This window comes from Leguminivora glycinivorella, chromosome 10, assembly GCF_023078275.1.
Source record: "Leguminivora glycinivorella isolate SPB_JAAS2020 chromosome 10, LegGlyc_1.1, whole genome shotgun sequence".
In the NCBI taxonomy this organism is placed as follows: Eukaryota; Metazoa; Arthropoda; class Insecta; order Lepidoptera; family Tortricidae; genus Leguminivora; species Leguminivora glycinivorella.
The window spans coordinates 1,879,788-2,155,368 of NC_062980.1; the positions used below are offsets into that span (position 1 = coordinate 1,879,788).

General features: G+C 37.6%; 6 protein-coding genes across 8 annotated transcripts; 4 read left to right on the plus strand and 2 right to left on the minus strand.

The window, feature by feature from the left end:
• The first annotated feature begins 591 nt into the window (after positions 1–591).
• On the plus strand, positions 592–2,981 carry LOC125230459. Its single transcript, XM_048135600.1, has 2 exons — positions 592–1,701; positions 2,501–2,981. The coding sequence occupies exons 1-2, from the start codon at positions 883–885 to the stop codon at positions 2,591–2,593; spliced, it is 912 nt and encodes a 303-aa protein (XP_047991557.1). The 5' UTR covers positions 592–882; the 3' UTR covers positions 2,594–2,981.
• Positions 2,982–3,008: 27 nt separating this feature from the next.
• LOC125230460 lies at positions 3,009–6,798 on the plus strand. Of its 2 annotated transcripts, none has more exons than XM_048135602.1 (2): positions 3,009–5,035; positions 5,890–6,798. In XM_048135602.1, the coding sequence occupies exons 1-2, from the start codon at positions 3,181–3,183 to the stop codon at positions 5,910–5,912; spliced, it is 1,878 nt and encodes a 625-aa protein (XP_047991559.1). In that variant the 5' UTR covers positions 3,009–3,180; the 3' UTR covers positions 5,913–6,798. The 2 variants fall into 2 exon arrangements, with proteins under 2 accessions (XP_047991559.1, XP_047991558.1); XM_048135601.1 differs by having other exon boundaries at positions 3,009–4,827; positions 5,617–6,798.
• An 18,760-nt stretch (positions 6,799–25,558) lies between these two features.
• LOC125230286 lies at positions 25,559–26,628 on the minus strand. The gene is made up of 2 exons (XM_048135404.1): positions 26,269–26,628; positions 25,559–26,181 (listed from the first exon to the last, which is right to left on the minus strand). Exons 1-2 carry the CDS (start codon positions 26,269–26,271, stop codon positions 25,747–25,749), a joined length of 438 nt encoding a protein of 145 aa, XP_047991361.1. The 5' UTR covers positions 26,272–26,628; the 3' UTR covers positions 25,559–25,746.
• On the plus strand, positions 26,554–28,865 carry LOC125230328. Its single transcript, XM_048135459.1, has 6 exons — positions 26,554–26,558; positions 26,616–26,732; positions 26,969–27,040; positions 27,133–27,237; positions 27,346–27,456; positions 27,640–28,865. Exons 1-6 carry the CDS (start codon positions 26,554–26,556, stop codon positions 28,028–28,030), a joined length of 801 nt encoding a protein of 266 aa, XP_047991416.1. The 3' UTR covers positions 28,031–28,865.
• A 5,620-nt stretch (positions 28,866–34,485) lies between these two features.
• On the plus strand, positions 34,486–35,415 carry LOC125230330. The gene has a single exon (XM_048135460.1). It carries the CDS (start codon positions 34,486–34,488, stop codon positions 35,413–35,415), a length of 930 nt encoding a protein of 309 aa, XP_047991417.1.
• A 32,120-nt stretch (positions 35,416–67,535) lies between these two features.
• On the minus strand, positions 67,536–210,041 carry LOC125230218. Of its 2 annotated transcripts, none has more exons than XM_048135308.1 (6): positions 209,836–210,041; positions 149,247–149,996; positions 146,606–146,693; positions 130,096–130,183; positions 71,264–71,386; positions 67,536–70,456 (listed from the first exon to the last, which is right to left on the minus strand). In XM_048135308.1, the coding sequence occupies exons 2-6, from the start codon at positions 149,932–149,934 to the stop codon at positions 69,461–69,463; spliced, it is 1,983 nt and encodes a 660-aa protein (XP_047991265.1). In that variant the 5' UTR covers positions 149,935–149,996; positions 209,836–210,041; the 3' UTR covers positions 67,536–69,460. The 2 variants fall into 2 exon arrangements, with proteins under 2 accessions (XP_047991265.1, XP_047991264.1); XM_048135307.1 differs by having other exon boundaries at positions 146,606–146,711.
• Positions 210,042–275,581: the final 65,540 nt, after the last annotated feature.

A 275,581-nucleotide genomic window follows, 5' to 3' on the forward strand; every position in this document is an offset into this window, starting at 1 on the left:
CAGGAACGTAGTCAAATCCTGTTATTTCGCCACCGTCCATTCGATACTCTCATACGGCACCGAGCTCTGGGGTCGAGCGGCGGATTACCGTGCCTTTCGGATGCAGAAGCGTGCTGTGCGGGCCATTGTGAGTATTCGTACTGACGAATCAGTCCGCGACCACTTCAAGAACCTTCGCATCCTAACACTACCAAGCCTATTAATTCTCCAAATTGCTACCTTTACCCACAAACATCTAGATACTTATAAGCGTAAAGGCATAGTGACGTCACATAACTTGCGAAGCAACGCGCATAAGGACCGTCTAGTGCCACCGCTTCATAAACTGTCAAAGTCGGAGCATTCTGTATACGTCTCAGGCCCTGCGATATACAACCGCCTCCCAGAAAATATAAGGGATGCATCATCCCACCAATCCTTTAAAATTAATCTGGAATCGTGGCTAATCACTAAAACGTTTTATAGTTTTAATGAAATTATGCAACTGCCACTGACTTTATAATAAATACTACAAATATTAACTTATTTTGATTACTTATATTTATAATTGTATGAATTGTATTATATTACTATTGTATTGTTTGTTTGTGTGAAACACACCTAATTATTAAGTCCTAGCGTGTAAAAACTGCTTAAACAGATTTCGCCTCCTGCGTGTGGCAACATTGAACTCTCTCTCTGAACGCCGCTCTGTGGCATAACACACAAAAATGTAAGATCGTCATTATAAAATATTTTAATACAAAATTTAATTAAACATAAAGGTTTATTATTCCGAAACCTTTACATGGTGCCGAAATCCGAAAATACTTCAGTTTTATAATTCCACGGGCTACGCCGGCTACAGCTTTGGGACTACGTGCGCGTTGCGCACACGCCATCATGGCGACCGAAGCAATTAAAAAACTCGTCGCGTCGAGGGCTCAGTGCAAGGCGTCGCTGACCAAACTAGAAAAATTCATTCAGCAGGATAGTCGTGTCTTCACTTCAGAGAACCTGCAGACAAGGAAGGCGTCACTCATCACAGCGTTTGAAAGGTACCAAGACATATGCGTGCAATTATCGGTCATGAGCACGGAGCACGCGATCGCAGAGGACGCCGAGGACGAAACAGAAGAGCGTTACTATAACATCTTGGCCGCCTTCGAAAGCGCAATTACCACAATTGATGGTAAACCGAGAGTGCATGCGCATGCATCAGAGGGTTCTTGGAAAACTGCACACCTGCCAAACCTAGACATACCTACATTTGATGGCCGTGATATATCGGCTTACAAGCCGTTTGTAGAGATGTTTGAGGCTGTAGTTCACAATGATGCGAGACTGTCCGCGGTGCAAAAGTTGTGTTTTTTGAAGAAATATTTGAAAGGAGAGCCACTTCACCTCATTGACACGCTGCCAATAGTAGGAGCTTCCTACCCAGCGGCTGTGGAGCTTCTAAAAAAGCGCTATGACAATGCAGCGCTTATTGTCAACGGACATGTGAACACGCTGTTGGACTTACCATCGCTACATCGAGGTACTGCGCTGCAGCTGCGAGACATGGTGGCGAAGGTTCGCCAGCACCTCACCGCGCTACAAAATCTGGAGCAACCTGTAACATCATGGGACAGCCTGCTCTCCTGCATCCTGCTAAGGAAATTGGATTCCTTCACTGTGAGACTCTACCACACGGAGAGGGACAACAGCGAGCAACACACTGTAAGTAGTTTACTTAACTTTTTGGAAAAAAGAGCAGCTGTGTTGGAAGCGAGCCCCTCCAGTAGTGAAAGTGCTAGTGTTAAAAGTAGGGTGTCGGTTCATACAGTGTCGGCTTCGCCTGCCCCGGCAGCTTCTGCGGTAACCATCACCGCAGAAAAATGTATTGTATGTAGTGAACAACACAGGCTTTACAAATGTCCAAAATTTAATGCTATGACAGTCAGCAACAGAGTGGACCTTGTCAACAAAAACAATTTATGCAAGATATGCCTTGGGGCGCATTTAAAAAAATGTAGATACACTTTTAAATGTGCAGAATGTAATTCCAGGGCTCACAATACATTAATTCATGAAAGGTCCAAACCAAAAGTTGACGAGGAGACGGGCCAGAGCAAATCAGGTACTGTCAATTTACACATTAGTCAAAAAAATAATACAAGGGTGCTATTACCTACTGTCAAGGTATTAGTTTCAGATGCACACAACAATAAACGTCTTGTTAGGGCCCTCTTAGATTGTGCCGCACAGAACAGTTTTTGTACAGCGGAGCTAGCTAACAAGTTAGGCTTACCGCAATATGATGATCCACTCAACATTAACATGCTTATGGACAAGAGTGGTGAGGTTAACAAAGGCATCAAGCTGACCGTCCATTCCAGGGTTCAGGATTATAAGATTGATGTAGAATGCTCCATAGTATCCAAAATAACCTCACCGCAACCTCAGCAAGTCATAGATTTGAGCAAGCTCATTTTACCTAACGCTATTACCTTAGCTGATGATGAATTTAATATTTCAGGCGAAGTTCCCCTCCTTCTGGCTGCAGACATCTTCTGCAGAGTTATGCAAGACGGAAAGATTGAAGCAGGCCCTGAGGATCCAGTGCTGCTGAACACGCGTTTTGGGTACATCGTCTCGGGCAGAACAACTGTAAGTCCTTCATGCAATTATAATACAGTCGCTTTGCATACAGTGGTGAATCCTGATCTTGATTCTTGTGTAAAGCAATTTTGGGAAGCTGAGAAGGTCCCTGAAGTGTACCCTGAGAGCTTGCCCGAGCATCAATATAGCGAACAGGTTTTTCAGACACAACCTCATTAGTTGAGGATCGTTTTGAGGTTAGTTTCCCTTTAAAGGTTGATATTAGTGAAATAGATCCTTCCAATTCATTTGTGATTGCTTTGCAAAGGTTAAATAGCCTTCAAAAAAGATTTACAAGGGAACCCGAGTTTCATAATTTATACAAACAATTTATACAGGAATACCTTGATCTAGGTCACGCCAAAATAATTGACTAAGGACTGTGATCCTGCAGAGCAACCCATATTTTACCTGTCACATCATGGAATTCTCAGACCCGATAAAGCCACAAATAAGCTGCGGGCTGTCTTTGATGGTAGTTTCAAAACCAAGGAAGGCCATAGTCTCAATGACTACTTATGCAACGGGCCTGTAGTACAAAATTCACTGTTTGATAACATGATGCTTTTTCGTACATACAAATACACGGTGCAATGTGACATACGTCACATGTACCGAATGATAGCTATGCACCCTGAGCATAGGCGCCTACAAAACATTCTGTGGCGGGCCGATGACACTTTGCAGTGTTTACAATTACAAACCATAACATATGGATTAAAAAGCAGTGCCTACCTTGCCACTAAATGTCTTGTAGAGCTAGCAAAAAAATATAAAGCTCAATTTCCATTGGCCAGTGAAGCTATCATTAAGAACAGTTATGTTGATGATGTGCAGGGCGGCTCAGATACACTTCAGGGAGCTTTACAACTAAAAAGTGAACTTATTTCTCTCATGAGTAAAGGTAGCTTTCAATTACATAAATGGATTTCCAATAATACAGAAATATTGCAAGACATACCTCAGGAAAAAATTGGCCTTACCAAGCGAGACATTGATCAGGATAAATCAATTGTTAAGATCTTAGGACTATCTTATGATGCCCGAGAGGATGCATACAAAATGAGTGGCCGTGTACTCACCTCTCCTGAGGTTCCCACTAAGAGAAATGTACTTAGTTCTGTCAGCAGACTCTATGATCCAATGGGTTTTGTCGGACCTCTTACCGTCAAAGCAAAACTTATTTTACAACAGATTTGGCAATATGATTTAGAATGGGACTCTCCCCTGCCACCTGAATTGGTAAAAATCTGGCAAACATTCTATAATAATTTAATTAGCATGCCTAATATGACCATACCACGATACATAAACTTGTCTGAAGCCAGCAGCGTACAGCTCATAGGATATTGTGATGCATCTGTTGCAGCTTATGGCTGTTGTATATACATCAAGGCAGTAGTAAATGGCAAACCTTACATACATTTACTTTGTTCCAAGTCGAGAATAGCTCCACTTTCATCTAAATTGACAATTCCAAAGCTTGAGTTGAACGGGGCCCTCCTACTGGCCAAGTTGGTAAACCATGTAGCCGCTCTACTAAGTATATCAGATGTTCATTTGTTCAGTGACTCAAAAATTGTATTGGCCTGGCTCGACTCCTCTTCGCTTAAGGTACCAGCCTATATAGGCAACCGTGTAAAAGAAATAAATAAGCTGACAGACACAATGTCATGGAAATATACTCCTGGCCTCCTTAACCCTAGTGACATCTTATCACGAGGCGCAGATCCTCAAGAAATAATTAATTGCAGGCTGTGGCGTCATGGCCCAGACTATTTGACAGAAGGCAATGAGTACAATTTTCATGTGTCAGAAATAAGTCCACCTCTGTGTAGCATAGAACTTCCAAGCTCAGATGAGCACGTAGCATTAAGTGCCACTGTAAATGACAATGTTATTGATCCATTTTTTGAACGATTTTCAAGCCTTTTCAGAATGATCAGAGTAACTGTATACACATTGAGATTTATAAATAAATGTAAAGGAAAATCAGGTTCATCAAACCTAATTTCTGTAAAAGAGTATAGAGATGCCTTGACTTTAATAATAAAATGCGTGCAAAGGCACTACTTTCATAATGAGCTTTCATGTATTGAGAAGGATAAAGCTATAACCTCCAATTTGAAATCACTCACCCCTTTCATTGACTCGGCAGGCCTTCTTCGCGTGGGTGGAAGGTTGGACAATGCCACACACTTAGATTTTTCAAAAAAACATAATATAATTTTGCCGAAGCACTGCCATGTAACTAAATTGATCATTACTCAAGAGCATTTAATGCTCAAACATGCAGGGTTAAAGCTTGTCCTTAGTGGCCTCTGTCAAAAATATTGTATCATCAATTCTATAAGAGAAGTAAAATCTGTAATAAATAAATGTATAACATGTTGTAGGATGAAGGCCACTGCTAGTCAGCAATTAATGGGATCTCTTCCCAAGGAGCGAATCACTCCAGCTCGGGTATTCGAAAACACAGGTCTTGATTATTGTGGACCTTTTGATATCAAACAATCAGCTCTTAGAAGCAGTGTAATAGGTAAAGGATATGTAGCCGTATTTGTTTGCTTCGCCTCCAAAGCTGTGCACTTAGAGGTAGTCACCGACATGACCACTGACACCTTCATAGCTGCATTAAAGCGTTTCATAGGTAGAAGAGGCTGTCCACAAAGCATATTCTGTGATAATGGCTCAACATTTCATGGCGCAAATAACAAATTAAAAGAGCTCCATGACTTACATAAAAAAGACTATTTTCAGAATGCGGTCAATGATTATGCAATCCAGAAGGGCATACAGTTCCATTTCATTCCTAAATACAGTCCAAATCACGGGGGCCTCTGGGAGGCCGCCGTAAAATCTGCCAAATTTCATTTCAAAAGGATTGCTTCAAATAAAATATTTACATATGAGCAATTTAATACAATAATTATAGAGATTGAAGCAATACTTAACTCGAGACCATTGACTCCGCTGTCTCATGACACCTCAGACTTTTCATATTTAACTCCGGGACACTTCTTGATTGGTACTGAATTAACATCTGTTCCTCAACCTGACTTGACAGCAGTCCCCAGTAATCGACTTAGATTTTGGAGGTGTTGCGAACAAATGCGACAGCATTTCTGGAGTGTCTGGTCCAAGGAATACCTATCATCGCTAAACCAAAGAACTAAATGGCAAAAAACAGAACCTAATTTAAAGGTTGGCATGATGGTATTGCTACAGGTTCCAAACACTCCGCCCCTAACCTGGCCCTTAGGTAGGGTCAGCAAAGTGTTTTATGGTAATGATGGTAATGTAAGAGTTGTGGAGGTACAGACCTCAGATAAAAAATTGCATTCCCGTGCTGTGTCAAAAATTGTGGTCTTGCCAATAGAGGCATAGCCATATGTAATGTCAAATTGTAAGACAATTATGTAACGTTAATTAAATAATAAAAATGATTGTTATTTTAGTTATAGCACAAGCAGTGCACCCCTTCTTGTAATGAAAATAAGGGCTTTATATTTCTTTAGCTTATGGCTATAAACTTAATTATAAAGTCAACAGTTTAATAATGTTTCATTGTAACATGTGTATAATGTGATTTTGTTGTTGCTTGTATTTCATGTAGAGTTTTAAAAGAAAATTGCTAAGCATTATTGTCTGTTATAATTCATTATAGTAAGAGTTATTTCTGTTTCACATAATTGTTAGATACTAAAAATAGACTGATTTGTTGACAATAAGACTGATGTCTGACTCATTAAATAATTAAATTCATCATAGATGTAACTTGATCTCATAAGATACCTAAAGTTGTAGAACATAAGTGTTAGTTTCAATAGTATTATTATTCATATTCAATCCTTGCATTTAAAGTTGCACTGTTGTTAATTATTGCTTAATGCCTTGCTAGTGTCATGTTTCTCTTTCAAATCTCTGTTTAAATTTGTTTCGCCTACTTAATATTAGTAATCTGTTGGTCTCAAATAAGCATTTGTGCCCCGCCCCCCCAGTTTATGTGTGAAACACACCTAATTATTAAGTCCTAGCGTGTAAAAACTGCTTAAACAGATTTCGCCTCCTGCGTGTGGCAACATTGAACTCTCTCTCTGAACGCCGCTCTGTGGCATAACACACAAAAATGTAAGATCGTCATTATAAAATATTTTAATACAAAATTTAATTAAACATAAAGGTTTATTATTCCGAAACCTTTACACCTGTGAATTACGACATGCAACTTTCACCCCACTCGTAACATCGGTCGACGGTGTCTTTGCTCCGCAAATGTCTTCCTTCATTAAACATATGGCAGAAACCATATCTGAACGCTGGAATCGCTCCTTGAGTACCATCCTAGGCTGGCTTCGAGCGAGAATTAATGTCGCAGTAATACGCGCTACAAGTATGTGCATTCGAGGCACTCGCCACCGCTTCAAGCCCGCTGCCAGATGGCTTGGTTTCGACGATGGTGCTGCCCTCCCCCACGTTGGCTAACACTTTTTCCGGAACTTTTTTCTAATTTCAAATTATTTAATGTATCGTAATGTACTATTGTATATTTCAGCATTGGTCCCATAATAAAAATATTATGTATTAGCTTACGTAACTGATTGGCAATTTTTTTAATGTACAAAATTAGTTTAAGTTTTTTTTTTTTTTTCAAAATAAAAAAAATAAAAAAAGACGAAAAACCCTTCACGGACGGAAATAAAAATCGATACAATTGATATAAAAGATCTGTCACTTTATCTATTTTATAAGATATCTAATATAGATGTAAAACCTGAAACTAGCAAACAATACGAGTCAATGCTCGACTACAAAGGTCACTCGGGTCACTGCCATGAATTGCGAAAAGGGTTGGCGAGTATAATGGATCAAGGTCAAACAGAAATAAATAAAAAAATAAAATATTTTATTTAAAAAAAGGGTCGATAAATCCATTACCTAATTGTTAGAAACAATAGCTATTGCCAGAAATAGTAAAATACGAGTAGTTAACTCTGGATAAGAGATGAAACATTTTAGCAACATAATTTAGGGCGCATATCTTATGCCAAATTTCAGCACAATCGTAGTTTTTGAAAAAGTTGTTTGTGACAGACGGACAGACAGACAGACAGACAGACACCATGAGTGACCCTATACCTTATAAAGGTTTTATGTATGTACAAGAGTCTAAACGGAAACTAAATTTGTAAAATGCTGTGCCAGCCCTGGCAGCGAGCTAGATCGTACGTTGCGGTAGGTCACGAGTCGAGTCTAGCATGACACAGCTATTGAAAACCGAACGCTACGTGAATACAATTAGGATTGTGCTAGGTCGGAATTTACGTGTAGCTTTTTTAGCCTTCAACATATCAAAGTAATTTCATTATATATTTTTGTCATTGCCTTTGTTTTTATCCCCCGACGCAAAAACGACGGGATGTTATAAGTTATAAGTTTGACGTGTCGGTCTGTCTGTCCTTCCGTTTGTCTGTTTGTCTGCCGGTGAGTGTCTTTCTGTGGCATCGTATCTCCCGAACAGATGGACCGATTTAGATTTAGTTTTTTTTTTGTTTGAAAGCTGAACTAGTCGGGAGTGTTTCATGAAAATCGGTCCACTATGTCAGGGTTTTTTTTTCGAAATTCTAATTTTGTGGTCAGGTTATTTAAGAATGAAATTGGGGATCTAAGTCAACCATTTCACGTTATTGTGTCAGTATGAGACTATTTGAGTAGTTTCATGTGCTCTGCCTACCCCTTCATGGGATACAGGCGTGATTGTACGTATGAATGTATGTATGTATGTATGTTTGAGATTATCTCAGAATAAGTGGCGTACACTAAGGCCTATTCTCAGCAGTGGGCAATAGAATGCTAAAATTTAATGATGATGATGTGTAATAAAACGAATGAAGTTTGAAGTTGTTATAGTTTGTTGTTTTGTAATAATATGTTTATGACCGACGTAGTCTAAAAATGATAACATTATATTTTTTAACACGTTATGATTGTGACAGCCCTGAGTACTAGTAACGAGCTAGATCGTACATTGCGGTAGGTCAAGTCTAGCATGGTGCATTTACTAAAAAAACATACGTTACGCGAGCATTGGGATTGTGCTAGGTCGGAAACTACGTTAGGTCTATCATGAGTCAGTTTTTTAGTCCAATATTCTTAGAAATATTTGTTTAATTTTTACTAGGTATTTGCAGCTATTGGCAACATGCACACAGAATATATAATAGTACAAGTACAGAAGGCCCACTGCTTTGATGTTCACGAAATGCCGCCTTTTTAAATGCCTACAAAATTCTAACAAAGAAACGAGCCGCACGTGCGCAGCGTCGGATGATAGGGTTGCCTATGGATTAAAACGAATTAATTCTCAGATAAAATGTTATACTACATATTCAAGTTTTGGGTTCTTTCTAGGTATACAATACAGTATTTTTATATTTTTGTTTAAGCCTTCAGCATCACAAGCCTTATTGAACTTTTCTGTGGGACTTAATCAATAAGATCTGTGTAAGATTGTCCTATTTTATTCATGATGTCTATTTAACTATGCATTATTAGCCATTCCACACGTGGACATCGCATATGAACCTTAAAAAAACTCGCGATGTAAAGTAACAATAGAAAGTGCGAACGTGCGTTCCCTGAGAACGCGCTCCACCCCTGATTAGGCCGCGAACTCGCGGCCGCCGGCATGTACTTGTAGCGCGGCGATACAATCGCGGAGTGAGCCGCCCCTGACATGCATGACAAAGTGACGCTGATTGTCACAAATACACGTCATCTTATGGATATATCGGCGGCTGTTGGAGCTAATTTGACACCATCAAATTTAACATGGAAACGTCCGCGAAATGAGGGCAGCCGGCGTATCATGCTTCCAATTTTATCACTTATGTATGTGGATAAAGTATCCGTCACGCCTTGGCGAGTACGTATGTCAGTGTGAGAGTGACAGATGTCTTATCCACGTGGATAAGTGATAAAATTGGAAGCATAATACGCCGGCAGCTGTCAAGTTCGTAGTGAATAGGAAATGATAATGATAAGCTTTGATGAGGCCATTTCGTGGCACTTCATTATTTTCTGTCTTATTGTTATTATGTGTATTTTGTCTTGCCTGTGTTCACGAATAAATGTTATTCTATTCTATTCTATTCTATTCTTTGCGTAGTCACATGCTAATTCGTACCATCATTTACGATGATGCCCAGATTTGTGAAATGTTTAGGGCTGATTTCGACGACGCGATGGATCCGCAAATTAATGCTTGATTCTATTATTTGATGAGATGTAATTTTAATACCCCATAAAGTGTCTAATACCGAGAGTTCGGGCAGCGGTTAAAAAATGTTTTATGCGATAGAAGGCAAGCGAACAGACAGATCGTCTGATGGGATGCGATCACTGCCACCCATGGACGGATAACCTACCCACAAAATTAAAATTTTGAAAAACACCCGACCGCGACATAGTAGACCGATTTTCATGAAACATGGTTAAGAACACTCCCGACTAACTCAGCTTTCAGACAAAAATAAAACGAAATCTAAATCGGTTCATCCGTTCGGGAGCTACGATGCCACAGACAGGCACACACATAGACAGACAGACAAACAGACAGACAGACAGACACGTCAAACTTATAACACCCCGTCGGTTTTGCGTCGATTTTGAGTCAAACGGCGCGGCTTTGTAAATGACACGATCTTCAAATCAAGACTGATAAGGAACCTTCTGGGCAAGCTCGCTCCATCGTAGACCACGTCTTCGCCTCGGTTAGTTTGTAGCCATGAGTAAGTTTATATAAAAAATCTACAGGTACAATTTCAAAGTTTATTGTAAGTTGTAGGTACTGCAGGAAAACTACTGAACACGTTTTTGTCTTATTTTTTGCTATATTTGTTTTGATATAGTCAAAACAAGTATGTCACGACAGTTCGAGGTCAGTTAAACTAAGGGCCGGAGCGTTTATTTTAACTTTTTGGGACGTCATCATAAACAAATAATGTATGTATGTATGTATGTATGTATAAACTCTTTATTGTACAAAACACAAAACACAAATATGACACAGGATAGACAGTACAAAGGCGAACTTATCCCTTTAAGGGATTTCTTCCAGCTAACCTTTGAGTAGGTGAAATGTGATGAAGAATGGTAGACAAATATAGCACTTAGTACAACAGTTTATAGGAAAGCCCATAAAAATATAAAAGAGACTAAAACAAAAAATAATAAAATAAAATTGGAATAAAAGGTACATCAAATATAAAGAATATATAACAATATATATAGTAAATAAATATATATTTATATATAGTATCTATAACTAGTTACAAACAAGTCATCCATGTTCCGATAGCCACAGCTTTTTTAACTGCCCCTTGAGCGAGGCAACGGACTGCGATTTCCTTAAGGACGGAAGCAACTCATTCCAAAGTTGAACCGCTCGCACTGCAAAAGATTTACTATACGCACGGGATTTATGATGATAAATAATATTTATGCAACTATACTTATTGCGAAGGAAGATAAACTTACTTTAAATACTTATGCGAAGTAATTTTTAACCTCCGACTCAAAAACGACAGGGTGTTATATAGTTTTTTTTTAATACCACGTCGGTGGCAAACAGGTATACGGCCCGCCTGATGGAAAGCAGTCACCGTAACCTATGGACGCCTGCAACTCAAGGGGTGTCACATGCGCGTTGCCGACCCATTAGAAACTTGTACACTCCTTTTTGAAAAACCCCATACTGTTTGACGTGTCTGTCTGTCTGTCTGTCTATATAATGTATACACGACCTTAATGTACAAGCAATTTATTACTTTAGTCCTGTAACGTGGTAGAATAATCATAAATCCAATATATAGAGGGTAAGATAATGTTCGTTTCGCTGAAGCAACTGAAAAAGTGCAAATTAACTGCCGGCCTAGTCAAAATGCCATGATGCCAACGTCCACTTTTCATGATCGCACCGCTCGCCATCGACAGGGCGCTCATCCACACACCTTGTGGTCGCGCACCGTGCGGTTTCAGAGGAATTTCCTCCCACGAACGCTCCGGCTGTGGAATTGAGCTCCCTGCCGAGGTATTCCCGATGAACTACAAGTATGGGGTTCTTCAAAAAAAGGAGTGTACAAGTTTCTAATGGGTCGGCAACGCGCATGTGACACCCATTGAGTTGCAGGCCTCCATAGGTTATGGTGACTGCTTTCCATCAGGCGGACCGTATACCTGTTTGCCACCAACGTGGTATAAAAAAATGACAATCGTTGACGGTGGATGCCGATTGAAACACAGTCTGCATCTGTCGCGCCAATTGAGAAAAGCGATGTGCATTTGACTACGTGCCCTGTGTGCGTAGCCGAATGCACAAACGCTCACGATAATATCTCTTTCGTAGCTATCTATCTCTATCGCTCTTGCGTATAGGCGCTACAGAGACAGACTACATTTCTGCTGCGTTTCGGTGACGTTTCGCGTCGCAGAAATGCCATCCGGCTACGGCACCTGATGTTTTATCATTGAAATGAAATTAAATATTTATTTTCCAAGTTGGCATATTATAATGCGCATATGAACGTCAAATAGCTAAGCCGGCTCTAGTCCTACGCCTCAGCCTCGAGAAGATGTCAGCCCCCCTCAGTTGGAGGACTTGGAGGGGGTATCCACTATGGGACCGGTAAGAAACTCGGCGGGCCACTTCTTTTCAAAATATTACTTATAATTAACACGCATTAAAATTTCGCTCGACCATGCTTGCCTGCTTATTTTGAGGTCGCTGTTCATTTTTAACCCCCGACGCAAAAACGACGGGGTGTTATAAGTTTGACGTGTCTGTCTGTCTGTCTGTCTGTCTGTCTGTCTGTCTGTCTGTCTGTCTGTCTGTCTGTCTGTCTGTTTGTCTGTCTGTCTGTGTGTGTGTCTGTCTGTGGCATCGTAGCTCCCGAACGGATGAACCAGGTTCGATTTAGTCTTTTTTTGTTTGAAAGCTGAGTTAGTCGGGTCGGGAGTGTTCTTAGCCATGTTTTATGAAAATCGGTCAACTATGTCGCGGTCGGGGGTTTTTTCAAAATTTTAATCTCTATACATTACTCGCTATCGAGTGACATATTCTGCACTGATGGTACACTGTTATGGAGGGTATAATGGTATTCAATATTAGTCGACTAGCGACAAGACGAGGGTCTGTGCCAATGAACTGTTAGAGTCAAGGGCGCACACTCGTGTACACAAGTGTTATCGAATTTAGTGTGACATCATGTCATACATTCTTGAAAATAAACTTTATCTTTTTTTTGCGGGTTGTGGGTTTTATTTGTGTTATGATACTTTTATACATAGATTTTTTTTTTTTTGGGATATCCTTTCGTGCAGTGCAGTTATATAACAGAATTTCAAACGTGGTGACTTCTATTTTTAACCCCCGACGCAAAAACGACCGGTTGTTATAAATTTGACGTGTCTGTCTGTCTGTTTGTCTGTCTGTCTGTCTGTCTGTGTGGCTGTGTGTGTATCTGTCTATGTGTGTCATCGTAGCTCTCGAACGGATGAACCGATTTAGATTTTTTTTTTTTGTCTAAAAGCTGAGTTAGTCGGGAGTGTTCTTAGCCATGTTTCATGAAAATCGGTCTACTATGTCGCGGTCGGGGTTTTTTTTCAAAATTTTAATTTTGTGGTTAGGTTATTAATAAGGAAAACTTATAATATTGACTAGAAATGTTGAAATATTTTACTGCCACAAGAGGGGATATTCTTGTATGGGAATTAAACGTTATTATCTGCTACGGTTCCTAATATTTTATAATGTTTCATTTTTAACACCCGACGCAAAAACGACGGGGTGTTATAAGTTTGACGTGTCTGTCTGTCTGTCTGTCTGTCTGTCTGTCTGTCTGTCTGTCTGTCTGTCTGTCTGTCTGTCTGTCTGTCTGTCTGTCTGTCTGTGTGAGTGAGTGTCTGTCTGTGGCATCCTAGCTCCCGAACGGATGAACCAATTTTAGTATTTTTTGTTTGAAAGCTGAGTTATTGTTCAGTATATTTTAATAGATTACACGTACACTTCGAGCGCGACAGTACTACAATGCAGTAACACGACATCGATTGGATATTTTTGTTTAAAAAAAAAACGTAATTTTAGACTCGCTGGCATTTAATATTTATACTATATTCCAAAGCTTCGTTAACGTATCTTATAGTTAATTCTTGACAAAAATCTACAATATGCGTCAGTACCAATTGTGTCGCTTAACTTCAAATTCGGGTAAATCCATTCTGCTTTAAGGTTGATTACAAATAAAAGTATATTATGATCCGAAAAAGAATCAACTTTTAGCAAAATGGATTTAAATTAAGCGATTATAATTTTTTTAATAGGATTATAAGTACACTTTCGAGCGCGACGGTACCACAATGCATTAACCCGATATCTAATGCACCGTCAAAGGCGCGCCAATGTCGTGGCATGCAACTAATGCACTAATAAGTAATGAGCCAGGTTCGACATCCGCTGTGTAGCATTGTTCATTCTATACAATAAATAAATTACATAAAAATACCAATTTTTGTCCAAAAATATTTTCAACAAAAATGGTTTTAATAAGGTGCATTAGGGTAATTCCGATAGTCGTCTAATTACGAATCACCATTATTTCCATCATATCAAGATTCGGAATTACCCGAGCATTTCTGTCATTCGGAATTACCCTAATGCACTTACAAAAAATCTCATCTCAAAGACTGCTACTCGATATTACGATTCAAGTGCGGAAAAGGCGATTTTCGAACTAGGCCCATCTGCTGCGGCGTTAGCATAGTTCTTACTATACAATAAATAAATAAATTACTAAATACATGGTATTTGGCAGCAGGCAACAATTGGCTAGTGTCACTATTCCACAAAATATTATGTTGTCAAACTTTCCAGTTGAGAGGGTGTATGAGGCCCGTAACTTGGGACTCCTGATGGACTGTGGACTGCGCTATGAGAAGCATGTCGCTGAATCCATCAGAAGTTGTTTTTACAAACTCAAGGTTCTATATAAAATTCGGCCTTATATAAGTGAAAACCTACGTTGTCAATTAGTTGAGTCACTTGTATTATCAAAATTGAATTATGTGGATGTAGTAATTGGACCTAGACTTCTTGCAAGAACAAAAAGACTCATTCAACGTGTTCAAAATGCCTGTGCTCGCTTCTGTTTTGATATTCCGTTGAGAGCACACGTGACTCCGTTTCTAAATAGCCATAAGATCCTCAAAATGCAGCATCGACGAAAACTTCACTTGGCCTGTTTGCTCTTTGGTGTACTGAAGTTTAAAACACCCCCGTATCTCTTCAGCAAGCTCTCTTGTATTAAGCTTCGCGAACGCCGTAACTGTGGGCTTCAATTGTTAACGCCGCGTCATGCTTCTGCAGCTTTTCGAGGAAGTTATCGCTATTCTGCCTCGCGCTGCTGGAATAATGTGCCTCCGCCATTGAGGAACCTGCAAAGTATTTATAGTTTTAAAACCAAGCTTAAGCAGTACTTATTAAACCACCAACTTAGTCAAGAAAACTTGAGACTTGACACGAGCTGTCTGTAGTTAATTACTCATTTAATATGTTTACCACTTGTTTTTCGCTCCTTCTGCAGCATGATTATTATGCCGTCGATGTTATTCAGTATTTTTTATCATCCTGTAAACTTATACATTTGATTTTTAGCTTTTACATAAAATTACGTATAAAATTACGTTTGTTATTGTCTTGTCAGAACCTGCCTTTTAGTTAGTATAGCTACCGCTGGCGCTAGTTGCAACTAGCAATGGCCGCCTTAATGAACAGCCATAGTATGGTACGACCAAACGATGGAACGCTGTGTGTGCGATCTGGTGTATGACGCTTTCCTTTTTTCTTTTTATTAATTTAATGTGTTCTGTCCTGTTCTGTTTGTTATTATTATTTTGTATACTTAGATCTTTCTTATATCACAGCCTGTTGTTATTTTTCTTGTAATGTTTTCAATTTTATTCTTTTTAACTGTAGTCCATTCTTCTTGTATCACATATATTTTGCATTTCTTCTGTCTGTTACCCTCCGTGAATCTTTCTCACTTGATGGTCTCATCGGAAGATCAGCGCTGGAAGTCACCAGCAACACGCTGAGATGAGGCCATTTCGTGGCACTTCATTACTTTCTGTCTTGTTGTTATTATGTGTTCTTTGTCTTGTCTGTGTTCACGAATAAATGTTTATTCTATTCTATTCTATTCTATTCTATTCTATTCTAAATAAATAAAAATACTAATTTCTGACGAAAATATTTTCAGTTTTTTTTAATAGAAAAAATCTAATATCAAGAGCAAAAGTGCTAAAATACTGTAAACAGCCCGATTCGATATACGTCAGAAATAAGCTCTAAATACGACGTTGATTGGAGATGTCATATTATGTCAGTGTCAAAAGTGACGTTAGATAGATAGATAGATAGATAGAATACTCTTTATTGGCACACCTTAGCAAAAGATACAGAAAAAATATACAGTGGAGACAAAACAAATGATTATAAATAGAGGCAGACAACAGGCGGTCTTATCGCTAAAGAGCGATCTCTACCAGACAACCTTTGGGTAGCGGAAATAAAAAACCATAATCAAAAAGAGTAGGTGCTACGTAGGTGCTACGTTTTTGTTTTAAAGAACAGTAATTTTTGAGACTCACATAATATCCGTGAACCGGATACGATACGTATACCTAGAGCCACCTAGCGAATACCCCTGATAGTTACAATCCAATCCATAACACCCATGTGTTATTCGCGTTTCAGGTCCTATAAGTATAATTATTATGGATTTATGATACAGTCAAAACTCTAGTACCTACTTTGTCTTTCAACTTTGACTTTTGAGTCTTTAAATCGTATTGCATCGTCACATACATAATATACCTTTTTTTTTATATTATAAATGGGCTTACTCTTGACCACAGACTAGCCAAAGGCAAAGACGTGGCCTTTGGCCTACGATGGAGTGAGCTCCCCCAGAAGATGCCTGTTCACTCATGATTTGAAGGTTGACAATTTATGATACCGTACTGTCTTCAAGAAGATCGTACTGTAGTTTTAGCTGCCATACGATAAATAATAATCGCAAAGTCATAAGAATCCAGAACTATTTTGACCATATTTATAATTCTCTAGGAAAAGTGATGAAAGGTGGGCTGGAGAATTAAAGATTGGTGGCCGCTTTTGGATGTAATTTTGAAGCGCCTGCAGAGCAATGGCAATGGCCTCCACTGGCTCGTTGGGTGGACGACATCCGATAAATTACGGGTCATTTCTGGATGAGGCTAGCTCAGGACCGGGACAATCTAAAGAGTAAAATAAACTAAAATTTATTTCAAAATAAGTCATTTAGTTAATCACATATTTAGTGGATGACACTAGGCAGAGCCTGTCCCGTGACTCCACGGATTTCACATTATTTTGAAAGACCGTATCGGGCGATAGCGTACTGAAAACAAAGCCTATGATCAGCAGAGGGCGGTAAAGTACTGATGATGCTGGTGATAATTTGAAAGCTGTTGCCAAAATAATGTTAAGTATTTCAGGAGGATATTTTTAAATTCAGAGCGTAGTAACTTCATTTATATGACTCTTCATCTTAATAACCACAAAATTAAAATTTTGAAAAAAACCCCCGACCGCGACAATAGTAGACCGATTTTCATGAATCATGGCTTAGAACACTCCCGACTAACTCAGCTTTCAGACAAAAAAAAACTAAATCTAAATCGGTTCATCCGTTCGGGAGCTACGATGCCACAGACAGACACACACAGAAAGACAAACAGACAGACCCCGTTTTTGCGTCGGGGGTTAAAAAATTATACACCAACTTATAACCTAAACTGAATCATATTTTTATTATCACCAGACAAAGACATACCCCGGTATTTCACAGCATAGTGTAAACGAAGACACCTGCATCCTACATACTTGCCATTAACTCTCTGACCGTTTATATCTCTTATTGCAAAGATACAAAGATGAGTATCACTCAGTTAAGTATGATGTTGTATGACTATGTACGGACGTGTACCTCTCTACGGGAGCTTTGCCCGCGAGCGTACACTCGTGGCCGAAGAAACTGTAAACTCACAACCTAGTTAAAAATCATGTGAACTGTACCCTTATATTATTATTAGCCCACATTGTCCCACTGCTGGGCAAAGGCCTCCCTCCTACTCTTCAATGTATCCCTATCCTCGGAAGTCTCCCACCAGTGTGTCTCAAAGGCATCGAGTTCGTCCCGCCATCTCTGACGTGGTCTACCCCTTGGCTTTGTAATTTGTGGCAACGAACGGGCGACTGTTTTTGCCCACAAGTCATCGTGCGCATACGGCAAACGTGTCCTGCCCAATCCCATTTGAGCCTGAAAACAAAAATAAATACTTAGTATAGTATAGGTATACTACGATGGCCGTCATTTATCGGCGTACAATTTTCTAACGCAAACACAAGGATTTTCGAACAAAGCAGCAGTTCCAAGAGTTCTGGGAGGTTAATAAAATTTTAAGCATAAAAATGCCATTTACACAAAAATAAGCTAAGCGTTCAATGATTTCGCTGAAATCGGAAGCCTTTCTAACTTGGCAGGATTAGTGTAACGTTTGTACCTACTTTCGTTTAATTGATTTTTGCTCGTCGTGAGTCGAGTCGTGGATTATTTCTTGGCATTCGCAAAATGGTCCACACCATGAAAATGAAATATTTATTTTTCAAGTAGGCATATTATAATGCGCATATGAACGTCAAATAAAGCTACGCCGGCCAAACGGGAAGTACATCTTGTTCGAATATATAACGTCAGGCCGTTCCTTTTGCACTATTTGTAAGTGCGATAGGGACGCACCGAAGCGATAAGGATCCAACTAGTGGTCTACGCCCGCAGGTCTGTTTTACTTTTTGACACAGCCGTGGACTCACGTTTTAATCTTTTAATACCTTTCATATCTGAGGTATCGGAAAACTAAAATCTAAGCGAACTCAGTGACCCGAAATTGATACTGCGGAAAAGTATGCTAAGAAAGTAGGAAAAATGCTTCCGCATTTTGTTAATATTCCTACACATTACCTTTTTGATCCTTAAGCCGTTAAGCCAAATGCATAATAAGCGATGCATCCTCTGAATGCACCCAAGTGCACGCGCCCCACTGAACATTTGCCAAATATTTTTTTCTAAATATGTAACGCGCGGTCACTGACCCCGCGGCCATTATCGCCGAGTGTTTTAGATCAGCTCTTGCGCATGTGTGCGTGCGTGCGTGCGTGTGTGGGTGGTGGTCGTATTTTTATTGCATTCTGGAGATTATTTTATAAGTTATGCGTATGTTGGTTTGTGACGGCGCCTTATCCGGTTTGGGTTCAAACATAGTTTGTATATATTCTGTGCACAAGTGATTGGTAAATTTAAAAGAAGATTTGTACAAATATTTCCTGACTAATTATATAATGATTATGACGTCATCGTGACGTCCGCCCTGAAACCATTTTCATACCAACGTTATGTGAGTTAAATGGCATATCATTACCTACCTAAATAATTAGATAATTTTAGACAATTGCATGAATTTCATTCACAGCTATATAATAAGTTATAGGTAATTTAAGAGCGAATAATCATTGACGTTTAGTTAATAATGCGAACGGTAAGTAAAATAAAACTATGGCTCTCAGACCAAAAGTCTCCACTTTTAGTTAGTAGTTACATAGTAGAAGGAAAATATTAATAAATAGTTATTTGTTTTACAAGGGGGCAAAGTTGTTGTTTAACCGCACATACCAAAATTGATACCCGATCAAGCGAAAAATTCCAATATTGAACCGCGAGCGTAGCGAGTGCTTCAGAATGTGGAATCTTGAGCGTTGCGAGGGTTTCAGGGCACGTAGGTTAAACAAAATTTGCCACCGAGTGAAACACAAAATTTTTCACCACACTAACACTATGGAATGATTTACTGTAAAACATCATAATTAAATTAAAACCATCAATTTATTTAACATGTAACATCAAAATCATCATTTATACGTGAATTCCAAAACCCAACTTTGGACATCGAGTTAAAATTTGTATTAAATTTGTACGATTAAGTCTTAAGTTTACAATTAGGTTTATTATATTACTGTCAAAATAAGCTTGTCTATTTACAATAAAAAAAAAACTATTCTATTTTTATGCCACACGGCATTTTCAAACAACTACACAAACTTCCGGATGTCTATTTCATCCCTTACCCCACTCATACTACGATAAGCGTTACTACCCTTACTGACCCCACTTGACCCCGGGTCAAGGGATGTCTAGACGGACACAAACTAGTTCCTTGTCTATGGCAGTGGCCAGTACAATATTGTTTACTGGCAGTGGGTAGTTTAACATTGTTTACTTCCGGTTGAGTTAAAAAAAAAAAATATCTGTTTATTTCTAAGAAACGTACATGCATTTATTACATACTTAACTGCTAATCTTAAATTGAAAAGATTATTTGAGTTCATTGTGTGTTTTACAAAGGTTGGACGTAGGGTTGATAGGTTGGGTTAGAAGGGTTATTGCAAAATTGTAGGAAGTTTTATAATTAACTAGCTTTTTCCCGCAGCTTCGCTCGCGTTAGAAAGAGACAAAAAGTAGCCTATGTCACTCTCCGTCCCTTCAACTATCTCCACTTAAAAAATCACGTCATTTCGTTGCTCCGTTTTGCCGTGAAAGACGGACAAACAAACAGACACACATACTTTCCTATTTATAATATTATAAATGGATTTTATAAATTATTATTATTAGCAAAAGCCATACTAATAACATTTTCAGTACAGATGGTGTTTTTCTTACGCACTAGTGCGAGAAGTGGTTCATTATATACAGAGTGGGGCCTGTAACAAAGGCGAAGAATTGAACTCTAGGCTATTCTCCTTATACTGATCAACATTTGTTCGGCGACTTTTAAAAATAACTTGTATTTTGATTTTTATCACCCTTGAAAGTTTTTTCTAAGAGGTATTGCGAATTCTGTTAAGTCTAAAGTGTGACAGACAACGTCAATGACAACAATAATGGCGTACATTGAAGCTAATATTTATTTTGTATGAAAAATTAAAAATTTAAAGACTTCATAATTTTTAAAAGTCACTGAACAAATGTATAAGGAGAATAGCCTACAGTTCAATTCTTCGCCTTTGTTACAGGCCCCACTCTGTATATGCCAGGTCGAAACTTCGGAGGCTCATCTGTACTGAAAAACGTCGTATGATACACGTGCGAAAAGGAAATTCGTAACTCGTGTCGATTTAAAGCACTCCCTTCGGTCGTGTTTTAATTTATCGCCACTCGTTTCGAACTTCCTTTTTTACGCACTTGTATCGTAATGTACTATTTCAGTACAGATGGTGTTTTTCATTTATTGTCAGGTTAAAACTTCGGAGGGCCATCTGTACTGAAAAATGCCGTAGGATACAAGGGAATTTGTAACTCGTGTCGATTTAAAACACTCTCTTCGGCGTGTTTTAATTTATCGCCACTCGTTTCGGACTTCCTTCTTTCCACACTTGTATCGTAATGTACTATTTTAACATTTTATTTAAGAGTGATGGCCATGAAAATTATACACAGGGAATATAGATATAGGTACAATTCAGTAGCAAAAAGTCATTTGGTACCGATTCATGGGGGGAGCCTTATAAACCTACTCACAATACGTACTAACAACTAAACATTTCACAAACAGGAAAACCTCACCTCAATCCAACAAATTGAACACAACATAACACCCTTAAACCACCCGTAAACCCTCCATATCAAACTAGACAGTCCCTATTCCCTTGTAATCTTATAGAAAACCCGTTCCTCCCCCACCCAACACCATAACATCACAACTACACACACTACTCCAAGCAAATATCATCTTTAGCCTTCATAGTTCTAAAGATCCTAACTATGCGAGCGCCCCATAGACTTATGCCATATAGTACCAAGCGTCTTAACTATCAATAGTCTACACATGAGCGAGAGGGAGTATTTGTTGTGTGGGTGCGAAAGGGACGGAAGGAAAACATAAGAAACACAAGGTCGCCGGTAGTGGGTCAGCGTCTAGGCGACGTCTAGCACGCACACTAGTGTGAAAGTACGGATAGCAGGGAAAGTGGAATGTTATTTAGCTATTTATTTTAGGAAACTATTTTTAGTCATGGAATAGGGAATATAAGTTTAGCACAGAGAATATGAATTGGTTCCGATGGTAGTCTGTTTTTCAGCACTAACAAAGTAGTTATTGAGTGCATTATTTAGTACCTACATCATTATATGCAATGCACTAATTGTCCAGATATAATAGTATGATTTAGTTTACATCGAAATAGACATAAAGTTGAAATGACATCACAAAGATAGAGGCAGTAAATGAGCAGACGAGCCGCCTGATGTTGCTTACATCAGGGAAGCCATTTTATTCCGTTGCCGATCTTTGAGAATACTAAATACCTGGGTCTAGAAGATCCCCATGACATAGCGCAAGGGGAACACCTCAGAAGGTAGCTCATTCCACAGCTTGCATGCATTGCAAAACGAGCGAGAGGCTTTATTTGACATGATTCGATGGTAGGAATTTGAAAAACAGTCGATGTCAATTAATAAGTGGCCCTTATGACGAGGCTGCATGCATTTTTATTTACAAGTTGACAATAGCACGAGTTACGAATTTCTTTTTAACCCCCGACGCAAAAACGACGGGGTGTTATAAGTTTGACGTGTCTGTCTGTCTGTCTGGCTGTCTGTCTGTCTGTCTGTCTGTCTGTCTGTCTGTCTGTCTGTCTGTCTGTCTGTCTGTCTGTCTGTCTGTCTGTCTGTCTGTCTGTCTGTCTGTTTGTCTGTCTGTGTGTGTGTCTGTCTGTGGCATCGTAGCTCCCGAACGGATGAACCGATTTCGATTTAGTTTTTTTTTCATTTGAAAGCTGTGTTAGTCGGGAGTGTTCTTAGCCATGTTTCATGAAAATCGGTCCACTAGGTCGCGGTCGGGGGTTTTTTCAAAATTTCAATTTTGTGGTTATTCGCACGAGCATTGTACGACTTTCGTCAGTAAAGATAGCCCTCCGAAGTTTCGACCCGACGTATAATGAACCACTTCTCGCACTAGTGCGTAAAATAGGGTGTTATTATTCCGATATGCGGTGACAATTCAGTGAACTATGAAGAAAATAGTTCCAAAGAAATTCCTCAACATGGCGCCTAGTCAAATATTTCTGGTCTGGTTTTACTTAGTAGCACAGTATAATAAAGAGTACTATCGTACAGTATGGTCACTCCCGCTCCTCGCTGAAAGTGCCGCCCACCCCTTCTCGGTTACCTCACAGTTACCGCCTGTCAAAAACACGAACAGTCGACCTGTCATATTTCACTCATACAAGCATAGTACGTGTTCACCTACACGAGCTAAGACTGTGTGCTAGGATGCGCCTCTTTCAATATATTTGATCGCCAGTGTCCAAGGTGTGCTAGTAGGTACTTTACCTATCACGTCAAAATTACAATGGGCCATGTGTACTGAATAACGTCGTACAATACACGTGCGATGAGAAAATTCGTAACACGTGTCGATTTATAACCTAACCACAAAATTAAAATTTATAAAAACCCCCGACCGCGACATAGTGGACCGATTTTTATGAAACATGGTTAAGAACACTCCCGACTAATTCAGCTTTCAAACAAAAAAAAACTAAATCGAAATCGGTTCATCCCTTCGGGAGCTACGATGCCACAGACAGACACACACACAGACAGACAGACAGACACGTCAAACTTATAACACCCCGTCGTTTTTGCGTCGGGGGTTAAAAACACTCCTTTCTGTTGTATTTTTATTTATCGCCACTCGTTTCAAACTTCCTCTTTTCCGCACTAGTATCGTAATTTGATATTTCAGTCCGATGCTAGAATAGTTTGTAGTTTTCTGCGGACGGTCCCACACACGCACTAACGGGGCCGTGTCCGACGGTTCAATGTCACGTGGTCACCCGACGCGATAAGGAAGGATTTACTAGTAGGGTGTGCACTTAACACAAGTTGGGGATAATTAGTTCACATTTGGGACAGGAAAGGATTACCTAATCGTAGACATTTTCATTTTGAATTAGCTTTTAAATTAAGTAAGATGCATTGAGACGCGTGTATTTTTTACTTAAGTAATACTAGTTACTTTTTTTAGAGTTTGAATAAAATAGCCAGATTATAAGAAACGTCATCTATAAACATCGTGACAATAAAGTTTGGGCTGGAAGGACGACGCCAAACTTCGGGATTAGTTGTCAAAGTGGATCAGACTCGGAGGCTTTCATGAGCAGTGTCAAAATGCCGTGATAACGCAAGGAGGATGATGCTATAAGGAACGTTATCTAAATTTAAATAGTACCTATGTAGCGCTGCAGCAATGTGTTTTTAAATTCTGCAGGCAATAGTGCGCGCTTCGTCTGCCCTATGTGTGCACTGTCACACATACCGAGATTGGTAAGAGAAGCCATTGAGATTCACGATTATAAAAAATACAATCGAGAGATGGCTTAAACTAATGTATGATATCCTGTGATTTATTTGTGTAAAAAAAAATCGCGAGTTGAACAAACGTAGTGACAATATGTGTGTAAGTAGGTGATTATTGGGAGTTTCAAATCAAAGATTTGAAAACTCCCAATATCACTTCATATTTAGGACTCGTACTCAGGTTTATTGGTGATTTAAAACTCCCAATAGGTTTTCAGATGATTTAAAACTCCTAATCGGCTTTCTCATGATTTGAAACTCTCAATAGGTTTTCAGATGATTTAAAACTCCTAATCGGCTTTCTCATGATTTGAAACTCTCAATAGGTTTTCTGATGATTTAAAACTCCTAATCGGCTTTCTCATGATTTGAAACTCTCAATAGGTTTTCTGATGGTTTAAAAAGCACACAAGGTTTACGATTGCATATTTAGAATTAGAACTTGTGAACTGTAAAAGCGCAATCAGATTTTTAACTTAACATTTCGGATTCGTTCATTTGATTGAAACAGATGAAGTATGGTGTTCGTTGTTAAATGGTCCATTTCGAAAATGTAAGCCGTAAAGTTAAGTTAGGTATGATATTAAATAGCAAAAGCTTAACGCAACACACTCTCCGAGGTGGCCAATCTCAGATGTGGTCTCTCTCAAGCGTTTGCTCGATTGACAGTGGCGTTTACACACAACGTGTCTGATCAGCTCGTCAGCGTCGCAGAACACGAATGGACCCCCAAAGTGTGAACTCTGGTGTAGTCGCGTTTTACATGCATCGATTGAGTTTGACCCCCTCCGGGTATGGGATTCCATATCTATCGACCGCGTAAATACAGAGATCCCCAAGTCTCGAATTCAACACTACATGCCTCGGTTGGCCAAGCCAAGGAATGGTTTACGTGTTGAGGTTGTCGGTCGTCACAACCCGACATACTACACATCACCATTTTTATTTATATGAAACATTGTAAAAACTTTATAAGTGTGATGTAGACCCAGTTATGCTATTGGCTGTTTCGGATTACGTACTCCCACGTCATATCTACTACGAATTTTGTAATATATGGTTTAAAATAACGTATATAAAATATGATCTTCTTTGACACCCATAACAAAGAGTTCAGTATAAATTAAAGGCTAGCGTATGTCATATACTGCACTTTGCAAAGCAGAACTTTTCATAAAGATATAAGGTTCAAATTTTGATTATATTAAAATCATGACATACATTGAACAGTATGCGAAATTGCAATCACTCATTTAGTTGTAATTTGAGTCAGTTTACCTGGTTGCTCACTCGCTATGTTTATCTTATAAAATGATCACGATTTACATGAATTTTAAATGGTTTTGATATATAATAGATCTCAGTATACATATTTCAACTATATTGTGAGTGGTAAAACTCTAAAAATAATATCGTATTTATTCTCTATGTTTTAGTATGTTAAAAATAAAACAATTAATTTATCATGAAACCATTTTATTTAAGTAATGAGATATATTACAAGCACGACGACTAACTAAAAAGTAAAGTACATTTTATAACATAAAATTTTCTAATAATTACTCACTTCACTCAACTTTTTTACAATTTTTTCTACCAGACCTTCAGTTGCATTTAATAACTCATCATAGTCATCTTGAACAACATATTGTACTGTAACCCCATTAGATTCGATATTTGATTGCTCCAAATCGGATATACTGATTTTAATCAGACGCTTTCCTTTTGTAACCTTTCTGATGACATGGGAATTTAAACCCATTTCTTTTATTTTCCTCTTTCCTTTCTTAGCGATTTTCTTCTGACTTTTTGCTGGTGTACCTGATAATGGAATTTCTAAAGATGGATTCAGGAGCAAATCCTGGTATTTCAGGTACGCATCCATGTCTTGAGAATAATTGAGCGGATCATTCGGTTTTTCACAAACTTGCGAATAAAATGGTGTGGTTTCAGTCATTTCAGCAGCGTGGTTAATAGGTTGCGAGCCCTGTAAAAAAATATCAAGTTAAATATATTTCAACACCAAATAAAAGTACTCAAAGATACCAGAATATAATAAAAGTAAAATACATACCATTCTGATTTTGAAACTGATAATGCACCCGGCTTGAAATCTCGAACTGTTGTAATTTTAATTTGTTAAATGCTCTATTTATAACTTCGTAGTAACAAAATATAGTATAGCTATTAGCTATTATAGCTTGCACATTGAACGCGGTCTTAACGCGGCGACATTCGTTCTTGTTTCCGACAAAAGAAATATTACACTTTTGTTTTTCAATAATTAGCTGAGTTGAATATTATATTACAGTGATGATCAACCTTTGTATTATATTGGTTTCTTACTGTATTTTTGCAAATGTTGTAGTTTATGTTAGTTATAATTTGCTTTTAGGTTGTTAACTCATGACTTTACGTCAGTTTCGTTTTATTAATAAAACCCCTGGCTTATTCATTTCCTCTACTATTTTCTAACAAGTGCAAGTGTTACAGTGCGAGTTTTACGTACACGGAGAAATTCACCTTGAAACAATGTTCGTAAGTTTGTAATATTTTATTTAGCTATAAACTATTCTGAATATGGTGTTGAGTGATGTTTGTTCTCGATTAAATTTACCGATAAGTATCCTTCTAAGTAGCAGTTTTATGCGAGTTAAGTGCGTATTGGTATTAACTTTAACTTAAAATTTATAACCCTCGCTGGAGAGAGGTACAAGTACAACTGTGAAATCTCGTTCGACTGAACATAACAGAATCTTATTTTTTATTTTCAGGTCTGACTTTGAGTACCATGTAATCCAGTCTAAGAAAGACCTCGACTCTGAGGATGAATCTGGATCATTAAAGTATGTATTTTAATTAAATTTAAGATTTTATTAACTTATTATTAATTTTTGTTATTATTAATGATCTGATGGATAATCACTATGTATTGTAGGACTCAGAAGAAAACAACCAAAAGGAAAAACGCTTCTCAGATCCCGAAACGTGACGCGGGCTGGTCGCTGGACAGAAACGTCGTCGAAGAATGTGCTAGTAAAAGGTAATTAATTAAAACTGTGTTTGAAAACTTGTCTACAAATGCGAACTTTTTATTTATTTCTCTTTATTTATGAGAACTGGAAGTAATATAAAGTTTTTAATATTACAGCAAGAAGATCAAACCAAAGAAAACTGTGAAAAAGCACGCATCGTCCGTGTTAATAACTGATACGTTGCAGGACAGTGACACTGACCTTGATGAAGAAGACAAAACTAAAAGGTAATTAATTCAATTCAGTTATTTTATATGTAATACATATATTTACTTAACTAATTGTAATTAGCCTTTGAATCTAAACATTTTAAACCATAGTATTTAAATTCTTAAATGTTAAGTACTTACCTAATTAACTAATTATATTTTGTTGTATTCGATAATATAAATAAGTTTTTAATATTCCAGTACGACAACCAAGTCGAAGAAAGAGACACCTGATTGTAAGCCAGGCTGGTTTTCAAACTGGGGTGACGAAGGACATGTTGAAGCCCAGCGTCGAGCATCCGCTGCCAACTCTCTGTCGTCCGTGCTGATACGTCGCGTCCCAGGCGGCTACGTGCGTCGCACAGCTTCGTTAACCGGTGATCTTTTTATTGATCTTAAACTGTATAACGTAGTAGATATTCAAAACGTTCCATCTGAAGCCCGTTGGGAGAAAGCGCTGGTTAATTTTAAATATCGTGTGGATTCCGTTTCGGATATAGTAGATGGAATAAATAAGATTCTAAAGCGTTGTAAGGACGACTTTACAGATGAAGGAACCTTTTTCCCAGATAAAAAAGCCAATAATCTTTAATCTTTTTTACGTCTAATTTAGTCTATTCCTATGTCAATAGGCAAAATGCCTCATAATAGCTCCATATTTTGTTCAGTGTGTGACATAAGTATTCCAAGTAAAGCCTTTTCTGCTCACTTGCGCACTAACTTGCATAAAAATAATAACTCTGTTCAATTAACTCCTGATATTGAAAAAATAAGCAGCGCTTTCCGTAGTAGAATAGCATCATACAGAGTGCGTGGACCAGAGAGTAGCCTCCATGACTCACCGGTAAAGTTTCTGTGCGCTCTTCGTAGACATATTAAACATATTCTCGAAGCGAGAAGGCTTGCTTTTGGATCTATAAAGGTTAACTTTGAACTGTTTGCTGAATTTGGTTTGCCGAAAAATGAAGCATGTGAAATTAAATCATTCGCTACGCAAAATATCATTTTACATCAGAGTTACGAATTTAAAGAAATATTTTCAACCATTTTGAACACATTGAGCACGAAAATTGATGAATTTCAAGAACGGGACAGTGGCTGGAGCTTTCTACGAAACTTATATCTCGAGATAAACATAAACAAATATAATCCTCTTAGAGCGTCTAGATTTATAGAATTACCAAAGTTAATAAAACATCGAAGAGCTTGTGTAAATATTAAAAACAATGAAAGTAGCACTATCTTCGAATGATGATAAACGAGTAATATTAAAAGACAATATTCACACACTTGCGTGGGGACATGCTTCATTTTTCTAAATATAGTTATATAGTGATATTTTAAAGGAAACTTTGAACTAATTTGTAAACACCTACTTTACTTTTTAAGTTAGCTATGCCAGTATGTATATTATTATTAAATAAACTAAAAAAAAAAAAAAAAAAAAATAGTTTTTCTTTTTTAAACCCACCATATTTATGTACAATGTTTAAATCAACTCAGGATACTTATGATCGTATACCTGTATCACGAGTACAATATCGTATCATGAGTTGATTTAAACATTGTTTTCAGGAGTATCATTTACAGGTTAATAAAATGCGTTTTATTTAGCACATTCATTTATTCAAAGAGGAACGTGATTTTCTAAATACCATTTTTTCATACATATTACATTTTTTAATGCACAAGTTTTTTTATGGTACACACAATTAAAAATACAATCATTAATACAATATTTTTTATACAGTTCTTGTAAATTCGGTGCACCCTTTTCACTTAAATCTATAACAGTACAGTTTGAATATAATTCTTTAATCCATTTAATTTTTTCCATACCTTTAACGAATATTATCTTATCTTTAATATGATTATAAATAAGTCTTCTAAATTCTCTATAATCAACATAACCTTCGTGCCACAAAATACCTAAATGTTTTTCAATCCATTTTGTCTGCCTCTCTTCACTTTCCGTCAATTTAGAAAATCGAAAAGGGGGTTTTATTAAGAAAACTTGAGTGTATTCTAGCGTGCTGTATGCAAATTCTTTGATAATAAATTCGTTTTCTTTTGTTTTAAACCCTTGAAGGTCTACAAATATATGCTGCATTACGATACTTTTTTCGTAATATTACTTAAAGGCTTATATTCAAATACACTATCATTTAAAATCAGACAGTAAGCTGCAGTGTTCTTTGGTATATCAGATTCACAATCCAATTCAACTCTCACATCTACTGAACCGGTTTTTAAGGTTTCGTTTTGACGAGAACAGTTGATAACAAATAAAGGAGCTTTATCTTTAAAATCTTTAGGGCTAAGCAACGGCGCTTGTAGACGATTATAATAAGACTGTTGAAATTTCGCATACTGTTCGTATAATATAGCAAACTTTTCACCCGAAAAACTAACATCAAAACTTTCGTACGGAAAGTAAACTGAATTCAAGAAAACTTTAACATCTCTCAAATTACAGTGATCAAAGTGTGATATGTCTCTATTAGCTTCATTTTTTCGTCCCGTTTTCAATCCAATTATAATATAACGCGGCTTTTCAATTTGCGATGAAGTTTTGATAGACCAAGAATGTTTTGACGTCTCAGGCAAGAGCGGATATTCATACAAATCCCAAGTCCTAAATGCTATCTGAACGGCACGATCTCTTTCTAAACATTTTAGTAAATTTAATCTTTCACGATCAGACATTTTAACATGAGGCATGCGCCATACTATTTTAGATATAGTAATATTGTCTATATATTCATTCGCATTTAATTTAACACTATTCAAATTAGTATTGGATCTTAAAAGAATAAGTTCATGCTTGCAATTAATTATGATTTTGCTGTAATCCTCAGCAAACCCGAGAATCTTGTTTAAAGGTACAGACACAGAAAATGTACCTTCCGTGTTTTTTATACCATTGACATCAAATCCCCATAACTTAGACATGGATGCTTCCAGTCCATTCATAGATACAAGAGATTTCATAGTTGTTGTAACTCCTGCGTTTTTAATTTTGTCAATTTCGATTCCATTTAATTCATATCGAATATCTTGAAATAGATGAAGTATGGGGTTGTTTGTAAGAAGAACACTTTTTACCTCGGCTTTTGTTTCTCTATTGAATGCGGTTATAGTACCTTCTATGTATAAAGAACTTGCTGATGGTAGTACGTAAAGATCTTGTTGGTTTATAGGTATACGTATTTCATCGTTGAAATTGAAACTTGTGACGTACGGTTTATATGAATGATATTCAAAGCTCTCGATAGAATTATCAAAGACAAAAGGTTCTGTTAAGTTTAATATACTCATTTTAATAGGCGTAAGCTTTGGAGGAATTGCTTATTTTGTTTTGTGAGTTTTACTTTAGGTCTTCTTTTCGTGATTGCAGGATGAGTACTGGTAATGTTTTTAAGAGAGACTGAAGTTTTATTGAAGTCTATCATTTTTTTCTTAAATGTAAATATAACTGAATTTCTTCACCCCGTAAATTAACTAGATTATTGTTAACGTCTAAAATTCTTATCGTTATTGTGTTTAAGCTATTTTGGGTTACAGGGAAATAAATAACGTTTTTTGGTGTTTCTATAATCCGATAACCAGGTGGCACGTTTGGTACAAACTCGTGAATTATATGACTAGGTTTTCCGTTAACGAATGAACCGCTCACTATGTCACATTCGATGCGGACTATGGTTGTTGAGAGAATGGAGACAGGATAAGGGGATTCAGTTAATATATTAGCTTGAATAGATTCTGAACCGAAGCCAAGTATATTACCGATGGAGCCTTCTTTGTCGAAATGAATATTTTCAGAGCATAAAATAGATGTTTTTAAGGTATTATTATTGCATGTTAGTGCAAAAGAGCATCCTTCAATATGTTCTTTAAGGTAATCGTCAATATCTTGAAGTTCATATGATCCTTCAGGAATTTTAATTACTTTGTTTTTACCATAATAGAACTTATTATTTCTGTCGTCTATGTTGGGTATAGAATTAAAAGTTGACATATACAATAGCCCACACTCATATTCACCATCCAGGTGAAAAGCTGGTGAATAGTTTGTTAACAGAGTGGAAGATGTTCCAGTTATAGACAAAGTGAAAGACATTGTGAGAATGATAAACTGATTATTGTGCGATGATATTTAAACGGTTATACCAATATTGTTTTAAATACTTTAGGCATAAGTGTCCACAATTGACAGTGTTAAACTTTTGATATGTGTCATAATTATAGTAAATATCATATTTTTTTAAATACCTCTTTAATTCTAGCGGAGGTGAAAGGTCACCATAACTATTAAAATATTCACAATAATTGTTATCTTTTACGTAGGCTACCCAGTGTGTACCATTGTTTTTAAAACTGTCTAAATTAACAATTCCACATTCTACTTTTTTAGGAGTCTTTGGTAAACTGTCTCTCATATAAACTCCTCGAAAATATGGAATATCAGATGAGTGTTTTAAAATGTCAATATTTGAAAGAGCGCGCCTGGGTAACCTCTCAGTTAGTTTTTTGAAAGTTTCAAACATAATCCTTTGCCATTTTTATATGGTTTAATGTGTAAGCCTTTTCCTAATGCAATAGATTCCATCATCTTGTTATGTCGCTCCGATTCCGCTAAATTTTTTCTGGCGGCTTTGTAATCACCTACAGCTTTAGCAATTCCGGCAGCTCCTCCTGCTAATGACCCTAGCGCAGACAGACCAGCAAAAATAGGTATCAGCGGTAAGAAGCCTCCAGTTTTTGGAATTGGTATAAGACGAGGTACCCGTACCTTGGAATTGGTTTTAAAAATTTTCGTCGCAGCAATAAGTGCCCGCTCAATTATATTACTACCTTTTGTTTTTGGTTTCTTTTTTAATTCACTGCGTATCTTGGTCACAAAACGTTTAAATGGTTTTATACCCGCACCTGCCTTTATTTTAGATTTCATCACTTTGCTAACTAACCACGAAGCAATTTTTTCTCCTCTCCCTGCATCTTTCGATTTTCTTCTTTGTTTCGCCATTTCGTATAGTTCTAAATCAGCACGATGTCTATCAGCTAAATCCGAATAACTATCATATGCTATGTCGTGTTTCATACACGCATTATCTAGCGCATTAATTCCTTTATCGCCTCTCTGCAACCTTTTGCGCAATTTTGTTCCCGGACCACAATAGTTATAACCAGGTAAGTGTAATTCAAAGGGTAAATTATTAATAGCGCTGTTTAACAGTCCTTTCCCTTTCATATCTCGTGAGATAATAACACTATCATTAAAAGGAAATTATATAAATATCTTTAAACAACCGCACTTTTATCAATCCAACTGTTTTCGCTATTATTAAGGCCCAACCATTTAACATACAACTTTCTACCCTTTCTTTTAATAACCTTTTCTACAAGGTAAACGTTTGGATGGTTGGTTTTCAGAAGTTCTTCCTCGTAAAATGTACCGAGTATAGTGTTTTTATGCTGGTCTTGAATGTGATACGTAACAGGTTGAGTGCGATTCACGTGAGTAATAGTGAAAAGTTCTGTTGACCAATTAGGTGTGTAACCTTTGTGAAAGGCATTTTTATACTTGCTAATGCGTACACAATCTCCTATATTGAATTTGTTCGATTTATAAGACAAATTGGATAGTGATTTTTTAATATTTTTTAATACTTGCATTTCATTATCAAAATTTACATCAATAGGTTTTATTTTTGTTGTGCGATGCACAGTCTGATTATATGATTTTACTACATCGTCTAATGGCTTACCAACCCATTTATAGTTACCAACTAATGCAAAATGTTTGTAGAGCTTAGACTTAAGTGTCTTTATCAGCCTTTCAACAATAGATGCCTTCTTAATTGAATAAGTTGAGTAATGATTAACTTTTAATAATTTTAAGTAGAAATCGAATTCTTGATTGTAGAATTCTTTTCCTAGGTCAGTTTGTAAGTTTTTAGGTCTTCGTTTAGATGTTTTTATTATTAGTTCAAATGCATCTTTGACTTCTGTTTTAGTTTTAGACTTAATAGGTGTACACCATGCATACTTTGAAAATGTGTCAATAACGGTTAAAATATATTTATATCCTCTGTTAACAGTATGAAGCTTTTGTAAATCTATCAAATCGGCTTGCCATAAATCATCAATTCCTTGTAGTACAACCGATCGTCGCTTAAAATTTCTTCGCGCTGACCTGTGGATCTCGTTCACTATTTGTTGTTTTATCATTATTATATTTTTTTTAAATATCGTCTATCTCCTTCTTCGTATAAAAGTTCAGTTTTAACTGAGTTACGAGTTGGTGAATTTGATTATTTATTGTGTTAAACAAAGAGTCTATATACTTCTTTTCGTACATGTTTTGAATGTGTTCATCAACGTACTGCTTGTTAACTGCATCATCGGAAGATAATGGTTTAACAACCCCTTTTAATCTTATAGTTTTTAGACGTTTATGAACATGGTGACCGAATTTGTCTATATTCATTTTTTACTTGAAAGTCAAACTTCAACTGATGGGAAAGGTAAGAGTATATACATTTATATATTATTTATTAAGCCTGCTTCACGTAATTCTTCAATTATGGATATTATCTCGTTATCTAACCCTGTATTTCCAGCGTCACGCGATGCTATAAGCAGTTTTAATCTGTCAACTAATTCGTTTGGATCATCCCAATATACATATGAAATATCCTTCCATTGATGGTAAACCTCCGGACCTCTGAGGTGATCAGACGTGTAAAATATAAACCTCCGCGCAAAAATATTTCAAATTATTTAAATAAATACTTAAAATTTATTCGAGCGGTTACCAGGAGCGCAGAGGCAACGCGGAGTCTACAACGGCACAAAACTACGCAAGTGAGTAAATCGTTCTCATTCATTACTACAAGAGCTCAAGATATAGTGGAAGTGGAGTAAATTTGGGCGATCGCCAGTCTACGTTGACCTCCGACTGATAACAGGCAAGCTAAGCCCCGCGCTTAACCAGTACTGACTCCGGCGAATCTTTGGTGCCCGGTAATACATAGACTAGACAGAATGTCCCCGCAACGTAAACCTTCCTCCAACATCGTGTCTGAGGCGGATAGTAAAACTGTTCGCACACAAACTTCTTCTGGAGCTGACTCGGAGGCATCAATTAAATCAATAGACAGACGGTCTAACCCCCGCCTTAAAAGAAAGCGTGAAAGCAATAGTGAGCAAATAGCGGAGATGATGGCGGAAATGAGAAGTATGTTTGCCGATTTCAGAGCTCACCAAAGCTCCCAGGACTCTACGTTAGAAAAGATTTCCTCTTCTATGGATGAAATTAAAGCCCAGAACCTTGAATTGCGCCAAACTGTGGATTTTGTTTCTAACAAATTGGACTCTGTGCAAACTCAAATAGACAAACTCGAAACGGATCGCAACAAAAACTTACAGTATATCCAGGTCCTGGAACAAAAACTGGAAAATCTTGAACGATACAGAAGGTCCACGTGTGTAGAAATTAAGAATATACCCCATAGCAAAGGAGAATCCAAACTATCCCTCATCACACAACTGTCAACGCTAGCGAACGTCTTGAATACTCCCATAGACCCGCAGCATGTCAAGGATATCTTCCGTATTACCACCAGGGACCCTAACATGAAGACAATTATTATTGAATTCAACAGCGTACTTACAAAAGAGCACCTCATACGGAAATATAGGGAGTATAATAAAAGTAACAGCACGTGCAAACTAAACACGGAGACCCTGGGCATCACTGGCCCGCGTAATCCTGTGTATGTATCTGAGAATTTATCCCCACAAATGAAACGGCTGCACTACATCGCGAAGGACTTCGCAAGCTCCAACGGATATAAGCACTGTTGGGTGACTAACGGTAAAATTTTCCTGAGGAAAAAAGAAGGAACCAGTCTGATCCTTATCAACAGTGAACATGACTTAAAGAACTTAGAAAAACCTAACAACATTGAGTGACTAGACCTTGTGAGAATTCGCGCTCAACATGATTATGATTTTATGCTTTTTGTTATCATATTTAGTTATTATTACTTGATGCATGTTAACTTTATTCTAACGCTCTTATCAGTTATGAAATTCAATTTATATGTTTATTGTAACGCCAGCCTGTCGCTTTTAAATGTACACTTTAATAATTCAGTCTGCTTCCCAATCAAAAAATTCAATGCTATCTTAAGACCTTAGCTAAGAACCACAGATATGAAAGCCCTTGCATTTTGTCTCTCATCCTGCGTGTGATGCAACCTTTTATACACTTTGTTGATATGCCATTTGTTAAATTCTTGAAATCACCGTGATTGATACACTACAAATCTGTGATGACTTAGAAAATATTGCAGTTTCCAAATCATATATCTCATCTCCTGAAAATAGTCTTGCGCTTCTCCCCGACATAAATGAATCGCTCACAGTATTTCACGTTAACATTAGAAGCATTACATGTAATTTTAACGAACTTCAGATACTTTTGGAAAGAATAAGTTTTTCTTTTGATGTTCTCGTGCTTACTGAATGCTGGCTTAGCAAATGCCCGTACATTCCAGCCTTACCAGGATATACATCATTCATGTCTGATTACACAAACCAAAATGATGGTGTAGTAGCTTATGTCAAATCCGGCTTAACTTGTTCGGTTGTAAAGCGTACATTTAATGATGCTAATTGTCTTGTTCTACAGTTTTCTGACGAAATAGCTTTAGTAGCCCTATATCGATCACCGTCGACAAGGAACATTACAGGATTTCTTGACTCTCTTGAAGACACACTTTCCTCTTTAAATTGTTTTAAGTCAGTTGCCCTAGTTGGCGATATTAATATTAACATAATACCAGGAAGCGGTGATAATAATGCGGACCCTTATCTTACTCTTGCTGCAGCTAACGCGATGCTGCCTGCTCATATGTTTCCTACTAGGAATAATAGCTGTCTGGATCACGTGTTCCTTAAAACGAATACAACGTCTGTTACAATAATTTTAGACTCACTCATTACTGACCATAGCCCTGTTATCCTCTGTTGTAGACGTAAAAGAATATTAAATAAAACCTCACGTAACCAAACAATTTTTGACGAAACAGCTTGCAAGAAAGAAATTGAAAAAAGGGATTTTTCTTTTATTGTATCAATTACCGATGCTGAAAAAGCTGCATACTCACTGGTTACTACATTAAATGAAATTATCAAAGCTAACTCTAAAACGGTCGTTATTACTAGCAAAATGCGCACTATCAAGCCCTGGATGACACCTGGTTTGTTACGTTGTGTCAGAAATCGTGATCGTTTATATAAGTCAAGTAAAAGAAACCCTCATGACCATCTAGCAAAATTAACATACACGCGATATAGAAATTTCTGTACAAATCTGCTTAAAAAAGTTAAAAAATCGTATGAGCAAATGGAGTTCCAAAAAGCAAAAGCGAACCCAAAGGCCACGTGGAAGCTCATTAAAAATATAACTAATATTGACCAAAAAACATCCTCGTCACTCAACCTACTTACATTAAAAGAAAATCCTAAGGCTGCAACTGATTCGGTAAATGAATACTTTGGTAGCATCGGGGCGAAGCTCGCGTCAAAACTTACTGAGAAATCCAACATTATACAGAGCACACCTATGGAATCTTGCAATCCAGCTAATTCTATGGTGTTAATTGAAACGGATAAAGAGGAGGTTGAACGCATAATAATGGGACTACGAAATTGTGCTGTTGGTTGGGATAGTATACCAGCGACACTACTTAAAGCCGCGCGTCACGTTCTTGTGCCTATATTAACTCATGTTTATAACCTATGTTTGTCGTCTGGAATATTTCCTCGGGTATTTAAGAAAGCACTTGTACATCCCATACATAAGGGCGGAGACAGAGACAGTGTCAATAATTATAGACCTATATCCGTATTAACTACACTTTCTAAAATTCTTGAAAAAATCCTTAATACTCGTTTGATAAAATATCTGGATACATATTCAATACTTTCTGATAATCAATTCGGTTTTCGCAGTGGGAAATCTACAGAGGATGCTGTACTAGCTCTCACAAACTCCATTATTAATAATTTGAACTCCAAGCAAAAAGCTATTGGTATTTTTCTAGATCTGTCCAAGGCCTTTGACACTGTCTCTGTTCCTATACTTTTGGCCAAATTAGAATGCATCGGTGTAAGGGGAATCGTACATGACATGTTTAAAAGCTACCTTAGTAGTCGTACGCAGCAAGTTCGTATAGGTAATTATACAAGTGATGAAGTGAGTCTTTCGTTTGGCGTACCCCAAGGTAGCGTCCTAGGGCCAACATTATTTTTGATATATGTTAACGATTTATGCAAACTGAAAATCAATAATGTTAACATTTTTGCTTATGCAGACGATACTGCTCTTCTTGTGCACGCACCAACATGGGAGGAAGCACGTCTGCTGGCCGTAGATACATTAAGGATAGTGATGCAATGGTTAGCTTCAAACCTACTATCAATAAATGTTAGCAAAACTACTTATGTCACCTTTGCTCCTAAAGCATCATCCTTACCGACAACTTTGATGCCTGTCTATGCTCATAGCTGTAGTCCCAATGATGCATCTTTGTGCAGTTGTAGTGAGCTAACGCAATCTGACAGTGTAAAGTATCTTGGTGTTGCAATTGACTCCTTAATGACCTGGAGTGACCAGGTGGAGGCAGCGGTGAGTAGAATAAGAAAATTGATTTACGTCTTCAAGACTCTTAGAAATGTGGCTGACCAATCAATTCTTAAAACAGTTTACTTCTCTATGGCCGAGTCTATATTAACGTACTGTTTGACGGCCTGGGGCGGGACGGGGAAAACAAGACTCTTACGCTTGGAGAGAGCTCAAAGGGCTGTGCTTAAAGTCATGTTTTCTAAACCTATCCGATTTCCTACTTCTGAATTATACCAAATGGCTAAGGTCTTAACTGTTAGACAATTATTTGTTCTAAAAATTATTTTACGTAAACATATTGAAATTCCTTATGTTAAAAAACAACCAAAGCGACGTGCTGGCCGTGTATGCAATCTTAAACCTACTCGCATTGCTCTGGTTAGACGTCACTATGACTATCTCTCGGCTAAATTGTATAACAAAGTAAATTCTTCGCTACCTATTTATCAACTGTCATGCTGGGAATGCAAGAAAAAACTAAAAAACTTTTTACAGAACCTCAATTATTATGAGACTGAGTTACTATTTGAATGAGCATGTTAAATATGTTTCACTATATTCATAAATATTAAACTATTACTTCCTGAAACAATTACCACATGTTTGAACTAAGTAAACTTAAGTTTACTAAACTTCTAAACTGATGTGTCTATTAGATATAAGTAAGTAGAACATAAAATTCACTATGTTCCGAGGTGGGCGTAAATAGCTGCGACACAGTTTAATACTAATGCAGCTGATTACGAACAAATTTGTTACTTAATGTATGTTATTATGTTCAATAAAAATCTTTAAATCTTTAAATTTCATACCCTTGTTGCTTTTTATGGGTTTCTTTGGATCAAAGTCGCGTCTATGTGCATTCGTTTTCATTAACAATGTTTTATATAATCGTTTATCATCTTCAGTTACTAGTTTTAAGTCAGGTACTTTCTTAAACAACAAATCATGTAAGCCTTGTGTTAAAAAATAACTTTCTCCACCTATCACGAGTTTATCATCATTAACAGAAATTGGGTAAGATCCAAGCATTAGCTTTCCACGCTCATTTCGTACACCAAATGGAATGTTCATGATAAAATATTGTTTCTGCCAAGCGGGATCATCGCGAGGAGAGGGAAACGAGTCTGACGTTCTAAATGAAATATTATTTGTTGTATCAGAATCACTTTGGTTCACACTTTCTTGAGATGAAGAATCACTATCATTTAATTCATTTTCACTATAATTTGGTTCAGATTCAAATGACTTTCTCAACAAAGTTTTATTGTCCAAACTTTCTTTCATCCCATCTTCTGAAGGACTATATTTCAATGTTTTTACTGGCTTGTTCCATTTAAACCTATCGTTATCAAAATCTGAGTCACTAATGATTAGATTGTTATCATTACTACTATGTTTTTTTACCATTTCACCAAGTGGGTCTGTGATTGGTTTTAACATTGCTTCCAACATCATATTATCGTTTGATTTAACATCACGAATGCGTTTAACTTTTTTCTTACTGCTTCAGCAGATTTGAGTACTTTTTGTTTAAACAATTTTTCTTCATTAATTTTATGTTCCATGTCTGAACTAGATGGTTTCATTTTAAGCAATAAGTGTTTAATGTAATACTATGCTTTATATATCAAGTCAATCTAGAATTATAAATGTATCAAATCCTTTTCTATAACAGCCTGAATTTCTATTACAATCTTTATTTATGACTAAGTAATCAAACGGGATCTTCCATACTTGTGCACACATTTCACGAAATTGAGACCATGACATATCACTTCCTACATGTTCATCATAAACATGCTTTAAATTAATATCATCCTGTTTAAAAAGAATAATTAAGTTAGCATTATCTCTTATTAATTGTTTAGGTATTTTACTATACGTCTGATTTAGATAAAAGCTATCTATATTTTTATGCCTTCCCATTGCAAAGTAATCTCGTATATTATTTTGATTTTCACACGCAACATTATCAAATATTATAATGGAATTCATGTTTGCTGTATGAGGACTTAAGATTTCATCATTTGCGTTATATTTTTGAAATGATACTGAAGGAACTAGCTTTAAAACTTGCTCTAGAAATTGATACATTGGTTGAAATAAGGTTTTAGAATATACATAAACATTTTGAAAGCGTAGACCATGTTCATGTAGCAGCAAACCGACAATTAAATTTGTTTTTCCACAGTTCGATGGGCCACATATTATACAGCGAATGGTGTCGGGTAAAAGCGAGCCATGTCGAAAATAACGTTTATTGGACAAAGAACAAACAGCATCCAACTGCAATTTCTGAGACTGTTTTACGAACTTCATTTTGTCAATAGGCACGTGCAACTAACTTGAAAGGTGTTTTATCATTAACGGAGTTTTATAAACTTTTGTCTATATATTCGTCATGAGCGTTTTAAATCATCAGAAAACCTATTGAGAGTTTCAAATCATGAGAAAGCCGATTAGGAGTTTTAAATCATCTGAAAACCTATTGAGAGTTTTAAATCACCAATAAACCTGAGTACGAGTCCTAAATATGAAGTGATATTGGGAGTTTTCAAATCTTTGATTTGAAACTCCCAATAATCACCTACTTGTGTAGTGTGTTTGAACAGACCAACGAGTGTGAATGCGACCAGTGGTAACGTTGAAAGCGAAGGAGGGTAGCTCGCGCGCTGTCTACGCCACTTTGACATCCACCCGAGTTTTCCGTGATGAAGTAACTGCGTCGAAATATCGGGAGTTCGACAAAAATCAAAAGGTAATCATGGTCTACATTAGGTACATTCCGGTCAATATAAGTATAGACGATCGTACTACCACACCTCGGACACGGGCGATCAAATATATGAAAGAGGCGCGTTCCTAATAGCACACAGTCTAAGCTCGTGTAGGTGAACGCGTAGCGTACTATGCTCCGGATGGAAAGTCGCACGCTCTTACCGCTAGGCCACTAGCGCATCTGAGCCGAAATTTACTATGCTTCAAATATTAGATCTCGGTCGGTGACATTAATACAGTTTTTATTTGAAGAAACTCCAGATTTAATGAACATCAGTATCATATCACGGTAATTTGACTTTTATAGTACAGAATAGATGGTGTGTTTTGCCCGCACTAGTGCTCAAAGTGGTTCATTGTCAGGTCGAAACTTCAGAGGGCCATCTGTACTGAAAAACGTCGCACGTGTATCGTACGACGTTTTTCAGTACAGATGGCCCTCTGAACTTCCTTTTTTACGCACTTGTATCGTAATGTACTATTTCAGTACAGATGGTGTTTTTTCTACGCACTAGTGCGAGAAGTGGTTCATTATATGTCAGGTCGAAACTTCGGAGGGCCATCTGTACTGAAAAACGTACGATACACGTGCGAAAAGGAAATTCGTAACTCGTGACGATTTAAAACACTCCCTTCGACTCGTTTTTAACTTCCTTTTTTACGCACTTGTATCGTAATGTACTATTTCAGTTGGAATACTAGTATCAGATGGCAGTTCGTGAAAACTAGTACCTACTGCCTAAGCCAATGCTTAGGGTCAGTTGCTAAACGGACCCCAGGTGGAAAAAGCGAATATCATTAAAGGAAGGAAACATTTAATGATGTATGTTACGGCATGGTAGTATAGCTTTCATAAGCTGTTAAAAATATAGTATTAATTAAGACATAAAGAGAAATGATAACGAATGCATCGCATCCTGAAAACCAAGCGCACTCAGAAACGTATGAATTAATTCGTAATTTCAAATTAGTTTCCACATAAAAGAAGCTTTCCCGCGCGATCCCGTTCAAAATTAAACAAACAATGCGAATTAAAAACCGAATAAATAAAAAAAGGAAAACAACCGCCGTTCGTAATTTAAAACGTAATGACGTTCCATTTCGCGCAGGACACAGAGCTCGAAAATTAAACACGCTTTGCAGTGTGCCACTTAAAATTATTTTTTCACTCCACTGTGTGTTCTCCCAAAAAAACGAAAAAGATACTAATACAAACGCGCAAATCCATCATCACAACAAAAATACGCACACGCGCGCAACAGTCTACGCAACACATTAAAAAACACAACACGATACAAACGCAAAAAGAATGCAATTATACATCTATACAATGTTTTCCGACGCACACAGAGAGAAAATTCGGTGTTCCTATAGTCAAAAATTATGTATGTGTGCGTGCCTTCTTTCCCACGCATGCATTTTATGTTAACATACTAGCTCTACAAATGAGCATTGCTTTTCCATTATCGACCATAACACAAACTACTAAGGTGCCAAATAATTATGTTGCAGATGATTATCGGGTTGCATTTGCGTCGATGTGTGCGTAAGCAATTCGTTCGTTTTATTCCTTTTTTAAATTTCACCGTTTAGTTCAATCTACTTATTGGTTGTTTGGGTGTGTGCTGTGGTTATGTCAGCACAGGCGGTTTGTGTGCATGTGTGTGCGCGAAAGTGCGTAGAAAAATGGCGGCAATAAATAATTAATATCTTATTTAAAACTAGCATAATGTATGCGGCTCCTGTCTGGTTTATTTCGGCACTAAAGTAGTGTCCTGTGTTTGAAAACATTCCTGTTTCTATTCTAGTCTCGTTAGAATTAAATTAATTTTTTAAATAATTATGACGCATTCAATTTTAATTATGAAGTTATAAGTAACAAAACTAATAACAATACGTGTACAAAGGGTAAAGTGCCCTTTGCCTATGTATTGTTTACAGAAGTTTTTGAAAACTAAGTAGGTACGTGAGTTTAAATAAAATACCTAAAATTATTTTTAATGATTCATGCTATTGAAAATAACAAATCAGAATCAGTTTACTCGAAATTACCTACCTTAGCTTATTACCTAGAACCTAGACACTTTGACAAATAATGCTTTTTTCTAAAACAGTAAATTTGAAATTGCTCTTGATGTTCCTGTTGCAATGAGTGAATAAAAATGCTAACGACTCCTATAATTATAACGCTATGTCAATCGATTTAGATGACACCAAACACAAATTCACATTTTAGCATTCATTTGAAAATCATAAGTATCATAACACGCCTTCAGTGCCGCCCTATCGATATTTCTTCTTCCTTGCGTAATCTCATCTTTGCGGCCCTTGGAAACTAGCCCTAGGGATTGGCATCGACCGTACACAAATTTAATATCCAACCCAGAAAGTAAACTGGGCCCTATTAAGAGTTGCCCAGTTTCTTCATGACGTCTTTCTTCAGCAGGGGGCCGATTTTTGAGTCTCACTTTCACTAAAATACCGGTTAAAAACGGTGACTTGCCTATTATTTTCAGTGACAATTTTCTGAATTCGAACGCGTGAGACTCAAAAATCGGCCCGCAGAAAAGGAATAGCAAAATACCATTACCACTAGGAACCCAGTGCTCGGCTACTATTTATATTTTGAAAACGTTTACAGCTTTTTTTAATGTTGATATTAGTAGACCGTGCACAGTTAAAGCTAAAAGACATCGGTTTGCACTCTTGAAGCCGTTAGCCGCTAGTCATAAACGCTTGGCAGACAGTGTGATCTATACTTTTGATTTAGTTGTATACTTACGTTGACGGCGTTGTGTGATTAAGAAATTTCTTTTGTCAGGATTGATTCGACCCACCAAGATATCGTCACTACTTTAAAAAAAAACTTGTATCTTCGTCGTCAATGAAACGAAAATTGTAGTAAGTATGTATGGAATGCATATAGACTTACTGCGTTTTAACTTTGAGGAACAGCGTGAGATACGAGATTTTTTAAAAGTAGTGACGACATTTGATGTAAATGTAGGGGCTGTAATTTCAATTTTGTCTTAATATCTAGAATAATTTAAGATACTTTGAATAATAAATGATTAATATACGTAAAAATAATAATTAAACAAAGATTGAAACTACTAGGTGAAGTAGTTAGAACTCGCTTCGCTCGATTCTCGCATCTCACATGCTTTGACATAGTCTGCTGAAGGAGCATTCCATGAAATAGCTAGTCTACCTTTGTCCCGTACAAACGAATGTTTTCTAAAAAATTCCTAGAATATCTTTCTCTAAGGTTTTGCCCAGAATTATGTAAAAAAAAATAATCACCTTCTTTACATGCCAAGTAATACGTTTGTACGGGACAGCTTATGAATTGCTCTTAAAACGAACAATATATTAGGCTACATAGGTACCAATCCTAGAAAATAGGCACGTATATTGCATAATATCTATCTATTTTTGTGGTCTCATGAATAAAATAGTGATAGGATCAATCTATTGGCAGCCGCAAACTGGTGTTGCTTTTAGTTTATAGGGCTCCATGGTGCGATTAGGTTACGAAGCAGCTATAAAAATAAACCCCATGTTTACGTCTTTTTACAAATATTAGTGAATTAAACATGGCATTTTTTTTTATTTAATCGAACAATGGGAAAGTGTGTGTGTCTGTTTGTTTGTCCGTCTTTCAGGGCAAAACGGAGCGACGTATTGACGTGATTTTTTAAGTGGAGATAGTTCAAGGAATAGAGAGTGACATAGGCTACCTTTTGTCTCTTTCTAACGCGAGCGAAGCCGCGGGCAAAAGCTAGTTAAAATCATCAGCATTGTTTCTGCTCGATGCAATTTTACGTAGTATAAGATCGTTGCTGATGAATTTCTAATAAAATTCAAACACAAAATTTAATTCAGCAAAGGGCGGACTTAAAACGATGATGTATTCTCCACTAGTCAACTTTAAGACAAAATATACATATACAATGTTTTTACTTGAAATTAAAATTAAAATTCGCCCTTAAGGCCTTAACATGCGTAGAGCCTATAAACGCAACATATATTATGAATGGGAAAAGTATGTGTCTGTTTGTTTGTCTGTTTTTGACGACAATACGTAGCAACTAATTGACGTGATTTTTTAAGTGGAGATAGTTGAAGGGATGGAGAGTGACATAGGCTACTTTTTGTCTCTTTCTAATTCCCCACTTTCCTAAAAAGGAAGGTGGAAGTTTACATTCCGCAATTTTCGAATTTAATGCGAGTGAAGTCGCGGGCAAGAGCTAGTTTCTCCATAAAACTGCATCTTGTGCAATGTGCATGCTCCGCGGCCCGTAACCGACGCGAGACGCCGGACCCCCGAATATCTAACTTTAGAAAGTCGTTAACTGCCGCAGTGCACGCATGTATTAAGTATAAAAATGTTGGGTATAGACTGAACCTTGTTATTTTGAAAATAAATTTAAATGTTTTTGGAGGTGGAGTAAGAGCAACAGGCGAATTCGTCCATCCACTGGATCGCTGACGTCTTGTGTCCATTTTAAAGATTTTAAAGCAAAAATACGTTTTCTTGCAAAAGTAAGTTTTTGCCACAAACTTTTATCGCCGACTGTACCTTCCTTTCAACAGATTGTACTGCTCTCCGAGACGTTTCTAAAAACCCCTTCCTCGATGGGGATACGACGTTTCATAACAGAGTTCCTATGACCACCTTTCTGCTCCATCATCAGATCAGCTCCATAATACCATAATATTGCATTGTCACGTGTCGTGAATTGATATGTGTTCAAAATTTCAGCTCAATCGGAAACCGGGAAGTGGGTCAAATTTAGCTTCTACGTTTTCACCCAAACAGACATACTAACAAGCACTGGTAGCCTAGCGGTAAGTAAGTGCGACTTTTGTTCCGGAGGTCGTGGGTTCAAACCCCGGCTCGCACCAATGAGTTTTTCGGAATGTATGTGTATGTGCTCATTTGATATTTGCCAGTCGCTTTTCGGTGAAGGAAAACATCGTGAGGAAACCGGACTAATTCCAATAAGGTCTAGTGTACCCTTCTGGTTGGAAGGTCAGATGGCAGTCACTTTCGTAAAAACTAGTGCCTACGCCAAATCTTGGGATTAGTTGTCAAAGCGGACCCCAGGCTCCCATGAGCCGTGGCAAATGCCGGAATAACGCAAAGAGGATGGTGATGATGATCAGACATACTAGACAGACAGACATACAAGGCAAGTTGAATAAAAACAACCAACGCTCTTCCAGTTGTTAAACTGCCATAGTTTATTATAAGTCGGGACTAATTGCGATGTGCCGTTACCGAAAATTTCCCGAAAAAAGAAAATTCTGTCGAAAACTTTCTCGGAAACTGCCGGAGACGTTACAGGAAACTTTTTTGTCGCAAACTCGACGAATACTTATGTTTAATCACTTAATAAAATAAATACAAATGCCATAGACACTTGAACTCAGAAAACACTTTGTTATTTTCATGTTAATATTTAGAATAAATATAATAATCGGTTAAAGACCGGCAGTAAAACGTGATGAAATCTTCCAAACACGTAATTTGAAGCGATATTTAGTTGTCTGTGAGAAGACAACTTTTTTTTTAATACTACGTCGATGGCAAACAAGCATACGGCCCGCCTGATGTAAAGCGGTCACCGTAACCTATGAACTCAAACAGTGTCACATGCGCGTTGCCACCCCATTAGAACCTTATACATTCCCTTTTGCTGTGTTAAGTACACAGTACTTTCACATCTATTTTAACCCCTGACGCAAAACCGACGGGGTGTTATAAGTTTGACGTGTATGTATGTGTGTGTGTCTCTATGTGGCATCATACCTCGATGTGTCTCGATGAACCAGTTTCGTTTTAGTTATTTTTTTGTTTGAAAGCTGAAATAGTCGGGAGTGTTCTTAGCCATGTTTCATGAAAATCGGTCCACTATGTCAGGGTTTTTTTTGTGGTTAGGTTATTCGTTTACCGCCTTTTCTTTAGCCTAATTCCTTATTCCAGAAAGTTCATTAGACTGGCGCGCCTGGTTTTCGGTGCTAGTCCCGAATTGGTTCCTGTACAGGTGCATTAGCGTGTGTGCGTGCGTTGGTGAAATTCAACTTGTTCTAAAGAGACTCAAGGCAGGGTTCGGCAGTTTAGGTTCAATTTATATTTTTACATAGTATTAGCTATAGATGCAGTAGTTGGAAAGTGAGATGGCAGTCGCCTTCGTAAAAACTTAGTCTACGCCAAATCATGGGATTAGTTGCCAAAGCGGACCTCAGGCTCTCATGAGCCGTGTCAAATGCCAGGATAACGCAAGGAGGATGATGTATAGATATGTACTTACTGATTGATTTTCGGGACGATGGTCATACTGAAAATAAGTACGTCAAGTCTACTTTGGGCATTAGAGGTGTATTATTTTTTCCCTAAGGGACATTTATTGAGTATTGCCATCGTAAGTATCCTAACAGATTCAGATTCAGATTCAATAATTTATTCAATGGCAAACACAGTTAATATACATAAGTAAGTATTATTAAAATTCTAATAAGGTCTTTGACATTCTGGATCACGAAATAACACAGTATACGAGTACTGTAAACTGTTAACTAGAGATGATATGATAATAAACCGTTTATGTGTATATTTTAAAGGTCCCAAAAGAAAGAATATAAAAAAATGTATTTGGTTGTCCATATGTTTTAATTATTTTTATATTAAGGTATAAGGAATTCGATAAAAGGAACTATGGAAATCTAGACCTAAAAGACTATTACGAGTATTTGTAACTGACTATGATAACTGCGATAGTATCTTTAATCTGTAAGCAAATATAATTGCTGTTTAAAAATCCTTTTTAAGTATTAAAAAAAATCATGTGTTTGTTAGTAAATAGTAATAATAATAAATATTATCTGCGCCAGACCGGTCGTCGTCGGTCGTCGGTAGTACCTATATTATTATTTGTTGTTATATAATTCAATAATTATATCAAATGATCGTTACTATGACTAAAAATATATCAAAATAGTACATTACGATACAAGTGCGAAAAAAGGAAGTTCGAAACGAGTGACGATAAATTCAAACACGACCGAAGGGAGTGTTTTAAATCGACACGAGTATCGTACGAATTCAGTACAGATGAGCTTCCGAAGTTTCGACCTGTTATATAATGAACCACTTGTCGCACTAGTGTAAAAAAAACACCATCTGTACTGAAATAGTACATTACGATACAAGTGCGTAAAAAAGGAAGTTCGAAACGAGTGACGACCGAAGGGAGTTTTTAAATCAGAGTTACAATTTCCTTTTCGCACCTGTATCGTACGATGTTTTTCAGTACAGATGAGCCTCCGAAGTTTCGACCTGGCATATAATGAACCACTTCTCGCACTAGTGCGTAAAAAAAACCATCTGTACTGAAAAAGTTATATCGATCGTTACGCACCCATCAAGATATATACTATCAAAACGAAAACTCCATCCCCAAATTAAAAGGTTCACAACACCTGGCATAGAGTAATGTTACATGGCAACAGGTCTGGCCGCCATCTTGAAAACTTTTTTAGCGCTTTCGAAATTCGGGGCCTAGGCCGATGACCCCAAGGGCTTGCGGCCTTCGGCCAACTATTCAGATTACTTGCTACAGTACCGGTCAAAAGTTTGAGTTCACCCTTTGATTTCGGTACAAATGAGTACTTTTGTACGATAATTATCTTCGGTTTGGTAGTCGAAATATGTTTTCGTTCATTCTCAAGACGTAAGGGCGTATTCTAATTACCGCGACTCATTTGTTTTCAGTGGAATTTCAGTTCTAATTCTAATTTATTAGGATTCAAATTCCACTGAAAATAGAAGCGTCGCGGCAATTAGAATATGGACTAGACAATTGAGAATTACCGTTTTCAACTTATATTTATTATTTTGTGGAGATTTGTTTTACTAGTTAGACACAATTCACGTACCTTTATTTCACTAAAATCTAATAAACATGACGGCAAAATGCTAGTTATATTTATGGCCTTGCCTTTGCCACTAATTGAGACACATCTTTACACGAAACACAGTTTTAGCCAGATAATATAGGCCAAATAATTATTTAGCCTATATAAGATTTGAGGGAAACAGATGTTAAAAAAATATAAATTGTTTACGAAACAAATTTTGACGTCTGAACTAAGTACATAAAACTATCTCTCTAAAGCAGTCAATTGTACTGAAAACAAGGAGTGAACTTAAATTTTTGAGCGGTACTGTATGTACTGTATTATTAGCTACTTTCTTCTTGGGCAAGAGAATGTTATCATATCTAATGAGGCATAGGTACCTAACCTTTTCACTTTTATTTAAGAGGGTCGATTTTCGGTTTGAATCTATTTTTAACCCCTGACGCAAAAACGACGGGGTGTTAAAAGACTTAAAAGTTTGACGTGTCTGTCTGTCTGTCTGTCTGTGAGTGTGTCTGTCTGTAGAATCGTAGCTCTCGAACAGATGAACCGATTTAGATTTAAATTGAAATAGATATCATACACGAAAGAAAAAACGACAAGGCCCACTGGTGGCCGAGCCGGGAATCGAACCCGGGTCTTCTGCTTACGCGGCTAACGTCTTTACCACTAGACCACCCGCCCGCCGTGGTACCCGACGAAATGTCTCTAGTGTATGTTATCTCTGATAAGGCTAGGCGCCTTTTGACCAACTCTAAGGGCGAGCAATTAGTGCTTGCACCTCCTATATGAATCCTTTGCAGGATTACGATATAGCGAGAGAGATGGTGCTGCCATCTATACAACTAGGTTACCTACTGTTACCTAGTTGCGATTTAGATTTAGTTTTTTTTTTTGACAGCCGAGTTAGTCGGAAGTGTTCTTATTAGTTTGTTACTTTTGTATAAAACGTGGCTGGTTTGAAAAGCCCCTTATTTTATTATAAACTAGATTTTGCCCGCGGCTTCGCTCGCGTTACATTTGAAAATTAAGGAATGCTGTATACAAACTTCAATCCCCTACTTTAGGGAAGTGGGGGTTTAGAAAGAGACAAATAATAGCTCTCACTCTCCATCTCTTCAACTATCTCCACTGAAAAAAGTCACGTCCATTCGTCGCTCCTGTCGTGAAAGACGGACAAACAAACAGACGCACACACTTTCCGATTTATAATATTTAGTATGGATATTACTAAATAAGCAAAAGATAATCAGCGCCAACGCACGTTGCCAATAGTGTAAATAGTGCATAGAACAAGTACGCCTAATACATTAAAAACCGGCCAAGAGCGTGTCGGGCCACGCTCAGTGTAGGGTTCCGTAGTTTTCAGTATTTTTCTCAAAAACTACTGAACCTATCAAGTTCAAAACAATTTTCCTAGAAAGTCTTTATAAAGTTCTACTTTTGTGATTTTTTTCATATTTTTTAAACATATGGTTCAAAAGTTAGAGGGGGCGGGACGCACTTTTTTTTCCTTTAGGAGCGATTATTTCCGAAAATATTAATATTATCACAAAACGATCTTAGTAAACCCTTATTCATTTTTAAATACCTATCCAACAATATATCACATGTTGGGGTTGGAATGAAAAAAAATATCAGCCCCCACTTTAGGTACATGTAGGGGGGGTACCCTAATAAAACATTTTTTTCCATTTTTTATTTTTGCACTTTGTTGGCGTGATTGATATACATATTGGTACCAAATTTTAGCTTTCTAGTGCTAACGGTTACTGAGATTATCCGCGGACGGACGGACGGACGGACGGACAGACAGACATGGCGAAACTAACCCCCGACATAGAACTGCTTTTTATCAAACATGGCTAAGAACAATCCCGATTACTTCAGCTTTCAATCGACGACCGGTCTGGCTCAGTCGGTAGTGACCCTGCCTGCTAAGCCGCGGTCCTGGGTTCGAATCCCGGTAAGGGCATTTATTTGTGTGATGAGCACAGATATTTGTTCCTGAGTCATGGATGTTTTCTATGTATGTAAGTATATATTTATCTATTTAAGTATTGTATATCGTCGCTTAGCACCCATAGTACGAGCTTCGCTTAGTTTGGGGCTAAGTTGATCTGTGTAAGGTGTCCCCAATATTTATATTTAAACTATAAAAACGAAATCGAAATCGGTTCGAAAACTAATATGCCACAGACAGACAGACACGTCAAACTTATAACACCCCGTCGGTTTTTGCGTCGGGTGTTGAAAATGCACACTGTATAGAATCCCAGCTAGTGGTACTTATCCACGTTCAAAAACTTCCATCTAAAACAGATAAACTCCGACATTAAATTAAAAACCTCACATCCACCCTTTATCCTAAAAACATCATAAAAACCACATGTTTCCTATGAACATACACCATTTACTTCTGAAGTGTATCCCAAACGCACACAGACAAGCATGTATAGAATTTAGATCCGAATCGAATTAGCGTCCTCGGGCCAGCTACGTATTTGTAGAGGCCCACCCCCCCCCACCCCTGGGGGGTAAAAAACCCTTTAAAGTGAAAAGTTAGGGAAGCGGTCACCTCGAATTTTTACCATTTGCATGTTTAATTTTGTCTATTTTTTCGGGTTAGTGGAACAGTTCTTTTTAGCAACATTGTAGAATTTGTAACTCAGAATTTTGGATAATAATAATTCGAATTCCCACTAACTGTATAACAAGATGTTATGGTTGTTTAACACTAGAAACAAAAATAAGCTTGCCATAAAGAAGTTTCGTGTCCGTAAAGTACAGAAGTCATTTGTTGGGCAATGCATTCATTTTTATAATAAGTTACCTGACACTGCTTTGAGATTACCCCTCCCAGCTCTTAAGAACTACTTAAAAAAATCATTGATGTTAAAGGCTTATTACAGAGTCGAGGACTATTTGACAGACAAACATGCATGGCCCGAACCAGAAACTACAAAAAACGAATAGCAATTAAAATAATTGTATTATGTATAGAGGACACAGTTCAGATAAGAAAGCACATCAAATATTTTATATTTTATGTTGTGTAGGTAAATTACATATTTAATGATATTGAGATTCATATTATCTTTTTCTTCTATGACAATTTGATATGTTTTCTCTGAAGAAGAACGACGTATTATTAAGCAATAATATAATTTATTGAAATTGATTTCCATAGAGTACCTAGTCTGTTCATATTCTTTGATGAATACTTTTGCATGTTAAATTGTATGTTGTTATTTAATGCATGTTAATTATAAGATGTAATGTTTTGAAAAGAAGTTGCCCGCCGAGTTTCTTGCCGGTCCCATAGTGGATACCCCCTCCCAACTGAGGGGGACTGAAATCTTCTCGAGGCTGAGGCGTAGGGTTAGAGCCGGCGTAGCTTTATTTGACGTTCATATGCGCATTGTAATATGCCTACTTGAAAAATAAATATTTCATTTTCATTTTCATAACATCTTGTTATACTTCAGCAGTTTTGCTGAAGCCAATGAGACGAAATTTGTTATATTGAGATAGTTTGATGTCCGGAAGAGAAACAGAATTTTTTAATTGATGATCTACAGCATCTCACGCAGATAAAATTGCGAGCTAGACTCTCGTCTTTACTTTCCATTAGGTGTGACTAGGGTCAATCGCCGATCAGTGTATTATTAGTTATTAAAAAAAAACCTCACCATCATTTGAGCCTTTTATCACCCACTAGTTTAGGACTGAGATAAGTGCCATACAAGAAGGGACGCATAATACCTAACCAGGGCCCGTAACTTACATGCCGATGACATCAATTTGACGTCACGGTGCATATAGGTGATTCAAATAGTTTTATTGTGATTAATTTATCATTATTCATTAATCAATTTTAATCATGTACAAATGACTTCAAAAGTAAGCTATTCATACGTGGAACAAAAAGGAAACAATTTGTTTTGTTTTAATAATTTATTGAAATATGGTAACAAACATATTTGAGCATTTCTTTTTTTTTGCCACTTTTATGAAATGTGATATTTTTGAAAAAAATTATGGTATTTCTACTCAGAATCACTAGCTTTTTCAATCCTAGTAGTTAAAAAAATTGTCCCACACGATTTTTTCTTATTTTGTTACCATTTTCCATACATGTTGTATGGGGTAACAAAAGAGGAAAGTAACAAAAATGTATGGAAATTCTGGGACACATTTTGTCTCCCAGTGAGATTGAAAGTACTCGTGATTCTGAGTACAATTGACCTAAAATTCCCTAAAAAAATCAAAATAAAAAAATTGGCAAAAAAAAAGAAATGCTCATTTAATAAATTGAATGTAAAAAAATAAACAAATAATTTAGTTTATTTTTCTTTTTTTTTTCACGTATCAAGTAGGTATTAATTATTTCACGTTCAATACTTAGATTAGTTTTGAAGTCATGATTAAAATGATTGATGAATAATGATTAATTATTAAAATGAATCATCTATATGCGGCGTGACGTCAATGTCATCGCCATGAAAGTTACGGGCCCTGTATATAATTAAACCATGATAGGCTCATTAAAAAAAATCTACAAGCCTGAACCTTTCCAAGAACAGTCCCTAATCCCTACAAAAGCCATTAGGTTTTAGTACTCAAGTACTAGACCTTTAACAACCTACGCGAGATAGTACAAATATAAAGACTAAAGGTTAACCCTTATCTGCGAAATTACACAAGCTTCGTAAAACGAGGTTCCCGTAGGGGAGGTCCGTTATTATTTCCCAATTTATTAGTTAGCGGCCTGTTCCCTTTATTTCAGCCGGATCTCTATGCGCGTTTTATTTTGAAAACGATTTTAGATAAGGGTTGGGGGAGGTGGTGCAAGGTATGAAAGCTGAGCGGTATTGAAAACTTTAGCTTGTTTTACGTTACAGCTGTGTATAATCTGGCATATCCACTTTCAAATCATAATTCCTCCTCATATAGTAAAACTGACCCCTTCTTGCGTTATCCGGCTTATCCCGGCATTCGCCACCTATTCGGCAATCTTTTTATTTTTCCTTGAATCACAATAATAAAAAAAAATCAAAAATAATAATTGTATTTGTATGGCGGTAACGGAATGGAAGGTTTGAAAAATGTATGGAAATCTTGAGAATTTTTTCTTCTCCTATCAGGATGGAAAACCTCGCGATTCTGAGTATGAATCGCGTAAAAAATACCCATGTTACAAAAAAAGTTGGGTGGACAACTTTAAAAAAAATGGCCCAATTCTTAACCAGTCACCACATGGGCTACTACTATACTTATAGGTGCTATTGGTAACTTCTAACTTCTAGGTTCTTAACTTGAGTAAGATAAGATTTTGCATGTCCTCTAACTGGCTGAATACACTGTACTTTCCATTTGTTTGATACCATCAAGTTGACTGTGTTCTTGCAAATAAACGATTTGATATTTGATCTTTTGATATTTTTGAGTAGTAATAGTAGTGGTTACAACAGATTGACTTTTAAATTGAAGTCAATGAATTATAAATTCAAAATTATATACTTAAACTAAAAAAAAAATAGTATTACTCCTGTGACTTAGACACATGGGTAAAGGCAAGAGAAACGTGTGGGACGATCAATGTCGCCCCGAGGCGTCGTTGCAAACGCCAATGATGTTTTTTATGCCGGATTCCTTGTATACGAGCCTCCACTGAGTTATAAGTTCGGCTTTAAGTACTTAGTGAAATATCGATGCTTTTTTTAAGGATTATGTGTGGTGGTGGACGAAAATTGACCTTATTTTAAGACCTTAAAATTTAAGGTTTGCTGCCTCTGGCTCCGTAGCCGAATGGCATTTCTGCGACGCGAAACGAAAACGAAACGCCGCGAAAGATAGTCTGGCTCTGTCGCGTCAATACGCAAGAGCGATAGAGATAGATAGCTAAGACCGTTTCGTTTCGTGAGCGTTTGTGCCATTCGGCTACGTATCCTGATCTTTGTACGTGATAGTAAATGGATTAAAATATACTACTATGGCAAATGTTGACAGGAAATATGAATAAAAGTCTTCATAATTATAAATAAAATAAATAAATATTGGGGGACACCTTACACAAATCAACCCAGCCCCAAACTAAGCAAAGCAAAGCTTGAATTATCCCAACCCAGGCATCCCAACACAGGCATTTTGCTTACCGGGCGGCACCATCACCTTACATCATGTAGACAGTCATTTATGAAATAAATTTTTTCTGCTGGGCAAACCTTACCCTTCGTTTTTTACCTCCTACAGCCAGTTGTTGAGATATGTCCTGGCCAATGAGTTGACGACCGGTGTGGATCAGTCACTCAATTCAATTCAATTCAATATATTTATTTCGAAAATTAAAAATCCATAGTGTTAGTAAATATCACAAATCCTTAAAACTATGTTACACTGACTATATATAAATAAATTTAATAACGACGTGCGATTGGCGGCGCGTGCAACCCACCGCGCAAACAAAGCGAGTCCTGGGTTTGGGCTGTCAAACCTGAGCAGTGACGCGCACCTAACTATTGGTCAAAACCATCAGTACGCGCCTCATTTGACGCACTATTTGTGTGAAACCCGGTGATTTATTTGATGAGAACAGATATTTGTTCCTGAGTCATGGATGTTATCTATGTATATGTATGTATTTATCTATCGTCGCTTAGCACCCATAGTACAAGCTTTACTTAGTTTGGGGCTAAGTTGATCTGTGTGAGGTGTCCCCAATATTCATTTATTTATTTTCCCCTCACTAGCTCGGAAACACGTGTTTTGTCCTTTAATACCAGCGGTAAAGTGGGTAAAGTAATTTGACCTTGAATAAAGTCAAATTAACTGCTTTAAAATTGATAAAAGTAGGTGAATCTAATAATAAAGATGATTTACCACCTGTGGAACTACTGGAAGCAGTGGTAAACACATTTTTTGCGTTGTAGTTTCCTCGCTATGAGGGGAAAAGTTTTGTGTTACACTCGGGTGCAAATGTATTTTAGTTCAGGATTCTATTCTCGATCCACTCGCATCGCTCGTGGTTCAACTATAGAATCCTTTCACTTGCTCGTTTTTCAATTCCACACTCGGCGTTAAAATACAACTTTGCCCCCTTGTATAACAAATAACTATTATTTTATTTATGATGTACGGAAATTAAATAGTCAACTGACATGACATTCCTCCCGTGATAAATCTGCTCCGACGACATAGTGTTTAGACTAAATACTTATTATTGTTTTGGCGTCTACCTAAATAATGTTTTACTACGAGTAAAATTTTTGGACCATACACGAAAGAACTGTCAAATGACTGTTTCTGATCCCGAACACATGCAAAAAACAAAACAAGCATGTAACATAAAAATTAAATGTGTTACAAATATAAACGATTTCCAACACGAAATCTATTTTCACCCCTGTTGAATGTGAAAAAGGAAAAATCTCTGGTTAAATACTAGTTGCATAGACAACGCTTGAAATTGAGAGTGAATGCGGATCGCGTTACAGTCAATTTGCAGTGTGCTCTATGCCAGTGGTTCTCAAAGTTAACTGAGCTCTGACCAACCTTACACGACCTTCACAAATTGATATGATTAACATAAGTAAGGGGAGAGTTGTAACTTGTAACTCCATACATCAGTAAATGCGGGTTATTTGTATAGGCATAGTTAAGTGACATCTAGCGACAATCACGCGTGAATCACGCGTCAACTAGCGTAAATTATCTGGGTGGCTAGCCGAATGGCACAATCGCTCACGAAACGCTCACGAAACGAAGCGCTAGTAGATATCTATCTCTATCGCGCTTGCGTATTGGCGCGACAGAGCCAGCGGCGTATCGCTTTCGTTTGGCGTCGGAGAAATGCCATTCGGCTACGGGGCCAGTACTGCTACTTGTTAATAGATGTCGCGACGAACGAAAAGTCTAATGCTCACCAATTTTTATCTAATATTGTAATAGTATTAATCAGTATTCTTTTTTCAATTCCTTCTGCTTGTAATATAATGTAAAATGCCCTTTAATGGATGGGGATGCCATTATAGACAAAAAACACAAATCCTTAAAAATAAGTATGTAAAATTAGTTTCTTAAAACTGATAGAAATGTACCATAAACTAGAGTCATAGAGCTGCTTAATTATGAAGTTTCATTTAATTCAGTTATTTCTGAAGGATTTGGCGGCAAGATAAAAGTCATCAGTTTACTGAAAAAAATATCAGGACGAATTCTTAGTAAGGTTGCTAAGAGTGTTGAGTTCATGTATAAAATAATAAAAAAGTAATACTCGGTGAAAACTTGAATGAGTTTTACTTACTGCATTAAGCATGAGATAAGGTATAAAAGATATTAGTTTGTTGCTTCAAAGATATAAAGAAATAGTGTTGTTTTGCGAGTGTCCATAACTGGAACCCGAAAACTGCGTACCTCCTATGAAGGACAAGGAACAATTTGCAAAACCAAAATTTACGAGAAACAATCCTATGTTAAAATAACCCAAACTAATTTTATTTGGGGTATATAAAATTGACACATTGAGTATCAGTTGGCTTTAAAAGCAAAATTTTAAACTTATTTCACTGTCCGTAATGGGGGATCCATTACTGGAAAACTGCCGTCCATGATTGGAGAAAAAATACTTCGTTTTAATTTGTTAACTATGAAGAAATTAATAGGAGTAGAAGACATTCAAGTTTTAACACGCTTAGTGGTAGAATTTTTACACGTATCAGTGAAGTATCAAAAATAGGCAAAATTTTATCTTAAACTGTCCATAATTGGGTTCGTTACCTTAAGTTGTAAACTGTTCTAATAATATAATATAATATAATATATTTATTTGCTATAAATGTAGTACAATAAGATGTTACAATGGTTATATGAGCGTACATTTAGACTTCAAAAAGTCATGCAAATTAATTCCTTTTTTTTTTATGGGATAGGAGGCAAACGAGCAGACAGGTCGCCTGATGGTAAGCGATCAATGGACACCCGAAACACCAGAGGTGTTGGAGGTGCTTGCCGGCCTTTAAGATGGGTACGCTAAGATTTGAACGTATCGGTCCGGAAATACCTTACTAGCTAATTTATCTTAAGTTACTTATAACAATAATTTTATTATTCAATTCTTAACGATAATTATATGTCAAACAAGGGGAGAAAAAGAAGACAGTAAGCTAGGCCCACCATAATTAAATTACATAACAATTTACATTATTTGGTATCTCAAATATCGTTTAGCAACTTAGGTGCAACATGAAAAAAAAAATTAAAATTCATAAAGATACGTCTATTATAAAAGGAGATTAAACATTAAAATAAGAAAAGAGCAATATTTGAGTAAATTAGAAGGTATAAAGAATGTCACAGTTTTTAGATGTCAGTAGGTACAACAATTCAGACTAATTAATTTAAAAGAATAAATACCTAAATAGTTAATAGTTAAGTTTCAGTAATCAGTCTGTACGTTATTGCAATTTAAGAAGTCATCTAAACTGTAGTAACTCTGCTGACTTAGGTATATGTATAATTTATTTTTAAATCTATTAAGGGGTAATTCTTTCATATCTTCAGGCAGTTTATTAATAGTTATTTGTTATACAAGGGGGCAAAGTTGTATTTTAACGCCGAGTGAGGAATTGAAAAACGAGCAAGTGAAAGGATTCTATAGTTGAACCACGAGCGAAGCGAGTGGTTCGAGAATAGAATCCTGAACTTGCGAGTTTTTTAACACACGAGAAGTAAATACATTTGCACCCGAGTGTAACACAAAACTTTTCCCCTCACTATAGCGAGGAAACTACAACGCAAAAATGCGTTTATCACTGCTTCCAGTAGTTCCGCAGGTGGTAAATCATCTTTATTACTAGATTCACCTACTTTTGTCAATTTTAAAGCAGTTGATTTGACTTTATTCAAGGTCAAATTACTTTACCCACTAGTGGATAAAATGCGTTTTTACCCGCTGGTATTAAAGGACAAAACACGTGTTTCCGAGCTAGTGAGGGGAAAATATTTTAATGCACATTGTGTAACAGCAGCTATTTTTCATTTTAGTGTTTATTTTTGGTAGGACTAGCTTGTTTGGAAATCTTGTGTTAAAGTGTGTTATTTCCCCTTTTTTTTTGAACATGTTAGGGTGCATTTTTACAAAGACACACACTTCATATATATACAGGGCATGTACTGTTAACAACTTTAGATCCACAAATAGGTTTTTGCAAGACGTCCGTCGCGAGGTGTTGCAGATTGCCCTTATATTTACACTTCTTTTGGGCAATAAGGGTGCGATTTATATGAGCTGAATTGCCATAGAGCAGTAATCCGTATCTCAAGTTAGATGCCACAAATCCGTGATATGCTTTCATGACTGTGTTTTTATCAGCAGTTTTTGACAGGCGCATTAAAACATAGGCATATCTACTAATATTGGTACAAACTTTATCGACATGCATGCTCCACGTGCATCTATCATCCAGAAAAATACCTAAGAACTTGGTGTTATCACACTCTGCTAAGGTTTTGCCATTATGTGTGCAAGTAAGTGGTTCTTTTTTACCCCGTTGATTAGTGAATTGGATAAATTTAGTTTTTTCGACATTCACTTGTAAGTGGTTGTCTTTTAACCAATTCATTATAGTAATGATAGCTTCATTAATGACGTGGTTGTAATGTTGGGTAGAAGTATCAGATATGACAATGGATATGTCGTCTGCAAATAGTGTACAGTCGTGGTCAGTAGCAGAGGGCAGGTCATTGATATATAATAGAAATAATAAGGGTCCTAAGATAGTTCCTTGGGGAACTCCTACTTTATTATTTTTTATGTCAGACCTGTACTGATTTTGAACATTATCAGTGTCCAGATCTGTTACCTCCACAGTTTGACGCCGATTGCTTAAATAACTCTCAAGCCATGAGTAAACTAAGCCTCTCATGCCATATTTCTCACATTTGTGCAATAGAAGTTTATGAGATACTGTTGAATTTTTGGCAGTAGAGACACTGTTGCCACCTAGTATCGAGTAGTGGTACTGATAATTCACGCTATTTGACGCGTGATTGACGCGTGACTGTTGCTAGATGTCACTTAACTATGCCTATACAAATAACCCGGATTTACTCATTTATGGAGTTACAACTCTTCCCTCATGATGATGAGCACGTATAATGATGATGAGCACGTATAATGGCTCCCCAACCTCCCAACTCAAAAATAAATACGCAAATAAATACCTACCACCAAAAATACAAAACTCGACACGTGTTTCACCCCACACCTCTACATTCTAAGAATATGGTTCTAAGGGTGGGAACATCAATTATATATTATAAAATAAGCAAGTATAACGGGTTAGCACTGATTGATAAGGGCACTTGTTAGTGGGTTGTCAACTGTCAAATTCCGTATAAAACAGTGGCTCCATTTTTGGTGGTGCAAGTAACCCTGACACGTCATCTATTCGCGGTTAGCATGATATATTGGCTTATTTTCATCAGGCACTGAATATTGCGCCAAAAACGCTTTTTCTGTAAAAATGTCATCATTGTCATCAAACCTCAGACCTCGGTTTAAAACTTTTCGCATCTTTTCCTTTGCTGGATTTAATCTTGGTCGTTTGGTCACCGTGTCCTCTTAAAAGCCCACACAAATTCGCTCGTGACTCACAGTTTGGGAAACGCTGCTCTATGCTATTCTAAATTGGTTATGTTTGCTTTCACACCGACGGTTTTCCGTGGTTGAAATATTTCGATTTCGCGCTAAATGTTTGCATATTTTACATACTTTTAGTTAGCTTCTGCGTACGTATAGGCAGGGGCGGCTCACTCCGCGATTCTATCGCCGCGCTACAAGTACATCCTGGCGGCCGCGAGTTCGCGGCCTACTCAGGGGTTGCGCGCGTTCTCACGGAATGCACGTTCGCACTTTCTATTGTTACTTTACGTCGCGAGGTTTTTTTAAGCGATGTCCGCGTGTGGAATGGCTAATAATACTTAGTTAAATAGACATATTGAATAAAATAAATACCATAAGACTATAAGACATTCTTACTTAGATCTACTACTGATTAAGTCCCACGGAAAAGTTCAATAAGGCTTGTGATGTTGGAACTTGAACAAAAATATATAAATACAGTATATATACCTAAAAAGTACCCAAGACTTGAATATAATAGTATAACATTTTATGTGAGTATTAATTCGTTTGGATCCATTGGTAACCCTATCACCGGACGCCGCGCACGTGCGGCTCGTTTCTTTGTAAGAATTTTGTAGGTATTTAAAAAGGCGGCATTTCGTGAACATCAAAGCAGTGGGCCTTCTGTACTTGTACTATTATATATTCTGTGGTATAGGTAGGTATATCCTTTCAATTTTGTTCCTGCTCAAATATGGTCCACTTTCTAATATCTGTTTCTGTTGTTGTATTGTTAACTGTGGTTGATACAACTGGCTTTAAGTCTCTCTCCATTGCTACTAGGACATAAAGTTTTTGGCTAGCATAGGGTTGATCTGATGATATAAAATCACTCTTTTATACAAGACAACATATACACCGTAGATGGATATATAGGTATAAATCTTAAGAAGTCAGCCATAAGAATGTTCCACCGATGTTCATCGGTAGTTTGTGATAGATACGAGTAAACAAAAAAGTTTCAAATAATTCAAGCTTGACTTACTTGATCTACACAATCATGTTCATTACATTACATGTTCATTATACGTAAGTTACATGACTATGTATTGTATTCCAATTTAAAGCCATTAAAGTACTGCCAATAGCATTCAAAGTTAGCCTTTCAGATACCTACACAATTTTCGGTAGACATTAAATAAAATATAATTTTCCCCACACTAGCTCGGAAACACGTGTTTTGTCCTTTAATACCAGCGGGTAAAAACGCATTTTATCAACTAGTGGGTAAAGTAATTTGACCTTGAATAAAGTCAAATTAACTGCTTTAAAATTGATAAAAGTAGGTGAATCTAGTAATAGAGATGATTTACCACCTGTGGAACTACTGGAAGCAGTGATAAACGCATTTTTTGCGTTGTAGTTTCCTCGCTATAGTGAGAGGAAAAGTTTTGTGTTACACTCGGGTGCAAATGTATTTACTTCTCGTGTGTTAAAAAACTCGCAAGTTCAGGATTCTATTCTCGAACCACTCGCTTCGCTCGTGGTTCAACTATAGAATCCTTTCACTTGCTCGTTTTTAAATTCCACACTCGGCGTTAAAATACAACTTTGCCCCCTTGTATAACAAATAACTATTAATGTTTTTAACATAATAGTAGTGTGCTAGATGTCGAAGACCGGGCAAAGTGGAGAAGACTGAGCAGGAAAGCGGACCCTGGCTAGTGCCTAGTGGCTGGGAAAACGCTAGGTTGAAGAAGAAGAACATAATAGTAGTGTGACTACTTTAAAAATACAAATAAAAATATTTTCTATGAAAATAATTTATTTTTGTTCTTAGAATTTTCGGTAGCTTCTTTTTAGTCAGCTCAATCAGTGCAGATTGTAGTAGTATATATCCCAAGCGACTATTATTTATGGAAACAATCAACTTAATAATACTTGCATACCTACATTTTATAATACCAGACTGTATTTGACTAACCCGCTATCACAAATTCCAAGGCAACAAAATAGGATCCAGAGCAAACGCGCCCAAAAATTAAACAGATAAAAAGGCGGGATTACGTGCGTCACCGACATCTGAACTACCCTCATCTCGCTATTGATTCACTGCGGATAATTGAGAACACGTGCCACCCCTCCCCCCACCCCCCCTTAACACACACGGCACCTCATTTGATTACAACGAAAAAGCGGCGAAAAATCGAGTAGAGATGCAGTAATCGGTCCGTTGCCATGACAACACATATTAACGCGGGGGGAGCGCACATAAATAGATTCTCACATAATACAACACACCCCCCGCGCCCACCTCATTTTTGTACAGTGTTAAAAAGCCTAAAACCGCCCCCCGGTTTAAACAACCCGGGCATGCAGATTAGCTAAAACTACGCATTTTTTACCCCACTCCAAAGGGATCTTTTTTCTCGTTTTTCCCCGCTAACTACCGAGAAGGGGGTCGGGTGGAGGAAAAGTTTGCGTTTTAAATATGTCCGAAGGCACGCATTAGGGCCGTGTGCGAAATACGAATCATTAGAGGTCCCTTTTACGATTCGCTATTCGAATGTTTTATTTGATACTTGGGTTGAGTGATGCTCTAGAGATACGTTAGCTTTGTGATGTTTGCTCGAGATAAATACTAAAAGCGGGTTTTATGATTGTTATTATTCTAAGATTTGAAATAGTATTCCCTATATAATAGGACTAGTGAATCAATGGAGTTAATAGCTTTTATAAAATGTTGGTCATTCTAATGTGTGACTCGAACGTGGTTTGCCTATCATATTCAACTTCTGAAGTTGTAATATTTTTTATATTTTGTTAATAAAAAAACAGTTTACCTAATTTCTGGTGTCATCTAAATCCTTTTCCGTTTCATTTTTTAACTATAATTCGCCAAGATGTAGGAATACATTCTTAGACCGGCCTTACTCAGTCTGAATCAGATTGTCAATATAAGGAATCCATATTCTGAAAAAAACGGCCAAGAGCGTGTCGGGCCACGCTCAGTATAGGGTAACTTTTGGAGCGATTATTTCCGAAAATATTAACAATATCAAAAAAATATTTTCGTAAACCCCTATTTATTTTTAATACCTATCCAACCACAGATGTCATATATACCATAGATCAAGCAAACGTATCTACTTAGCGTGTCAAATGAACTCAGTGAAATCCACTGAGTTGTCCGTCTTTAATCGCAGCTTGCAGCTTTCGGGCGTCAATTTTTGTAAGTTGAAGTCAATCAAAACATAAAAAATGCCTCGTTACGTGATATTCAATTGCAACAACACAAAAATTATGAACAATCAAGAGCCTGAGACATTTAAAATTACAGGCAAGAAACAACTTCAGTACAAAATTTGACACGCTCGGCCCCTATACAAATAGATGAACTTGTTTCTTCTATATAAATAAAGTTCTGTGTATCCAACAGTATATCACACAATGAAAAAAAAATACTCCCAACTTTACGTGTAGTGGGGTACAGTGGGCCAAGAAAGTGGTCTACAACTTTGACAAAAGTTTCCGTGAGCTCTTACAATCGCTAAGGTTGACTTGACACATGGCATGACGTAAATATCATATTTATTTATTTATTTAAACTTTATTGCACAAATTATCAATAAAAAGTACAAATGGCAGACTTAACGCCTTAAGGCATTCTCTACCAGTCAACCATTGGGCAAAACAGAGATAGTTAGTTTGGTGCACAAGATTATAAAGCCAGTATGAGATTTTAACGATTAAATGCAAGTCGATACCTATTATTATAAAATAAACATACACAAATACAATAAGTAAACTTACATATATATTAGTATAATACATATATATGAATAAAATACACATATACATAAATAAATAAATGACTCATAAATAAATGAATGAATCATATACTTATAGACAGAGCAATTGTCACTGACATAATATTATTGCAAGCGGAAATCGACCTTGTTGTCTCATGACGTTGAAACGAACCTCAACCGTAGGGTGGTAAACCACATTTTTGGTCGACTGTACCTACCCTAATAAAACATTTTTTTCCACTTATCATTTTTGCACTTTGTCCGCGTGATTAATATACATGTTGGCACCAAATTTCAGCTTTCTAGTGCTAACAGTCACTGAGATTATCCGCGGACAGACAGATAGACAGACAGACATGGCGAAACTATAAGGGTTCCTAGTTGACTATGGAACCCTAAAAATCAAAACGAATGCAGGGACACCTCCATACAATTTAGCTATTGTGATATTGTGCACACACAAAAGATATATAATTTATATATTTATATAGAAAATTACATACATACTTATATAGAAACCATCCGTGACTACATGATGGCCATGACTCAGGAACAAATATCTGTGTTCATCACACAAATAAATCAAATAAAGTCAGAGTATCATCTTTGGAAGTTCAAAACTATTATCGAGAATCGACCTTAATGCTCTGCCTCCAATCTATATACTTTGATAGCGTTATCATATCGTAGCCTACTTACTCTCCGTTGGTGAAAAATCTGGACATTCTAATGGACAGTACTCTATCTTGGGTACCTCAAATTGGCGAAGTAAGCAGGAGGATGATTGTTTCAGCATGCTCCCTCTCTTTATAAAATTGCGCTTGCTAACTCTCCTCCCAATTTTAGACTATGCTGACGTTTCATATCTTGACCTAACGGAGGACCAACTAAATAAACTTGAGCGAATCCCAAATATTTGCATTCGGTTCATATTTGGGTTACGCAAGTATGACCATGTTTCTCACTTTCGCTCACAGCTCAAGTGGCTCCCTACCAGACCGGTCGTCAACACAAGAACGTCGAACTTTAAGATGTCCTTCTGTTCTGCAAGAAATGTTGCCACCCTACGCGACAACATTTCCATCTCCATCACTTAGTTGGCTGGTAGCCCTCAACTTTGCGTTTCTGCAGAAACATTTTGCCTTGCAGAGTTAAACTGTGAACTGAACTGTCGCCTGCAGAATTTCCCGGCCGAAACGACTATCAAAAATCTTCAATAAATGAGCGTACCTAGTACTACCTACATCTTAAATGCACTGTCCTCTGAATAAAGAAATATGAGCACGTCTTACTTTTTCGTGAAAGATAGTTTTATTTTAACTTCTGATTAGCAGAAACGTCTGCAATCGATGCCACTAGGCTTAGAATTAAGATAGTTTTACTTTTGATATTACATTTGTTTAATTATATTCAAAGCTTTATGACCATTGTAAAACTAAGTATTTGGGCAAGTTAACACTATAAGTAGGTATATATACTTTTGGTGCGTTGTTTCATCCTCTACTATTGATGCTGACTGTATGATGCTGAGTATGTCGAATGACAATTGAATATTATGGCATGTCAAGCTTATAATTTACTAGCTTTTGCCCGCGGCTTTGCTCGCGTTAAATTCCCGAAAATTGCGGAATGCTCCATAGAATCGTCCACCTCCCATTTTAGGTAAGTGGGAAGTAGAAAGAGACAAAAAGTAGCCTATGTCACTCTCCATCCCTTCAACTACCTCCACATTAACACTTTCGCTACCAAGAACCCGACTGTGGGTTCACCGCTCGTAGATGCGTAGCCGATTACATGGGTTTCCCCGTATGTAGCGAAAATGTCGTAGCGCCGCGTAGAGCCGGGTTTCGAAAGTGTTAAAAATCACGTCAAATCGTCGTTCCGTTGTGCCGTGAAAAACGGACAAACTAACAGACACACACACTTTCCCATCTATAATATTAGTATTGATAATAATCGAGACATGAATGTAATATAGTTTGTTGTCAATCATAACAGTGGATAATTATATTAGATATGAATATGATATGACTATAAAAAGTCTTAGACATTTGCATATTTTCAAATACTTACGGTAACTTCAAAAGCGCCATCTATGAACATTTCCCGGAACCAAGAACTTCCCTCCATCAAGAGATGGAAAAATGTCTGCATCCCTTTATTTTAGTTCCACCTCCACCCGAGAGATGTCGCTACTAGTATTGTGCAACAAGAGTTACAATCACCCTGCGATAGATGCCGCCGTTTTTTGCTTCACATGTATTGTTATAGAGTATTTTAGTAGATGTCGCTGCTATAGCTTGCGTATACTCTGGCAAACCCACCCAGTAGAGCGCGAAATTCTATTCAATGGTAGGATAAAGTATTGCTTAGCCCTTTATAGTCCTCTGCAAACTAACTTAACTTATTTTCCTGCACAGATCAGTTTTTTTGGATGGCGGTGAGGATGGTATTTATGTTTTTTTTTTTCGTACTTTTTCTCATTGCTTCTAATGATATTTAGTATTTCGTAGGTAATGAATAGTGTGGTGTTGTGCAAAAAGTAATTCAAACATTGCTTTGTCTGTAACTTTTCGATAATCGCAAAAACATTGTAACCATAAGTACTATATATGTTATAAATTATAAAACTTATAAAATAGATGTATGAACTGTGACGTCCGATATGAGGTTGAGGGACACGGTAGTGCCCCGCCAAGTCCATTAATTTTATACAAACACTAATATAAACGGTAGCAAGAAAGAAACACACATTTAATTTGCAAATTACTTCAAATTTATTTATAAAAGTAACTATAAACAAAATAGGTATTACATTAATTATGCAAATAAAATACCTAACACAAATAATTTTAAATCTACCTATGACTCATACACAAACAATAATTCATAGATAAATTCATATTTTAATGCCGATTCCAAGTATATTATAATTTATGTTTTGGCACAGAACATTTTCGATTCTTGAGGACGGCACTACCTAAAACCGAAGATATAATCTATCTACATTATTATGTAATAATGCTATTGCAATAATATAAAAAAAGATCCTTAGTGTTCACACCAATAATCAAACACATATTTTATTTACATTTGTATAATCAAGAACGATTTAATACTGAATTAACAAAGCCCATACTAAAAAGCGTACCCCTGAAATGTATGGGCCTTTTAGGCATAAAACTAGATGGCGCTGTTCGCAGCCTGAAAATAGCCAAAATCATATTTTCCCCAAATATTTTTGCGTGTTTTTATTTTTATAAGAACAAATGACATATTTCTTTTTTTTTAATCATGATATCACAGCAATACACTTTAAAAAAAATTGTAGGCATCATCAGTGTAGTTATGATAGTATTTCAAAAAAATCAAAATCGTTAAAAGAAAACATTAAGGACCTTTTTTACCATAAATATCTTCGAATTTCAAACATGCATTTGCCTTATAATAAAAACTTATTAAAAATAGCAAATTCATAACATTTCATTTAAATTAATTTTTACCATTTATAGATAAAAATTCAATTCCTCCATTATATTTACTTATTTTATAACAAATGTTATATTTAAGGCTAACTTTATTTATGTTCAAGTAGCTAAATGGAGATGGACTTAATAAATATTTAATACAAATTTATGAATTAAAACTGCATTGAGTGCACAGTTTTATTAACCAGATTTCTAGAAAACAAAATGGGAAAACATCTATTTACTCTTTAAAAAAGTGTCAGATGAGGAAAAAATAACAAATGCTTTAAGTAGTTCCAAAGAAAATATTACTTATAATAGCAATCTGGTACCTAACTAAGAAAAAAAAATATTTCACTAAGAATTAATTTTTAATGAAATCATGAAACCTACAATGAGTTGTACAGTAAAAATGTAATACCTACGAACAAATTTGAAGTAACTAATAATCTAGAAAAGACATCTTCCACTTATTACATTAGCCAACTAGAACTAGACAAAAAGGAGGACGTGAGCCGTAAGGAACTAGTTTAGAATTTGAACAATGATGAAACTAAAGTCATATTTTATAATCTACCTACAAAATCACATGATTAATGACATTTTGAGCTAAAAAACGAATATGATAATGCATCACATATGGTCTTGATAAATTAAAATGCACATGGTACATTAAAGCAGCAAACTATGAATTACCCTAATGGATAATAACTTATGAAATAAGTTACTGTTAATAAAAATCTGAAGATTTTGGCAGATTTTTGAATGCCTTTCTTTCTTTCCATGGCGTACTAGTTCAAAGTCGATTGTCAAAATAAGATCGTAGTAGTTCAACAAATACCAGATTTTCGCTTATATACAAATAGAGAGTAGTTTGCACCGGTATTGTTGGCCCCAGTAGCAAATCTTCAATGTCCGGTGTCCTTAAATTGGTTGTGATTTTAGCTAGAAAATACTAGGTGTAAGTATGCTATACTAATGTTATTCTTCAGATATTAGTAACAGAGACTTCATCACAAAAATGTTAACTGACGATTCGTTATTCTTATTGCTAACAAACTGCCTGTTAAGTGTTTCTGATACAGAATTAAAGTAGTTTCAATAACAAACCATAATGCAATCTATATATTCTTTCAGACCGCTAACTACTATAATAACTTTAAATATTTCGATAATAACCTAGTTTACATTCAATATCTACAAAATGGGGCGCTAATTTGATTTCGACTAATTCATATTCATTTTTTCAAGTCATTTTATTTGGAACGTAAAATATTTTCAAATATTTTAATTCTAAGTGTTTTGCGAGAAAAAAAGTCTTTCTTATATATTTATCTCATCTTAGTTTCTTTTCTGCTTGCCACGACGCAATTGCCTAGAAAAAAGCAAATTATGTAATTTATGTTTTCTTACTGTGACTTGAGATTGTTTTTATTTTAAATCTTTATAACTTAGTCCCCAAAAACACTTTCGATCCTCATCGAATTCCAAAAACTTTTTACTCCTTTAAATTGACGACGTATTTTTTTATGACTTTCAAATAAAATACAATCAAAATAATTATGGAGAAAACTTATGTTGATACTACACTAGGCAACGTATTTCCAGTTACTGTAGGTACTCTTTTCTAAGATGCCTTGTTACCGATCCACCATCCTAATCACAAGTTAACTTACATCTATTCACATAGATAAAATTTAGGAATTTCGAAACTTAATTAACTACCATTTTCAGACTTGCCACATTCTTCTTCAGTAATGGTGATCATTGGTGGCGGGAGATCAGCGTCTCCCGGTGAGATGTCGTTGGAAAACTTCTCAAATTTAGGAGAACCCGAGGGTCTAATTGCATCTTTGACGGACTCGTACATCTCTGTTCTTATAATAGGGAGTGAAGCTCGTTTGCCTTTCAACGCATCTTTCGTCGGTGCGTCATCTTCTTTAATAGTCTCCATCACTACGTTCTTATCTATCACATCTGGAACTTTTTCGTCTTCTAACCGCACTGGCAGACTATCAGCTCTGTTGAAAGTCTTTTTCGGACTTTCAATTTTTTCTGAGACTATAACTGCTGTCCCGTTTTCTAGCTTTTTCTCCATTTGATCGTGTAGATGTTGCAAGCTGACTTCTCTAGCTTGGACGTCTGAGAGCAAAGGTCCGTCAGTGGAGCCTTCGATGCAGTATCCAGGGCCTTGCAACGCATCGTTCCCAATAATTGAATCCTGTTTGAATATAGCTGCTGTCACGACAGGCTTGTCCGGGTCTGTTGGGGTTTTTGTAATGAGAGGTTCTCTTGAGCTGTCATGTATAATTCCATCTCCTATATCTTCTTTAGGTATATCGTAACCTGAGTATATTGGGTACCCAAAAGGGCCTTGTTCGTAGCCAATTTGGCTTCCGTAGGAGTAGCTGGCGTTGTGAGAGCCAATGGAAGACATACTTAGATCTGATATCGAGAGTCCGGTACTGGATAAGGCGAGAGCCTTTTCTCTTAATGCACTAATGTTGTCTTCGATTGATTTTGGTTCTGATTCCTCTGGCACTCGATGTATGAGCGCCTGGTTGGTGGAGATCTGAGGGTCATGAGGAGGAGAGTTCTGCAGAGACTTGTTGTTGGGACGATATGCCGTGGACTGTTGGACCTCGACGACGAAAATTCCGTCGTTGTCTGGAGAGTACTTCATCTTCGTCTCGCGCCCGTTTTTAGTTATATCCTGAAACACAAAATTCTTAAGTGAAATACAATTTTTATTTACTTTGATCGTTGATAAACTACTTGTTCCTTGTTTGATTTGCTTAATCGCTGTTTATGACAGAAATTAATTCACTTAAGTTTGTTTTATAAACTTTAATCCATTTTGCAGAGTTACATGGCACAAAGTTATTATTTCCTTTTTTCTGAAGCTTGAAAGAAAAATGAACAGAGGTTTGAACTGCAATTTAACTTTTTACGAAGTAGCAAATCGGCTGAAGTATTTAATTTAGTTACAGTATCACAAGAGAAACTTTTCTGTTTGAAACATTTGTAATTGGGTCTTACTTTCAGTAGCTTTCATCAAATCGAAAAGAATACCTACACCTACTTTAAAGTGTCAAGATAGTTTACTGAACTTTACCATGAATATTCTAATTAGTTTATGAGGTATGGCTAAGATCGTGAACTTACGTTCCTCTTCTGTGTTTCCACGATGAGCTGGTTGTTGTTCAAGGTCATGGTAATGACGGCCATTGACCAGAGTGCTATAAACTGCCACTTCCTTACCTTGGATGACTTGTGTGATCTCTCTCACTGACTTGAGAACTAGACCATGGGCCATGTATGACTACACCTAAGATGGTATTTTATCTAAATTTATATATATACCCTCAATTTCTGAGGGGTGGTTGTTCAAAGATCATGGTGATGATGATATTGATCATTAGCCGGTGAGCTATCCAAGGTCACTGCAATCCTAGTTACCTCACCGTGTTACTTTAGTTGTTATCTACTGGACAAGGTATGTCTAAGATCGTGAACTTACATTCCTCTCCTCAGTTTCCACGATGAGGTGGTTGTTCTTCAAGGTCATGGTGATGATGGAGCCGTTGGCCGGGGTGCTGTCCACGGGTACGCCATCCCTGGTGTCTTCACTGGGTGACTTGAGCTGTGGACAAGGATTAACATTTTTAGTTTTAGAACTGCATCCTTTATTAACTATTCCACTCCTGGGCAAAAGCCTTCCTCAAATTCCTTTATTAACCACAGTATAATAAAGAATACTATTGTACAGTATGGCCACTCCCGCTCCCCGCTGAAAGTCACCGCCTGTCACCTCACAGTTACCGCCTGTCAAAAACGCGACCAGTCAACCTGTCATATCTCACTAATACAAGCTTGGTACGCGTTCACCTACACGAGCTTAGAATGTGTGCTAGGAACACACCTCTTTCATATATGTGTCGCTTAACTTCAAACCTGGGTAAATCCATTCTACTTTAAGGTTGAATGTATAAAAAATATAATATGATCTGAAAGATAATCAACCATATAACAGAATGGATTTACCCAGTTTTGAAGTTAAGCGACACATATTTGATCGCCATTGTCCGACGTGTGACGTAACCCTATCCCCTGGTCTCCCACCAGTCTTTGTCAAACGCGTCAAGCTCGTCCCACCATCTCTGGCGAGGTCTACAACGACGCCTTATAATTTGTGGTACTCAAAATGCGGCTGTCTTGTCCCACAGGGCATCTGGCTGTCCACCTTTACACTATCAAAAAAAAAACTGCTAGTGCAAATCGCTTAAAAAATCTACAATATCTACATGCTGTGCACTGAACATATGTCAGTCTAATCTTAAAACTATTGCTTCTGCCTTTTTGATGAAAGGAGTAAAAACGAGATTCATTCGCATTAAAACTTTCACGAAAAGGGCTCAACCCTCATCATTAATACCTTTGATTTCTGCGTCGAAACTTGCAGGCTACTTATTTTTAAAAGGTCGTATAAAAAGGGTGCAAATATGCACTTGAGCCATTTTTAGGTTAAAACGACAAAACTGGTATCAATCGACCGCCAGCCGCTTTAACTTTCAAAGTGGCCGTCATTTATCAACTAAAATAAATGACGATCATTGGCGCTGCCGTCAATATGTAGGCTATAGGAGGCCTGTCTTAGTTTTACCAAGCTATCGGGTAGGGGGCATGTCGTTTGTTGATATACCTTTGTATAATTATAAACACGGACATCATCATCATCCTTCTTGAGTTTTCCCGACATTTGCCACAACTCAAGGAAGCCTGGGGTCCGCTTTGACAACTAATCCCAATATTTGGCGTAGGCACTAGTCTTACAAAAGCGACTGCCATCTGACCTTCCAACCCGAACGGTAACTAGGCCTTATTGGAATAAGTCCGGTTTCCTCACGATGTTTTCCTTCACCGAAAAGCGACTGGTGAATATCAAATGACATTTCACACATAAGTTCCGAAAAACTCATTGGTACGAGCCGAGGTTCGAACTCGTGACCTCCGGATCGAAAGTCGCATGCTCTTGCCATCAGTGCTTATGAACACGGACAATAACGAAAAAAAAAAGGTACAGTAGGTAATCAATGTAATAGTCCCCCAAAGTCGTCTCAAAGGCTGCAAAGCTCTTAAGGGTAGCATTTACTAATATAAGGGTAGTTTTAAGTGTTATAGAGCCTTTATAAGTGATTTAGGAGAAATTGAGCATTTCTTTTTTTTTTGCCACTTTTATGAAGTGTGATATTTTTGAAAAAAAAATGCTATTTCTACTCAGAATTACTAGCCTTTTCAATCCTAGTTAGTTAAAGAAAGTTAAAAAAATTGTCCCATACGATTTTGTTACCATTTTCCGTACATGTTGTAGGTATGGGATAACAAAAGAGGAAAGTAAAAAAAATATATGGAAATTTTGGGACACTTTGTCTCCCAGTGAGATTGAAAGTACTCGTGATTCTGAGTACAATTGACCTAAAATTCCCAAAAACAATAAAAAAAAAATATTGGCAAAAAAAAATGCTTAATTAAGAATAACACAAGTGAAATAATCAATCATAAGTTTTTTTATAATTTAGTAAATAATTACCCCCTTATTCATAAACGTTCTCTAAAGTTATCAAGCCAAGATAAACTTTGTTTGTCCCTTTCTATCTCACCAATACATCGGAAAGGGACAAAAGAACTTTATCGGCTTGATAACTTTATGAATACAGGTTAATGTATAATTGCCATACCCTACCGGGGTGACTGCGGTGATGCGACCTTTTTTTCTATTGGTGTGTAAAAATATTTAAAACAAAAACCACTGTGACATACAGACAGAGGGACGGATTTTGTTTACGGGATCCTAAAACTCAGTAAAATAAATATTTGTGAAAAATTAATAGGTGTCATCATTCTGTGCTCCGCAATACTCAATTACTTATTTTTTATTAGTTTATAGACTCAATTATTTATTTTAAATATTTAATAAAAGTAGCTAAGTGTTCAAACTAAAAGTACAATCATGCAAACATAACCGTTCAAAACCTTAGATTGTAAAAAACTGTTTTCCCTCTATCAGCCTTGTACCCAAAAAGGCAACACAAAGAAAACTGCCGTTTGCATTTTCGGGCCGCTAATGACTTGAACCTATTGACGAATCGTTCACCTTCGCCCACGTTACTGAATGGTACAAGTTATAAAAGCACGGTGATTCCTTGTATAGCGTCGTAACGCATTTTTTGAAGACTCAAAGGGGTCGAATGCGATAAAATAACATTATTTCTTTTTACCCAACGTTTCGGCCAAGTTGCACTAGCCGTGGTCGCGAAAGACCCCACCCGTCGACCCGACGACCCGTCGAAACTGGCGAAACCCGTGTGTATCTTTAAAAAATGTGTACAGCACGCGAGAACTTAAAGTGTTATATAGCGTCGTAACGCTCACCATACAAAAATTTGTTATAGAAACCATATCTTGGGAATAAAAAGAGGCGCGAAGTTCCAATTTTTGATTAGAATTAAACCTTCGCCCTTACATTATCAAACAAACAATTTTTATGTGTTATGGCTCGTTGATGATTCCACCAACGTCAAGGCTCGCGCTTTATGAAGACAATTGGGCGGTGAGTCCTAGTTTTTTCATTATATATTTCCATAATCATACATACGCGCCTACAAACGCGCAGTTTGGTGAGATTTTTGTACGTAATAGTTATAAGTGTCTTGTGTTACTTGCCAATAAGTTATTAATATCATAAATCCATCCGTCCGCATTCCTGCTTTTTCCAGTTTTCAAGAAAATATCAGACAAAATATTAAAAAAAACCTCGCTAATTCCTATTAATTGGAACAGAAGCCATAATTTAAAGGTATTATTCGGTAAACCAAAACTCATTGACTCTTACGTCTTCAAGGATCTTAGTGAGAACATGTTTAAGTGGTGAGAATGTGTTTACGTCTCATTTCAGGGATGGGGTGAGATGGTCTACTGACACTGGTTGATATAGGGTGCATTGGGGTAGTTTCGAAAACCGTCTAATTTCGAAAGTCACATAAAAATCACCATTATTTCCATCATATCAAGATTCCCCTTTCGAAATTACCCGGGCATTTCTGTACTTCGAAATTACCCCAATACACCCTAAAGGGTTTGGCTTGTTAATAGTTTTGCAATTTGTTTCTGGTTTTGATAAGTATTTTTTAATACTATTGCTTAATAGGTATCCGGTGCGATAATAATGCTTATATTTTTTTACAACCCACCCTACCCACCAGTCAAGCTAGTCATGTATTTTCTCCTCCCCACACACAAACAAACATGTGACTCCTAAACTGCTCTGAACTCGAACTGAAATCCCACTGTAAAAATGTTTTCAGAACGGCAAAGTCTATCACCATAGTATGTGTCTGTCTGAGACCACTAACACGACCCAGTCTTCCATTCTCTTTTCCACACATCACACCGACATTTTAATACCTCACATAACCAAAAAACTCGAGCTCAAATATCTATTTATATACCTAATACCAGAATATCCCATTGCAAAAACAAATCCAACCTCTCAAATCCCTCAACATCCATCCACCCACACATCCAAAGACCTAGTCCCCGAACTTCTCATTCCATCCGCACGCACACATAAACACACCGACCAAAAAAAGATTTCGAGTGGCCGGTCTCAAACACCTAGCCTAAAGTCAGGTCGTCGGCCGGTCGACGGCTTTTCGGGCGTCGAGTTGCACTTTTTAGATGCACCTACTTCTCGATGTACGATGATCTAACGACTGGACAGGAATGATGTGGAGATGATTTTTTAAAGTTGTTTAATATTGAAGACATTTATATTTTGATAACCTAAATATGTAGCTTATGTTCTAATTTTACACACAAAATTTAAAAGTGAAATACTTACAATTAGCGTTTTTTTATATTTTATTTTTATATAAATACTAGCTTTTGCCCACGGCTTCGCTCGCGTTAGAAAGAGACAAAAAGTAGCCTATGTCTCCATCCCTTCAACTATCTCCACCTAAAAAATCACATCAATTCTTCGCTCCGTTTTGCCGTGAAAGACGGACAAACAAACAGACACACACACTTTCCCATTTATAATATTAGTATGGATTGTAAAAGCCTAACCTAAGAAGAAATATTAACTAACAACTACATACAATTAAAATAATAACTAAGCCTACTATTACTTCTTTATTGGTAAGTATGTGGCTATGTTTTACTTTCGTACGCTTAGCGACATTTTAATTCAAAATTTTGTATGGTGGAATGGAGTTCAAACAAGAGTGAATTAATATTAATGTTTTATGGAATAGTGATATAACTTCCTGATGATATTGTTATTTATCTTTGTATATTATGTGAACATTTTTGTTACGCAATATTTTGGACATAATTAAACGTATACTTAAATAAAAACAACAACTCAAAAACCAGACTGTGCTCCAAAATATTTATAAAAAATGGTCACATTAACAAATTGACCGCTTAGCTACGGTCATAGTGCTACGTCGTAGGCTATAACATAGATTTCGTCGTATGGTTCGTAGAGGCAAAACAACACGTGTCGTGATAGCACTGAATAGGTTAAACAATTTAGTCATTAAATCAATACGTACTATCAAGGATATCATGCGCAAATGCACGACAAACAACGCTGTTAGCCTGTTACACACGCAGAGGTAGTTAAGTATTTGTGCAAACAAGAGAGCAAAGTTAATATTTGCATCAAGTGATAAATATGAGTCCCGATGAAGCGAACGATTTTATAATAGAATCATTAGCGTGGCGAGCGGTTCTATTGTCTCTGTATAGTTATTTGCAGTGAGGAAATAGCTATTTCAGTGACTGGTTTCACGCAGCAAAGTTTGCTTTTTCCGGATATAGTGTTGTAGTTAGTTTTCCCGTGATAATGATGCATGCAACTGCGTCGAAATATCGGGACCTCAATAAAAATCAAAAAGGTAATCACGGTCTACCTATATCCCGGTGATGTAAACATTTTTCCCAAGCCCTCCTGAAAAACCAACAGCCTCTCCACACCTCCCCTAGCCGCACGCACCATTGCCGAAGTGCGTTGCACTATACGAGCCAGTTTGACTAGATTTTTGGCAACGCCGCTGCGCCCGCGCACCCTCCCCGCCTCGGCCCCACTCCCGCGCAGATGCGCTTTTGGAACTTTCTGCTTAGTTCTTTTTTTTAGTTATTATTTTGGCGTGGGTTTCTTAGTTATTGTTTTAGCAATTCGGCTGCGACTAATTCTAGAAACGCAAGTACTTTAGCAGTTTAACAGGGATATGAGCTGTTTTGGAATGAGAAGGCATTTGGGGTTAGGTGAGTGCCCGTTGACATTGCAATGGGCTTCACTTTGTAAGCATTTTTAAAACAAATGAATTTACAAGTTGTTTTAAAGCAACCCATGTTAAGTTGTTTAGATATGTTACGGATTTTTAAACAGCAAACGAGAGTTTTGGATGAAATTGAAGATCTACATTTTGTATTTTTGAAAACTTTCGGTAAGCGAAAATAAATCTTCACTGAATTTTGTAAAATGTCCAAAACTATTTTTCTTTTTTTTTTTGGGACTTCTTAAGACGATACGGTAGGGGTCAATTCTCCATACAAACGCTCTCGACTATTTCCTCCCTGGTTTTTGAAGATAGAGCAATGATTTTTTCAACACAGATTGTTATTATTTTTATCTGTGTCGGACCGTTTTGACTTTTTTGATATTCTGCTTTTTAAAGACTCTAGAGCCAATCAAAAATTTCCAGAAACGGCCTTTTTCATTGTGGCGCAAAAAAGGTGTGATACTCAAGATTGGTAACAATTAACCAAAAAAGCTAAACGGTCCGACATACACCGTGTCCAATAAGTCCGAATACTCACATTTTACCTCAGTTCTAAAGATATAGGGATCACAGGCCATCAAATTCTTATTTAAACTAAAGAGTATATTCCTCTTAATAAAATACAAGCACAAAGTTCATGAAATTTCCGAAGTGTCTAAGAAAAACAAAGAGGTAAAGTGCCAACAAAATACTTGCTCGGCACGCAGGTGTCGAGTTATTTTTTATAAGGAGAATCTGTATGTGATAAAACAGACGCCACGTGTCCAAAATAAACTATTATGGGTACCGAGGATAGATAACGTTCCGGGCAACTAGAAAAATGTGCCTAGGTTCCAGAGCTCACCATCGGCCCAGGTGTGGGATGCAGTATGTAAGCGAGGTAAACTACCTTCAGTACTTACAGATAAAAGCGTTAAAATCAACGTTTTTTTCTTTAAAACCAAGGTTTTGGAGAAAAAAATGCCTTAAAGTTAAAAAGGATGCTTGGGAATGAGTATCATGTGTCCCAACAAGACGCACCTCCAGCACATTCGGCAAACTGTATTTTAGCGTAGTTTCAGACTAATTTGGCAGTTTTTTATCCGAAACATGAGTGGCCACCCAGGCCTCCAGGTTTAGGCGTATTAAACTATTTTGTATGGTCATACATGCTTTGAAGACTAAACTTTTATAAAATCATAAACCTAGATCATTTCAAAAAGATTATTGAGAGTATTTGGGATGAAATGTGAAGAAAACGTCGCGTGCCGCGTGTGATCCGTTTGAGAAGCGTTTGAGGCTGGTAAACAAGTTAATGCTGGAATTTGATTATTTCATTGTTATTCAGATTTTCAAATTTCGTTCCAATTGATTAAGTTTTGAAGGAGAAAAGAGTCGAGAGCGGAACCTCGATTTTAAAGATTTTTTTGAAATATCTTTTGACTGAGTTGTTCTTAGTGGACATTTTATTTTTCGATAAATCTAGTTAATTAACACTTGTTTATTTAACTAAAATTCCCAAGTTGAAAGGGGGGCTCCTTTCCATTTTAGCATTTTCGCTACCGTATCCTCTTAAATAACAATCTCTATTAGGTATCTCTAAGTAGAACGTACTAGGTGCTAAAGAAATTAAAAAGCTCGTACTCTTGAAAAGGTTCAATAGAAGTCCTAAGCAAGCAAGCCGAAGATTTATTTTACATTTCGAGTTAAGAATATATTTAAATAACTAATAAATAATAAACTATGTAAGTTTCAAAAAATCCCATTGAGTTTAGGCCAAAACCGATTTGACGACCGGTCTGGCTCATTCGGTAGTGACCCTGCCTGCTAAGCCGCGGTCCTGGGTTCGAATCCCATTTATTTGTGTGATGAGCACAGATATTTGTTCCTGAGACATGGGTGTTTTCTATGTATATACGTTTAAGTGTGTATTTATCTATTTAAGTATACTGTATTTCGTCGCTTAGAATCCATGGTACAAGCTTTGCTTAATAGTTTGGGGCTAAGTTGATCTGTGTAAGACCGTTTTCACATTATCCGATCCGACATCGGATGTCGGAAGGATTTAAATAGAAAAAATCCAAGATGGCGCCTGTAATGTATGGGATATCGGTCCGACATCCGATATCGGATTGGATAATGTGAAAACGCACTAAGGTGTCCCCAATATTTATTTATTTATTTTTGTTGTGTTTTATCAAGGTGTGCAATAAAGAGTATTTGTATTTATTAATAAAAATAAAGGTAATTGGAAGGTAGGTACAGAGGGGCAAACGAGGAACAGTTTTTAAAATGGCGACAGTGTCTCACTCGTATGAAGTAGAAATTATTAAAAATAATCGCTGTCTTTCTGTATCTGGGTTAACGCGGGCATAATTTCCGCAACTCGACGTCTTAAACTTGCGCCTATTTTGCGTGAAATCTACTTTCAAGCATGATGTAAAATAATGTACTTATTCAAATAGTCAACATCCCTACCTAAATAATGGCATTGCCAGACCGCCACAATGCTCGATACAAAATATAAATCAAAAAGAAAATAACAGCTTAAACACAAATTGGTGTTCCTAACGGAACAAAATATGTTTCTGCCGGCCTAGCCGAAAGACAACCGTTGACGCTCGACGCCGTCCGAAACACAGTCGCGCTCTGTCGCGCCAATACGTAAGAGCGATAGAGAAGGCTAGCTACGAAAACGATATTCACGGTTCAGTCAAAGAAAATAGTCAATCCGATGTACTTAGGATATGTTTAGGAAACTCAACGAGAGGGTGTGAAAAACAAATGGAAAGTCACATGAAAAGTTGTCGTAACTTAATAATAGATGGCGCTGCATTCGAAAATCTTGACTGATAACTCTATACCATACTATTCAATATACTCTATGACGATTTTATCGTTTGCGTTTGTGCATTTAATAATAAATAATAAATAAATCAATATTATAGGACATTCTTACACAGATTGACTGAGGCCCACGGTAAGCTCAAGAAGGCTTGTGTTGTGGAAGGCTTGGCTTGTGGTGTTTAAATGTTTGGATGCTCTCCACTGATAGGCCGACTCTCTTACATGGTGGAGGCACTAACGTCTGAAAGTTTCCCCTAGTTTCGGTTTCAGAGTTTTCAGACAACGAACCCCGACCTCACAGCGCGAGGAAGCGCATGCCAAGCGATAAGCCAAACGCGCTTTAAGAAGAAGAAAAACAAAGTGACCATCGTCGCCGATACGAAGAGCTATTCCGGGTGATATATTTCTTATTATCTAATATTCAGTGTCACCCATTCAGTAGTTAGAACATAGCTGTGCAAAATAGACATTAACATGGAATTGGAAAAATTCAACGGAACAACGGACGTTGAAGATTTCATCATCCAGTACAAAATTGTTTCTCAAGTAAAAAAATATAAGGAGGAACAAAATAAGTATGCAATTGCGGCTTATTTAAGCGGACCAGCTTTGCAATTTTACAAAGCAAATTTCAACAACTTTGCATCCCTTGATGACATATATGACAAGCTCAAAAAGGAATTTCCATCACGCGTCAATTATGCACAGGCATTTTATTATAGAACACAAGCACCTCATGAGTCGCCGTTAGACTATTACTATGCTCTGGATGCTTTAGCCACCAAAGCGACGGGCATAAACAATGAGACATTTATAAAACACTTCCAGAGAAATACCAGTGAGAAATACAAAATGTATTTTGCGACAATACAGGCACAAACAAAAGAGGATTTGCGGAAAGCAGTTTGGCAATACGTAGACATTTTTGAAGCCGACAAATCCCCTCAGTTAAATATACCACTCACTGAAAGTGTTTCAATTTCATTGCCAACCACAATACCTGATAAGGAAACACTATGTAGCTCCTATACAATAACAGGGGCGTCAACGCAAATTGCGTGAACATCAGCTCCATCATACCTATATACTTAATCATACACATATGCAGTAAATCTTCCTAGATATGTAGGTTACATTAGATAGGCAATGTAAATTTAGTTTCAATCTTTTAATTATACATTATATTGTACAACTTACGAAATAATTGTGATTTGTGAACTAAAATGTACATTATTTCAAAGGAAAAACGACTTGTGACAGAAAATGTCATTTGCCTATCCCTAATATTAAAAAGGATAATTATTTGTAAATAACCACATAGAACTAGTTATTTTGGCGCAATATATAACATGTAGAATACTATACATATTATTTATGCAATGTTTATATTAGAATAAAAACTATTTGATAGGCTTATTTATTCCATAATGTTTTCCTATAGCTACCAATAAGGTTAAGTTATATGAAAATATGTAAACTGTGGAATAAAACACACCCCAAACTGTAAATATTTAATAAATAGACATAATTGTTTAAAGTTATAGAGTAATACGTCACGACACCCTTATAATTTCCTGACTACAAAGAACAATGTTCATACACATTTCTTTTACATGTATCAAGACAAGGCCGACTAGATGACCAGTTGATCCAGCTGTTCACGGTGTGGCGAGATGGCTGGCGGTCATATGCAACCCCCACTTCGTCGTCATCACCAACGTGCAGCGCACTGCAGCTGCAGCAATCTTCATGAGCCGTTCGGGCTCCACTTCACTTCGCAACCGGCGCGGCGGGAAGATTGGCGGCCATGAGAAGCCCCCACTTCAACGCCACCGCCAACAAGAATCGGCATCTTCAAAATTTATTATGTTTTTTCATGTGAAATAAACGTTTTGCCTTGTTTTTTTACTTGAAGTTAGGTGAATTTGCTAACAGCTGTCATGTCAATGTCATCTAGTCATGGCCACAGACAATTAGCTGTCAGAAAGTTCAATATAAAAGGGTTTAGTCGATGGGCAGGGGTTAGGTTTTTGCCATTGGTTTTCCTAACCATAGTCCATATCTGACTAATTTGCGAGGACCTTGGCTATAGTCCAACTATCCAAATTATGGCGGTCTCAACCGTGGACTAGGCAACCACGCAAAGAGCGTTAGATGTTGGCTACCTTGAATGAGGCTGTCACTATTGGGTGTTAGGAGATTTTTTTTTGTGTGTAGGGGGGCCTGGCTTAGGTAGGGCCAACCGGTAGTTAGGGTAGAATAGGATAGGATAGGGTGTAGTATTGTGAACAATGGCTGCTTCTAACATAAGGGGGAGGGATATGTAAGAGGTTTCGCATTCAGAATGAAACCTTTTACAGCAGTCATGGTCGCTGACTGGCAGTCCCTGATTTAAAATTGGAACAGTATAAGAACGTCAAGGAAAACAGACACTTCAATGGGGCATTCATATAGAAGCAGCCATTGAGAGTGAACGGTTGTACTTAGCTCCTAAAATATAAAAAAATATTGATTCAAAGCGTTGTTTAAATGTTTGGATGCTCTCCACTGATAGGCCGACTCTCTTACAGTACTCAGACAACGATATATATAATATATAAATACATATACATAGAAAACATCCATGACTCAGGAACAAATATCTGTGCTCATCACACAAATAAATGCCCTTACCGGGATTCGAACCCGGGACCGCGGCGTAGCAGGCAGGGTCACTACCGACTGCGCCAGACCGGTTGCATTTGGCTACGCACCCTGGTCGGGACACATTTTGCATAAAGCTTAAGAATAAATGGAGTAACAAGGCGGAGTTTGTTTCCTTTCAGAAAATTCCATCTGAAACGTGCCTGTAACCTTCAATTACTTTTAGTAGCTTTCAGGGACCTTGAGGTTTTTGCTAAAGAAATTCAATATTTAGGAGATTTTAGTGTATTAAAAAAAACATGAATAAATTTATGAATTTATGAAAATATTTGTTTTTATTGAATTTAGTTAACTTTAAGGGATGGTCCTTTAGATCAAATACAATTAATTTATCTAAGAAACTAGCGTCTTAACTCTTACGGTTATCGAGTTACTAAAAAAATAAAACTGCACTGAAGCTTTAGTAGTTTCATGTGCTCTGCCTACCCCTTTATGGGATACAGGCGTGATTGTATGTAAAAAAATAAAAATAGGTAATTAGGTAGTGAACACGTGTGTGACAGCCTTTACCACTTCCCAGTGTTATTTGTTTTGACATGTGCCGTCAATCACTTAACACTAACTTGAATATTATTCTTATGGATCTCTCACACTAATTAATTCATTTATTATGTATGAAAACGATGAAAAAGTTTTTTTTTGCGAATTTAACTAAAAGTGATATACGGGGTGGTTCCTGATAATGAACCTAATAACGTGTAGAATTTAACGGAAAATAAAAAACACGGTGTATAGATCACATGGCACTTTCTAATCTTTCTATAAATATGGACAGTTGGACACATCCTAGCGCCCATCCCGTTCCGTTTGTTTGAAATAATTTATCTAGTAAAAAACAGAATCCCCAATATATTATGTATTAGGTACTAGCTTATTAGGTGTAAAGTTAACGGATCGTATCCGGAACACCACGCTGCGCTCCAAAACGAAAATAGTTGACGTAGTTCGGAAAGCGGCTAAGCTGAAGTGGGACTGGGCTGGTCATGTCTGCCGAATGCCGAATGAGCTATGGGCCAAGATCACCACAGAGTGGCAGCCCAGGCCAAAACGGGGACCCGGCAGACCACGTATGCGATGGCGGAACGAGCTAGACTCCTTTTTGGAAGAATGGCCGAGGACTGCTCAACACAGGGAAGAGTGGAAAAAGCGGGGGGAGGCCTTTGCCCAGCAGTGGGACATGATAGGCTCCCAATAATAATAATAAAGGTACTAGCTTTGCTCGCGTTAGAAACAGACAAGAAATAGCCTATGTCACTCTCCGACCCTTCAACTATCTCCACTTAAAAAATCACGTCAATTCGTCGCTCCGTTTTGCCCTGAAAGACGGGCAAACAAACAGACATACACCCTTTCCCATTTATAATATTAAGTATGGATAGTATATAGTATAGTTATAGATTAGCAAAGTGCGTAACAGAGTGCGCAGATTGTCACACAAATACACGTCATCTTATAGACATGTCCAAATGACAGTAAATATTCGTGCTCCTCACAAAAGTAAATGCCAAGGCTTAAGTGAATCAAGCCTTTTCATAAATTCCTCAAATTAGAATTACGAGAAACCTTTTATGACGCGGCTAGCGATAATATCACTCATAAAAAATACATAAAACTGTTTATGGGTCTTCGTGAGGCAATTTTGAGAACGACAACACTGGGCCATTCGGAACGTTTGTTTAACATTTTTAGCTGATGGGCCGGTACAACGCTGCCTCCACTGGAGATGAGAGGTACAATAGGAAAAAAATTTTGACAAAACCCCCGCCCACGACATAGTTTTTTTTTATATACTACGTTGGTGGCAAACAAGCATAAGGCCCGCCTGATGTAAAGCAGTCACCGTAACCTGCGCGTTGCCGCCCCATTAGAAACTTGTACGTTCCCTTTTGCTGTGTTAAGTACACAGCAAAAAGGAGTGTACAAGCTCCAAGGAGGGTTCGGGTTGCCGACGACTCAAAGGACAATAGACGGAACAAGTTAGTTCCGTAAGTCCTCCCATCATCAGCACACCACACCCTCGTTGAGCTCTGGCAGCCTTACTCACCAGCAGGAACACAAATTTACACTATGAGTAGGGTTTAGTGCTATTTGGCTGCGGTCTTCTGTAAGGCGGAGGTACTACCCCAGTTGGACTCTGCTCTAGATTCGAGCGAGACGATATCCGCTGTGCTGTGCTGTCATAAAACATGGCTAAGGACACTCCAGACTAACTCAGCTTTTAGACAAAAATACTGCTTATACTGGTTTGTAATTCATTGTTTATTCCTATTTCTTTCCTACTTTTTTTTACATCCTTGTGTCACGTTTATGTAAACTTAAACATACCTAATCGCACGTTTGTCTCTCGGAGCAAAATTGTATGTTCTAACATTCAGTGGAAACTGTTTTGGCTAATGTGTTAGACTATAAGAAATTATTTATGTATGCTGTTTGTTTCCCTAATCAATAAAAAAAAAAACTAAATGAAAATCGCTTCATCAGTTCGGGAGCTACGATGCCACAAACAGTAGAGAAGAGAAAATACTGATAACGAGGGAACTGACTAAAATGAAAGAAGAGGAAGACACACATTCGCAGTTATCCTTTTTACGGTTCCGTAGCTACCAAAAAGATAAAGGAACCCTTATTATGGTGCCACTCTGTTCGTCTGTCTGTCTGTTTACAATCGCTGTGCTATGTAGGAATAGTTCTAAACACCAATAATTTGCATGCTTATTCAAGTAGAATGTACGCACTTTTTGTATACTTACACTTAAGAACTCACTGTAATACTACATTTTTGCAAATAAATATTGATTGATTGATTGATTGATAATAGCTACGAGTATTATCATACAGTCAACCAATTTGAATCCTAGGCCACTATAGAACCTTGTCACAGTAAACGTCGAAGTGACTTCTTTGACAAATAAGGCACGGTGTCATTGAGACAGGGTTCTAGAGTGGCCTTGGATTCTAATTGCTTCTGTACCTATAATGCCGGCTACATACCTTTCCTATCCGTTCCATTTGATAACAAAAGCCTATTTTAAATTCTATTGCAAGTCAGGCTGTAAAGGAGGCATATCTCCACAATACTAACGCCTCCTTCCATCTTCTCCCATTTCTGTTGCGTAACAAAAAATAGTATTTTCCAATTAGTTCTTAAAATCCCAAATTACGGGATAAATCGGCGCTAGCTTACCAAATTAGTAATCGGTTTACAACCGAACGTTTTAATCCTAAGGAATCTGTAAAATTCTGCAGAAATCCGCCTATATTAAGAGCTTTAATAATAAATAAACAATGTTTGCTACTGAATGCCTAATTGGTAGTTATACCGTACCGTGGCATTTATTTATATTACTTATTTCATATAAAATAGATAAAAGTAAGTAAACACTTCGTGGAATTCTTTACAAATACAAAATAAACGCAAAATGGTTTGTCTAATCCTGTAATTTGGCTCAGACGTCTCGAAGTCAAAATAATTAAATGTCTTATTCTCACAATTAATATCTTCTTATTAAAATGTACTTAAGTACAAATAAACCCAGCAATAAGAAGTGTCAGGAGCACGCGAGTCGTAAGCACAGTTTAATGAAATAATTAAGTCTACGTGAATTTATTGTTGCTTTGTTTCGCGATCCTATTTACGACTGGAGATAGCTAAAGCCGATACATTATGTACTTGTACCTGTATATTCAGTTTAGGTACTTGGGTATTTAAAAACCGTAAACAAATAATTTAGTATTTAGTAGGGTAGTTGGGCCATTTTTTTCAAAGTTGTCCACCCCACTTTTTTTTGGATTTGGAAATTTGTATGTGTTTTCCACTCAGAATCCCGAGCTCTTTCAATTATAATAGGAGAAAAAAAGTGTCCCAAGGTTTTTTTCCCATTCCGTTACCATTTTTTCATACATTTTGTATGGCGGTAACGGAATGGAAGGTTCGAAAAAATGTATGGAAATCTTGGGACATTTTGTTTTCCTATCAGGGTCGAAAGAGCTCGCGATTCTGAGTATTAATCGCGTAAAATGTGTTGGGCACATATGGGTTTAGTAGCCTAAAAAACTTTTTGAGGGTAGATTTCATTTACATTTATTTAAATACTATGAAGATACAGTATTCTAACAAACCTTCAAATATTTCACATACCTATATCTGATACCTTATGCTGCAAATACCTTGAAATTCATTAGTTTCCCGCAAGAACGGTAATACGGGTCTGACAAAGTCCATACAAAAAAGCGTACCCCTGAAGCCCCCATATAAGCTTTTTAGGCTTAAAACTAGTTGGCGCTGTTTCGCAACCTGAAAGTGGCCAAAATCATATTTTCCCCAAATAGTTTTGAGTGTTTTTATTTTTTATAAGAACAAAATGAATGTCATATTTCTTTATTGTAATATCATGATATCACGTCAATACACATTTAAAAAATTGTAGGCATCATCAATGTAGTTATGATAGTATTTAATAGATGGCGCTAAAAAATCAAGGTACGATTCTTAGTATGAAGATTGTAAATCTATATAAATAATCCTTGGTTTCCCAAAAACAAATGATTTCCCTTTTTCCACAACACATCTTTACCGTAATAGAGCAAAAACCAAAAGGCCACTGAATGACCTCGAAAGTTCTTGCATAACAATCTCCCATCCCTTTCATTCAACAGGCTTACGAAAGAGATGAACGATAGAAATCGGTTCTGAAAATCGGTTTAGCAAGCTCCCTAATGAGAGAAAGCTGTTCCAAGTACTTGTCTGTTAGGACCGTGGTTAAATTACTATGTCGCGATGCCAATATACTTTTTTTTTTTTTATACTACGTCGGTGGCAAACACGTGTTTTGTCCTTTGATACCAGCGGTAACCGTAACGCATTTTATCCAACTCAAACAGTGTAATGCCTTGAATAAAGTCAAATTAACTGCTTTTTGATAAAAGTAGGTTAATCTAGTAATAAAGATGATTTACCACCTGTGGAACTACGGAAGCAGTGATAAACGCATTTTTTGCGTTTTAGTTTCCGACGACTCATAGTGAGGGGAAAACAAGTTTTCCGTAAGTCACTCCCGTCATCAAATGTATTTTACACCCTCGTTGAAAAACTCGGCAGTTCAGGATTCTATTCGGCAGAACACAACACTATGAGTCGGGTTCAACTAGTGAATCCTTTGGCTGCGGTTTTCTGTCCACAGGCGTTAAAATACAACTTTGCCCCCTTGTATAACAAATAACTATTATACAATGGCGATATAAATTGGTCAAGTGCGAGTTTTTAACTTTCGAGGGTCATCTACAACGTTCAATTAATTATATCACTACACGGTATAAAACAAAGTCCCCCTCGGCGTCTTTCTGTGTTTTTGCGTGTGTGTTCGTGAAAAACTCATTCTGGACGGACTTCCTTGTGGTTTTCCCCTATGAATAGAATGATTAAAACCGAAATAAATTACACATATGAAAAAAAAAGTGACCAAGGCCTCTGGTTGGTACCTAAGGCTGGAATGAACCAGCGTTCTTCAATTAAAATACTAGAACGATTCTGAACCCTTTGACCGCCTAGAACGCCTAAAGGCGTCGTCTGCTGTCGTGTCGACACGACGCCAGCAATGCCTAAAGTTGCTATGGCGGACGCTGTCAAAACAATCGTCCTGCTGACAGATAAGGTTTATTTTCGTTATTTACTAGCAGAGCTATTGCCGTGTAGGCCTACACTTTGACGCGAGAGGCAAAGCGTTCAAAAGGTTAAGGAAGGTTTGGGTATATAATTTTCTCAAACATGGTATGAAATATTGATGTTATGTGCCTTATAATTGGCAGCGAAGTATGACGTTGCAGGTGCGGCTAGGACGATTGATAGATAATGGAATTTCATACAAACCTTGCAGGCCAAGGCCGGCAAAGTCCCCTTTTTAGGGTTCCGTAGTCAACTAGGAACCCTTATAGTTTCGCCATGTCTGTCTGTCCGTCCGTCCGTCCGTCCGTCCGTCCGTCCGCGGATAATCTCAGTAACCGTTAGCACTAGAAAGCTGAAATTTGGTACCAATATGTATATGAATCACGCCGACAAAGTTAAAAAATGGAAAAAAATGTTTTATTAATTTCCAAACACAGATAATTGTGACATAACATCCTCCTAAAGGAAAAAAAAAGTATTTAACCATATGTTTAAAAAATATGAAAAAAATCACAAAAGTTAAAAGACTAAAAACTATAAGGGGAAAAATACTTTATAGACGATAATTGTGACATAACATCCAGACTTAAAATAAAAACTATAAGGGGCTTTAAGACGTGCCGACTGCAAACTGGTACGGGCCCTAGACAATATTTGATTTTGGGTGCGTTTTCATACAAAAAATTTTTTTTCCTTTTTTTTTTAAATTTTTTTTTAACTTTTTGTTTTTTTATAAGCGTATACGGGGTGTCAAAGGGGAACGAAAATTCGATTATTTTTGCGCTACGACGCACCGTTTAGGAGATACAGCCATCCAAAGTTACTATTTTCAGTAGACTTTATTTATTTCATACCATGTTTGAGAAAAGCACTATACATACCTCGGCGGGAAATGGGGCTGCCGGCTGAAGACATATAGACGGCCGAGCGAAGCGAGGCTGGATAAGTAGGTCTGAGGCGGGCAACCTTTGTCCCGGCCTCTGTAGTAATGTACTATTATTAAGTTTCTTACTGATGTGGGATCACCATCTGTATTGAGTATTATCTGGATCTATTTTTTTCAATAAGAGGAAAGGATTGCAATATTATTCGCCAGAAAAAGGAAGAATTCACCAAAATGTCTTAACCGGTCTTAACCCAAGTTCGTTAACATATCACATGAAACAGCCTAAATATAGCACATTTTTGTGACGCATAACTCGTGATAGGTGTCAATAGCGAGAGGGCAACATCCCGCGGGCAGTCAATGAACCACCTCTGCAAGTATCCATTACTGAGGCGTCTTCTCGTTATATTTTGTTTTATTAGCCTCTTATATTTCGGGGGTCATACCTGGGTACGTATCCAAATGCACAAACGGTTAGACCGTTTTCATATTATCCGATCCGATATCGGATACCTGGAAGCAATAGCGTAAGATGGCGCCTGTAATGTATGAGATATCCGACATCCGATATCGGATCGGATAATGTGAAAACGCACTTACGATAATATCTTTTCACCACACAAACTGGTAAAAACTTAAAAACTCTCTTTGCTATTCGAAAAAATAAATAAATAAATACATATTATAGGACATTCTTACACAGATTGACTGAGTCCCACGGTAAGCTCAAGAAGGTTTGTGTTATGGGTACTCAGATAAAGATATATATAATATACAAATACCGTTAAACAACAACTTTGCCCCCTTGTAAAACAAGTAACTATTTCACCTTAGTACCTACATCGGAAACGCGTGTGACACATCTTTTAATGCCAGCGGATAAGAAAGCATTTTATCCACTAGTGGATAAAGTAATTTGACCTTGAATATACTTAGTAAAATTTTCTTCTTCAAAATTGATAAAACGGGGTGAATCCGATGACGACGATGATTTATTACCTGTGGAACTACTGGAAACAGTGATAAACGCGTTTTTTACGTTGTACTTTCCTCGATATAGTGAGGGAAAAAGTTTTGTGTTACACACGGGTGCAAATGTATAAAATTGGCAGCACCAGATTCTGGATATTGGTCAAATTGTAAAGAACTGAGGTTCATATATTTCAAAATCGTGCCGAGAGATGGCAGATAATGCACACACATTTAACTTTACCAATAATTTCTCTATATACTCGACGATTCTCTTTGAGTATACGCTTCAAGTCGCTCTTGGCGGCGTATTTCATCTGAATTATCGTTGTACGTTTCATCCCTTTCTTTTGGCGGGTAATTTTACCGCTCAGTGCCTGTCCAATTACGAGATTGTGCGGATTCACCCGGTTTCCACGGTCAGTTAAAAGTGCTGAGATAGTAGCTGTCAGTAAAACACAAGTAAAGGAACATTTTTAAAGGGTCTTAGATCGGTATCAAAACATATAATACCATCCATTTTAGCTACTAATTACAAGTTCCGGCATCATTTGACAAATTTATTCAACGATGCTATAATTTTTTATTAGAAAACACTAGCGACTCGCGCCGTCCCGGCTGCGCACGGGTATTATGCATAATAAACCTGCCTCTTGTGTCACTCTATTAAAAAACCTTATCAAAATCCGTTGCATAGTTTTAAAGAGTATACGCATATAGGGAGAGATAGAGAGACAGCGCGAAGTGACTTTGCTCGATACTATTATATACTATGCAGTGATTTAGTTTCAGGTAAGGACCATATAATATGGGACAGAAAAAGCCCACACAAAAAAGAGTACCCCTGAAATGTATGGACATTTTAGGCTTAAACTAGATGGCGCTGTTACGCAGCCTTGAAGTAACCAAAATCATTTTCCCGAAATATTTTTACGTGGTTTTATTTCTAATAAGAACAAATATGACATGCTTCTTTATTATAATATCATGATATCACGTCAATACACATTTTGAAAAAAAAAATAATTTTAGGCATTATCAGTGTATTTAATAGGTGGCGCTAAAAAAATGAGGTACGATTGTTAGTATAGAGACTGTATATATTTTTATTTATTTATTTATTTATTATTCAAATAAGTTACACAGCATAACAGTAAAACCAAAGCACTGTGAAACTAAGAAATAAAAACAATAGGTATAAATATAGCACAACAGTAAAAATCAGACAAAAAAAAAAAAATATTCTATTTAGGCGACGACGTAACAGCGTGGCTCCGTTGCGTCGTCTGACACGGCGTAGGGTTCGGCAGGTTGCCCCGGAACCGCCGAAACACCACATATTATATAAATGATCCTTGCTTTCAGGCAAGCATCGAACTTGTGACCCGCTGTGTCCTGCTGGATTACCAATCCGATTGCTCTTAATCAAGTGAGACGAAATTTACCAGAAGCATGTCATTTTTTACAATACATAATTTTGTGTAAAAGTTAATGTGAAAATATCGGAAAATTTCAATGGAAAAATCCAAGATGGCGCCTGTAATGTATGGGATATCCGTCCGACATCCGATATCGGATCGGATAATGTTAAAACGCACTAACGCTTGTCATACTCTTATTAAACTTTTTATTTAAAATAAATAGCAGTATTTCTTAATGACCTATTCAACAAGTCAACAATTATTAAAACATAAATGGAACAAAACTCCACATATTGGAAACTCAACCAGGCAAATAATTAGTTATTAAACTAGATTCAATAAAATTAATGTCTAATTTCGAACGGGAAAACTGGAAATAATGAATTTCCGCGAATGAAAAAACTGCTAATTCCATTAGTTTTAAACTTTCTGGAACTGGAATGGAGTTTCGATAATTGAATAATGTTCCTACTGCGCACAAATTACATCAATGCAATAAAAAAGTAGAAGTTAATGTTTTATATAATTGTTATTATGCATTCTGAAGTTTAACTGTCGCCTTGAGTGTGATTGCTGTATCATCCAATATTTTTTTCTTGTCGGAGTCTTTTTTTTTCGTCAGAGGTGGAGATAATCCTCATTGGATACTGCCAACCCGATATCCTGGCAGTATTCCCGACTCAGCTGGGCTTGCTCCAGCCGCCTACGGACTAAAAGCCCTCCAACCTGTTCAGTGCAATGTTTTCGGAAACTCGGCGCTACCGGTATACACTTTATTTCCGGGTGTGTGATTGTGCAATCCGGGTTATAGTGTTTGTGTATTGTGAATGTGTTGGTTATAGTGTTTGTGTGTTGTGTCATGTCATCCACCTGTGCGCGGTTACTTTTCTTTCATGTAGCTGTTTTCTTTATATTTCCATGTGTAAACTCCAGGCCCATTTCATGCTGTATCACATTAACGGCAAAATATACACTTCTTCTTTTAGAAATATTTGTTTTATGTAGCACTTTAATACTTAATGTAAGTTTTAATGTTAAAATGTAGGTATATGAGTGAAATGGTTCAATTTTGTTATTTCTAACTCATTGGCACGCTTATACCGTTTTATTAATTATTTATTTATTGTTCAATATGTAAACCTAATACCCGTCCAGATGGCGATGATTACCGCCTCGCAATGTGGGTGCGTTCAGATATGTAAGGGCAGTGAGTCCTTTAGCCTAGGGGTCATCGCTTTATTAAACTTACTTATTTTTTTTTGTAATTATGAATTACTTACAAATAAACTATGTGATTGGGCCTCCATCGCTTTATTACTTCATTTATAAATGCGAACCAGTCAAAGCGTTTTTAGGCAAACGAAAAATAGGACGTTTTGCTTAGAAAAGACACATTTTTGAAGAGAAGTAGACTATCATCAATCTGCGTAAGTTGCTTGTAACTTTTTGTAGCTAAAATTATTTTCTTTAAAACTTTAAGTTGCATGAGTCGTCGGCAAACTTCTCTTATGCGTAGGTACCTACATATACAAATCAATCATTAAATCATAATGTATTACACATCGCGTCTCAGCATGTCGCAAGAAAATAAGGCCATTCGAATGCATCGGTCGCTGTCAACTTTCAAACATCTGCAGGGCCATTCCCACCCCTTAACCTTATCAAACCAATTTTATTTGACCTCTGAAGCTGGATAGCGTAATAAAATATAAGCCAATAGTATAAGTGATTTTACATATAAATTTGAAGTAATTTTACATGCAAAGAGAGATCTTATTTATTTTATTATTTATATAACCTAACATGGTGTCACACTGCTGATCAAAAACTTTTCGTTTTCCACGACCCCTAGGAAATAAGGACAGTACCGTAGCCAAACGGTAGCTTGTATGAAAACTGCATGCTGACTGCATACGCATACGCAACGTAGCAGTTGCAAAGTATCAGTCCTTAGTGCCTCATCTGGTCTTCTAGACAGTGAAACATGCGTCTGCGGAAAGGCTAGCAGTAAGCAGTAACGCCGTGATTTTGCATGGACGTCGGTCGCGGCGCGACGAAATCAAACCTTCGATCTCTATGAAAGTGTCATAGGTGAACCCTGTCGATGAACTTTCGATGATAGGCGATGCGATGCGACGCGAAGGCGATGATCGTGCGACCGTCGTCCACGCAAGCCACGACGTAACCTACAGGCCCTTTAGCACAACTTGCCTTGTCGCGCGCGAGTCCATACATCAAGCGCGACTTCAAGTATGAACTTGCGCACGACAAGGCAAGTTGTGTTAGAGGGTCAGATAAATTTTGAGGAATATGTCTATTTCATCTCGACATCTCTTCCAAAAATATTATTAGGTCATATTATTCTGGTTTTGACTAAGTGAAGTGGCAAACTTTGGGGATAGCCTCAGGCTTAATTAGCAGGTGGCTTCTGACTTAAACGTTAGGAGTTTGTTACTAAATTAGGCTTTTAACCTTGGGCTGTTATTTTGTTATCACAGGTGTTAACGAAAGTTTGTTTCAACTTTTTGCAAAATTAAGTCGTTGTTTAAGACAGCCAGAGGCTTATTCTGAACAATTTTTATTCAAGTATTTGTGTTATGAACATGATCTGGAGGGCGATTTTTAAATCTCGCACACGGGATTTTGTCACTAAAATACCGGTTGAAAACGGTGACGCCTATTATTTTCAGTGACAGTTTTCTGAATTCGAACGCGTGAGACTAAAAAATCGGCCCGCTGTGTCTAAAATGATTGTGGTAGTTAAATAAATTATATTTGCGAGAATACAATTTACAAGCACTCTTCAGTAAAATATGTATACAATTTGAAGAAGTACAGTTTGATTACTAATAGTGTCAGACAACAGTCGCTCTTATCGCTAAAAAGTGATCTCATCCAGACAATTTCTAAAAAGCTGTTTAAAAATACCAAACTAATAATTTGTGATTATTTTCATGTTATAATTTAGTTTTTGTTTAAAACCGAAATAAATTACACATATGAAAGAAAAAGTGACCAAGTCCTCTGGTGCCTGAGGCTGGAATCGAACCAGCGTACTCTCCAATCGCGGGAGATGCCTCTTTATCCGCTCGGCCACCCAGGTCACAGCTGTCGAGGTCGAAATTATCTCTCATATGAGTAATCTATACAAGGACTCGTAGCGCCCTCTGTCCATCCCTAGGGCAGAACGGTATGGTTAACGGTACGGTTGGTTGGTGGTGGTGGTGGTATGGTGGAGCGGATAAAGAGGCATCTCCCGCGATTGGAGAGTACGCTGGTTCGATTCCAGCTTCAGGCACCAGAGGACTTGGTCACTTTTTCTTTCATATGTGTAATTTATTTCGGTTTTAATTTATATACATAGTAGTGTGACTACTTTAAGACAGCACAAGTTGAAATATTTTCAATAGATTATAATTTAACTTGTGTTCATTAGAATTAGTTTTTGTTTTTTTTATGTGTGTTTCACTATGATTACTTATTTTTTACTTTTAGGTTTACTCTTTGTATTTTTTTATAAATGTGTTGCTTTGCATTAAAGATCCTTGAGTTGAATTGATTCTGAGGTGCTTGCGACAAACTCAGTATTAAGTACACAGTTAATTTCCACTTAATTATTACATACCCAAGTATATATTAAAAGGCTAAAAGGTTATTTGCTCAGATGATTGACGAGAGGTTTAGCGTGATACTCATTAATCCTGAGCAAACAGAGTAAGGCCCTTAATGAGGCCCTTTGACCGCAGAGCGAGGGCTTAAAGTACTAATATACAACGATTTACTGAATAAATATGGAGGTTTGGGACTTTTAACGTAAAAAAAAGAGACGTGGCTAAATGTCTACAATATACATACATATCATCACGCCTGTATCTTAGTAATTCCTCTACGACATGAAACTAATCAAGTTTCAGTGCCACTCTTAACAAATAAGGGGTTGAAAGGAAACGAAACTGTGACATTGCAGTGACCTTGCAGTGACAGGTTGCTAGGCCCTCGCCTACGTCACAATTTAACCCATATCCCACAATCGACTCACGACCCACGAGAAGACAGGGGGTGGTGAAATTCTTAACCCATCACCAGTTCACCACACGGGGATTTCGGCTGACGGGTTGTCTTTAATATACTTTCTCAAATTTTATAAACTAAACTTATTTCAGAACTCATATTAGCCATACGGCGCTTACCATCAGGCGACCTGTCTGCTCGTTTGCCTCCTATCCCATAAAAAAAATACAGTAATAAACTTTGTTCTGGGTCATGCCAAATAATGCTTAACGTATTTACTTACTGTTGATTATTACATACTATCAAAAAACTGAACGTCACTAAAACCTCGTTTGTACCTATCGTTTTTTGTTGTTCTTAAAACACAATTGGCTCTCCTGGTAAATTAATTATGTTACGGAATGGACTTGTACATATTTGTAAGTGGCTAAAAATTCCGTAAAAAAACCGATACGACCCTACCGTTTAGTTTAATGCTGACTTCCGGATTAATTTGTAGCTTGCAGGTAGTTATTTAGGTCCGGGTGGTCCAAATAACTGCGTGGTCATCCGGGTCATGGGAAAGTGAGGTAAAACATGACCACGTATATCTTGAATAATACGAGTAGCATGGTCTTATAATACGAGTCGTACCTGCCGGCGTCGAGAATGGCAATCGTCGACACTTGACGCTGACAGAGATGCGGTCTAGCTCTGTCGCGTCAATACGCAAGAGCGATAGAGATAGCTATGAAACAGATATTATCGTGAGCGTTTGTGCAGTTTGGTTACGTACCCTGGACGACAGAGCTTCGCTCGGAGTTCGAAAACTCGACAATTCGCGTTTCCGGCAACTAAAACTAAGCTAGATTGATTTTTCACTCCAAGATACAAGATACAAAGTATTTACTCCGGAAACCCACACATAACAGATTTCGGGGAAACTTTTTTCTGAGATCGCCGGTACGAGTATATAAATTTAAAAATAAATATACAAGAATTGGTCGTTTAAAAGTATTAAATAATTATTTTTGACCTATATTCACTGCAATAAAACTATGGAAACGGATTAAATCGCGTATAATGAATGAGTAACTTTATCGCGGTAACCGAAGACAATACTATTTTCACTGCCTTTAAATAATACTGTTTTACTAAAAGTATTAGCTATCAACATATAACAAAATAAATCTCTGGAATCTTCGAAAGATAAAGAGTCGAAGACTGTGTGGGATTTAAACATTTTTCGTTTCTTTTCACACAGATTATATTGTATACATATAAAGAAAGAAAGAAAAGAAAGAAAAAATATTTATTTGGTATAAGAACAGTATAGGTACAACACAATACAAATAGAGTGAACCGGTATACCAAATAGGATGCCGCTCAGCGTAGACCATGTCTAAGAGACACGGCACTGATTTTCAGGGCACCCATAATTAAAACTAAACTTAAAACTACTTATGACAAGATCAAAACAGACCATACATGGAACATACAGATCAATAACAGAGAGAGAAGAAAAATCAAGTATCAGGACTCATTCATAAAGAAAGAGAGAAAGATAGTAATAATAGATAATGACGGGACAGTGAAACAAAAACGGGCACAAGCATTTTGAACGCGTTGAATTAATGCTGAGGTACGCGCTAGCATACAACCACCGAAAACTGCATCTGCGTAACTTAACTTGGACAAGATAAGCGTGTCACAGAGATTTACGCGTAAGTCGACGTTAATAAAATCGCGGATACTATATAAAACTTTGAGCCTATAAAAACAGTTCTTAACGAGTTCGAGCGTATGTTCTTCAAAGCGTAACTTGCTATCCATAAGCAAACCTAAATTTCGAGCTATAGAAACGCGCTCTAAGATATCGCCCGAGACTAGCACTTGTGGAGGCGCGAGGTCAAACAGCGGTTTATCGAGGCCAAAGACCATCAGCTTTGACTTACTAGAATTAAGTACGAGTTTGTTTGCTTTGCACCATATACCTATTTGATCCAAGTCCGAATTTAATTTACTAACTGCTGATAGCATTTCGTTAGGCTTGAACGGTATATAAATTTGTAGATCGTCAGCTATACATATGTTATGACATGACACTCGTTCATCCGAAGAGTATATTGAAAGTGTCACATTTGAAGGTATTTTGTAAGTACATAAAAGTACAGAAGCGGACAAGCGATGTATTATTTATGTCATAAAAACTGTTAATGAAAAAAAAGGTAATATATTTTTTCGACTCCTGAACTGTTATTCGTCATTTACAGGGTCGTGCATAGATCTTTAAAACTCTACATAAAAGTCTATTCCCCAAAGCCAGCGTCCGCCGGCTTTCCGCGCATGCGCGCAGTATCGAAAAAACTGAAAACGTACTGTTTGGCTCTGTAACCATGGCAACGCATTGTTATAATGATACTGCGCGCGTGCGCGGAAAGGCTTTGGGCAGCTGAGCTGACAGTGCAAACCTTTGCGTCAAAATACAGAAAACAGTGTGAATTTCACGAAAGTTATTCAAGAAAACTATTAAAAACTAAGTGCATGCTGCATGGTCGTAGAAAAAGTATTGTATGCAACGGTGTTTAATTAACACACAAATGACCCACTTCCACCATGATTCACGTCTAACCTTGCCTTTTCTTCTCCACCTATAGAAATGTTATTATTTCCCGAATACCCATGACTCAGGACACAAACCCCTTCGTATTGTCTCAGGGGGGCTACCATGAAGTAACTAAAACCGTTCTTTTTAGGTTGAGAGAGAGGGACGACACTATGTAACTGCTACAGCTGTGTCCCTCTTTCTCGACCAAAACTGACGTCTTTAGTGCTTCATGGTAACCCCCCAGATCCCATTTGCACTGCGAATCAAGTACAGCCAACATTATTTTACCGTCCAAATAGCAATGAAACACTTGGAAATCGACTGTATTACTGAGTTGATAAGGGTTTAAAGGATTTTGAATGAGTGTAAAGGTAAAGTTGTAGTGAAACCACAGCATCTTTGTTGGTTGGCCTAACGGTAATTCAGGTTTGGAAAGTACTAACATCAGCTCAATGAATTTGACCGATTGTGTATCTTTTTGTGTTGTAATAAGAGGTCCAAATAGTAACTTGGTTATGTTCATGGTAGGTACTATGCAAGATTCGGGTTGTGTACTGAGTTTTTAGGTAGGTATTCGGTCATTGAAATACGTTGGGCTAATCAGGCGTGGTGAAAACATGTTAAGAGGGTTTCAAGTAAGTACCTACTTGCAATGAGCGCTTTATGTGAACATATTTTTTTGGACGAATTTGTGCTTAAGAAGGTTTGAACGCATTTCATCTTTACAATTTGATATCGTTTCCTGATTTGACATTAAAATAAGGATACTTTAAGTTGGCATAAAATAAATTACTTGAGCACAAGTAGGTATTTGCTAAATAGACATAGACATCATTTATTGGTGATAACGTTGTTGCAATTGTTACTTATTTCTATATATATTATATCTACTATACAATTACTTATTGTAAATATGCATAGTATGCATTGCATACCTCTAAGCCCATACTACATTTTTTAATTGTAGAGGCACAACACAACTTCTAAAATGTACACACCTACGCCTAATGTACACATACCTTCGCTGTATACTTATCGTTATTGTGAAATTTCCATCCATCTCAAGTTTTGGCCATTTGAATAAAAACTTTGCCTTGCCGTACTTATTGTAATCTTTATTGTCTAAACAATATCAATTTACATAGATAAAATATATCATGTGCGTAATATATATTTCTCACCAAAAACTTTATTACCATAAAATAACGTCTTTCAGTGAAACAAAACTAACCATCGAAAACTACGAACACGAAAAACTACGCAAAAATCCAGATACCCTTTGAACATGCTGACAAATTGGATTCAGTGAATGAAAATCCATACTTATTTCACTGACACATATCATTTTCTGCTAAGGTCGGTCTGCAAGGACTTGCCTATGAATTCATTGCCGCAAGACTGAGTTTAGGCTTTTCTATCCCGTCTAGACTTTGATCTAATTTCGGAAACTCCTTGTTATATCATCGCTCAATGAAGTTGAAAATGCGAGGAGTGAAACTTGGGTGCCTGGTTTTCTGAGATAAATATTATTCTGTAGGTAGGTACATAGTAGAGAAATGGATAGTTATTGTACTTTAAAACGCTGCTACGTATTTTTTTACTTATAAATAATACTACTACTGCCGACCTATCCGAAACGATATTATCTGGCTACGATAACGATATTATCGTGAGCGTTTAGTGAGCGGTAAGTGGGTGCGACTTTCGGTCCGGAGGTAGCGGGTTCGAACCCCGGCTCGCACCAATGAATTATTTGGAACTTATGTGCAAAATGTCATTTGATATTTGCCAGTCGCTTGTCGGTGAAGGAAAACATCGTGAGGAAACCGGACTAATTCCAATAATGTCAAGTTACCCTTCGGATTGGAAGATCAGATGGCAGTCGCTTTCGTATTTGATATTTGATATTTGATATTTTTTATTCAAGAAACAATATTATAACATTGTATTTGAAATGACTTATAGCTAAATTACTTAACACTAACATGGAATCAATTTACAATAATTATACATTAAAACAAACCTAAGGAAAACATAGAATGTACAATTTACGATAAAGATATAAAATTTGATTATAATGAGATTAAATTATGTCCCAATAAATATTTATAAATAGTAAATTATAGAATTTGACATGTCCAATTTATTCTACTTAAAGCTCATCCACCGAATAAAAACACTTTTCTAACAAGAAAGATTTCAGTTTGTTTTTGAAAATATGGCAACTAGTGAGAGACTTCAACTCGATAGGTAATCTGTTAAAAAGAACAATAGCCTGGTAACCTGCCGCATGCTTCACTACTTTGAGTCTGGTGTTCACTGTATGGGGCAAGTCTTTACGCCTCGAAGCTAAACGCTTGTCCCTCTGATCTGAAGTTTCAATTAAATGCAAGTGTTTAACTAAGTCCGTGAGTAAAATCAATATGTACAGGCTGGGAGTAGTTAAAATTTTAAAATCTAAAAAGTACTGTTTACTCGGTGTATCCTGTGGAACCCTTGCCATTATTCGTATTGCTCTTTTCTGAGCAATGAAAGCAGCTTGTACGTTATATTTGTAACTATTGCCCCAAAGTTGAATACTGTACCGCAATTTTGATTCAACCAGAGCATGGTACGTAAACCATTTTCAGTTGATTCAGTTGCAGTTCATCTCTCAGACTTCTGAGGGCATAGCACGCACTGTTTACTGCATTTATCACAGCCGATACTTCTGGCTTCCAGTTCAGATACGAATCTATGTATACGCCTAAAAATTTGGCTTTTTCTACCTGATCTATCATGTCACCCTCCATGTAGATCTGCAAGGCGTCTTTATTTTTGGATGTGGTTCTAAATAGCATAACGTTAGTTTTTTTGGCATTCAGTTTCAAATCGTTAGCTTGAAATGAAACCACCTAGTGAATGTCTCCAGGGCATAATTTACCTTAACATTTAGTTCAGGTATACTGCTTGCTGTTACAACAGCATTCGTATCATCCGCAAAAACAACTAAAGTAGTATCGAGGACGTTGTACTCAACGTACTTAATTAGGTCGTTGGTAAAGATAATGAAAAATGTAGGTCCTAATATAGTAAAACTAGTGCCTACGCCAAATCTTGGGATTAGTTGTCAAAGCGGACCCCCATGATCCGTGGCAAATGCCGGGATAACGCAAAGAGGATGAAGATGATGACCTATCATGGTATTCTACCTAATCAGTAAACTTTTTAATTAACATCAAAGCTTTGATTCCGAAATTCCCTCGTATCAAAATATTTCGCATTAAGCCCCCTACTTTAATTCGAACCCGCTCGGCGGGGCCTTGCGCGGTAAAATTACATTGCCGACCGTTTTATTGGTTTTAAAACTGTGCTTTTATTACTCAATCGAACTGCGATGTGCGATTCAGAAGTTGTCGATGAACTTCGCATCTGTCCCTAGTGTATCTTGACCCAAACTTTTTTAATTTCATATAACATCTTACACATGGGAAATATAATATCTTAGGAGTATACTAAAAGCATAATGACATATCTCCGAAAATTGACACACAGCGAAATGTCACTTCAGCAAAATGACATGTATTCCATCTTAAACGTACGCAAAATGCCACAAGGTAAAATCACAGTTGCAAAACAATAGGTAGGTTATTTGTGTTAGGTTGATTCAGATACCCGAAAGGTAATCCTAAAAGTAGGAGCTCCTTTGCGCAGGGATTTCGAAAAATTGGCGCAATAAAGGCTCTTAGATAGCAACTAGCTTCGTACAAGGCTAAAAATGTCAAATCGTCGGTCGGTCGTTAAAATTTGGCATTATGCGTGTAATATTACTGAAACGCTAAAGATTCGCATCGTAAATTGCAAAGTCTGTGAAATCGTCCTCGGTTATGCTTGCTTATTGCTAAACGTTGTTACTTAAATAAATAGTTTCATATTCGACGACAATTTAATTAGGCGCTGAACATTACCATTCGAGGGTACACTCTTGCTATTTTTCCGTAGCCTATTCACCCGCTTTGTGCAACCGCGCCATTTAAGCGCCAGCAATCAGCTTAGTCGAACCGCTTTGCTTAGCGCTGGTGGAAACGGGTTCGACTAAGCTATAAGCTATAAGCGTGGATATCAAACACATTCACATAGCACATCGCTGGTGGAAAGACACCATAACAGATTCCCTATAGTTGAAATAGTCAACTAATTTATACTGGTTCTCATGATGAAAGTGATTGCCAAATTATTTTGGAATAAACCCCACGCTGCTATATAATTCGAATCTTTAACCGAGCTCAAGTTTATTGAGTCACGTTTAGTTTTTAAAAATATAGAAATGGCTTCAGAGCGATTCCTAAACCTGTACCAGTAAATATATTGGATAAAGTGTGTAATATATAAGCTAATTTCTTGCTTCAAGTCTGACGAGTAAACGAGAATGCTGTGCCGCTACATAATATACGTACAACCAGCTGCTAACGAAATTGACTCGCCCCTGCATAGAAGTTTGTTTGAAAAGGTGGTAATCGAAAAGTATTTATTGCTGTGTACATTTCTGCGATTTTCAAAACTTTTATTTGTCAAGGGGTGTTTCAAAATTGGTAATAAAAGCAGGGGTGGCTCACTCCGCGATCCTATCGCCGCGCTACAAGTACATGCCGCCGGCCGCGAGTTCGTGGCCCATTCAGTGGTGACGACCTTCGCGCGTCGCAATAGAATTCAATGTCGGCTGTTCGCGTGCGGTACCTTTGTTAATGTAGGTAAGAATGGCGGCATTTTGTGAACGTCAAAGGAGTGAGCCTTCTGTACTTGTACTGATTATATATTCTGTGATAAAAATAAAATATTTCCCCACGTTCCGAGACGGATGCGTTGGTTTTAGTCTACAACAGTTATTTTGTCTTTACAGGGGGTGTTATCCAAACGACTGTGGCTCAAAATTTCCATTTTATATGTATTAACACTAAAAGAGTTTTGAATGATTCGAGGTTATTTTCGTTATAATTATAACATATTAAAAGTGAATGCAGCCAAAGCGCGCGAAGGAGGGTAGATCGCGCGCTGTCTACGCAACTTTGACATCCATCCGCCTTCTTCAGTTTTCAGTGACCATGATGCATGCAACTGCGTCGAATCATCGGGAGCTCGACAAAAATCAGAAAGGTAATCACGGTCTATATCTTGGTCAATATAAGTCTAATGTAAACCTAATACCCACTTTTTTGGATTTAAAAATCCACCCTAAATTCATTTTATAATTTAATTTCAACTACATTAACTACCTCGCGCCGCCTCGTCTCGCAATAATTTACACGAACGTAAAGCAACACCCATGGTCTTATCATTCCTTTAGTGCCGACATAAATTACTTAAACATTATTACTTCAAATAACGTTTATTACTTTGTATCAACATGTGTGAGATATGTCCTGTACTAAGTTACGATAAAATGCACGCATTCTTATTTTACTGGTAAAAAAAGAAAAAAATACAAAATAATAGTCCCTGTTTTCTGTTTAAAGCATAGAAAAATTTATGTCATGATCACGACGACTTATGTAATTTTCATTTATTTTCAGTTTTATTGCCGCGAATATCACTGCAGTAAAATTTTACTATAGTTAGAAGGCAGCTGAGAAAATTATTTGAATCAGAACGGTTTTTGACCAAGTATCTCCGATCCGAACCCCTGAAAATATACAAGCTTCGATCTCCGGCATTCGATTTTTTTTCAGTCATTCTTCAGATCTACTGCGTACATTACTATATGTACAAATAGTTGAACATTACTTAAATATTTTTAAAATAGATTATAGGCCCTGTTGTTGAGAGAGTGCTTTTACTCAATTGAAGAATTTATTAATTATTTCAACGAAAATTGACTAACTTAAATAGTTTTAATAATAATATAATATTCTAATTGGGATTTTTTGGAATTTGGCTTTTACTAAATGTTGTAAATGTTTAAAGATTTAGATGTTGTTAATGAATAAATAAATAATAAAAATAAATTTCTACGGCTACTAACGGCTACTAACCATATTTCCATAGGTTCGGATCAGATCGTATAGTTTAAATGCGTATACCCTTAGCTTAAGTTAATTACTCCCTTATTTGGTATTAGCTAAATTGTTACCTAATAGTTCTCTGATGTTTGCTATTGTAGTTTTACTTACTAGATAGTGCTAAAATATGTATTGTTTCCGCTGAATTGTAAAACATGCTGAGTACACTTGTTTTGGATCTCGTGCTAGTTTTAAGCCACTTAGCATAAGTTTTAATTGTTATCAAGATTTTGTACGAAATCTGTTTGGTGTACCTAATAAAGTAAAATAAAAAAAATAAAAATAGGGTGTAGTGCGAAATCAGCCTCACTCTCGACTCGTCCTCGAAAAAGCCTCTACTTGGGAAATTCTATACGAGTAAATAGAATATAATAGAAAACATTTATTGAACGTCACAACAAAGTACAAATAAAACAGAACACATGCAAAAAAAAATATTAGACGCTAAAATAGGACCCCCACACCCAGCATAATGCCGCGGACATCCGCAACGCTGTAGGGCAATCATGGTCGCGCGATAAATGATAAAACATCGGGCCGACCCTATCGCACTTACAAATAGTGCGATAGGGACGGCCTGCTGTTTTATCATTTATCGCGCGACCATAATTGCCTGCCTGGTTAAAAATAAATAAATAAATATAAAATAAAATTGTGAAAGAAAGTGCCAGGCATTTTTTGGCCGGTTAATGCATATTGCATTGTATAAAACATACTTCCCAGTAAAAATTCATAGTGCGCAAACAAGCAACTTGACGGTGAGTGTACCCTGAGGCTAAATGAGCTGATCCACTCTCATGATGACCATGATTGCAACGAGAAATCTCTTTATAAAAATGCTTTTTTTTATGGAAATAATTTATTTATTAAGCGGCGGCGTCAGTGTCATGGGTCCATGCCGCAGGACGATCCATTAAGATTGATTTCATTGTAATTTTCTTTTCTTTCTTTCTTTCCTTTCTTTTCTTTTGTGAATATGTGTATCTATGGACTAAAGTTGCCTGAAATAAATGATTTAATAAATTAAGAGATTATCACTGACTGAGTTTTCTCATTTTCGAATCCGACATCGGTCCGATATCCTATATATTTAAGGCGCCATTTTTGACATTTGCCTTTGACATCCTTCCTTCGACGACCGGTCTGGCGCAGTCGGTAGTGACCCTGCCTGCTGCGCCGCGGTCCCTGGTTCGAATCCCGGTAAGGGCATTTATTTGTGTGATGAGCACAGATATTTGTTCCTGAGTCATGGATGTTTTCTACGTATATAAGTATTTATATATTATATATATCGTTGTCGTTGTGGGTACTACAACACAAGCCTTCTTGAGCTTACCGTGGGCCTCAGTCAATCTGTGTAAGAATGTCCTATAATATTTATTTATTTATTTATTATTATTCCATTTATTTATCTCTTTTCTTAAGCTTATTCTATTTATTTATTATTATTATTCCTACATTCGATATCGGATCGAATAATGTGAAAACGAACACAGTTTGCTGGACTGCGAATGCGAATAATATCATCGAAATATTTAGTGATATCTTTAGCATTTGTACTTGTTTGAAGAAAACCAGAATCTTGCCGCCTGACACAAATATGTTGGTGCTTTTACAGTTTTGTGCAATAACTAAACTATAAACTAAATTATCTAGAGGTACGAACATGCCCCGCCATCTCTAGATTGTCTCTTTACAACACGAGATAAGACTTCGCGTCAGATGCACGTCCACGTTTCAGCAAAATAAACATAAAAACACTACGAGCACAGCATACGGTCTGATTCGAAGTTTAATATGCTTCAAAAGTTATCACCACGATGAAGATCGGATAAGGTCAATCGGGATAATTGCGCCTAATGGAGTACTTAGTTATTGATGGTATCTTTCTAAACGGAACATTTTTAGAACTATTGCAATCGGTTCCCCTTGTTTTGGCATAATTTTACAACCAAGAATTCTTTTTGGCCTAATTCACCTTTCGCATAATCTGTTATGGCATAGTATAGTTACGCATAATTTGTCTAGGCATATTTTGTTTGTCCGAATATATTTCATGCATAAAGGTTTTTATGCATAATTTATTTCTGCATAATATGGTTTAGCATGTATGTTTTCTATGTATGTAAGTATTTGTATATTATGTATATCGTTGTTTGAGTACCCACATCACAAGGCTTCTTGAGCTTACCGTGGGGCTCAGTCAATCTGTGTAAGGATGTCGTATTACTTATGTATGTATCTTATTTCTTCATCTACTTATGTAAAAGTATTTATTTATTATATAAGTATCTAGAGAAAACTTTTCCAGGGACAACAGGTTCAGAAAGACCTGTGTGCCCTACAAGTGACTGAATAGCATCAGAATTCAGAACGCACAGGAAAGAAGCGAATCACGGCGAAGCCTATTGTAGAAGGCCAAGAATGTACTTCGGGTCGTTGAGCCAGCAAAGTTAGTAAGAGACAAATTTTGACATACGTAAAAGTTGGAATCAAACCTATAGTCGCTCTTTGAATGTCTGAATTCAGTCAGAAATTAATACACCACGTAAGAACAATGAAGCCATAATGGCGCTCGGTACACGAACATTTTCGCTGCACAATTTTGAAAGCTATTTTACGAAAATTTTCGCTGCGCAGTTTTAACCGACTATTTTCGCTCGTGCTAGTTGAAATTTATTTTATAACTTGTTTTCAGCAGGCTGGTTCAAATAATTAACATGTCGTCATAATAGAGATTTGTCTTTTAGCATTTAAAGGTTGTAATTCTAGGCATTTCGTACCGGCATTTTAGTGTGAATTTACATTGTATAGAATATAAGTAATTCTCTTTATTTACATGAACATATTTACATAATTATATAAGAAACTAAGACTAAACTTAAAAGCTAGCTAATGTCTAAAATAGGCCCTTGAGGCATTGTACCAAGGATACTGGCGACATTTCCTCGCTGTATCGCAATGCTGATACGTTGTGCGAGGAAGTCGCCAGCTCTTCGGTCACCAGTTACCTCAACCAGACGCTTCGCGATTTCTGTGAACAACTTGTTCGCGCTGGGGCCCCATGGACCTAGAGTTTCTACACCAAAGGGTACAAAAAGGTATTCTTTGCCAAGACTTTCTGCCGCTGCGCCCGCTTTTATCTTGGTCCGTTGGAGGTGAGACGGTGCCAATGTGTCTACGCAGGTAGCATCCCACACTAACATTCGTCCCATACTCCAAGGGACCAAGGACACTCCATCAGGCCTCTTGCCATCATCTCTGATTATGCCAGTCGGCTCAAGGAGAGCAGGCACATTGATGGTTGCAAGGGACCGACGGATAATGTCATTAAGCGACGCATGTCTCGAAAAACGGCCTGCACTTCTTTGACAAGATAATCCATAAGTTACATTTAGCATCAAATTTAAGGAAAATATCACGTGTATTTTTTCGGTTCCTCTGTGCTACATTATTTTTAACCCCGACGCAAAAACGACAGGGTGTTGTAAGTTTTACGTGTCTGTCTGTCTGTTTGTCTGTCTGTCTGTGTGTGTGTGTGTGTGTCAGACTGTGGCATCGTAGCTCCCGAACGGATGAACCGATTCAGATTTAGTTTTTTTTGTTAGAAAAAGCTGAGTTAATCGGGAGTGGTCTTAGACACATTTCATGAAAATCGGTCTACTATGTCGCGGTCGGGGGTTTTTTCAAAATTTTAATTTTGTGGTTAGGTTAGGGTATCTGCAACTAACTTAAAATAGAGTTTCAAACACCTGTGTGCAGTCAGTTATTTTCAATTCTCAAAGAATTTTATTACTTTGTCCTCATCATGTGTACTGAAGTGCGTAGATTCGTGTATTCGAAAAAGTCTAGGTATTTCGGTTGGCAAAAATTTACACGTGATATTGGCCGAGAGGGGGGGGGGGGGCTGAAAATATCACCAAAGATCACCATGGGGGAGGGAAAGGACTAAAATAAGCCAAAAACATATGATGTCATTAATGGACGCCCCCTGTACAATAATATACTTAATTGTTTCCATCTGAGTTCTTGACGTAAACATTGAAAATAATAATTGATCACCATTTTTGCTTTGGCATTGTTCGAGCTACCATTTCTAAGACAAAGAAAACCCTGGAAAATAATTTCATGATGTCAATCGTTTTAGTAATAGAAATGTAACATTGATTCCAAAAACATTTCTTCAAAAAGCATCGCATAGCGACAGATGTATCAAGTGCCGTAGCCCCGAAATTCTCGAACATAGCCATTAAAAGTAGTATAGCCACCCTAAATGTAGTTGAATGCGAACCGGCTCACGCACACACGCGCGGAGGTTGCCCAGGCGCATCCACACACACACACACACACACATACGAAGGGCGAAGGGAAATTTTGGCAATTTGTGGTGTGCAGGCTGTGCGCAGAAAGATGGTGCGCGCTTATTGGTTTTGTGCAGTTGTGTAATTTAGAAAAAATATATATGGGTATCTTGTTCTTTAAGACTGACTATATTAGTTAATGTGTATATGTATGTCTACCATCGTACCGTCTGTAGGTACAGCCATACGCTATGGCTGAGCAGTTGAGCACCTGGATTCTAAATGGACTGAACAACATGGACTTAAATGGTACTCAAGCGTTGGAAGTAGGGAACATTTGGTCCTTCGAACCGGACGTACAGGCAAATGCAACACTTGAGTACCATTGAAAATGAAAATGAAAATGAAATGAAAATGAAAATGAAAAATGAAAATGAAAATGAAATATTTATTTTTCAAGTAGGCATATTACAATGCGCATATGAACGTCAAATAAAGCTACGCCGGCTCTAACCCTACGCCTCAGCCTCGAGAAGATTTCAGTCCCCCCTCAGTTGGGAGGGGGGTATCCACTATGGGACCGGCAAGAAACTCGGCGGGCAACTTCTTTTCAAAACATTACATCTTATAACTAACATGCATTAAATAACAAGATACAATTTAACATGCAAAAGTATTCATCAAAGAATATGAACAGACTAGGTACTCTATGGAAATTAATTTCAATAAATTATATTATTGCTTAATAATACGTCGTTCTTCTTCAGAGAAAACATATCAAATTGTCACAGAAGAAAAAGATAATATGAATCTCAATATCATTAAATATGTAATTTACCTACACAACATAAAATATAAAATATTTGATGTGCTTTCTTATCTGAACTGTGTTCTCTATACATAATACAATTATTTTAATTGCTATTCGTTTTTTGTAGTTTCTGGTTCGGGCCATGCATGTTTGTCTGTCAAATAGTCCTCGACTCTGTAATAAGCCTTTAACATCAATGTTTTTTTTAAGTAGTTCTTAAGAGCTGGGAGGGGTAATCTCAAAGCAGTGTCAGGTAACTTATTATAAAAATGAATGCATTGCCCAACAAATGACTTCTGTACTTTACGGACACGAAACTTCTTTATGGCAAGCTTATTTTTGTTTCTAGTGTTATAATTATGGATATCAGAATTCTTAGTGAAACAGTCTAAATTCTTAACAACATAAATTATACTATCATAAATGTATTGGGAAGCTACAGTTAAGATATTAATTTCTTTGAAGAGTTCTCTTACTGATTCACGTGTTCCTAAGTTGTAAATAGAACGAATGGCTCTCTTTTGTAATACAAAGATAGTCTGTATGTCAGCTGCTTTGCCCCAAACCAGAATACCGTATGACATTACACTGTGAAAATAACTATGATACACTAGGCGAGCTGTCTCAACATTAGTCAGTTGCCTGATTCTCCTAACGGCGTATGCGGCTGAACTTAATTTGCTTGCTAGTTTCCTTATATGAGGACTCCATTGTAGATTTTTGTCCAATGTTAAGCCAAGGAACAGTGTTGTATCTACCATCTCTAAGCATTCATCATTCAAAAGTATTTATGTATCGATTGGTTTAACATTCGGCAGAGAGAATCGAATACATTTGGTTTTCTTAGAATTAAGAAGTAAATTGTTGACAGTAAACCACTGCAGTACATCAGCTAACGTGCTATTAATTACATTGTAATCCGTAGATTTTCGGTCAACATTAAAAAGCAGTGATGTATCATCAGCAAAAAGTACTATTTCACAAAAGTTTTTTACTATACATGGCAAGTCATTTATATAAACCAAAAACAGGAATGGACCTAAAATTGAGCCTTGTGGCACTCCTAATTGGACAACAGTCCCGCTAGAGCGAGTTTTGTTAACAACTACTGTTTGTGTTCTATTGCTAAGGTAAGAAGACATAAAGTTTAGGGCATTTATAGACAAACCATAGTGTTCTAATTTCAAAATGAGCGTTCCATGATCCACACAATCAAAGGCTTTTGAAAGATCACAAAATATGCCAATTGCATCACAAGAATTTTCCCAAATATTATATATATGTTTAATGAGTACCGAAGCAGCATCGGTCGTGGAACGGCCCCTTGTGAAACCGAACTGTTTGCTTGTAAGTAATCTATGTCTGTTGAAGTGTCCCAGTAGATCATTTAACATTAGCTTCTCAAAGACTTTACTTAGAACAGGAAGTATTGATATGGGACGGAAATTGGTTATATCACTCGAATCACCCGATTTAAAAAGCGGTATGACTTTGCTACATTTCATAAGATCTGGAAAGGTGCCTTGTGAAATTGAAATATTATATATTACGGCCAAGTAAGGTGCTATTATATCTATGACATGACTAATTACTTTAACTGATGTTCCCCATAAGTCTTCCGTTTTCTTTAAATTGAGTGACTTGAATGTTTTAACAATATTTACAGAGTCTACTTGACTAAATTCAAATGAATTATTACATTTCTTAACATTAGCACAAAGTAATGAATGGGCTTGAGCCGCAGAAGAATGTAAACATTTTGTGGTGTTAACGGCTATGTTTGAGAAATAATCTTCGAATGCCGAGGCAACATCGCTGTTCGACACTATTTGTTGATTATCTGATACAATGTTGACTTGACAATCGCGTGATTTACATTTACCAGCTTCTTTATTTATAATACTCCAAGTTGTTTTCACTTTGTTGTTTTCATTTAAGTCCATGTTGTTCAGTCAATTTAGAAACTAGGTACTCAGCCTTAAGCCAGTTTTAGATAGGTCAAATGCAAACATACGCGTATGCCAATGTATTTGTCTGTCGACCTTTCAATGTCAATATTTTCCACGATTCTTAGTAAATAGTACTAGATCATATATGTTACAAAACGAGCTTTCTTTTTCGCAAATATCACAAAACACGAGCCGCCATTAGCGGGAACGTAGGGCCTTGTCGATCAGAGCTAATATGATTGCACGAAGATTTGCTCGGTGTTCAAATGACAGTAAAGTGACGTTGTTTAGAGCTTTTTGTACAACATTTTATACCTGCAGTCTATGGCGAAAGTTCAATCTTAAATCGTATAAGGCCCTACAAGTACAATATAATAATGCATTTAGGGCGCTGATGGGGCTGCCGCGATACTGCAGCGCATCGGGGATGTTCGCGGGGGCGCGTGTGGCATGTTTTAAAGCTACTATGCGCCTGAGGGCTGCATCTCTGGTGCGGCGTGTGCGCTCCAGCTCCAACAGCGTCATGTCAATGATTGCGAACAGGTTTTGCCCTTATGTCGCATTTTGTTGTGGGCTTCATGCACCTGTGGTTGACACAGTGAGGAATAACTATAGATAAGGGTTATCCTATCAGTGTGTCAATCACAGCTGCTTGACTTTTTAGTATGTGTGTTGTGTCTGTGTATTTTTATATTTTATTGTAAATTATGAGTTGTGTTACTTGAAATAAATAAATTTTAATTTTAATTTAATTACCGATCCTCCGAGACCATCCGAAAGGCATTAAATCCCACTAACGTACACCCCGGATCCCGGACTCCGGGACGGAAAACGAGATAACATGATAATGGAATAGTATTACTATGTTACTTAGTATTCTATGTAATAGCTGTTGAAAGAAAATTTAGAGACAGCCTCCGCAATTTTGTGCACAAGTTTCTCACGGAACTTGCCCAAAAATTGAAGTTAACAACAAATAGTTCTCACTTGGGGCTTTCACAGTAACATATATTATGTAATGTGTACCTACACCTAGTAAATGTACGCAGTAGAAAATCAATATTATGTATTTTATTACGTAAGTATCTTATACTTTTAAACGAGCAATTCTTGAATATTTATTTATTTATATATAGGTACCGACGATCTCGGAAACCGCTCTAACGATTTCGCTGAAATTTGTTATGTGGGGGTTTTCGGGGGTGAAAAATCGATCTAGCGTAGCCTTAGATCCCGGAAAACGCGAATTTTCGAGTTTTCATGAGTTTTTCTGTCGCGTTAGTAAACGTAAAATATGGTCGTTAATTTCGCCGCGCACGCATCGATTCCGCTTAGCTCAGTCGTACGAGGTCGGTCTAATGTACACAGATAGATCGTAGGTGTCAGGGTTTCGAATCCCGGCCAGAAATTAAGTTTTTGTTTTTTGTCTTTTTTTTTGTTTTTGTATTTATGAGTTTTTTATTTATCTAAAGACGTGATATATTAAAATAGAACCGAGCGAAGCTCGTTCGCCCAGATATTTTGTAATTATAAGAAACTAAGGCTAAGCTCAAAAGCTAGCTAATGCCTAAATAGGCCCTTGAGGCATGGTACCAAGGATACTGGCGACATTTCCTCACTGTATCGCAATGCTGTTTGCTCGTGGATATCGCCAGCTCTTCGGTCACCATCAGTTACCTCAACCAGATGCTTCGCGATTTCTGAGAAAAAAAAAATCTTGTTCGCGCTGGGACCCCATACTTTGTAAATTTAGTGTTTGTTTATATGTGTTTTATTAGTCAATAAAGATCTTACATGCAGTTTTATTAGTATATCACTTCACTATGCTTTGCCTTCGTCACTTATATTTAACCAATAACAGCTTAGGAGCGATCTCCTTAGATGACCCACAGATTCCTAATTAAAACACGCAATCTTTTTTCATGCATGATTATTACTGCAAGCATTACCTACATTTGTGTGGGTAACTGCATCTGTAAAGGTAGTTACACGAGTATGCGTTTTACATCAGTGTGCGTGTATGTATGTGTGCAGGGCAATCATTTTTCGTAAGTACTAGAGGATAGGAACATACAATATATAGATTTCGGGTGTAATGTATTGCCGGGTGGGAGAGAGTGGATGCAAAAAATATTGATAATGAAATATAAGGTAGGTATGTTATCTTATCTTAAATCTGCGGGGGCCCTTCCGGATACACTTCGACCCATCGGGATCTCTTGTGCAATTAGTAATAGGTAGTGTGTAGTAGGTATGTATAATGTGTTATTGAATTCATGAATACGAGGCAACTTTTTAAAATAGTTATTAATGTTACAAACGGAGAAATACGTATATCTCTATACATTTTTGTCTAACGGGTCTAACCTGTATAATGTAACTATTATTAGTTGCCTTATCTTAAGCAAAGTCTAATAATTTAACTACTTAAAACTAACATGTACATATTAAACTAACCATCTTTAATAACATCACATTAAACAACATACAACACATACATATATTACATAGTTACACTCTAATAATTTCATCGTACAACATAGTCTTATAGTATCGATCGAAGCATACGCTATGATCCCCGCCATCGCGCGCCATTGTTCGATTAAAGTTAATGTAATTATAACAATTTACCCTTCTAATGACTTCTCAGTCTCGCGATGATGGGGGATGAAAGTTTAGGGTAATTTTGACGGTGATAATTATATTGAAATTAGAACCTAATGAGCAAAAAAATTACAAGCATAGCTTAGCTTTTAAAATTTGCTTTTAATTGACATTCTTCATATGAATTAAAAGTGTACCTTTTAATTCATATTAAGAACTTATTTTATTCTTTCTTCCTAATAAAGTTATATAGAGTTTTTTGTGGAAATTTAAATATGTACTGCACGGGAAGCATGGTCGCGCGACAGACGATAAAATATCAGGCCTACTATTTGTAAGTGCGATAGGGACGGCCTGCTATTTTATCGTCTATCGCGCGACCATGCTTCCCGTGCTGATTTAAGTTAATACGATTTCCAGTCATAATTTTATTTTTAGAACAAAAACAGGACTTAATCGCGTAACACTTACGTTTATATTTGCCCGACGTTTCGAACGTAACATTACGTTCATGGTCACGGGCATATTCACTATTATATCCGATATAAACGTAAGTGTTAGGTGATTAAGTCGTAGTTCTATAAATTACGAACTGATTGTCCCAAAAATAAAATAACACATCATTGTCTGAAATTGGTTATATGTTTGAGTGGTGAAACGGCAAAACCATTCGCTCAAGTGCCCCTTCAAAAGATCGACAGGGCGGAAAACCGCCACATTTCGTTGTAGCACCGCAATGTGAATTTTCTGGACCGGAAGAGTTTTGATGGCGGTTACAATAGTCGTTTTATTTGATCTTCAACTAATATACATTATTGTAGTAATATCGTGTATCGTGTGTAATATGTTTGTTACATATTTATTTTTAATTTATTAAGATTTAGTATAAGCAAATCTATTATTTCTTTTAGTATTAGTAATTTTTTGTTGATTTTTGATAAAATTAAAATTACATAACTTATTATCACTTTTAGATAAGATATAGTTTTTCTCACCAACGATTTTAGTAAATATGTATAATTTGATTTGTTAAATGTTCCAAGGTCATTGTACCCGTAACCTTATTATATTGGACCCTATTACGTGAAAGAACGACCGGTGTGGCGCAGTCGGTAGTGACCCTGCCTGCTGCGCCGCGGTCCCGGGTTCGAATTCCGGTAAGGGCATTTATTTGTGTAATGGGCACAGATATTTGTTCCTGAGTCATGGATGTTTTCTATGTATATAAGTATTTCTATATTATATATATCGTTGTCTGAGTACCCACAACACAAACCTTTTTGAGCTTACCGTGGGCCTCAGTCAATCTGTGTATTAAGAATGTCCTATAATATTTACTTATTATTATTTAAAATACATAAAATACAAATATTTTTACAGTGATGAATTGTTCCATTTTATTGTGCAAAATGTATGGGATATGAGTTAGAATTGAATAGGTATTTGTTTTTATATTATAATTATTACAGTATAAGTAGCTTTACTTACAAGTATTTTCTAGCGTTCGTCCGGCGTACCGCTATCATTGCGCTCCGCTAACGCTACGCTATCGAAACGCTTTATGTGTGGCGGAGGCTTTAACCTAAAACTTTACATATTTAAGTGGTACGTAAAGATTTTTAAAGAACCAAACAAACTGCATAAAGGACATACTCTTAAATAATCTATAGACTAATGGAGAGTACTTGTATACTCGTATCTCTTTTCAACCTTATGTCTGAAGTGACACATGCATTTCAAAGCTAAATAATATAGCAGCAACACTTTAAGGAATGCACTCCACGTAGTGCATATTGCACTGTCTAGTACACTTCTGCTGGCTTGGTTATTGCAAAATAAAATTGGTGAAATTTTTATATTTTGTAGCACATTTTTGACTCCCATTGGGTTATACTAGTAATAATATAATTCCCGATGCTAGGGCTACATTTTGGGTAATGGTATTACTGAAAGTTACGTAAGTATATGTATGTATGCAATGTGATAATTATTAAGTACATGTGCTAGTACGTATTTTTAAAACATCTTTTATGTATAAGATAAATAACCAAATTTTCTTTTTACTTGTAGTTTAAATAAATAAAATTGTACGCGTTTAAACGTATGTGTACTTAACTAAATTTTAAAAACTAACCCTCGACGTTTATAAGGTAGCATTGTCCTTTTGAGACGCCAGATTTCAAATAATTATGTGAAAAATCGTGAAAGTTTAAGAAAGTGTTTTAAATACAATTTGTGTAACCTATTCGTTCCCGATAACTACTTACGTAGCCGCAACCATCGTCTTCTTGCGGAGAACGTGGCTCGAACTGTGACGCACCAACACTCTCCTTTATTTTATTCACGGGCTCTTTTAAATCAATTTTTAAACGTTGCACCAGAATGCGATTTGTTTAATGATAGATTTAGACAACTTCGCTCCTATTTTATACGCTTCTGTGAGCTATCTTTCTTATACTTTTATCTGTGCTTATACTTTTTGCTTATTTTAATTATAATATTAGCATAATATTTCAATCTTACAGCGCATTGGCCTATAAGTATAAGCTGTAATGCTGTGAAATTTTTCTTCGAATAAATAAATAAACTTAACAATTGTTTGCGTAATATTTTTTACGTTTACAAGTAATACGAGTATTACATGTTTTGAAATTGAAAACCTAATTCACCAGTTTAGTCGAAACTTGATAATATCTTATATATTATATTTATTTACACTAAAAAAAACAGGGAATCCAAGCACCGCCACTCACCAAAAACCGAACTACCAAAATCGCGAGCGCATAGGTCAAGCGCACTGCAACCGTCTCGCTTCCACGCGTGCGTTAGATCGAGACAGCAACACGGCTCTCTATAACGCAAAAATGCAGTTTGAACCGCCATACAAAGTAATGATTCTCGAGTTCCTTGGCTTTTGTGGGATCAAAGTATTTTTAATGGGTTTTCTAACTATTAAGACATGTAGAGTTGCATTAAGTTATGTTAGAGTCGTATCGATTTGAAGTATTTTGAAGATACTTATCAGATTGTGAAAGTAACATTATTCTTATAGACTTATATTGACCGGGATCATCATCATCATCCTTGCGTTATCCCGGCATTCGCCACGACTCGTGAGAGCATGGGGTGCGCTTTGAAAACTAATCCCAAGATTTGACGTAGACATTAACGCCGTGTCTTGCGTGGGCGACGGTCTCATACTTCCATATCGATAAGGTTTGATTTCGTATGCGTCGCATCGCCGTCGCGCGACCATCGCGCGACCGTCGCCCACGCAAGCCACGGCGTAAGTTTTGCGAAAGCGACTGCCATCTAACCTTCCAACCCGAAGGTAACTAAACCTTATTGGGATTAGTTCGGTTTCCTAACGATGTATTCCTTCACTGAAGAGCGACAGGCAAATATCAAATGACATTTCGTACTAACATATTTATGTTCCAAAAACTCATTGATACGAGCCGGGATTCGAACCCCCGACCTCCGGATTAAAAGTCACACTCTTACTGCTACATAGAAAGTGATTAACTTTTTGTTTTTTTTTCCATCTTCTTCAGTTTTCCATGATCGTAAGTGCAGAAACTATCGGGAGCTTGGCAAAAATCATATGACATTGTCATACATACATACATACATACATACATACAATCACGCCTGTGTCCCATGAAGGGGTAGGCAGAGCACATGAAACTACTCAGGTTTCAGTGCCACTCTTAGCAAATAAGGGGTTGAAAGAAAACGAAACTGTGACATTGCAGTGACAGGTTGCCAGCCTCTCGCCTACGCCACAATTTAACCCATATCCCACAGTCGCCTTCTACGACACCCACGGGAAGAAAAGGGGTGGTGAAATTCTTAACCCGTCACCACACGGGACATTGTCATATATGTACATATTGTTAATGCAAATGACATGGTTACTTAGCTACAGATGGAATGCGGAAAGGTTTTATAAAAAAAAAAAAAAATAGTTTTCCTTCGTATTTTCCGGAAATGTTCGTATAATTTGTCATGCTACTTCAGACAGTGTCAGTACGTCTTATACTGAGACTGACTGAAATAGCATGACACGTTCGTATGTTTCCGTAACAATACGAAGGCAAAACTTTTCGCACTCCATCTGTATTTCGCACTATATCTAAATACCAAATTTTCAGACACAGTTCGTTTTTCATTTTCTCTCCTTCTATGAAAGTAAATGAGGTTATCACTAAATACTTACTAACATTTCGTAAAAATTCATTTTATTTTTTATTTTTAAATTAGCCCCGGACTGTGTCTAACATTGTCGTCCATAGACTACGACAATAGACACCGCTTGAATATGGCAGCAGGTTTACCTACCCTAATTTATTAATTTTATATTTTGCAAAATGTTTATAGTTTCGAGTGTTCAAGTCGCTCCGGCAAGCTGTCACGATTTAACTTACTCGGGCATTTTCGCGAAACAATATTCAAAAACTTATTTTTCCAAATTAAGCAAATTTAATATTTTTCCCACTCAAAATCACGAGCCCTTTCGATCCTACTAGGCAGAAGAAGCGTCCTAAATTAATTTTTTCCACTTCGTTACTATTTTTCAAACACTTTGCTCAGCGGTTACAAAGTGGAAAGTATGCAAAATAATAAAAAAAAATTGGAATCATTTTTTGGTTGTCGTTTTTTATTACCTTAAAAATTTTTTTGCTTATTCTTCTCGCGAAAATGCCCACTCTTGTTTGTAATATTTGACTTTCGCCCCTCGTTGTACAAAGTACTATTTTCTAAATCTAGACACGGTTCTATTCGCCAGTGGTCGGTCGGTCTCTAACCCCATCCCCAGGTGACGCGCGTTTGAATAAATAACAAAACACTGCGGTGCTTGAAACAACAGGCATGAAACATACAGAACCACATTGTGGATGGAAACGCTTGCAAATAAACTGGTATAATTTTATTTACTTTTGTAAGCTGCCTAAGAATAGTTATTTGTTTTACAAGGGGGCAAAGTAGTTGTTTAACCGCACGTGCCCATATTGATACCCGAGCAAGCGAAAGATTCCAATATTGAACCGCGAGCGTAGCGAGTGGTTCAAAAAGTGGAATCTTGAGCGTTGCGAGGGTTTCAAAGCACGAAGGTTAAACAAACTTTGCCACCGAGTGAAACACAAAATTTTTCACCACACCAATACGTTTATAGTAGGTACATTAAACTAACTCACTCACGAAACGAAACGCTCGTAGATATCTATCTCTATCGCTTTAGCGTATTGTCGCGACAGAAGCAAACTACTTTTTGCGGCGTTTTGTTTTCGTTTCGCGTCGCAGAAATGCCATTCGGCTACGGCACCAGGTACCATTAATGAGGAGTGTACTAAAGACAGCGACGGGGACGCTGTAAGATTGCACCTGTGTGTGTCGTGAATTATTCATTGTCACGCAACTACGCGCGTGATTCCGGTACGGTTAAATTTTTACCCCGAGCCGAGATTGTGCCATATAACCGCACATCAACGTGTACACATTGTACCATTTTGTATTTGGAATGTGCTGCGTTACCAAGTAGTACCTACATCAATGTATGACAGGAATTTTTTTTAATCGTATGGCATAGATAGGTTCACAGGTATACAGTATTTTATATCATGAAAAGTATGTCACAAATTGATGTCCAAGGTTCTCAGCCATTGAGCTGCGACAGGAGTAAGTGAGATCAGGTCGTCGGGACTTCCTGGGTAGAATCTCTCGAGAACCTCGCAGCGCTTCACAGGAATTCAAGGATCTACATATGACAGGAATATTGTACCTATTTAAGACGATACTGTAGGTATCAATTCTCCATACAAATGCTATCGACTATTTCCTTCCTGGTTTTTGAAGATAGACCAATGATTTTTTCAACACAGAATACATAATCATTTATTTGTCCAACATAGGTGTACATAAATTGTTACATTTTATTTCAGTTCAGTTTCACCATGTGGCGCCTTACGCTTAATTTCGTTACGATTGACTAAGTTTTGAAAGAGGATACGGTCGAGAGCGGAACCTCGATTTTGAAAAAAAATTCGCAATACCTTTTAACTGAGTTGTTCTTAGTGGACATTTTTTTCGATAAATCTAGTTCATAACACTAGTATATTAAACTAGAATTTCCAAATTGAAAGGGGGGATCCTTTCCATTTTAGCATTTTCGCTTCTGTAGCGTCTTAATAGAGCAATTCCCGTTTAGTTTGTACATTTGGATCACGTCTCCGATTTGGATAAAAATTGGTAGGCTGGTAGAGTCCGTGATGCTGAGCAAGATCCACTAGGTTTCCCAAAATGTCCTATGTAGTTTGTATGAAACCTTCCTTTTTTGTTAAAAATAGGAAAGTTTCATACAGTCAACCTATGGCTTCTTTGTTTACCAAACTAATTCTAAAAAAAACGAGGTATAGGTAATAGGTACTTATTTATGCAATCTAATGGCACATGAACTGTACAGTCGACCAATTAGAATCCTAGACCACTCTAGAACCCTGTCGTATTGACACCGTGCTTCATTTGCTATAGAAGTCAGTTTGACTTTCACTGTGAAAGGATTCTACTCGTACAGTGACCCTTTACCTGTGCAGTTATATTTGGCAAGTACCTCGCCTTTCATAACACAACCCTGTTCAAAGTCGTTTTCATCGCAAACTCACTCAAAGCGTCAGTTTTCCTAAAACGACAGTAAGGACTTGTCACGCTAACGCAAAAAGGCGTAGCGTCGTCATTGCGCAGACAAATACGTCAGGCACTTTGTTTTCGCTAACGAACTCACGGCATAGTCAAAGTCTCAATCGATCACGCCTCATAGCCTTTCGTAGATATATCTCTCTCTATTCTTCTGCAATTGAAATTGTATTTTCTTCTTATTTGATGCATGTTAAGTACCTATAGGATCTAATAAGGTACAGCGGGTCAAATCTCGACTGGGGGAAAATCTAAGTGGTCCATTTTTTCCATGTTTTACAATGTTTGCATTATTAAATAGAGTATCCACGGGTTATATATGGTAGGCGTGTTCAGTGGACACATGTAGAACTCAACAACAGCCATACTAATATTGTAAATGGGAACGTGTGTGTGTCTGTTTGTTTGTCCGTCTTTCACGGCAAAACGGAGCGACAAATTTGTCGTGATTTTTAAGTGGAGATACTTGAAGGGACGGAGAGTGACATAGGCTACTCTTTGTCTCTTCCTAACGAGAGCGAAGCTGCGGCAAAAGCTAATGGAAAAAATGGATCAGTTACAATTTTTTGAAAAGCAGTTTCCCGCCGAGTTCCTTGCCGGTTCCACAAGGACAACTGAGGGGGGACTGAATTTTTTTCGAGGCAAAGTCGTAGGGAAAGAGCCGGTGTAGGTTTAATTGACCTTCATAAGCGCATTGTAATATGCCTACTTGAATAATAAGTTAACTTTATCTCGACGACCGGTCTGGCGTAGTCGGTAGTGACTCTGCCTGATGCTAAGCCGCGGTCCTGGGCTCGAATCCTGGTAAGGGCATTTATTTGTGTGATGAGCATAGATATTTGTTCCTGAGTTGAAAGTTTTCTATGTATATAAGTATGTATTTATCTATTTAATATGTGTATCGTCGCTTAGCACTCATATAGCTTTGCTTAGTTTGGGGCTAAGTTGATCTGTGTGTTTCAATATTTATTTATATATTTTATTTAAATAATAAATAAATATTATAGGACATTCTTACACAGATTGATTGAGCCCCACGGTAAGCTCAAGAAGACTTGTATTGTACGTACTCGGACAACGCGATATATAATATAATATATAAAACCTTATATTACATAGAAAACGTCCATGAGTCAAGAACATTATCTTGTGCTCATCACACAAATAAATGCCCTTACCGGGATTCGAACCCAGGACCGCGACTCAGCAGGCAGGGTCACTACCGACTGAGCCAGATCGGTCGTTATTTATTTATTTATCATTATCGCTATTCCTGCCCCGTCATGGATTGGTGTGGTGTGACAGAGCCAGGCTGACCGAATGACAATCGTTGACGCTAGACGCTGATAAAAACGCAGTCTGACACTGTCTCGCCGCTAGTTACGATAACAATATTATCGAAAGCGTTTGTGCATTTGGCTACGTTGGGGAGACCGGGGCTAATTGACTATAGGGGTAGGTTGACTAACTATTAAAAAATTGAGCCAAAAATCAAACTTGTTTTAATAGTTAGTCAACCTACCCCTATAGTCAACTAGTCCCGGTCTCCCCTTTGCGTTTCGCTCGCCACGGTGCGTCAGCGATTGTCGCTTTGGCTAGGCTGGCTGTTACGCAACTATGATTGGTTCCTTTGTTCGTCAAGGGAACCATTGTTACTTTTAATTGCAAAGTTTAGTAACATACCGTTTGTTATGTAAATAAAATTCAAATTAAAAGGTGGTGCCCGTGTGGTGACGGGTTAAGAATTTCACCACCCCCTTTCTTCCCGTGGGTGTCGTAGAAGGCGACTGTGGGATATGGGTTAAAGTGTGGTGTAGGCGAGAGGCTGGCAACCTGTCACTGCAATGTCACACTTTCGTTTTCTATCGACCCCTTATTTGCCAAGAGTGGCACTGAAACTTGAGTAGTTTCATGTGCTCTGCCTACCCCTTCATGGGATACAGGCGTGATTGTATGTATGTATGTATGTATGTATGTTAAAAGGTGTTTCCTTCGTGATAGGTTATTGACAAGTATTTTTTTTAACCCTGCGCCTGCGGTCTTACTCTTTTTAGTCGCTTCTTCACATGTCACTGCGTACGGTAAAACATACAATCATACATACAATCACGCCTGTATCCCATAAAGGGGTAAGCAGAACACATGAGACTACTAACGCTTCAGTGTCACTCTTGGCAAATAAGGGGTTGAAAGAAAACGAAACTGTGACATTGCAGTGACAGGTTGCCAGCCTCTCGCCTACACCACAATTTAACCCATATCCCACAGTCGCCTTCTACGACACCCACGGGAAGAAAGGACGTCACCACACAGGCTACACAGTACGGTAAAACCTTAGTAAGAAATATACCACCAAAAACGTTTTTATGTAAAATGTTGCAAAGACGATACCATAAGGCTGACCTCACAAAAGGTTATCAGATCACATGTAGAGCCAACCTTCTTACTCTACAAACTCCAACTTTACAAACTCTACACGTTAATTATAAGTATTATAACCCAACCAGAAAATTAAAATTTTGAAAAAACCCCCGACCGCGACATAGCAGACCGATTTTCATGAAACAATTGAAACATGGCTAAGAACACTCCCGACTAACTCAGCTTTCAGACAAAAAAAAAACTAAATCTAAATCGGTTCATCCGTTCGGGAGCTACGATGCCACAGACAGACACACACACAGACAGACAGACAGACAGACACGTCAATCTTATAGCACCCTGTAGTTTTGGCGAGGGGGTTAAAATATGATTTAAACGTATCGAACAGTGGACGGCAGCGCATAAAATGTAATAAACAAATTCGAGCTAACATTCTATTGGGTTGGTAAGAAAGTAATGAGCGAATCATAACCAATATTGTAATTTTTATTTAATTTATTATTTTAATCATTTATCAAAAATATAATGGCCTTCGTTATCTACTACTTGTCTCCATCGTTCTGGTAAAGAATGAATAGCATCGGCGAAGAAGTTCTTAGGTTTAGATTCAAAAAACTCAGCTATGTACTGTCGTAGATGGGCTTGATCATCGAACCTTCAATTAAGGTTTTTAATTTGGCTACATCAATCTTCACCGGTCGACCAGACTTAGGTTGATCTGATAATGAAAAGTCGCCACTACGAAACCGCTGGAACCATCGTTTCGCCGTGGCCTCAGACACAACTTCAGGAGCAACACGCTGACATATATTACGCACTGCTTCGGCGGCTGAATGGCCAGACTGAAATTCATATAGTAAGCAATGCCTTACATGCACTTTTAATTCGTCCATTTTCTTCCTTATATTAGCTCGGCGACAGCTAGTGAATGACTGACGAGAAACTGTGCGACTCGCCCTTTATATACTTTCGACCATAGAAGATTCTAGAACTCTCTCAAAAATTTTATGTGGAATTCAATCGATCGCTCATTACTTTCTTACCAACCCAATATTTATAAAATCTCTTTGCTACGACTAGCTACGCCGTAGCTTAGCTAGTCGTAGACAAAGATCTACGAGTCTACAAGTATGAGTATGAGTGAGTTTTGACAACCGATCTGGCGCAGTCGGTAGTGACCCTGCCTGCTACGCCGCGGTCCCGGGTTCGATTCCCGGTAAGGGCATTTATTTGTATGATGAGCACAGATATTTGTTCCTGAGTCATGGATGTTTTCTATGTATATAAGTATTTATATATATTATGTATATCGTTGTCTGAGTACCTACCCACAACACAAGCCTTCTGGAGCTTACCGTGGGCCTCAGTCAATCTGTGTAAGAATATCCTATACTTACTTATGAGTAATTATTAACTGAAAGAGATACCATACCATCAGTGTATTCGTACTCCGATTCGTACTTTACAGGAATAGAAAATATTTATTTGGCATAAATATACAGAATAAGAACAACAAGTATTTAATAACTAGTACACCAATTTATAGGATGCTGCTCAGCGTACATCGCGTCTCGACTTTAAGATAGTATTACGGCATTCGGGCAACCAATGTCATTTTGACATTTGAAATTTGACTACGCTTAATAGAAACTGTCAAAACGATTTGCTAATATGGAATTACTATGAAATACTGAGGAGTGACGTTACGGTCAATTTATTTACTTTATATCTTTCTCTTTGACTTATTAAATAGAAATTATGTTTAAACATAGCTACTGTCCATATTTTCCTTCTAATGATGTAGTGCTTTATTTCGTGCACTGCTTAATTTATTTTAAGTATAGGAAACTAGCCTATTGCAAATTAGTACTTAAGTAAATGTGATATGACTGATATGAGGCAATACGTCTAACCGAAAGTACCTAATTATAGTTTTTTGTGTTTATAATTTTGCACCGCCTACAACTTCTTTGCTTTGCCTAGAAGTTGACTGGTAGATATGCGAACTTATTGCCTTGTTAAGGCAATAAGTTCGCCTATTGTACATTGTGTTTATTTGTTCAATAAAGATTAAATAATAGTACATTGTGCAACAAGGGGAGGAAGTTGAATATTACTGACGAGAGTAAGTTAAATCGCGACGGCTTGCCGGAGTGATTTAAAGACTCGAGTTTGTAATATTTATACTCCCCGAGTTACACACAATGTTTTTCATCACACTCGCAATGTAAAAAATATGTAAATAGATGTAAAAAAGTTAAGTACGGAACAAGAAATTTCATTATTCCCTTGGGAGAACGATTTTTCTATAACTCACTCTCCGCCTGCGTGCAATAGCACATTTAAAGTGCAGGTGTGATGAAAATAAATAAATAGATCGACAAAGGATGTATGACTAAAAGATCAATGTAAAATGTGATCACTTGCACGTACTGTCGACCAATTGGAACCCTAGGCCACTCTACAACCATGTCAAAATGACAAGCAGTAAGAGATTACTTGCAATCTGGTTTATAACGTCACTGTGACATAGTTCTACAGTGGCCTAGGGTTCCAATTGGTTGACTGTACCTATTACCTCATAGAATGTTATCTATGTTTAGTTTTTACTAAAAGCGGATATTCAGAAAGTCGCATAAGAAGGTCTTATTATTTGTTTTTAGACTCGATTGAAAATGACACATATAAGTATTAAAACAACATCTTAAAGACAAGATAATGAGAGACCTCCCAAACAACTCAACGCAACATCGACAAGTTCAAAACAAACTCACAATAAGGCACTTATCACCGCTCTTAAAAGCAAATTACTGAAAAAACACCCTTACATAAAAGCCTTAAACTTTTAGCTTTCAAATCATAAAAAAGAAATCTTGTTTCGTATGAAATACGGTCCTATTTTCGAATGATTCAAGTTTGGATGGCGGGCAGGATTGAGTGTGATTGATTTGACAGCAGGACTTTTTGGATGCTATTGGAATTGGTTACAGCGCTCGAAGTGACTGGATTCAGCTATGTTTGGTTGGGCTTTTTTACCACAGTGACATTGACACAACATTATTACTCACCGTCAATATTTCCTTGTTGGAACAAATAGCTTATGAAATAAAACTATGGAAACGGATTAAAACGCGTATAATGGGTTTAAAATTCATCCCGACGTTTCGAACACTTTACAGCGTTCGTGGTCAACGGGTGACTGAAGAAAAATTACAATGTGAAAAAGCTACCCACATACAAGAAATACACGAACCATGACCACAAATAATATAGATTTTTAGAGCAGGTTCACACACTATACAAATAGCTTATGTTCTCGCAAGTCTATACCTACATCTAGCGCGATTTTATTTATTCAACCTGCCTTGTTAGTATGTTAGTGTGCGTCAAAACGTAGAAGCTAAATTTGATCCACTTTCCAGTTTCCGATTGAGCTGAAATTTTGAACACATATGTAAATCACGTGACAATGAAAGATTATGGTATCATACCGTCTCGGAGAGCAGCAGATGACTGTTGAAAGAAAGGTACAGTCGGCGATAAAAGCTTGTGCCAAAAATGAAGTTTTCGCAAAAAACCTTATTAAGGACTCGCGGACGAGATCGCAAATTGCTTATAAATATGTTTGCTTGCCATTCTCGAGTACGTTCTCTGTTTTTAATCATTTCTCCCGTTTTAGTTCGCGAATCTTACCGGTAGTGAAGTCAACTGTAGTACTCACAACGTAACCATACAGTAATTTGCCTAACATACAATACGAAGGTCGAGGAAAATCGTAATATTTTGTTTTATGACTCAAATGCCTCAGATCAAATACTGTTCTGGTGCCGCAGCTGAATGGCATTTCTGCGACGCGAAACGAAAACGAAACGTCGCGAAAGTTAGTCTGTCTCTGTCGCGCTAATACGCAAGGGCGATAGAGATAGATATCTACGAGCGTTTCGTTTCGTGAGCGTTTGTGCCATTCGGCTATATACCCTCAGGAGCTCTTGAAGTTGGAACACAATAGAAACTCGAGTGACATTACGTTTAGCGATCTTTAAGAAGCTTCGGTCAACGGAGTCACGCAGACAATACCTAATTTTCTTTTAGTATCCGCAAGCATATTAACTGTCAAACATGAAAGTAACAATACTTTTATGAAGTGTGATATTTTTGAAATAAATTATGCTATTTCTACTTAAAATCACAAGCTTTTCAATCCTATTCGTTAAAAAAATTGTCCTATACGATTTTTCTTATTTTGTTACCATTTTCAGTACATATGTCGTGTGTGGTAACAAAAGAGGAAAGTAACAAAAATGTATGGAAATTCTGGGACACGTTTTGTCTCCCAGTGAGATTGAAAGTACTCGTGATTCTGAGTACAATTGACCTAAAATTCCATAAAAAAATCAAAATTAAAAAAATGGCAAAAAAAAAAGATATTCCCAGTTATTTGTCTTACAAGGGGGCAACAACACTAAAGTTTTTACAACTCTAAAGTTATTTTAGTTATTCGGTTTTTTTCTTCATGTATAATTTTTTTAGATGTACTTTGACACTTAGAGACTCTATACATCTCTAACATCTCTTATTAATAATCATAATAGCTTTGTACTTTGTATAATTTCTTGTGTTAATATTTTTTTTATGAATACTTTTGCTTATTAAATTGTATCTTGTTTTTTTTTAATGCATGTTAAATATAAGATGTAATGTTTTGAAAAGAAGTGGCCCGCCGAGTTTCTTGCCGGTCCCATAGTGGATACCCTCCTCCAACTGAGGGGGGACTGAAATCTTCTCGAGGCTGAGGCGTAGGGTTAGAGCCGGCGTAGTTTTATTTGACGTTCATAAGCGCATTGTAATATGCCTACTTGGAAAAATAAATATTTCATTTCATTTCATTTCATTTCAAAGTTGTTATTTAACCGCACGTGCCAATATTGATACTCGAGCAAGCGAAAGATTCCAATATTGAACCGCGAGCGTAGCGAGTCGAAGGCACGCAGTTTAAACAAACTTTGCCACATTCAAAATAATTATTTGTAGGTAAATTCTACCAGCCAGTTCAAGGCATCAAATTAAAATTTATATGAAATTACTTTGCACTCTTGTGGATAAAATGCAATTTTGCTATCCGTTTTCGAATAGCAAAATTGATCTTTACCCGTTGGTGTGATGAAAAATATTATTCCATCACAAGGTTTGGAAAGTTTTCAAAAGTTTACCCAAACTCGCATATCAAAGGTAATACCGCGTCACTTCATTCACCGCCCCCAGTCCCGAGTGAGCGAATTGAAAGAACGACTGAATGGGTTTTATTGAACGAAATACGATAAAGATTTGACTCCGTGGCTATAAAGTGTGAATATATGCGTTTTGTAATTTATGTTAAAGAAGGAAAAGAGTAAGTACGGTTATTTTTATTAGGTACATATTTTATTGATTTTATGTGCTTGAGCAAAAAGCAGATAAATAAGGTTGAACGGTTTCTCACAAAGGATTAACAAAAAAACGGAATAAACCTTAGCCTCATTCGATCTACGATAGTAACCTGCTCTTTCTTTAGAAGCATGTCATACTAGAAGTATGGGCATTTTCAGAATTTGGGACCCGCCAATTAGCGTAAGTTATTAACAAAAATTAACTCACTGTCAGTTTTGTGACGAAAATCAAGCATGAAATTTCAATTTTTTTTTTTTGTGTTAATTACCTACATAAACTTTAACCGATAATCGACATTCAGAATGTGAAAAAAGTAAATTTTTAGACAGATTTTATGCTTAATTGAGTTAATTTTTGTTAACAACTTACGCTAATTGGGTGGGCCCAAATTCTGAAAGTGCCCCTATGTAATCCTTATCAATATTATTCGCAGACAGTAAATGCAAAATACTACAACTTATTAAGGAAAATCATCATCCTTCTTGCGTTATCCCGGCATTTCCACGGCTCATGGGAGCCTGAGGTTCGCTTTGACAACTTATCCCAAGATTTGGCGTAGGCGCTAGTTTTACGACAGCGACTGCCATCTGACCTTCCAACCCGAAGGGTCAACTAATTAGTCCGGTTTCCTCACATTTTTTTCTTTCACCGAAAAGCGACTGCCAAATATCAATTAATGACATTTCGCACATACCTATTAAGTTCCGCAAAAACTCATTGATACGCTCTAAAATAGCTCAATCTTCAACTATTTGACCTTCAGGGCGTGAAAAATCTCAACATGTGGACAATACTCCAACAAATACCTACCTACTTACTAAAACCAAAAATTACATAAATTTTTGTGTCGTTTACCCTATCGAGTTACGTATTCTAAAACGTCAAAAATTTATAGAAGAGGCCAAAAATATGTAAGTATACAGAACTTTATTGCCTGTACATTAAAGTGTGTATACATACTTTTGGCACTTTGTCTGTATTCACAGCTTGGTTGCTGACTGTATGCATTCTTAATGTGCAAAGTTAATGTTATTAATTGAAATAAATATCATACACGAAAGAAAAAACGACAAAGCCCACTGGTGGCCGAGCCGGGAATTGAACCCGGGTCTTCAGTTTACGCGGCTAACATCATTACCACTAGACCAGTGCCCGCCGTGGTTACCCGACATTTCTGGAAAAGAACAAATCAAAAAATATTCAATAATATAATTTGATTTGCTCCCTAAATAGTTGTAAAGAATGTTGCCAAAGTCTTGTTGTCACACCACACACAAGTATTAAGGTAAGTACTTCATGATCTTGAAGAAATATCAACGCCACGGTGATCAATAAGTGCTATGCTGGACCGGACAGCGTTAGAGTGAGATTGACGCGTCCCTAGGGCGCCTAGCACCTTTGACGCCATCAGTGACGCAGAGTTGTACATATGCTTTTAAATCATATAGTTCACTACAAAACGAATGAAAAATTGATTTCAATAAAGATATTGAGTACTGCAATATTTACTAGCGCTAGTTTACAAACCTTAGAGCAACTTGAAAGTGTGTCTGTTTGTTTGTCCGTCTTTCACGGCAAAACGGAGCGACGAACTTTATGAGCGACTTTTTAAGTTGAAGGGATGGAGAGTGACATAGGCTACGTTTTGTCTCTTTCTAACGCGAGCGAAGCCGCGGGCAAAAGCTTGTAAATACATATACGTCATCCATCACTGTTACATAGATAATGAACTGACCTGTTGATGGCTGGTGGTGTCCTTGTTGTCACTGCTTTCAGAGTCTGAAGAGTCTGATGGTTTCTTGCAGTAGCGCCGGCACAGGCATCTACAACAATTTTATTATTATTTTATACAAACGAAACAAACTAACAATTATACTTTCTAATAAAAAGGCTAAAAATTTCATATATTCGTAGGTATAAATAGTTATTTGTTATACAAGGGGGCAAAGTTGTATTTTAACGCCGAGTGTGGAATTGAAAAACGAGCAAGTGAAAGGATTCTATAGTTGAACCACGAGCGAAGCGAGTGGTTCGAGAATATAATCCTGAACTTGCGAGGTTTTTAACTCACGAGAAGTAAAATACATTTGCACCCGAGTGTAACACAAAATTTTTCCCCTCACTATAGCTAGGAAACTACAAAAAAATGCGTTCATCACTGCTTCCAGTAGTTCCACAGGTGGTAAACATCTTTATTACTAGATTCATCTACTTTTATCAATTTTAAAGCAGTTAATTTGACTTTCTTCACGGTCAAATTACTTTACCCACTAGTGGATAAAATGCGTTTTTACCCGCTGGTATTAAAGGACAAAACACGTGTTTCCAAGCTAGTGAGGGGAAAAAGATATTGTTTTACCTTTTCGAACTGTTTTCAACAGCATGCCAATGTTAACCCGTGCCCTTACTTTATTGTTTTCATGTCCCAAAACGATACATTTTTGGAGTGAGTTTTTAACGCGCCTCTGTCGCGCCAATACGCGAGAGCGATAGAGATAGATCGTGAGACGAGCGTTTGTGCCAGCCGAATGGCATTTCTCCGACGCGAAACGAAAACGGAACACCACGAAAGGTAGTATGGCTCTGTCGCGCCAATACGCGAGAGCGATAGAGATAGATATCTACGAGCGTTTCGTTTCGTGAGCTTTTGTGCCATACGGCTACGTACCCTTATAGTCAACATTACCCAATTATTCGAACTTGCAAATATGGTTGGACATAAGTAACACACTATAATCAAAATGAGTCACATAACTTATCCCGACCTTACGTAAGCAAAGGGAGCACACAAAATACATAATAACAGACGTCTGACTTGTACAGTCAACATGAATAGTAGCCGTGTGATAGTACCTATAAGAGTCGTGTACTATGTATTCGTGTTTGAGTAACTGTGTAAGATGCAACTAAACTCGACTGTACTTTTCTAAATACAAAAGATGCGAGTATGACAGTTATTTATTTATTTATTTAATCTTTATTGCACAAAATAAAATAGCGTACAAAAGGCGAACTTAATGCCGTAAGGCATTCTCTACCAGTCAACCATTGGGCAAAGCAGAAAAGTTGTAGGCGGTGCGAAACGTGATTAAAACAAGATAATTTGGTACTTTTAGGACACAATACATACAACCATAAATAATACATACTATATAAACATACACAAAATACATACATAATATTAATACAAATACATGTAAAATACATAATATGATATCAGATGAAACTCACGAATCAATGACAACAACAACTTTCATCGCCTGCCAGCGAAATACTCATTTAGAGCTTTTTAGGGTTCCGTAGCCAAAATGGCAAAAACGGAACCCTTATAGTTTCGTCATGTCCGTCTGTCCGTCTGTCCGTCTGTCCGTCTGTCCGTCTGTCACAGCCGATTTACTCGGAAACTATAAGTACTACAGTGATGAAATTTGATGGGAATATGTGTTGTATGAACCGCTACAAAATTATGACACTAAATAGTAAAAAAAGAATTGGGGGTGGGGCCCCCATACATGTAACTGAGGGATGAAAATTTTTTTTTCGATGTACATACCCGTGTGGGGTATCAATGGAAAGGTCTTTTAAAATGATATAAAGTTTTCTAAAAAACATTTTTCTTAAAGTGAACGGTTTTTGAGATATCAGCTCTCAAAGTCGTAAAAAGTATGTCCCCCCCCCCCCTCTATTTTTATAACTACGGGGTATAAAATTCTAAAAAAAATAGAGGTGATGCATGCTAATTAACTCTTTCAACGATTTTTGGTTTGATCAAAGTATCTCTTATAGTTTTTGAGATAGGTTGATTTAACTGTAATTTTGGCAGGTGTATAAATTGACATAATAAGTTTATTATATTTGCTGCTACGGAACCCTTTGTGCGCGAGCCCGACTCGCACTTGGCCGGTTTTTAAAAGTAAACCTGCTCGGACACTGCCTAATTTTGACAGGGAGACTATTCCAAAGCCGAGCTGCCTGAACAGTAAAGGAATAGGACATGTAACCTGTTCGGTGGGATGGTATAGACAGAGAAAGATTACCAGAAGAGCGAAGTTGACGAACACGAGAGACACCGTAGTAGTGGAAGAAAGACTTATATTCGGGAGACTGAGGTTCATTAATAACAGAAAAGAGAAAACAGGGGCCTATTGCATAACAATTTACAACTCATATTACAAGCGGTAGTCCTCCTCCAATTCATTTTATAAGAAAGAGAGTTCCACTTGTAATACAAGTTGTAAATTGTTATGGAATAGGCCCCAGAGCATGCGAATGTTGCGACGTATACGAATAGGAAACCAACCGAGCTTAGAGCGATACGAGGAGATATGGTCGTATTTACGGAGACAGAAGACAAAACGAATACAATTATTCAGTAAACGATCTAACTTGTTTAGGAGCTCTTCGTTCAAATCCGGATAGCAGACATCACCGTAGTCGATTATAGGTAAAATTAATGCTTGTACTAATAATATTTTAGTTTTAATAGGTAAAAAGTGCTTAAGTCTGTTTAACGCATGAAGAGAACCGGTAACTTTACGACTTATTTCCGCAACTTGAGTCTTCCAACCCAAGCTGCTATCCAGGAAGACGCCTAGGTCTTTTACACTTTGGCTGTAGGTAATGGGCGTTCCGTTAAACTGTACAGGAGGTGTAAATTCGACTTTAGGAAGCTGTCGAGCGCCGCCTATGATAATGGCCTGACACTTGGAAGGATTGACAAATAAACCGAACCTCTCAGACCAACGCTGGATATGCAGGAGGTCCAGATTCAATTTGTCAACAGTGGCAGCAAGGTCGGCAACGGTACAGTGGTCATAGAGCTGCAGGTCGTCAGCGTAAAGATGGTACGAGCTGCGAAGATCTGGCGTGATAAAGTTAACGAAGATTGAGAATAATAGGGGTGACAGAATACCTTGAGGGACACCGGTAGCTAAGTCACACCAATCTGACAGAGTCCGATCGACTCGTACAGCTTGCTGACGTCCACGGAGATACGCCGAAAACCAATTTAAGGCACTAGGCGACACATTGAGGTACTCAAGCAAGGCAAGGAGAATTTCATGATCGACGGTGTTGAAAGCGTTAGAGAAATCGACAAGGACGAGCACTGTGACCATTTGATTTGATTTTAGCTATCATACATGAATTTTGAATTGTCATAATATTCAAATAGAACGGCTAAACAAAGTGTCAAAATATACACTGCTACAGATATTTTATGTTACTTACTAGTATATTGTATTAATAGGGTTATATTTTACATTAGCTTTTACTATTGAATACCGACTGTTTTCACTGTATGTAATAAAATATTGATACCTCACTGCATACACCCTGTAAGGACACAGGCTACTAGTAATCAGATTATCTTATGATTATATACATACAATGTACTTATATAATACAGTGCCTACATACAACGGCCTATATACAATGTTCTGTGTTATCATATTTCACTACACAGTCACATACACTTCGACTCGGGATCTGCAAGTTTAGCGCCTACAGTATAATTCTTCTGTGACCTGTGACACAAAAGGTTCATTTATAACATTCCTTATGTAACGCAACGTTAGCGTATAACACCCTCTGACGCAACATGAGCGTCACGGGCAGACCTAGGCTGAATTTACGTGCCTAGCGGTAATAAAACGGCGATATACTTAACCAGAATAGGCTAGTTTCCTATTAGTCAAATCAGCTTCTTTTTAAGAACTGTCAAAACGATTTGCTAATATGGAATTACTATGAAATACTGAGGAGTGACGTCACGGTCAATTCATTTACTTTATATCTTTCTCTATGACTTATTAAATAGAAATTATGTTTAAATATAACTACTGTCCATATTTTCTTCTACTTATGTGGTACTTAATTTCGTGCTCTGCATTAAATATGTTATTTTAAGTATAGGAAACTAGCCTACTGTAAGTGTGAGTGGTGTGAGTGGTGTAACACAAAAATAAGCGCGTTACAAAACACGGAGAAACTAAAAAGCAAAAAATAATAAACCTTTGAATTCAGATTTCTTATCGTATTGCAATAATCTAAACATCCAAATTATAAACAAATCAATTATTTTTGCAGTCGGTACCAGACCTGTTCGTCGCCTTGCTATTGCCTGTTTGCCCCACCCAACCATACACAGGCTGGCACCGACTCCAAAAATAATTGATTTGTTTATAATTTGGATATTTAGATTATTGCAATACGATAAGAAATCTGAATTCAAAGGTTTATTATTTTTTGCTTTTTAGTTTCTCCGTGTTTTGTAACGCGCTTATTTTTGAAGGCGGTTTTATTTTTTGTTAAAAAGTTTATTTATTTGTTGATTTTTAGTGGTTCCTATTGATATTATATGTATCAGTCCGAATACATGTACACTAGTGAAAGAATTATCCTTTAACTCCTAACCATTGAGGAGTTGACCTTCCATCATCAGCTCAGCCACATAAAATTATTACCATCAGGCGTAAATACTGGTTTACCTTTGAAAAATACACTGAAAACATTACATGTGCCTATAACATTTGAAGAGTTCCCTCGATTTCTCCAGGATCCCATCATCAGACCCTGACTTGGTGCCAATGGGACCATCTCGGGGTTATATTCGTTCGATCAAAAAAAAATTTTGAAAATCGGTCCACAATTCTCGGAGATATCGAGGAACATACATACAAAAAAAAAAAAAAAACATTCAGTCGAATTGAGAACCTCCTCCTTTTTTGAAGTCGGTTAAAAAATGATATGGGTCCGTTTTAGAGTTTACTCGGTATCGTATTTTGACGGAAAAGTCTTATCTGTCAAATTGTATAGACGGGGCACAAATGCATTGTATGGCTTTAATAGTACGTAAAAACAGAAAGCTTGAGCTATGGAGGCTCCCGTCAAACAAAGATCAAAAGTTTGCCGTGCCAAAAATGGCTTTCTTATACTTTTTTTAATAACAACAAAATAGAGAGCCCTTGAACGCATTCGCATTATTTATAAGTACCTTGTGAACCTAAGATTCTTGATCATCATGATCCAATCATCAAACCATCGCCAATGCCGAATTAAAGCTACCTACATGAAAACAATTTTAAATTGTTCAATTTGAATTGACTGTAGTCCGGTTTAAATAAAAATGCTTTATTTAGGTATTAATACAGCGTAAAACACTGAAATATCAAGCAAATATATCATGAAATGTTAAAAAAAAGAAAAAATATAAATTAATTTCATTACGAGAAAGCAAAATAAAGTTAAATCTACTAGAAAATATACACAAAAGAAAGAACATGAATGTTTAAACAAGAAAAAATAAGAATGATGTGTCCTTTTTGCTAAGTTTCGAAGTTATTATATAAATTGCTACATTGTCGGACTATCACAGGAATATAAGGACTGTATCGTTAATTATAGGGACAAAACAAAGCTCGTCTAGATGTTGACATGTGCATAATTTTGTATTATTATGGTCCGAGAGTATCATCTGAAGGTATTGGTAAGTACTATTTCATATAAGAAGGTCTGATATTTTTTTTATTTTAGGGACTTTATGGTACTTTCATTAAGGTCTAGTAAATAAATTTCGGACAACCCCTAATCTGGCTTAATTTGAGAATATCTCAAAGAATCTTTGTACGATTTCGACAAACAAAGGTTAATATGCTGCCAAAATATATTTTTTAAGAGTCCTCTTCATGGTTGTTCAATTGGGTACTTGCAGAATAAATGCGGTGAATTTATATAATTTAAAAAAACGCATTTTTGAGTAACGTTCCGGATTGCCGTAAATTTTTGATACAAGCAGGATGAGAGAAATAGATAAAAAAAATTAGGCATAGGCCAATGTCTAATAGACATTCATGGTGTTTGAACAGTGCCTAAACCAGATCGATATAAACAGTGTATGATAGTTAAATTCGACATCAAAGTCGGAGTTAGCGTAAGCGCCATGCCATATTCTCTAAATGGCCGCCATACACAGATCATGAACTTTATTTTTAAAAATAACAGTGGCTAGACTATGTCTAGATATCCTGCTTTGTGGATCATGTGTCGTTGAGGTTCGCACTGTACAATTTTTTTTCGCAATTGTGTCGTCTTGTAAGCACTTTGTGAATTTTCTAGTAGCATTTGTCCGAAATCGTAATTGGTACTCGGGAGGATTAAGTCAATGCTGTCTAAACCACATGCTTTACGTCGAGTTTCTAGGACAAAATGCGTACCTTATTATGTGCCTTATTAAGCCCATGTCTTGTTATAAGAAAAAAATATAATAGCAAATAAATACGGCTACTCAAAGTTTTATCCATATTTAACGATACAGTCTTTAGTGTTTAAATGGTTCACCATCCTTATATTCATATTCATATTCATATATTTATTCATAATAGTTCATATTATATGTCACATACATTTTAAATACAATTATTTGCAGAATTGATATTCGTAACATTAAAATATTTTACATACTTATTCTAAGCTTAGGTACTTATTCTTCAGTATAAGGATGAATTTGAGACATAGTAAGTAACAAAATATTACAGGTACGTGAGGCGAGGCTAAGTTTCAGAGTTAGTTCAACTCCTTTAACTATTTAGTTGAATCGTTTCTTATTAGTTATACTTGGACCTTGTCGGTCTATGTTAGACTTTGAATTCTGCAGATGTTGAACTAAATTGTGTGTTCTGTAGTTGAAATTAAACTGGCCTTTTGGATCGTTTTCGACACACTGAATAAAATTCGCTTTTACTTAAGTATTAAAATTAATGGGAGACTGAGCCAACCTCAAAGAGGAATGAAATAAGAACAAGTTTTCGGCATATATGGGATACTAGCTTTTGCCCGCGGCTTCGCTCGCGTTAGAAAGAGACAAAAAGTAGCCTATGTCGCTCTCCGTCCCTTCAACTATCTCCACTTAAAAAATCACGTCAATGCGTCGCTCCGTTTTGCCGTGAAAGACGGACAAACAAACAGATACACACTCTTTCCCATCTACGAGTATAATATTATATGGAGGTACCATCAGCTGCAAAAGTACATGGAGAAATTATGAATTAATTAATTGATAAATTCGCCATGCCCTTTTGCAGATGATAGTACATTTTATTTAACCAAAAAGTGCATTTTTGTTCTAAAGTAATTTAGCCTTTATGGGGTTATCTACGTTTTAAACTTTTGCTAACACGCCTGAGAATAAAAATGTATCACAGCAGTTCCCGAAAAGTTTGTACAAAAATTAAGGGAAAAGTTAAATTTGTTTTTATTAATTCCTATTTTGTTACCAAGATTTTGTTGATGAATTGAGATTTTATTAAGTTTTATTTCGTCATTAAGGTTCTCTAGTATCTATATTTTCTTAATTATAACAATTATCCTGTATATATCTTACGAAAGTCGAATTATATTACTAAATGTTGGTAACAAAATAGGATCAATTAAAATTTGCTGACGTGTCATTGTACAAAGTTGACGGGAATTGCTGATCAGGCTCTAGCTCTAGACACACATATTATAGGTACCTACTTATTCTTATAAAACAATATTATACTAAAAGTATTTTATATTTAGTGTGAATACGAAAGGGAAAAGTAATTTAATATGTCCGCTAGGTAAGGCACCTGTCACACAAATACAAATATTCTTTATTGTTCACCAATATAGTAGTAGTAGTAGTAGTAGTAATCACTTTATTGTGTACAACAGTTTATATACAATTTGTAGGAATAGAGATACAAAGGCGAGCTTATCCCTATAAGGGATCTCTTCCAGCTAACCTTGGAGAAGATGAGAGGATCGTTCCAGTACGTAAGATAGACAAACTTACAGGATATAACAAATAATAACAACAGAATATAACAAGATTACATCACATAATTCACACTAATGGTAGAAAACGAATGTTTTTTTTTTTTACTACGTCGGTGGCAAACACACATACGGCCCGCCTGATGGAAAGCGGTCACCGTTACCTATGTACGCCAGCAACTCCAGGAGTGTCACATGCGCGTTGCCAACCCATTAGAAACTTGTACACTCCCCTTTGCTGTGTTACGAGGGCTGATTGGAAAGTTCGCGGCCTGACCATTAAAAAAAAAACTTAGTTTCTTTTTTCTGCCGTCATTTTGAACTGTCATTATTTAGTTGTCATCCCGCGAAATTTAAATTAAATGCAATATTTTAAAATAAGTTTTTCCTCTCATTTAAAAATACGTGTAAGCAGTTTTTTCACAATGGACAATTTGGAGCAACGTGATGTAATTAAATATCTTCATAAAAAAGGATTGACTGCGAAACAAATTTATGAAGATATGCAGTGTACATTAGGGCAATCCGATCCATCATATACGATGGTAAAAAAGTGGGCAGCTGAATTCAAGCGGAGACGAGTCAGTATCGCAGATGACCCTCGCTCCGGGAGGCCAACTACTGCGACCAATCCAAATAATGTGGCAACTGTATGCAAAATGATAATCCAAGACCGACGGTTAAAAGTGAGAGAAATAGCCGACATCGTAGGCATCTCCTATGAAAAAACTCAAAACATTATAGTTAACGAATTAGGGTTTTCCAAGGTGTCGGCGAGATGGGTTCCAAAGCTCCTTTCAGTGGAACAAAAAATCACTCGTCTAACAATTTCACGCGACTGTCTAGACCTGTATGAAGCTGACCCTCAAGACTTTTTGGACAGATATGTTACTATGGATGAGACATGGGTCTACCACTATACGCCCGAGACTAAACAGCAATCAAAACAGTGGGTTCGTGCTGGATCTCCGCCACCCAAAAAGGCAAAGGCCATTTTGTCGGCAAATAAAGTTATGGCATCAGTGTTCTGGGACGCAAAGGGTGTAATAATGGTTGACTATCTCCAAAAAGGTACGACTATAAACTCGGACTATTATTGCGAACTTTTACGTCGATTACGTCGACTTTTACGTCGACTTTGAAAGTAAAAAGACCTGGAGTGCTGACAAAGAAAGTTCTTTTCCACCAGGACAATGCACGCGTGCATACGTCACTAAAGTCAATGGCAGAAATTCATAATTGCGGGTTTGAATTATTGCCGCATCTGCCTTATTCACCCGATTTGACACCATCGGACTTCCATTTATTTCCAAACTTAAAAAAACACATGGGTGGTAAGAAATTTTTGACCAACGACGAGGTCCAAGCTGAAGTGGATACCTATTTTGAAGGTCTGGAGGAATTTTTTTTTTAAAGTGGTATAATGGCTTTGGAATCCAGATGGAATAAGTGCAAAGACCTTAACGGGGACTACGTAGAGAAATAAAAATATTATAAAAAAACTTTGGTTTTGATTTCATATTTAAGCCGCGAACTTTTCAATCAGCCCTCGTAAGTACCTACACAGCAAAAAAGAGTGTACAAGTTCCAAAGAGAGTTTGGGTTGCCGACGACTCAAAGGACAATAGACGGAACAAATTAGTTCCGTAGGTCCTTCCGTCACCAGCACACCGCACCCTCGTTGAGCTCTGGCAGCCTTATTCACCGGCAGGAATACAACACTATGAGTAAGGTCTAGTGCTATTTGGCTGCGGTCTTCTGTAAGGCGGAGGTATTTCTCCAGTTGGGCTCTGCTCTAGATTGGGGCCGTCCATAAATTACGTCATTCTAAATTAGGGGGGGGGGGGTTTGGTCTGCCGATGACGGTAAATGATAGATGGGGGGGGGTGTTTCGAAATTGACGTCATTCTTATTTATTTATTTATAGTTTATTTTTCACGTACAAAAAGATTATTTCTAAAAAGAAATTTCTTCCAGCACACCTAGTAAGTGAGACTGCAAATGTGAGAGGCGGCTAAGGCGCATACAATACTAAAATAACTCATAATAAACATACATAAGTAATGCAACATAGATGTACACAAATACAGTAATAACTATCGGGAGGATACGGAGATATTACCCGTGATCCAGAATTTAAAAGAATGGGTGAAAACTCCGTGGGAGTTATCCAAAGAAAAGTAAAAAATAAGTAGTTATATTATATCAATGATTATTGCCAAAGTAAAAATAATAAAAGATGATTCTATAACCAAGTGTTTTAATCATATAATACCCTATTTTTCTCAAATCTGCAATGTTTTATTTTGTCAAACTGGTAATGACGTCAATTTTAGGAGAAGGGGGGGGTCATTAAGATATGACGATAGGATGATTATAGGGGGGGGGGGGGGGTCTAAAATCTGAAAAAATCGATGACGTAATTTATGGACGGCCCCATTCGAGCGAGATGATATCCGCTGTGCTGTGCCCTACCACACAAAGCGGAATATCATTCGCTATGCCCTACCTCCTCCTGTTTCTTTTTATACGAACAATATCAATAGGTATAACGCTCAAATCTCAATATTATAATATCAATAATCCTATGAACATACCTAAGCAAGCATATCGTATGTTAGCACTTGCAAGTTGATTAAAGTGCCAGTAAATATCCGTAGAAAAACTAGCTTTTAAAACCAATGAGCAATAAAACTTGACACCATTTTAACATATTAATACACATCGGTAACTCGTGGCAGTTAGGTGGCACTTGACAGAATAGTGATGTGACAAGTTTTCAAAGTGCTTTTTCAGAAAAGATAAAATAATAAATAATTTTATTTCCTACATGGTGGGATTGGTGGGGCTTTATTAAATAAAATAAAAATATTCGAAATATCCGTTTTATCCAGATATCCGGATAATCAAATTCCAAGTATTCGAATTATCTAGATACAAAATTGGGCGAATAATTGCAAGTCCTACTTAGTGATGGGTCGTTACCGGTAATATTACTAAAACGAGTATTTTACCAGTAATGTTACTAGTAATATTACCACTTAGCGGTAATTTAGAGAAATATAGACATAAAAATAGATAAAAAATATTTCTTTTGTGTTTATTGATACAAAGGACACATGTTGCACTGTATTATAACAAAAAATATTACCTACCTAACGTCAATTAGTAAACTACCAATATTACCAGTAATATTCCCAATACTACCGAGTATTTTACCAATATTACTGGTAATATTACTATAGAGGTATGATATGAAAGTTACAATGAATCATAATTTTAAGGAATAATATGGCGAAAATATAACGATTTTTTTTTAAATCTGTTTTAATTTGTTGTATTAAGGTACCGTACCAATATTAGGGTTCCGTATTTTAATGGAAAAACATAACCCTTTTAGGATCATCGTCCGTCTGTCACAGTCACAGCTAATTTTCTCCGAAACTACGGAATCGAATAACTTGAAATTTAATAGACGTATGTAACCTTATGACCCGAAGACGGACATTTAACTTACATTAATACATTTCTATCATAGGGGTCACTTTTGGGGGTAATGTAAAAATTAAAACTTAAAGATGTTTGAATGAAAGTTTCTTACATACTATCACATGAAAGAGCATAAATATTATAGAATTATAGGCATCTCAAAAATGTTTGTTTTTAATTATTTTGAAATAATTTAAGAAAAGAGACAATAAATAACCCGTTCCAGAACCGAAAGGTGGTAAGGCGGGGTTAGACAGCCGCTGGCTTTGCACTACATCTGTAGCAACGTGTCTGTCTGTATAAACATTTTCATTTATGATTTTTCCCAGCTAAAAATTTTCCTGCATACTCCATGTTTCCTATCACCAGTAGAACCAGGACCACAGAACCGAAAGGTGGTAAGGCAGGGTTACACAGCCCACATTGTGAATTTAACAAGTTCGACTTGTTACGGTTTATCCGTTTGAATCAGCCAAACGTATGTTTAAAACAATATGTGTCAGGTTGTTTTTATAAAATCGACTTGTTGATTCAAATATATTGCCGATTCAAATGACAAGTAGCTTGTTGTTTGAACCAAAGAGTACGTAGGTGCTATTTTAACCAAAAAACTTGTTGAACGAACATGAAAACTGGTTGTATTTTTTCTCAGTGTGCGGAGAAAAAAAAAGACGAAAACTAGGATTTTTTGGTAATTAAATGTAACCCCTTACAGAAGTATTTTATCTCAAGGAAACATAAAAATCGTTTCGCAGGTTCAAAAGTTACAACTGTTTAATGCTATTTTGGGGTTACTTTGATCAAAAATTTAAATTACCATCTTCGAAAAATCAACTTTATTTAAGATTGTCTCAATATTTATCACAAAAAGAGATCAAATTATCAGCCTCAATAAGTACCTTGACATAATACACAACAATCAACTTTGTGTAAGTATGGTCAATGTTACCCCATGCAGGTGATCAAAGACACCCCACAAACTAAATAATTAGTAATAAAATGCCTAGTTTGAATTTTAACACAGAACTCAATACAATGATTTTGATTATACCTAAACATATTTCTGGCAAGCTAATATTCACTGTGAACCTTTTACTTTAATACCCACTAAGTTAGTTTAGAAGTTATTTGAACATGATAAATACCGATAAACTATACTTACATTTTGACAAGTGATTTGCACTGCCCACGACCATACTTCTTCACTGCGTTAGTGCAACTAATGGTAGTAGTAACTATCGATAGTGCCAACGCCGTTAAAAACACCATAAGGGTTCCTGTTATACCTTTTTGGTACGGAACCCTAAAAATGGACAGATGCGTTGGGACATTACGTAATTAAAATAAAATAAAATAATTTAGTAATTAGTATTAAGTAACTAACTATGTTTGTAACTTGTACTAACACTTTAGCACCTAAGGTTAAGAAACAACAGTAAATGTGATGAAAGGGAGCCTATTCCTGCCAACAAACTGTTCTACAGTTTGGCGGAAAGTTTTATGTAAAAACTGTTTTACTTTTATTGAATAAATAATTTAAAATTTAATTTTTTTTTTTTTACATGTAGAATTTTGCGTTTAAAGATAAAACGAAGTTTTTATCAATGTAACCCCAAGTATCAAAGTAACCCCAGTAGTAAAATAGTTTTTATATTTAATGGTACAGGAACAAAATATCCAAATATTAGATTTATCTGCAACAAGCCTCGAGATACCACAAAATTATACGAAGTATATTTGCAGTTGGTGACAATATAGAAAAGGAATGTTTCCAGTAAGACTGGTAATTTACTCGGTATTATTGGGAATATTACTAGTAAGATTGGTAATTTACTCCCCGAGGCACTCTACGAGTTTTTTTAAGTTTTATGATGGCGATTTAGTAATACAAAATTAAAAAAATAACCATCGCGTCTCATAAAAATCGCAAATTTTGTATATTACCCGGTTTTGGTAATATTACCGGTAAGATTGGTATTTTACTGGTAATATTCCCAAATGGAAAAATACTGGTAACGAGTATTTTACCGACGACCCATCACTAGCCTACTACATTATGAGAGGATTCAGAACTTCTATTCAGAGCTTTTTTACCATTACGTCAGTGGAGGTTGAAAGATCGTTTTCTTAAACACAAAGTGGAGTTTCTCAAGTAGAAGACGTAGGCTGACTTATGAACATTTAGAACAAATACTAATTGTTTGTCACGAATGTCATAATAATATATTAAATGATTAACATTCCTTCTTTTAGTTGATTTCTTTTTCCCGACTCTAGGTAGGAAAAACATTATCACATCACTAATCTGTTAACAGATATCAAGTGCCACCAAAATGCCACAATTTACGCCGTGGCTTGCGTGGGCGACGGTCGCGCGATGGTCGCACGACGGCGATGCGACGCATACGAAATCAAACCTTATCGATATGGAAGTATGAGAAGCGACGGCGTTACCGATGTGTACATATTAATTAGATTTATCGCATTTAGAATAGAAATTAACCAACTAGAGCTAGACCAATATAAGTTGGCAACGAATTGGATAGCCCTACCACTACAAGAGTTAAATATACGTTATAATTTCATCGGCGTTTGACGTTTCAAATTACTTGTACCGACAAGGCATCATTACCTATACAGTACAGTGTATTAGGGCCAGTTGCATCAACCACATTTGACGGACACATCATAGTCACGCAGCAGACGTCTATGGAACTTGCCATACAATAAAATTTAACGAACGTTTTAACGGTGACAGACGGTTTGATGCAACTGGCCCTTAGTCTGAATACGTACTGACGTCGAAGCAATATTGAGCAATTTCGAGCCTGATTACTCAATATGAAAAAAAAATTATGAAAATAAAATTTGTTTGTTGTTGCTCGCTACTTGTCGATCTCTGGAAGTAGAACACCTGCCTAAGTCCGCTTGTAAGTGAACAGCTCTTGTTAGAATATTTTTGGCATAATTCGTATTACCTTTTTCGTTGTAAGTAGGTAATGAGGATACAACGAGAATCTTCATACTTATGTTTTTTTTTCGGTTTGACGGTGGCAAGAATTTGCTAGATTTAATTAAATGTCTACTTAAATGTTACGTATTGATATTAAACTTTTGCAATTATGATATAAAAATACATCTTAATCCTTTCTTTAAACAAATACAACTCGAAATTACCCTAATGCACGTTGCATTAGGGTAATTTCGAAACACAGAAATGCTCGAGTAATTTCGAAAGGGAAATCTTGATGTGATGGAAATAATGGTGATTTTTTTGTGACTTTCGACGTTAGACGACTTACGAAATTACCCCATTGCGCGCTATTTCGGTTTTACGGGGGCCAGAAATTGCTAGATTCAATAAAGTGTCTACTTTTTAAGTGTTATGTACCTATTGATATCAAACTTTTTCAATTATGATGTAAAAGTACCTACATCTTAAACACATAAAATTAATTCACAATATTACTTGTTAATCTTTTTATAGAATGCAGCTACGTAGATATAATAGTACAAGATACGTAATAATACCAGTAAAGTAAAACGAAGATACAATTTCATTTCCTATTTTCACGAATTGTGATGAAATTACCAGGCTCTTAGCTCTTAGCATCATAAAACTTAATAGTGCCCCGATTCGAACTCTAAGATACTATAAGGATACGTTACATTTTAGGTCTAAATGTGATTAAGGATGAAATCGACTTTTTTGTTTAAGAAACGTTATTTTGATAAGTATAGTATCTAGAGAGTACAGTGACATATCTTAATATTATCCGGAAGTTCGAATCACCCCGTAGGTATCCAAGGCATATGAGGATATTATTCCGACTTTGAAAATATAAAATACATACATATATATAATCAGGCCTGTATCCCATAAAGGGGTTAGCAGAGCACATGAACTACTCAAGTTTATGTATTTACGTGTATTCTTGCAAAATAAAAAGTTTGAAGTTTCAGTGCCACTCTTGGCAAAAAGGGGTTGAAAGACATCGAAATTGTGACATTGCAGTGACAGGTTGCCAGCCTCTCGCCGCGCCACAATTTAACCCATATCCCACAGTCGACTTCTACGACTCCCACGGGAAGGAGAGGGCGGTGAAAGATAGAATAGGTACATTTACTTTTATTTCAGACATTTACATTCAATTAAACTCGGTATAAAGTTGGGTAAACTGTACAGGAACTTAGTTCTCATCTGCAGTCAACAGTTTCAGAACGTTGCAAGCTGTGGACAGTAGACTAACTATTTTAATTAAACTGTCAACTTTTAACGAAGCAAATACCATAGGTTTTGAATACATTATTTGAAAGCGAAAACGTATAGTCGTCTATACGACATTCATTGTATGGCATTTGTTTGGAGAAAGTAAATAGCGCCTCTAAACGGTTGTCTACTTTTAACCAAAATTGGAAGTCGAACTACAAATGAAATTATTTTATGATTTTTTTGATTTGTTTGTTTTTGTAAGTAGTTTACAGTATTTATTATACATAAATTATAAACTGAAATAGATATCATAATACACTAAACTCTAAAGAAAAAGCGACCAAGTCCACTGGGCTTGACGGCTGACACGATAAACCGCTACACCTCCGCGACCGTCGTGGTACCCTTCGAAAATTCTCTCTTGTACAGTCAGCAACAAAGCTATGAATACAATACAATACAAAGTTCCAGAAATATGTATACATAACTTTATTTCCTGTATTAAAGTATAATATATACATATTTTTGGCGCCTTGTCTATATTCACAGCTTGGTTGCTGACTGTACTTATTGTTATCTCTGAAAGGTAGGCGCCTTTGATCAAATTCATATTATTATTAATTTACTTCTATCATTGTATGCTTACGAATAAAATATTTCTATTCCATATTAAGAGGGGAGGCCTTTGCCCAGTGTCCCACTACACTATGTAGTATATTAATGAATAAATATTAAAATATTAACTCACCTGATGAAAAGTGTAGCAAACAGCACCAGCAGTAGCGGCAGCAGCGTCGCGAAGCAGGCCAGGAACAGGGTCTGCAAGTCCGTGAACCCTGAGAACACGGACAGGACTGCGCCGGGTTAAACGTCCCAACACCCCAGTACTTAAAATACTACATAATATTATTAGATTAGTATACAAAAGGGAAAGAAAGCACCGTAGCGAAGCGTCGCATTCGGTTGGGAGCTTCCCTTGTCAGCTATGTGGCAAAGAATGTCGCTCTGGTATAATCTGGTGCCATAGCCGAATGGCATTTCTGCGACGCTCGTTTCGCGTCGCAGAAATGCCATTCGGCTATACAAATATCTGTGCTCATCGCACAAAATGCCCTTACCGGGATTCGAACCTTTTTTTTTAAATAGGTTAATTTAATGTTTTTCATACTCAGGATCACGACCGCTTTCGATCCTAATACGTAAAAAAAAGTGCCCCAAATTTAATTTTTCCACTTCGTTACCATTTTTCAAACACTTTGTACAGCGGTTACAAAGTGGAAAGTATGCACAAAATAGTAGAATATTTTGGTACCATTTTTTTGTCTCTTGTTTTTTGTCCTAGATCGAAAGGGCTCACGATTTTGAGTAGGAAAAACATAAAATTTACCTACCTTAGAAAAATATTTTTTAGTGATTGTTCTCGCGAAAATGCCCAAAGAAGTACCCCTAAATTACTAGGGCAAACAATCCACCGTCGCTTTAATTTCACCCCAGCCAATTTATAAGTCGTGGCTGTTATGCCTGTTATTATTGCAACCCTTAATTGGAAAAGGGCTTCAGTGCCAATTTTAACGTTAAGGAAGTTTTATCATTTTAGTCGCTTATAAAACATGTTTAAATGGTTCTCTAAAGGTCCATGTGGTAAAAATATAAACTGTCCTTGGTAGCTCAGTTGGCTGAGCATAGGCTGGTGATTCAGCATCCCGAGTTAAAATCTCACTCAAAAGAATGTTTTATACTGAATTATTTTTAAAACACGTAGGTATATCATTAAAAATGTGGATGTGGATTGTACTCTTGTCAACAATGGTAGCGCTGAAATTAGTTTAGCCCACTTTGCCATATACTTACCACCCGATTTTAAAATAGGTAATAAAAATAATTATTTGGCGTGGCTTACAACAATAGGTGTTATCTGTTTTAGCAGATTTATTTCACCAAAAATCCGATTTATATTCCCAAAACCAGGTTGCCCTAAAAATCCGCAATTAATCCGTCCAAAAGCTTTGCCAATTAACCAAAATCATTTCAATTGTCAACATATTTGAGTGGCTAAACTCACGTATGAAATCCATTGAATCTGGGTGAAAATAAATTGTAGACACCGAGCTAGCCACGAGAAATAAATAAATATCACCTAAATAGATTGGCACAATGTAAATTCTGGTACCTAAGTATGAATAAAACAGGAATGTGGGAATTCTTAACGAAGTAACAAAAATTTGTCAACTACTTAAGACACAGTTACGTGTGTTCCTAATAAAAAGTTCCCAATGAGAACCAAAAAATGGCAAGCTTGACAGTCTTCTGCTATTTTAGTAACATTAATATTTGAACAGAACGTGTGGCATCTCTTCAGGTCGAGAATGAAAGTGTACTTAGTAAAAGTCCTCAAGCAATATCAAATTGTACAATAATAGAGTTGCTGGCCCGGTAGCCGAATGGCATTTCTGCGACGCGAAACGCCACCGAAACTGCGCAGAAATGTAGTCTGGCTCTGTCGTGCCAATACGCAAGAGCGATAGAGATAAAGAGATATTATCGTGAGCGTTTGTGCATTCGGCTACGCACACTGGCCTGCCAACTTAAGCAATATTTCCGTGTTCGCGTTAATTATTATATTATATAAAATTTTCCAGCGCTGGCTCTTAGTTAATTGGCTTTGTATAAATTGGTCCTGTCTAGACTCTAGATTTCATTCCAGAAATAAATTAGGTGCGATCGGACAAGAAAGGAATTCCGTAATTAAATCTGTGTTACATGGTCTATTTGACGTAATCTTTAACTTATTCGATTACCATTTTCAATGGTTTGACAATAAATCACTTTATTCAATAAAAAAAAAAAAAGTACTGAAGCTTATTTTTTAGTTGATGTTTGTGATTAGAAGCATAAGTTCTTACTCGTTCTGCTGTGAAATATCAAAGAAAATATTTTTACAAGCTTATTTTAGTGTAGGTATAGAGAGTTAATATTTTATGGACTGAGAAATCTCGCGCCATATTTCTATTTCGAAACGTTTGTTGGAGATGAAGGTTGATGGATGGAGAGGGAGTTAATATTTTTGAGATGACTGAGGAAATGGAAGAGGAAGACGTGTTGTACCGACGCATAACGTGGGATATTTCTATTTCGAAACGTTTCTTAAAATATGTGTACATAAAGTTTCTTTATTTGATGTCTTAAACAAACAATTATTCTAATCACGTAAAGTCTAAGTTTCTAAGAGTTAATAAGCTTTCAACGTGAAAATCAAATTATCAGGTAAATAATTTTTTTATTAAAATTTAAAATATTAAATCATTTTATAAATAAGTATACTGCTTAGTTTCCGACCATTACATTACACCTAACCATTACTATGCTCTAATTATATATGGATTGCTTACTTGTATCAGGCGCCAAATCATTGTCGACCTCGTGTCCCGTAATATTCGCGAAGTAGGCGCTCTTGTTGTCTCCCTTCGACCTCAGCACCTCCACCAGTTCTACGTAGTCAAACTTTCTACTTCTATTTCTTCCTTCTAAACTGTTATCACCTAAACCATCTTTAACACTCCGGTTATAAACATCAGTTTCATTCAACTTTGTTGAAATTAGAAATTCAAATCTTGGCATGTCTTCAACTAACTCTGACGCTGGTCTGAAAAGTATATCTGTCAGCGTTTCATCTCTATCAGTCTCCGAGTCTATTATATCTTCCATCAACGAACTTGATATGTTTAGCTGTTTTTCAAACCCTGGAGCATCATCTTTCTTTATTTCTAAAACGATATCTTTTTCTTTCATATTCTTTTTTGATAACGCTTCATCTCTGTCTTGCTCAGCATTAACAATTTCTTCCATATCAGTATTCGAATTTCTATTTGTTTCTTCAACTGTTTGATCTGCATGGCCATCATTATCGGTAGCTACTATTAATGTATCTGAATTAGGTTCTACAGGTAGGATAAAAGTATCATTATTATTTATGTAGACATCTGTAGTGTTGTCAGAATATGGTCTAGCGTGTACTATGTCAGCTGTTAGTAGTGCGTTTAGAAGGAAGAACATTAGTTTTAGTTTGACGTTTGTCATTTTCGTTTTTACTTCATCGTTGGTGGTTTAACGCCGGTCCGCTTCCATAATTGCGTTGAAGTCTGAAACAAGAGGAACTATTAACTATGCGGCAACGAGGTTTAAGAGAGGACGCCCCCACACTTTAGCAGTTTTTCAAAAGTTTGCACCAAGGATAAAAGGATTAAACTTGAGTAAAGGTGATTTGAATAACGACGGACACTAAAGGAATTCTGAGTAGTATAGTTTGATTGTCTAGTAAAGTCTCAAATTACGAAAATTGTTTTTGCTTAGTTTTAAGTGCCCATCTGCTACACCTCCTAACTGCTAACTATTATTTGAGTCGTATAGTATGAAATTCCAAGAAACGCTGGTTATAGGTCCTAACCCCGGCTTGAGTTTTTCGGAACTTATGTGAGAAATGTCAATATTTGCCAGTCGTTTTATCGACCGGACTTTCCAATAAGGTCTAGAGACCGCTTTCGTAAAATCCTACGCCAAATCTTGGGATTAGTTGTCAAAGCGGACCCCAGGCTCCCATGAGCCGTGGCAAATGCCGGGATGACGCAAGGATGATGATGATAGTATAAAATTCCATCTGCTTATACCTAATTGTGTGAAAAACATTTTATCGACACTTTATGGGACCCTAAAATCTAAAAACCTGAAACAGCGAAAATGGCCACGGTTGGAAAATGAACGCTGTCCTTTATTATTATTATCATTTTCACAAATTTCTATTTCAAAATTTCCATTAAAGGACATTTCCTCTTTGCTTTTCATTTAAATATTATCTTTCCCGAAGAGTCTCTATATTATTTTGTGTCAGCGAAATTTCGTTCAGTTTTATAAAACGTGATATAGAGTTACAGAGAAGATGTTTAGCAGAACTTTATCTACAATTTTTAATAACGTCTGCATATTTTGTTTATTAGGAAGAATAGTGTTGTTATACTACCACCGAATACGACGGTTTCTTGTACATGGACAGGACGCTATATCATTTCCATGCCGTGTAAATATGTTTATAATGTTTTTAATGTATATAATGTTTTCTCGTAAGTTTAATTTTTGTTATATGTTCAGTACACGCGTGCGATCGCTTGGACAGGTCTCCACGGAAGACCAGCGTCAAGTTACCTGGTAGGTAACTTGACAAAATGCTGAGGGGAGACCTTTTCAGTGACGTTAATATCAATACCTATAATTAGTGTGCATCATAGACATAAGGAATTTTGTTAACGTCCTGAATAAAATTATTTTCTTTCTTCTTTCTTTCTTCTTTCTAAATACTGATCAGAAATATATGCCGTCAGGAGGGCGCTGTTATTCTGATGTATAGGGTGATAGTTCATTTTAGTATAAAAAAATAGTTCTAAATAAGTTCTGCAACATGTTAGTCTTATATTTCGTCATATATTTGTGGTCAGGGCTTTACATGCGAATGCCCAGCGAGTCGTATCACACACGCACACAACGACAACTTTATGCTTAATAAGCTAAAAACTGCTATAAGTACGTCTGCCGGCGGCTTATAATCTCTCGAATATTATATGCACTGAGGCATCCCTATACACTATTATCATTTATTTATCTACAGATGACTACTTATCTGTTGTTTTAAAACGATCTTCATCGTGGTCGTCATTGTATGAATTCCAGTTGACTACATACTCTGGCAAGCCCAGCTACATTTAAATGTAATAGACAATCTACTGCCAACGAAATTGTCTGTGGTCCCCACAATTGTGCCAACATTACGTAACTCGACTCTTGAGGACACGATAGCGCAAATTGAATTTGAGTTTTTATTGCGCTTTCCTCGCTGGCTTTATCTTGGTTGTCTATGGCTAACATTGAGTTTTACATTGGTAAGTATATCTAGGTTTTTCGAATTTCTTGCACGAATCGTTCGCTTTGATTTTTTGTTGTTTTGCTTTAGTAAATCTAAGTTCATCAGAATATAAACTGAATTATATACAACCAGCTTTTGCCCGCGGCTTCGCACGCGTTAGAAAGAAACAAAAAGTAGCCTATGTTACTCTCCATCCCTTCAACTATCTCCACTTAAAAAATCACGTCAATTCGTCGCACCGTTTTGCCGTGAAAGACGGACAAAGAGACAGACACACACTTTCCCATTTATAATATTAAGCATGGATGTATCATCTTTATGGCTGCCATTCATGGTATAAACACAACGCATTATGTTTATTTTGGCTGAGCGTGTATTTTTTGTCACACTTGGTCAGTAAGTGTATAAAGTAACACTGATTTAAACTTTCACGATTCTTACGCATAACATGATTCATCATCATCCTCCGTGGGAGCCTGGGGTTCGCTTTGACAACTAAACTCAAGATTTGGCATATGCACTAGTTTTACGAAAGCGACTGCCATCTGACCTTTCAACCTAAAGAGTAGCTAGGCCTTATTGAGATTAGTCCGGTTTCCTCTGTTTTCCTTCACCGAAAAGCGACTGGCAAATATGAAATGACATTTCGTACATAAGCTCCGAAAAACTTATTGGTACGAACCAGGGATCGAACCCGCGACCTCCGGATTCAGAGTGGCACGCTCTTACCGCAAGGCCACCAGCGCTCTCCACACAACACACACATAACATGATTATATTATTACACACATTCATGATTATATTGTTACACATAACATTATTCTATTATTTAATATTGTAAACGGGATTTAATCTCGTATTAGGGCCATTTTTTTCAAAGTTTTCCACCCCACTTTTTTGGATTTGGAAATTTTTATGTGGTTTCCACTCAGAATCGCGAGCTCTTTTAGTTCTAATAGGAGAAAAAAAAGTATTCCAAGGTTTTTTCCCGTTCCGTTACCATTTGTTCATACATATTGTATGGCGGTAACGGAATGGAAGGTACGAAAAAATGTATGGAAATCTTGGGACATTTTTTTTCTCCTACTAGGATCGAAAGACCTCGCGATTCTGAGTATTAATCGCGTAAAAAATACCCATGTTACAAAAAAAGTGGGGTGGACAACTTTGAAAAAAATGGCCCATTAACTGCGTTTTTAACAAACCGACGTTTCAAGGACGGCGTTGTCCCTGTGGTCTCGGATCAGACTCACTAACAAGAGAGCCATTTTTACACTGTTCTGGTGAAAAATTATATTTTAATACTTACAAGCTTATTTCACCTAAACTTTTTCATCGCGCCAACTTCCCAAGAACCTTCCAACTCTATTTGACCTCGTTTGCCGTTAACTAAACTTTACAGCGTTAACTTTACAACGGAACATCTGAAGCCGGAAGCAGTTAAACGCTGTAATTCTGCCTTACAACGCAAATGGGGTACTTCAGTTATTATAATTAGCAAACACTCTAGAATTTCTGATTAAATAGGTACTTACAGTAGCGGAAAATAATCTATCATATTTTTCGGACACGTTTGCATACTTATTTACAAAATTAATGAAAAATTTTAGAAACCGGATATTACAATGTCGATGAAATTTACAATACTGGTGTGTATGAAAAAGACAATTTGGCAACTTAATGTTTATTTTTTTTATTTAAACTTTATTGCACAGTAAAAAAATGTAGAAAAGGCGAACTTAATGCCAGAAGACATTCTCTACCAGCTAACCTTTGGATCAAACAGAGATCTATAAGAGCTTAATATGTACAGTGAGGATGAGGAGGTAGGTTAGGTTAGGTTATGTTTAAATTAAAGGAAGCAATTGAAAAATTCACAGCTCCGACAGGACTTGAACCTGCGACCCACGGCTTTATCGGAATGACCAACGAAGCATTCAAACGTTTCTGCATGATAGAAATAAGTTTCTTATACAATGTAGTCAACTTAAAAGGTGTTAATTACATCTCATTGATTATAAAAATGTTAATGACCCACTTGGATCCTCAGTTTTCTTAACAATGTTATTCACAATTTTCGTCGCAGAAGGCGACTAATTCGGTTTATCCCGTCTGTTTGAACGCGACTAATTAGCGTGTAATAAAGTTATTCCCATCTGTATAACGGAATTACACCAGTAGAGCTTTTTGAAGTAAATAGAGTAAATAGAGTCTGTATTCCCAATTTATAGGAAACTAGCTTTTGCCCGCGGCTTCGCTACCGTTAAGTTTCGGAGCTCCGTACAAACTTTCACCCCCCAATTTAGAGAAGTGAGGGGTCAGAAAGAGACAAAAAGTAGCCTATGTCACTATACGTCCCTTCAACTATCTCCACTTAAAAAATCACGTCAATTCGTCGCTCCGCTTGACCGTGAAAAACGGACAAACAGACACACACTTTCCCATTTATAACATTAGTATGGATTTACATACTTCATACTAAGAATCGTACCTCGATGTTTAGCGCCACCTATTAAATACTATCATAACTACACTGATGATGCCTGTAAAATGTATTTTTCAAAATGTGTAATAGACGTGATATCATGATTTTAAAACAAATAGATATGTCATTTGTTCTTATCAAACATAAAAACACGCAAAAATATTTGGGAACAATATGATTTTGCCCACTTCCAGGCTGCGAACAGCGCCATCTAGTTTTACGCCTAAAAGGCCCATACATTTCAGGGGTACGCTTTATTGTATGGGCTTTGTCAAAAATTCAAATTCAATTTAAGAGCGGGGCTCTTGTCGGTGCAGCTTGATGAAGTTGTCTCCACTTTGGTCGATCCGAAGCCAGCCTTTTAGTGTCCTGGTAGGACACGGCCCTTACATGTTCCTTTACTTGGCTCAGTCAATTGGGCTTTATCAGTCCAGTATTAAATTGTAAACAGTTGCTAGTTGTGTTAAGAGCAATTTAAATTCAAGAAAGACAAGTTTCACCTTGACCTGTGCTCGAGACTAAGCTAGTTTAGTACGTCAATAGTCACTGAAGACTTGAAGCGCTTTCTAGAACCGCGAGCACTTGAGCGAGAATCTATACTAAAATTATACAGAGCAAAGTGTGTTACGAGTCTGTTTGTTTGTCCGTCCTTCACGGGCTTCACGGCAAAACGGAGCGACGAATTATCGTGATTTTTTAAGTGGAGATAGTTGAAGGGATGGAGAGTGACATAGGCTACTTTTTGTCTCTTTCTAACTCGAACGAAGCCGCTTTCAAAAGCTAGTTTGTTATAAAAGCTTTCATTATAAGTAGTACTGATAACATTTTTTAACTACATATTTTTTTGTAAACTGAAATAGATACCATACACTAAAGAGATGCAGCGATCAAGCCCACTGGTGGCGAAGCCGGGAAACAAACCCGGGTCTCCAGTATTTTTTTGTAGTTAAGTACTTTTTTTATATAAAAATTATATAGTTCGTTATTTAGTAAATTATTAGGTTTAATTTTAGTTTTAACATTGTTTAGGTCTATTTAATTATTAATTTAGTAGGTATTAAGTATTTCATTTATTTGTAATTTGTGTGCTTCTATGTTCCTAGTAAATCCATACTAATATTATTATAAATGGGAAAGTGTGTGTATCTTTCTGTGGCATCGTAGCTCCAGAACAGATGAACCGATTTAAATTTAAGTACTTTTTTTTTTGTTTGAAAGCTGAGTTAGTCGGGAGTGTTCTTAGCCATGTTTCATGAAAATCTGTCCACTATGTTAATTTTTCAAAATGTTAATTTTGTGGTTATAAATACAAGAAATACAACTTTGTCCTTTTCCAGTTCTCGGAGCTAAGCCAGTTATAGCAATGAGCGAAGAGCTCTTTAGGATTGCCACCACTGTACTGTAGCTCTACCTACTTGAGATTCAAGGTTACGCCAGAAACATTAATAGAGTGAAGAACTCTCTAGGACCGCGGCCACTTGACTGCCAGTTCTTAGGCTTCCTTATAAAAGTCAGTTTCAAATATTAAAAAGTAGCAACCTCCATATTACATAGATACATAAATACATACATATAATCACGCCTATATCCAATAAAGGGGTAGGCAGAGTACATGGACTACTAAGTTTCAGCGCCACTCTTCGCAGAAATGGGTTGAAAGAAATCCAAATTGTGACATTGCAGTGACGGGTTGCCAACCTCTCGCCTACGCCACAATTTAACCCATATCCCACAGTCGACTTCTACGACACCCACGGGAAGAAAGGGGGTGGTGAAATTCTTAACCCGTCTCCACACGGACACCATATTACATTATGGTTATTATGTTATTATATTCTGTAAATTATACATATAATTTGCTCCGTGTGTATGTACCTTGACAACAAGCTTTTGTAATTTATACTACTTAAGCGTCCTGAATAAAGTTTTTTCTATTATATTATATTATATTATATTATATTATATTATATTATATTATATTATATTATATTATATTATATTATATTATATTATATTATATTATATTATATTATATTCTATTCCATTCCATTTTATTCCATTCTATTTAATTCTATTCTATTCTAAATATTTCTCGACTCTTATTTTAAAACGACAAGTTGAAATGAGGTACCCGACTAACCGTAAGTTTGACGAACAATAACGAACGGTTGGTTATCCGGCGTTGTTACGTTTTAACTTTTAATTGAGAAGCCAAAATCTTCCCGTGACTTGATAGTCAGTCATTGTCAGTGAGCACCTTTATTTATTTCGATGCAAAATGTTACGCAAAGGTTATCTAGAAGAGATTACTTTCTAGAAATGAGACAAACTATTGTTCCCATCATATTTTCTTTGAACATTTATAGTTTTTCAAGTAAAATAGTAATGTACTTAATATTAGAACCGGAATAATATTCCTCTAAAACTCGTGTTTTGGATTAAATGTGAATTCTAAACTTTGTTGACCCGATTTGATACACGTGCAAGTTGTCGTACTATTGATATCTTACACGCTTCTCGTTGGATAAATGATATTCGAATTATATTTTGTTCAAAGAGGAACGAGTATATAGAGAGTTACTGTAAATTAAAATATAATGTAGTCACAGTGCAGACTGCCATCTCTCGACACAGGATTAAAAATTTGCCAATTTGACACAAGTTCATATTCATAATATTGTAGATATTGACGACTGGTCTGGCGTAGTCGGTAGTGACCCTGCCTGCTACGCCGCGGTCCTTAGCTCGAATCCCGGTAAGGGCATTTATTTGTGTGACGAACACAGATATTTTGTTTCTGAGTCATGGATGTTTTCTATGTGTAAATATAAAAGTATGTATTTATCTATATATATGTTTATCGTGGACTAGCACCCATAGTACAAGCTTTGCTTAGTTTGGGGCTAAGTTGATCTCTGTAAGGTCAGTCAATATTAATTAATTAATTTATTTAAAATTGTCACAGATTTATATTAGCGCCATCTAACCGAGAGTGTACCAAAGGTATAGGCGCCATCTAGTTGACCGTGCATTATTCATGATAGTTCCGAAGTTCTGTTCACTCAGTTTGAAATCGGCGAGAGTTTCCTATACTTAAAATAAAATATTTTATGTAGTGCACGAAATAAAGCACAACGTAATTAGAAGAAAAATATGGATAGTAGTTATGTTTAAACATAATTTCTATTTAATAAGTAAAATAGAAAGATATAAAGTAAATGTATTGACCGTGACTCCTCAGTATTTCATAATAATTCCATATTAGCAATTCGTTTTGACAGTTCTTAAAAAGAAGCTGATTTGACTAGTTAGTAGGAAAATAAAATATCGTTGGGCGGATAGAGTGGAGGTAGACCTCCGTGAGCTCGGCGTCGGCGAAAGCTGGCGCGATACCGCTCGAGACCGAGCAAAGCGGCGTGCTCTTGTGTTGGAGGCCAAAACTCATTTTGGGTTATCGTGCCAACCAAGTAAGTAAGTAAGTAGGAAACTAGCCTATTCTATATTGTGCCAGGGTAGTGATCGTTTGATATCTTGCTGGCTTCTCGTACACCGTGTCAATAAGATAATTGATATTCACAAGCTCTCGGTGAGCACTGAACGTGCAGCCGCAGCGGCTGCCAATAATGCAGCACGATGTTATATACGGTTTGCAATTCTATTTCACAAAACGAATGCATACTTAGATAATATGGTTAGTGTTGTATTCCTGCCGGTGAGTACGGCTGCCCCTTAGAACTTGTTCGCTCCTTTTTGATGTGTAAGTACTTACACAGCAAAAGGGAGTGTACAAGTTTCTAATGGGTTACCAACGCGCATGTGACACTCCTTGAGTTGCAGGCGTCCATAGGTTACTTTGACCGCTTTCCATCAGGCGGACCGTATGCTTGTTTTGCCGCCGACGTAGTATAAAAAAACCTAGTTATCGTAAATCACTGGATAGGTATCCTTTTTCCATCTTAGCCATCTAGTGAGATAAGCACGTTCTTTATCGATACCCGCTCGGCTGAAGGACGGTGAGCGATGAATAAAGATCGTTATCAGCGTGCTGTATTGGTGGCAGAGTATGGTTGGCAAAAAAACAAATACACAAGTATTTAAAACATATATACTTAACAAATTATGAAATATATATTATAATTATTCATCTAAATTACATTGAATAAATAACTAAAATTTGTTCAACAGATTTGGCTTCGTGCACTACTTTTGACTTGAAATAGGTACTTGAATAACAATTCTAGATAGTGTAGTAGTAGATAGACTAGAGTGCATTTGATTATTTGGAATAAAATAATATACCTACACTTCGCGTAGTGTATTTTTATGACATAATTAATGTCATTTACATACCTATATTGTTTTAAAAATATATAGTTGGTCGGAAAAGGCTTTCTACCGTAGAGGTGTAATCCTAAGAAGGTAAGTATTTATTTTGTAGTTAAGAACAAAGTGAATATTTAAATGTAAGTATTTGTTTTTTTTTTGCCAACCGTACCGTTTGCCACGAAAAGTGCACCTTGATAACGATCTCTAGCGATGAACTAAGCTAAGCTGCTTTTTATCGAGCTGTAAGCGACAAGCCGTAATAGGGTTAAGAAAGTGCTTAAAACTGGTGTATTTTTTTAGTAAATGCTTATTTATTATTAGATTCCATCTGGATCTCGTTTGGGTGGAAATAAAATGGATAAGATTTGTATTTTATTCTCTTCAAACTATATACCAACATGTAAATCAGTTAAATAGTTTAAGCGTCAACGATAACAGACAGACAGGCAGAAAGAGACACGATTTTTGTAATAAACTACACAGGGTATTTTGAGACTGTCCTAATCGGTAAGAAATTAATTAAATTTAGTTTTATTCATGTTATTTGGTACGAGTAAACAGTTCGGTTTCGTACTCAATGCTCATTACAAAATATTACTTTCTCATGATTCTTCGTATCTTATAAACTATTTCTTAAAATAAATTTCTACTAAAATCGGCGGTGATCGCTTACCATCAGGCGACCTGTCCGCTCGTTTGCCTCCTATCCCATAAAAAAAAATCTTATTCCGTACACCAAAAGATGATGCACAGCCAAATATTTCAATAGAAATGCATACTGTATGCATCGTGTTGCATATTATTGGTTGCGACGTAGCGCGTGTTGAGCATAGACACCGATAACTTCTGAATATCAATAATCCTATTGGCATGGGCACATTCATACGATATACCCATACTCATACTCTCTACACTAGCCCCTTTATTTATAAACGTTCACTAAAGTTATCAAGCCGATAAAGTTCATTTGTCCCTTTCTATCACACCAATACGTCGGAAAGGGACAAACGGACTTTATCGGCTTGATAACTCTGGTGAACGTTTATGAATAAGGGAGTAGATATCTGATTCTAGGTATTATTGCTCTCGTGTATTGGACATTGTTCGCGTGTTTTTTAATCCCTGACGCAAAAACGACGGGGTGTTATAAGTTTGACGTGTCTGTCTGTCTGTGTCTGTGTTTGGCTGTGGCATCGTAGCTACCGAACGGATGAACCGATTTAGATTTAGTGTTTTTTTTTCAAAGATGAATTCATCGGAGTGTTTTTAGCCATGTTTCATGAAAATCGGTCCACTATATGTCGAAGGCTTTTACAAAATTTTCATTTTGTGGTTAGGTTATTAAAGTAAACAGCACATCCGAAAGTTTACCTACGTAAAGCCAAACATCACATACATTTTTCGTAAATGTTCTCGATATCAACTAACGCACTTTGAACTCGTGGTAACCAGACAGGAGACGGATTGGATTACAGAGAGCCACTTGACTTTGGCGCAAACGTTCGATCCAATAATTTCAAAGTGGCTGGTTCACCGTAGTAATATTGAAAGCTTTGGTAGGTAGCTGAATAGTTATTGGAATATCTAGCAAATAATATTATACTTACTGGCGCTTTGATGCCATAAAACGGTCTAGAAATGTTTGAAAATGTGCTACCTAGTTACAAACCAGAGAGCGCTTTTAAAAGAAAGTGTATATTATATTACACTCATGTGATAATGAATATGTTGACTTTTGGGCTATTTTACTCAAAACTGATTGTACTTTTACGCACCATAATGTGAACAACTATGAAGATATCGTAATATAATAAACGGTCTAGCCAAAATAATAGTTAACGTAACGTAAACGTAAAACACCCGTATAACACCAACTTAAATACTGACGAGATTATGTCCTGCGTGGCGCTTTTATTTTGAACTCCGACGCAAAAACGTTTTATAAGTTTGATGTGTCTGTCTGTCTGTTTGTGTGTCTGTCTGAGGCATCGTAGCTCCCGAAAGGATGAATCGATTTAGATTTAGTTTTATTTTAGTCTGAAAGCTGAGTTAGTCGGAAGTGTTCTTAGCCGTGTTTCATGAAAATCGGTCCACTATGTCGCGGTCGGGGTTTTTTTCAAAATTTTAATTTTGTGGTTAGGTTAGTTTTCTTAGGAACCTTTTTCTTCTCTTTGTTTATCAAAATATGTTTCATAATATATTTTTGCTAAACACTCGTCAGCAAAACCACCTGACAGTGGCAAAGCATTTCCAATCTGGGTGTAATGGGGGGTGAAATGCGCCTATTCGTACACGACGCCATTTTGCAAGCCGCCTCGGTGAGATAAACGGGCGAGCTTATACTTAAATGTTCCTAATATTTTTACAAGAGAGTGTGGACTGAACCAAGATTTAGTGACGTAAATTGAGAAAAGTAAGATCAAATGGTTTGGATGCGTGGAAAGAATAAGTGACAGAGGTCAGTCAGAAATCCGCGGCCTCTGCCTTCCCCTCACCACAGTATAATAAAAAGTAATATCGTAGAGTATGGCCACTCCCGCTTCTCACTGAAAGTGTCGCCCACCCCTTTTCGGTTACCTAACAGTTACCGCCTATCAAAAACGCGAATAGTCGACCTGTCATATTTCACTCATACAAGCATATTACGCGTTCACCTACACGAGCTTAGACTGTGTGGTAGGAACGCGCCTCTTTCATGTAATTGATCGCCAGTGTCTGAAGTGTGCCCTCACGCAAACATGCATGACTATAATTAAGTATGTATTTAATATTTTTCTTAATAAATTTTACTGCGGTAACTGACAGAAAGACTACTTGTCAAAATTAAAAAAAAAAACAGACAAGAGCGTGTCGGCGCACGCTTAGTGTAGGGTGCCGTAGTTTCCCGTATTTTTTTCAAAAACTGTTCAACCTATCAAGTTCAACCTATTAATTTTCCTATAGAAAGTTTTTATAAAGATCTACTTTTGTGATTTTTTTCATATTTTTTAAACTTACGGTAATTATGGTTCAAAAATTAGACGGGGGGGGGCACATTTTTTTTAGTTTAGGAGCGATTGCGCCACGTAAAGTGGGACGTGTAGGGGGGGTACCCTAATAAGACATGGCGAAACTATAAGGGTTCCTAGTTGACTACGGAACCCTAAAAACTAGACGACTTTGGCCGTTGAATTATATTATGGTCAAACTACTTTTAGAATACAACATTTAAAATTCTATCCTCTATCAAATCGATTCTGTATCAATAGTATAAGCGATGTCAGTCAAGTACAATTGTATCTATTCAAGTTGTAACAAGCGACTTGCACTGTCACCTTAATTTTGAACCTTAAATCACAGAGTCATGGTCGATAATACGTCAGCTAGTGAAAGGACTTGAACGCTTTTGTTTAATCGAGCGATTTGTCAATGTCACTGGCTCATTTTTCTACTCTTTTCCGGAGTGACACCCGTTTTTGAACGATGCTTTCAAAATGTAGCACAGACAAGGATTTAATAATAGTCACAAAGGTAGATGTTATACGAAAGCTTGCGCGGATTTTCTATTAAAATATTTCAATTTCAATTTCAATGCTTTATTGCAATTCATGTGTACACATAATGATCTTAGGCTAAGTATAATATAGTCTCAACATGAACCCTGAGAGGGCATAGCAACATAATTATATATATACACTAACTTAAATAAAAAACAAAAAAATACATTACATTACATAGAAATCAAATTATCATCAAATTACATTATTATTATTATTTATTATCATTAAATTACATTACATTACAAGATAAGAATTGAAAGATGTCATAAAAGGTACCTATAAATATTGACATTTCGGTGCAAATCTCGTGCGCGCTTTTATATTATTCAATCATCATCATCCTCCTTGCGTTATCCCGGCATTTGCCACGGCTCATCGGAGCCTGGGGTCCGCTTTGACAACTAATCCCAAGATTTGGCGTAGGCACTAGTTTTTACGAAAGCGACTGCCATCTGACCTTCCAACCCGAAGGGTAACTAGACCTTATTGGAATTAGTCCGGTTTCCTCACGATGTTTTCCTTCACCGAAAAGCGACTGGCAAATATCAAATGACATTTCGCACATAAGTTCCGAAAAACTCATTGGTGCGAGCCGGGGTTCGAACCCGCGACCTCCGGAACGAAAGTCCCACGCACATACCGCTAGGCTACCAGCGCTTTTATATTATTCAATGTTAAGAATAAAATATTCAAATATGAGTACCTAGATACATTACAACCTCGCAATACGTAAAGATACAGACTCTGCTAAAGCTTTGGATTCAGTGTCCTAGTGTAAATAAAGATATCAATCGTAATCAAAAAGCGTCAAAAGTAAAAAATGTACATGTAAGTATCTGGATGACTGACGTTATACATGTCTAAGTACAGCGGTCTAGAATGAAAAGTCCCATCGCTGTGTCTCGCTCCAATGTATGGCCGCCGCTCACCGCTGCCGCGCTTAGACCAATGTCGTGGCTGAGCCGTTATACTCCTGTATATATTTCCATACCAAAGGCTAAGCACCAAGAAACCATCATCATCATCGTGATATCAGCCCTTGATCGCCCACTGCAGTGCTGAGCCACTTCAGACACTGGCGATCAAATATATGAAAGAGGCGCGGTCCTACCACACAGTCTAAGCTCGTGTAGGTGAACGCGTACCATGCTTGTATGAGTGAAATATGACAGGTCAACTGGTCACGTTTTTGAGGTAACCGAGAAGGGGTGGGCGGCACATTCAGCGGGGAGCGGGAGTGGCCATACTGTACTCATAGGCCTCTCTTCTAGTACGCCACTTGTCCCGGTCTTGAGCTAGTCTCATCCAGTTGTGACCCGCAATTTTTCGGATGTCGTCCACCCAACGAGCCAACAGGTGCCAGGCACTTCATACATTTGTTAGCGGTCACCATTCCGTTAACATTTAAGTCCACCCTACCATCACTCTGCCAGCAACATGTCCCCCCCAACTCCATTTTAGTTTGGAACCCAGAACCACCCAGAACTATCCTGTATTAAATACCACTCTACTGTCTGTCTTTTAAAAAGAATCTTCTTGAAATGCAGAACTTTCCATTCTAGCTACCTACCTATACTAGTCCGCTGTGAGAAAATATTCGCAAAGTTTTAGCATTACAAAAAGCTCTAATGCGCCCGACGGCCGATCAGCCGAGATACGATGTGCCTCAAGCCCGTTCGATACTGTGAGCGAAAATATAATAACATTAAGATTGTTTGGTCATAGAGATCTCTTTTGTTCATACTAGTAGCCCCCTATTGGCAAGGTGCATGAAGGAGTGGCGCTAATTTTCACAACGACATGTGCACATCAAGTGGCATATCTAAGGTTAGCTGGAAGAGATCCCTTAAAGGGATAAGCTCGCCTTTGTACATAACCGTTTGTATTCTCTGTCATGTAATTTGTTCTGTACAATAAAGTGTTTACTACTACTATTACTACTACTACATATCAAAAATGTATGCTAACAAAATATGTTGGAAGTAATTAGACACTCCATAAGATTACATAACATAGGATAGGTAAATACAAATTGAAAGCAGTATCAGTTGTACTTAGCCTAGAGAATATAACCACTTGATGGTATTTTAAATCCAAGCTTCAAGCTTTCAAATAAGTTTTAAAGCACTGAAATCAGGTTGCAAGTGTTGCCCTTCTTTTTTTAAGAATCCCTTATTAAAGAAATCATTTTTACATACCTACATCGCATAGTTGTTAATGAAGTTCAGAAAAGGGGACGGACTGAAAATCAGCGATGCGCAATCAATTTGTAATAAAATGGCTGACGTAATAATATGCTCATTGCTCATCCCGTTCCTTTTGGTAAGTATGCGTGCAAATTTTCTGTCTTATTTTGAATTTATTTGTGTAAATAAAAATAAATAAATAAATAAATATTATAGCACATTCTTACACAGATTGACTGAGTCCCACGGTAAGCTCAAGAAGGCTTGTGTTGCAGGTACTCAGACAACGATATATATAATATATAAATACTTATATACTTATACATAGAAAACATCCATGACTCAGGAACAAATATCTGTGCTCATCACACAAACAAAAATGCCCTTACCGGGATTCGAACCCGGGACCGCGGCGTAGCAAGCAGGGTCACTACCGACTGCGCCAGACCGGTCGTCAAAATATTCAATCTTTATTTGTGGGTCAATAAATGTTTTCTTATTCTTATAAGTAACTTTTTTCCTTTGTCTCTCTTGAGAATATCTTCGCTAGCCATGGTTTATACCCTTACCTTCGGGTCCGAAAAGGTCCCTTTATGCTGTTAACGGCCCTGCCAACGGCATCCTGTATCTATTACGACTATTACCTACTCCATTATATTCCTTCTCTATTATATGTCTGATCGTAAAACCTTCGCTTTCTATTTCATTTTTCTGGGCTCTATACACCGTGTTCTTTTTGTTTTCCGTTAAATTCGACACGCAGCTGGGTTCATTATCAGGAACCACCCTGTATATCACTTCTAGATAAATTCGTAAAAAAAAATATCATTATTTTCATACATAACAAATGAATTTATAAGATTAGATTTTTAAAATTAAATGGCCTCAGTCCCATTGGTGGGACTATTTTGCCAGTGTCAAGGTGATATAAGCTAATTGTTTTAGATTTTGGTACGGTAAGTACGACAGTGTTCGGTAGTTGGCACTTGTAAATTGATAGCTAGATTTTACAAGGGCACTTGGACTGTCGGCCGTTGACGACAAAAAAGGGGCTAAACGCGTTTCGAGTTTAATTCTTCATCAGCTTCTCACTATAACATTAGTTTACTGCATAATAAGCTATCGATATTACACTTTAAACAAAATTAATGAGCAAAAGAAGGAGAAATTATTCACGACACGATACCACTAAGATGGCGCCCGTACCGGAAGTCCATGAATTTATAAGTGTGAGAGACCCTTAAGAACAACATTCAAGTTAGTGTCAAGTGATTGACGGCACATGTCAAAACAAATAACATTAGGAATTGGTAAAGGTTGTCACACACGTGTTCAGTAATTATTTTTATTTTTTTAATAACTCGATAACCGTAAAAGTTAAAACGCTAGTTTCTTAGAGAAATTAATTGTATTTGATCTAAAGAACTTTCCCTTAAAGTTAACGGAATTCAATAAAAACAGGTTGTATATGTTACGACTTTAACGAACTTGGGTACTTTTACATACATATAGACATACACTAGCTTTTACCCGCGGCTTCGCCTATGTCACTCTCCATCCCTTCAACTATCTCCACTTAAAAAATCACGTCAATTCGTCGCTACGTTTTGCCGTGAAATACAAACAAACACACGCTCCCCTTTATACTTACTATTAGTACCTATATGGATATATTCACGCCTGTGTTCCCAAACGGGGTAGGCAGACCACATGAAATTGTATGTTTCAGTGCCATTTTTGGCATAAGGGGTTAGAATAAAACAAAACCAAGAATTGTACTTTTTAGGGTTGTTTTATATGATTTAATTACTCCTATAGGTACTTTTAATGTTTACCTGAATACTAAAGAGATGAGGCCCTTCTTCGGTTTTAAGCATTTTTAACCAGGACCTACCTGTAACAAAAATAATTGATAGATATCACTACATAGTATAAAACAAAGTCACTTTTTCTGTCCCTATGTCCCTATGTCCCTTTGTATGCTTAAATCTTTGAAACTACGCAACGGATTTTGATGCGGTTTTTTTTAATAGATAGAGTGATTCAAGAGGAAGGTTTATACGTATAATAACATCCATTAAATAGTGGAGAAGTACTGTTATTTTTGAGGTTTCTAATGTGATGTCGTAAATAATTACATGCGGGTAGATTATATTTATTTGTCTACCCCGAACATTTATATAAATTAATATCGGGTAGTTTTGTGTTGTTTACATCTCCGGTGACATTTTGCTGGGACGTCAGTCTTCCGCGACCACGGCCAGTGCAACCTGGCCGAAACGTTGGGAAAAAAGGTAAAAATAATGTTAATTAATCGCATTCGACCTGTATGTGACTTTAAATATGTGTACAAAGCGCGAGAACTTAGTGTTATCTTGATAAGGGATAGGGATAGCGCTATCGCTACCAAGATAATACGTACAAGGTAATACGTTTATTAGCATAAGTTTATTTTTAAGTTTATTTACGAATTTACGATTATCGCTATCCCTATGGATAGCGATAATCGTAAATTCGTAAATAAACTTAAAAATAAACTTATGCTTGAAGCGTATTACACTGTTGACGAATTTTTCAACGACGTGCACTCTTGAACTGGTTCACTATACCAACCATTTTGAATTATAAAATTGAAATGTATCTTCGACAGCATGTTTGCATTAACTATGTAACTTATAAGTGCCGACTGTAGACACTTAATAACAAAAAATAACAAAGAAGAATAATTGTATTTATATGTAATTTTGTTGACATGTAAAACTATGTTTGATAAAGGAATAAATGAATGAATGAATGAATGAATGATAGGGATAGCGATAGGGATAGCGATGTCACTACATAGTATAAAACAAAGTCGCTTTCTCTGTCCCTATGTCCCTTTGTATGCTTAAATCTTTGAAACTACGCAACGGATTTTGATGCGGTTTTTTTTTAATAGATAGAGTGATTCAAGAGGAAGGTTTATATGTATAATAACATCCATTAAATAGTGGAGAAGTACTGTTATTTTTGAGGTTTCTAATGTGATGTCGTAAATAATTACATGCGGGTAGATTATATTTATTTGTCTACCCCGAACATTTATATAAATTAATATCGGGTAGTTTTGTGTTGTTTACATCTCCGGTGACATTTTGCTGGGACGTCAGTCTTCCGCGACCACGGCCAGTGCAACCTGGCCGAAACGTTGGGAAAAAGGTAAAAATAATGTTAATTAATCGCTTTCGACCTGTATGTGACTTTAAATATGTGTACAAAGCGCGAGAACTTAGTGTTATCTTGATAAGGGATAGGGATAGCGATAGGGATAGCGATAGGGATAGCGACAGCCATAGCGTTAGCGATAGCGATAGCGATAGGGATAGAGATAGGGATACGGATACGGATACGGATAATATGGGTATCGTTAGAGGGATACGGATAATCGGTCGGCGGTCTCTTACAATCAAAGTGCTCTAAGACGATCGTTGTTTGCTTGCTTGAAGATTACGTTTGCGATAAGTATAAGCAAAATGTAAAAAATTGTGAGGATAATAGAAAAAAGTACTTTTTACCCACCGATCATATAGTGTCGAAATACGGGCTATGTGGGATGTTTATAAAGGTTTCCCCAGCGTATATAGAATTACCTACGCTGTGGTCGATGTGTAATATTTCTACAATCATTGCAAGCAAAAGTATTATGTGCAATCGAAATAATCGCAGATAAATATACCAGAGAAACCTAAGGATCCAAATGAAAATCTTAATGAATACTTTTATTACGCGGGCGAAGCCGCGGGTAAAAGCTAGTTAATAATAAAGTTTTGTTTTATTCCGAAAAGAATAAATATAAACTAAAATATAACGCCATAAGTACTTTTGCACCAGAAACGCTTATCGTCGAGCGGGGTTTAATAGTTAGTTTATTTGTAAATATTTATTTTAAGTTACCTTTTATTAAAATGTTGTATTTTTTAATTTAATATTCAATAAACTAAAATATTAGATACTGATATTTTATGCAAGCAAGAAAAAGTAACCAATGCATAATTGATTTTTCATCACACCCGCACTTTAAATGTGCTATTGCACGCAGGCGGAGCGTGAGTGAAAAAAAATCGTTCTTCCAAGGGAATAATGAAATTTCTTGTACCGCACTTAACTTTTTTACATCTATTTACATATTTTGTACATTGCGAGTGTGATAAAAAACATTGTGTGTAACTCGGGGAGTATGAATATTACTAACTCGAGTCTTTAAATAAACTTACTCTCGTTAGTAATATTCAACTTCCTCCCCTTGTTGCACAATGTACTAAAATGCATACTTATTCATATTTCTAACGTGCGCAAGGAGGGAATCGAACTAGTGTTTTTTTAGTCTCCATATTTGTTCCATAATCTCGCTTTAGCTGACATGTAGGTACTAAATCTTCGCTTTTACTGAACTTAAACCGGGCCCAAAAGGGTTTTCTCAGCCCTAACGGTGCCGAAGTTATCTGTTTATCTATTACTCGTATATCGACGTCGATAAAATGACACAAGTGATATATATATGTCAGGGACGGCCTGTAGGCCTAGCACATGATGACCGCGAGAGTATGTCGCCGCGAGATAGATCACACGTCTTCTTCTAACTGTATTAATAACATAGGGACGGGTCTATCTCGCCGCGACATACTCTCGAGGCAATCATGTGCTAACCCTGCTGGATCGTTATTAATCTTTCTATAAAAAGACGGAAGAAATAGTTTCATTTTAGGAACGGATTTACATGATTAAAGTAGGTATCAAAATATACTCAACCTATTTTTATTAAAAGATTTATATACACCGTGTTTTTATTGAATTCCGTTAACTTCTGCATATAGTTAGGTCCATTATATTTAACAGAATTCCATAGTAAGTTTCCTTGAATTCGGTTTAAAAAAAAAAACATATATCTGCGATAGATGTTACTTTAATTGCTGATTGAGAAACGGGCTTTACCTTTAATTCACACTAAGTAAGTGTCAAAACACTATAACATGTCAATCGCATATCGAACACACAAAGCCCGTTTCTTAACAACAATTGATGTAACATCTGTCGCAGGTGTATGGTGTTTTTCAGAAAAAAGTTACGAATTAAAAAAACTAACTCTGCTATTCTGTTTTCTTTAATGAATCTAACTATACGCCGAAGTTAACAGAAGTCAATAAAAACACGGTGTACGAGTATAAGTACTAGCTTTTGCCCGCGGCTTCGCTCGCGTTAGAAAGAGAAAAAGTAGCATATATTGTCACTCTCCATCCCTTCAACTATCTCCACTTAAAAAATCACGTCAATTCGTCGCTGCATTTTGCCGTGAAAGACGGACAAACAAACAGACACACACACTTTCCCATTTATAATATTAATATTTCTGCACTTTTCAAATTGGCTGCCTTTTTTAGTGCCAAGATTTGGTTGACGATATATAGACTGTCATCTATTAAGTTTTAGCCTGAGCCAATGGCCTTGATCCGTATTGCTACGGGGAAAAACTCAAAGAAAAAAGCTAGCAAAGCCAAAAATAGTACATTACATCAGAGGCCGGGAAAATGAGGATTTCCGGCCAAGTGGGTATATACGGCCGAGCGAGCGGGCGAGCGAGGCCGGATAGGGATACGAGGCCGGGAATCCGTTTTCACGCCGAGGCATGTATAGTGCTTTTCTCAAACATACAATGAAATAAAATAAAAATGCTCTAAAGGACAATATTTTATAAAAAAAAGTTACTTTGCAGGCCTAGGCCTGAAAAATAATATGAAATCCCTTTACAGTCCTCTCGAGTTGTTGCGCACAAAAAGCGATACTTCCCAGCCCATTTTAAGGAACGTAAAGACAATATTTCATTGCATGTTTGAGAAAATATGATTTACCTCGTATTCATGAAAGATCAAAGCTTTCCTAAATCTCAAGAAACACGGAAACCAGAAAGACATTACAGTTGGGAACGGATCAGAAAATATAATATTATGCAAGAAAGTATATATTTCTGACTAGAGATGGGCCGAATATTCGGTAAATATTCGGTATTCGGCATATTCGGCAAGTTTTTCAATGTTCGTATTCAGCCGAATAATTCGGTTGCTTTGCCGAATATTTACCGAATAAACAAAGTAAAAAAATAATGAAGATCTTACGTAGGTATTTCTTTGGATAATAAGCTCCTATTTTAGTAGCTTTCTAAGGAACTACTAGAAAGAGATAATTGCCTATGCGTCAAAATACAAATACGAAGTTGGGAAAACCGTAGTTTAAAGAGTTGAGAAGAGTTTAGAGTTGTTTTAACTAAGTTTTAGTTAAATTCACTAAATCGTAATAACATATGTAGTTCTAGTAACATATGTAACCATTATCAATCATTTAATAGTTTTTTCTTAACATCCGCTTTCTAAATACGGCGTAACCGAATATTCGGCCGAATGTTCGGTTCGGTAAGAGCTGAACCGAATGTTCGGCCGAATATTCGTATTCGGCAAAGTCCATATTCGGCCCATCTCTATTTCTGACAGTTTAGATATGAGAGATTTCAATAGTCAATGAAGGAATTAACTCTTGCCTCATTAAATAATAGTGTATCAAAGGAAATAAAATGTCAGAGGCGGCCGTAAGTTCAAGTCTAACCCAATGCAGTATTTTTTTCTTTTTTAAAATATATACTGAAGTTACCAATAGTTAGCACAATTTGCAGCGGCTTGAAAATGATTTATACATCCATAGGTACATAAACACCTGTATTCTCAAAGGGGTAGGTAGAGCAGTAACCTATCGATGTTTCGAAAATCCTTTGTCCGATTATCACTTGTCCGAAAACGGTTAACAGAATTTTTATAAATCCAAATACATTAATACATTATTTGCCATATTTTTAAAATGTCGCTAGATTGCTATTCCACATTATCGTTTTCCCGAAACTCAGTAGACAGGCAGAGCACATGTCACTGCTCAAGTTTCGGTGCCACTTTTAGCAGTGAAGGGATTGAAAGGAACCCTAGTTGCTAGCCCATTGCTACATCACAATTCATGTCATTTCATTTCATTTATTTCAGCATAGACAAACATTACAGTGTAAACCAAAGCGGTTACATACTAGTCACCTTAACTAAAAATATACTATTTTTAATTAATTATTACAAAATTTTATTTGTGTGATGAGCACAGATATTTGTTCCTGAGTCATGGATGTTTTCTATGTATATTTGTATATTATATATATTATTACAAAATGCAAAACAAAGTTGCTAATATAATTCAAATGCCTTATTAAAAATAGGAATATAAATTTAACATTAATACATTATTTGGTAGATATCAATTCATTTATTTAAATCGCGGATAAATGTTTGTACATGGCCTCTGTGTACTCAGTAAGAGAACAGCTAAACAGATCAATGTTAGCCGAAATCTTGTTTAAAATGTCAATTGAACGCATATACTATAACACCACAAGAAAATGGGTGGTGAAATCCTTACCCATCTCCATATTATACCCTAAAAGTTTTAAGTATTTATTAAATAAGTAAAACACGTATTTCTAAATGGATGTTTTAGATATAAAATTGAAGGATTAAATAAGTTGTTGTGAGTTAATCCGCAAGCTTGAGGGCTACAGGGAAACCCTTTATCTGACCCGGTAAAGTTTGAGCGGTCGTCCGGGTGTGAAGCGTAATTTATGGCCGAATGACTGAGAAATTAAATAATAAATAAATAAATAAATATTATAGGACATTAAATAAAACTATGGAAACGGATTAAATCGCGTATAATGAATTTAAAATACATCCCGACGTTTCGAACTCTTTACAGCGTTCGTGGTGGCGCTGTTGGCGAACGAGCTCAAGATACCGCGTGTCAAGCAGAAGGCCCGTTTGAAGATCCCTACAGTCGAGCGCCGGCCTGCAATTCTCCCTTTTGTTAGAGGGGTCACAGATAGGATCAGCCACATCTTGAAACGGGCTTCTATTAAAACTTATTTCAAGCCTATGAAGAAGATGTCCCAATTCCTGAGGCCTGTGAAATGTCAAACTCCTCTACAAAGCGCGGGAGTGTACAGGCTAGACTGTGAGTGCGGCCTGTCATATGTGGGACAGACGAAACGAAGCATTTCCACACGGGTGAAGGAACACATAGCGGATGTCAAGCACCGTCGGCAAAGGTCTGCAGTCTCTGAACATGTCATGGATAAAGTCAATCATGCTATAAAGTTTGACAAGCCTCTGGTTCTCGCTAAGGAGAAGCGATATATACCCAGAATGTTGCGAGAGGCCATTGAGATCAAGAAATATCCAAACTTTAATAGAGAGGATGGCTTTACTTTACCACCGGCTTGGGATCCAGTAGTACATCTGATAATGGAACAAGCACGACGAAGGCTGTGAGGCATTTGTGTTGTATGGTGTTGGACATTTGCAGTTTGTTTCTTTGTCAATTTTGTGTAGATTAATTGGTTTATTATTTTTTAACAGAGTAATGGTAAATTTGTTGAATATTGTATAACTAGCTTTATTAATAGTGTGTGAACCTGCCTTAGAAATCTATATTATTTGTGGTCATGGTTCGTTAATATTTCTTGTAAGTGGGTAGCTTTTGCACATTTTAATTTTTTCCTCAGTCACCCGTTGACCACGAACGCTGTAAAGAGTTCGAAACGTCGGGATGTATTTTAAATTCATTATACGCGATTTAATCCGTTTCCATAGTTTTATTTCATGAGTAACTATCGCGGTAACCGAAGACAATATTATTATAGGACATTCTTACATAGATTGACTGAGGCCCACGGTAAGCTCAAGAAGGCTTGTGCTGTGGGTACTCAGACAACGATATATATAATATATAAATACTTATATACATAGAAAACATCCATGACTCAGGAACAAATAATAAATGCCCTTACCGGGATTCGAACCCGGGACCGCGGCGCAGCAGGCAGGGTCACTACCGACTGCGCCAGACCGGTCGTCAGGTTTGATATTATCTATAGACCAAAAGCAGGCCTACGTCACTCGCTCGCGGCCGCGCGTTAAGTACCTACCCGCTAGCAGTTGCCTCGAGGTAACAAGTGGCCAAGGGGCCAACTAAAGCGTAACAAGTGGCCAAATAAAGTAGGCTTGTGTCGTTCACGAACTATGAACTGTTAGGAATAAAATCCCATCAATGACCGAAATGAACTGAATCTTTCCGTGCTCTGAGAATCGGTCTTTGCTCATTTAGTTCAGTATAGGATCGGCGAGCGCAAGCGGTTTGGATCGAGAACGAATGTGTGACTGCGCCGACCGAGAGCGAGAGCTACTTAGCAGAGCAACAAAAAAAGTCAAGTTTTCATATTAAACTTCGGTCACTTACAACCTTTCGGCCCGGAATGTTACTATCTGTGGACTATTCGTATCATTTGACACTATTCGGTCCCATTCGTTCTGATCTTTCCGACCGCAGTGGTCGCTGGTCTGGCTGAACTAAATGAGCAAAAGACCTAAAAGAGCGAACTAGTTCGTGGGAGCGATTGAACGAGATCGGAGCGCTCAGATATTTTGTGCAATACATTAAATTAATTAATTAATTGTACCACAGAATTTATTTAACTACTAAGCCCTTGCAAACCATTTTTTTAATACTATTACGTCGGTGGCAAACAAGCATACGATCCGCCTGATGGAAAGCGGTCACCGTAACCTATGGACGCCTGAAACTCAAGGAGTGTCACATGCGCGTTGCCAACCCATTAAAAACTTGTACACTCCCTTTTGCTGTGTTAAGTACACAGCAAAAATGAAAATGAAAATTCCAATGAAAAATATTCGGGTTCTTGACGACTCAAAGGACAATACACGGAACAAATCTAGCATTATTCCTGGAATTAAATAATTAAGTTTTCACCACACCAACTATTAAAGGCTTACTTTTGCTATTCGAAAACAGATAGCAAAATTGCATTTTATTTACAAGAGTGCAAAGTACTTTCATACAAATTTTAACTTGATGTCTTAAGCTGGCTGGTAGAATTTACTTATGAATGATGATTTTGAATCATAAATATTGCATAAGTTGATAGATTTGATTTAATTTGATGTTTTATAGTTGGTATTTTCTTCGGTTTTATAGTTCGTGTTGGTGTGGTGAAAAATTTTGTGTTTTACAAGGGGGCAAAGTAGTTGTTTAACCGCACGTGCCAATATTGATACCCGAGCAAGCGAAAGATTCCAATATTAGAAAAAGTGGAATCTTGAGCGTGGCGAGGGTTTCAAGGCACGAAGGTTAAACAACTACTTTGCCCCCTTGTAAAACAAATAACTATTATTCTGTACGTTTTAACAAACCGTATTTGCATTCTGTTTGCCTGGAAGCTACATATTTGTTTTGTTTGCTACTGTTTGTTTTCGTTTTATTGTGTTGGGGATTACTATTTTATTTTGGAAGTTGTGGAAATATTTGATATTGTAATTTCAGTGTTCAGAGCTGTATTTGGATTGCTTTAAAGTATTAAACACAATGACTAATACTGTTATTTATATCTAATAGGTGTGTAATTTGTAACAAACCGTTGATTTGTCCTTGACATTTTGTAGTTAGGTACCAATGTTTGCTAAAATAGTACATTACGATACAAGTGCGTAAAAAAGGAAGTTCGAAACGAGTGGCGATAAATTAAAATACGACTGAAGGGAGTGTTTTAAATCGACAAGAGTTACGAATTTCCTTTTCGCACGTGTATTCGTTCGTTTTTCAGTACAGATGGCAAACCGAAGTTTCGACCTGACATATAATGAACCACTTCTCGCACTAGTGCGTAAAAAAAGCACCATCTGTACTGAAAAGAAATTTAAATAAAGTTTGGTACAGTCGCTACCAAATATATCGGAGCTTCTAAAAGTCTCACAAATTATCGGAATGCTTCAATTGTCAAGATGGTAGTGTGTGATCCGATGTTTATGAGAGCTAAGCCAGCTCCGATATAATGGCTACTGTATGTTTTGTGAATAAAAGCGTAGTGCGTCTATATAATTTTCAGACATTTAATAGTTCGAGAGTAAATCATGGTTGACTTCCAGCAAAACCATAAAAAACAGGAGTTTTACAACTAGGGAAAGAATCAAACTATTTTAAAATAATTTGATTTGTTCCCTAGTTGTATAGATGGCAGCACCGTCTCTCTAGCTACACCGCAATCCTGTAAAGGATTCGTATAGGAGGTGCAAGCACACATTGTTGGCCCTTAGAGGTGGTCAAAGGCGCCTAGCCTTATCAGAGATAACATACACTAGAGAAATTTCGTCGGGTACCACGGCGGGCGGGTGGTCTAGTAGTAAGGACGTTAGCCGCGTAAGCCGAAGACCCGGGTTCGATTCCCGGCTCGGCCACCAGTGGGCCTTGTCGTTTTTTCTTTCGTGTAAAAAATATGTGTATGATATCTATTTCAGTTTAACAGGAGATTTTTTATGCGATAGATAGAAGACAAACGAGCAGACAGGTCGTCTGATGGTAAACGATCACTGCCGCCCATACACTCGAAGCACCAGAAGTGCAGGAGGTGCGTTGTCGGCCTTTAGTTATGTACTATATTTTTATTTTAGTAAACTTAAAAATTAAACTGTTCTACAGATCTGATGTTATCTGTTAAACATTTGTAACTGTGAAATTCTTAATTAAATATTCATCACTGATAGATTATCTAAAAGGACAGTGACACAACAAATAAAACCAAATTAGCACAAACAAAGACAAAGATGACTCGGCAAACTATTTGTTTGTTTATGCTACGGTGTCTTGGGACTGAGACTTGGAAATGGAATAGTAGTCGAAAACAGTAAGAGTATTAACGTACAAAAAGTTGTTTTTTTGACAAAAGACAGTTGATTGATAATAATGATAATGTTACGAAGGAAATAATGATTCAAGCTAGAACAGCCCGGAACACACACCGTCCCTGTGTGTCATTTTTGTGGAAAGTGTTACGTGATATGACTGCTGTGATATTGCTGTAGGAGGTATGTGATAACCAGAACAGCTGTACCCGTGAACTATGGACTATCAGAGGCCGGTCGCAACGGCCGGCATATTCCTAAATTCCTAGGCATATCGAAAAAAGGAAATATTTTATTCTCGTTCAGTAAGTCGACGATGATTACTCCTTTATACTTGAGACGATGTCTTGGGTTCAAACCGATATTTAATTACTACGCTAGCAGAACTGCCTTAAAGTCACCTTACGTTTAGGAACATAAACCTACGTACTGAAGGATGGCAACAACTGATCGCGTAACAGTTCTCTGTTAAAAATACAAAGGCTGTTTCAAATTTTCCTATACTGTACAAATAACATGTGTTTAAACAAAATTCTTCAGTTTACAGCGGTTTAAACAAAATTCTTCGGCTTCCAGCTGATTTATTTTTATCCCATTTACATAATAAATCATACAGAATCCTCCTTCATTTGCCTACACTAAAAACGCATTTTCAATCGATTACGCAAATCCCAATCCTTGCTAAATTCTAAAAAGCAATTCCAGTAAAACGATTTTGTGTGACATTGTACTTTATCCGATGGCATAAAAGTTGAGTCTTCCTTCATCTTTGGTAAAAGAATAGGTACCTATTTGGAAGTTTATAAGATTAATGAATACGATTCATAAAATAATACCCTTTCAAGAAGACGTATGTTGTATAATTTTTATACTGAAATAAGCCCTTTTGAAACGACACTTCTCGATTTGCGCGACATAGCGAGCGATAAAAGTAGCGCCAGGGTTACTCGCCTGACGTCCTTTGGACCGTGTAATAAAAGTTTCTTTCCAGGGTTGTTTTTCACTTTTGTCGGCTTGTGAATAAAATTAGATTCATAATAGGAGACTGCAGTGCTTTTATGTATTACTAGCTTTTGCCCGCGGCTTTGCACGCGTTATAAAGAGACAAAAAGTAGCCTATGTCACTCTCCATCCCTTCAACTATCACCACTTTTAAAAATCACGTCAATTCGTCACTCCATTTCACCGTAAAAGACGGACAAACAAAAAGACACACACACTTTTCCATTTATAATATTAGTATGGATTGTTATCTACTTTAGAATAAAGCGCAAATATTAAGCCTAAACCCACTATACGTTCTTAATACATATCAACCAGTACTTTTGCCTGCTGATTATGTTCTCAAATAACAGAATAAAACCGTTCATCGAATAACGTTTTTGTTTACAAATAACGTTTCAAAAAACGTTATCCGAAGAACGTTGCATGCTACATGTATTCAGTATAGACAACGGCATAAAGTAAAACTTGTTCCTATTTCGATTGTCGCCTCCTCAGTTCTCATGTACAAATTTTTGTACATATTCGAAAATTTATTTAAAAAATTTATTGAGTAACAAAAGGTACCAAATTCAAAACAAAACAATTGCTTCCGACTCAGGAGGGTAGACAACAAACATCAATATACCAATTCCCATATTCCCATTGCCGTATATATTTACCCAGACCGTTCCAGCCAAATGGCCTCAATGTGTTTCCTAGTATTTGATCCAGCGCTAGCGCCTCGGGACTCACAAATTCTAGTCCAGACTATTTGTTTCTATCAAATCATCACCAGTGTAGTGTGATCCCTAGATATGTGATAGATAGACGTAATACGGATCGGTATTATAATGGTTTTTCTAATATTAGGTTCGTGCATTTATGTTAATTCTTGATTTAACCTTACTTGACAAATTGAGCTATTAATGATTTGAATTTAGAGCTCGGGATATTGTAAAGGTACTATAGACGTGATTATCTTTAATTCTTTCAGGGCCTTATCCAATACAAAATTAATATGTAAGTAAAGTACAGCGGGGCAAATCTCAACTGGGGGACACGTAACTGATCCATTTTTTCCATTATTACACTATGATGTTGAGATCTATTGGGTTGGCACAAAAGTAATGACACACTCTACAAAACTCTATACATTTCCTTTCTTAAGTTAATTGTTTTCGATAATATTCTAGTATGTTGTAGAACATTCTAGGTACTTCTAATGTGAGGGTATATAAAGCCGCCCTCGTGATTGGTTTAGTTAGATTGAAATAAAATGGACGAGCGACAAGTTCGAACACTTTACTTATACGAGTACGTGTTAGGCCACAGTGCGCGGGCTGCGGCTGACAATATCAACACTGCATTGGGCGCTGGAAGTACAAGCCATGCCACGGTGTCCAGATGGTTTGACCGTTTTAAATCAGGAGACAGGAGCCTTGAAACTCAGTCACGCTCAGGGCGACCACCTGCATTCAATGATGACGATTTACGCCGCGAACTACAGTCGAATCCTGATGCTACTACTCGTGAATTAGCGGAAGCACTTAACTGCAGTCACCACGCTGTGGAATACCATCTGCATGAGCTTGGGTATCGAAAAGTTTTGGCTCGATGGGTACCGCACATCCTTACCGACGCCAGTCGTGCAGTCCGTGTCGCCATCTGTCAATCACTTTTGCTGCGACCCCGACGTAAAGAGTTTTTGACTGATCTGGTTACGGGAGATGAATCATGGATTTATTATGAGAACGATACACGTCGTGCTTTTTGGCTGCCTCGAGAAGAAACGCCACCAACTCAACCGATGCTGAGTCAAAAGAACCGCTTAAAAGTTTTGCTTTGTTGTTTCTGGGATTCGCAAGACATGCTGGAAACAGCATCAGTTCATGAAAATGAACTATTACACAATGAAACTGTAAACGCTAACAAATATTCAACACAGCTCACCGAACTATCTTCTGCTATCAAGAAAAAACGACGAAGACAAGCCACTGTAATTTTACTACATGATAACGCTCGACCTCAGATCGCATCTACCGTTCGCCAACAGCTGCAAAACTTGGGCTGGGAGACGATACCCCACCCACCTTATTCTCCAGACCTCGCACCATCAGACTTTCATTTGTTTAGAGCCCTGAAACGACATTTGCGAGGTAAACAATTCAATGATTTCCATGATGTACAGGTGGAGTTGAACAACTTTTTCGAGGCACAGCCATCAGAGTTCTGGGCGAAAGGCATCCAAACTTTGCCGGATCGTTGGCAAGAAGTCATAGATGCTAATGGTGATTACATCATCGACTAAGCTTTTTGTATTGTAATAATAATAAAAAATATAAAACGTGAACCAAGTGTCTCATTACTTTTGTGCCAACCCAATACATGTATCCTCTGAACACGCCTACCATATATAACCGTTGGACACTCTATTTAGTTATGCAAACATTGTAAAACATGAAAAAAATGGACCAGTTACATTTGCCCCCCAGTCGAGATTTGCCCCGCTGTACCTTATAGGTATCTAGCATGTTCTTGGCAGCGAATGTCAAAGAGCTTCCACATGCAATGATCAACAAGAAACTTTACTTAAGAGTAAAGGTTTTAAAAAATAATGTACATTAAAGAGGTCGCAAAGTTTAGTGTATTATTCTAAAAAATGGCGCCACGAAAAACGGAAACACATTCCTAACGTACCTACGTATTTAAATAATCTACAACAAAATAGATCCTTGATTACGCGTAGCACCCCAAAAGTAATTTTCACTCTCCATTACTCGGACGTTAGGTGTCAGCACAGAATATATAATAGTACAAGTACAGAAGGCTCACTCCTTTGATGTTCACAAAACGCCGCCATTCTAAATTCTTACCTACATTAACGAACGGATCGCACACGTGCAGACGACATTGAATTCTATTGCGCCGCGTGAAGGTCGTAGCCAGTGAATGGGCCGCGAACTCGCGGCCGCCGGCATGTACTTGTAGCGCGGCGAAAGGATCGCGGAGTGAGCCGCCCCTGGTGTCAGCCTGTATCATTTAGTGTCATTTGTCGCGCCTCAAAAACATTACATTATGCAGAATTGTTGCCTTCGCCTTAAAGAACAGATCTTATCTTATCTTATCTTAAATCTGCGGGGGCCCTTACGGATACACTTCGACCCATCGGGATCTTTTGTGCAATTACCCCCTACGATCCTAAGATCCTTCAGCTATTCAGGAGCTTCTCGACCATCTCCACGTATCGCATGATGAGGCTCATGGGTAGCTCTCTGAAGTCCTTTGGTGCCAGCTTGCCTGCTCCGAAGTTCTTCATTCTTTGTCTGGCGAGGGCGTGACATTCACACATTAGATGTCTGACTGTCTCTTCCTCTTCGCCACACATGCGACAATCAGTGTTGTCGGCGTGTCTCATCTTGGCCAGAATTCCTTTGACCCCGTAATGGCCTGTGAACACCCCCGTTATAATTTAGAGTTGTCTTTTGTTTGTCTTCAAACCAAACTACAGTGTTTTTGGAACTTACAGGTATCATCTCCTTATTTTAATAAGTCTCGTTCGAGCATATATGTAAAGCCTCGGCAAAAAAACTCTGACAAGTCTGCAAGGAATGGCTTTGTTCCTGTGATGCACATAGCCTTAGGTTTCTAGGCGTTTTACAAATTATTCTTTATTTTAAAAACGTCTATGTGACATCGCAACCTTCGTAAACATTTCACAAAACAGTCTATCGGTGGTGGTCTATTCCAGAAAATAACCACTGTAAACTGATCTCTGATCACTTATAACATGCACAGGTCGCAAGCTCACAATAATATTGGTGAATACTATAAATATTATGCAAATGCCTACAAATTATGCAGACTCGTTTGCCCCCGAGAGCTGTCGTACCATTTGGCTTTTAATCAATTTATTAGATTAACAAATAGGATGGAAACTACAATAAGCTCCAGTAAATGAGGCATCGCTTTCTATTTTGGGGCACGTTGTTTTATCATAATTAAGTCAACAAAATATTATTGGCACTACAATTTATTTTATACGAATTTTGTAGAACCCCGGCTCGTACCAATGAGTTTTTGGAACTTAACTATGTGCGAAATGTCATTTGATATTCGCCAGTCGCTTTTCGGTGAAGGAAAACATCGCGAGGAAACCGGACTAAACCCAACAAGGCCTAGTTACCCTTCAGGTTGGAAGGTCAGGTGGCAGTCACTTTGGTAAAACTAGTGGCTACGCTAAATCTTGGGATTAGTTGTCAATGCGGAAAGAGAAGACTATAAAAATGACAAAACTCGACATGTGACATCCTCAGGATATGTTTTGACGATGCGAGATCCGGCAACTTCTGACTAAAAAGTCCAGAATATAAATTCTATATTCATTCTACGGATACAACTCAATTTTACTCAGGTAATAAATAATATTCGATTACGCCGCGAGATGAATCCATGATGGAGGTCACACGAGTTAATTAAATCCGATGGAAGCATCGCATTTGCATAACACGGGCTGCTGAAAAACGATGCTTTTGACAACCCTATTAATGGATACAATTACAAAAATCATTGAGGTTACTGGGGAGTGGGGACCGTAGGGCTGGCTCGTTTTTTGTTCAGTGGATTGGAATAGTGATGCTAAGCGGTAACGCATCCAGGCTTAAACATTGCATTTAGCATTAGTTAGGCCTTAAAATACAGACCCCGTAGGTGAATGGCGTTTCTGCGAAACGAAAACGAAATGCCGCAAAAGGTAGTCTGGCTCTGTCGCGCCAATACGCAAGAGCGATAGAGATAGATAGCTACGAAAGAGATATTATCGTGAGCGTTTGTGCATTCGGCTACGCACACAGTAGAAAAAGGCTCACACTCCGTGTCGATCGAAACGCTACTGTCGCGTCAAAAGGTTGTCTTTCGGGTGTCCATGGGCGGCAGTGATCGCTTACCATTAGGCGATCTGCTCGTTTACATGTTATCGCATAAAAAAATGGTAGAAAGACACAAAACTTCAATGTCAAAACGGTTACAGATTGAGAACAATATTTGAAGCTTCTCTGCCGGTCCTATTTCGCAATAAATTCTGCTGTTTTATAGTTTCGCCATGTCTGTCCGTCCGTCCGTCCGTCCGTCCGCGGATAATCTCAGTAACCGTTTGTTAACTATCGATGACAAAGGATGGCAGCCGACGATGGTGAATTCCAAATAAAACTGAGAAATCTATGACACGTGTTTATTCACAAAACGTTTAGATGTTAACACCTTGAATTATTCCACAGTAATGGCCGCCGAATCACATTATTCTAGGCTTTTATATTATTACCAATTATTAAAAAGTATCATTGCGGGTATATTGGAAATAGTCAATCTAATGTACCCGCAATGTTTAACCATAATAAATAATCATACAATTATTGAAGGTATTGCCATAAATAATTAAACCAAACTACCTTCGACCTTCCTTACATTAATAAAGCCATGAGAATAAGTGGGTACAACTATACCGATATATTCTAAAACACCCGCAGCTTATTCAACTTGTATTTATGAAAGTTAACAGTCGGCCTTCCTGCCAAGCTACGTCCTCGTGGCTTTATTGTTTATATAAAATCATTATTAAGTAACACACGTTTTATAGATTATAATTATTTTGATAACATACATTTATAAAGTTCATAAATGCATAATTATTTAAACCATAATAGTGTTATAAGCATTAACAATAATCATTGACAATAAATAAATATGAAAACAATACTTTTAAATATAATAATTTTACTGCATATAACTCCAACATATTCAGATTAAGAATTATATAAGTACATTGAGTCTCATTGAGATTCTATTGAATCTCCTTAAAACTTGGATCAGTAATGGGAACCCCTTCATGTTTCCTTATACTGCCCAACATAATTTTTAACGACTAGGATCAGTAATGGGAACCCCTTCCTGTTTCCTTATACTGTCCGCAATGATTCTATCGAATCTTTAACTATTTATCAGTAATGGGAAACCCTGCCTGTTTCCTTATACTGTGTAAAGTCATGAAGTAATTCTATTGAATCCTCCAAATCAATCACATAGCTAATCAGTAATGGGAAATCCTTCTTGTTTCCTTATACTATAAAACGTACATTAAACAATTCAGCATTAATATAAATTGAATTATTTGCCACTCACTATCACCTTTATTTAATGTTTTCTTAAATTACAATTTAGTCAGACAAAGTCATATCATTATCGCTACTATCTGCAGCCCTATTAAATACCAGCCAGGGTAGCATTTTGTCCACGGAAACTATACTCTTAAAAGGGCGGTTATTTTTCCTAGACAGCGGGGTATCACGAATCTCATATCGATCGTGATCTAGGACTTGTGTTATACGATAGGGTCCCTGAAATCGAGGTACCAACTTTCGACTTTGGCCACTCGCAGGTATTTCCCTTTCAACGCGGACTAAATCTCCTAGATTAAATTTTACTATCTTTCTATGCTTATCGTATCTCTCCTTCTGTTTTTGCTGATTTTTCTGGACATACTCCGCTACCTCTTCTCGTACAGTTTCAAGGTTTGACGTGTTTGCATTATCATTACCTAAACTCGAATTTAAAAGAGCATCACTTCTTCCCGTTAATTGGAAACCAAACAACACTTCCGATGGAGTTTTACCCGTTCCTTGATTGATAGTGTTATTTAGTCCCCATTGTACCTTAGAAACTGTCTCATCCCAAGCATTTTCCGGTTTTCCGTAATTTGCCGCTGTGAGCGCTCCCAGTATGGTTCTATTGTAGCGCTCTACCTGCCCGTTCGCACGCGGTGTAGCGACAGCATTAAGCACGTGCTTTATTCCCAGAGATGCTACAAACGACTTGAATCGCTTTGAAGTAAAACCACTACCCCTGTCAGAAATTATTCTCGTTGGGGTTTTGAACAGGTCAAAATAATGTTCAAGAGCTTTAATAGAGGTAGTTGATTTAGTGTTTTTAACCGGTACCAATACGATAAATTTAGTGAACGCGTCGATGATAACAAACAAATACACATTACCGCGCTTGCTCTTAACAAATGGTCCTAAGTGATCGAAATGTAAAGAATGAAATGGAGATTCTACCTTGGGGATAGAATGCAGTTCACCTGCTTTCTTTCCCCCTTGACTCTTGGAGTATGCGCATTCTAAACAGCTCTGAACATATTTCTTTACAAATCGATTCATCTTAGGCCACCAATATTGACTTTTTATCTTGTGTAGGGTCTTATCATACCCAAAATGGCCTATATCGTCATGGTTGGATTTTAAGATCTGCCACCTAACCCCTTTTGGCACCACCCAGCGTTCGCCACTTTCTGTTTTACGGTAAAGCAGACCGCGTTTAACGACATAATTAGCTTTAATATCAGGGACACTATCCAATGAGGAATCATTTAAGATTTCCATAGTACGTTTGATTTCAGAATCGTTCTGCTGAACCGTTGTAATCCAATCGACAGATGTATCTCTAACTTCGCATATTCTAACGTCATATTCTACTACTACTGCTGCTGGGTCAACAGGGTTGCGGCTAAGCGCATCTACATGCTGCATGCTAGTGCCGGGCCTATATTCCATATCAAAATCGTATTCTTGCATGATATTCCACCAACGAGCCACTCTGGGTATCATATCTCTTTTTTCCAGAGTTGCTCTCAGTGAGTTACAGTCCGTGATAATTTTAAAATGTAACCCTAGTAGATAAACCCGAAAACGTTGTAAGGAGCAGACAACAGCTAACGTTTCCAAATCGTACGACGTAAAATGTTGCTCTTCGGGCGAGGTTTGGCGACTATAATACGCGACTGCTTTAAACGGACTATTTGAATTTTCTCTTTGTAACAATATACCCCCCAATCCGCTCTTACTCGCGTCCGTATGTACTTGCGTTTCAAAAGTTGGGTTATAAAATGCTAAAACGGGACGTTCGATTAATACGTTACGTAGCGTATTGAATGCACTTTCTTCGGTTTCGCCCCATTTCCACTTTGAATCCTTTTTTAATAATTGTGTTAGCGGTCTAGCAATCACCGAAAAGCCCTGCACAAATCGCCTAAAAAAGCTCGCAAGACCTATAAACTGTCTAACGTTATGCTGATCCTGTGGCCTTGGAAAATTCTTAACCGCATCAATCTTCCGGCTACCAGGCTTGATCCCATCCGCACTAATGTCAAAACCTAGATAATCTATATTCTTTCTAAAGAAATGACATTTTGAAAGTTTCAAAGTTAATCCGGCTTCTTTGAACAATGAAAGAACGTGACGCAAATCGTCTAGCCCGGTGTTAATGTCTGTAGACGGAATCACTATATCGTCCATATAGGCGAACGCGTTTTTAAACCTAGAGTTACCTAGTATTTTGTTTATGGTACGTTGGAAGGTAGATGGCGCGTTAACAAGGCCAAACGGCATACGATTAAATTCAAAATGGCCGTCTGGGGTCACAAAGGCTGTTAGTGGTTTAGACTTTTCAGACATTGGGATCTGGTAATAACCAGATGCCAAGTCCAGTGTTGTATAGTATTTGAATCCAGCTAAATTATCGATTTGGTCTTCGATTCTTGGCATTGGATAATGTTCCTTGACTGTATTTTTATTAAGTTTCCTAAAGTCCACGCACATACGTGTCTCGCCTGTTTTTTTCTTGACTAAGACTATTGGCGAGGCAAACTCCGAACACGACTCTCGTACTATACCGCACTTCTCTAAATCACTAACGATTTGCCTGACAGTTTCTCTTTCCGTATGAGACAGTCTGTAAGGCCGATAGACAACTGGGGTTGAATCCTTTAAGCGAATTTCCATTTCAGAAACATTGGTGCAACCAATCTCACTAGTATTGAAAGCAAAACACTCTCTATACTCGTTTAATAATGAGGTTAATTTCGTTAAATGAGTTGGATCTAAATCAGTATCTACTAACAGGTCTTTAGAATGAATATCTACCTTATCGGAATCATCACTACATGTTTCTATCAAATTTACTCGTAATACGTTCACTGGGCAAGAACGAACCAACAGTGTATCTTTCGGCATCACAAACCGTCTAGACGGAAACCCTTTAATAGTGATCTGACCTTTACCATTGTTGATCCGACAATAATCACGACACAATTCATATTCTTTACGTGGCTCCTGTCTCAATTGCTGTTCAATTAGAAGCTCGCCAGTAAACACTGGCTTAGAATAAACGTCTACCGTACTATCACCATCAATTTTAGTGTCTTCGTTAGCATAGAGTAGTATTTTATCTGTTTTTTTACTGGTATCAATAACAATGACTGCTTCATGCGTCTTTACGAAAGTGATATGACTCTGTTCCGTATATGAGTGTCCTACAAGTAAAGGTACCGATAAAAACTCGTCTGGCACTATGAAAAGAGGGACTGTAGCACCCACCCCCTCAATGGATATATCGACGGTACATTTACCTACAGGCTTTACAATACCTTTACCAAAACCATGTAGAACAGGAAGGTCATCAAAACTTATGTTTAAAAACTTATTTGCATCAGACATCCGCATCATAGTGCATCCCGCGCCGAAATCTATAAAACAAGCAAACTCTCTACCATTTACTAAAGCAGTTTTATAGTATTTCTTGTCATCCTTATTAGGACAGCTAATTAAATTAATCGATTTTTGTTCGGCTACCGATGGTTTATTGTTCGGGTTCTTAGTATAACAATATTCGGACGAGTGTCCTAGTTTTGAGCACGATTCACATTTCTTTTGCGGTTGCTTGCATTTGAAGCTCGGGTGACCTTCCTCTCCACAGTTATAACATTTTAAAACCTTATTATCTTTATTAGTTTTCACGAACGGTTTTGATTTTGCCGTCGAATCAGAAGCAGAAGATGGTTTAGTGTAGGGTCTCTCAGATCTTTTAATTGATTTTACACTCCGTAAATAAACTAATAATTTATCTGGATCAGTAAATTGAGCAGCTTCTGCTCCTGTTCGTACGGACCTATCATCAATACCCAGTAAGATACAATCTACGGCATCTTTTCCGGACAATCTACATCTATGTAACAAAATCATTTTATCATAAAAATAATTCTCAAGTGAATCACCGAATTTTGCTCGCAAGTTTAACATTTCGGTTAGTAAAATACCGTAATTTTCAATACTTGGAAAAGCAGTTTTTAATTTAACCTGCCACTCTTCCCATGTATATTTCATACTAGGTAAGGACTGGTACCAACGCTGGGCTACCCCGCTTAATTTAGGCAACGCATAGTGGAGTACTTCGGGTTCAGACCAATTATAGATAGCAGCACACTCGTTCACTTTATTAAGCCACATATCTATAGTTTGACTACTTTTGCTTGGATCAAACTCTGGAACTGCGCTGGTAGCAACAGGATATCTCACAGATGACTTAGAGTTAGCATTTTCAGCTTTCATTATTTTAATAAATTCTTTAAATACACCTGTTACATCCTGCGGCTCACCGCGCTGCTCAGAAATCAAAGACTGCGTTTGATTGTTGCTGCCATCTACAATTTCGTTATTTTGAACTCGATTTAAATGGGAAGGCAATAGGATCATACTCGCGTTCTCATTTGAACTACTATTATTTGCATTTGTTTGTCCGGCATGAGACCTAGTCATTGAGATACGAGGTTGCAATCGATTACCTCCCCTAGCTCTATCGTACCGCTCATCATCCATATGTGGACTACGAGATCTACCGTTATGCAAAGCTTCGGTCGTCCTTCGGTTCACACTACGAGATCTCCGACCTCCACTTCGACTACCCCGGAGCCTAGCATAATACCTATGTTCACTAATCGTTCTGCGACTGCTTCTACGATGACTACATGAACGTCTCGTACCTCTGGAACGGCTGCGTGTTGGTCGCTCCGCTGTGCGTCGACACCGTGACCTCCCGTGGTCCCTCCGGTGGCTGCACGTTCGGCAGGAGTCCCGCCGCTGCCGGCTGCGTGACCTGGAGCCGCGCCGCTGCTGGCTGCGTGACCTCCTGGAGCCGTGACTGCGCCGGTCGTCCGGTGGCCGGCTGCGCCGCCGACTCTGCCTCTGCTGGCGCCCTCCGCCCTCATCTGGCGTCGCCAGTCGTCGCTCAGTGGGTGTCTCGTTCATGGCTGAAACGGATAATTGCATCGGACATGTAATGTTCTCATTACGCTTTCGTTTTAAACTAGTTTATACTTTAATCAATAAATCAATCGGTATCGTTTCATTTCCCTTGTGATTGCATACACTCTACAGGGTAAGTACGCCACTTAGGCTACGCACACACCACTATAATAACTCTTAATTAAACACAAAAGACAGCCACACAAAAGTGTTAAGTACAAAGATTCAATTTGAAAGTTAATTGCAAATTAATGTAATAAAATCTAGAATTCGATTTATTTTGTTGCTCGGACTTATTTTTCTATCATTAAATATGTAGGTACTTTTAAATCTATTTCATATTTTAATTAAAACATAATTCATATGATATTTTCGACTTCCAAGCATACACAAGTAAACACGTACTTGCTACACAATATTATTCTCACTTATTGATTACGCTACAGTATATTTGTAATTTTATTGCTTTGAGTTTCACTCGATTGATATATTAACACAATAATAAGTACTAACAGCAATGTACTCGTGTACTAGTACGGTACATTTTCGTTACACCATCCGTCGTTGATTTTTGAACACTTAACGGACACAATAAAATAAGTAAAGAAAAAAAATGATGTACCTTTTCTAGTGAGCCAGTATCACATCCCACCTTCTGAAGCTGTTAACTATCGATGACAAAGGATGGCAGCCGACGATGGTGAATTCCAAATAAAACTGAGAAATCTATGACACGTGTTTATTCACAAAACGTTTAGATGTTAACACCTTGAATTATTCCACAGTAATGGCCGCCGAATCACATTATTCTAGGCTTTTATATTATTACCAATTATTAAAAAGTATCATTGCGGGTATATTGGAAATAGTCAATCTAATGTACCCGCAATGTTTAACCATAATAAATAATCATACAATTATTGGAGGTATTGCCATAAATAATTAAACCAAACTACCTTCGACCTTCCTTACATTAATAAAGCCATGAGAATAAGTGGTTGGTGGTGGGTGGTGGTGGTGGTGGTGGTGGTGGTTTTTTCATTCCAACCCCAATGTGTGGTGTATTGTTGGATAGGTATATTTAAAAATGAATAAGGGTTTACTAAAATCGTTTTTTGATATTATTAATATTTTCGGAAATAATCGCTCCTAAAGGAAAAAAGTGTGCCCCCCCCCCTCTAACTTTTGAACCATACGTTTAAAAAACATGAAAAAAATCATAGAAGTAGAGCTTTATAAAGACTTTCTAGGAAAATTGTTTTGAACTTGATAAGTTCAGTAGTTTTTGGGAAAAAATACGAAAACTACGGAACCCTACACTGAGCGTGGCCCGACACGCTCTTGGTCGGTTTTTTTCTGATGAAAGCAGTTTCAGTACTAATGCACCGATAGTATGGTCGCGCGATAAATGATAAAACGTCAGGCCGTCCTTTTCGAACTATACGTAAGTGCTAAAATGACGGCCATATGATACGTTTTATCGTCTATCGCCTGTCTGCCTGGACTCGTTAGAGAGTTTTTCTGGCGCAGGCAATCATGGCCGCGCGATAAATGATATAACATCAGGCCGTTCCTTTCGCACAATTTGTAAGTGCGATAGGGACGGCCTGATGTTTTATCGTCTATCGCGCGATGCCATCGGTGCTGATGTTGCCTTTTTGGGATAAAAACATTAAAAACAATACCGCTGGCAAAGAGTCTTTTAATTTCCGTTTCTCATACTTATTCGATTTCATAAAAGGCTTAATAAGAATTGTTCAAGGCTGAAACAAGGCCAGTTAGACGACTTTCTAAAGACAGATCTGAATTAACTGCGCGAGACAAAAGAGCGATGACAATGAATTCATTTCAATATGACAGAGCTGCTTAATGAGGAAAACGTGGGGAACTTTTATTCTTTTACCTGTAAGGCTTTTTCCAAGTGATGCTTTTTAGGGTTCCGTAGTCAACTAGGAACCCTTATAGTTTCGCCATGTCTGTCTGTCCGTCCGTCCGTCCGTCCGTCCGCGGATAATCTCAGTAACCGTTAGCACTAGAAAGCTGAAATTTGGTACCAATATGTATATCAATCACGCCAACAAAGTGCAAAAATAAAAAGTGGAAAAAAATGTTTCGTTAGGGCACCCCCCCTACATGTAAAGTGGGGGCTGATATTTTTTTTCATTCCAACCCCAACGTGTGATATATCGTTGGATAGGTATTAAAAAATGAATAAGGGTTTACTAATATCGTTTTTTGATAATATTAATAGTTTCGGAAATAATCGCTCCTAAAGGAAAAAAAAGTGCGTCCCCCCCCCTCTAACTTTTGAACCATATGTTTAAAAAATATGAAAAAAATCACAAAAGTAGAACTTTATGAATACTTTCTAGGAAAATTGTTTTGAACTTGATAGGTTCAGTAGTTTTTGAGAAAAATACGGAAAACTACGGAACCCTACACTGAGCGTGGCCCGACACGCTCTTGGCCGGTTTTTAAGTATTAAAGGTACGAGTAATTAAAAGCTAATATACATTTTAAAGTATACTTAATTGTATAAGTCGTTCATCGTCCGTGTTTTTGTGTACTATTTGTTTTAAAACGGAAATTTAAAAGAAGTAATAAAATCAGATTATACACCGATAACCGCGTTCTTGTAATCGTGCAAACATCGAGTAATATTTAATTTGTTCTTAATAAGATACTGGCTTAAATACTAGTAGTCCTACTGAACTGAAGCCATTTACTTAATTACAAAACAATATTCAATGTAAAATTTAATGAAATCGGGAAACTAATGTTAATAGTGTTGTATTTCAAAAGTTATATTATATCATCATCGTCAAAGGATGTTGTCATCACAATCGAAAACCTTTCTACAATATAATAATGACTTCACAATATATATAAAAAAAAAAAAATGTTTAATGGTTCTCAATTCGACTGATTTTTTTTATTCGATACCAAAAGACTGATTCAAACTTTCACGATTATTACACATAAGTAATTATTTTTTAAATCGGAACTTAATCGCGTATGATTAAATATTAAACTGACCTCCAGGCTCCAACGTTTCAGGGACGGCGTTATTCCCGTGGTCTCGGAGAAGACTGGCTTGAAATGACATCAACACCTTCTGACACCCGAGCGAGTTTTTCGAACTACCCGCACTTTCTTTCTTCTTTTTTTAGTTTTTCGATACCAAAACTATATTGTAAGACGGTCAAATATACCTACTTCACTGTAAACCTCTCATGTCACTAGTAACTGATATAGTCGAGCGAGATGTAATAGCATTAAAGTTTAAATTTCATTATTTATAAGAGTGAGAATAAGCTAGAAACTCTTAAAAGTAGGACATATGAGGTTTAAAATGGAAGAGAAATAGCTGCACAGTATAAGAGTTGGCTTTAAAAGCTTTAACTGGGGAAGCTATTTGTAAGCTTCTTAGCGATTTATTCACGATTTAGAGGACACGTTAGGGTAAGTCATGCTATAAAATGTTATCGTATTTTTTCTTCCTAAAGGACCACTTTAGTTTTACAATTAGCATGACAGCGTAAAATAGCATGACAGCGTATGTTGACAGTATGAAATTCCATTAATCGGTTAAATTGTAGGTATAATTTAAAAATAAGAAGAAAAATAATTAATACAAATGTATGAATATTGATGTCACAAATTGAAGTAATTAGGAATTTTGATTATTAGTATTAGTATGGAGGTGACGAGGCGCAAAGTTGAGAAAAATCCGAGCGGTACTAGCACTATAAATATTTCATTTTCATTTTCATTTTTTTCTTTTTATATTGGGCCCCACGTTGGGCGCCACTCGGACTTCCGATAATAGGAATAATAATTATATGTGAAAAAAGCGCACCCAACCAACCAGGCCACACAATGAATACAATAAAATTACCCACTGACTAAACGAAAAGTTATTATAAGAAATACATAAAAATATAATGTAGGTTTTACAATTTATTTAGTAGAAGAATGTGAAGATTCACAATTTAAGAGCAGCTGACTGCACTTGTCGAGTTTAACTCGATCGTAACAGCATTACAGGCGAGTGCATTATTTATGAGAGCTCGGAAAATAAGCTGAACACACGAGCAAGTAGGACACGGGAGGATTTATTCGAGGAAATAGCTACACGAATGTCGGGGCATTCTAGATTTATGTCACAATGGCGACATGGCTTAAGGCTCATTTAGACGGCATGAACTCGCGTGCGATTTTAGCGGCATTGCAGTGGGCTGTTTCACCGCAGTGATAATTGTCTCCCAACAGTGATACTTCACCTTCATTGCCTGCTCAAGAAATAAATATTGATGCTGATTGTTACTGTGTGAATGTTATTTTTCGAGCCATATATAGGCACAAAATTTTCAGTGACAAGTGTCAATATCACTGTGGTGTGCTGTGGTGAAATAGCTGACTGAAGAGCATGAATACTATGAATAGCAACAAGTTGCAGGAATAATCAACATTTCCGTAATTACTGGAAATGTTGATGAGAAAATTCTCATGCAAGTTTCCATTGAGAACACTTTAATTAGGATGGTACTGGATGGAAGGTACTGGGCAAATCTCGACTGGGGGGCCAATGTAACTGTCCATTTTTTCATGTTTTACAATGTTTGCATTATTAAATAGCGTGTCCACCCGGTTATAATAATATATGGTAGGCGTGTTCAGTGGATACATGTAGAACTCAACATCATAGTGTAATAATGGAAAAAATGGATTAGTTACAATGGCCCGCAGTCGAGATTTGCCCCGCTGTACCTTATCACTACATAGTATAAAACAAAGTCACTTTTTCTGTCCCTATGTCCCTATGTCCCTTTGTATGCTTAAATCTTTGAAACTACGCAACGGATTTTGATGCGGTTTTTTTTAATAGATAGAGTGATTCAAGAGAAAGGTTTATATGTATAATAACATCCATTAAATAGTGGAGAAGTACTGTTATTTTTGAGGTTTCTAATGTGATGTCGTAAATAATTACATGCGGGTAGATTATATTTATTTGTCTACCCCGAACATTTATATAAATTAATATCGGGTAGTTTTGTGTTGTTTACATCTCCGGTGACATTTTGCTGGGACGTCAGTCTTCCGCGACCACGGCCAGTGCAACCTGGCCGAAACGTTGGGAAAAAAGGTAAAAATAATGTTAATTAATCGCTTTCGACCTGTATGTGACTTTAAATATGTGTACAAAGCGCGAGAACTTAGTATTATCTTGATAAGGGATAGGGATAGCGATAGGGATAGCGATAAGGATAGCGATAGCCATAGCGTTAGCGATAGGGATAGAGATAGGGATACGGATACGGATACGGAAACGGATACGGATACGAATACGGATAATATGGGTATCGTTAGAGGGATACGGATAATCGGTCGGCGGTCTCTTACAATCAAAGTGCTCTAAGACGATCGTTGTTTGCTTGCTTGAAGATTACGTTTGCGATAAGTATAAGCAAAATGTAAAAAATTGTAAGGGATAATAGAAAAAAGTACTTTTTACCCACCGATCATATAGTGTCGAAATACGGGCTATGTGGGATGTTTATAAAGGTTTCCCCAGCGTATATAGAATTACCTACGCTGTGGTCGATGTCTAATATTTCTACAATCATTGCAAGCAAAAGTATTATGTGCAATCGAAATAATCGCAGATAAATATACCAGAGAAACCTAAGGATCCAAATGAAAATCTTAATGAATACTTTTATTACGCGGGCGAAGCCGCGGGTAAAAGCTAGTTGCACAATATTTTTAACACTTGACGATTGCTCCGTTTGATGTTTGAGTCTGGCGTTTATTATCCGCTCATCAAATACCATAGAAATCGACCCTAAATGTGCGAAGACCAATACCGAGAACTTTACGTGAGAACATTTGCAATTATGGAAATTTCTCTTCGGTGCATTGCTAAATGCAAATGATTACTTGGTATTTAGATACATTTTCTTCTTCAGTAAAAAAACCGGCCAAGAGCGTGTCGGGCCACGCTCAGTGTAGGGTTCCGTAGTTTTCCGTATTTTTCTCAAAAACTACTGAACCTATCAAGTTCAAAACAATTTTCATAGAAAGTCTTTATAAAGTTCTACTTTTGTGATTTTTTTCATATTTTTTAAACATATGGTTCAAAAGTTAGAGGGGGGGGGGGGGGACGCACTTTTTTTCCTTTAGAAGCGATTATTTCAGAAAATATTAATATTATCAAAAAACGATCTTAGTAAACCCTTATTCATTTTTTAATACCTATCCAACAATATATCACACGTTGGGGTTGGAATGAAAAAAAATATCAGCCCCCACTTTACATGTAGGGGGGGTACCCTAATAAAACATTTTTTTCCATTTTTTATTTTTGCACTTTGTTGGCGTGATTGATATACATATTGGTACCAAATTTCAGCTTTCTAGTGCTAACGGTTACTGAGATTATCCGCGGACGGACGGACGGACGGACGGACGGACGGACAGACAGACATGGCGAAACTATAAGGGTTCCTAGTTGACTACGGAACCCTAAAAAAGATTATAATATTTTTTCTAATATTTGACTTAGCTGAGCTAGTTATTTAAAACAACTTTTGTGACCCATTTTTCAGGTTCCTAACTCAGTTAGTTTCATAATCCCGTGTTCGTACCGGATATAAGTTTATATTTCTAGCCGCCGCTAGGAAATTAAGGCATGACAGACCGGATCCGGTGAAGCTATTTAAAAACGTCTACGAATATTATATCCAGATCTGCCTACACAATTTTGTAAGTTATCTTCTGCGAATATTTTAAAATTAAGGATTAAGCCAACCTATACTTCCCTCGTACCAACATTGTCTGTTGTCCTATGTAAGTGTGCCAGAAAGCTCTATTGCTGCTGACTACATTATATTGTATTGCTGCAGGAATATGGGATAATTTAAAAGATTGAAAGAGCCAACGTATTCGTATTAGTTATTTCTTGCACAAACAAACATTATCTGTCAATTCAGGTATGTACAAATTCAGACTGACCGTATGAGGGTATTCTTTTAAAGATGTTTCTTATAGTCGTGCTGTCAGCAGCTTTACTGCAGTTGTATCACTTTCGATCGCATTGTTTCGTCGAAGGAAGCCAGTGCTGTCAAGCTGGGGTAATTCGACAGACGTTCAGATGCACTGTTTGAGTGATAAACTGTCAAATAAGTACACGTGTTGATGTCAAAGTTGCGATTATAACCTCCTGGGTCCTGGTGCCCTCGTATGAGTACATATAAGGTTTTTGAACTTTTACAGGAATAAAAGAAAGTTCTGAATTCAAAAGCATAAAAGTTTGCCTGGAGGATAGAACGGATTTTTATAATTTCGCACTATAATACAGCAACTGTACCGCTAGTGTATGCTGAACCCAAGAGATATCTTTGCTCTATATACCTCGTAAGTACAACGTTTTAGACAAGACACGTGTCTTGTATAATGCCGTCCGGAACGGGGTTAGGCGGCCGCGTCTACATTATTAAATACGTCTTTGCCCGCTGCGCTACCTTAAATGACACAGATTAGTAAGTACTACTATTTACAGACTCCCTAGTTAAGTACTTATGAAGTATACTTATATACAAGAATTGATATGTAGACAAAAATTTGCTGCCAGGACAGTAGCATCATTGACGTCAACGTACAAGAAAGCGAGCCAAGCGTGCAATCTATGCAACCAATCGCGCGAGCAAAGCGTACTCATCAACCAATCAAATTGCAGCGTTCCACCAAGGGGCATCCAATAAGAATGTTCAGTCAAAATTATATGAATTGTCTGCCTTTGAAATTTTTGCTTGTCTTACTAAACATAACAAACGTTACAGCCGTAATCTACAAACTTTTTAGACAAAAACCTGTGTGTGTAATATTGACGCCATGCATTGGCCACGAAAGCGAGCATTGCGTGCAGTATATGCCACCAACCGCGCGAGCGAAGCGTACGCAACCAATCGCATTGCAGCGTTCCAACAAGGCGTATCGAATGAGAATGATCAGTCGAAGTCATACGAATGTCTTATCCCTTTGAAATTTTTGCTTGTCTTTACGAAGATACAGCTGTATTCTACAAACGTTTTAAACGAGACCTGTGTGTGATATAATGGTGACCTAGAACGGGGTTAGGCGGCCGCGTCTACATTATTAAGTACGTCTTTGCGCACTGTGACACTGCGCTGTCTTGAATCATGTAGATAAGTACTGCGATTTACAGAGTGTACTTTTACTTATACGAGATTAAGTGGACTCAGTGGCAAATAAGAAATGCTGAGTGAAAGCCAGAGAGCAGCGTAGACAATATTAACAAAAGAAGTAAAAATCTTTATAGACTAGCAGTCCTGGGTGGCTAGCCGAATGGCACAATCGCTCACGAAACGCTCACGAAACGAAGCGCTAGTAGATATCTATCTCTATCGCGCTTGCGTATTGGCGCGACAGAGCCAGCGGCGTATCGCTTTCGTTTGGCGTCGGAGAAATGCCATTCGGCTACGGGGCCTGGTAGTAAACCGGGAAAACGATAAGTTGAAAAATGAAGAATACTCGAAATGGAGATAAGAGGCTAGGACATTTTTGATTTCCTAAAATGTAGTTCATGATACTACTACTACTGGCATTAATTAGCGTCTATTTCGGACAATTTATATTGCAATGTACGAGAAACATCGCTTTTGGTGGGTAAATAGACCGATTGAGAGGTTTCGCTACGATGCTTTCTCATGGCGTCATAATAATTACCTTAGAAAATAAATTGTTAAAAAGGCACTACGCGGATTTAAGTAAGGCACAAATCCCGACTGGGGGGCAAATGTAACTGATCCGATTTTTCCATGTTTTACAATGTTTGCATTATTAAATAGAGTGCCCACCAGGGTTCCCCTTGTTTTGGCATAATTTTACAATCGAGAATTATTTTTGGCATAATCTATATTGGCATAATTCACCTTTCGCATAATCTGTTATGGCATAGTATAGTTACGCATAATTTGTCTAGGCAAATTTTTGTTTGTCCGAATATATTTCATGCATAAAGGTTATTCGCCGAATGGTTTTTATGCATAAATTATTTCTGCATAACATGGTTTAGTGGAAATTTACTACGCAGAATTTTTATCATAGGTAATACTACTATATTAATGTTGCAGTTCTAACCTAACCTAACCGAAATTCTTGACAAAATGTTTTATTTGTTGAGGTCGCAGTTCTAACCTAACCAAACCGACTCTCTTAACAGCATTTAGTATGGGTGGATATTCTGATTTTAAGAAATATGCCAAATACAATTATGCGAATTAATTTTATTCATAAAAACAAACGGCGTAAACAGAATTATGCGAACTTATTTTCGGACAATGTGTTATTCGTATTATTTTCGATTATGACAAATAAGTTTTCTGCCAAATTAACATTCGGCGAAAATCGATTATGCGAAGTCTGTTATGCGAAAATCGTTTCGGACAATTAAAGTTATGCCAAATAGAGGAAACCCGCCCACCAGTTATACATGGTAGGCGTATTCAGTGGAACACACGTAGAACTCATCATAGTGTAATAATGGAAAAAATGGATTAGTTACAATTGCCCCCCAGTCGAGATTTGCACGCTGTACCTTAGGTACTACAGTTTTATTCTAAGAAATGTATAAAAGTTATTATTCATCATAATAAATCTTGTTTAACGACGAGGCGTCTTGACACGTCCTGAAAATGAAATATTCTGCAACAAAGTCTTAGCTTCGTGCATTTTAATCCTAACATTTTTACGCTTCCTTTGTGCAGTAATAAAAGTGCTTAAAAGCAGAAATCCTTTTGAAGAGACATCTTATAATAAAACTAGTGCCGTAGCCGAATGGCATTTATGCGACGCGAAACGAAAACGAAACGTCGCGAAAGGTAGTCTGGCCCTGTCGCGCCAATACGTAAGAGCGATAGAGATAGATATTTACGAGCGTTTCGTTTCCTGGACGTACGTACGTACGTACCCTGGACGGGACGTCAGAAATGCATAGACTTAAAAGAAGTATTATTTAAATAGCGGTGCATTATGGGATATTATTTATTCATGAGTTGGAATTAATTTTATAAAATAAAATATACCTATTAAGAAAAAAAACGAGACCACTTCTGTATAAAAACTTACTTTCCTTTTTCTTCTTCACCTCGTTTTCTCTAGTCCCCTTTCTCTTTTGGATATTGACATGGTGAAAAGTTTATTTACAAAATGTAAATAAAGTAACTAATCTTGTACCTAGTATAATGTGAAAACGCACTGTCTAAAGCCACAGTATAATAAAGAGTACTATCGTACAGTATGGCCACTCCCGATCCCCGCAGAAAGTGCCACCCACCCCCTCTCGGTTACCTCACAGTTACCGCCTGTCAAAAACGCCAACAGTCGACCTGTCATATCTCACTCATACAAGCAAAGTACGCATTCACCTGTACACAAGCTTAGACTGTGTGCTATAGGAACGCGCCTCTTTCATATATGTGATCTGATCGCCAGTGTCCGAGGTGTGCTAAAGCTCTCTGTGTACAGTCACCAGCATAAATAACTGATGATTTATGTACCTTGTGTGTGTGTGTTTGTAGTGTGTGTTGTTTGAAATGTCATACGAAGTTGTCAAATGATTAAAAGCGACAGGGTACAGAAATCATCACCTATTTTTGCCGGTGACTGTACAATGAGTTATAAATGGCGAATTTATCAATGTATTCATTCATAATGTCTCCACGCAATTTCGCAACTCACTGCTATTTAAGTATAGTTTTAGTACAGCAAACAACTCAGCTTCAAAATTGCCGAAACATTTTATTTCCATACAGCGCAGCGGCCATAAAGTAGGCAGAGAAAAGTCTTCACAGACGTTAGCTAAAGGTTAATTTGAAGGAAGGCTGTTCATCATCGGTAACGGCCCATTCCGATATAGAAGTGCCAGCAACGCCAGTTTGTACCAGTTTGGAAGTGAAATATATCATTTATTCACTTATTTAAGATTTATTTTGTAGGTATTTCCCATCACAGAAACCGTAGGATATTCCGGACCTTTGGAAGGAGCACGGAGCCGAAACCAACGCGTAGGCCCCTTTAACACTGTAATTAAAGTAAGGGGTAAACCGTATTCCAGAATCTGTGAGAAGGTAAGTTTCTTTTATTGTCATTTGAAATCCCTTACCCATGTTATTCATTCACTGTTCCCCATATAAAGCAAGGGTACTGCCCTTGCCCTTATCCCTAAAAACCATGCATTTATTCCGGTATAAAGAAACCTTATTGTTTACCTTGCTATTGTATTGTTGTGGCTATCCATACTAAGAATAAGTATTTAAAACTTTATTTTGACACGTCTGTATCCCATAAAGGGGTAGGCAGAGCTCAGGAAACTACTCAAGTTTCGGTGCCACTCTTGGTAATTAAGGGGTAGAATGAAATAGAAATTATGACAAATTGCAGTGACAGTTACGACGCCGCAATTTAACCCATATCCCACAGTCAAATTCTGCGACACCCACGGGAAAAAAGGGGTGGTGAAATTCTTAACCCGTCACTAAACTTTTTTGCAATAATACCTACTTTTCAAAAAATAACCTAGTTGGTCCTAGTTTAATTTTCAATCAATGTTATCAATAGTTACGTTTCTCCAATCAAAAACGTAATTTTGATACCAGACACCATTGTTCGAATTGACGAGAATATGACAGCTTTAAGGGTGCAGGAAATATGGTAGGAAATAAGCGGGATACGAGGATATTGTAGCGGTTACGTTGTTATAGTGTCATGGGGATGATTTGTCGCTTTCACAGCCAGTATCCTCTGGGAATTATTATCATTATTATTTATTAATCAGGCAGGCAGTTATAACAACTGATAGTTGCCTGTATCCAACAATTCTTTCTTAAGATGTGTTCTTTAAATTTGTTAAGTAGTTATCTAGTCGGTTTTTAAACTGGTTAACATTCAGTGCTGAGATCACGTCCTCTGGTAGTTTGTTCCATGTTTTGACCACTCTGTTGCTCAGAAAATATTTGCGAGGGTTGTTTTTAGACAGTTCAGATATTAGTTTGTACTGGTGGCCTCGCAGACGGGTGTTATTATTGCGCTTGTACAGGTCTTGAAACTGGTCTATGTCATAGTGCCCCGTTAAAATCTTGAACGTTTCAATGAGGTCTCCACGCTCTCGGCGTTCTTTTAGCGATGTAAACTTCAGCACTTTAAATTAGTACGAGTAGCTAAAGAATAAAGGAAAGCTTGTACTGATGATGTGTTTGGTAGCTTTTGGGACTGGGGTTTCGGACTAAGTACTTATTTTTCTATATACTTCTCTGGGCTTTTAAGCATTTGATTTCTTCAAATTTTATCTACAAAGTGTTAGGATTTTTCGAAATATTCAAGGCATTTTAGTTTAAGATAGTTAAGATAAACTTTATTGCTAACAAACAGGTACCTACACGTCAATATTAGGTATGGTATCATAAACAGTACAATAGTAATGTTTTTATACAATTATCAATAATTAATCGAAATTAGTTAATGTTTGTATCATTACCAGTATTACAAGGTCAGTGGCAGTTGTATAATTTCGTTAAGGTATAAAAAGTTTTAGTAATCAGCCTCGATTCAAGCCTATTTTTCTGCAGTTCTCGAAAAGTTTGTACAAAAATTAAGGAAAAAGTTAAATTTGTTTTTATTAATTCCTATTTTGTTACCAAGATTTTGTTGAATAATTGAGATTTTATTAAGTTTTATTTCGTCATTAAGGTTCTCTAGTATCTAAATTTTTTTAATTATATCAATTAAACCTGTATATATTATATCTTACGAAAGTCAACTTATATTACTTTTGACGACCGGTCTGGCGCAGTCTGTAGTGACCCTGCCTGCTGCGCCGCGGTCCTGGGTTCGAATCCCGGTAAGGGCATTTATTGTGTGTGATGAGCACAGATATTTTGTTCCTGAGTAATGGATGTTTTCTATGTATATGAGTATTTATTTATTATATATATATATATATATATATATCGTTGTCTGAGTACCCGCAACACATGCCTTCTTGCTTATCGTGGGCCTCAGTCAATCTGTGTAAGAATGACCTATTGATATTTATTTATTTATTACTAAATGTTGGTAACAAAATAGGATCAATTAAAATTTGCTGACGTGGCTATGTACAAAGTTGCCGGGAACTGCTCTTTTAAGGGATCGGGGAGATGATGCACCCCTTATGTTTTCTGAAGGCGGTTGTATATCGCAAGGCCTGACACGTATACAGATAATACGTTTGTAGTTCATATTATCGATCCTTACTGACTGTGCCAATTCTTATTTCTTTGTGTGCCAGTAACAATACTAAAAGCAACCTATCTCCATATTTCGCCACGTTGTCACTAAAACAGTACTCAGAAATATTTATAACGAATAGGCTTGTGCCGTTTCGTTCGTTGATCGGAGCGGTCCGATCTCGTTCAATCGCTCCCGCGAACTAGTTCGCTCTTTTAGGTCTTTTGCTCATTTAGTTCAGCTAGACCAGCGACCACTGCGGTCAGAAAGATCAGAACGAATGGGACCGAATAGTGTCAAAATGATACGAATAGTCCACAGATAGTAACATTCCGGGCCGAAAGGTTGTAAGTAACCGAAGTTTAATATGAAAACTTGACTTTTTTTGTTGCTCTGCTAAGTAGCTCTCGCTCTCGGTCGGCGCAGTCACACATTCGTTCTCGATCACAACCGCTCGCGTTCGCCGATCCTATACTGAACTAAACGAGCAAAGACCGATTCTCGGACCACGGAAAGATTCAGTTCATTTCGGTCATTGATGGGATTTTATTCCTAACAGTTCATAGTTCGTGAACGACACAAGCCTAATAACGAATCACTATTCGTCACGGTTCCCCTTGTTTTGGCATAATTTTACAATCAAGAATTCTTTTTGGCATAATGTATATTGGCATAATTCACCTTTAGCATAATCTGTTATGGCATATTATAGTTACGCATAATTTGTCTAGGCATATTTTTGTTTGTCCGAATATATTTCATGCATAAAGGTTATTCGCCGAATGGTTTTTATGCATAAATTATTTCTGCACAACATGGTTTAGTCGAAATTTACCACGCAGATTTTTTATCATAGGTAATACTACTATATTAATGTTGCAGTTCTAGCCTAACCTAACCGAAATTCTTGACAAAATGTTGTATTTGTTGAGGTCGCAGTTCTAACCTAACCAAACCGATTTTCTTCACAGCATTTAGTGTGCGTGGATAGTCTAATTCTAAGAAATATGCCGAATAAAATTATGCGAATTAATTTTATTCGTAAAGACAGCCGGCGTAAACAAAATTATGCGAACTTATTTTCGGACAAAGTAATATTCGTATTATTTTAGATTATGACAAATAAGTTTCTGCCAAATTAACATTCGGCGAAAATCGATTATGCGAAGTCCGTTATGCGAAAATCGTTTCGGACAATTAAAGTTATGCCAAATAGAGGGAACCCATCATACCTACATAAGACGAAATATGTGATTCATTAACATTGTTTCTTTCCATTAACTATTGTGCTTGTATAGCCTTTGTTTACCAAAATAAGTTTACTTACATCCCTCAGTATCTTCCAAGATTTAGATATTCCCAAAATTCCGCGATCCCTATTCGTCCCTTAATAAATCTAATAATATGGGTAGATCCCGACGAAATTTATCCTCATAATGTGTGTCTTGTCATGTTTTTGTGAATGATTATTTTATTTTGGAATAAAAAGACCGATTTAAAGACTACAATTTTGTTACAGGTCAGATCTTATGAGGCGGGTCTACATAGGGCAAGCAGCATGCCGAGGCAAAGTCATCACGTGATAAATAGCTAATGCAGATGTTTCTCGACGAGTAACTTGCCTCGACCGAGGCATGTCTACATATACATAGGGTACAGCGGGACAAATCTCGACTGGGGGGGCAATTGTAACTAGTCCATTTATTCCATTATTATACATGTATCCACTGAACAAGTGAACACGCCTACCAAATATAACCGGTGGACATTCTATTTAATAATGCAAACATTGTAAAACATGGACTAGTGTTATTATGTGTTCTTATTTTTGTACAATAAAGTGTATTACTACTACTACTAACTACTAATATTATAAATGGGAAAATGTGTGTGTCTGTTTGTTTGTCCGTCTTTCACGGCAAAACGGAGCGACGATTTGACGTGTTTTTTAAGTGGAGAGTTGAAGGGATGGAGACTGACATAGGCTACTTTTTGTCTCTTTCTAATACTCCACTTCCCTAAAATGGGGGATGGACGTTCGTATGGAGCATTCCACGAAGCAGCGGGTAAAAGCTAGTAACTAATATATCACACTATGTTATTCGGTTGGTCATTCAATCATATTATCCCCTCAAGAAGCGAACCCCAAAAACCAAACGCATACAACAAAGTATATTGTCAATATCCAGAGTTCTGCATCAATAGTCCTTTTCATCTACAAAAGGATCCGTAAAACTGATACTAACCAACTTAACCAATACGGCAGCTCAAGCTCTTATTGTCTCGAATATAACGTCCATGGTTGTTTATACTGGGGGTAGATAGGGATTGTATCGGAAACTTATTCCGGAAAATAGTTAAAGTAGTAAAATACGTGCCGCCTTTGAATTGAAACGTTGTTGTGTGTAACTATATAACTATAGATAGTGGCATTGCCACTACGAATGGAAATGGTAAATAAAGTGATAATTAAATTATTAAAGAAAAGAGAAATTAAAACTGCTGAAAAGGATTATATACCTATTAAATTTACAATACATCCCGATGTTTCGAACCATTTATTTGAGTTGAGCACTGATATTTGTTCCTGAGTCATGGATGTTTTCTATGTATATAAGTATGTATTTATCTATTTAAGTATGTATATCGTCGCTTAGCACCCATAGTACAAGCTTTCTTAGTTTCATCAGTTGATCTGTAAGGTGTCCCCAATATTTATTTATTTATTTATTTATTTATTTAACTATGGAAACGGATTATATCGCGTATACCTATTAAATTTACAATACATCCCGAATATCCCGATGTTTCGAACCTTTTACAGAATTGACGATACTGAGTACGCCCTTTGACCGGATCAAACGACAAGGTGACATAGGTACGCGATATAATCCGTTTCCATAGTTTTAGGCACTGGTCCCACCGCGAGCCAGTAAGCTATGAGGTATCAGCTATAAAAACAAACAAAAGATATGCACTCCCATGCAAATAAATGAGACACGGCGATGTTAATAGCTCACCGCAGGGCGAGTAACTATAAACATCGCCGTGTCTCTTTTATTTACGCGGGAGTGATTATCTTTTGTTCATTTTTATAGAAGATGGTTCATAGTTACTAGCTCGCGGTGGGACCAGTGCCTTATTTCATGAGTAGCAATCGCGATAACCGAAGACAAAATTATAAAAAAAGGGATCCTAAAATCCTAAGGTTTATCTACCCACGGTTAATATTAATGTGCAGGTTTTATTATAGGAAAATCTTTGATTATTAACTAAAATTGCGACTATTCGACACCCTATATTCATATTCATATTCATATTATTTATTCACAATATTTACAATATTACATGTCACTTTTACATTTTAAATTCAGTAGTAGAGTTAGATTCAGTAATTATATAATTATACATTCGTACAGGGAATTACAATAAAGTAAGATAAAAATAATTGTTGTCACTTAACTATAGCTTAACACTGAGAAATTCATCATAGCTGTAGTATGTGTGCTCGAGGAGCCAAGACTTCAGCCTTTCAGATTGGAGTGACTGTGCCGAGGTCACTGTCTCCGGCAATCTATTGTAGATAGTTGGACCCATTATGTGGGTTACCTTATTGGACCTCGCTAGTCTACGTTTTACAGGGAGGAGTTGATTAGGGTGCCATAGCGTGGGGGCTAGGTCAGCGCATTTCTTATATTGCGTTAGGTTGGTATACACGTAAATAGCGACCTGCTGGATTACTATTGACGGCAGGGTGAGTGAGTATACCCAGTTCTTTAAAATAAGCCTTCGCTGAGGTACGAGTATCCTGGCTTACCTGCGCTACACACCTCACGGCTCTTTTTTGTAGACGGAAAACGCACTGCCAGTCGGCGGCACGCCCCCATATCTCTGCACCATACTGTAGAACGGAATGTATTGTCGCAAAATAACAATTTCGTACGACATGCCGTGGTACAACCCATGCCAGACGGCGAAGGGCAAAACATGCACCGCCCAGTTTCCCACACACCTGGTCGATATGGGTCAACCAAGTCAACTTCTGATCTATTCGAAGTCCCAAAAAAATTGTGAACTCAACCTGCTCCACTTTGATGCCGTCAGCCTGGATCCGAAGTGGCCTTGGTGTCCGACTTGGTGTCGAGTATACATAGCTACCCTTAAACGTCCTTCAAGTTTCAGCTTTAATAAAACCTACTGCAAATAATACCTACTGCAGACATTCGAACCGGTTCGAACTTTATAAGTCAAGTAGAATTAGATACGATATCGATCGAATACGTCAGTTTTTAACACTGACACAGACGTTTTTGTTTGGCGAAATGCCACTTATCACACTGGCAAATCGGTTTCCTATCGCATTGCTTCTTACTCACAATAAATATTAAACATGTAAAATCGGGTAACTTACGTAAAATTGTCGAAGATCGCTCGACATGCTTCGCTCCGTAATGACATGTAATGAGGAGCATTTTAATTGAACAACCGTTAAAATCGAGTAAATTTTACGTGAGTGACCCGATTTTACATGTTTAATATGTCAGTGTCTCACGGTAGTTTTATCATCTTACTCACATTGGCATTTAGCATAGTTCGCATACGGCCGCGTGTAACAAATAATTTATTAATTATACAATCGACTTTCGTGAAATGATAATTTATTACCAGGGAGCGTACATTTCATGCCGATGACATTAGTCTGACGTCACGCTCCGTATAGGGTGATCCCAAATAGTTTTATTGTAAATTATTAATCATTAGTCGTCAATCATTTTAATCGTGTACAAATTACTTCAAATACAGTAGTCCATTTACATGTCGCATAAATAATACCTACTTGAAATGTGAAACGTGAATAAAATTATTTGATTTGTTTTTATACATAAATTTAATTAAATAGTATTTATTAACAACTCATTACAATAAATACGTAGAAAAGAGAATTTCTCTCTAACGTAAAGCACACCATCCTTCTTGCATTCATTACCATGCAAAGAAATTCATAACTTAAAATGATTGATGACTAATGATTAATAATTTACAATAAAACAATTTGTGATCACCCTATATGGAGCGTGACGTCAAATTGACGTCATCGGCACGAAAAGTACGCTCCCTGTTTATTACTGTTAATTTTATATCATCATTTCATAAGAAAATAAAGAACAGCGTTTTTCCTTTTCATTCGATTTCACAACAAAAGCATTACGTATCTAATCCGCAACCGTTGGATATCAAAAGCAAATACTCCAATTAGAGATTGAGTCGAATTTGACTGATTACAAAATAACATGGAAGGGGTTTGGCGGCTCGACATTTCGGGCCATTCATGTGCCCTCCTACGCGTAGCCACAGTATAATAAAGAGTACTATCGTACAGTATGGCCACTCGCACTCCCCGCTGAAAGTGCCGCCCATCCCCTCTCGGTTACCTCACGGTTACCGCCTGTCAAAAACGCGAACAGTCGACCTGTCATATCTCACTCATACAAGCATGGTACACGTTCACCTACACGAGCTTAGAATGTGTGCTAGGAACTGGTACTGGAACTAGGTGCCTCTTTCATATAATTGATCGCCAGTGTCCGAGATGTGGCGTAGCCCAGGCATTGACGTAACGTATAAGTACATAATAAATAATAGTACTGAGATATAGAAAGGACACTTTCTGCAAACCTGAAGTTTGACAGCAGTTCAGGGTCGAAACGTGTAGTCTTTACGTTTCTACAACTTAGGGTTGTCAAAAGTCAAAATAATTTTTATTGTAGCGTACGCAAAGGGACGTCAAGTTGTGCCAACCTATACCTAATTGCAACGTAGCAATGTAAGCCGAATGGAGCCGGAATCACCCGATCGAGACAATGTCCTTGTCTAACCACTGATTTTGAGCCTATGCATATACATACATACATATTATGTCCCAGGCGTTCTAGTAACGTTACACTGAGAGAAATTTGCATTGTGAATTTAACAAGTTCGACTTGTTGCGGTTTATCCGTTTGAATCAGCCAAATGTACGTATGTTTAAATATGTGTCAGGTTGTTTTTATAAAATCGACTTGTTGATTCAAATATACTGCCGATTCAAATGACAAGTAGCTTGTTGTTTGAACCAAAGAGCACGTAGGCGCTATTTTAACCAAAAAACTTGTTGAACGAACATGAAAACTGGTTGTATTTTCTCTCAGTGTAATATGGCAAATTGAAAATAATTATTCAGTGATAACATACCTACACCTTGGTACTTAACCAACGTCACAATTGCTTACGCTCCGTACCGAATCGTAATAGCTCTCATTCTCTCTATTGCTCTCTCTATTGCTCTTCCGTACTAGCTCCATAGTGAGACCTAGCTTTTTTTTTCGTCCTTCTGGACAGGCTACGACCATAGGCCATACCGCCTCGTCTTGAATGAGGTAAGTATTTCTATTTTCCTTTATTCTTCTTGTTTTATACTTATAAGTTATAAAATATCATTTCATTAGTCTTCCTTTTAATATCATGGGTCAAATCCAGTAAGCAAGCATGGCTTGTCTCAATAAAAAAATCGTCTCTTTCAGTTGTTTCGTCATAGCCTTTCTTATTCGTCTTGTTTTGAATTTCATAAGTCTTCCTTCCAATATTATGTCAAATCCAGTAAGTACGATAATAAGTCAATATAATGCATAAGGCGTCTCTTCCATGGTCAAATCCGTTAAGAATATTAATTTAATTAAAGAGTACTTATTTACAACATATTTACAGTATTATATACAAATTTATACAAAGAAATGATGACGATATTAGCGTAAGCAATTGTGACGTTTGCTACCCAGGGTGCGTAGCCGAATGGCACAAACGCTCACGAAACGAAACGCTCGTAAATATCTACAGCATCAGGCTCCGTAGCCAAATGGCATTTCTGCGACGCGAAACGAAAGCGAAACGCCGCGAAAGGTAGTCTGGCTCTGTCGCGCCAATACGCAAGAGCGATTGGGATATATATCTACGAGCGTTTCGTTTCGTGAGCGTTTGTGCATTCAGCTATAATTTGCTTTCTTATATACTCGCGAAATGCAAGTCATGCTAGCAAGTCAGACTGATTTGACTCAATGACTTAATAAACTGTACTCAAGAATCAAGTGTTAAATTCCTTATTTTTATACACCTATTAGTTTACCTATCCAGTTTGTAATACTATCTACTTGTACTTCGAAGTTCGAGTTGTTAATTTGTTACGTATTCTTCACAAACTTAAATCATTTCAAGTTGTTTGAAACTCAAGAGTCTCAGGACGTATTCTTATTATTCCATTTACAATTTTCAATTCAGGAACAAGTGTCAAAGTTATAATAGATTTGATTCCTTTTAATTCACGCTTCAAAAGACTGAAAGACTACTCAGGACTAGAAAACTCAAAACTCGTGAAATTAAAAAGTTCTTCAATATACTTTTAATAAGATAACAGTACCGATTACTGATGTGCCGACGGAAAGTTTCCAAAATTCTGAAATTTTCACATAGGAAAACTTCGGAAACTTTCTACACTTTGTATGGACAATTGTATGGATGGAAACTTTCCATTTCATAAATTTAAATTCCCTTTATTTTTCGTGAAAGTTTCGTGAAATTTTCAAGAAATTTAAGATTTTTTTGGAAAGTTTCCGCAACTTGCACATCATTAGTACCGATCATGACTCCCATGCGATGTCACCCATAGATCGTTATTTATGCATTTGTTTAAATTATCTAATAAGTAAATGGTGATATAAAATTCGTCAGGATCTTTTTATACATAATATATTGAAAAACTAAACTTAGAAATTGGTTTCTGTTGCAGTAATTCCAATTTTAGAATTTTGATTTTTTTGCTTTCTATTTTATTAATTTTATTCCCTAAGATACATTCCCTTTGCACGTCATTCAATTGGTTGATTTTTGAAGGAGGAGAGGAAAATTGATTGAATAAATGGAGATAAAAACTAAAACAAAAACGTTCCCTCAGCTTTTCTTCATCTAAATAGTCATTTATTGTTTATTGTGTAGTATTTAATAATAATGTCAAATTAATAGAACTATTTTATTTCATACTACACTGGTAGTCTGTAACTGTATACCTACCTAGTTCAAGAAAAGAATAGTATTTTATTTACAATAAAATAAATAAAATTCATTTACATTACCAACGATAATAAAGAAAATCTCTTGTAATAAATGAATTCTTATTGTGATATTGTTAAGTAAAAACCAATTCTATCCGGGCATGTTAAGAAACATAAATTCATTTCTTAAAATTAGCGAATTAATTAATCACGTAATTGCTATAAAATTCCAAATCTTACCTCAATTGATAACACTGAAACTCAAATCACAGATAACAAATAACTCCAAATGCAATCGTTCACAAATACGTCTCACAAGTCACAAAAATTTCGAACACGCACTGGCCACTTAGAATGTTCCTTTTTCAAAAAGTTTTATTTTTAAATTAGGGCGCTTATACACTTGATAAATCATCGTAATTTTGAGGTTATTTGTATGACGATAATTCGACGAGGCCCGGGATCTCACTGGTTCCAGAGGCTGTGTCGGGCTCGCGAGCCGCTCGAAGCTGCGTAGAGTGATCCCCTCTTGCGTAACTATTGCAAATTGTTTAGGAGCTCTAGAAGGTCTTGAGTGTAGATACTTTGAAGTACTTGAAGTACTTGTATAGCAATTTTTTTAAATAAAAGTTGCATAAAAGAACCTTTTAAATTGGATATTTTAAGCTTAAATATGTCATTATACTTTTAAATACCATCCATCCCTTTAATTTTTTATTGCAAAGTGGCGTCGAATTTATCATTCTTAAAAAATATTTTAATAACATTATTAGCTGGAATTTTGACGTTTAAAAAACACATTTAATCTAGTTTTGCAACTTTAACACAATTTATAGCGAAGTTCAAAACCCTGTTGTAATTATTCAGCCTATGAAGCTTCGACTGCCCGCATCTTTCGGGAAAAACCTCTCTGCGCAGGCGTGAATCGGAAAAGTCGAGAGAGATAGACAATAAGAGGGACAGAGAAGGCGATAGTCGAAAAAGTAAGCGAATGTAGTTAATCACTTCAAAGAAGTATTTTTCTGAGAGGTACCTTTTACAATGAATGAGTTTATTTTATTTTTTTATTTTGCAGATGTCTTTTAATTTCGTGAGCTTGGGCTGAAATTTGACTAGCTCCTGATGAGCTCCTGTTTCAAATAAATAGGTACGGTGTTGGTGCCAAATTTAATTTCGTTTAAACTATTGCTATTTTTGAATTATTTATATCCCATTACATATTATATCACACTACGCAAAAAATACACAAATTTACATACTTACAAACAAAAAAAATTAAATGTAAAAAAATATAATGTTACTGTTTTTTGGATTAATAATAATATTTCTGGTCGACCTCATTTCTAATAAGGTACAGCGGGACAAATCTCGACTGGGGGGCAATTGTAACTAATCAATTTTTTTCATTATTTATTACACTATGTGAGTTCTACATGTGTCCACTAAACAACCGGTGGACACTCTATTTAATAATGCAAACACTGTAAAACATGGAAAAAATGGACCAGTTGCTTTGCCCCCCAGTCGAGATTTGTCCCGCTGTACCTTACTTAAAATAAAGAACATGTTAAACTAAAATGTTCGGAAAAGAGCTAAGTATAAATCCTGTCATTTAACATCAAGGGTCGGCTTAGCGAGCTAAGCCTTTCAGCCTTTAGCCGATCCAGGTTATTATTTAGACCTGAACGTGAAAGCACGGACGAAATGTGTTAGAAATACGGGACAGTATTTTAAATATGAGTGTTTTTGGGATAGGCATTTTTTTTACGATGATTTCAACGGGTTCTCTCTATTTGGCATAACTTTAATTGTCCGAAGTGCTTTTCGCATAACAGACTTGGCATAATCGATTTTCGTCGAATATTGATGTAGTCGAAATCTTGTATGTCAGAATTTTTTTTAATACGAATATTACATTGTTCGAATATAAGTTGTCATAATATAGTTCTGGCCGATTGTTTTTATGCATAAACTGTATTAGCATAATTTTATTCGGCATATACCTCAAAGCCCGAAATTTATTAAGCATACTTACGAAATGCTGTCAGCAGTCTTCATGCTAGAGTTGCGAACTCAAGTTCTCAGGAAATTCGGTTAGGTTAGGTTCGAACTGTGACCTTAATTCATACAAGTGGGTATGAGTATGACATGTGATGAATGATGATGATGATGATGTCCTCCCAGACGTATCCGTCGACGGCGACACCTGGACAATTCAGGTATTTTATAAGTTCTGACGTGCATGGGCTCGAACGTGACTTGCGAAGCCGAGTTTTGTTTTAAACTTCCGGTCGCAAGTCATGCAGTAAAGCTCACCATTTGCGTCATAGGTGTATGTGTAGGAGGGCTTGGGCCGAGATTTTCGGATCTGGCGTTTAGCGTCAAGATCTTCGAGGCGTGCACTTTCGAAGTCGTTGAGACCAGTGTTGATCGCAGTTCGCCAGTCCGATCTCTGAGTTGCAAGCTCCTCCGTACTATAAATGAAAAAAACATCTTTTAAGCAATTACCCAAGTTCTCAGGAAATTCGGTTAGGTTAGGTTAGAACTGCGACCTTAAGACATACAAGTGAGTATGTGCATCTAAGACTGTGACTATAAATGAAACGATGAACATCTTTCAAGCAATTATATTTTTATTGATTATATTAACTATTTTCTGACCATCATTGGGATTAACTACATTATGCAAACAATTATTCTGCCAGTCCATTTTCGACCATATCAAATTATACGCAAAAAAAATATGCGTAAAACCAATTCGGAACATTCACATTATGCCTAAAAACCATTCGGACCAACAAAAATATGCATAAACAAATTATGCACACATTCATTATGCCAAAAAACATTATGCGTTAGGTGCATTATGCCAAAACAGGTTATGCCGAAAAGAATTCGCAATAATAATATTATGCCAAAACAAGGGGAACCGATTTCAACATATATGACGACGGGTCTGGCTCAGTCGGTAGTGACCCTGCCTGCTGAGCCGCGGTCCTGGGTTCGAATCCCGGTAAGGTACATGACTTTAATAGTAAGTAATAAATAAATTTCACACATAAAAATTACGAATAATGAAAAAAAAAATGTTTAATATATTTTTTTTTATTGGGGACACCTTACACAGATTAACTTAACCCCAAACTAAGCAAAGCTTGTACTATGGGTGCTAAGCGACGATATACATACTCAAATAGATAAATACGTACTTTATATACATAGAAAACATCCATGACTCAGGAACAAAATATCTGTGCTCATTACACAAATAAATAAATTTTTGAAGAAGGAGAATGTCTCAGCATTAAGGTATCAAACTCCATCACGGTTCTTGGAATATACCGGTCGCCGTCCTTTTCCCAAATCACAAAACTCATGTACTATCTAGGTAATACGCTAAAGACAATTGATGGTAACTCGGATATCATTGTCGCTGGAGATATCAACATTAACATTTTGAACGCATCTGACCACCAAGCAAACGACTACCTCTGTCTCATGGCTGAATCAGGACTTCGACCGGCAATTTCCGAACCCACGAGGCATGAATCATGCCTTGACCACATATTTATTAAATCAAAATCCCTTGACTTAATTGGTTTTGTATGTAAGACGGATATAACAGATCATTACATTGTTATATCTGCTATGGCAACTGGTTCTAAAACTGCTTATGACAGAAATCGATATGTGATCAAAACTGACTACCAGGCCATTAATTTAGAAATACAAGAGATGGGATGGACGTCAGTATTAAAACAAAGTAGCCCTGATGTAGCTGCAGAAGAATTCCAAAAGATACTTAATGCAGTAACACATAAACACACATCAAAGGTTCGGATCAGCAGATCTAGATATAACCTAAAGCCGTGGATTACACCTGGTCTCATAAGATGCCAAAAGCATCGTGACCGCTTGCATCAGGAGTGTAGAAAGCACCCAGATGATCCTATGCGTCTGCTAGTTTACAAAAGGTATAGAAACTTCCTGACAAACCTACTGCACAGTTTAAAAAATTCCTATGACCGAGCACAACTTGAGAAAAACAAACTCAACCCAAAAGGTCTCTGGAAAACCATTAGAAACATCGCGGAATATCCAAAAAACACATCAAAGTCTGTTGAGCTTACCAAAATCAAACCCACTGCTCTAGAAGCATTAAATCACTGTAACAACTACTTTGCAAATGTAGGTAAAAAATTAGCCAACAATATACTTACGGCTTTGGGTGAAACAGAAGTCTCACTATCATCTAAACTGAATCAGAATGCTGCTTCATCTCACTCATTCTTTTTGCATCCGACTGATGAGAACGAAGTGTCCAAGATTATTAGTCTTCTAAAGAATGACAGTGCTCCAGGATATGATAACATGAAACCTGCGCTACTGAAAGCAATCAAATCAAATATTATTATCCCGCTCACCTATATTTGTAACTTAAGCCTAAAGACTGGAATATTCCCAGCAGTTTGGAAGAGGGCAATAGTCATTCCTATTCACAAAAATGGGCTTAAAAACGCCCCTGAGAACTATAGGCCAATTTCGCTCCTACCAATATTTTCTAAAATACTGGAAAAAATTGTCAACCGTCGTCTAGTCAGCTTCTTGGAGCGGTACTCGCTGCTCTCTAACTCTCAATATGGCTTTAGATGCCGCAAGTCAACGGAAAATGCGGTTGATCATCTGACCGGGAAAGTGACCGCGGCCTTGGATAATGGCTTAAAGTGTGTAGGAGTATTCCTCGACCTTGCTAAGGCATTTGACACCGTGTCCGTGACTATACTTTTGAGAAAATTGGAGCACTACGGTATCCGAGGACTTCCACTCCAATGGTTCCGAAGCTATCTTGCGGACAGGTATCAAAGTGTTAAGATAGGAAATTATCTCAGTGACGATTTACCAACTCTTTTGGGGTTCCCCAGGGCAGCGTTCTTGGCCCTACATTATTTATTATCTATATGAACGATATTTTCACAATCGGTGGTAATACAGGCGATCTCATATGCTACGCAGACGATACAGTAGCATTATATTATGGTTCTACATGGCAAGATACTCTGCAAAGAGCAGAAGCAGGAATGGCGGCTATAAAAGACTGGCTGAACAACAATCTACTTTCACTGAACATTAATAAAACAAAATACATCTGTTTCCACAAAACCAAGGCCTCTGAGCCGAGCCATTCAACATCATTATATGTTCACGGTTCCGCTAACTTGTCGTCGTCGGACCCTGCGAATTCTATTGGCCGCGTAGAATGCGTGCGCTACTTGGGCGTAGAAATAGATCAACATTTCTCCTTTAAACAACATATTGCAGCCCTCTCAAATCGTGTAAGAAAGCTCACGTATGTAATGCGCTTGCTCCGCAACTGTGCTGATCCGCGGATCCTAACACTAGTGTATGTGAGTTTATGTCAGTCAATACTAGGATACTGTATTTCAGTCTGGGGCGGGGCAGGCATTGCAACGATGCTTAACGTTGAAAGGGCGCAGAGGTCAGTATTGAAAGTAATGTACAAGAAGCCACACCAGTTCCCAACAAGACAACTGTTGACCGAATCCAACACTCTCTCGGTCCGCCAGTTGTTTATTCTCAGGGCAGCCACGACGATGCATCGGAATACATTAAATTCTCCAAGTTTCACATCGTTACTTAGTAAAAGGATCTTCCGCGTCCCACAAAACAAGACGAGAACGCCATATGGCAGACGTTTTCCACAATTCCTACACCCCTTTGTATACAACCATATATGTAAACTCTTCAATGTAAAGGATTTGACAGTCAAAGAATTTCAAAATAAAACTCGCAATTGGCTAATCTCTCTCTCATACCAGGCAACAGAAGACATACTGAAACCTTTGCAGTAAGCACAACTCTCTCTCTCTCACACACACACACACACACACACACACACACACACACACACACGCACGCACACATACACACTATCAGACTCACTCCGACACTTGGCACAGTTTATATCATTCCTAAAGTAGTTGCAGAAATTGATCATTAGCTTAATAATTAGTTTTAGTTTAGGTAAGATTCATGTAAACTCTCGCTATATCTGTATTCTTCGCATCGCCATTTTGATTAATCTTCTGGTACTTCACTGAGCCCCCACGTCACAGGCTTGACCTAGTGTGAGGGCTATTGCTAACCATACTGTATTTTATCTCTGAATGTAACTATACCTACTGTTTAATTCCTATATTTTATCTATGTCTGGTAATGAAATAAACTTTTTGTATTTTTGTATTTGTATTTGTAAATGGCCTTACCGGGATTCGAACCCTCGACCGCGGCTTAGCAGGCAGAGTCACTAACCACTAGGCCGGACCGGTCGTCAACATCCATTACCTAACCTACTGTATTTACCTTTTAAGATTTCAACGCAGTTACATGCACCACTAGTATGTACGTTGCTCCTGGAAAGTTATGTATGAAAAACTTGGCATAATTAATGGAAGATTTTTTTTTATTGAGATATGTACATTATAGGCCGAAATTATTTTTCATCAACCCTCCCCACCCTTCCCCCCTCTGCGTCACCCCTCTACCCTCTCTTAAAGACATATTGGAAATTCCACCCATGTTAGTGATTTTTCCCCCTTAGTTTTACTTTAGTTAATAACTTACAATATTTTAGTCATATCCATCAAATTTCGACGATTTCCTAAGCATTTTGGGCGAAAACTTAACATTCATTAAAGAAAATTGCAGCAAGGACCGACTTTCGTGATGGATCACGCGAAAACTATAAGTGCTAGAGCTAAAAATATTCCTACGCGATTCTTCTGTATCTTCAACAGTTTTGTCAGAAATAGTGAAAAACCGCATTTTCAGCTCTTTAAAGGAGGGTAGAGTCGCATTGACTTTTCGTAAATATTGGATCCATAATTCCATAGTCAGCCTGTACAAATTGGACACGACAAATGATTGTCAACCCATCAAATGACGAAGAGACAAACAATATCCTTGTACGTTCTGTGACGTGGGTGACGGATTGTCGTGTGATTGGGCCATCACGGAGGTGACAATAATGGCTCCGGATCTCGCCAGCACGGGGCAGACGGCAGCCCCTACCATTGATATGTGATATTACTATACATAGAAATATTAACAACACAGGGCAAGTTTTCGGGAAATATCTGTTTCTAACTGAGTTATTTTGTCCGTTTGGAAGTTGTTTAAGAATATAAGGCGACTGGTGAGGCCTACAGCTTAAATAGGGTCGTTCGTTTCAGTTCAACAAGCTTTTCTTCGTGTGACGTGAATGGATTGTCGTGTAATTGGGCCAACACGGAGCACGGGGCCGACGACTGTAGCCCGGACTACTGATGAAAAATATTGCGAAATTTCGCCACGAAATTTTAGCGAACCTTTTCACGATTTTTACAGAGGATTAGTGATGGCAGTCATAAAAAGGTAAAAAAAAATTATCGACTTTTTTTGTTCTTTCAGTTTTTGGAAAGTATTTAAAATTACTGATAAAAAGGGACTGGCGATGACTACAACTCTCTAGCAGGATTGTCCGAGTCATCAATTCAGTTGGTTTTTATCATCGCTTCGTGTGTCGCCACACCAGAATACGCATTTGTGTTTCACATTCGATGAATAAACAATGTTCTTAGAACAAGTATGTCGTGTGACGTGGATGAATTTTATTGTCGTGTAATCGGTTAACGGAGGTGACAATAATGGGGCCGGCTCTCGCCGGCACGGGGCAGGCGCTAGCCCCTACTACTAATGTGATGTTGGAAATATTGCGATAACACATGGAAGTTTACGGAAACTTCTTGGGGTGAATTTTATTATTTTGAGGTAGTAGGTTTCTGTCGTATTTACATATTTTTCATCACCCTCACATACTAAATGTGCTATTGCAAGCAGGCGGAGCGTGAGTAATAGAAAAATCTTTCTCCCAAGGGAGTTATGAAATTTCTAGTACTGTAATTAACTTTTTTTACATCTATTTACATATTCTTTTTACATTGCGAGTGTGATAAAAAACTCAGTGTGTTACTCGGGGAGTATGAATATTCAAACTCGAGTCTTAAAATCGCTCCGCAAGCCGTCGCGATTTAACTTACTCTCGTTAGTGATATTCAACTTCCTCCCCTTGTTGCACAAATGTATTATTAATTCAATTGTAAATCTTTTGTAAATATAACGTGTAAAAGTGCCCAAGTGACCTATTTTCTGAATGAATGATTTTGATTTTGGAGCATTTCTTTTTTTTGCCACTTTTATGAAATGTGATATTTTTGAAAAAAATTCTGCCATTTCTACTCAGAATCACTAGCTTCTTCAATCCTAGTAGTTAAAACAATTGTCCCATGATTTTTTTTATTCTGTTACCATTTTTCATAGAATTTGTGTGGGGTAACAAAAGAGGAAAGTAACAAAAATGTATAGAAATTCTGGGGCACTTTTTGTGATATCGAAAGTACTCGTGATTCTGAGTACAATTGACCTAAAATTCCTTAAAAAAATCAAAATAAAATAAGAAATTCTTTTTGATAGGTACTTTAGAAAATAGCACTATTCCTTATAAAATCACTACACTAAATAAAATACACTATTCTGTGTAATTAACCCCGCATTTATACTGTAAATCCCTCGCTATCCTTGAAAATTGTGTAATTTAGTTTTAGTTCCAAATGGAGATTTCATACTTACTTACTTTTCTGATAACGAAAAGCTCTTGGATTGGAAACTACTATATTCAAAGTCAGAAGAAAAAACTAAGAAACTTTTAGTAGCGGTAACAATTGTATCGTCACCTCTGTAATCTCGGCGCTGGACGTGGCTTCATTGAGATTTATTGAGCTGGTTATAACAATGGCTTTGGCTGATTCGCAAACAAAATACAGAGGAACCTCGGTAAATTTAATCTTGGACGAAATCTTAGATACCTAACTTGTAATTAGACGGAAAACATGAAAGGACGTGTGGCGTTAAGTAAAAACAATGATTGTGGCAAAAAAAGTCGCCAAAAATGGTTTGATACTTATTGCTACAGTAGCGCTGATTGTTACAAATACATGACTAATAAGTAATCTTATGGACATGACCAAAATTATTCGATTTGACAAATAGGTAGCCTTAACAATGAGGGCAGCACCAGTCGTACAAATAAATAAAAATAATATCTCCCTCTATATTATACCTCTGGTGTTTCGGGTGTCCATGGGCGACGGTGATCGCTTACCATCAGGCGACCTGTCTGCTCGTTTGCCTCCTATCCCATAAAAAAAAAAAAAAAAAATATTCTTCAAATTCCAAATTCGAAATTACAACATCATAAGAAGTAAACTCGTCAACACAGGAGTTTCATTCAGTGGTTCGTGATATCGATGTTTTACTGTACTTGTCAAAGTTATGTTATGTTATGTGCGTCTACGAGTACTTTCAAATTGATATTTGTATTTGAATGTGATACTGTAAGTACTTGAGTGCTATAAGTAGATAGAATATTGAATATTTCCAACAGTAATAATAGTTATTTGTTATACAAGGGGGCAAAGTTGTATTTTAACGCCGAGTGTGGAATTGAAAAACGAGCAAGTGAAAGGATTCTATAGTTGAACCACGAGCGAAGCGAGTGGTTCGAGAATAGAATCCTGAACTTGCGAGTTTTTTAACACACGAGAAGTAAAATACATTTGCACCCGAGTGTAACACAAAACTTTTCCCCTCACTATAGCGAGGAAACTAAAACGCAAAAAATGCGTTTATCACTGCTTTTACTAGTTCCACAGGTGGTAAATCATCTTCATTACTAGATTCACCTACTTCTATCAATTTTAAACCAGTTAATTTGACTTTATTCAAGGTCAAATTACTTTACCCACTAGTGGATAAAATGCGTTTTTACCCGCTGGTATTAAAGGACAAAACACGTGTTTCCGAGCTAGTGAGGGGAAAAGTAAATTGTATTATCTTGTTTGGGTCGAGCTTTGATTTTGTCTGTACAAATTGAAAAAATATATGTTTTCTTTAGCTGATACACTTTCCAGTGATTATTGTTATACTTACCAGGGGCGGCTCACTCCGCGATCCTTTCGCCGCGCTACAAGTACATGCCGGCGGCCGCGAGTTCGCGGCCCATTCAGTGGCAACGACCTTCGCGCGGCGCAATAGAATTCAATGTCGGGTGCACGCGTGCGGTCCGTTTGTTAATGTAGGTAATAATTTAGAATGGCGGTGTTTTGTGAACATCAAAGGAGTGAGCCTTCTGTACTTGTACTATTATATATTCTGTGTACTTACGTACTTACTCGTCGGCTTCCCAAACTGAGTTTTGGCTTCCAACACAAGCACGCCACTTTGCTCGTCTTGAGCGGTATTGCGCCAGCACGGAGGTCCACATCCACTCTCTCTATTACATATTTTTATCATTCCAATTTTAAAACTAATAGTCTATAAAACTACTTTCAGGATCCTTACCTTAGATACTTACTGTTTTCTGAAAGTTATCTATACTTGCTATTCTTTCTATTTTTCGTAAAGGTGATGTCACACCACACGCGTCTTTGAGTGCACGGGAACGCATGCCCGTACAAATGACGCTACAGTCCTAACCTAATCAGCGCCGGCCCGTGCACTCGATCAGGGTAGAGCGAGTTTGAGTTTCGGCGCCCTTGGAAAGAAGTTTTACGATGTAGATAAAAATACCGCGAGCATAGCAAGCGAAATTTTTTTCATAGTAATGACGTAGTTTGATGATTAACGCAATACAGAATTTATGGATTTCATCATACGGAGTACGAAAGGGACAAGAGTTGAATTTTCTCAGTCGCAGACTTGAAATGAAAACGCGAGCGCAGCGAGCGCGGAATTTTCCCTAAGTAACTAAAAGAAGACTTATATAAATAGTAAGCGCGAAAGAAGCGAGCGCGATTTTTTTTCCTGTTGACGCAATTCTCAACTCGCTAGCGGGGAAGCAGCGAGCGTTCAAGCTTTGATCAACTGCAGAACTGCGGTCTTTGGCATATTTTGGGTTATTTTGACTTCACAGGGCGCCTATTTTCCCGACTTTTAGGCCTTATATTTCGCGATCACTATAATTTTTATAATACTAAGAATTAGAAGAAATTAACTGCGAACTCGATCGTCACCGTCCCACCCATTTCGGTATTTTGCCACTTAATGCCCTTCGGGATCTTAGTCCTTTGGAGTTCGCTCATCATCTCCTGTGACTCACAAAATTGCGCCTCTCTGAGACGTTTTGCGCCTTTGGCTTTATGAGGAACTCCGCTTTGGACTATCGGATGAACTCCGCTTTAGACTCATATTTTTGCATTTGGATAACGACGTAACTTTGTCGTTGGGCCGCACAACAATGTGGTTCGACAAGGGCTAGAATCCTCCTTTTACGGTGCCCTAGCAACAGCGCCCGTGAGCGCCAATGAATGTTGGTATATGTTGGCAATGTGGTACAACTTTCCAAATGAATAATAAATCTAGATTTTCAATAGCTGGATTAATTCCTGACTCCTCTCGCCATTTTGTGATATGTGCGCGCCCACGCCATGTATAATTTTTTTGTATGGATTTTTCCACATTCTCGATTTTGGCGCCCCTTTACCATGTGGCGCCTAGAGCGGCCGCTCCACTCGCTCTACCCTTAATCCGGCCCTGGTCCTAATACAGTTGCACAAAGCGACTAGTCAAAGGAAATTGGCGGTCACGTTTTCTATTATAGTTTGTAGTCTATTGTCGATTTTAGTCGACTATGGGACATATTTAAAAACGCTATATCGACTTAATACGTGAGTAACCCGCTTAAAATATTTTTAAATATGTATGAGTCTCACGGGAGTTTTATAGTTAAGACTATGGGACAGTTCAAAGGTGTATAATTTTGATGCTTTTATACTTCACACTTTACCTTTAAGATACTCTTATATCTCGTTCAGGTCTCTTTGTCTTTAATTTATTAATTTGACCATAAATTTTTCAATACTACATTGATGTCACATAACTTTTCAATACTAAACTGAAGCGCTGGTGGCCCAGCGGTAAGAGCGTATCACTTTCAATCCGGAGGTCGCGGGTTCGAACCCCGGCTCGTACCGGTCAATGAGTTTTCGGAACTTATGTGCGAAATGTCATTTGATATTTGTTAGTCGCTTTTCGGTGAAGGAAAACATCGTGAGGAAACCGGACTAATTCCAATAAGGTCTATTTACCCTTCGGGTTGGAAGGTCAGATGGCAGTCGCTTTCGTAAAACTAGTGTCTATGCCATATCTTGGGATTAGTTGTCAAAGCGGACCCCAAGCTCCCATGAGCGCGAATACCGGGATAACGCAAGGAGGATGATATGATTGATGTCACATAACACATAACCATACGACCCGCCTGATGGCTAGCGATTACCGCATTCTATGGACGAATGTAATACCTATACCAAGGAGGATCGAGTATCGTAGAGAATTACTGTCAAAATAAAATGTGTAATCACAGTGCATATACTGCCATCTCTTGACACAAGCATAAAACTTTTGAACCTCAATGTTGACAATTTGATATGTGTGAATGTCAAATATTAATATTAGCGCCATCTAGCCGAGCGTTCCCCAAAGGTGTAACGCCATCTAGGCCACCGTACCGTTTTCTCTAGGGCTTTGAGGTACCTACGCTTTTTTCTTAGACTTTATCCGTCTATACGGAGTTACTATGTATAGGACATAGTAGACACATGCGCGTTGCCGATCGATAAGAGCAATAAGTGATAAACTCCGAACCCTCGATGCACAACTTTTCTCATCGACAGGAACACAATTAATTCCCTAGTTTAATTTGACTGTAATAATTTTGAACTTCCCGACAACTCACTGATATTAGTTTATTATGATACCACAGATAATCGAAGCGGAAGTGGGGAATCCGCAGAGACTTCCGGAACTTAGTTGTCAATCTAAGTTCAAAGTTGAACACTTGCTAAATGAAGGTTGGCAGACTTGGCATGCGGTTGATTGTTGACAAACAATTTTGACAGTTCTGAGAGTTGGAAGAGTGACATCTCTAAAGGCGTTGATATTTTAGAAGTGCTACGAATATTTGGTGTTCGCCCGAATATTGAATTATTAACACCAACAAGCTTGTGAAGAAAAAAATCACTTTAAAGTTTATATCTGTCTTTTTTTTAATGTAGGTACTTACCGAAATCGACTCCTTTCGATCGTTGTTTTATTTAATCGCCTCTCGTTACTTACTATTTTTCGCATATTTACATACATACATACATACAATCACGCCTGTATCCCATAAAGGGGTAGGCAGAGCACATGAAACTACTAAAGCTTCAGTACCACTCTTGGCAAATAAGGGGTTGAAAGAAAACGAAACTGTGGCATTGCAGTGACAGGTTGCCAGCCTCTCGCCTACGCCACAACCCACGCCACGCTCTGCTTTCGCATATTTATCGTAAATAAATAACGATCTACATATCGTCAATAGCGTATTTTGTGTGATTCTTACTACAACCAAATTTCAATATAATGTTTTGCCGACTAGGCACCACAAATTGTGACGCAAAAATATTATACCATGCCTTTCTATCGTGAAAACCCCTTTTTTATGCGGCAGGAGGCAAACGAGCAGACAGGTTCCCTGATGGTAAGCGATCACTGCCGCCCATGGACACCTGAAACACTGGAAAGATCGGAGCTGCGTTACGTTGCTCTTTTCTTGAAGGTCGTCTCGGTCCGGAAATACCGCCAGCGTCAGTTTATTCCACACGTTAGCTGAGGCAGGAAGTTTCTGGAGAATCTCACAGAGGACCCGCAATGAGGGCGTTACCTGCGCCAATCTTCGATTACAATCCATTGATATTATGATAGTTTCTAAAGCTTATCATATTAAAATCATCGTTTTTAAACAAAATAGTATCTCATAATTACTTCATAGCTTTTTTTTTGTGATATTGGGCATCAAAGTTTATTTTAGGGTCAAAAACTGATTTTTTGGTCATAATTTTTGTTTTAATTAGTTTAAAATTAAAATTTCTCTTAAATTTTTAGAAAATCCAAAAGTAAATCTATATCGATTTCATGTATGTAACACCCTTCACTAAAATCAAATTTCGATACAAGTGTTTTTTTGACCATGTTAAAAAAATCATAAAAAAATTAGTTATTTTTTTTAAATATGGCTCTTACGAATAGAGATGAAAGATTGAAAAACCGATGGCCGTTTGTCTTATAATTCTATCTGTAGTGCAAATTTAGGAGTTACAACTCAAAACTTGTCAAAATTCGTTGAAAACCGTGTAGAGCCCCTTAAAAGTTGGTTTATATGGATTTAGGGGCCACATTACGCCAGTTGAACCCCAATTGAGTAACGATGAAACAGGCAGTAGTGAAAACAAGCCGCAATGCAAATTCGCTAATGGAATACTAATTCAAAGGGCGCTGTAATTAGAAACTGATGTTGTGCTTACGTAGATCTTGGAGGGTTTCAACAACCATGTCAAAATGGCATGCAGTAAGAGATTTCTTGCACTGATTTATAACGTCACTATGACATAGTTCTACAGTGGCCTAGAGTTCCAATTGGTTGACTGTAATTGGGCATTTCTCAGGAGGCGCGTTTTTACGTGTCCGAGGCAAAAAACGTCAGAACGGACTGTTCTAAAAATCTGAATTAAATTAGGCATAATCTTTAGCCTCTGTTCTATTTGGTACACCTTAACATTATTTATTTATTATTTGTATGATATGAGTAATAAAATATTAAATGCGAAAAATGACCGTCGGTGGGCGTGTCCCGCACTCAGAATTTGCAAAACAAAAAATCATAACTCAAAATGGAGTTGTTGATCGCAGTTGTTATAGATATTCACGTATAAGGTATTAGTTAACCCATCATATTTTCTGTATAAAAATAATATGTTAGCTAAACTCTTCGAGTAAAGACAAATTTACCATGTGTCCCGGGCTAGTGACTGATTTCGGTGTAATTTTTTAAACATGACATTAATCTTACAAATTAGTAGATCAGGGACGTAGTAGCACAAATATAGTTAGTTTTAGCTATGTTTTAACCGTTCAGTGTAGAGAAGATGCAGTACCGTTTTATAAAGGGGACTTTTTGAAGGTTTTTCAGTCGTTCGCTGGGTTTGGTCCCATGTTTTTTAAGATTCGGTGGATCAATTTACTCCCACAGTTTAGGTCCATTTGTCGTTATGTAAGGTACTAACAAATCCTTGAAAGTATGTTATTACGTCATTATAACATCTCTGTATCATTCATGCTATTGCAGTTATCTCCAAAAAAGCTATAAAATTTGATATCAGTGGAGTTGATTTCCGTGGTTTCGGTGGATTTTTTGACCACCGATATCAAAAAAAGTGACCACCGACTTCGATTGCCACGTTGTAAACTGATTAAATGTTCATTATTTTCTAATATTTCATACTTAAATAGTAGGATATACCTTGTAAAAACATAGAACTATGTTTCTAAGCAAATTAAGCCACTCTATGGGTACAAAATTGTCTACTAGATAATGACTAGCATATTACCATGTTAAATTTTGTAAAATTGCGCGATTATGAGCCTTTTTACATGACCTGTCATCGAATTAAAATGAAAAATATCAATAAATTGAATAATAATTTATATATTAAGTTGAAATGTGGAATAATGTGTAAAAAATTGAATTCGGTGGGGCAAATTGATTACAGTGCCCATACATAATTTCGGTGATTTTAAAATGTCAGATTTCTTACAAACTATAAGGTTTTAATGGAGGCCTCCACCACCAATATTTTTTATATTTAGGCTAGATTTTAGTAAATTGACTGACATATCAATAAAGTAGTAAATGAAAATCACCACCGAAATCAGGCACCGAACGTCATCCCTGAGAACCGCCCAATTATAAACTGTTAGTAAACACTACTTAGTAGAGGAACTAGAGGAGACTGCTAATTGTCGCACTGGTTGGTTGTTACAGCGGGTCTAAATATATAAGCAGCTCGAAGAGCTGCTAGTGTATCAAATAAATAATAATAATAATAAACAACTCAACCTAATAGCCCGGTTTCTTTTTGTACCTTTTTCTTACAATAGTTCTACACTAACCGGGGCTTGTCCTTGGGTGCATTACTATAGTGCGGACAGGGATAATCGCCGGTTAGTGTCACATTACATTTAGATTAAATTGTCTTAAAGGACCTCTGCGCTGTTGGCTTCGGCCCCACGCACGCCTCCCAAAAGCCCGGGACCCCATGGTCCCGAGAACTGGAAAGGACATACAAATAATAATAATAAAAGAAGAAACTGACTGACTGACTGACATATCAATGCACACCCGAAACCGCTGGTCCTAGAGATTCCAAATTAGGCACGTAGGTTCCTTATACGGTGTAGTGGTACACTAAGAAAGTATTTTTCAAAATTAACATCCTAAGGGGGTGACATGGGGTCCAAAGTTCAACGTTTGAATAAGATTACTTTTAATACGCGGGCGAAGCCGCGGGTAAAAGCTAGTTAATAATAAATTAGTAAATGCTTACCATCAATCGACCATAACCGAAGAAGAAGAAGATCGTACTTAGATCTAATATTTGACAGATAGGTCTGAATCGGGCCCATATTTTCCGACCTAAAAAATTTCGTCTTCAGACCGTTACACTGACCGTTCCGGATCTTTCAAGCCAAGCTGCTGAATAACACATCTCATTACAGTGCATCGATGTGAAAGACAATAGTTCCTAGTACATATCTCGACGTATTACCATATTTCTGTATTTTATTATTCAAAACTCTAATAAAAGATCATCAGTGGAATTCCTTGCCGGCGGCTATATTTCCGAGCTCATATAACCCGGCAACCTTCAAATCTAGGGTGAACAGGCATTTCCTGCGCGAGCTCACTCCATCGTAGGCCACGCCTTTGCCTTTGGCTAGTCTGTGACCAAGAGTAAGCTCATTCATACTTTAAAAAAAAGAAATTGTACCATCTTACTTTCCTACAACTCATTCCCAATCCCTAAAATATTATGTCTACGGGCTACGACAATTTTGACCATCAAGCGATACGTCTGCCCTTTTTTCCTATATAAAAAAAACTGCAGCAGTGATTTTCCACGACTCCACGAGTAGATATCAGTTAAACCTAGGTCTTTGTCATCTGGACGTTTCGCACCTTTGTACCGCACAATGGCGTAACCTTGGCACCAACGATCTACATTGGCAAATTGGTCGCTCAATACAAATAACACTTCACAGACCACAAGCTCAATAGATATAACAGTATACCGATAGCGCCGAGTTTTTGACGCCAGACGTCGACAGAGGCGGTCGCGCCAATATGCAAGAGCGATAAAGGGATTGCTACGAAACAGATATTAGGTATCGTGAGCGTTTGTGCATTTGGCTAAGTACCCTGATGTATTTATTTCAATAAGTTTAAAATTACTGATTTAAACTCTCACGATTATTACACATAATTATTTTTAAAATCGGACTTAATCGCGTATGACTACATATTAAACTGACCTCCAACGTTTCAGGGACAGCGTTGTCCCTGTGGTTTCGGGTGGAGGTCAGTTTAATATGTAGTCATACGCGATTAAGTCCCGATTTTAAAAATATTTAAGTTTAAAATTACATTGTAATAAAAAAATCAGTTGCGTTAAATAGAAGTACCTATACGGAGTCTACCTACAGAAGATAGTCCGTGTAGGTGCCACTTTAAATGTTTTCGTCTGGGCATAAAGTAACACGTCCACAACTCTTAAATAATGTATTCAACATTCACCACCAGTAGTAAAAACACTATTAAGATGGATGATAGTTATGCCGTAACTAGAATAAGTAGTAACTAGAATTTAATAAAATTTCTTAGAATTCAACCAAAGAAAGCAGTGCCCTTTATGGGAATGATAATAACCTATCTTTCAATGCAATATTTTTGTGTCGGATACATAGTAGTTACATTTTATTGTCATATTTGCAACACGGTTTAGTATACTATACGTTGCCAACACTCCTGTGAATGAAGTCTGATTTGTTCCGTATGGCATACTATACGTTGCGACTACGACTCTAAATAACTTTAAAACTGTTAGAGTGTTATTAGACTTATTAATACCTATGTTTAATTACAAATCCAGGCAAAACTGCATTTTAATGTCCTCAATACAAAGAGCCCATCATTTTATGGGAATTTGCCTATTCGCGTAGGCTACAAAATGGGAATCAAGATTCCCGGTTTGTAGCCGGTTACGAACTGGGCCAGCATAGTACCGTTTGGTAACTAAATTTTCTAACTGGCTACAGAACGGGAATACAAAATTCCCTGTTTGTAGCTGGTTACGTATTGGGCCCGAGATAGGTACTGATCGGAGTTTCTACCAAATCGAAACTAGGATGGTGTAGATATGGACAGACGAACAGAGAGAAACTATAAGGGTTCCTATAATCAACATAGCTGACTACGGAACCCTAAAAAATTACTCAATGTCAGCAGTATTCTAATAAATCATGTAGGTATTCATGACGGCAAAACAATCTCCTTTTGTAACCAGTTATTTTTTCCGTTTGGAAGCTGGTTACCAACCATGGCTACGAATCGGTAATGATTTAGTCTCATTTTGTAACCAGTTACGGGATTTTTTTCCCGTTTCGAAGCTGGTTACCAAACGTGGTTACAAATCGGTAACGGGAAAGTCCCAATTTGAAGCCAGTTACGAATTGGGATTTTTTTCCCGTTTCGAAGCTGGTTACCAATTTTTAGTTACGAAACGGTACTAAAGGACAAATTGTTCGTTATTCACTACAATCGCCACATGGGAGGGGTGGATCTCGCAGCTATGCTGATAGCATGGATTTCATTTCGGTACTATACTACCGAAATGAAATCCATGCGTTGCTACTTAAATATTTTTTCTCAAATTATTGATATGTGTATCAATAACGCTTGGCTTCTGAGACGACGTCACTATAAACAGGCTAATATAAAGAAACAAAATGACCGCCTGAAAAAAATCCATTACGAACGGTTAGACAAGTACAAAATGCACGAAATGTGATGTGCATTTGTGCTACGTGAAGACAAGAAACTGCTTTGTTGCTTACCATCACATTGCGTAGGAAGTATAGTATTGCTTAGAATAATATACATATACCCAGGATCGTTTTTTGTTGAGTTGTTGACAACGTATATTATTTTATACGTACATTATTTAGGTATTTACAAGTTATTGATTTTTTTTTTGTATTTTTTACACTTACTTTGTCACTATAATAAATCTAAAAAAACATTTAAAAACTGCTTTTTATTAAAAAAAAAATGTTGCGACTCTAAGGGTTAAATAGTAAATTCCCACTACATACACCGTGTTTTTTTTTGTTTTCCGTTAAATTCGACACGTAGCTAGGTTCATTATCAGGAACCACCCTGTATATCACTTTTAGTTAAATTCACAAAAAAAAATTTTTTCACCATTTTCATACATAATAAATGATTTTTTTTTTTAAACACATAACATTATGAATTGGTAAAGGCTGTCACACACATGTTCAGTATTTATCTTTATTTTTTTAATAACTCAATAACCGTAACGCCGTGTCTTGCGTGGGCGACGGTCGCCGTTCGGGAGCTACGATGCCACAGATAGACATACACACAGACAGACAGACAAACAGAACAGACAGACAGTCAGACAGACAGACACGTCAAACTTATAACACCCCGTCGTTTTTGCGTCGGGGGTTAAAAACAGGTTGTATACATGTGGTTACATTAGATGAGTACACTGGTACGTTCAATATCAAAAAGGGGTACAGTAAACAGCCATAAAGAATGTACATTAGTCTTTGGAAAGAGACAATATTAGCGTCACATAAGCAAGAAAGAGACAACGCTCTTGGGAGACGAAAAACCGATGTTCATTCTTTATAGCCCTTTACTGTAGCGGATCAAATTAACGTTTCAGAAGTAACTACAAAAGGGATGACGACTAGGTACATAAAAAATGGCATTCTGTTTAGTCCGTCAGTTAAATCGTCCAAAAATACTGAACACATATTTTTCGCTTTTTCTAATAATGAAAAAATACAAAACATAAAGCATCAAAGTTCCGGAGTGGGAGCTTGTGACGTCACTTCTAAGTAAAAATTGTACCTAGGCATGTCGTCACGCGAAACTTCAACGCACTGTACCGTCGTCATTTTTCGTTTACGAAAAAAAATAAAAAAATACGTGTCTAAAATTCTTTGATAATCTAACTGACGGGTTAATTTTTCTTAGTCGTCTCGCCTATTCTGTAGCCTCTACACAAAAAGAGACGCGTGTATGTACAATCCATACTAATATTCTAAATGGGAAGGCGTGTGTGTCTGTTTGTTTGTCCGTCTTTCACGGCAAAACGGAGCTACGAATTGACGGGATTTTGAAGTTGAAAGAATAGAGAGTGACATAGGCTACTTTTTGTCTCTTTCTAACGCGAGCGAAGCCGCGGGCAATAGTTTATTTTTTTATGTATCTAGTACATAAAAAAATTAAACCTCGTCTCGTCATTTCTGACTGCGAACTTTACAGATTTATCTATTTTTAGAAAAGTTATCCAGGATGTTAGAAACTTTTGGTGCCATTATTCATCCGATACCTACTACATATATAAGACGTACTTATCTAACTACTCAACGTGTCAAACTAACTCAGTCAAATCCACTGAGTTGTCCGTCTTTACTCACAGCTCGCAGCTTTCAGGCGTCAATATTTGTAAGTTGATGTCATCAATAATATAAAAAAAATGCCTCGGTATGTACGTGATTATCATCACTACATAGTATATAAATTAACTTTTTAACAAAAAAATAAAACCGCCTTCAAAAAAAGCGTGTTACAAAACACGGAGAAACTAAAAAGCCAAAAATAATAAACCTTCGAATTCAGATTTCTTATCGGATTGCAATAATCTAAACATCCAAATTATAAACAAATCAATTATTTTTGTAGTCGGTACCAGACCTGTTCGTCGCCTTGCTATTTCCTGTTTGCCCCACCCAACCATACGGAGGCTGGCCCCGACTCCAAAAATAATTGATTTGTTTATAATTTGGATGTTTAGATTATTGCAATCCGATAAGAAATCTGAATTCGAAGGTTTATTATTTTTTGCTTTTTAGTTTCTCCGTGTTTTGTAACACGCTTTTTTTGAAGGTGGTTTTATTTTTTTGTTAAAAAGTTAATTTATTTGTTGATTTTTAGTGGTTCCTAGTGATATTATATGTATCAGTCCGAATATATGTACAGTAGTGAAAGAATTGTCCTTTAACTCCTAACCGTTGAAGAGTTTACCTTCCATCATCAGCTCAGCCACATAAAATTATTACCATCAGGCGCAAATACTGGTGTACCTTTGAAAAATACACAAAAAACATTAAAAACATTAAATATGTGCCTATAACATTTGAAGGGTTCCCTCGATTTCTCCAAGATCCCATCATCAGACCCCGACTTGGTGCCAATGGGACCATCTCGGGGTTATACCCGTTCGATCAAAAAAAAAATTTTGAAAATCGGTCCACGATTCTCGGAGATATCGAGTAACATACATACAAAAAAAATAAAAACAAAACAAAAAAAAAAAAACATTCAGTCGAATTGAGAACCTCCTCCTTTTTTGAAGTCGGTTAAAAACAAAGTCGCTTTCTCTGTCCCTGTGTCCCTATGTATGCTTAAATCTTTAAAACTACGCAACGAATTTTGATGCGGTTTTTAGGGTTCCGTACCTCAAGAGGAAAAACGGAACCCTTATAGGATCACTCGCGTGTCTGTCTGTCCCTTTGTCACAGCCGATTTCTCCGAAACTACTGGACCGATTTACTTGAAATTTGGCACACGTATGTAAACCTGTGGCCCAAAGACGGACATGTAATTTAATTAAATGAAATTTAATCACAGGGGTCACTTTTGGGGGGTAAAATTGAAAATTAAAAATCAAAGTTATTAAAACTATATTGTGTTACATATCAAATGAAAGAGCATTTTATCAGCATCTGAAATATATTTTTTTTATATTTTTTGTTTTGGTAATTTAGAAGTAATTTAAGAAAATAAGCAAAAAATGACCATTCCCCCCCTATCTCCGAAACTACTTAGCGTAAAATTTTCAAAAAAATACACGAGATAGCCCTCTCCATGTAGATTACAGGAAAACCTATTAGAAATCTACAGTCAAGCGTAAGTCGGACTTAAGAGAAAAAAACTCAGATTACGAATTTCACTCACTGCCGCTGCAAGTAGTTACTAAACGTCTTAAAATTGTGTAATCGAGTTGGACAGGTATAAAGAAATTCATTTCTGTCTTTTTCTTTTTAGAACTTGTTCAATTTTTTTTCATTTGTACAAAATGACTTAAGTTCCTACTAAAAAGGAGGCGCTTAAGACCGTTTATAAATTGACTGAGCAAAATTTTATTCAAATCGGTCCAAAAAAAGGTGTCTGTTGACGAAAACATAGAATTTGTGCCACCGAAAGCCCAAATCTGAAGTCCATTTTGCTCTATCTCTTATCGTTTCCGAGATATATACGTAAAGTCTTGAAAGTTCGAAACGTTAACTTTGCCATCATAGTCGTTCAGGCGCTCATGAGTTCTTTGTATGGAAAAGTCGAAAACCGACTCGCACTTGACCAATGTTCATAGAACGTTGTGGTATTTTTTTATTAGCAAAAATGACTTAAGCGCCTTCAGAAGTGTAGGTGCTTAAGACCGTTTGTAAGTTAAAGTTAGCTGTGATGGCTCAACGAAGAAAGAAGATTTCAGTATCCTACTTATCAGGGCGAGCGGTAGCGAAGCCCTCCTATAGTCGAAAAAGTTCCGAACCTTGTGGTACATTTTTTGAAAAAACTATCACGCCTATGAAGTTGTGCTTAAACATAGTAATTTATATTCATATCTAGATTTCATATCTGTAAAAAAATATTATTTTATTGTCATTTAAAAAAAAATCAAATCTCAGTTTTGTGTTCAATATTGTACTACTAACGCCATCTGTTAGGACTCTAAGGAGTAAGAAAATATCGTTTACTATTTTGTATAACTAACGCCATCTGTTAGAAAACTAAAGAGGTAACGTTGTATTTTTGACGTCTGTCAACTATGACGATCAATCGAAACTTGGCACTGGAAATGGCGCGTAATTCAATTTTTCTATGGGAATCAAAACTTAGCCCCTACATTTTTAATATTATGTTATGGCTCGTCAAAGTTTAGGAAGCCAGCCAGAAGCCAAGGGAAGAAAGGGAGGGAGAGAGAGGTTATCAACACGGTGTTTTCAGTCAAAAGAAAAAGTAAATTTTATCTATATAATATAAAGCTACAACCCGACTGACATTTTTCAAAAAATGGGCAGAAGGGGGATTTGAAGGTGGCAGTGTTTGGTGTGGTCGTATAGAGTTTGGTCCTGCGACCCCGGATAGATCAGACCGTCGGTCTACCGGTTCCGGGTAAAAAAATGTTGGACGGCCTGGCCAAACGGCTGGAGTTAGCCGGGGAGTGTTCGACCAAATGTCATAGAGGACCCTGGGCAGTTTTTGACGCCGCCATTTTTTTTTCAAAATGGCCGACTTTTTTTTTTGACGATTTTTCAAGTTTGTCGTAGAGAGCTCAAATTTTGGTCATAGAATCTCCAAGCGGCCTTGATTCGAATGAAATAAAAAAAAATTGAAAAGTGCTACAAATGTGGGAAAACTGGCCACTTTTATTTTGTATGGCAACTTTTAAACCGTAAGAGATAGCCAGGAGGTGCTCGACCAAATGTCATACAGGTATCCGAGTAGAAAAAAGTTGCATTAAAAAAAAATCAAAATGGCCGACTTTTTTTTTGAAAATTTTCAAAATGGTCCTAGCGCGCTGAGATTTGGCACACGGGTGGACGGTCGCGCTAAGATTAGTATTCAAAAAGAAAATTTTGAAAAATTCAAAATGGCGGCCTTTGAGGGCCAATTGAAATTTGAATGGAGGTTTTTCTTTTAATTACCATAGCTCCGTAACGGTACAAAGAAGTGAAAAGTGTTCAAACAAATGTTATACAGTCACCCGAGGTCCATCGAATGGCATTAAAAAAAAATCAAAATGGCCGACTTTTTTTTTGAAAAATTTCAAAATGGTCCGAGCGCGCTGAAATTTTGCACACGGGTAGACAGCCACCCCAAGATTAGTATACAAAAAGAAAATTTTGAAAAATTCAAAATGGCGCCCTTTGAAGGCCAATTGAAATTTGTATGGAGGTCCTTTTTTTAAATCCCCATAGCTCCGTAACGGTAGGAAAAAGGTTAATAGTGCTTGAACTAATGTTGTACAGTTATCTGAGGTCCATCGAATGAAATTTACAAAATTTCAAAATGGCCGACTTTGAAATTTTTTTTTTTTATTTTCGGTCCGAGCGCGTTCAAATTTGGCACGTGGTAAGAACGGGAGCCAAAAATAGAAATGAGAAAAAAAAATTTGGAAAAGTCAAAAACGGTGGCGAGAGGGGACAAAGTCAAATTTCCCTACCAGTTTGTATGGAGGTTTTTTTTTTAAATCCCCATAGCTCCGTAACGGTAGGAAAAAGGTTAATAGTGCTTAAACTAATGTTGTACAGTTATCTGAGGTCCATCGAATGGCATTTACAAAATTTCAAAATGGCCGACTTTGAAAATTTTTTTTTTTATTTTCGGTCCGAGCGCGTTCAAATTTGGCACGTGGTAAGAGCGGGGGCCAAAAATAGAAATGAGAAAAAAAATTTTTGGAAAAGTCAAAAACGGCGGCGAGAGGGGACAAAGTCAAATTTCCCTACCAGCCGGAGGGAGCGTTCTACAGCCCGACGGTCATTGCTCCGGTCCAAGTTCCGAGCTGCGTACAGACAGTGCTTCCAAGCTCGAATATATAAGTAAAAGTGTCTAAAAAGCGACGCGGCGGGCCGGAGGCCGCAGGCCGGAGGTCCAACTTCCCTACAAATCCTACAATCCCCACAGTAACTACGCGGAGGGCCGAAGGCCCGGAGCGTGTCTGACAGGCTCCCAAGTACGCGAAGGCCGCAGGCCGAGCTGCGGGCAGAGTGCTCCCAAGCACGCGAAGGCCGCAGGCCGAGCTGCGTGCAGACTGTGCTCCCAAGAAAACAATAACAAAAAGTATCTAAATAAGCGAAGCGGCGGGCCAAAGGCCCGACGCGGAGCTTCGAAACCCAGCGAAGGCCGAAGGCCGAGCTCCGCGTAGGACCGAAGGCCCGGAGCATCCCTGATCGGCTCGTCGGCGGACCGGGAAGTTGGAGTTTCAACACGACCCAATAGTAAAAGTGTCTTAGAGAAGCGAAACGACGGGCCGGAGGCCGCAGGCCGCAGGCCCGTCGTGAGCTTCTCAAGACACTTTTAATATTGGGTCGTGTTTAAGCTCCAACTTACCTACAACTCTCACAGTAACTACGCGGAGGGCCGAAGGCCCGGAGCGTGTCTGAGAGGCTTCCAAGCACGCGAAGGCCGCAGGCCGAGCTGCGGGCAGAGTGTTCCCAAGCACGCGAAGGCCGCAGGCCGAGCTGCGTACAGACTGTGCTCCCAAGCGAAACAATAACAAAAAGTATCTTAACAAGCGAAGCGGCGGGCCGAAGGCCCGATGCGGAGCTTCGAAACCCAGCGAAGGCCGAAGGCCGAGCTCCGCGTAGGGCCGAAGGCCCGGAGCGTCCCTGATCGGCTCGCCGGCGGACCGGGAAGTTGGAGCTTAAACACGACCCAATAGTAAAAGTGTCTTAGAGAAGCGAAACGACGGGCCGGAGGCCGCAGGCCGCAGGCCCGTCGTGAGCTTCTCAAGACACTTTTACTATTGGGTCGTGTTTAAGCTCCAACTTCCCTACAACCCCCACAGTAACTACGCGGATGGCCGAAGGCCCGGAGCGTGTCTGACAGGCTCCCAAGCACGCGAGGCCGCAGGCCGAGCTGCGGGCAGAGAGTGCTCCCAAGCACGCAAAGGCTAAAGCAAAAAAGCAAACAAGCAAAGCAATAAATCAAAAAAGCATAGCTCAAAAACAAAAAGCAAAAGCAAAACACAAAAACAAAAAGCAAAAGCATAAGCAAAACACGAAGAGCAAAGCACAAAAACAAAAAAACCGGCCAAGTGCGAGTCGGACTCGCGCACCGAGGGTTCCGTACAAACCTGCATTTGATATGAATTTCAACTTGATAGCTCTACGCGTTCATGAGGAAAAAAGTAATAAGTTTATATTTATTAAAAAATATATATTTTGTAATGTAACTAAAAATTTAAGGTTTTCGGAATTTTTCTTTTATGTGTGCTATAAAACGTTGCTTCATGCCAAATTTCAAGATTCTAGGTCGACTGGAAGTACCCTTTAGGTTTTGATTCCCTTGCGAGTACTTGCGAGTTTCAAAATATGCAGCTTAAATTGCTGTTTCTTTTGATTGCGTTGACATAGAAGTTTGATTTTGTTACAGCTTAAAGGTATTATAGACCTGAGTATTTGATATGAATTTCAATTTAATACCTCTACGCGTTTATGAGGAAATGGGTAGTAAGGTTAAAATTATTAAAAAAAAAATATATTATGTGATGTAACTAAAAATTTATGGTTTTCGTAATTTTTCCTTTATCTATGCTATAAGACGTTGCTTCGTACCAAATTTCAAGATTCTGAGTTCACGGGAAGCACCCTGTAGGTTTTGATTCCCTTGCAAGTGTCGAAAATTTGCGGCATAAACGGCTGAATCTTTTGATTGCGTTGGCTTAGAAGTTTGATTTTTTCACAGCTTCAAGGGACAGTAGACCTGAGTAATTGATATAAATTTCAGCTTCATACCTCCACGCGTTCCTGAGAAAAAGGGTCTTGACAGACGGACGGACGGACAGACGGACAACAAAGTGATCCTATAAGGGTTCCGTTTTTTCCTTTTGAGGTACGGAACCCTAAAAAAGAACACCGCGGGGCCCTCGGGCCCCGCGCATCTTTAAAAAACTAGTCTATATAATATAAAGCTACAACCCGACTGACATTTTTCAAAAAATAGGCAGAGGGGGTTTTTGCGGGTGGCAGTGTTTGGTGTGGTCGTATAGAGTTTGGTCCTGCGACCCCGGATAGATCAGACCGTCGGTCTACCGGTTCCGGGTAAAAAAATGTCGGACGGCCTGGCCAAACGGCTGGAGTTAGCCGGGGAGTGTTCGACCAAATGTCATAGAGGACCCTGGGCAGTTTTTGACGCCGCCATTTTTTTTTCAAAATGGCCGACTTTTTTTTTGACGATTTTTCAAGTTTGTCGTAGAGAGCTCAAATTTTGGTCGTAGAATCTCCAAGCGGCCTTGATTCGAATGAAATAAAAAAAAATTGAAAAATGCTACAAATGTGGGAAAACTGGCCACTTTTATTTTGTATGGCAACTTTTAAACCGTAAGAGATAGCCGGGGGGTGCTCGACCAAATGTCATACAGGTCTCGGAGTAGAAAAAAGTTGCATTAAAAAAAATTCAAAATGGCCGACTTTTTTTTTTGAAAAATTTCAAAATGGGCCTAGCGCGCTGAGATTTGGCACACGGGTGGAAGGTCGCCCCAAGATTTATATTCAAAAAGAAAATTTTGAAAAATTCAAAATGGCGGCCTTTGATGGCCAATTGAAATTTGCATGGAGGTTTTTCTTTGAATTACCATAGCTCCGTAACGGTACAAAGAAGTGAAAAGTGCTCAAACAAATGTTATACAGTCACCCGAGGTCCATCGAATGGCATTAAAAAAAAATCAAAATGGCCGACTTTTTTTTTTGAAAAATTTCAAAATGGTCCAAGCGCGCTGAAATTTTGCACACGGGTAGACAGCCACCCCAAGATTAGTATACAAAAAGAAAATTTTGAAAAATTCAAAATGGCGCCCTTTCAAGGCCAATTGAAATTTGTATGGAGGTCCTTTTTTTAAATCCCCATAGCTCCGTAACGGTAGGGAAAAGGTTAATAGTGCTTGAACTAATGTTGTACAGTTATCTGAGTTCCATCGAATGGCATTTACAAAATTTCAAAATGGCCGACTTTGAAATTTTTTTTTTTTTTCGGTCCGAGCGCGTTCAAATTTGGCACGTGGTAAGAACGGGGGCCAAAAATAGAAATGAGAAAAAAAAAATTTGGAAAAGTCAAAAACGGTGGCGAGAGGGGACAAAGTCAAATTTCCCTACCAGTTTGTATGGAGGTTTTTTTTTTAAATCCCCATAGCTCCGTAACGGTAGGAAAAAGGTTAATAGTGCTTAAACTAATGTTGTACAGTTATCTGAGGTCCATCGAATGGCATTTACAAAATTTCAAAATGGCCGACTTTGAAATTTTTTTTTTATTTTCGGTCCGAGCGCGTTCAAATTTGGCACGTGGTAAGAGCGGGGGCCAAAAATAGAAATGAGAAAAAAAATTTTTGGAAAAGTCAAAAACGGCGGCGAGAGGGGACAAAGTCAAATTTCCCTACCAGCCTGAGGGAGCGTTCTACAGCCCGACGGTCATTGCTCCGGTCCAAGTTCCGAGCTGCGTACAGACAGTGCTCCCAAGCAAGAAAATATAAGTAAAAGTGTCTAAAAAGCGACGCGGCGGGCCGGAGGCCGCAGGCCGGAGGTCCAACTTCCCTACAAATCCTTCAATCCCCACAGTAACTACGCGGAGGGCCGAAGGCCGGAGCGTGTCTGACAGGCTCCCAAGTACGCGAAGGCCGCAGGCCGAGCTGCGGGCAGAGTGCTCCCAAGCACGCGAAGGCCGCAGGCCGAGCTGCGTGCAGACTGTGCTCCCAAGAAAACAATAACAAAAAGTATCTAAATAAGCGAAGCGGCGGGCCAAAGGCCCGACGCGGAGCTTCGAAACCCAGCGAAGGCCGAAGGCCGAGCTCCGCGTAGGGCCGAAGGCCCGGAGCGTCCCTGATCGGCTCGCCGGCGGACCGGGAAGTTGGAGCTTAAACACGACCCAATAGTAAAAGTGTCTTAGAGAAGCGAAACGACGGGCCGGAGGCCGCAGGCCGCAGGCCCGTCGTGAGCTTCTCAAGACACTTTTACTATTGGGTCGTGTTTAAGCTCCAACTTCCCTACAACCCCCACAGTAACTACGCGGAGGGCCGAAGGCCCGGAGCGTGTCTGAGAGGCTCCCAAGCACGCGAAGGCCGCAGGCCGAGCTGCGGGCAGAGTGCTCCCAAGCACGCGAAGGCCGCAGGCCGAGCTGCGTACGGACTGTGCTCTCAAGCAAAACAATAACAAAAAGTATCTTAACAAGCGAAGCGGCGGGCCGGAGGCCCGACGCAGAGCTTCGAAACATAGCGAAGGCCGAAGGCCGAGCTCCGCGTAGGGCCGAAGGCCCGGAGCGTCCCTGATCGACTCGCCGGCGGACCGGGAAGTTGGAGCTTAAACACGACCCAATAGTAAAAGTGTCTTAGAGAAGCGAAACGACGGGCCGGAGGCCGCAGGCCGCAGGCCCGTCGTGAGCTTCTCAAGACACTTTTACTATTGGGTCGTGTTTAAGCTCCAACTTCCCTACAACCCCCACAGTAACTACGCGGAGGGCCGAAGGCCGGAGCGTGACTTGAGGCTCCCAAGCACGCGAGGCCGCAGGCCGAGCTGCGGGCAGAGAGTGCTCCCAAGCACGCAAAGGCTAAAGCAAAAAAGCATAGCTCAAAAACAAAAAGCAAAAGCAAAAAACAAATAAGCAAAGCACAAAAGCCCAAAAAGAACACCGCGGGGCCCTCGGGCCCCGCGCACCTTTAAAAAACTAGTCTATATAATATAAAGCTACAACCCGACTGACATTTTTCCAAAAATAGGCAGAAGGGGGATTTGAAGGTGGCAGTGTTTGGTGTGGTCGTATAGAGTTTGGTCCTGCGACCCCGGATAGATGAGACGGTCGGTCTACCAGTTCCGGGTAAAAAAATGTCGGACGGCCTGGCCAAACGGCTGGAGTTAGCCGGGGAGTGTTCGACCAAATGTCATAGAGGACCCTGGGCAGTTTTTGACGCCGCCATTTTTTTTTCAAAATGGCCGACTTTTTTTTTGACGATTTTTCAAGTTTGTCGTAGAGTGCTCAAATTTTGGTCATAGAATCTCCAAGTGGCCTCGATTCGAATGAAATAAAAAAAAATTGAAAAGTGCTACAAATGTGGGAAAACTGGCCACTTTTATTTTGTATGGCAACTTTTAAACCGTAAAAGATAGCCGGGGGGTGCTCGACCAAATGTCATACAGGTATCCGAGTAGAAAAAAGTTGCATTAAAAAAAAATCAAAATGGCCGACTTTTTTTTTTGAAAATTTTCAAAATGGTCCTAGCGCGCTGAGATTTGGCACACGGGTGGACGGTCGCGCTAAGATTAGTATTCAAAAAGAAAATTTTGAAAAATTCAAAATGGCGGCCTTTGAGGGCCAATTGAAATTTAAATGGAGGTTTTTCTTTTAATTACCATAGCTCCGTAACGGTACAAAGAAGTGAAAAGTGCTCAAACAAATGTTATACAGTCACCCGAGGTCCATCGAATGGCATTAAAAAAAAATCAAAATGGCCGACTTTTTTTTTTTGAAAAAATTCAAAATGGTCCGAGCGTGCTGAAATTTTGCACACGGGTAGACAGCCACCCCAAGATTAGTATACAAAAAGAAAATTTTGAAAAATTCAAAATGGCGCCCTTTGAAGGCCAATTGAAATTTGTATGGAGGTCCTTTTTTTAAATCCCCATAGCTCCGTAACGGTAGGGAAAAGGTTAATAGTGCTTGAACTAATGTTGTACAGTTATCTGAGTTCCATCGAATGGCATTTACAAAATTTCAAAATGGCCGACTTTGAAATTTTTTTTTATTTTCGGTCCGAGCGCGTTCAAATTTGGCACGTGGTAAGAACGGGGGCCAAAAATAGAAATGAGAAAAAAAAAATTTGGAAAAGTCAAAAACGGTGGCGAGAGGGGACAAAGTCAAATTTCCCTACCAGTTTGTATGGAGGTTTTTTTTTTAAATCCCCATAGCTCCGTAACGGTAGGAAAAAGGTTAATAGTGCTTAAACTAATGTTGTACAGTTATCTGAGGTCCATCGAATGGCATTTACAAAATTTCAAAATGGCCGACTTTGAAATTTTTTTTTATTTTCGGTCCGAGCGCGTTCAAATTTGGCACGTGGTAAGAGCGGGGGCCAAAAATAGAAATGAGAAAAAAAAATTTTGGAAAAGTCAAAAACGGCGGCGAGAGGGGACAAAGTCAAATTTCCCTACCAGCCTGAGGGAGCGTTCTACAGCCCGACGGTCATTGCTCCGGTCCAAGTTCCGAGCTGCGTACAGACAGTGCTCCCAAGCAAGAAAATATAAGTAAAAGTGTCTAAAAAGCGACGCGGCGGGCCGGAGGCCGCAGGCCGGAGGTCCAACTTCCCTACAAATCCTTCAATCCCCACAGTAACTACGCGGAGGGCCGAAGGCCCGGAGCGTGTCTGACAGGCTCCCAAGTACGCGAAGGCCGCAGGCCGAGCTGCGGGCAGAGTGCTCCCAAGCACGCGAAGGCCGCAGGCCGAGCTGCGTGCAGACTGTGCTCCCAAGAAAACAATAACAAAAAGTATCTAAATAAGCGAAGCGGCGGGCCAAAGGCCCGACGCGGAGCTTCGAAACCCAGCGAAGGCCGAAGGCCGAGCTCCGCGTAGGGCCGAAGGCCCGGAGCGTCCCTGATCGGCTCGCCGGCGGACCGGGAAGTTGGAGCTTAAACACGACCCAATAGTAAAAGTGTCTTAGAGAAGCGAAACGACGGGCCGGAGGCCGCAGGCCGCAGGCCCGTCGTGAGCTTCTCAAGACACTTTTACTATTGGGTCGTGTTTAAGCTCCAACTTCCCTACAACCCCCACAGTAACTACGCGGAGGGCCGAAGGCCCGGAGCGTGTCTGAGAGGCTCCCAAGCACGCGAAGGCCGCAGGCCGAGCTGCGGGCAGAGTGCTCCCAAGCACGCGAAGGCCGCAGGCCGAGCTGCGTACGGACTGTGCTCTCAAGCAAAACAATAACAAAAAGTATCTTAACAAGCGAAGCGGCGGGCCGGAGGCCCGACGCAGAGCTTCGAAACATAGCGAAGGCCGAAGGCCGAGCTCCGCGTAGGGCCGAAGGCCCGGAGCGTCCCTGATCGACTCGCCGGCGGACCGGGAAGTTGGAGCTTAAACACGACCCAATAGTAAAAGTGTCTTAGAGAAGCGAAACGACGGGCCGGAGGCCGCAGGCCGCAGGCCCGTCGTGAGCTTCTCAAGACACTTTTACTATTGGGTCGTGTTTAAGCTCCAACTTCCCTACAACCCCCACAGTAACTACGCGGAGGGCCGAAGGCCCGGAGCGTGACTTACAGGCTCCCAAGCACGCGAGGCCGCAGGCCGAGCTGCGGGCAGAGAGTGCTCCCAAGCACGCAAAGGCTAAAGCAAAAAAGCATAGCTCAAAAACAAAAAGCAAAAGCAAAAAACAAATAAGCAAAGCACAAAAGCCCAAAAAGAACACCGCGGGGCCCTCGGGCCCCGCGCACCTTTAAAAAACTAGTCTATATAATATAAAGCTACAACCCGACTGACATTTTTCCAAAAATAGGCAGAAGGGGGATTTGAAGGTGGCAGTGTTTGGTGTGGTCGTATAGAGTTTGGTCCTGCGACCCCGGATAGATGAGACGGTCGGTCTACCAGTTCCGGGTAAAAAAATGTCGGACGGCCTGGCCAAACGGCTGGAGTTAGCCGGGGAGTGTTCGACCAAATGTCATAGAGGACCCTGGGCAGTTTTTGACGCCGCCATTTTTTTTTCAAAATGGCCGACTTTTTTTTTTGACGATTTTTCAAGTTTGTCGTAGAGTGCTCAAATTTTGGTCATAGAATCTCCAAGTGGCCTCGATTCGAATGAAATAAAAAAAAATTGAAAAGTGCTACAAATGTGGGAAAACTGGCCACTTTTATTTTGTATGGCAACTTTTAAACCGTAAAAGATAGCCGGGGGGTGCTCGACCAAATGTCATACAGGTATCCGAGTAGAAAAAAGTTGCATTAAAAAAAAAAAAAATCAAAATGGCCGACTTTTTTTTTTGAAAATTTTCAAAATGGTCCTAGCGCGCTGAGATTTGGCACACGGGTGGACGGTCGCGCTAAGATTAGTATTCAAAAAGAAAATTTTGAAAAATTCAAAATGGCGGCCTTTGAGGGCCAATTGAAATTTAAATGGAGGTTTTTCTTTTAATTACCATAGCTCCGTAACGGTACAAAGAAGTGAAAAGTGCTCAAACAAATGTTATACAGTCACCCGAGGTCCATCGAATGGCATTAAAAAAAAATCAAAATGGCCGACTTTTTTTTTTGAAAAAATTCAAAATGGTCCGAGCGTGCTGAAATTTTGCACACGGGTAGACAGCCACCCCAAGATTAGTATACAAAAAGAAAATTTTGAAAAATTCAAAATGGCGCCCTTTGAAGGCCAATTGAAATTTGTATGGAGGTCCTTTTTTTAAATCCCCATAGCTCCGTAACGGTAGGGAAAAGGTTAATAGTGCTTGAACTAATGTTGTACAGTTATCTGAGGTCCATCGAATGGCATTTACAAAATTTCAAAATGGCCGACTTTGAAATTTTTTTTTTATTTTCGGTCCGAGCGCGTTCAAATTTGGCACGTGGTAAGAACGGGGGCCAAAAATAGAAATGAGAAAAAAAAAATTTGGAAAAGTCAAAAACGGTGGCGAGAGGGGACAAAGTCAAATTTCCCTACCAGTTTGTATGGAGGTTTTTTTTTTAAATCCCCATAGCTCCGTAACGGTAGGGAAAAGGTTAAAAGTGCTTGAACTAATGTTGTACAGTTATCTGAGACCCATCGAATGGCATTTACAAAATTTCAAAATGGCCGACTTTGAATTTTTTTTTTTTTATTTTCGGTCCGAGCGCGTTCAAATTTGGCACGTGGTAAGAACGGGGGCCAAAAATAGAAATGAGAAAAAAAAAATTTGGAAAAGTCAGAGACGGTGGCGAGAGGGGACAAAGTCAAATTTCCCTACCAGTTTGTATGGAGGTTTTTTTTTTAAATCCCCATAGCTCCGTAACGGTAGGGAAAAGGTTAAAAGTGCTTGAACTAATGTTGTACAATTATCTGAGATCCATCGAATGGCATTTACAAAATTTCAAAATGGCCGACTTAGAAATTTTTTTTTTTTTTTCGATCCGAGCGCGTTCAAATTTGGCACGTGGTAAGAACGGGGGCCAGAAATAGAAATGAGAAAAAAATTTTTTTGGAAAAGTCAAAAACGGCGGCGAGAGGGGACAAAGTCAAATTTCCCTACCAGCCTGAGGGAGCGTTCCACAGCCCAACGGTCATTGCTCCGGTCCGAGGTCCGAGCTGCGTACAGACAGTGCTCCCAAGCAAAAAAATATAAGTAAAAGTGTCTAAAAATATAAGTACTTACTAAGACTTGCGCTGCACTAGGTCGTTCCCTTAGTATTAAGTTTATAAGGTTCTGACGGAAGATCAGCGCTGCGGCTTCCGTAGCATGTATGCTGAGTCAGCGCCTATTCTATACCACAACTGACATTCCACGACCAATACTTCAGTTAAATTAATAAGTGTCCTAATTATTGTACTTTTTAGTATTTCGTCTTTCTTTCTTTATTTTTTAAGTTTATAAGGTTCTGACGGAAGATCAGCGCTGCGGCTTCCGTAGCATGTATGCTGAGTCAGCGCCTATTTAATACCACAACTGACATTCCACGACCAATACTTCAGTTAAATTAATAAGTGTCCTAATTATTGTACTTTTTAGTATTTCGTCTTTCTTTCTTTATTTTGTTTTGTGTTGCAAAGCATGTAAGTTTGTGGTTGAATAAAGAATTTATCTATCTATCTATCTAAGTAAAGTGCCGCGGAGGCCCGACGCGGAGCTTCGAAACCAAGCGAAGGCCGAAGGCCGAGCTCCGCGTAGGGCCGAAGGCCCGGAGCGTCCCTGAGAGGGGCGCCAACTTCCCTACAACCCCCACAGTAACTATGCGGAGGGCTGAAGGCCCGGAGCGTGTCTGAGAGGCTCCCATCAAGCACGCGAAGGCCGCAGGCCGAGCTGCGGGCAGAGAATGCTCCCAAGCAGAACAATAATGAAAGTGTCTAAAAAGCGACGCGGCGGGCCGGAGGCCCGACGCGGAGCTTCGAAACCAAGCGAAGGCCGAAGGCCGAGCTCCGCGTAGGGCCGAAGGCCCGGAGCGTCCCTGGGAGGGACGCCAACTTCCCTACAACCCCCAGTAACCACGCGGAGGGCCGAAGGCCCGGAGCGTCTCTGAGAGACTCCCAAGCACGCGAAGGCCGCAGGCCGAGCTGCGGGCAGAGTGTTCCCAAGCACGCAAAGGCCGCAGGCCGAGCTGCGTACAGACTGTGCTCCCAAGCAGAACAATAATTAAAAGAGTCATAATAAGCGTAGCGGCGGGCCGAAGGCCCGACGCGGAGCTTCGAAACCCAGCGAAGGCCGAAGGCCGAGCTCAGCGTAGGGCCGAAGGCCCGGAGCGTCCCTGATCGGCTCGCCGGCGGTCCGGGAAGTTGGAGCTTAAACACGACCCAATAGTAAAAGTGTCTTAGAGAAGCGAAACGATGGGCCGGAGGCCGCAGGCCGTAGGCCCGTCGTGAGCTTCTCAAGACACTTTTACTATTGGGTCGTGTTTAAGCTCCAACTTCCCCACAACCCCCATAGTAACTACGCGGAGGGCCGAAGGCCCGGAGCGTGTCTGAGAGGCTCCCAAGCACGCGAAGGCCGCAGGCCGAGCTGCGGGCAGAGTGCTCCCAAGCACGCGAAGGCCGTAGGCCGAGCTGCGTACAGACTGTGCTCCCAAGCAGAACAATAATTAAAAGTGTCATAATAAGCGTAGCGGCGGGCCGAAGGCCCGACGCGGAGCTTCGAAACCCAGCGAAGGCCGAAGGCCGAGCTCCGCGTAGGGCCGAAGGCCCGGAGCGTCCCTGATCGACTCGCCGGCGGTCCGGGAAGTTGGAGCTTAAACACGACCCAATAGTAAAAGTGCCTTAGAGAAGCAAAACGATGGGCCGGAGGCCGCAGGCCGCAGGCCCGTCGTGAGCTTCTCAAGACACTTTAACTATTGGATCGTGTTTAAGCTCCAACTTCCCTACAACCCCCACAGTAACTACGCGGAGGGCCGAAGGCCCGGAGCGTGTCTGACAGGCTCCCAAGCACGCGAAGGCCGCAGGCCGAGCTGCGGGCAGAGAGTGCTTCCAAGCACACAAAGGCTAAAGCAAAAAAGCAAACAAGTAAAGCAAAAAAACAAACAAGCTAAGCAAAGAAACAAAAAAGCAAAAAAGCAAAGCAAAAAAACAAAACAGCAACAAGAAAGACCGCGGGGCCCTCGGGCCCCGCGCACCTTTAAAAAACTAGTTTATTTATTTATTGTTGAGAAACCCAATGTACTTAGGATAATTATGTTTAGGAAACTCAACGATAGAGTTGTTCGCTGTCGTTCGCTAGATGTCACTGTTACCCCCGCAAACTGGGCAATGACTTGTTTTCGTAAAATGTATAAGTATTTTTTGATGTCCACATTTTTCGTTAGATGTCGCTGTACCACCTGCAAACTAGCGAACGGCATTCTATGGTTCAATAACATATATTTAAATTGTATTAATTTAATCTTTTTTGGGGTTCTGTAGTCAACTAGGAACCCTTATAGTTTCGCCATGTCTGTCTGTCTGTCCGTCCGTCCGTCCGCGGATAATCTGAAGCTAGGAACACACTACGCGGACGTCCGTCGTAAAACGACCGCGACCGCGACCTATCAGTGTGCACGGAACAAAACATCCAGAGAGCCAGATTTCGATCGGACGTACGTGCGCTCAAGGCCACGTCCGCGTCCGTCGACCGATAGTTTGCACGGTTATGTGTATTTCCATTGTCCAGATTCCCGTCCGCGGTCGATTCACGACGGACGTCCGCGTAGTGTGTTCCTAGCTTCAGTAACCGTTAGCACTAGAATGCTGAAATTTGGTACCAATATGTATATCAATCACGCCAACAAAGTGCAAAAATAAAAAAAAACCGGCCAAGTGCGAGTAGGACTCGCCCACCGAGGGTTCCGTACCTACAAAACTTTTACGTTACTCACATAATTCTAAAGACTGGGCTAGGCTAGAAGTATAGGTTCTCTAATGAGCATAATTGTGTTTAGCGCCACCTCTCGACGAATTCGCGAACTAATTAGCACAGCTTGCGTGAGGTCTTTTATAATGTTAACCAAATTCAACATTTTTTATTTTATTTTAAAGTAGGTGTTTTATGTAAACTTTCGTAGCTATAAATTTCAACACCCTTATTCATAAACGTACACTAAAGTATCCAGCCGATAAAGTTCGTTTGTCCCTTTCTATCACATCAATACGTCGGAAAGGGACAAACGTTTATCGGCTTGATAACTTTAGTGTACGTTTATGAATAACGGGGTAAGTAAGTATGGTAAACATCAGAAAGGGTGAGTAAAACAATCTGAAAGGTTCTAAGTTTTACTTAAAGGTTTTTTTAATCTAATCCAAATTTGGTTATGGTAGCTGAAAAAGTATACCTACAGAATAGTATAACGCAAGTTTCTAGCGGGAAATTACTAAATAAATATTATTTAGTAAATACATTATCTATTGTTGTATTTAGGATTTACCGAACCAACGTCGGTGTAAGTCCAAAGAGAACAATACTTATTAACATTTCGCTATTACCAATTGGCAGCTGGGATTTTTCAAGAGATTTTGGCGAACTTCGGTCTTTTACAGTAACATAATAAACTTACCCAAAAAATTAATAGTTGATAACTGATGCAACTAGCTACAGTAATAGTACATTACATCAGAGGCCGGGAAAATGAGGATTTCCGGCCAAGTGGGTATATACGGCCGAGCGAGCGTGCGAGCGAGGCCGGATAGGGATACGAGGCCGGGAATCCGTTTTCACGCCGAGGCATGTATAGTGCTTTTCTCAAACATACAATGAAATAAAAAAAAATGCTCTAAAGGACAATATTTTATAAAAAAAAGTTACTTTGCAGGCCTAGGCCTAAAAAATAATATGAAATCCCTTTACAGTCCTCTCGGGTTGTTGCGCCCAAAAAGCGATACTTTCCAGCCCATTTTAAGGAACGTAAAGACAATATTTCATTGCATGTTTGAGAAAAAATATTTTTATCATGATTAACGGATTATCGATTATAAAGTTAACTATTTGATTAACGGTGCCCAGCTATGAGTATAATTAATACACTTAAAAAACTTATTGTACTTATTGTAAAAATGTAATGTATACGGATTAATGAATTTAATATAGACTCTATACTCCATTCTGATCAACTTTAACATCCCCAAAAAACTGGTAGCTATAATCACCGCAGCAACCAGGGAAAGCAGAATGCGAGTTAGAGTAGGGAATGAACTGTCGGAAGAGTTCACGGTTATGACCGGCCTAAAGCAAGGGGATGCCCTATCACCTGTGCTCTTCAATCTAGCCCTAGAACATGTTGTTCGGAAGGTTCTGACTTTGAACATTGGGGTAGAGCTGAACGGTAAGCACAAGGTGGTAGGGTACGCAGATGACCTAGCTTTATTAGGGGAAAGCCGTGAACAAGTAGCGGAGGCAGCCAGTGTCCTGGAACAAGAGGCGTCTAGATTAGGTCTCAGGATCAACCAGGAAAAGACAGAATACCTACACATGAAACGCTACAAGAACACACGCATCCGGCGAGATAGTCTTCATGTAGGAGGTACCGTCTATCGTGGAGTCGACAAGTTTCGGTACCTTGGATGCACTGTAACTGACACTAACACCAGAGAGGAGGAAATCCAAATACGTATCCAAAACTCCTTGCGGTGCAGTGCAGCCCTTCATAAAGTGTTAGTGTCCAGGCTTCTCAGCAAACACACCAAGCTACGGATATATAAAACCGTCATACGGCCTATCCTTATGTATGGTTGTGAGGCCTGGTCACTAACACTGAAAGAAGAAAGTCAGCTCCTGGTAGCGGAGAGAAAGATTTTTCGCAAGATCCTGGGACCTATTCAGAGAGACGATGGCACCTGGAGGGTCCGGAAAAATGCTGAGATCGAGGAGTTAGTGGCCGAACCCAATATCATCGGCGAAACGAAAGCCCACAGACTTCGCTGGTTCGGTCACTTACTCAGAATGGGAGACGATCGGGCTGTCAAGAGAGCGTTCTTGGGTCGACCGGCTGGTGGCCGCCCGGCGGGTCGACCCAGGTACCGCTGGGAGGACAGTGTGGTGGAGGATCTGCGTCGGCTTCAAATCAGAGACTGGCAAGAGGCTGCGCAGGATCGGGACAGGTGGCGATCTCTCGTTTCGGAGGCCAAGATTCACTTTGGATCACTGAGCCACAATAGTTAGTTAGTTTAGTTAATATAGATAAGTAATTATTGATATATGGCAAAACGAAGGAAATTGTTTACACCTCCGCAAATAAGTATCTAATGATAATTTTTAATTTACCATGTTAGTTCACGTACCTAGGTACTTATTTTAAAAACCCTAAAAATGTCTATTGAGTTTCTGCCACAGACCACCATGTGGTTTCTGCATATATTGCAGAGACATTGCAGAGAGCGCACGCGGACACCGGCGCGGCGCCAGTGGACGCGTCTGTGTGCGTGAGCTAGGTATGCATACAACTACAACTGCTGTAGGCACCGCCCCCCTCAGTAGATCGATGCGATAACATCGATTTAAACTTCCCTAGCATCGTGGCGCCCACCATACAAAATTTTTGCTAGGGAATTTTGATTCTTATTGTACTTGAGATTGAATTCAATTTCAGTTATTCGAAAAATTTTAGAAACAAAAGAAATTATATTTTATTTGTTTACATGAGAGTTAAAATTCCATTGAAACCATTATGTACTTTAGAAAGTACATTCGGCGCCACGAGGCTAGATACACTGTCACCTACAGTCCGATCGCTTAGTTGCAAATGTGTGCGTCTAGTTGACAAACGAAAACTTCGCAATGTAGTAAAAACTACTTTCATTTTTTTACAAAAACAACGTTATTTCTTAGTAATTAAAGTTCAATTTCAAATGCAAGCAATTGGCGTGCACACTTACGCCATGTCTTGCGTGGGCGACGGTCGCGCGACCGTCGCCGTCACGTCTCATCGCATCGTCTACTTCCATATCGATAAGGTTTGATTTCGTATGCGTCGCATCGCCGTCGCGCGACCGTCGCCCACGCAAGCAATCGGCTTATCAGTCGCGGTCGTCAGAGGCGTCCCATAATTTGTTTCAAGCTTTATACACAAGTTTTCCTTTCAATAGCAATAGCTAACGTAACGCTTGGCTTGAGTAATAAAAACTGTATAGTTAAATTAATAAAATATGTATAAGTAGGATATTGAAATCTTCTTTCTTCGTTGAGCCCTCACAGCTAACTTTAACTTACAAACGGTCTTAAGCACCTGCACTTCTGAAGGCGCTTAAGTAATTTTTGCTAATAAAAAAAAACCACAACGTTCTATGAACATTGGTCAAGTGCGAGTCGGTTTTCGACTTTTCCATACAAAGAACTCATGAGCGCCTGAACGACTATAATGGCAAAGTTAACGTTTCGCACTTTCAAGACTTTACGCATATATCTCGGAAACGATAAGAGATAGAGCAAAATGGACTTCAGATTTGGGCTTTCGGTGGCACAAATTCTATGTTTTCGTCAACAGACACCTTTTTTTGGACCGATTTGAATAAAATTTTGCTCTGTCAATTTATAAATGGTCTTAAGCGCCTCCTTTTTAGTAGGAACTTAAGTCATTTTGTACAAATGAAAAAAAAAATTGAACAAGTTCTAAAAAGAAAAAGACAGAAATGAATTTCTTTATACCTGTCCAACTCGCTTACACAATTTTAAGACGTTTAGTAACTACTTGCAGCGGCAGTGAGTGAAATTCGTAATCTGAGTTTTTTTCTCTTAAGTCCGACTTACGCTTGACTGTAGATTTCTAATAGGTTTTCCTGTAATCTACAGGGAGAGGGCTATCTCGTGTATTTTTTTGAAAATTTTACGCTAAGTAGTTTCGGAGATAAGGGGGGGGGGAATGGTAATTTTTTGCTTATTTTCTTAAATTACTTCTAAATTACCAAAACAAAAAATATAAAAAATATATTTCAGATGCTGATAAAATGCTCTTTCATTTGATATGTAACACAATATAGTTTTAATACCTTTGATTTTTAATTTTCAATTTTACCCCCCAAAAGTGACCCCAGTGATTAAATTTCATTTAATTAAATTACATGTCCGTCTTTGGGCCACAGGTTTACATACGTGTGCCAAATTTCAAGTAAATCGGTGCAGTAGTTTCGGAGAAATCGGCTGTGACAGAGGGACAGACAGACACGCGAGTGATCCTATAAGGGTTCCGTTTTTCCTCTTTGAGGTACGGAACCCTAAAAATGAAAAAAATGTTTTATTAGGGTACCCCCCCTACATGTAAAGTGGGGGCTGATATTTTTTTTTCATTCCAACCCCAACATGTGATATATTGTTGGATAGGTATTTAAAAATGAATAAGGGTTTACTAAGATCGTTTTTTGATAATATTAATATTTTCGGAAATAATCGCTCCTAAAGGTAAAAAAAGTGCGTCCCCCCCCCCTCTAACTTTTGAACCATATGTTTAAAAAATATGAAAAAAATCACAAAAGTAGAACTTTATAAAGACTTTCTAGGAAAATTGTTTTGAACTTGATAGGTTCAGTAGTTTTTGAGAAATATACGAAAAACTACGGAACCCTACACTGAGCGTGGCCCGACACGCTCTTGGCCGGTTTTTTTTAATAGATAGAGTGATTATAGAGGAAGGTTTACATGTAGGTATAGTACCTACCCGTGCGAAGCCGGGGCGGGTCGCTAGTTTATTATAATTGCAACAACACAAAAATTATGAACACTCAAGGGCCTGAGACATATTTCCAAACACAGGCAAGTAACAACTTCAGTACAAAATCTGACACGCTCGGCCCCTAACCAAATAGGTGAACTTGTTTCTTCTATTTAAATAATTATAGTTCTGTGATGGCAGCATTTCAGGAATTACTACATATCTCTTAGATAAAAAGAGAAAGTCAAATATTTATCCTCTCATTGTCAGCCAGTTCGATAAATGTATTATTAATTAATCTCGCGATGAACAGTATCTATTCATTATTTATTAATTATGACTCAATTAATTTCTCCGGCAAATAGTATCCATATCAGATGAATCAATACTTAATCAACACACAAAGCTGTGTTTCAGTCCGTCCGGATAATTATATTATTCCGTGAATTCTGTCGGTATACATGTTGCCCGCGGGTATGGTGACGGGTTACGAATTTCACCACCCCCTCCCGTGGTTGTCATAGAAGTCGACTGTGGGATGTGGGTTACATTATGGCGTAGGCGAGAGACTGATGGCAACCTGTGTCACTGCAATGTCACGGTTTCGTTTTCTTTCAGCCCCGTATAATTTGTTAAGAGTGGAAACGAAACTTGAGTAGTTTCATGTGCTCTGCCTGCCTTCCCCTATAAGGGATACACACGTGATTATATGTGTGTGTTACAGTACCGACCAATAATAAATATAACACATTTGTTTCCGTAGAACTTTTTTTATATTTTTAAGTTATTTCCACCTCACGACTTAGGTCACGACTGAAGTCTAGTTGTAGGTCTTTTGTAGGTCTCCGATTTGGTGTAATTGCACAGTTACTGTGAGAGTGTGATGAAAAATAAGTTTACCTAGTATAGTGTAGTAGTATTGCTACAAAAACTAGGTGCTTATAGGTTTATCAAGGAGCTATTTAAACCACAATTTTAATTACCTAGGATGAAATGAACCCCATCCTTTAATTATCGCCCGGTAATGAAGACTCAAGCGTTTCAGCTATTCTAAATCTTAAATACATAGACGTTATACTTAAAATGCCTTGTTGTTGTTTAAGCGACGTCTCTTATAATTATAACTCTTATAAGCTTAGTCGTAGTGTAATATTGTCTTCGGTTACCGCGATAGTTATGAAATAAAACTATGGAAACGGATTAAAACGGATCGGGATGAATTTTAAATTCATTATACGCGATTTAATCCGTTTCCCTAGTTTTATTTCTTAGTCGTAGTGATTAAAATGTTGCGTTAGTACATTGGCATTCAAGCGCTGCAACAGATTAGTTAAACTCTGTCAAACAAGTCTGTCAGTAAATAAGAACAGAAAAGAGAAAACTATAAGCATCCTTTTCTTTACAGTGCTAGAGAAAAGGATACCTATAGTTTTCTTTGTTCTTATTTACTGACAGACTTGTTTGACAGAGTATAGTTGAATGAACTCTATTAGCATTTAATATGAGAATAATATATGTAAGCAGCTATATGACCTGAAAGACCCATGTGCCCCTCAACTGACTGAATGGCATCACATCGCACAGGAAAGGAGCGAATGGCGAAGTCTAGTGACGGAGGCGAAGATCCACTTCTGGTCGCTGAGCCAGCGAAGTAAGTAAGTAAGTAAGCTATATGCCTTGTAAGTTAATCTATATTTTCGAACATTTTTTACTTCCCGAAGAGTTCAAAACAGTAATTCAGTTTGAATTTGTAAGAGTATGCTGGAATTACGCGGTACAAGAATTAATCGAATCGAAATCACAATCTACTTTGCTACTCCTACGATTTTAAGGAGTAAATTTTGACTAATCTACAGTCTCAAAAAGAGTATAAATTAAAAAGTGGCAAAGAGTATAAACAATAAAATATAGAGTTTTAAAACGTGCTGATAATTATTACTACTTGTTGAGACGATTTTTATCTAAATGGAAAGTAAACAATCGTGTAAAAATATTTGTACCGAAATTAAACTAAATCGGTTGAGGGATTGACGATGACGGGTAACAATGTAATAAACAGACAGATACACTTTACTATTTAAATTACTTATTCATTATAAATTAGTACAGATAATAACATTTTCTACGTCGGCGGCAAACAAGCACACGGTCCGCCTGATGGAAAGCGGTCACCGTACGCCTGCAACTCAAGAAGTCTCACATGCGCGTTGCCAACCCATTAAAAACGTATGCACTCCCTTTTGCTTTTGTTGTATTAAGTAAACAATGTATTTATGCACTCTCCAGCCCCTCTAGCACAACCTGCCTTGTCGCGCGCGAGTCCATACTTGAAGTCGCGTTTGAAGTATCGACTCGCGCGCGACAAGGCAAGTTGTGCTAAAGGGCCGGGTTAATCATATTTTGCAATGCAACCGTCCACTGACGAATAGTGTTCCATTACCACTGTCATTGACATATGATATGAGGCACCAAATTAATGCTAAATTAGCTCTAAAATCCAGTCTCTAACGTGTCCACATTTTGAATCTTCCACTAACTTAATAGAGTATATTTTTGGAAGTTTCAACTGGACTGCATTTGGAGTAATTGAGTTCGGTTGTACTTACTAATTTGAGCGTGCAACATGGGAGGCTGCTTTCTGATGTGAATGTCAAATTTTAAACTGATTGTGTTATTATTTATTGCTTACTGGACGACTTTGTCATATCTTTCCAATAACATAATTATTTTCTTATAAATAGAAAAAATACTACACAAAAATGTATTGAGCTAGCTAACCTTCAATACGGAAGTCAATGTTTTTTCTAGTTTTCCTAATCGGAATAAGATGCATTGTATATCTTTACACAGATCGCCGCTAAATACGTCCATCGTCCATATATCCATCCATATATTTCATTTTAAACTTCTCTTTTATTGTAATTACATAGATTTTCTTATTTTCCACACAATGAAACCTAAAAAGGTAGTCAATGTGCGTAGCTAAATGCACCAAACTATCTCTATCCCTCTTGCGTATTGGCGCAACAGAGCTAGACTACCTGTCTGCGGCGTTTCGCAGAAATGCCATTCGGCTACGGAGCCTGTTCGGAAAGCGAAGAGTCGTGAAATCGCCGTGTGCCTGCTATACGGCCACAATTCAAAAAACCATTTTTTCGAGAAATCTCGTCTCAAAGTTTTGAGAGTATAGTTGAGGCTGTTTAATAGGATCTTACTTCTTGAGTTTTAGGTCTATGAATTTGAAATTTAGCTATTTTTACTCGGAATGATATAACCCTCCATAAGATCATGCCACTTTTCGCAAAAAAAATCTTTTTTTTGAGATACAATGCCTGAAAGACAGGTATTTAGAGTTATGGCTGTATTGCAGAAACGTTTTTTTATGATTTTGAGATGCGTCCAAAATTAAACGATATTATCATGCAAATATATATGAAAAAAACACCAAATTATAGTTAAAATAATTTTATTTACGAACTTTGACAGTAACGATAGCAATAATTATGTGTAACTAGCTTATAATCATCAACATTATATTACGTCATTACCAAATAATATTAATTATTTAAAATTGAAACAAATAAAACTTTGTAGCTTACGTATCTTGGTGTCACCCTGGATAGAAGCCTGAATTTCAAGGAACACCTGACCAGCCTCTGTGAAGGTCAAGACCCAGAACAGCATCATTCACAAGCTTACTGGAACTACCTGGAGTGCCAGCGAAGCAACATTTCGGACAACCGCGCTATCCCTAGTCTACTCCTCTGCCGAGTACTGCTCAGCGGTGTGGCTAAACAGCACCCATACTACCGAGGTAACGCCCAGCTGAACCACACTATGTGACTCATCAGAGGCTGCCTAAAACCAACTCCCACACACTGGTTGCCGGTGCTGACTCATATTTTACCTCGTAAACTTCCACCGAGAAAAGTGCCTATTTCGTGAAATCGCCAAGATTCGAGCAGACACAAGTTTACCCATCCACCGAGACCTCGACGCGCTAAAGGCTCTCAGACTGAAGTCTCGACTACCCCCCCAAGGCCCCTTAGAGGCATGGATAATGGACTGGGTAGCCAGAGCTCTTCCTACAGAGCTGTACGAGTTCGATACTGGGGCCCGACCGGTGTGATTTAAAGGAGCCTCGACAGGTTTGGTGTCGGCTGAACCGTATCAGGGCAGGCATCGGAAACTGCTCATCTTTGTGGTGCAGATGGGGATGGTGCGAGTCTGTGGAGTGACAGTGTGGCCACCCAGATCCGACGGTGCACCATATAGCCTTCGAGTGCCCCATAACCAAGTTTAGCGGAAAAAGGGCTGATCTTAAGACACTTTCGACAAATCATCATCCTCCTTGCGTTATCCCGGCATTTGCCACGGCTCATGGGAGCCTGGGGTCCGCTTTGACAACTAAGACACTTTCGACAAATGCCGTTGAATATCTGAAGTCTAGTTTTTTAATAATTTAAGTAGAGAACAACGTGTACTGACTGGTAAAAATAATTATGACCTTAGTAATGAGACATATTGAACTGCACTTGTAAGAAAACAAAGTTGAGATTTGTTTAATCATTTTGTGTAGTAGTTTCGGCGTCGGGCTGTTAATTTTGTAATAATAAGTGTGATACTTACTGTTTGACACAATATTTAAAGGGATTTATCGCAATTATCACTCAAGTTTTTAGGACGCAACTCAAAACTTACATTTAAAACGTGTGCAATACAGCCACAACTCAAAACGGCCGTCGGTTTACATGCGAACAAACTGGCAAGTGGCCGTATTGCAGGGAATCTTCTGACAATTTATGGTCAATTCCATACGGCCACTTGTGAGAAAAAGGCTCTTAACCTTTCGTATGCGTCTGTCAAAAAATTGTCATTAATATATTAGTCATAATAACTACATGTTAAAGTTGAAACAATATGGAGCAGATCTGCTCCTAAGCATACGAGAGGTTAAGGACCTTTTTTGCTATGGCTCTCGAAATAAGGTCGTAAATTGAACAATTTTGAATACGAATCTGCAATAATCCAGAAAATTAAAAATTTTGAGTTGTGGCCGTATAGCAGGCACACGGCGAAATGTATGATGTACGAAGCTCTAAACATTCTGCAATTCTTATCTTTCCGTTTTGACTCATCTAATACTATGTTGTTAGTAAGATTTAATGTTATTAAGAGGATAAAATAACACAATAATATCAAAATAAGATTTTATTTTAATGAAACACAAGTGTTTTGTTCACAAAATTGTTCTTGTTTTGATACAATGCCAAATATATTAGAGATATATGTCAATATATATTATTTTAATTTTATAAAAAATAAATTATTTACTGTTGTACTCATACTTACATGAATCTGGCTAACTTTTAATTATCTAAACACCTATTAATAAATTAAAATTACACTCAAACACTCCTAAATTATTAAAACAACAAATAAACATTTTAAACGTAACATGCAATAAAATCTAATGTCGCCGTCAATAGAATTTGTGGAAAATGTAAACAAATCTTGTAGTCAAAATGTCTTTAATTTCCATTCTAACTCATCAGATACTGGCTAAATCCATGTGTTATTTAATCAATTCATATCACATTAAAATACGCACTAAGCGTTTCGCTTCAACATTTATTTTGCGAACCGCCAAGGAGTGGAATGCCCTGCCTGAGTCTGTGTTCCCACATCCACCGTAGACCGCATCATCACTTACCATCAGGTGTGATCGTGGTCAAACGTCTACCTATTCATACTAGTTATAAGTATTCTAGCAAATAAATTTCTTATTCTTATTCTTATATAAAAAAAAAACCTCAACCTTTAAAATAATAAAATTATGATAGAATATTGATATTTTATAGAATGGTTTGTTTACATTGTTGACAATTTCTATTGACGGCGATTTTAACACTGAAATGCAATTAGGCTAGATACATGTTGATCATTAGTGACATAGGTAAATATTTTGTTTAAGAGAAATTTGCCATAATGGCTCACTATAGCAGGCTCCTTAACTATCCAAAAAATGCATGTTTTCACCTAATCTATAGTAATCCTGCTGGTCTTATAAGAGTCACCCACTACACTGGCGTTGTATCTCTGGAAGAAAGTGCCCTTGTAGTCTGTGGAGCCCACAATCTCTAACAACACGAAATTTTTCTTCTCGCCATATTCTGCTCGTAAATGATTCCTTGTGTTAATAGGTATATTGTTAGGGCATTTTCAGAATTTGGCACCCCCCCAATTAGCGTAAGTCGTTAACAAAAAATTACTCACTGTCAGTTTTGTGACGAAAATTAAGCATGAAATTTCAATAAAAATATTGTTTTTGTGTTAATTACATACACTTTAAGCGATAATCTACATTCAGAATGTGAAAAAAGTAAATTTTTAGACAGCTTTTATGCTTAATTGTCGTCACAAAACTGACTGCGAGTTAATTTTTGTTAACAACTTACGCTAATTGGGGGTCCCAAATTCGGACAATGCCCGTTAATCTCCAAGCAAATTGTTAATAAACATTAAATAAATCCCATATACAAAGAAAAAGTGACCAAGGCCTCCAGTGTTCCGAGCTCGAATCGAACCAGCGTACTCCGTTTACCGGGCGAATGCCTGAACCACTCGGCCATCGGTACACGAAGGTAAGGGTCGAAATTTCCAAGTATATGACATTCCCGAAGGCTCGTGGCGCCCTCTGCCATCCCTGAGGTACAACAGTATGGTTCGACCTCCTAGCTGAATCAACTCAGGTGATTACAAGCTAGCGAACAGAGACGGCGCTGCCATCAAATTGTTAATCTATCGTAATCCTGCTGGTCCGATACGAGTCACCCACTACACTGGCGTTCTATCTCTGGAAGAAAGTGCCCTTGTACCCTACGGAGTCTGTGGAGCCCGCAATCTCTAACAACACGAAATTTTTCTTCTCGCCATATTCTGCTCGTAAACGATTCCTTGTATTAATAGGTATATTGTTAGGGCATTTTCAGAATTTGGCACCCCCCAATTAGCGTAAGTCGTTAACAAAAATTTACTCACTGTCAGTTTTGTGACGAAAATTAAGCATGAAATTTCAATAAAAATATTGTTTTTGTGTTAATTACATACACTTTAAGCGATAATCTACATTCAGAATGTGAAAAAAGTAAATTTTTAGACAGCTTTTATGCTTAATTGTCGTCACAAAACTGACTGCGAGTTAATTTTTGTTAACAACTTACGCTAATTGGGGGTCCCAAATTCGGACAATGCCCGTTAATCTCCAAGCAAATTGTTAATAAACAACACTAAATAACAAACATTAAATAAATCCCATATACAAAGAAAAAGTGACCAAGGCCTCCAGTGTTCCGAGCTGAAATCGAACCAGCGTACTCCGTTTACCGGGCGAATGCCTGAACCACTCGGCCATCGGTACACGAAGGCAAGTGTTGAAATTTCCAAGTATATGACATTCCCGAAGGCTCGTGGCGCCCTCTGCCATCCCTGAGGTAAAACAGTATGGTTCGACCTCCTAGCTGAATCAACTCAGGTGATTACAAGCTAGCGAACAGAGACGGCGCTGCCATCAAATTGTTAATCTATCGTAATCCTGCTGGTCCGATACGAGTCACCCACTACACTGGCGTTCTATCTCTGGAAGAAAGTGCCCTTGTACCCTACGGAGTCTGTGGAGCCCGCAATCTCTAACAACACGAAATTTTTCTTCTCGCCATATTCTGCTCGTAAACGATTCCTTGTGTTAATAGGTATATTGTTAGGGCATTTTCAGAATTTGGCACCCCCCAATTAGCGTAAGTCGTTAACAAAAATTTACTCACTGTCAGTTTTGTGACGAAAATTAAGCATGAAATTTCAATAAAATATTGTTTTTGTGTTAATTACATACACTTTAAGCGATAATCTACATTCAGAATGTGAAAAAAGTAAATTTTTAGACAGCTTTTATGCTTAATTGTCGTCACAAAACTGACTGCGAGTTAATTTTTGTTAACAACTTACGCTAATTGGGGGTCCCAAATTCGGACAATGCCCGTTAATCTCCAAGCAAATTGTTAATAAACAACACTAAATAACAAACATTAAATAAATCCCATATACAAAGAAAAAGTGACCAAGGCCTCCAGTGTTCCGAGCTGAAATCGAACCAGCGTACTCCGTTTACCGGGCGAATGCCTGAACCACTCGGCCATCGGTACACGAAGGCAAGGGTTGAAATTTCCAAGTATATGACATTCCCGAAGGCTCGTGGCGCCCTCTGCCATCCCTGAGGTAAAACAGTATGGTTCGACCTCCTAGCTGAATCAACTCAGGTGATTACAAGCTAGCGAACAGAGACGGCGCTGCCATCAAATTGTTAATCTATCGTAATCCTGCTGGTCCGATACGAGTCACCCACTACACTGGCGTTGTATCTCTGGAAGAAAGTGCCCTTGTACCCTACGGAGTCTGTGGAGCCCGCAATCTCTAACAACACGAAATTTTTCTTCTCGCCATATTCTGCTCGTAAACGATTCCTTGTATTAATAGGTATATTGTTAGGGCATTTTCAGAATTTGGCACCCCCCAATTAGCGTAAGTCGTTAACAAAAATTTACTCACTGTCAGTTTTGTGACGAAAATTAAGCATGAAATTTCAATAAAAATATTGTTTTTGTGTTAATTACATACACTTTAAGCGATAATCTACATTCAGAATGTGATAAAAGTAAATTTTTAGACAGCTTTTATGCTTAAGTGTCGTCACAAAACTGACTGCGAGTTAATTTTTGTTAACAACTTACGCTAATTGGGGGTCCCAAATTAGGACAATGCCCGTTAAACTCCAAGCAAATTGTTAATAAACAACACTAAATAACAAACATTAAATAAATCGCATATACAAAGAAAAAGTGACCAAGGCCTCCAGTGTTCCGAGCTGAAATCGAACCAGCGTACTCCGTTTACCGGGCGAATGCCTGAACCACTCGGCCATCGGTACACGAAGGCAAGGGTCGAAATTTCCAAGTATATGACATTCCCGAAGGCTCGTGGCGCCCTCTGCCATCCCTGAGGTAAAACAGTATGGTTCGACCTCCTAGCTGAATCAACTCAGGTGATTACAAGCTAGCGAACAGAGACGGCGCTGCCATCAAATTGTTAATCTATCGTAATCCTGCTGGTCCGATACGAGTCACCGACTACACTAGCGTTGTATCTCTGGAAGAAAGTGCCCTTGTACCCTACGGAGTCTGTGGAGCCCGCCATCGCTGACAGGACGTCGTTGGTTCGCTCGCCCGACCTGCGACTTAGAGTGATGTTGTACCTGTAGAATAGAAAATTACAATAAGTAACGAGGCCAAGTGAGCTGGAACGACGCCAAGGCGGTGGCTCAAGATAGAAAGGCGTGGAAGGATCTTATGGAGGCCCTGTGCACCTATGGGGTGACTTAGGGCATTCAACAACAACAAGTTAAGTAATAATGTTACTTGTCAACCCAGAAATAGGCGCAGTATTTTTTTTTTCAGAAGTCTCATGTGTATGATAGTTTTCCATCGGAGTTTCTCGAAAACGCTCGGATTTGTCATGCTAGTTCAGTCAATGTTAGTACTTTCTTGTACTGAGACTGTATGGACAAGTTCTTACGTTTCCGTAAAGAGGCATTCTCAAAAATTGGGACCCAAAATTAGTGAAAGTTGTTAACAAAAACTAACTCGATGTCAGTTTTGTGACGTCAATTAAGCATGAAATTTCAATAAAAATTGTGTTAATTACATAAACTATAAGCAATAATCTACATTTATAACAAAATATATGTATGAGTATGTAAGATGTAAAAATCGTAGTATGTAGCTAAAAATGTAAATGTGCATGCCTTATTTAGTTATGTTATTAAGTAGGTTTAAGTTTCACTGTTTGTACGCCTATTGGCAAGACCATGGTGATTCTATGTATTTATTGTTATGCTCCATCATTGTATTTACCCATGTTCTACAGACAATAAATGAATTATTATGAATTATTATAACATGAAAAAAAGTTTTATTCTTAATTATCGTCACTAAACTGACATCGAGTTAACTTTTGTTAACAACTGTGACTAAGTTTGGGACCCAATTTCTAAAAATGCCCAAATGGTCCAAGAGCTGGCAGGATTTTGGAGTAGGTCCTTGAGGCAACTTGGAAAGGTGCTCAGATGCTTCTCTGATCATAGCCAACATCAGGTCTGCAAGTCTGGCAGCTGGGGAGCGGGGCTTTATCGAGCTATGAATTTTTAGATTTAATTTTTTGAGGCCCAAAAAAGGTGTTTGAGGCAACCTGGAATTATTAAAAAGTGAAAATAGAGTTCCTCAGAAGTCGCATAGTATTTATGCCAGATCATTTGGCCGGGTCCTTCACCGTGCCAGAACGGTACAAAGTGGTAAAAAAAAAAATTCCAAAAAAGGTTCTTGAGGCAGTCTGTCATTTTTACCAGTGAAAGATGAGGGTCTAAATAGCCATGGAAAAATAATGCCATGACATGAGGTGGGGTCCGTACCCTGCCATTCGATCTTGAAAATCAATTTTTTAGTTTTTCGTAAATAACTCGTAAACGGTGGCCCACAGCAAAAAAATATGTTAAACAGAAAATATCTACATAAAATTTCCTACAAGAAAGGTTATGTATGTTTTTTCGATAGGATCAATATATAAATGGATAATTTAGTAAGAAAGTTTTTTTTAATCGATTACATGCTCCGTTTTTCGTCAATACCTCGTAAATGGTGGCCCACAGCAAAAAATTATGTTAAACAGAAAATATCTACATAAAATTTCCTATAAGAAAGGTTATATAAGTTTTTTCGCTAGGATCAATTTTTTAGTTGGAAAGTATTTTTAAATAGATATTTGGGCCGTTTTTTGTTGATAACTCAAAAACGGTGGCTCACAGCCAAAAATAATGTTAGACAGAATTAATCTACATAATATTTCCTACAAGAAAGGTTCTATAAGATTTTTCGCTAGGATCAATATTTTAGTTGGAAAGTATTTTTAAATAGATTTCATGGGCAGTTTTTTGTTAATAACTCGAAATCGGTGGCTCACAGCCAAAAATAATGTTATACAGAATTAATCTACATAATATTTCCTACAAAAAAGGTTCTATTATATTTTTCGCTAGAATCAATATTTTAGTTGGAAAGTATTTTTGAATAGATTTCATGGGCCGTTTTTTGTTTATAACTCGAAATCGGTGGCTCACAGCCAAAACTAATGTTTCACAGAATTAATCTTCTTAATATTTCCTACAAGAAAGGTTCTATAATACTTTTCGCTAGGATCAATATTTTAGTTGGAAAGTATTTTTAAATAGATTTCATGGGCCGTTTTTTGTAAATACCTCGTAAACGGTGGCCCACAGCTAAATAATATGTTCACGAGAATAAAATCTACATAAAATTTCCTGTAAGCAAGGTTCTATACGTTTTTTCGCTAGGATCAATATTTTTGTTGGAAAAAATTTTGAAATAGATTACATGGACCGCTTTTTGTTAATAACATCAAAAACGGTGGCCCATTACCGGAAATAATATTAAACAGAAATAATCTATGTAATATTTGCTACAAGAAACGTTATGTAAGATTTTTCGTTAGGATCAATATTTTAGTAGGATAGTATTTTAAATAGATTACACGAGCCGTTTTTTGCAAATAACTCGAAAACGGTGGTCCACAGCTAAATTAATCTTCAAACATAAAATTTGCTACAGTAAAAGTTTTGTACGTTTTTTTGCTAGGATCAATAATATTTAAATAGATTTATTTATTTATTTACACAAAGAAAATTACACAGTATGACAGTGCACAAAACTAAAGCACCGTGAATTTTAAATAAACATTACAACAAGTAACACAAAATTAAATATTAAATAAACAGCAAAATCAAAACATTACATACCATAACATAACTAATAAATAACAGATGAAGGCCTAGCATCCAATCACACACAAAACCTCATGCATTCGTCACGTATAAACGCCCATCTGCTCGCAAGAATATCAACATTAGGTGCCACGTCTAAAAACTCATTCACTATTTGCAGTGCACAAACTAGCGGTGACTTGCGGCAAAACACGGTTCGAGCGGCCGGCACCGCCAGTAGGGGTGTCTACATTCACGAAAAGCATATTTCGTCACAGGGGGAACAAATAGACGTACCAGCTGGGATACTAAAACCGGGCAATCTGACTCCCCTTCAAAATACCACATGCAACAGACATCAGCACGACATTACGCCTAACTTCTAACGAGAAGAAACCCAACGTCCCCAAAAGGAATTTTGTTAGGTACAAGAATCGGTAATACCCGTACATTTTTTTATAAAAGAAACGCAAAAATGTTTTTGGACCTTTTCGAGCAGCAGGATGTAGGGCGCTTCATGGGGATTCCAAACGGCTGAGGCTGTCTCAAGCTTACTTCTCACGAGGGCAGTATAAAGAAGCTTTATGTCAACAAACCCAAGCCTGCGGTAACAGTCTGCAGCAAGCATTGTCATGTGCTCATGAAAGTTAAGGTGGGAATCTAAAACAACCCCCAAGTCCTGTATCGATGTGACACGGGCGATGGGTTTCCACCCCAGGAGATACTGCCTACACAGGGGACTACGCGCTTTACAAAAAGTAATAACCGCACAGTTGTCAACATTGAACTGAAGTTTCAGAAGTTTGTTTACAAGACTCAATTCATAAACCCGATCAATATCACTTTGTAAAGATTGTAAGTCAGAATCTTCCTGGACCCTGTAAATTAGTTTCAGGTCGTCAGCATAGAGTAGGCATTGCGCATGCTTAGGCACCAAGGCCAGATCATTGACCATAACACCAAAGCATCCGTGCTGCACATATTGCCGTCTATCACGTAGATAACTAGCAAAAAGGCAAAGCAGTTCAGGCGAGAAACCAATGCTGCATAATTTGCTTAAGAGTACGTCGTTATCTACGCGATCAAAGGCTTTTTGAAATCAAAGTACAGCACGTCCACCTGCATCCCTCTATCTAAGTAGCGCGAAACGGAATCAACCAAGGTTAAGAGGCCTTATTCCTAAAGAAGAGCGTTTTTTGCAAAATGTAACATTTTTCATTCAAAACTATAAAGATACTTAAGTGATTATTAAAAAACTGATAATGTTCCTAAAAGAACATATCTTAAGCTAGTTAATCATAAGATAATATTTTAAAATATGTCTTTTTATACTTAAAACAAATCAGTTTCTTCGGAAGACGTTTTTAAATTTCGTAGTGGGATAACTCGTTTAGAATCGTGATTGTGCTGTTAAATATGTTATTTGGGGTAATAAATGATCACAATCCTATTTGTTACATCCAGCACGGGAAGCATAAAAAAAATTCAGATTTTCAAATTTCGTTCCGAGTTCGGCTTCGCATCTAGTGATAACACGACGTGTCGATTGCTGCGCCTTAATTACCTGTGCATTATTGTTTACCTGTTCGTTATCTCGCCGGCCGGGCGGCCCGGCTCGAGCGTCTATTGTTTACGTCTAAGTGTTTTGTGAATGTAGTTATTATGAGTGAAAAGAGTTATGGAAGTAATAAAAACGATGCGTTAAGTGATTGTTCAGAAGATAATGTTGAAATTAGACCAATAATTTTGAATAAGGAAAATACGGTATTGTTTGATGAAAGTATGGGGGAAAATTTATCGCAATCTTCGATTTCACGAATGGAGAAGAGACCTAGGAATGCTAGTGATGACACTGATGACAACGAAGCAGAAGGTGGGTATACTTTAGTAGAAAGGAAGAAAAGATCAAAACGCCTGAATAGAAGTTTATCACAGAATAACTTGCCAGAATTGACTGAAGCAAATAATTTGCCGTATTTATCGCGGAATAAGCATGTCGAGCCCAGTATTCCGACAACCGAGGATTGTGAAGTGTGTATTACATCGAAGGACGCTTTGCCTAAACAAATTGGCTTGGCCAAATTATTGAGGTCAGATGGCATAAAAAACATACAAAAAATTACGTATAAAAATTCTTGCAAAGTTTTAATAAAATTCAATAGCAAACCTGACGCACAAAAACTGTTGCAATCAAATAAAATGATTGACTTAGGATACAGATGTCAATTAACAACGGAACTGAGTTTGACATACGGAATCTTAAGGCGCATAGAATTAGATGTAACTGAGGAAGAAATAAAAAATGATTTTGAATGTATGTACAAAATTGTATCTGCCAAGAGGCTGAAGAGACTCGATGAACATGGAAAATGGGTTGACAGCGAGACCGTCAGAGTATGTTTCCAGTCTTCCACTTTGCCCCCATATGTATCAGCATATGGCTATGGTATCAAGGTGGAACTAAATTATTTCCCCGTTACTCAGTGCTCAGGCTGTTGGAAGTTTGGGCATGTACTCAAAGTATGTCCGAACACGAAGAAAATGTGCCCAAAATGTGGAGGTGCTCACGACAACTGCGAAACAACAAACTTTGTATGTATTAATTGTAAAGGGAAACACATGGCTCTTGACAAAAGTTTTCCTTCATACAAGAAAGAACGAAAGATTCGGGAGGTCATGGCTGAAGAAAATTGTACGTACCGTATAGCATTGCAAAAAGTTTTAGCTCAGAATAAAGACCAGCTGAATGTAAATGCAGTGCTAAAAGAAAATGATGTAGTAAATGAACAGATCGTAATTCCAGGCACTTCCTCCAGCACTTTGCCATCAAACTATCGAGATTCTGTTCTTAAAAATAAAGCAATAGTTCAATCCCATGTGAACTCAGGATCAGAAATGGAACACGATGGAAGCGATGAGGGCAATAATTTAGAAACAATTAAGAAACGTGTGGCTACTTCAAAACCGAAAAAAGTAACAGTTACAAAAAAAAAAAAAAGAGCAAGCAAAGAAAGGCAAGAAAGAATCATGACTCAGGCAGCAGAAGTGATGATGGTTGTGAGAGTCCAGAGAATACATCTGATCAAGAGAAGAGGCGCCAAACGAAGAATATATTCTCATGGGCACTATTTTTAAAGAAAGCTAAAGATATATTATTAGCAGATACATCTTTGGAAGAGAAAATCAAACTAGGAATTAAATTAGTCATGGACGCTGTAGCTAAATTTGTATTAAAAACTATGAGTAACGAACATTTTTTGAGTAATGTATTTTCTAGTTTTAGTAATGGATAAGAATCTTTCATTAAATATTATACAGTGGAATGCACAAAGTATTCGACCTAAATTTATACAGTTTGAAGCCTTTTTAAGCCAAGAGAAGATTCATATAGCTATACTAAGTGAAACCTGGTTGGAAAGAGATTCTGTTATGAACATTACTGGTTATAATGTGTATCGTTGCGATCGAGGAGACTCCTATGGGGGTGTAGCCATATTTGTTCATAAGTCTTTACAATCGTATCAAACCTCATTTACAGCTAATAACCCCGGAATTGAAATCTTACATGTCAAAATTCTAAATTGTAAATATCTAGAAAACGTCTTAGCAGTGTACTGTCCGTCGTCCGTTGGTACTACACTTGGCGATTGGGATGGTATTTTCTTAGAATTTCCTAAACTTTCGGTGATAGCAGGCGATTTTAATGGACATAATACAAACTGGTCCTACAGAAATAATAGTCGAGGCATTCAACTGGCTGATGCAGCATTACATAACGGATATATTTCATTAAATGACGGTAATTATACTAGATTAAAGTTAGTAAATAATATGTTACAGAAATCGTCACCTGACGTTACGTTTGTTTCGACTGACATAGCAATTTATTTCAATTGGAAAGTATGTAATGAACATTTGGGAAGCGACCATCTGATAGTTAAGTGTTCTATGACGTTCAGTTGCAATTTAGTGTTTTGTGCTAGGCGAAATTACAAAAAAGCAAATTGGGTAGCATACAGGGAGTACATTGCGGAACGTTTACCGTCGATTTTACCAGATGCCACAAATATTCAAATAATGTATAATATATTTCTGTCACTTATTAATGAGTCTGCAGACAAAAATATTCCAAAAGTTAAAGTATGTAAAAGCCCTGTGCAACGGTTTACACCGAAACACTATTGGTGCCCAAATTTGTCTAGAATAGTTGCACAAAGACGCTTGGCACTGAAAGAGTTTCGTCGTAATCCAACTCCACAAAATTTAGACAAATTAGAGAAAATAAATAGTGAGAGTAAAAAGAAAATAAAACGGGCTAAGGCTGAAGGCTGGCATAAGTTTTGTGACAATTTGGGTGAGTCTACCACTGTATCAGAAGTTTGGAAGAAAATGCGTTGGGTCAAAGGTATCAGAGGCAATACGTTTACTGTGCCCGATAATAAGAAAATTGAATTATTGCATAGTCTGGCACCCGACTCTGTGACACCTCGTAAGCCCAGTATTAGGTCACAAAATTTGCAGTTAGATCGAGACTTTAGCATTCATGAACTTATGTGCTGTATTAAAAAGAAAGATACATCATCCGGAGAAGATGAAGTTACGTATTCAATGATATCTAACCTGCCTATGTGCGCCAAAATGTATTTATTGAAACTGTACAATGTGATATTTGCTAGTGCTGTTGTCCCTAAGCAGTGGAGAAATATACAAGTGGTACCTATTCCTAAACTAGGTTGCAATCGCCAAGACGCTGATGCCAAACTTCGACCTATATCTTTATTGTCTTGTGTTTGCAAAATCTTTCATGTCATGTTAACTAAGCGTTTGGAATGGTATGTGGAGAAAAACAAGACATTATCAGATTCTGTATCAGGCTTTAGAAGAGGACAGTCTTGTGTTGATGCCCTAGCCCGCTTGGTTACGTACGTGCAAATAGGTTTCTCTGAGAAAGTTCCAACCCTCGCCTGTTTCTTAGACATAGATAACGCGTACAATAATGTGTTGATAGAAAAAGTTGTTACTACTTTGGATGAACTTGCGGTAGGTTTTAAAACGTGTAATTATTTATGGGAATTTCTTAGTAACAGAAAGCTTAAAATTAAATGTAATAATACAGATGATTGTGTACGGTGGTGCAGAAGAGGACTGGCCCAAGGTGATCCTATATCTCCCTTAATATTTAATATTGTTACTTATAAAATAGATAACTTTTCTGAAAATGTAATGCTGTCACAATATGCGGATGATTTTGTCATATATAAAAGGTCAGGTAACTTGAATGAAAGCATTATAAGCATACAACAGTCACTGAATGAAATAGCAATTAATTTGGGAGAAATAGGGTTAGATATATCAAATAGTAAGACTAAAGCTTGTTTATTCAGTAGAGGTCGCAAAGAACATCGCATAAGCCTTATTCACGGTAATAACATAATCTGTAAAGTGGACAAAATAAAATACTTGGGTTTCTGGTTGGATAAGGCTTTAATATTTAGCACTCATATAAATGAGATCCGTGAAAAGATATCAAAATACCTAAACATAGTTAAAGTTCTTTCAGGACCAACATGGGGAGTTCACCCTTCCCATTTAAGAAGACTTTATATAGCGTTAATACGCAGTAGAATCGATTATGCTTGCTTTCTTTATGACTGTAGTGCCAATTCCCATGTAACGAAATTAGATAAGTTACAGAATCAAGCCTTAAGAGTAATAGGTGGTTTTATAAAGTCTACACCCATTCATGTGATGGAGTCTGAGTTGGCTATAGCTCCTTTGTATATACGAAGATCCTTTTTGGCTTATAAATATTGTCTTAAATGTTTATCATGGTCCAACAATAACACAGTAAAACTACTAGAAGAACTTGAATTGTCTTCTACTAGTAGGTACTGGGTTAGTAAAAAAACACCACTGCTCGCAACTGTTTACTCGATGCAAAATATGAAAAGATATCTGTTTCAAATCCTCTTAGAATGTATAGTCTGGATACTTGGATATCTGACATAAATTGTAGGGATATTATTAGCACTGATTTAGATTTAGTGGATTGCCCAAAGAAATTATACCATCCTAGCGATTTAAAAAATAATGTTTTATTGGAAATAACAGACACATATGGAGATTGGCACAAAATCTATACAGATGCATCAAAGAACAAAATTAATACAGGAGCTGCATATTTTGATCCATTACTTAAAAACAAAAGTTGTTATAATATCACTTCGGAAATATGCATTATGTCGGCGGAGCTATTTGCAGTCTCTGAGGCTATATCGTATGCAGTTACGTTAAAATCCAAAAAAATCGTCATCTTTACAGATAGTAAAAGCGCTTTGCAGCATGTAGCTCGCTGCACCTCTGGAAACAGAGGTACAGCGATAGCTTACTCCGTGCTGAATAAATTATATTCATTTCCTAGTGATAGGTCTTTGAGACTGCAATGGATCCCTGCACATGTTGGATTGAGAGGGAATGAGGAAGTTGACACTTTAGCAAAGGATGCCTGCAATATTGGCGCAGAAATTTATATTACTCCTGACTTTTCAGAAATCTTACATAAATATAATAAGAAAGTACGCGGAATATGGAAAGAACATTTTGACGAGCGTAGCAAAGAAAAAGGTGTATGGTACAGGACTATGCAAAGTGAGCCACCTCATATCCCTTGGTTTACAAATGCTAGGTTAAGTAGAACATTAATTAAGATAGGTTTAAGACTTCGTTCAGGACACATTCCTCTTAAAAAGTTCGCTTTTATGATGAAGAAAGTGCCATCCCCAAACTGCGAAGCTTGCAATGTTGTAGAAGATGTACAGCATGTATTAGCGGAATGTGTGCGGAACGAAAATATCAGACAACATTTGATTGTGTCACTAAATATAAATAAATTAGATATAGGCGCATTTCAAAGTATCTTAGCTATACCGATCTCAGAAGAGGCAAAGGAGATATATTTGTTTATATATAAATATTTAATTCAGTATACTGTAAGGCCGTAGATGACTGTAATTTAGTTTAAGTTACGATGGGACTGGCATAATCTTAAGATTAAAAGTCCCGAAATAAATAAATGAAAAAAAAAAATAATAATAATAATAATTTCGTTCCGATTGATTAAGTTTTAGAGGACGAAATAGTCGAGAGTGGCACCTCGATTGTTTTCTATAAACCTAGTTAATAAATAACAAGAGTATATTTAACAAATATTCCCTATTTGAAAGGGGGACATTTCCATTTTAGCATTTTTTCGAGTCGATGATAATGTTTGATGGCTACTAGAAATGTCACAAACCAAGGGTAATTCATTAATGCAAATGAAAATTTGCTTCATTTTGTAAGACTAACATGGACACATCTCTTTGTAGTTGACTGTACATTGCAGACCTTACACGAGCATTTCTTTTTTTATTGACAACAAAAAAAATTTGATTGTTTTAGGAAATTTTAGGTCAATTGTACTCAGAAACACGAGTACTTTCAATCTCACTGGGAGACAAAAAGTGTCCCAGAATTTCCATACATTTTTGTTACTTTCTTTTGTTACCCCATACAACATGTACGGAAAATGGTAACAAAATAAGAAAAAATTGTATGGGACAATTTTTTTAACTACTAGGATTGAAAACTACTAATATGAAAATGAAAAATGAAAATGAATGAAAATGAAAATGAAATATTTATTTTTCAAGTAGGCATATTACAATGCGCATATGAACGTCAAATAAAGCTACGCCGGCTCTAACCCTACGCCTCAGCCTCGAGAAGATTTCAGTCCCCCTCAGTTGGGAGGGGGTATCCACTATGGGACCGGCAAGAAACTCGGCGGGCAACTTCTTTTCAAAACATTACATCTTATAATTAACATGCATTAAATAACAACATACAATTTAACATGCAAAAGTATTCATCAAAGAATATGAACAGACTAGGTACTCTATGGAAATCAATTTCAATAAATTATATTATTGCTTAATAATACGTCGTTCTTCTTCAGAGAAAACATATCAAATTGTCATAGAAGAAAAAGATAATATGAATCTCAATATCATTAAATATGTAATTTACCTACACAACATAAAATATAAAATATTTGATGTGCTTTCTTATCTGAACTGTGTCCTCTATACATAATACAATTATTTTAATTGCTATTCGTTTTTTGTAGTTTCTGGTTCGGGCCATGCATGTTTGTCTGTCAAATAGTCCTCGACTTAGACGAATATACAATAAATGTTATTAATTAAATGTGTTAACACTAGTAAAATCGAAAATTCGTTACTGAACTATACTGTGATTAACCGTGTTACCCTTGTTAAGTCTGGTTAGCTTTAGTCTTAAATATTTTTTAGTCATTAGAATTGTTTCTTCAGCGTAGGAAAAGTAAATGTAATATGTAAATGGTAATGTTTGGACTGACTCCACGAGACAGGCCTAGCCTAGTGTGGTGGTCAAAGGTAAAATCTTTTGTAACACTTTTTGGCAAATAAACTATTTTTATTTTATTTTTATTTTATTTATTTTAAAAAGCTAGTAATTCTGAGTAGATATAGCATTTTTTTTTTCAAAAATATCACACTTCATAAAAGTGGCAAAAAAAAGAAATGCTCACGCTATGGCTTGCGGGGGCGACGGTCGCGCGATGGTCGCGCGACGGAGATGCGACGCATACGAAATCAAACCTTATCGATATGGAAGTAGACGATGCGATGAGACGCGACGGCGACGGCCGCGCGACGGTCGCCCCTCGCAAAACGGTTTACATAGACTGTGGCGCCCCTATTAATTTCTACTCTTTTTTGCCAGACTATTAATGCGGTAAATGTCACCGGTTAAAACTTTGCCTCAAAAAGATTTCAAAAAAAGTCTAAGCGCGGAAATTTAAAAAAATATACCTATGTTTGCTCGGATTTATCAAATACCTATACTTTTCAAATTTCAAAATGAGTTCAAACAAAAGTGATGTGGATGTGGATTTAAACTGTAGTAACCTATAACTGCAGTAACCTTTCTTATAGGAAATTTTGTGTAAATTTTTCCTCGTGGACATTTTATTTAGCTGTGGTCCACCGTTTACGAGGTATTTACAAAAACGGCCCATGAAATCTATTTAAAAATACTTTCTAACTAAAATATTGCTCCTAGCGAAAAATCTTATAGAACCATTCTTGTAGGAAATATTATGTAGATTACTTCTGTATCACATTACTTTTGGCTGTGAGCCACCGTTTTTGAGTTATCAACAAAAAGCGGCCCATGTAATCTATTTAAAAATAGTTTCCAACTAAAATATTGATTCTAGCGAAAAAACGTATAGAACCTTTCTTGTAGGAAATTTTATGTAGATTTTTTCTCCTGAACATTTTATTTAGCTGTGGGCCACCGTTTACGAGGTATTTACAAAAAACGGCCCATGAAATCTATTTAAAAATACTTTCCAACTAAAATATTGATCCTAGCGAAAAATATTATAGAACCTTTCTTGTAGGAAATATTAAGAAGATTAATTCTGTGAAACATTAGTTTTGGCTGTGAGCCACCGATTTCGAGTTATAAACAAAAAACGGCCCATGAAATCTATTCAAAAATACTTTCCAACTAAAATATTGATTCTAGCGAAAAATATTATAGAACCTTTTTTGTAGGAAATATTATGTAGATTAATTCTGTATAACATTATTTTTGGCTGTGAGCCACCGATTTCGAGTTATTAACAAAAACTGCCCATGAAATCTATTTAAAAATACTTTCCAACTAAAATATTGATCCTAGCGAAAAATCTTATAGAACTTTTCTTGTAGGAAATATTATGTAGATTAATTCTGTCTAACATTATTTTTGGCTGTGAGCCACCGTTTTTGAGTTATCAACAAAAAACGGCCCAAATATCTATTTAAAAATACTTTCCAACTAAAAAATTGATCCTAGCGAAAAAACTTATATAACCTTTCTTATAGGAAATTTTTGTAGATATTTTCTGTTTAACATAATTTTTTGCTGTGGGCCACCGTTTACGAGGTATTGACGAAAAACGGAGCATGTAATCGATTAAAAAAAACTTTCTTACTAAATTATCCATTTATATATTGATCCTATCGAAAAAACATACATAACCTTTCTTGTAGGAAATTTTATGTAGATATTTTCTGTTTAACATATTTTTTTGCTGTGGGCCACCGTTTACGAGTTATTTACGAAAAACTAAAATATTGACTTTCAAGATCGAATGGCAGGGTACGGACCCCACCTCATGTCATGGCATTATTTTTCCATGGCTATTTAGACCCTCATCTTTCACTGGTAAAAATGACAGACTGCCTCAAGAACCTTTTTTGGAATTTTTTTTTTTTACCACTTTGTACCGTTCTGGCACGGTGAAGGACCCGGCCAAATGATCTGGCATAAATACTATGCGACTTCTGAGGAACTCTATTTTCACTTTTTAATAATTCCAGGTTGCCTCAAACACCTTTTTTGGGCCTCAAAAAATTAAAGATTAATTCTGTGAAACATTAGTTTTGGCTGTGAGCCACCGATTTCGAGTTATAAACAAAAAACGGCCCATGAAATCTATTCAAAAATACTTTCCAACTAAAATATTGATTCTAGCGAAAAATATTATAGAACCTTTTTTGTAGGAAATATTATGTAGATTAATTCTGTATAACATTATTTTTGGCTGTGAGCCACCGATTTCGAGTTATTAACAAAAACTGCCCATGAAATCTATTTAAAAATACTTTCCAACTAAAATATTGATCCTAGCGAAAAATCTTATAGAACTTTTCTTGTAGGAAATATTATGTAGATTAATTCTGTCTAACATTATTTTTGGCTGTGAGCCACCGTTTTTGAGTTATCAACAAAAAACGGCCCAAATATCTATTTAAAAATACTTTCCAACTAAAAAATTGATCCTAGCGAAAAAACTTATATAACCTTTCTTATAGGAAATTTTTGTAGATATTTTCTGTTTAACATAATTTTTTGCTGTGGGCCACCGTTTACGAGGTATTGACGAAAAACGGAGCATGTAATCGATTAAAAAAAACTTTCTTACTAAATTATCCATTTATATATTGATCCTATCGAAAAAACATACATAACCTTTCTTGTAGGAAATTTTATGTAGATATTTTCTGTTTAACATATTTTTTTGCTGTGGGCCACCGTTTACGAGTTATTTACGAAAAACTAAAAAATTGACTTTCAAGATCGAATGGCAGGGTACGGACCCCACCTCATGTCATGGCATTATTTTTCCATGGCTATTTAGACCCTCATCTTTCACTGGTAAAAATGACAGACTGCCTCAAGAACCTTTTTTGGAATTTTTTTTTTTACCACTTTGTACCGTTCTGGCACGGTGAAGGACCCGGCCAAATGATCTGGCATAAATACTATGCGACTTCTGAGGAACTCTATTTTCACTTTTTAATAATTCCAGGTTGCCTCAAACACCTTTTTTGGGCCTCAAAAAATTAAATCTTTAAAAATTCATAGCTCGATAAAGCCCCGCTCCCCAGCTGCCAGACTTGCAGACCTGATGTTGGCTATGATCAGAGAAGCATCTGCAGGCCTAGCACATGATGGCCGCGGGAGTATGTCGCCGCGAGATAGACTACCTGTCCTTATACCATTAATACAATTAGACGAAGACGTGTCATCTATCTCGCGGCGACATACTCCCGCGGCCATCATGTGCTAGGCCTACTGAGCACCTTTCCAGGTTGCCTCAAGGACCTACTCCAAAATCCTGCCAGCTCTCCGTCTATAAACGAATTCCGAAAATAGTCACGTTTTACTCTGACGGTATTACGACGTTAATATTATTAATATAGGTAAATTTTGTCGTTTAATTGAAAGAATCCTGTTATGAAATAATCCAGTTTTGTTCAATAGAGTTTACGCTACGTTAGGAACATTCAAGATTTTATTTATTTGTTACCCTGTTGTGTCCCACTGCTAGGCAAAGGCCTCATTCTCTTTCTTCCACGCATATTTGCCAAACGTTGCGTTCAAACTTTGCCTTAAACCGTTAAGGCGATGTTCGGCCAATCTTTTCGAAAGACGTCAAGAATCAAGATCGTGCCGCCATCTCTTTCGCGGTCTGCCGTCACTCCGCGCCGCACTATGTTTGGTGTTAATTTAGTACTTTTCTTGGCCCACAGGTCGTTTGGCATGCGGCAGATGTCAAGATTTTCATTGAGCCATTTATATGTCGGACAAAAATAGTTACTTTAATAGGTAAGCTATAAAGTGTCCG

Coding starts and splice junctions, on each gene's coding strand:
- LOC125230218 (XM_048135307.1), bottom strand. CDS start 149,934: ATGACAAACGTCAAACTAAAACTAATGTTCTTCCTTCTAAACGCACTA. Junction 146,712..149,246: donor TGATTTGGCGCCTGATACAA/GTAAGCAATCCA, acceptor AACCCGGCGCAG/TCCTGTCCGTGTTCTCAGGG. Junction 130,184..146,605: donor TTTGCTACACTTTTCATCAG/GTGAGTTAATAT, acceptor AAATTGTTGTAG/ATGCCTGTGCCGGCGCTACT.
- LOC125230460 (XM_048135601.1), top strand. CDS start 3,181: ATGATGCTTTTTCGTACATACAAATACACGGTGCAATGTGACATACGT. Junction 4,828..5,616: donor ACAATGCCACACACTTAGAT/TTTTCAAAAAAA, acceptor GACACCTCAGAC/TTTTCATATTTAACTCCGGG.
- LOC125230328 (XM_048135459.1), top strand. Junction 26,733..26,968: donor TTCACCTTGAAACAATGTTC/GTAAGTTTGTAA, acceptor TTTTATTTTCAG/GTCTGACTTTGAGTACCATG. Junction 27,041..27,132: donor GATGAATCTGGATCATTAAA/GTATGTATTTTA, acceptor TATGTATTGTAG/GACTCAGAAGAAAACAACCA.
- LOC125230330 (XM_048135460.1), top strand. CDS start 34,486: ATGTCCCCGCAACGTAAACCTTCCTCCAACATCGTGTCTGAGGCGGAT.
- LOC125230459 (XM_048135600.1), top strand. CDS start 883: ATGGCGACCGAAGCAATTAAAAAACTCGTCGCGTCGAGGGCTCAGTGC. Junction 1,702..2,500: donor ACAACAGCGAGCAACACACT/GTAAGTAGTTTA, acceptor TTAATATTTCAG/GCGAAGTTCCCCTCCTTCTG.